The following is a 273,609-nucleotide window of genomic DNA, read 5'->3' as shown; positions in this document are numbered from 1 at the left end:
TACTTTTTTTATGCATTCTAACGCTTGTTTGAAACGTTTTCCTTCGAATATTTTCAAATATTATCGATTTTTCTATAATGGATTTAGCATTTTTGTGGCAAAATTTGAATAATTTGTACCATTTTATTTATTCTTACTCTTTTTTTAAACTATTTGAAAAAAGAAAACAAAAAATTACGCATTAAAATATAAAAAATGAAGTAATAAAACTTTCTGTGTAGTTAAAATAGTTAACTTCTTTGTGAAGACATTCTTGGAAGTGCTTTTAAATTTGTGCCTTTAGAACAACTCCCAATTTTTTGCTAGGAAAAGTGTGGAACTACCCTACGGGAAATGGATCAACCACAGAACTGGTACAGGACTAGTCCCTGGTGTGTATGGACCAGTCCCAGTTCTGATCAAAATGTATGGAAGGGACCGTCCACTTTAACATGGGTTTGTCATTGACGGAGTAAACTTACATTTTAGGACGCGTCGTGGACTCATCCCAAAGGACACGTCCTGGGACAATTTAGCAGGAGCAACCCATAAACAGGTCCTCAGGAACCAGTTTCGGACAAACTCTTAGAAATCTCTTTCAATTTGGGCTCCTAATCGAACCCGAAATGAAAGAAAAAAAAAACTTTTGAAATATGTCGAACAAAATGTTATTCTGATAATTTTATTTCACTAAATGTGAAAATTGCAACTAACTGGAGCATAGGTACCAGTTCTGTGATAGGTCCGTCAGTGGCAATTTGCACCAATTTCCAGTATAGTTATTTTGATGTCTATTTTTTTATTCAATTTTATGAAATAAAACATTAGTTAAACCTATAAGTTCAGTCTATAAAAATTTTTAGCTAGGGGGGCTATAGCCCCCCCTAGGAAAATTGTCTAGCTACGCTAATGGTAAAATTCCATGCCTTATTCTAGTTAATGAACTATTCCTAACTGCTTACAGTTTAGGATTTTTTTACTGAAACGAGTAAATTTTATTATTTTTCACAAAAATTTACCTTGATGGAAATAAATTGGATAAACTATATTGATGAAAATTTTTTCCTTTAGTTTCGAAGGCACTTTTTTCTGGGTGTAGCAAACTGAAGATGATAACCTGACATATCAGGCACCCTGTACATGTATCTTTTAAGGGTACTAAATTTAGTTTAATTCTGATCTCTAGATAACAATCGGCAAAACAATAGAAATTTCCCAAAAATTTCATTTCCTACCGCTTATAGATTCATACCTATGTATACTACCCCATTAAAACAAAACTCATTAATACTCACTGTGGTAGCTATTTGAAGCTATAGTGTGTTACCCGTTTACTCACAATCACGTTTTTTAATCATAAATATTTATTTGTTGTGTTGTTGTTGTTCTTGTTTCTCTCATACTCTCTTAGTGGCTTTGAACCAATGCACTTCTCGGCTTGTTATTGCTTTATGCAAAATGCAGTTGTTTTTTTTATTTTCAAAACAACAGTAACCACATTACAAAAGGTGTGAAAGAGTGGCCGTGTTGTTTTACCTGCCTGTTGCAACAATTGTTAGTGTATTTTCCAGTTCTTCGCTTTGTTGTTGGTATTATATTTAGCGGTCGGTTGATCGTCTAATCCGTATTCCCTTTGTTATAGTGCGCCAACGTAGCATGGAGATTATTTAAACATATGCGCGACTGCGCAATGATGTTAGTGGTTGCGATTTTATGTAAAGCCACACACGCTTCCACCTCCACCGCCCCCAAACCAAAAGACTCATACAATTGGTAGACACCAAAAACAACAACAACAATACTTTTAAAAGAGTTTAGTGTCTGTATTAGAGATAAACAAAGCATTACAAATAACTGGTTTTCTGTTTATTCAAACAGAGAGAGAGAGAGAGTGTGTGTAGGTTAATCTTTTGCATAGGTGTGAGAGAATAGTTGAGAGCATGACATAGAAGTGGTGAGAGTTAAACTGTTTATTGCTTTATTTTGGACATGAGCCGGTTTTTAAATATGACTTTGTTTGATTATTCCACCCACGTCTATACGTCAATGAAACAATTGAGACATTTTCGGTTGAGAGACATAATGAGAGATATATTAAACCGTTTGTTATTCATTGTGAATGACCCAATAGGAAAGAGCATTCATATATATTTCATAGAAATTCATGAGATGTTTATAGTTGGAACGTAAAATTTTGTTTTCAAATCTTCAGAAAGGGGCCGTTCAAGAGGTCTATAAAGCAACTTGGGGTTTGGGGAAAGGAGTCTAAGAGTCCATTGGCTTTAACCCTTATATAATGTTGGGGTCATTTGATGACCCATATGGTATTTTTGATCAGCGTATTTCTTACTGTTGGAATATAATTAAAAGTTCTTACTACTCAGCAAGAATTCAGTATATGTCAACAATTCACGCACTGACTAGTAAGAACTTTTACTTATATTCCAGCAGTAAGAAATACGCTGATGAAAAATACCATATTGGTCATCAAATGACCCCAACATAATATAAGGGTTAATATCATTATGGGCAAGAGGAAATCGTATTTGCCTTTTCAAAGCAGCTCTGATGTTCATGTTTAATGCAGTGGGGTTAACAATTTCGACGTATCAATTCTAGAGGTAATATCGGGAAATTTGTTCATATGGTGGCTATATTAAAATTCTAGATAGATCAAAAGCCAAAATGTGTCCATTTTAAGCACAATAACACCTGAAAAAGGAATATTAACAAAATGTGAAAGTTTCGTTTATCTCATTCAATCGATTGCCTGTGAAATGGCCCATATATTTAAATGCCATTAAATGCTGATATTTGAAAACTGAAATTAAACTCAGAGAGAGGGTCAAATGATTGCAATTACAACACAATAATGTAGCTCCCCCTCTCATTACAAACACAATCAAATATAATTCACATACATGCATACAAAAATATATTTCAACTAATCCCTTGCATTGCTTTGTAAAAACAGCATTGCATACTTTCAGGCACTCATATAATATCAAATTGTGGAGAATATAATTTAGATATAGCTAAGCCTTGGTATTTATATCAGAATTTATGAAATCAATTCACAATTTCATTAAAATTACCCCTTTTGTTTCTGGTTTCAAAAATAGAAAAGTAATGCAATGGAATTTATTCTTATGTTAAATCCTTTACTTTTAACTTGGTCATAATGGCTAACCCCAAATTATGGAGGAGTTAAGAATATAATAAAATGCACAAAATGTGAATAGTCTTACAACGATTATCATCATTAACATGAGATTACTTTGAACTTCTTCCCACCACAAATTCTTGTGGCCAAAACTGCAACTAAAGCACAAGTCAATAGGTTGGTATTTTAGCCAATTGACTATGGTCTAACATCATGATCATATTTATTTCGACTTTATGGACTCGATTCATGGTTACTTGTGTGGAAGGAGTTAAAAAGCAAAAGACAAAGAAGACATGGCATTGATAATCCCATGTCATTGTTCTTACTGGTGTGCTGGGAGAATGGATGGCATTAAATTCAATTACAATGATTGTCTTGATGTCATGTGCCGGTGATTTTCTGAACTGGCCATAGCGGATGGGAATATGGTTCCTGTTGCTACTACAGCATTTATAATTTCAAGTAACCAGCTAGAGAATAAGACGATGATGCAACAAATAAGGCTGACAATGCAAAAAGGGCAAGCATATTATCCTCTGCCTTCTAGGATAATGATAATGGTGTTTCGGCCAAGAAGAAAAGGAAGAAAGAGAACAGCTAGAACTAGTATTACCTCTTGCTATAATGATGGCATTGGTTTTATATTGTATGGCCTTCTAAAGAATCGAGATTTCTTTTTTCCGGCAATTTAATGAAAATCCCCCCGGCCTCAATGAAACAATTGTGAGTGTGCCTCAGAACTTGGCCACTTTCTATGGCCCACAGTAATGAACTTAAGTTCAAACTTTCAACCGTATGCCCCACTTTGAGTATCAAAGCAAAAATAGAAGTCAATAATGTTTAGAAATTGTGTTAAGACCTCTTATAATGTGGACATGGTTCTTATCTATATTTTTGAATTGATGATAGATATGAAGGATATTTCTTTTTCCATGAAGAATAAAAATCAAAATTGTATTTCTATAGAAAATTTTGTAAAAATTTAAAAAAAAAAATTCTATAGCAATAAAATTTTGACAAAATTTTCTATAGAAATAAAATGTTGACCAAATTTTCTATAGAAATAAAATGTTGGCACAATTTTCTATAGAAATAAAATTTGTGGCAAAATTTTCTATAGAAATGAAATTTTGAAAAAGTTTTCTATAGAAATAAAATTTTGACAAAGTTTTATATAGAAATAAAATTTTTGACAAAATTGTATATAGAAATAAAACTTTGAAAAAAATTTTGACAAATTTTTTTTGGAAATAAAATAGTGAAAAAAATTTTTCTTGAAATAAAATATTTACACAATTTTCTATAGAAATAAAATTTTGACAAAATTTTCTATAGAAATAAAATTTTGACATAATTTTCTATAGAAATTTTCTATAGAAATGAAATTTTGACAAAATTTTCTATAGAAATAAAATTTTGAAAAAGTTTTCTATAGAAATAAAATTTTGACAAAGTTTTATATAGAAATAAAATTTTTGACAAAATTGTATATAGAAATAAAACTTTGAAAAAAGTTTTGACAAATTTTTTTTGGAAATAAAATAGTGAAAAAAAAATTTTCTTGAAATAAAATATTTACACAATTTTCTATAGAAATAAAATTTTGACAAAATTTTCTATAGAAATAAAATTTTGACATAATTTTCTATAGAAATAAAATTTGTAGTAAAATATTCTATAAAAATAAAATTTTGACAAAATTTTCTATAGATATAAAATTTTTTAAAAATATTTTTGAGTGTTGTTGACCTATTTTATGTTTATTCTGATTATTAATTTTGTTCGGCTTGAGGTCATAGAAACAATCGATTATTGATTTGTTTTAATATTTATTTCCAATATTTCGGTTAGTGCCACGAACCATCTTCTGGGATTTTGTATCTACATAAAACACAAAAATTAAATTACTTTCAATGTTCACAAATCACAATATTATTTTAGATATAATATATTGAAAATAACTAACGTGAGTTCGTGTGATGCTGTTCGCTCTGCAAGTCACCGTACACTAAGCTTCGTTTGTGTCGATGCTTGTTTATGATGGGTCGATACATTCTCGTGCATTCTTCCGTGTCTTTTTTGAAATTCATTCTCTTGTCAGGAGAGTAATTCACTCAACTCAAAAAAATCCAGCCAACTACATTCAAATCGATGATTTGAGTTTGGCAAAGGAAAAGAGATATGCTTGCAAATTTGTTTAGGCAGTAGCCGACTATCACACCTTTTTTCGGAAGGTTCAAGTGTAGTTCACTTTGGGTTGAGTGAATTACCCGAATTTATTGTGATAATTGGTTGATAGTTTTGTTGCAAGTAGAGGATGCTGATGAGGAATGTTGTAATTCTGCAACGTGCGCCCATCCAAACATCTTGCAGTATATAGGGCTTTGCCCAAAAAATTTTGACAATCATACTTTTCCTCTGTTGGTTAAGCTACACTTGTAGTTTAATCAATGCATGGTTTTAAGCTGAAATCAAGAACAACAATAGTGAAAAAAAAATTTAAAAATTTTTCTATTGGAATAAAATTTTGACAAACTTTTCTATAGAAATAAAAGTTTGACAAAATATTCTATAGATATAAATTTATGACAAAATTTTCTATAGAAATAACATTTTGACAAAATTTTCTGTAGAAATAAAATTTTGACAAAATTTTCTATAGAAATAAATAAATAAATTAAATTTTGAAAAAATTTTCTATAGAAATAAAATTTTGACAAAATTTTGTATAGAAATGAAATTTTGCAAAAATATTTTTATAGTAAAAAAGTTTTGCAAAATTTTTTCTATAGAAATACAATTTTGAAAACATTTTCTACAGAAATAAAATTTTAAAAAATTTTGTATAGAAATAAATAAGTAAAGTAAATTTTGACAAAATTTTCTATAGAAATAAAATTTTAACAAAAGTTTCTGTAGAAATAAGTTTTTGACAAAATTTTCTATAGAAATAAAATTTTGACAAAATTTTCTATAGAAATAAAATTTTCACAAAATTTTTGTAGAAACAAAATTGTGGCAAAATTTTCTATAGAAATAAATTTTTGACAACATTTTCTATAGAAATAAAATTTTGATAAAATTTTCTATAGAAATAAAATTTTTACAACATTTTCTATAGAAATAAAATTTTGACAAAATTTTCGATAGAAATAAAATTTTGACAAAATTTTCTATAGAAATAAAATTTTGAGAACATTTTCTATAGAAATAAAATTTTGAGAAAATTTTCTATAGAAAAAAATTTTGACAAAATTTTCTATAAAAATAAAATTATGACATTTTTTTTTTTTTTGTTGAAAAAATTTTCTATAGAAATAAAATTTTGACCAAATTTTCTGTAGAAATAAGTTTTTGACAAACTTTTCCATAGAAATAAAATTTTCAAAAATTTTTCTAGAGAAATAAAATTTTGACAAAATTTTGTATAGAAATGAAATTTTGCAAAAATATTTTTATAGTAAAAAAGTTTTGCAAAATTTTTCTATAGAAATACAATTTTGAAAACATTTTCTACAGAAATAAAATTTTGAAAAAATGTTGTATAGAAATAAATAAGTAAAGTAAATTTTGACAAAATTTTCTATAGAAATAAAATTTTAACAAAAGTTTCTGTAGAAATAAGTTTTTGACAAAATTTTCTATAGAAATAAAATTTTGACAAAATTTTCTATAGAAAGAAAATTTGTGGAAAAATTTTCTACAGAAATGAAATTTTATTTCTATAGAAAATCTTGTCAACATTTTTTTTTGTATAGAAAATTTAAAAAAAAAAAATTTCTATAGAAAATTTCGTCAAAATTTATCCTATTCTTCTATTTCTATAGCAACGTTTGTCAAACTTTTATTTCTATAGAAAATTTTCTCAAAGTCTTATTTCTGTAGAAAATTTTGTGAACATTTTTTTTCTATCGAAAATCTTGTCAAAATTTTTTTCTTTAGAAAATCTTGTCAAAATGTTTTTCTTTAGAAAATCTTGTCAAAATTTTTTTCTATAGAAAATTATGTCAAAATTTGATTTCTAGCGAAACTTTTGTTAAAATTTTATTTCTATAGAAAATTTTGCCACAAATTTCATTGGTATATAAAATTTTGTCAAAATGTTTTTTCTATAGAAAATTTTGTCAAAATTTTATTTCTATAGAGAATTTTGTCAAAATTTTATTTCTATAGAACATTTTGTAAAAAAGTTATTTCTATAGAACAATTTGTCCAAATTTTATTTCTATAGAAAATTTTGTCCAATTTTATTTCTAGGAAAATTTTGTCAAAATTTTTATATCTATAGAAAATTTTACCAAAATTTTATTTCTATTGAAACTTTTGTCAAAATTTTATTTCTATAGAAAATTATGTCAAAATTTTTAAATCTGTAGAAAATTTTACCAAAACTTTATTTCTATTGAAACTTCTGTCAAAATTTAATTTCAATAGAAAATTTTGTCAAAATTTTATTTCTATTGAACATTTTGTAAAAAAAATATTTCTATAGAACAATTGGTCCAAATTTTATTTCTAGAGAAAATTTTGTCAAAATTTTATTTCTATAGAACATTTTGTAAAAAAATTATTTCTATAGAACAATTTGTCCAAATTTTATTTCTATAGAAAATTTTGTCCAAATTTTATTTCTAGAGAAAATTTTGTCAAAATTTTTATATCTATAGAAAATTTAACAAAATTTTATTTTCATTGAGACTTTTGTCATAATTTTTATACCCTTCACCACTACTGTGGTACAGGGTATAATAAGTTTGTGCATTTGTATGTAACGCCAAGAAGAGTAATCATAGACCAACCTTTTAGTATACGGATCGGCTTAGAATTAAATTCTGAGTCGATTTAGCGATGTCCGTCTGTCTGTCTGTCCATCTGTCTGTCTGTCTGTCTGTTGATATATTTTTGTGTGCAAAGTACAGCTCGCAGTTTTAGTCCGATTGTCCTAAAATTTGGTATAGGGTCCTGTTTCGGACCAAAGACGATCCCTATTGATTTTGGAACAAATCGGTTCAGATTTAGATATAGCTGCCATATATATTTTCACCGATCTGGTCATAATTGGCGTGTATATCAACCGATCTTCCTCAAATTCCGTACATACGAATATTTTATGAGTCTCGAAAAACTTGCAAAATATCAGCAAAATCGGTTCAGATTTAGATATAGCTCCCATATATAGCTTTCGCCCGATTTACACTCATTTGCCCACAGAGGCCAATTTTTTGCTCCGATTTAGTTGAAATTTTGCATAGGGAGTAGAATTAGCGTTGTAACAATGCGTGCCAAATTTGCTTGAAATCGGTTCAGATTTGGATATATCTCCCATATAAAGCTTTCGCCCGATTTACACTCATATGACCACAGAGGCCAATTTTTAACTCCGATTTAGTTGAAATTTTGCACAGGGAGTAGAATTAGCATTGTAGCTATGCGTGTCAAATTTGGTTGAAATCGGTTCAGATTTAGATATAGCTCCCATATATATGTTTTTCTGATTTCGACAAAAATGGTCAAAATACCAACATTTTCCTTGTAAAATCGCCACTGCTTAGTCGAAAAGTTGTAAAAATGACTCTAATTTTCCTAAACTTCTAATACATATATATCGAGCGATAAATCATAAATAAACTTTTTGGAAGTTTCCTTAAAATTGCTTCAGATTTAAACGTTTCCCATATTTTTTATTTTTTACTAACATTGTGTTCCACCCTAGTGCATTAGCCGACTTAAATTTTGAGTCTATAGATTTTGTAGAAGTCTATCAAATTCTTCCAGATCGAGTGATATTTAAATGTATGTATTTGGGACAAACCTTTATATATAGCCCCCAACATATTTGACGGATGTGATATGGTATCGAAAATTTAGATCTACAAAGTGGTGCAGGGTATAATATAGTCGGCCCCGCCCGACTTCAGACTTTCCTTACTGGTTTTTCTATAGCAAATTTTGTCATAATTTTATTTCTATAGAAAATTTTGTCAAAATTTTGTTTCTATAGAAAACTTTTTCAAAATTTTATTTCTACAGAACATTTTTTACAAAAAATTATTTCTATAGAACAATTTGTCCAAATTTTATTTCTATAGAAAATTTTGTCAAAATTTTATTTCTATAGAAAATTTTGTCAAAATTTTTATATCTATAGAAAATTTTACCAAAATTTTATTTCTATAGAAAATTTTGTAAAAATTTAATTTCTATAGAAAATTATGTCAACATTTTTTTCTATAGAACATTTTGTAAAAAAATTAAAATTTTCTCAAAGTCTTACTTCTATAGAAAATTTTATCAACATTTTATTTCTCTAGAAAATTTTATCAACATTTTATTTGTATAGAAAATCTTGTCAAAATTTCACAAATTTTATTTCTATAGAAAAATTTGTCACAAATTTTATTTCTATCTCACTTATCTCGTTGGCCAATTGGAATCACCTTTTCGAGATATAATACGGTGCGTAAACTTTAGTCTATGATTTCGTTGCTTGTGTAGAACTTACCGCTAGATTTTCTTGGTTTTGAAAAAGCCTACTTTTAGGCGTTGAATTCAGTTTTATTTTCATAGGAAAAATTTGCATATACCAAACAAGATAAAACCGTAGGCCACATCTATTAAAACTTTTTTTTTGGGTTTGCTCTATTTCTTATCATTTTTCTCGTTTTCCAATATCACGTTTTTCCAAGTATACCACCTCCACAAACTACAAAAAAGTGTCACTTTGGAGTTTTTCTCATTCCCTGCTAGTACTTAGTTAAACAAAATAGAATGTTTGAGATTTTTCAGCATTCCTTTTTGATGCGAAAGCGAAAAAAAACTGAAACTGACTTTAGCGACAAAGAAAACACTCAAAATTGGAACTGTTTTACGCTCATTTGAACACATTTATTTTAGATAAAAAAAACCACATAGTTGACAGTTTTTTTTTTTCGTCATACTTTTTTTTATGAAAATATGTGCTGGATTTTGACACGTTTCTAGTTTTTGGGGTCTCCATAAATTTTGTAAAATTTCAAACATTTGACTTCCTTGTTAATCTGGGGGGAAAATGGAGAGAGTTGGAAGACGACAAAGATATGGTGTTAGAAAGTTAAGCAAGCAAAGACGCAAAAAAACAGCTAGACAGACAGATATTATTACCTTTGGGTTGTAGATATGACATTCTTTGTAAGTTTTTGAATATTGTGTACCCTATAATATTCTTCATGACTAAAAGGGTCTATATGCAGCTACATTTTGCTAATCTGAATCATAATGTGATTCCTTCAAACGAAGGCTCACGTTCGTGAGAATTTTTTATATTTTTTACCAATATATTCAAATACCATTAAATGCTGGCATTTGAAAACTGAAATTAACCTTAGAGAGCGTCAAATGATTGCAATTACAATACAATAATGTAGCTCCCCCTCTCATTACAAACACAATCATATATAATTCTCATACATACAAAAATACTTTTCAACTAATCCCTTGCATTGCTTTGTAAACACAGAATTGCATACTTTCAGGCACTCATATAATATCAAATGTTAAAGAATTTCATCGAATTGAACGCAAAGGGAAATATTATCACTGCAAACATATTTGAAATATAACCACATACACATGTTTACACCAACAATGTATGTAATCCGTGCATAAAAAAAATGATCTCTTATGCAATAAGATATTAACCCTTAAATGCGCACTGTATCTTTTAGGATACAGCCAAAAAAAAAATCGTACGTCTTAAAATGTTGACCGAAGTCTATGAAATTGAGTTTGTTGCATTTAATACAACATAGCGCTCCTTCTAAAAATATGTTTTCCGGAAAACTTGTAGTATTTCTGAATAATCTGCAGTCAAAATTAAAAATCAAATTTTGACCAAAAATGAATGACACAGGGCCAGGACAACTATTAGAAATTCACTACGGAAACGATTGAGGTTCACCTCAACTCCAACAATCCTCGTAACAATTTCCTTTTGCAGGCGCCAGGAATTATTTCTAGTTGTATCACCCATAGCATTACTTTCTCGCCGTCATCCTGTTCCACTTTGCCCCATGTATCTTCTGCCCCATCATTTTCTCCACCACTGTTTGGGTATATCAAGCTTTAGTTTTCTAATTTATTTCTCTTATATCCCTTGCTTAAATTCATGGATAATTTGCCTTATTTTAGTATAAAACAAGTATATACGGCCGTAAGTTCGGCCAGACCGAACCCTCCACCATGGATTGCGTAGAAACTTCTACTGAAGACTGTCATACACAATTGAATTACTTGGGTTGCGGTAACTTTTGCCGATGACAAGGTATCTTAAAACTGCCTAATACCGTAATATATACCACGTAGTCCATACGTGGTATATACTAAACTTAAAATGGCCGATTTAATACGTATATAATTAAGTTTGACAAAATTTTCTATAGAAATAAAATTTTGACAAAATAAAATTTTGACAACATTTTCTATAGAAATACGATTTTAACAAAATTTTCTATAGAAATAAAATTTGACAAAATTTTCTATAGGAATAAAATTTCGACAAAATTTTCTATAGAAATAAAATTTTCTATAGACATAAAATTTTGCTAGATTATTTTTGCTCGAGTGGCAAGCATGATTATGAACCGATTAGGACCAATTCTTGTGTGATTGGGGATCGGCTATATATAACTATAGACCGATATAGACCAATTTTGGCATGGTTATTAGCGGCCATATATTAACACCACGTTGCAAATTTCAACCGGATCGGATGAATTTTGCTCGTCCAAGTGGCTCCGGAGTTCAAATCTGGGGATCGTTTTATATAGGGGCTATATGTAATTTTGAACTGATATGGACCAATTTTTGCATGGTTCTTAGAGACTATATACTAATACCATGTACCAAATTTCAGCTGGATCGGATGAAATTTGCTTCTCTTAGAGGATCCGCAAACCAAATCTGGGAATCGGTTTATATGGGGGCTATATATAATTATGGACCGATATGGACCAATTTTTGCATGGTTGTTAGAGACCATATACTAACACCACGTACCAAATTTCAACCGGATCGGATGAATTTTGCTCCTCTACGAGGCTCCGGAGTTCAAATCAGGGGATCGGTTTATATGAGGGCTATATAATTATGGACCGATATGGACCAATTTTTGCATGGTTATTAGAGACCATATACTAACACCATGTACCAAATTTCAGCCGGATCGGATGAAATTTGCTTCTTTTAGAGCAATCGCAAGCCAAATTTGGGGGTCCGTTTATATAGGGGCTATACGTAAAAATGGACTGATATGGCCCAATTTTTGCATGGTTGTTAGAGACCATACACTAACACCATGTACAAAATTTCAGCCAGATCGGATGAAATTTGCTTCTCTTAGAGGCCTCGCAAGCCAAATCGGGGGATCGGTTTATATGGGGGGCTATATATAATTATGGACCGATGTGGACCAATTTTTGCATGGTTGTTAGATACCATCTTTCATTTCAGACGGATCGGATGAAATTTGCTTCTCTTAGAGGCCTCGCAAGCCAAATTTGGGGGTCCGTTTATATGGGGGCTATACGTAAAAGTGGACCGATATGGCCCATTTGCAATACCATCCGACCTACATCAATAACAACTACTTGTGCCAAGTTTCAAGTCGATAGCTTGTTTCGTTCGGAAGTTAGCGTGATTTCAACAGACGGACGGACGGACGGACATGCTCAGATCGACTCAGAATTTCACCACGACCCAGAATATATATACTTTATGGGGTCTTAGAGCAATATTTCGATGTGTTACAAACGGAATGACAAAGTTAAACAAAGTGGAGGGTATAATGACAGTTCTGTCATATTCTGTTTGGTGGTTTTACAGGTGCGCTTCTTCTTCGTACACCCAGAGAAGGAATATGATCACCTCAAACATGTTTTAAGAGCAAAATGTTATTTTAGAATGGCGACCATGTAACATAGTTTTCGCAACCATGTTATTTTTTCGGTTATATTTGACGATAAAATAACATTTTAGTGACAAACATGTTACATGGTCACCATACAAAAATAACATTTTGCTCTTGAAACATGTTTGAGGTGATCATATTCCTTCTCTGCGTGCATAAACGAGCAAACTTGGCGCCTATAGATTTCTCATATTCAAAATTCATACTACACCCAAAGAAAATGCCATTATAATTGAGCCAACGAAAAATTTTCATTGACATAATAAAACATTTTCATCAATACAATGAAAATATTCATTAATAGTACATATCGCGTATGAAATGAAAGGATTTTTATCCCACTATCCCCAGTGATATCCGTTTTTGAGGCACTTGCATTATTGTTAACACTTCATTCTTAATGCCAACCTAAATTATAAGGCAACTTGTAATCGTTGAATATACCATATACACATAGAGATGTTTACCGCAAGTGAAAAATACTTCCTCGAAAATTGTGTTTCCAATGCGGTTGAATGCATTCTGCTATATGCTACCTTTTTTCATCATCTCCACTCGAAAGGGAAAATTGGGTTGAAAAAGTACCATTCAAATATCGCGATACATCATTTGTCAGCCGCAGTATGCTAAGAATGCTTCACTGTTACTAAGGGCGTATGTTAGTTATTATAAGAAGAAAAAAAATAGAAAATTGTTACCTTTGGAGTGACATTAAAGTTCCTTGTTAGAGTAAAATATATGCAAAATGCATGAAGCTCGTCGATTTGCTAAGAAGTGGAAAAAAGTAACAGGAAAAATATCCAAAACTAAAAAATGGAGTGAAGGACCTAGAAAAGAATTTAAATTGAGAATGTGAAATAGCAAAATTGGTGGAAACAAAAATATGACAAAGAAGCAACATGAACAACTAGAAAATCCATATTTTGTAGAAATAGTAAAAGTATTTACGAATAGCAAAGTAGTACAAAACAAAATTTTAGGAAATAAATATATTATTTCTTTAAATATTATTTCTGTGGAAAATTTTGTCACAACTTTATTTCTGTAGAAAATTTTGTCAAAATTTCATTTCTATAGCAAATTTTTTCAACATTTTATTTCTATAGAAAATTTTTTCAAAATTTTATTTCTATACAAACTTTTTTTCAAAATTTTATTTCTATAGAAATTTTTTTCAAAATTTTATTTCTATAGAAAATTTTTTCAAAATTTTATTTTTATAGAAAATTTTGTCAAAATTTTATTTCTATAGAAAATTTTGTCAAAATTTTATTTCTGTAGAAAATGTTGTCATAATTTTATTTTTATAGAAAATTTTGTCAAATTTTCTTTCTATAGAAAATTTTCTCAAAATTTTATTTCTATAGAAAATGTTCTCAAAATTTTATTTCTATAGAAAATTTTGTCAAAATTTTATTTCTATAGAAAATGTTGTAAAAATTGTATTTCTATAGAAAATTTTATTTCTATATAAAGAAAATTTTTTTCAAATTTTTATTTCTATAGAAAATTTTCTCAAAATTTTATTGCTAATGAAAAGTTTGTCGAAATTTTCTTTCTATAGAAAATTTTGTCAAGATTTTATTTCTATAGAAAATTTTCTCAAAATTTTATTTCTATAGAAAATTTTGTCAAAATTTTATTTCTATAGAAAATGTTGTAAAAATTGTATTTCTATAGAAAATTTTATTTCTATAGAAAATGTTGTCAAAAATTTATTTCTATAGAAAATTTTGCCACAATTTTATTTCTACAAAAAATTTTGTGAAAATTTTATTTCTATAGAAAATTTTGTCAAAATTTTATTTCTATAGAAAATTTTGTCAAAAACTTATTTCTACAGAAACTTTTGTTAAAATTTTATTTCTATAGAAAATTTTGTCAAAATTTACTTTACTTATTTATTTCTATACAAATTTTTTTCAAAATTTTATTTCTGTAGAAAATGTTTTCAAAATTGTATTTCTATAGAAAAATTTTGCAAAACTTTTTTACTATAAAAATATTTTTGCAAAATTTCATTTCTATACAAAATTTTGTCAAAATTTTATTTCTCTAGGAAAATTTTTGAAAATTTTATTTCTATGGAAAAGTTTGTCAAAAACTAATTTCTACAGAAAATTTGGTCAAAATTTTATTTCTATAGAAAATTTTTTCAAAAAAAAAAAATGTTGTCATAATTTTATTTTTATAGAAAATTTTGTCAAAATTTTTTTCTATAGAAAATGTTCTCAAAATTTTATTTCTATAGAAAATTTTGTCAAAATTTTATTACTATACAAAATTTTCTCAAAATTTTATTACTATACAAAATTTTGTCAAAATTTTATTTCTATAGAAAATTTTATCAAAATTTTATTTCTATAGAAAATGTTGTCAAAAATTTATTTCTATAGAAAATTTTGCCACAATTTTATTTCTACAAAAATTTTGTGAAAATTTTATTTCTATAGAAAATTTTGTCAAAATTTTATTTCTATAGAAAATTTTGTCAAAAACTTATTTCTACAGAAACTTTTGTTAAAATTTTATTTCTATAGAAAATTTTGTCAAAATTTACTTTACTTATTTATTTCTATACAAAATTTTTAAAATTTTATTTCTGTAGAAAATGTTTTCAAAATTGTATTTCTATAGAAAAAATTTTGCAAAACTTTTTTACTATAAAAATATTTTTGCAAAATTTCATTTCTATACAAAATTTTGTCAAAATTTTATTTCTATAGAAAATTTTTTCAAAATTTAGTTTAATTATTTATTTCTATAGAAAATTTTGTCAAAATTTTATTTCTACAGAAAATTTTGTCAAAATGTTATTTCTATAGAAAATTTTGTCATAAATTTATTTCTATAGAATATTTTGTCAAACTTTTATTTCTATAGAAAAGTTTGTCAAAATTTTATTCCAATAGAAAAATTTTTTAATTTTGTTTTTCACTATTGTTGTTCTTGATTTCAGCTTAAAACCATGCATTGACTAAACTACAAGTGTAGCAACAGAGGAAAATAATGTTTATCAAATTTATTTGGGCAAAACCCTATATACAAGATGTTTGGATGGACGCACGTTGCAGAATTACCACATTCCTCATCAACATCCTCTACTTGCAGCAAAACTATCAACCAATTATCAGAATTAATTCTGGTAGTTCACTAAACCCAAAGTGAACCACACTTGAACCTTCTATTCAAAATGTTCTCAAAATTTTATTTCTATAGGAAATTTTGTCGAAATTTTAATTCTATAAAAAATTATGCCACAATTTTATTTCTATAGAAAATTTTGTCAAAATTTTATTTCTATAGATATTTTGTCAAACTTTTATTTCTATCGAAAAGTTTGTCAAAATTTTATTCCTATAGAAAATTTTGTTAAAATTTTACTCCTATAGAAAATTTTGTCATTTTTTTTTCATTATTGTTGTTCTTGATTTCAGATGGTTGGATAGAGGCACGTTTCAGAATTGCCACATTCCTCATCAGCATCCTCTACTTGCAGCAAAACTAGCAACCAATTATCAGAATTAATTCTGGTAGTTCACTAAACCCAAAGTGAACCTTCTTTAGAAAATTTTATCAGAATAAATGCTGGTAGTTCACTAAACCCAAAGTGAACCACACTTGAACCTTCTTTAGAAAATTGTGTCAAACTTTTATTTCTATAGAAAATTTTTTCAAATTTTTATTTCTATAGAAAATTTTCTCAAAATTTTATTGCTAATGAAAAGTTTGTCGAAATTTTCTTTCTATAGAAAATTTTGTCAAGATTTTATTTCTATAGAAAATTTTGTCAAAATTTTATTTTTATAAAAAATTTTGTCAAAAATTTTTTTCTATAGAAAATTTTGTTGAAATTGTATTTCTATAGAAAATTTCGTCAAAATGTTATTTCTATGGAAAATTTTGTCAAAATTTTATTTCTATAGAAAATTTTGCCACAATTTTATTTCTATAGAAAATTTTGTCAAAATTTTATTTCTATAGGATATTTTATCAAACTTTTATTACTATCGAAAAATTTGTCAAAATTTTACTCCTATAGAAAATTTTGTAAATTTTTTTTATACCCTCCATCATAGGATGGGGGTATATTAACTTTGTCATTCCGTTTGTAACACATCGAAATATTGCTCTAAGACCCCATAAAGTATATATATTCTGGGTCGTGGTGAAATTCTGAGTCGATCTAAGCATGTCCGTCCGTCCGTCTGTTGAAATCACGCTAACTTCCGAACGAAACAAGCTATCGACTTGAAACTTGGCACAAGTAGTTGTTATCGATGTAGGTCGGATGGTATTGAAAATGGGCCATATCAGTCCACTTTTACGTATAGCCCCCATATAAAGGGACCCTCAGATTTGGCTTGTGGAGCCTCTAACAGAAGCATATTTCATCCGATCCGGCTGAAATTTGGTACATGGTGTTGGTATAGGGTCTCTAACAACTATGCAAAAATTGGTCCACATCGGTTCATAATTATATATAGCCCCCATATAGACCGATCCCCAGATTTGGCTTGTGGAGCCTCTAAGAGAAGCATATTTCATCCGATCCGGCTGACATTTGGTACATGGTGTTGGTATATGGTCTCTAACAATCATGCAAAAATTGGTCCACATTGGTCCATAATTATATATAGACCCCATATAAACCGATCTCCAGATTTGGCTTGCGAAGCCTCAAAGAGAAGCAAATTGCATCCGATCCGGCTGAAATTTGGGACATGGTGTTGGTATATGGTCTCTAACAACCGTGCAAAAATTGGTCCACATCGGTCCATAATTATATATAGCGCCCATATAAACCGATCACCAGATTTGGGTTGCGGAGCCTCAAAGAGAAGCAAATTACATCCGATCCGCCTGAAATTTGGTACATGATATTGGTATATGGTCTCTGACAACCATGCAAAAATTGGTCCACATCGGTTCATAATTATATATAGCCCCCATATAAACCGATCCCCAGATTTGGCTTGCGAAGTCTCCAAGAGAAGCAAATTTCATCCAATCCGGTTGTAATTTGGACCATGGTGTTAGTATATGATCTTTAACAAGCGTGTCAGAATTGGTCCATATCGGTCCATAATTATATATAGCCCCCATATAAAACGTTCTCCAGATTTGACCTCCGGAGCCTCTTGGAGGAGCAAAATTCATCCGATCCGGTTCAAATTAGGAACGTGGTGTTAGTATATAATCATACCAAAATTGGTCCAATCACACAAAAATTGGTCCATATCGGTTCATAATCATAGTTGCTACTAGAGCCAAAAATAGTCTACTAAAATTTTATTTCTATAGAAAATTTTGTCAAAATATTATTTCTATAGAAAATTTTGTCAAAATTTTATTTCTAGAGAAAATTTTGTTAAAATTATATTCGGTTCATAATCATGGTTGCCACTCGAGCCAAAAATAATCTACCAAGATTTTATTTCTATAAAAAATTTTGTCAAAAGTTTATTTCTATAGAAAATTTTGTTAAAATTTTATTTCTGTAGAAATTTTTGTCAAAATTTTCTTTCTATAGAAAATTTTGTCAAAATTTTTATTTCTTTAGAAAATTTTGTGAAAATTTTACTTCTATAGAAAATTTTGTTAAAATTTTATTTCTGTAGAAAATTTTGTCAAAATTTTATGTCTACTTTGTCAAACTGAATTATATACGTATTGGATCGATCTTTTTTGATTTAATATATACCACGTATGGACTTACATACAATTTAGAAGTTGGTGTTAGGAGGTTTTAAGATACCTTGCCATCGGCAAGCGTTGCCGCAACTTAAGTAATTCGATTGTGGATGGCACTGTTTAGAAGAAGTTTCTACGCAATCCATGATGGAGGGTACATAAGCTTCGGCCTGGCCGAACTTACGGCCGTATATACTTGTTTTCATTATTGTTGTTCTCGATTTCATATGGTTGGATGGACGCACGTTGCAGAATTACCACATTCCCCATCAGCATCCTCTTCTTGCAGCAAAACCATTTATCAGAATAAATCCTGGTAGTTCACTAAACCCAAAGTGAACCACACTTGAACCTTCTTTAGAAAATTTTGTCAAAATTTTATTTCTATTGAAAATTTTGTCAAAAATTTATTGCAATAGAAAATTTTGTCAAAAAATTTTGTTGCAATAGCAAATTTTGTCAAAATTGTATTTCTACACAGAAAAAAATTTCACGAAAAGTTTTCCAATTAAAATCTTAATTGAGTTTTAAAGAATATTCATTAAAAAATTTAATTGATTCAACAAATTTTTTAATTGAAATAAAAATCAATCACACAAATTAATAGTATCAATTAAATATTTAATTGGATCAAATAAGTTTTTAATTGACTGTCAATTAATTTTTTAATTGATACTATCATTTCTGTGATTGAAGACATTTCAATTAAAAAATTAATTGGATCAATTAATTTCGTGATTGAATCAGAAAAAAATTTTTTTGTGTGTATAGAAAATTTTGCCACAAATTTTATTTCTTTAGAAAATTGTGTCAAAATTTAATTTCTATAGAAAATTTTGCCACAATTTTATTTCTATAGAAAGTTTTGTCAAAATTTAATTTCGATAGAAATTTTTCTCATAATTTTATTTCTATACAAAATTTTGTCAAAATTTAATTTCTATAGAAAATTTTGCCAAAAATTTTATTTCTATTGTAAATGTTGTCAAAATTTTCTTTCTTTAGAAAATGTTATCAAAAGTTTCCTTGTATAGAAATTTGTCTAAATTTTATTCCAATAGAAAATTTTGTTCAAATGTTATATCTATAGAAAATGTTGCCAAAATTTTATTTCTGTAGAAAATTTTGTCAATTTTTTTTCATTATTGTTGTTCTTGATTTCAGCCGACAGAGGAAAAGAATGTTTGTCAAATTTATTTGGGCACGATTTATCACATTCCTCATCAGCATCCTCTACTTGCAACAAAACTATAAACCAAGTATCAGAATAAATTCTAGTAGTTCACTAAACCCAAAGTGAACCACACTTGAACCTTCTTTAGAAAATTTTGTCAAAATTTTATTTCTATAGAAAATTTTTCCAAAAGTTTATTTCCATAGAAAATTTTGTCAAAATTATATTCCCAAAAATAATTTTGCCACAATTTTTATTTCTACAGAAAATTTTGTCAAACTTTTATTTCTATGGAAAATTTTGTAAAAATTTTAGTTTTATAAAAATTTTGTCAAAATTATAGTTTTATAAAATTTTTTGTAAAAATTATATTTCTATAAAATTTTTATTTCTATAGAAAATTTTGTCAAAATTGTATTTCTATTGAAAATCTTGTCAACATTTCATTGCAATAGAAAAGTTTGTCAAAATTTAATTTCTATAGAATATTTTGCCACAATTTTATTTCTATAGAAAATTTTGTCAAAATTTTATTTCTATAGAAAATTTGATTTCTACAGAAAATTTTGTCAAAATTTTATTTCCATAGAAAATTTGGTCAAAATTTTATTTCCATAGAAAATTTTGTCAAAAGTTTATATATTTTATCAAAATTTTATTTCTATAGGAAATTTTGTCAAAATTTTATTTCTATCGAAAATTTTGCCAAAATTTTACTTCTATAGATCAATCAAAACTACGTATATATTTAAATTATCAAATAAAAAAATATAGTAGAAGTTTTATAAACCCAATTTTTATAAATAAAAAGTTGTATTTTTTTAACTCTTTTCTAAATTTTAGAAAGTTCCTATTTCAGTTTTATGTTCGCTTTATCATTTACTAAAGTTACGTCGTAGTAACAATACTTAGCAACTCATTTCCATTTAACCATAATGAGCCTAAAAGTATGCTGCAATAAATATTTTCAAAACTATTTTGTTGTTGGTAGATAATTCTTTATCTTATAACGCAGTTACTAGAATTTCGAAAAATAAGCAAATATATTCAAGATACCAAAACTCCCAATACATGCATAGTTCACACGACACCAATGAGAACCAGTAATTTTGTGGTTTAATAGACAATTTAAGCATTTTCATTCCATATTAAATACAAATGAAAATTCCAATAAATGAGCAGAACAGTGGTATACAGCGATCTAGGCAGCCATCTCTCGTCTCCGCTGACGGGGTGGTCTTCCACCCAGTTCAACGCTGCACCGGTAGGAAAACATTTCCTTCTATGCTGGCCTTATTTCCTAATCAATGTCACTGCCGATTAATTGATTACAAGTTATTTCTTAAGGCCTTGGCTCCTACAGATAGTGCTCTCCTAGAGTTCAGTTCTGGGAGTTCAGAAGTGAAAGGTAACTATTCAGGTTTCCTACAGCCTGGAGATGACGGGTTGCCACTATACCTAATCTAAGCTGATTCTACTGCATGAGTCCAGAGTGAAGTAGGTGTCAGGTTTGTCCGGGGGGAATAATCCTAGATATGTCAGATCATAGACTAGATAACACCGATTTGTTCTCTCTAGGCAGCCATATCCCATCATCGTTGACGGCATGGTGGTCTTCCACCCAGAGCAACGCTGCTCTGGTAGGAAGATATTACTCCAATGCCGCCCTTATTCCCAATCAGTGTTATCGCCTATCATGTAATTAACTCTACTCTGAAGCCGAACCGGAAGTCCTTGGCTCATTCAGATTGTGTTCTCTTAGATGTGAGCGTTCAGAAGTGAGAGGTAACAGACCAGGTAACTGGAGATGCCGAATTGTAGTTGAGATAGCACCGTTCTGGTCTCTCGAGGCAGCCGTCTCCCATGACGGGATGGTCTTCCACTCTGTTCAACGCTGCATCGGTAGGAAGACATTTCCTCCAATCCCGCCATTATTTCCCATCCCATGTCATCACCTATCAGATGATTAATTGATTACAACTATATTATGAAGTCGAACCGGAAGTCCTCGTTCAGATGATGTTCTCCTAAATTGGGAAGCTCAGAAGTGAGAGGTAACTGTTCAGGTAACTGGGGATGCCGGATCGTAGTTGAGATAGCACCGATCTGGTATATCTAGGCAGCAGTCTCTCATTCAACTTAGGAAGACATTTCCTCCAATGCCGGCCTTATTTTCTAATCACTGTCACCGCCGATCAGGTGATTAATTGATTATAAGTCTTTTCTTAAGGTCGCGGCTCCTTCATATAGTGGATGTGGGAGTTCAGAACTGAGTGGTAACTGTTTAAGTGCCTAGAGATGCCAGATGATAACTGAAACAACAACGATCTGATCTCTCTTAGCAATCGTTTCTGGTCATCACTGACAGGGTGGTATTCCACTCAGCACAATGCTGCATCACAAGGAAAATATTGCCTGATGGAGCTCTCCTAGACATGGGATTCAGAAGTGCAAGGTAACTATCTAGTTTCTGGTCTCTCACCGCTGAGAGGTGGTGGTCTTCCACCCATCAAAAACGCTGCATTGTAGGAAATATTGCCTCATTACCATCAATTCCATCGCTGAATGGGTGATTAATTAATTAAAAGTCTTTTCTTAAGGTCTTAGCTCCTTCAGATGGAGCTCTCCTAGATGTGGGAGTTCAGAAGTAAAAGGTAACTATTCAGATAACGGATCGTAAAGGGTGATTTGTTAAGAGCTTGATAACTTTTAAAAAAAAAAAAACGCATAAAATTTGCAAAATCTCATCGGTTCTTTATTTGAAACGTTAGATTGGTCCATGATTTTTACTTTTTGAAGATAATTTCATTTAAATGTTGACCGCGGCTGCGTCTTAGGTGGTCCATTCGGAAAATCCAATTTTGGGCAACTTTTTCGAGCATTTCGGCCGGAATAGCCCGAATTTCTTCGGAAATGTTGTCTTCCAAAGCTGGAATAGTTGCTGGCTTATTTCTGTAGACTTTAGACTTGACGTAGCCCCACAAAAAATAGTCTAAACGCGTCAAATCGCATGATCTTGGTGGCCAACTTACCGGTCCATTTCTTGAGATGAATTGTTCTCCGAAGTTTTCCCTCAAAATGGCCATAGAATCGCGAGCTGTGTGGCATGTAGCGCCATCTTGTTGAAACCACATGTCAACCAAGTTCAGTTCTTCCATTTTTGGCAACAAAAAGTTTGTTAGCATCGAACGATAGCGATCGCCATTCACCGTAACGTTGCGTCCAACAGCATCTTTTGAAAAAATACGGTCCAATGATTCCACCAGCGTACAAACCACACCAAACAGTGCATTTTTCGGGATGCATGGGCAGTTCTTGAACGGCTTCTGGTTGCTCTTCACTCCAAATGCGGCAATTTTGCTTATTTACGTAGCCATTCAACCAGAAATGAGCCTCATCGCTGAACAAAATTTGTCGATAAAAAAGCGGATTTTCTGCCAACTTTTCTAGGGCCCATTCACTGAAAATTCGACGTTGTGGCTCGTTAGTAAGTCTATTCATGATGAAATGTCAAAGCATACTGAGCATCTTTCTCTTTGACACCATGTCTGAAATCCCACGTGATCTGTCAAATACTAATGCATGAAAATCCTAACCTCAAAAGAATCACCCTTTAGATGAGTTAACACCGATCTGATCCCTCTAGACAGCCGTATTTCGCCATCACTGACAGGTGCTGGTCTTCCACCCAGCAAAACGCTGCACTGGTAGGAAGATATTGCCTCCATTGCATTCGCTGATCATGTGATTAATTGATTATAAGTCTTTTCTTAAGGCCTTAACTCCTTCAGATGGGGCTCTCCTAGATGTGGGATTTCAGAAGTGGAAGGTAACTATTCAGGTTTCTGAAGATGCCGCATCGCAGCTGAGATAACACCAATCTGGTCTCACTAGGCAGCCGTCATTCTCCAACGCTGACAGGTAGTGGTCTTCCATCTAGCAAAACGCTGCACTGGTAGGAAAATATGACCACCAATTGCATCCTTATTCCCGCATCAATGTCATCGTCGATGAACATTGATGAAAGTTAAATGTTCGGGTTTCTAAAGTTGCCGGATAATAGCTGAGACAGCACCAATCTGGTTTCTCTAGGCAGCCATCTTACGCCATCGCTGATAGGTGACAACAAAACGCAGCTCTGGTAGGATTGGATTGTTTGCCCCTTTGGATTGGATTGTTTGCTCCTTATCAGGTGCGTGTGGATGAGGAGGTCAGAGCATATTGAACTCATGTTGCGGAAGTTTTTCAAATTTTTTGAAGTGATATACGGTGGCAATCCGCACCGCAGTATTCTGTACCGTTTGAAAACTTCTTCAAACGGAGGTCCCATAATCCGTAAGGGAACAACGAAAGGAATCATAGTGAATATCAAGCTCCTGCCTCACCTATTGTGTCCACGATTTGAAAATGATTGCCGTTGATTTCGGGGCAGAAAGTTCCATATTCCTACTGACAAAGTAGTTCCTAAGTGCAGGGAGGTAGTCAATAATCCCGGTACATTCGTCCGCATAGACTATCGGATGAACTTTTATTGGTGGATGTATCTACATCCGACCAAGTTACCTGGCCAACATACTTACAATAGTCCATTTACTTGTGCCAAAAGCTGGTTGGGGAGAAGTTGGGTATGAAGCCCTCCTTCTTTCACTGGCTGTTTACAGCAGTTATAAGACCTAGGGATGTCACGTCTGATAGACGATTACGAACCATCAGAATCATATACAGAAGTTCAACAGAATAAACAGAACGGCCCTTATTTAAATGACTGCTGCAATGAAAACAATGCCCACCGCAGCTCTAGAGGTACTGATGGGAGTCGGCCCACTTGATATGCATACCACAGCGGAATTGATACTCATGACGCTGAAGAACCTGAACTCGCTCGAAAACGCGCAATGCAGAACGCGGAACTCGTTGCTCCAGTTGGGCGAGATATTAGGGCAGACTTTATGGCAACTCAGCACGTAAATTAGGGCCAGTTGATATCGATTATACCAAGTATAGAGAAGTGGACAGAGGGACGCATACATTTTGGAGACCTGAATACAGTGAAATCTCTCAAACTTGGACACTGTACAACCCGGACACCTCCCAAACATCGACAGTTGTCCGGGGACGTTTGCTTATTAGCACATTAAAATAAACCTCTCGCTCCTGGACACCTCTCAAAGGTATACAAAATTTAGACGACCGTGGGTGTCCACCTTTCAGATGTTTCACTATATTTATACGGACGGTTCGAAAATGTAGGAATGCACAGGCAGTGGTATTAGGGATTCATACAAAATGGATGGTGGATGCAGCATCTTTCAAGCGGATATTGATGAGGCCGATATTCAGGATCGGTATCAGCTTTTTCATCACCAGTCAGGCAGCAATAAAGGCCTTATGAAATCCGAACATAACGTCGAAGGTAGTTATCCGCTGTCGTAGAAAGCTCCAAAATGTAGGAATGCACTGGCAGTGGTATTAGGGATTCATACAAAATGGATGGTGGATGCAGCATCTTTCAAGCGGAGATTGATGAGGCCGATATTCAGGATCAGTATCAGCTTCTTCATCGACAGTCAGGCAGCAATAAAGGCCTTATGAAATCCGAACATAACGTCGAAGGTAGTCATCCGCTGTCGTAGAGAGCTTAGAGCTCTTAGTGAACAGCATAATATCACTCTGTCCTGAATACCTGGACATTATGGAATAATGGGTAATGAACACGCGGAATGAACAACATCGTTACAGAAGTCTTCCCCCCTCCACTCTTTATATAATTACAGGATCAATGTCAAATACAATGAGTTATGGAAAGAACGTTGGGCTTCCTCTGTAAACTGCGATCAAACCAAACTGATATGGGACGACAAGAGCCGTAAGAACTCTGATTTTCTGATGGCGACACATAGAGATTATTTGAGACCATTGATAGGCATCATAACAGGACATAATACACTTGGAAAACACATGGTAAGGATTGGCTTTATCACTGATGATATTTGTAGATGGTATCTGGACCCTGAGGTAACAGAAGACTACTTCCATTTTCTATGCCAGTGTCCAGCATTATCCTTTAGAAGAGACGAGATACGGGGATCCTTTTTTCTTTCAGGATATAACGGATGCATGGAACTGTAACCTGAAGAATATACTTGCCTTCATCAAGGCCTTGGGATGGCAGACCTAGAAAGCTCTTTCTTTGGAGTTTATCTGGAAACTCGAATGCTCGAATGATTGAAGAAGATGAAGGAAAATACAATAGATTAACGTGGTCTAAGTGGGAACCAGCACCTTTTGCTACGGCCTAGTTCCATTCTCTATAACCTAACCTAACATGTATCATGTATTTTTCTGAATCAATGTGCTCACGATTAATTATAGGCCTTTCATTCCTAAACGCGTGCCTTTTAAATCACTGTCCACCAGCTAAACGAGGAAATTTGCAACAACTAATACTCAAAACATTTACTATTTTCAACACTCAGGATCAAAGCAGAAACAATGCCTACATAGTTGGCCGTAGAACATTCTCCATACTTTGGAGATGAAAACCACATCACTCACAATATTGGAGGAGGTTGCATCTCCTCTATGCCTCTGTGTATGCACAATACTTGCAATATGGATCTGGCCAACAATGGAGTCCATGCATTTATGGCCAACTTTGTCCGTTTCTAGTTTTGTTTTCCATTGTCCATGTGGTGTGTCTGTATTTGTGTTTGGGCCATGGTAAAACTTTGTTAAATATTTACTTTTATCTTGAATAGAGAATTCAGTGGGGCCCCTCTTTAGCCTCTTTTTGACAATGTTTAGAGTTTTCTAAACAATTTCAATGTGACCACGATGGGATCGTTGTATTTACATCCATGCCTCTACATTTATCTAATGGCAGACACATGAACAAAGCGGGCTTGTATTTTAAGGATAACCGGAAAAAGGGGATACAAAGTAAACTGCAATGGTCGTTTACTATAAATCGTTGACCAAACTCTCATCGTTAGGCCAAATCGTTGAGCTGTGAATACCCCTGTTGATGGTGTTGTCATTGTTGGTTTGTGGGTTTTTGGAAGTTTTATGCTAAACAGGCAATAGCCAAACAGCCAGCCAGCTAGCTAGCCAGCTAGCTAGCTACTCATTGCGGTCCAAAGCACTTTGGGATTTCTTGTTGATGGCAGCATATATTTTTCTCCCTTAAAGAACATATTTTCTTCATTTTGAACATTGTTGAATTACATGGCATTGGGCAAAATGAAATTCGAAATTAAATTTCTGATTTTGATATTGCCTTCTTGGTTTACTTGGGCCACCTTATTCACACACACACACAAACTCATACACAATGGGTTTAAGTTATATGGCTTTGCCAGCTTAGCAAAGAGATTGTTGTGTTGCCAACACTAACAAAACCTTTTTTCCTACATACAATGCCATTCAGGCAGGCAGGCATACAGCAGTAGGAGAGAACTGTCAAAACGCCTGCAAGATATGCAAGCAATTTTCTAAGCAATAATTTGGTGGTTCACTGCACTCATTCACATAGCTTCTGGGGCCAGCTGTTGCCTGGCATTTGTGGCTTAAAGTTTCTTTGGTTAGCAAGTCCTATGAATCGCCCTCAACCGGTAATGGTATGGGCAGTAATGCATCTCCCATTGGCTTGAACTAAATATCCTCCTAGTTTTTGGAAATCTATGGATTTAGTTGGAATCTTTGCTATTTTGAAATTCTTTTAGAGTTTTTGGGACTTCTGTTTGGCCACGTGTTGTTGTTGTTGCCCAAACCTTCCTTAGGGGTTTATCACCATCAATGAAAACTTTGTAATTAAATTTCTTCATAAAGTTAAAGGCAAATTTGAAAATCCCAAAAAAAAAAAATAATTAATAATCATGCAATTTCCAAGGAATTATTTTCAAATGCATTCAAATTGAAAAGTTAACAAGGGAACTACCAAATATTTAGGAAACTAAAGCATCACAGTTTACAAGATCTGAAGTATTTATTTGGAAGCAGAGATGTGCTTGTTAGTAATATTTAACCCAGTCCAAGGAAATAAGAGGGCTAATGATATGGCAAAGCGAGCAAGAGGAGAGAAACTCAGGAGTATAATTTTAGTCAATCTCAGAAAATGACAGAGCTAATGACCTGGCAATGCAAGCAAGATGGCTAGCGGAGGAAAATTTAACTCACTGCCACGAAATGAGAGAGCTAATGACCTGACAATGCGATCAAGAGGTCTAGAGGAAGACAAATAAGGAATACCATTTTACTCACTCTCAGGAAATGTGAGAGCTAATGACCAAACCTTAACATCAGGAAGACTTGAGAAGGGAAACTCAGGAGTAAACTTGTACACACTTTACTCATAAGAGCAGGAGGATTAGTGAACGTAATTTGAGAAAACATATAACGGGATTTCTCATCGTGTGAGATAAGTTCAGCCGTCATCCATCTCCATAAGACGCATTAAAGCTTTCAGGATAAGAGCTCCTGCGTTTATCTTTCTTCTCTCGAGTTCAATTCAATACTGCGACATAACTACTTGTGTCATATAATTTCTCTTTAATATTTTTTATAGGTGACCAAGAGCTGTTGTCTTGTATGGGCTATAGATGATAGGAAGCTTTGCAATTGTTCGAAAGTTTTTTGAGTTCCAGATGGTCGGTAATAGGTAAAGGAAAATTGGGTGACTAGAGGATCGGAAAATGTTTGAATCCGTTTGTAAGTCTGTAACTGACCTGTAAATGATCGGAAAACTTTAGTTGATATGCATAAAAGATCGGAAAATGGTGACCTATTCGTTTTGAAATTGTTTTTGGTGACCTCCTTTTTCTAGACCGAACGACGATAGTAGTTTCGGATCTATTTTAGTTTTACTGTTACTGGAAATGTAAACACGAATATATCTTTGGGCGAACTGTAAATACAAAAATCTCAGGGTAGATGTCAACAACCCAGTGAGAGAACTACAGATACGAAGAAATCAGTGGGAGAATTGTTGATTCGATACATGCGGAACTGTATATCCGAATATCTCAATGAAGAAACTATTTACCAGAAGGACAATCCTTCTCACCGGAAGGATTGTCGATCCCAAAAAATGGGATCTGCGGAAAATAATGACAGAACTGTATTTCCGAAGAACTTAGGAGGTAAACCATAGATATGAAGGGTTAGCGCCATTATGTATTACGAGCCCCAAGAACTCAATTGTGGACCTGAAATTTCAAAGATATCAGAGAGGCAAGTGTAAAGGGTGATACGGTCAAAATTTGGTCAAGGGAAAACGCGTATAATATTCAGTTAGGCTTTAGCTTTTCCAAATCCGAATTGCCGGGCCTCACGCTTGACACCTGCCATCAGATTTTGTACAGCCACCTTGTCCACCTTCTTCGCCGCAGAAAGCCAGTTTGCCTTGAACTGCTGCTCGTCCTTAGCAGTTTTTTGGTCTTCTTTAGGTTCCGCTTGACAATAGCCCAGTATTTCTCAATTGGGCGGAACTCTGCCGTGTTGGGAGGGTTCTTGTCCTTGGGAACCACCTGCACGTTGTTGGCGGCGTACCACTCCATGGCCTTTTTACCGTAATGGCAAGATGCCAAATCCGGCCAAAACAGTACGGAACAACCGTGTTTCTTCAGGAAAGGCAGCAGACGTTTATTGAAACACTCTTTCACGTAAATTTCTTGGTTGACAGTCCCGGAAGCTATGAAAATGCTGCTTTTCAAGCCACAGGTACAGATGGCTTGCCAAACCAGATATTTCTTTGCGAACTTTGACAGTTTTATGTGCTTGAAAATATCTGCTACCTTTCCCCTTCCTTTTGCCGTATAAAACTCCTGTCCCGGAAGCTGCTTGTAGTCGGCTATGACGTAGGTTTCGTCGTCCATTACCACGCAGTCAAACTGCGTCAGCATCGTCGTGTACAGCCTCCGGGATCGCGCTTTGGCCGTCGTATTTTGTTTATCATCGCGATTTGGAGTCACTACCTTCTTGTAAGTCGATAGTCCGTCTCGTTTTTTGGCTCGATGCACGGTTGTAGACGATACACCCAGCTTATTTGCGGCATCTCGGAGAGAGAAGTTAGGGTTTCACTTGAAACTACCGGCAACTCTCTTTGTCGTCTCAGCGACTTCCGGTTTTCGATTTACCCCCGATCCAGACTTCCTGGCTGTCGACAAACGTTCCCCAGATACTTTAATTACATTTGTTACGGTTGATTTGGCAACTTTTAGCGATTTTGCCAGCTTTGCGTGCGAGTAGCTCGGATTTTCGCGATGCGCGAGCAAAATTTTGATACGCTTCTCTTCTTGCTTGGACGGCATTTTGATAACTGAAGAGTGAATTCCAAAATCAAAATAGGAGCAACATTCTACACACACACCTTCAAAATGAGGGGTGTTCAGGTTTTTTAAATGCAAAATTGAAAGAAATACGTCAAGTTTATATTGACCAAATTTTGACCGTATCACCTTTTAGATATCAAAACCTCTGTGGTAGAAATGTAGATTCGAAGAAATCAGTAACTATGAATTACGCCTCCAAAAACTCAATTAGTTCGCCAATTGAGTTTTTGGAGGCGTAATTCCAAAGGTCTCAGTGAGGGAACTGTAGCATAGAGAGGGAACTGTAGATCCAAAGAAATCAGGTGGAAGAACTGTGGATTCGAAAAAATCTATGGAGGGATTTTAGATACGACTGACTAATTTGGAGACTCTAGATCCGTAGAAGTCAGTGGGGGAACTGTGGATCCCAAGAAACCAGAAGGGAAGTGTGATTCGAAGAAATCACTTGGGGGAACTGTAGATGCGAAGAAATCAGTAGGAGAACTATAAATCCGAAAATCTTAATATGGAGAGAGGAGGAACTCAGAGAGGATCTGTAGATGCGAAGAAATCAGTGGGGGAACTATAAATCCAAAGATCTCAGAGTGGAACTGTAAACACGAAGATGTGAATTGCTACATATAACGTGCTAAGAACCGAACTCCTCATGTAAAACATATAAAACCGAACTACAAGCAGAACGATCAGCATCTAAGAAGAAGAAGAATGTTGTAAAGTCTGAAGTATCCGACTTTCCAATTTTTCTCTCTTTTGCAAATCATCTCTACTATATAAAAATAAGTCGGCTTTATCTTCCGGACGCTATAATTCCAGAACACACGAACCGATTTCCACGGTTATCCATTTGTTGGAGAGGTTTCGGACTGCGCGAGGTTTAGCTATGAAAATTCAAGAAAGTTTCAACGGAAAAGCGGGAAAATCTTATTTTTACATACAGCGCACATTACAAAAAAAAATATATAATTTGAATTCATCGGAAAATGCGTATGACGAAATCAGTAACTTTCAAATGGGCAGATACGTCAGTACTAATGAAGCACGGTGGCGATTATTTTCATTCCAAATTTATGAAAAATATCCCACAGTTGTACATTTAGTAGTGCATTGCATGGAAAATGGCCAAAGAGTTTACTTCACTGAGGCTAATGCGACACAACGAGATTAGAGACCACCATCGACAACATTAACTGGCTTCCTTGCAAAGTATGAAGCAGATCCATTCGCAGCGATGCTTATGTACGTTAAAATGCCCGAGTATTACACTTGGAATCAATCAACAAAGAAATTCCAACGACACAAACAAGGAACCCAAGTTCCAGATTGGCCACAGGTGTTTTCCTCTGACGCACAAGGTCGCATGTATACTGTTCGTCCTAGAAATAATGAATGTTTTTATTTGCGACTGCTGATGGTAAATGTACGTGGACCAAAATCATTCGCGCATTTGAAAACTGTGAATGCCAAACATATCGAGAAGCATGTCAACTATTGGATTTGCTGGAGAACGATTCTCATTGGGATTTAACACTTGCGGATTCAATTGTTTCATAAAATGCGTACCAAATACGCTGTTCTATTGGCGTTAAACTTGGAAATATCTTAGTGAAGATTTGAAACAATCAGCAATGTCACCAGCGTTACTGAGAGGGGAAAATCCACCGCTGAAAACCAAGGCATAGCAACGTAGCTGGCCCATTTCCGCAAACCAGTTTTCAGCGATGTGCTAGATATAGGCATTTCTGAGTCTTTTGGCTTCATAAAACGACGCTGTATATTGTGAAACACTATACACTATATGCTATAAAAGAATACACTTCATATAGGTTATTCCTAATGACATTAAGATATTCCACCTCTGTTTGGGAAGGAAGTATTTGAAATATGATCCCGGCACTATTTTAAATAACCCAGCAAACAAAGAACTTCCAAAAAAGTAGTTTGGATCCCCAATTTGTGATCCAGAAGTAGTGCAAACTTGGATCAACTCCAATGAATTTTACATGGGCTTGCATAGAGCTGAAGTACTCCATTTTCGTCTTCGTTCTTCGTATTTGCAAAACCTACTCAAAAGAACTTCCATGGAAGTGAAAAAGTTGATAGGCACAGGTTTAAAATTCCGCAGGGGTGAAATTTTTAATTTTATTATACCCTCCACCATAGGATGGGGGGTATATTGACTTTGTCATTCCGTTTGTAACACATCGAAATATTGCTCTAAGACCCCATAAAGTATATTCTGGGTCGTGGTGAAATTCTGAGTCGTCCGTCTGTTGAAATCACGCTAACTTCCGAACGAAACAAGCTATCGACTTGAAACTTGCAACAAGTAGTTATTGTTGTAGATCGGATGGTATTGAAAATGGGCCATATCGGTCCACTTTTACGTATAGCCCCCATATAAACCGACGCTCAGATTTGGCTTGCAGAGCCTCTCGGAGGAGCCAAATTCATCCGATCCGGTTGAAATTTGGTACACGGTGTTTTCACATGGTCTCTCATAACCATGCAAAAATTGGTCCAAATCTGTCAATAATTATATATAGCCCCCATATAAACCGATCCCCAGATTTGGCTTGCGGAGCCTCTAAGAGAAGAAAATGTTATCCTATCCGGCTGAAATTTGGTACATAGTCTAGGTATATGGTTTCTAACAAACATGCAAAAATTGGTCCACATCGGTCCATAATTAAATATAGCCCCCATATAAATCAATCCCCAGATTTGTTCTCTGGAGCCTTTTGGAGGAGCAAAATTCATCCGATCCGGTACGTGGTGTTAGTATATGGCCGCTAATAACCATGCCAAAATTGATCCATATCGTCTATAGTTATATATAGCCGATCCCCAATCGCAACAAAAATTGGTCCATATCGGTTCATAATCATGGTTGCCAGTCGAGCCAAAAATAATCTACCAAAATTTTATTTCTATAGAAAATTTTGTCAAAATTTTATTTCTATGGAAAATTTTGTCAAAATTTTATTTCTATAGAAAATTTTGTCAAAATTTTTGTTCTATAGAAAATTTTGTCAAAATTTTTGTTCTATAGAAAATTTTGTCAAAATTGTATTTCTATAGAAAATTTTGTCAAATTTTATTTCTATAAAAAGTTTTGTCAAAATTTTATTTCTATAGAAAATTTTGTCAACATTTTATTTCTATAGAAAATTTTGTCAACATTTTATTTCTATAGAAAATTTTGTCAAAATTTTATTTCTATAGAAAATTTTGTCAAAATTTTATTTCTATAGAAAATTTTGTCAACATTTTATTTCTATAGAAAATTTTGTCAACATTTTATTTCTATAGAAAATTTTGTCAAAATTTTATTTCTATAGAAAATTTTGTCAAAATTTTATTTCTATAGAAAATTTTGTCAAAATTTTATTTCTATAGAAAATTTTGTCAACATTTTATTTCTATAGAAAATTTTGTCAAAATTTTATTTCTATGGAAAAATTTGTCAAAATTTTATTTCTATAGAAAATTTTGTCAAAATTTTATTTCTATAGAAAATTTTTTCAAAATTTTATTTCTATAGAAAATTTTTTCAAAATTTAATTTCTATAGAAAATTTTGTCAAAATTTTTGTTCTATAGAAAATTTTGTCAAAATTTTATTTCTATAGAAAACTTTTTCAAAATTTAATTTCTATAGAAAATTTTTTCAAAATTTTATTTCTATAGAAAATTTTGTCAAAATTTTATTTCTATAGAAAATTTTGTCAAAATTTAGTTTCTATAGAAAATTTTGTCAAAATTTTATTTCTATAGAAAATTTTGTCAAAATTTTATTTCTATAGAAAATTTTGTCAAAATTTTATTTCTATAGAAAATTTTGTCAAATTTTATTTCTATAAAAAATTTTGTCAAAATTTTATTTCTATTGAAAATTTTGTCAAAATTTTATTTCTATAGAAAATTTTATCAAAATTTAATTTCTATAGAAAATGTTGTCCAAATTTTACTTATTTTGTCCTTTTTTAATTTAATATATACCACGTAGGGACTACCTTGCAATTTAGAAGACGGTGTTAGGAAGTTTTAAGATACCTTGCCATCGGCAAGTGTTACCGCAACCCAAGTATTTCGATTGTGGATGACAGTTTGGAGTAGAAGTTTCTACGCAATCCATGGTGGAGGGTACATAAGCTTCGACCTGGCCGAACTTATGACCGTATATACTTGTTTTTTATTGTTTTTTTACTTTTCTCTTAATTTTCTATTCCTTTTTGCAACATTTTATTGCCCAAATTTGAATTTTCACTCTGAACCCCCAAGTAGCATATTTTCTAAGGCTGGTCCAAAACAATTTCATCAGAAGTGAAAAAAAAATGATGGATGATCCCGGTATGCTCTTAAAAACAAAATGTTTATGGAACAACTTCCAATTTTTTTACTTTTATATTTTCAAGTACTTTCTCCAGTACCTAACGAATTCTCCTACCCAATTTTGCACCTATCTCTATAGCTAATGTCCCCCTTAAAAATCTCTCTCTTTTTACCCTGTCTCTTCATTTCATATTTCTCTTTAACTTTCCCACTTGTAACCTAAAAAAACTCCCCATTAAGGTTTCTCAGTAAATTTAGGGGGTTTTCAGCATATCTACTGTTAGTTAACAATTAAAATTTCATTATATTTAGTTCAAAGAATTATGTTATTTAGGTGTTAATCAGATAATAGATATTGGCGCCCACATGTAATCTATAAATTTTGGCTTAAAAAGCATTTCTATCTCGTTAACACTAAATCTGATTGAATGAATTTTTTATTCGTTTTATTCAGTTCATACACATTTCCGCTGTAGTCCCAATGGAGTTTTCCAATTCATAATTCATGATAACTTTAATTATGCAAAAACACAAAAAAGCGAAAAATTTATATTGCATACTTTTAGGATTTTTTTTCGTTTCGTTTGTTTGAGGATGCCAGCAACGTCCGTTGCATAGAATCCAACGGAAACAAAAACAAACACGAACAAACATTCCGGAAAAAAACGTAGTACAAATAAAATTTTTGCATAAATACCTCTAATCTGGGCAATTAAAGCAACATTACGTGGTAGCAAAATTTTTAAACGCTCTAGACACTGAACTAGTGCTAAGCGCTCAGTATCATTCTCATACAGACAAACAGGCAATTATATTTACGCATACATACATATATATACTGCGAGTACATGTGGAGGCCTGAACACACATTCATTCATATTTACATATAAGAGTATGGGAGAGAAATGAGAGAAGCTCGAACAAGAGGCAAGACGTAAAACCAATGTATATAAAACATTATAATCAAGCTACAAAAAAATTTGCTAATTCCACTTGAGTAAAAACCTTTGTGCAGCTTTTCAACACTTCAACGAAGAGAAGAACAAGAAATAAAAAACTGCATAGGTACTTTGTTAAAATTTGAAAGGGCTAAAAATTAATTTCGACAAGTATATACGGCCGTAAGTTCGGCCAGGCCGAAGCTTATGTACCCTCCATCATGGATTGCGTAGAAACTTCTTCTAAACACTGCGATCCACAATCGAATTACGTGAGTTGCGGTAACGCTTACCGATGGCAAGGTATTTTAAAACCTCCTAACAGCTTCTTCTAAATTGTATGTAAGTCCATACGTGGTATATATTAAATCAAAAAAGATCGATCCAATAAGTATATAATTCAGTTTGACAGAGTAGACATAAAATTTTGACAAAATTTTCTACAGAAATAAAATTTTAACAAAATTTTCTATAGAAATAAACCTTTGACAAAATTTTCTATAGAAATAAAAATTTTGACAAAATTTTCTATAGAAAGAAAATTTTGACAAAAATTTCTACAGAAATAAAATTTTAACAAAATTTTCTATAGAAATAAACTTTTGACAAAATTTTCTATAGAAATAAAATCTTGGTAGATTATTTTTGGCTCGAGTGGCAACCATGATTATGAACCGAATAAAATTTGAACAAAATTTTCTATAAAAATAAAATGTTGACAAATTTTCTATAGAAATAAAGTTTTGGTAGATTAATTTTGGCTCTAGTGGCAAACATGATTATGAACCGATATGGACCAATTTTGGTATGGTTCTTAGCGACCATATACTAACACCACTTTCCTAATTTGAACCGGATCGGATGAATTTTGCTCCTCCAAGAGGCTCCGGAGGTCAAATCTGGAGAACGTTTTATATGGGGCTATATATAATTATGGACCGATATGGACCAATTCTGGCACGGTTGTTAAAGATCATATACTAACACCATGTTCCAAATTACAACCGGATTGGATGAAATTTGCTTCTCTTAGAGACTTCGCAAGCCAAATCTGGGGATCGGTTTATATGGGGACTATATATAATTATGCACCGATGTGGACCAAATTTTGCATGGTTGTTAGATACCATATACCAATACCATGTACCAAATTTTAGCCGGATCGGATGCAATTTGCTTCTCTTTGAGGCTTCGCAAGCCAAATCTGGAGATCGGTTTATATGGGGTCTATATATAATTATGGACCGATGTGGACCAATTTTTGCATGGTTGTTAAAGACCATATACCAACATCATGTACCAAATTTCAGCCGGATCGGATCAAATTTGCTTCTCTTTGAGGCTCCGCAAGCCAAATCTGGGGATCGGTTTATATGGGGGCTATATATAATTATGGACCGATGTGGACCAATTTTTGCATGATTATTAGAGACCATACCCCAACACCATGTACCGAATTTCAGCCGGATCGGATGAAATTTTCTTCCCTTTGAGGCTCCGCAAGCCACATCTGGGGATCGGTTTATATGGGGGCTATATATAATTATGGACCGATGTAGACCAATTTTTGCATGGTTGTTAGAGACCATATACCAACACCATGTACCAAATTTCAGCCGGATCGGATGAAATTTGATTCTCTTTTAGGCTCCGCAAGCCAAATGTGGGGATCGGTTTATATGGGGGCTATATATAATTATGGACCGATGTGGACCAATTTTTGCATGGTTGTTAGAGACCAACACTATGTACCAAATTTCAGCCAGATCGGATAAAATAAGCTTCTGTTAGAGGCTCCACAAGCCAAATCTGAGGGTCCCTTTATATGGGGGCTATACGTAAAAGTGGACCGATATGTCCCATTTTCAATACCATCCGACCTACATCGATAACAACTACTTGTGCCAAGTTTCAAGTCGATAGCTTGTTTCGTTCGGAAGTTAGCGTGATTTCAACAGACGGACGGACGGACATGCTTAGATCGACTCAGAATTTCACCACGACCCAGAATATATATACTTTATGAGGTCTTAGAGCAATATTTCGATGTGTTACAAACGGAATGACAAAGTTAATATACCCCCATCCTATGATGGAGGGTATAAAAATTAATGGAAATTTTAACAAAATTTTTTGTAGAAATTTTTTGTTTGAGATAAAAATTTGACAAAATGTTCTATAGAAATAAAATTTTGACAACAGTTTCTACATAAATAAAACGTTGACCAAATTTTATATTGAATTAAAATTTTGACAACATTTTCTATATTTTTCCATTCGTTTCGTTTTGTTATTGTTGGTTTTTTTCTTTAAGCATTGTTGTTGTTTTTTTATTTCAGCTTAAAACCATACATTGACTAAACAACAAGTGTAGCTTAACCAACAGAGGAAAAGAATGTTTGTCAAATTTAATTGGGCAAAGTCCTATAGCCTGCAAGATGGTTGGATGGACGCACGTTTCGGAATTACCACATTCCTCATCAGCATCCTCTACTTGCAGCAAAACTATCAACCAATTATCAGAATAAATTCAGGCAGTTCATTAAACCCAACAATGAACCACACACACTTGAGCCTTCCGAATAAAGGTTGTGAATGATAGCCGAAATTAAATATAGAATAGAATAGAAATAAAATTTTGAAACAAAATTCTATAGAAATAAATTGTTGCGAAAATTTTGAAAAAATTTTCTATAGAAATATAATTTTGAGAAAATTTTCCATGGAAATAAAATTCCATTGAAATTAAATGTTGACAAAATTTTTTATGGAAATAAAATTTTGAAAAAAAAATTCTATAGAAATAAAATATTAACAAAATTTTTTATAGAAATAAAATTTTGACAAAGTTTTCTATGGAAATAAAATTTTGAAAAAAATTTGCTATAGAAGTAAAATTTTGACAAAATTTTCTATAGAAATAAAATTTTGATAATTTTTTCCATAGAAATAAAATGTTGTCAAAATTGTCTATAGAAATAAAATTAAAATTAAAAAAAAAATAAAAATTTTGACAACATTTTCTATGGAAACAAAATTAACCCTCTAATGCCCCAATTTTTTTGCCAGCTGATTAAATATTCAATTTTAACGACACAAAAGCTAGAAAACTAACGGCCATTTTCATGTAGCTCCGTTAGGCTTTAACTGTCAGTTAACAGAAAGAAAAATGGAAATAACTTTTCTCCGGTTAACTTTAACTGAAAAGTTTTCAACAGTTAAGTTTCTAACTGGCATTTGGAATATATACGCAAAATGACAGATATGCAGATATCACGGTTTAAAAGTTCGTTAGCTAACGTAGCACTAACGGAGCTTCATGAAAATGGGGGTAAACAAGATAAATTTATACGGTAAAACTCAGTATATGCTGCAAAGCCTCTTGAACAGTTTTAACTAAGTTTTCTTTTTATTTTACCCATTTTTGTTGTCTTAAGGTGTGTTTTACTAAAAACTTACTGATTTAACAGAGCCCGCCTAAAGGTGGGATTGGGCATTAGATGGTTAAAAAAACATATATAGATATAAAATTTGGACAACATTTTCTATATAAATAAAATATTGACAAAATTTTATGTAGAAATGAAATTTGGACAAAATTTTCTTTAGAAAAAAAATTTACAAAATTTTCTACAGAAAAGAAATTTAGTAAATTTTCTTTAGAAATAATATTTTGACAAAATTTTCTATCTAAATAGAATTTTAACAACATTTTGGTAACATTTTCTATAGAAATAAAATATTGACAACATTTTATATAGTAATACAATTTTGACGAAATTTACTATAGAAATAAAATTTTGACAAAATTTGCTGTAGAAAAAAATGTTGTCAAAATTTACTATAGAAATAAAATTTTGACAAAATTTTCTATAGAATTAAAATTTTGACAAAATTATAGAAATAAATGTTGAAAAAATTTTCTATAGAAATAAAGTTTTGAAGAAATTTTCTATAGAAGTATTTTGTACATAAAAAAAATTTTGACAAAATTTTTGTATAGAAATAAAATTTTGACAAAACCTTTTATAGAAAACAAATTTACAAAATTTTCTAAAGAAAAAAAATTACGAGATTTTCTTAAGAAATAATATTTTGACAAAATTTTCTATAGAAAAAATTTTATTGATAAAATTTTCTATAGAAATAAAATATTTACAAAATTTTATGTAGAAATAAAATATTGACAAAATTTTATGTAGAAATAAAATATTGACAAAATTTTCTATAGAAAAAAAATTTTGACAAAATTTTCTATATAAATAAAATATTGACAAAATTTTATGTTGAAATAAAATTTTGACAAAATTTTCGATAGAAATAAAATGCTGAAAAAATTTCTGTAGAAAAAAATGTTGACAAAATTTTCTATAGATATAAAATTTTGACAAAATTTTCTATAGAAATAAAATGTTGACAAAATTTTTTATAGAAATAAAGTTTTGAAAAAAATTTCTATAGAAATGAAATTGTGACAAAATTTTCTATAGAAATAAAATTTTGACAAAATTTTCTATAGAAATAAAATTTTGACAAAATTTTCTATAGAAATAAAATTTTGACAAAATTTTCTATATAAAAAAAATATTGACAACATTTTATGTAGAAATAAAATTCTGACAAAATTTTTGTAGCAAAAATGTTGACAAAATTTTCTATAGAAATAAAATTTTGACAACATTTTCTATAGAAATGAAATATTGAAATTCGTACCACTGAGTGCTGCTTGATTCTATGTTTAGCTCAATGACAAGGAACCTACTTTTTATAGCCGAGGCCTAACGGAGTACCACATTGCGGTGAAACCACTTAGAGAAGCTTTGAAACACTCCGAAATGTCACCATCATTACTGAGAGAGGATGATTCACCGCTTAAAAAGCTTTTGGGTGTTCCTTCGAAACTGTGGTTGAACCCACGACCCTATGTATGCAAGGCAGGCATACTAACCATTGCACCATGGTGGCTCTCGACTGCAATTAATGTTGATAGCTGGAATTATCGGATTGTCCCAAGAGAACGGTTTGAGTTTACTGTGCTGAAGCCAATTTGGATACGAAGAAAACAAAACGACTTTCTGATGTAGTTACTAATAGCAGCCATTATTCATTAGCCTCCAGGGCCTTCTTCTGATCTTGCACGGCTGTAAGACCTTTTGGTTTAAAGTTCCCATGCCAGGACCTTCGAGCCTAGAGTTTCCATACTGAAACCTTCAAACAGTTCCGCTACTAAGATTTCTGGGCCTTCTGAACCTTCGGAACTACATATAGTGAGCATTTGAGGCCGACAATTTCCATAATGGGACCTTTGAGCTTATAGTTCTCATACGATCTTCAAGCATATAATTCGCACTCTCAAACAGAGATCTTCGAACCTAGAGCTCCCATACTCCGACCTTCTTCTTCCGATCTTGTACAGCTACGAGACATTTCGGCTTAAAGTTCCCATGCCGGGACCTTCGAGCCTATGGTTCCGATAATGAAAACTTCGAACAGTTCCCCTACTAACATTTCAGTTCTCATACTTGGACCTTCGGAACGACATATAGTGAGAATTTCGGGCCGACAATTTCCATAGTGGGACCTTTGGACTTACACTTCTAATACTAAGATCTTCGAGCCTATAATTCGCAATCTCAAACTGAGATCACCCATACTCAGACCTTTTGGCCCTGCGTTCCCATACCGAATCCTCAAGTCTACAGTACCCGTTTAGTTGTTCTACTAAAACCTAAAGCCTTCAATTCACAAATTGAGTCATCTGGCCAACAGTTTCCAAACTGAATTGCCCTCTAGAACCTTTTTTTTAATCTTCCACAGCTTCACTCACGGGAGTACATTCCCCTTTGCAGACTTTGCCTGATGCTCTTGTTTCCCCTCTCTTGCTCCGATGCCAGTGATCACTTCGATATATAGCGTTTGTTGTAGCCTAACTAATTTTGCTCCATTTTCAAAAAATTTCCTCCCAAATAGTATCGTTTCTCTCAGTGCTTTGCTCTTCATAAGAAAATACAAGCAGTACGATGCAAACACAAGATAAAAGGACAAGCAAACGTGTAGCTCATTATTAAATGCGGGCCAGACATGAAAGACAGTTCTAGCAAATAGCCACTGTTAAAAGAGCCAACTTTGTAAAAAAAAGTAAAGCTCTAGCCATGACCATCAACGTGCCTTGCTCATTTTATGTGTCAGGCTGACTACAACAGCAGAAGCAAGAGCATCAGCAAAAGACTATCACTAATGCAAATTACAACCTGAAGGAAGTATAATTTTTTATACTACTTTTAGTTCTTTTTTTTTTGTTTTTTTGAACGACAGGATTTTTATTCATTACCAGCCTTAATTTTATACAGAGGAAATGTTAGAAAAAAGGACAAAAACAATGGAACTTCCTATAAAGTTTTCATGGATAATATCAGATTGGTTGGAATCTAATATTACCTCAATATATAACAATTGCATAGATTTACTGCTAAGCTATATAGAAAATTTTAAAATTTTACAAGCCTAAAAGTATGCTTTAAATGTAATTATAAGGCAATAATGAAATTAAACAGAAATTTCCCCTAAAAGATTTCAAAATATGATCTTTCCTCTATATTTCCCTAAAATATCTGTTAAAAAAAATATGTTCCAAGTTTTTTTTTACAATCGTAAAGGTTATGCTATTTTATAGTTTTTTTTTTTTTTTTTTTTTGTACGGAAATATGTATCCTTGCCAAATATCCCAAGCTATAATAAGGAATTCAACGAACAAAAAGACCAAAGCATACCGTCAGGCGTTTTGTCTATGTTAGCTCAGTTGTTTGTACATGTATGTTAAGGGAAATGAAAATGTCATCCTACCGGATAGAATTGTGTGCATTTGAACAAATATAATCATGTTGTAACATGCACAAATCCACATAATTCAAATAAAGTGGAAGTTTTGCCTTTACACTGCTAAAAGTCAGGGAATAAAATAATACAAAAAAAAATAGAAAAACAAAGAGATTTATGTAAATCAGAAATGTTGAAGAAATTAGAAAGAGAAAAATTTAATAACTCATGCATATGTACACTAATAGAAAAAATTACGTTCCATTGTCGTGAACGGACGGTGACAAAATGAAACGGAAACGTTCACAAAAAAATCAAAACGGAATGTTCACAATTTCGTCCACGGGCCTTCACGATTTCATGAACGGCATTCGTTTTTTTTTTGGACTGTTAACGCGTATGGTGCAGAAAACACAGGTTCGAGTCACGCTAGCGGATTTTTTTTTTCAATTTTTCTTATAAAGTCGTAACCATAACGTTTTCAGATCATGAACGTTGGTTGTTACTTTGACAACGCATGGTGTCATTTTATCGTTGTCAGATTGACACCGCCTGTTCTCAGTTTCACAGCACATGTGTGTTGATTCACTTTCATGTACGAATCGTTTTGAAATGAACACACCATGCATGTTTTTTTCAATGAGTGTATACATGTAATGGCGAGAATATTTTTCTTTTAATCACTGGAATTTTCTCATATTCCCTTCTCACGCTAAACGCTATGCTATAATTCCCTTACTTTAAAAAAATTTCGAAGGCAAATTAAAGGTCGGCTTGGACGAACTTACGTTCAAATTACAATTATTATTACTTATACGACAAATGGTACTCACATATAATAGTACTCATACGACAGGTGGTACAGTATTCGGAACCGTCTAAATCAGATATAAAATTCAATCTCAATGCCACCTCCCTGAACAAACCCTTACTGCAGTGGCCACTGGGCTGTGGCCTAGTTATTTTGTTAGGAAAGCATATATTCATGCATCACAAGTCAGAACCAGCAAACACCAGCAAGACAGATCTGTCATCATCAACCGTATTGTGGTGTCCATTTAAGAGCCAACGGGAATATAACAAGCAGCTTGGCGAACGTGCATAACCAGACAAATTCGGTTTTGGTTTATACAAATCCAAGTCATAAAGTTCTCATCATTCGGTTTTAATTAATTTTATATGAACCAAGAAATTGGTTTCTGGGTGCGTAATACGCTATTGCATAGAGGACTTCGTGTGTATAATTTCCCCACTGAGACCTTAGGGCTTACAGTATTCCTGGCCGACAATTCCCATTCCTATACTGAGGCCTTCGATCCTAGAGCTCCCGCGGTAAGGTCTTTATGCCTACACTTCGCATACTAGCACGTTTGGGATTACAATTTCATACTGACATCTACGATACTACAGTCCCTCTGCGGAGATTTCTGAGCTTACAATTCCCATAAGGATAACTTAAGTCCTCCCACTTCGTGTGTATAATTTCCCCACTGAGACCTTAGGGCCTACAGTTCCAATGTCCTGGCCGACAATTCCCATTCCTATACTGAGGCCTTCGATCCTAGAGCTCCGGCGGTAAGGACTTTGGGCCTACACTTCGCATACTAGCACCTTTGGGAGTACAATTGCATACTGAGATCTACGATACTACAGTCCCTCTGCGGAGATTTCTGAGCTTACAATTCCCATAAGGATAACTTAAGTCCTCCCATACTGCGATTTTTGGAACTTTAGTTCCCATACTAAGATCTTCGGGTCTATAGTTCCCATACTAAGACCTTTGTGCTTACATTTGCCATACTAAGATCTTCATGCCTATAAATACTTCGGTAGTACTATTACATTTTGAGATCTACGATACTACAGATCCTCTACTCAGATTTCTGAGCTTACAATTCCCGTAAGGAGAACTTGATTCCTACAACTCCCACACTGCGATTTTCGGGACTTTAGTTCCCACACTAAGATCTTCGGGTCCATAGTTCCCATCCTAAGATCTTTGGGCCTATACTTTGCATACTAAGGCTTTTGTGTCCATAGTTCGCATAGTAAGCCCTTCGGGATTACAATTCCATACTGAGACCTAATCATACTGACACCTTCAGGCCTTTAGTTCCCATACTAAAACCGTCGAACCTATATTACCTATATTGAGGCTTTTTGTCCTCAATTCCCATACTTAGGTCTTCGAACTTAGATTTACCAATCTAAGATCTTAGTTCGCATACTAAGACCTCTGGACGTATAACTTCCATACTACAGTTCCTCTACTGAGTTTCTTAAGCCTACAGTTCCCATAACGATAACTTGAATCTTAGAGCCATCATACTGAAACCTTCGGGCCCAGAGTTCCTCTATTAAGATCTTCAGACTCACAGTTCCCATACTGAGATTTTCGAATCTATAGCTCCTATTATGAGACATTCGGGCGCATAATGCCCATAATGAGATCTTTGGACCTAGAGTTCCCATTCTTAGACCTTCGCATACTATGAACTTTCAAGGTGCAATTTCCATACTGAGACCTTCTAGGCTATAGTCCTGGCACAGAGGTATTCCGGCTTAGAATTTCCATACTGACACCTAGGGAACTACAGTTCATATACTGAGAGCTTCAGAGCTTACAGTTCCCATACTGAAATTTGGGGCTTATAGTTTCCATACTAAGATCTTCGGGTTCACAGTTCCCATACTGAGACCTTCAAACCTACAATTCCTATATTAAGACTTTCGGCCCCACAGTCCCCATACTGAGATTTTCGGACTTACAGTTCCCATTATAAGACCTTGGTGCCTAAATTCATATACTGAGATCTTTAGACGTACAAATTCCATACTGAGACTTTCGGGACTACAGTTCCTGTACAGAAAATTTACGGCTTGCAATTCCCATATGCAAACCTCTGGAACTGCAGTTCACATAGTGAGATTTCAGGGCTTACAGTTCCCATGCTGAAACCTTCAGGTCTATAGTTTCCATACTAAGATCCATAGTTTCCACACTAAGGGAAGGCTTTTTTGCCTTTACTTCGCATAGCAAGTCCTTCGAGAGTACAATTCCATACTGAGACCTACGATACTAGAGTTCCTCTACTGAGACTTTTGAGCTCACAGTTCGCTTCCTAAGACCTTCGAGCCTATAGTTCCTATCATAAGACTTTTGGGCGCATAATTCCCATACTGAGATCTTCGAACCTAGAGTTGACTTTCTGAGATCTTCTATCATTGAATTCTCATATTTAAGCCTTCATGGCTTAAGATCGCATACTAAAACCTTTGGACATACAATCTCCATACTGAGACATTTGAGGGTACAGTTCCTGTGCAGAGATCTTCCGGCATTTCCGTACTGAGACCTTTGGAACTACAGTTAATATACTGAGAGCTTCAGCACTTACAGTTCCCATATTGAAACCTTCGGGCATTTAGTTCTCAATACTAAGATCTTCGGGTTCCCAGTTCCTTCGAACCTATAGTTCCTATATTGAGACTTTCAGGCCCATAGTTCGTTCGCATACTAAGACTTTTGGACGTACAATTTCCACACTGAGACCTTCGGGACTACAGTTTCTGTACAGATATCTATCGGCTTAAAATTTCTACACCGTCTCATATATATATCCTTCGAGGATAGAGTTCCCTTCGTTGACATACTAAGACCTCTGGACGTACAATTTCCATACTGCCACCTTTGATGGTACAGTTCCAGTACAGAGATCTTCCGGCTTACAATTTCCATACTGAGACCTTTGGAACTACTGTTCATATACTGAGAGCTTTAGAGCTTACAGTCCCCATACTGAAACCCTATAGTTTCCATACTGATATCTTCGAACTTAGAGTTCCCAATCTAAGACCTTCGTTCACATACTAAGACCTCTGGACGTACAAATTCTATACTGAGACCTTCGAGACTACATATGCAAACCTATGGAACTACAGTTCATATACTGAGATTTCAGGACTTACCATTCCCATACCGAAAACTTCCAGGCTAAAGTTTCCATACTAAGATCTTCGGACTTAGAGTTCCAATTATAAGATCTTCGAGCCTAAAGTTCGCCTACTAAGACCTTTGGACGTACGATTTCCACACGGAGTCATTCGAGGCTACGACTTCTGTACAGAGATCTTCCGGCTTATATATTGAGATTTCAGGGCTAATAGCTCCTATACCGAAATTTTTGGGCCATAGTTTCCATACTAAAATCTTCGGGCCCACAATTCCCATATTGAGAACTTCGATCATAAAATTCCCTTACAAATGCCTTCGTTCCTAAAGCTCGCTTACTAAGACCTTTGGGCCTATGATTTCCATACCGAGACCTTCGAGCCTGCTGTTCCTGTACTGAGATAGTCGGGCACAAAATTTCTATACTGAGAGCATCGGCATTAACTATACTGAGATTTCTGGGCTTACAGTTCCACACGGAAAACTACAATTCTATAGCTCCCATAGTAAGACCTTCGGACCTACAGTTCCCAAAATAAGACCTTTGGGCTTGTAATTCCCATACTGAAGCTTTTGGATCTAAAGTTGATCTGCTAAGACAGTCGGGCTTGAAGTTTCCATACTGAGACCTTGGGTTCTATAGTTCTCATACTAAGACCTTCGGGCATAAAGTTCGCTGACTGAGACGTTTGGGCGTAAAATTTCCATACCGAGACCTAAGAGTCTACTATTCCTGTACTGAGATATTCGGGCTCAAAATTTCTATACTGAAACCTTCGGTATTACCTATATTGTATATTCTGAGCTAACAGTTCCACACAGAAAACTTCAACTCAACAGCTCCCATGAGACCTGAGACCTTCGGGGCTATAGTTCCCAAGCTAAGACCTCTGGGCTTGTAATACCCATACTAAAACTTTTGGGTTTCAAGTTGCTCTGGTAAGACAGTCGGGCTTCCAGTTCTCATACGAAGATCTTTGGGCCTAGAGTTCCCATATCCTTAAGGTCTTCCAGCATACGACACTTTAGACTTATTGTAGTAAATTTTTATAACAATAGACTGAATAGTCTACGTGAGCCTGAAATAAATCGGGCTACCACCTTAAACTAAGCTTATAGTTTTCCCATACTGAAACCTTAAGGCCTTCAGTTCCTGCACTGAAACCTTCGAGTTCCTAGTTCCCCAACTGAGACTTCTGGGATTGCAGTTACCATACAGAGAACTTTAGGTCTATAGTAGCTCCCATACAAATTCATCAGGTCTACAGTTTCTGTACTGCCTATTGGACCGAAGCAAGCCTAGAACAAACCACAAAGATAATACAGATACCAAAGCTGAGACCAAACTACCAAACTCCGAAGCAAAGACAACAACCAACTGTAGTCACACAAAATGTCACCCTCAACAAAAAGGAGCAGGTTTTCATAAAGAAAAAGTACGATTTAGGTGCATTTTATAGGATTTTTTCTGCCAATTTTTGAAGTAGAGTTTTTCCCATTAGATCGAAATAAGCCAAACAATCATTTTATCTCCAATCCTTCGAAAAGCAATTCTTAAAATTCGGGAGAGAACCCGATTCACCTACTATAAACAATTTCTTTGTATATTTTCATGCTTCGCAATTATCCGCTTCAAAATTATTGGTATTCCGGGCAAATCCCGGGTTATTTTCAGGCGTCGCAATTAACCGCTTGAGAAACTATGATATTCAAAGGATAACCCAGTTTACCTAGAATGTTTGCTTTGCATATTTTCAGGCGTTACAAATAAATAGTCCTAAAATCGAAGTTAATTAAGGGACAAAACTTGGTAAAAGAGCAATATAAAAAATATGGCCTTTAGTAGGACAACAAAAAATTTGACATTAAAATGGCAAATTTGACACTAAATTGGCACAATAATAATACTGGCAAAGTCCTCTAGAAACCAACCTGCAAGCGATCAATTCAACACTCTCGATTACCCTCAAACCGAAGTTCTCATCATCTGGAAATCAACCAAATGCAATCCTCAGGCGTCACCATCATCCGATCAATATGACATCCGAACGACATCTCCCATCAATTACTGACCCTATTGCAGAAAGTTTGTCCTATATAACACGAAAAGATTGTAAAATAGTTGCCTTCAATAAAACCACCTCGATTTATATTTCACACGGGAGTGATAAATATTTTTACCGCTATTCCATAAGGCTGCCAACACGAAAACTTAATACAAATTACTCCGAAATTCAGTTCAACTCTTTAATATCTCTTTTTACTAAATTGTATTTTTGTTTGTGTTTTAATTTTTTCGTAAATCTAAAAATCCTTGAAAATATCCTTGACATCGCTATGCTTAGCACAACAACAACAGTTAGTTGCTGAAATCTCCTACACTTCGTTGCCCGGTTTCCGTTTTCTTTTTAGCTTCAATTCCTCATAGCTATTTTAGAATGGCATGCAAAAGGAGAAACTTAAAAAAAGGACTTAATTTTAACGCACGTGTTGAGTGTACAAATATTCATATTTCCAAAGCTACATACCCACATACACACACAGAGCACACTAATACAATTTCGTATTTTAAGACAGGGATACTGTGATTTTTTTTTCTTTTCATTTTATGTTGAAGAGTTTTCGCATAATAAAAGTTAAGTTTAAATCATACTAAAAATTGAATGCACTATAGGAAGAAAAACTATTTGTGAAATTTTAAGGAAAATAGAATGGGTAAATAATCAACCTGATTTTCACAAAATTTGCTATAGACATAAAATTTTGATAAAATTTTCTAAGACATAAAATTTTTACAAAATCTTCTAAAGGAATAAAAATTTCACAAAATTTTTTGTAGAAATAAAATTTCACAAAATTTTTTGTAGAAATAAAATTTTGAAAAAATCTTCTATCTTTTCATTAGAAATAAAATTTTGACAAATTTTCTATAGAAATAAAATTTTGCCACTTTTTTTATAGAAATACAATTTTGACAAAATTTTCAATAGAAATAAAATTTCCCACATTTTTCTATAGAAATAAAATCTTGACAAAATTTTCTATAGAAATAAAATTTTGGCAAAATTTTTCTATAGAAATAAAATTTTGACAAATTTTTTCTGTAGAAATAAAATTTTGCAAAAATGTCTATTGAAAACAAATTTCAGCAAAATTTTTTATAGAAATAAAGTTTTGACAAAATTTTCTATAGAAATAAAATTTTGAAAAAATTTTCTATAGAAATAAAATTTCCCACATTTTTCTAGAGAAATAAAATTTGGCAAAATTTTCTATAGAAATAAAATTTTGACAAAATTTTCTCTAGGGATAAAATTTTTACAAAATTTTCTATAGAAGTTACATTTTGACAAAATTTTCTATAAAAATAAAATTTTGCCAAATTTTGGCAAAATTGTCTAAAGAAATACAATTTTGGCAACATTTTCTATAGAAATAACATTTTGATAAAATTTTCTATATAAAAAAAATTTTGACAAACTTTTCTATTGGAATAAAATTTTAATAAAATTTTCTATAGAAATCAAATGTTGATGAAATATAGAAATAAAATGTTGACAAAATTTCCTATAGAAATAAGGCTTTGATGAAATCTTCTATGGAAATAAAATTTTCCATAAAATAAAAGTTTGACAAAATTTTCTGTAGAAATAAAAATTTGACAAAATTTTCTATGGAAATAAAATTTTGAAAAAGTTGTCGATAAAAATAAAATTTTAACAAAATTTTCTACTAAAATGAAATTTTGACAAAACTTTCTAAACAAATAAAATTTTAACAATATTTTCTATAGAAATAAATATATTCACAAAATGTTCTATATAAATAAAGTTTTGACAAAATTTTCAATGGAAAATAAATTTCCCACATTTTTCTTCAAAAATAAAATTTGGCAAAATTTTATATGGGAATAAAATTTTTACAACATTTTCTATAGGAATAAAATTTTGACAAAATTTTCTATGAAAATAAAATTTTGCCAAAAATTTTCTATAGAAATCAAATGTTGATGAAATATAGAAATAAAATGTTGACAAGATTTCCTATAGAAATAAGGCTTTGATGAAATCTTCTATGGAAATAAAATTTTCCATAAAATAAAAGTTTGACAAAATTTTCTGTAGAAATAAAAATTTGACAAAATTTTCTATGGAAATAAAATTTTGAAAAAGTTGTCGATAAAAATAAAATTTTAACAAAATTTTCTACTAAAATGAAATTTTGACAAAACTTTCTAAACAAATAAAATTTTAACAATATTTTCTATAGAAATAAATATATTCACAAAATGTTCTATATAAATAAAGTTTTGACAAAATTTTCAATGGAAAATAAATTTCCCACATTTTTCTTCAAAATTTTATATGGGAATAAAATTTTGACAAAATTTTCTATGAAAATAAAATTGTGCCAAATTTTGGCAAAATTGTCTAAAGAAATAAAATGTTGGTAAAATTTTCTATGGAAATAAAATATTGGCAAAATTTTGCAAAAATGTTTATAGAAAACAAATTTTAACAAAATTTTCTATAGAAATAAAGTTTTGACAAAATTTTCTATAGAAATAAAATGTTGACAAAATTTTCTATAGAAATAAAATTTTGATAAAATTTTCTATAGAAATAAAATGTTGGTGAAAGTTTTTGTAGAAATAAAACTTTGACGAAAACGTCTATGGAAATAATATTTTGACAACATTTTCTATAGAAATAAAATTTTCCATAAAATAAAACATTGACAAAATTTATTATGGAAATTTTGAGAAAATTTTCTATAAAAATAAAATTTTGACAGAATTTTCTACTGATATAAAATTTTGACACTCATTTCTATAGCAATAAAATTTCTGTAGAAATAAAATTTTGACAAAATTTTCTATAGATATACACTTTTGACGAAATTTTTTATAGAAGTAACATTTTGATAAATTTTTCTACAGAAATGAATATTTTGACATTATTTTCTGTAGAAATAAAATTTTGACAAAATTTTCTATAGAAATAAAATTTTCGATAAATATAAAATATTTATAGAAAATTTTTTCAAATTTTTATTTCTATCAAAAAATTTATGACAATTTTATATCTATAGAAAATGTTGTTAAAATTTTATTTCTATCGAACATTTGTTTTATTTCCAAAACTTTTATTTCTATAGAATTTTTTTTAATTTTATTTCTATAGAATATTTTGCCAAAATTGTAATACTATCGAAAATTTTGTCAAAGTTTTATTTCTATATAAATTCATAAAATTTTTGTGGTTATTGTGAAAAAATATCCTTTTTGTATGACCCCTCCATTAGCGACAAATTTTTTGGTATAAATTAGTTAAATTTGAACTATAAATTAATTGTTTGAACGAGTTTAGCTGGCATCAACTAGAAACGAAAAGGGAGAACTTAATCCAATGGACATTGATAGTATCAAATAATATGAAATATTTTTAAAGAATTTAAAAAATGGGATTATAGAAATTTTTGTCAAAATTTGATTTCTATGGACATTTTTCTCAAAATTTTATTTCTATGGAAATTTTTCTCAAAATTTTATTTCGATAGAAAATTTGCTCAAAATTTTATTTCCATAGATTTTTTTTTTGATAATTGTTTTTATAAAAGTTTTCAAAATTATATTTCTATAGAATTTTTTTATAAAAGTTTTCAAATTTTCAAATATATAATATGCCTATCAATTTGTTTATATTTAATGTGTCTCTATAATATATTATCACAACACATATTAACACATTTCCAAACATCTGTAGACCAGTAAAAAAAAAACAAAATCCTTCAATTTATAGCTCTGAAAAATATTACAAGTGTTATCTATGACTTGTAAAACATTTTGTGCAAATATATAACATATCTTCAAAGATATAAAGGGTTTTCTTCAAAATGACATATATTAATAATAGTCATACGCCACCGTGGTCGATGACAAGATTTTTTCCAATTTTCTACTATTAAATTTACTTATAACTTAACTTAAAGTTCTGTTACTTTCGAAGTGTTATATACGACCATATTTCACACGGATAAGGCAGAATTTATTTTCTAATCTCAATGAGACTTCTTTGGTGACATCCTCTCCTATTCATTTATAGATATTCCCAAAGGGTAATTTTTGAAAAATTTACATCTTCTATATAAGACATCTGTAGCCCAGTGTAAAAACAAAAAGTCTTCAATTTATGGCTTTGAAAAATATTACAAGTGTTTTCTATAAAATTTAGAAAATTTTGTGGAAATATATAATTAAACTTCAAAGATATAAAGGGTTTTCTTCAATATGAGATATATTAATATTAGTCATACGCCACCATGACCGATGATAACATTTTCAAATTTTTTATTTATTTATTTATTATTTTGTTTTTTTTTTTTTTTTTTTTGTAAGAACACTAAATTAAACAAGAACTTAATAGAGAAAACCCCTTCTCTAAAACCTGAACTCATTTTCTTTAAATTTAATTCGAAGCATAAGTTCATTATTTAGTCATTCCATTCATTCCTTTGAGATTAGTCCCATGCTTTAAATAGCCTTAAGATTTAATTAGCATTTAAAACATCTAGAGACTATTAAAGTCTTTATGTTAAACCAATTTGTACTTATTTCATTTCACTGCTTGATTTTATTACATTTCTCTTTTCTTTCTCGACATAACCATTTGCAGACGGAAGTTGTTCATTGTACGCACCACAAAAGTCGCAACATTCCGTTAAGACCGAATTTGTTTATGGATAAAAGTGAATGCATTTTAACTCCTTATCCTTTGGCTGCGAATGGCAGTTTGCATTGTCTCCATCCAACATTCAACATTAGTTCATGTTTATTGTTGTCGTAGTGGCCAAAGGCGAATAAACTCATAAAAAATGAGAAAAAGCGTAACGCGAAAAAAAGCCAAAAGATCTCGCAAACCCAATCTTAACCACATAGTAATCAACAAAAAAAACCCACAATAAATATTCTTTAGCATAGGACTAGGACTAGACTAGAGAAAGGCAGGCAACATAAGGAGATCTGGTGGCCAACGTCAAACCCTATAACCAAATTCACATAAAAATGGAGACGAAGGATAATTCGTTTTATGTTTTTTTTTTTTTCTTTTATAGAATCTTTATTTTCCACAGACCATGACAGTTGACTGCCTAGCGTCGGTTTTGTGAAGTAAACGCAAATAAAGGATAATAAAATAGAAAATCACTTTTTTACTGCACCATGTTTAGGGCTTTTTGGTTTTCCCGTTTTTTTTATTTTTTTATTTTTAGCGCATTATTCCATTACACAGCTGGCATTCGAAATCTCTGGAAACTCTCAATTCTTAGCATTATTATTATTTATTGTTTGAACTTGAGGAAGATGCATTTTGTTCACTTCTGTTCTCAAATTTTTGAATCTTCTTGATACATCAAAAGATATCCTCTTTTATTGAATTGAAAGAAATGTCTGTAAAAGGAATAAGTTATAAGAGTACTGTAAAATTTCGTTACTTCGACAGACAGACAAATTAAATCAAACATAATGGCAAGGACTCCCTAAGGATAGAAACAAAATAAAAGACTATTTCTAATGTCTTTTATTGAAATAAATAATATGCCAAGCAATTTGTTTATATTTAATGTGCCTCCATAATATATTTTCACAAATTCCCTAAAAAATATTTCAAGAAATAAAAACCAAAATCCTTCAATTCATAACTTTCGAAAATATTACAAGTGTTATTTATGACTTCTAAAATATTTTTTTGAAATATGTAACCTAATTTCAAAGATATAAAGGATTTTCTTCAAAATGACATATATTAATAATATTCATACGCCACCATGATCCATGATAAAATTTTTCAAATTTTAAACTATTAACTTTGTTGAAATAAATAATATGCCAAGCATTTTCTTAATATTTTATGTGCTTCCATAATATATTTTCAAAAATTCGCTAAAAAAAAAATATTTCCAAAATATTTCAAGACTTCTGTAGACCACTATAAAAAAAAACAAAATCTTTCAATTTATTCCTATCAAAAATATTACAAGTGTTATCTATGACTTCTAAAACATTTTTTGGAAATATGTAATCTAATTTCAAAGATATAAAGGATTTTCTTCCAAATGACTTATATTAATAATAATCATACGCCACCATGGCCGATGATTCAATATTCAAAATTTCGACTATTAAACTTTCTTATGACGCCTAATGGCAAAGCTTCTGGTTAAAACTTTTTAAAGTCTATATTTGATACAAACATATTTCATACGAAAATGACATAATTTGCCACTTAATCTCAATGGGACTTTTTTAGAGACGTCCGTACATATTCCTATAAGATATGTTTTCAAATGATACATTTTGATACATTTTACATCTACTATATAAAGTATCTGTAGACTAGTAAAAGAAAACAAAATCCTTCATTTTATAGCTTTGAAAAATACTACAAGTGTTATATATGACTTCTAAAACATTTTTTTGGAAATGCGTTAACTAATTTCAAAGATATAAAGATTTTTCTTCAAAATATCATATATTAATAATAGTCATACGCCACCATGACCTATGATTAAACTTTTTTGCTTTTTGCTAAAGACATTAATATTTACATTACCCCTATTCGTATCAAGCAGTGACTTTGGATCATTTTTTAAATTAAAAGTTGCATATTTGACTCTAAAGAAAAATAATTACAAATGATACAAATTTGATTGAATTGACCTTTTAATTTACCTTGTAATAAATAAAATGTTAGCCTAACTCTATTCGTAACCCTTGGTACGAATAGGTTTAAAATAATATCTAAATAATCATACGTCACCATGGCCGAAGAAAAAATAAATTTCCGAATATTTAATTTACACAGAAAAATTTTCACGAACATTTTTCCAATTAAAATCTTAATTGAATTCTAAAAAATATTCAATTAAAAATTTTATTGATTCAACAAATTTTTCAATTGAAACAAAAATCAATCACACAAATTAATAGTATCAATTAATTTCTTTAATTGGATCAATTAATTTTTTAATTGGCTGTCAATTCATTTTTTAATTGATACTATCATTTCTGTGATTGAAGACATTTCAATTAAAAAATTAATTGGATCAATTAATTTCTTGATTAAATCAGAAAAAAAAAATTGTGTACTTATAACAGAACGTAGAGCTCTTTTCCAAAGTCTGGTATGGACCTCTAGCACTTTTACCACAATTGGTAGAATTCTACCAAAAATGGTAGATGTTTTACTGTTTGGTAGTTTGGAAAATTTCTTGTTGTTTTGGTAGATTTTGTCCAATATTCCTCTCCTTCATTCCTATTCCTACTTCACAAATTTTCTATAGTAATAAAGTTTTGATAAAATTTTTCATTGAAATAAAATTTTTACAAAATTTTCTACAAAAATAAAATTTTGATAAAATTTTATATAGAAATAAAATTTTTAAAAAATTTCTACAATATAAAATTTTCATAAAAATTTTCATAAAAATTTTTATAGAAAAAAAAATGACTAAATTTTCTATAGAAATATTTTATTTTGACAAAATTTTCTATAGAATTAAAATTTTGACAAAATTTTCTATAAACACAAAATCTTGACAAAATTTTCTACATAAATAAAATTTTGACAATATTTTCTATAGAAATAAAATTTTGATAAAATTTTCTATAGAAATAAAATGTTGACAAAATTTTCTTCTGAAATAAAATTTTGACAAAATTTTCTATAAAAATAAATTTTATTTCTATAGAAAATTTTGTCAAAATTTTATTTATATAGATAATTAAGTCAAATTTTTGTTTCAAAAAAAAAATTGCCCAAATAAAATATTTCTATAGAAAATTTTGTAAAAATTTTATTCTATGGAAGATTTTGTCACAATTTTATTTCTATAGAAAAGTTTGCAAAATTTTATTTCTATAAAAAAATTTTGTTAAAATTTTATTTCTATGGGAAATTTTGTCAAATTTTTTTTTGTAGAAAATTTTGTTAAAATGTTATTTCTATAGATAATTTTTGGCAAAATTTTATTTCTATAGATAATTTTTGGCAAAATTTTATTTCTATAGAAAATTTTGTTAAAATTTTATTTCTATAGAAAATTTTTAAAAATTTTATTTCTATAGAAAATTTTGTCAAAATTTTATTTCTATAGGAATTTTTTTCAAAATTTTATTTCTATAGAAAATTTTTTCAAAATTTTATTTCTTTAGAAAATTTTGTCAAAATTTTACTTCTATAGAAAATTTTGACAACATTTAATTTCTGTAGAAACAGTTATAAAAATTTTATTTTTGTAGAAACATTTATCAAAATTTTATTTTTGTAGAAAATGTTTTCAAAATTGTATTTCAAATTTTGCCAAATTTAGTTGGTGAAGAATCTGATTTAGTCTTCATAGGTAAAATCCTTACATTTATATGTGGGAAGAGTACTGGTCGAACTGATCTGCTTGGGAAAATATCTGTCATCAAATCCTCCTGAAATTTTCGAAGGAAACTATTATATTTGGTTCATGGTGGTGGGTATTTAAGATTCGAACGGGCCGAAATTACTAGTGTATATACTTGTTTTATTATTTTGTAGATTGCTAGAATTCTTGATGTGTTGGTAGATTTTGCAAAAAATTCTTCACCAACTAAATTTGGCAAAATTTTCTATAGAAACAAAATTTTCTATTGAAATGCAATTTTGACAAAATTTTGTACAAAAATAAAATTTTTATAAATGTTTCTACAAAACTAAAATTTTGATAAATGTTTCTACAGAAATTAAATGTTGACAAAATTTTCTATAGAAATAAAATGTTGACAAAATTTTGTACAAAAATAAAATTTTGATAAAATTTTCTATAGAAAAAAATTTTGCCAAAATTATCTAAATAAATAAAATTTTGACAAAATCTTCTATAGAAATAAGATTTTGACAAAATTTTTTATAGAAGTAAAATTTTGACAAAATATTCGATAGAAATAAAATTTTGACAAAAATTTTTTTTAGAAGTAAAATTTTGAAAATTTTTTTTTTAGAAGTAAAATTTTGACAAAATTTTCGATAGAAATAAAATTTTGATAAAATTTTCTATAGAAATTAAATGTTGAAAAAATTTTCTATAGAAATAACGTTTTGACAAAATTTTGTACAAAAAAAAAATTTTTAGTTATGTGTTGACCTTTGGAATTTTACAATTTTGGGATTATTCGTTTGGCTTGAGGTCATGGACTAATGAAAAATGCTGGTGTTGTTTTTTTTTTCATTACTTTTTTATTGAAATGTTGCTGTTCTCGGATATTTCGATACCCCATTGGTGACCATCTTCAGCGAGCTATTATATTTTACAAAGTTATGGACTTTCTCCTTACAGTTAAATATGAGCTTTGTAAGGAGAAAGTCCATAACTTTGTAAAATATAAAATCTCGCTGAAAACGATCTCCGATGGTGTATCGAAATATCCGAGAACAGCAACATTTCAATAAAAAAAAAGTAATGAAAAACAACAACACCAGCATTTTTCATTAGTCCATGACCTCCAGCCAAACGAATAATCACAAAATTACAAAAAAAAAAAAAACAAAAATAACATTTTGATAAAATTTTCTATAGAAATAAAATTTTTCCAAAATTATCTAAAGAAATAAAATTTTTACAAAATCTTCTATAGAAATAAAATTTTGACAAAATTTTCTATAGAAATAAAGTTTTAACAAAATTGTCAATAAAATAAATTTTTGACAAAATTTTGTATAGAAATAAAAATTTCGCAAAATTTTCTACAGACATAAAATTATCAAAACTTTTTCAATAGAAATAAAAATTTGACTAAGTTTTCTATATAAATAAAATTTTGACAAAATTTTCAATTGAAATAAAATTTTGACAAAATTTTCAATTAAAATAAAATTTTGACAAAATTTTTCATTGAAATAAAATGTTGACAAAATTTTTCATTGAAATAAAATTTTAAAAAAATTTTCTATAGAAATAAAATTTTGACAAAAAACTTCTATATAAAGCAAGTATATGCAGCACTAAGTTCGGCCGGGCCGAATCTTCAATACCCACCACCATGATTATAAAATAACGCCTTGATTTGAAATCTTAAATCTGTAGAAGTAAAATCTGGAAATTTTACATTGAGTTTCAAGCAATTTTCATGATCAGTGCGCCTTCTACAAGAAGTGAAGTCGGTCTATATTACCAAATGGACCGATAAAAACTTAATCCGATACACGTTTTTGTGAGCCTAAAATACCAGAATATTTACAATTTCAGGCAAATCCGATAAAAACAACGGTATCTAGAAACCCAATGAGTTAAATAGGGAGATCGTTCTATGGGGGCTATACTAAAATATGGACCGATACTCACCGTTTTCGGCACACCTCTTTATGACCCGAAAATACCTCTAGATTTCCAATTTCAGGCAAATAGGATAAAAACTTCGGATTCTAGAAGCCCAAGAAGTAAAATCGGGAAATCGGTCTATATGGGGGCTATACCAAAATATGGACCGATACTCACCATTTTCGGCACACCTCTTTATGGTCCTAGATTTCCAATTTCAGACAAATTGGATAAAAACTACGGTTTCTATAAGCCCAAGACCCCAAATCGGGAGATCGTTTTATATGGGGACCATACCAAAACTTGGACTGATACTCACAATTTTTGGCACACATATTTGTGGTCCTACAATACCTCTAGATTTCCAATTTCACGTAAATTGAATAAAAACTGCGGTTTCTATATGCCCAAGAAGTAAAATCGGGAGATCAGTCATTTTTGGCACACCTCATAAAATACCTCTAGATTTAAAATTTCAGGCAAATTGGATAAAAACTTCGATTTCTATAAGCCCAAGACCCCAAATCGGGAGGTCGGTTTATATTGGGGCTATATCAAAACCTGGACCGATATAGCCCATCTTCGAACTTGACCTGCCTGCAGACAAAAGACGAGTTTGTGCAAAATTTCAGCGCGATTGCTTCATTATTGAAGACTGTAGCGTGATTACAACAGACAGACAGACAGACAGAATTTCTCCCTGATCAAGAATATATATACTTTATATAGTCGGAAATCGATACCCTCGTCACCATTCTATGGTGGTGGGTATAAAAAATTAGCCAAAATCTTCTATAGAAATAAAATTTTACAACATTTTGTATAGAAATAAAATTTTGACAAATTTTTCTATAGAAATAAATTATAAAATATAGAAATAAATTATAAAATAAAAAAATTTGTAGAGAGATAAAATTTTGAAAAAAAAAATTTTTTTTGGTATTTTTTGGTAAAATTTTCTTAAAATTTTGATAGATTTTTTATAGCTCGAGTGGCAACCGTGACCTTCGTAAGTAATAAAAAATTGTTGCCATGTATTTTTTATAGAAGCAATCGATAATAACGTCTCAATTTTTGGCAGGAAATATACCAACACATTTTTCATGGATAGCGGAATATTCTATTAGAGTTACATAGCGGGCTTAAGACTTTTTAATATAGGAAGCGTGATGGTTAGGTTAGGATAAAGTGACAATCCGATTAGACTATTCAGTCCATTGTGATAAGCGTTATACATACAGATTTTATACGGATAGAAAAATGTTTCTAAATATGTCAATGTGTGCCCTACGACACTCTTTTAATCTTAATTGGACATCATTAAAGAGATCTCCTGTAGGCCAGAGATCTACACCTGTGGACCACTTTAAACACGTTCATCAATAAATTTAAGTTTTTAATAAAAAATCACATGCTTTATGTAAACTATTGGGCAATATATCGAATAATATTAACCAGATAAATGTTTTGATCAAAAATGTTCATCTATTAATAATAATAATACGCCACCTTGGCCGTTATCAATTAAAAAAAAAATCTGCATAAACTCTCTTCCACTTGAAACTACAATAAACTGTTGAATGATTGTTAATTCCGATTTTTTGTTCGCTAGCATTCATAGACTCTTGTAGAAAATAAAATGCGTTTTTTTAATCAAATTCATTTTACCATTGTATCGTTTAAAAATAAGTGCAAAAACCAGATATTCCACAAAAACGAAATACCTTAAATGTAGACAATTTCCCCAAAAAACAAAATAAAATAACAACACGAAAAAATAACAACAAAATAACAGAATTTCGCCAAAAGAGCATAATATGTACGGAAATTGTTGTGGTTATTAAAGGTATGTTCACTGTCCATTTTCCATCCGGAAATATGTTTGTACATTTTTTTTCTCGATTTGAGTTTTTATAAGAATTTCCTTGTGGGTTTTGTTTTTTGTTGGCACATATGCATTGTACAAATATTCCTTGAAGGTATGCACCATGTTGCGTATCTGATAGCCATACATGTGGGCAACTGTAACATACAAGATTGGACTGCAGATAAATGTCGTGAACCATTACGTAAACAGCGGTTCGTAGAAATATTTTATTATTATTTTGTGGAATATATTTACTGGAATTAAACCGAAATTTTAAAATAAAATAAACATAAGGTATGTTTTAAAATTTTCAGGAAAAATAACCACTCTCCGCTATAAAATGGTGATTGATGTATAATAAATTTGCTATTGCGTTTGTAACACATTGGAACTTTGATTTCCGTCTATATAAAGTATATATATTTTTGGTACGGGAGAAATTCTAGGACGATTAACAGTTGCAACAGTTGGTACAATTCTACCAAAAAAATAGTAGATTTTTAACTGTTTGGTAGAATTCTTGATGGTTTGGTAGATTTTGCAAAATATAACTTCCAACAAAGAGGTACTCCATAAAAGTTCTATAGAAATAAAATTTTGAGAAAATTTTCTATACAAATAAAATGTTTACGAAATTTTCTATAGAAATAAATTTTTTACATCATTTTCTATAGAAATAAAATTTTGATAAAATTTCCAAAAAAAAATAAAATTTTGACAAAATTTTCTATAGGAATAAAATTTTGACAAAATTTTTTATAGAAATAACATTTTGACAAAATTTTCTATAGAAATAAAATTTTGACAAAATGTTCTATAGAAATAAAAGTTTGACAAAATTTTCCATAGATATACAAATTTTCTATAGGAATAAAATTTTGACAAAATTTTCTATAGAAATAAAAGTTTGACAAAATTTTCTATAGAAATAAAATTTTGAAAAATTTTCCTATAGACATAAAATGTTGACACTATATTCCTAAGAAATAAAATTTTGACAAAATGTTCCATAGATATAAAATTTTTAAAAAAAAATTCCTACAGAAATAAAATTTTGACAAATTTTTTCTATAAAAATAAAAGTTTGACAAAATTTTTTATAAAACTAAAATTTTGACAATATTTTCTATAGAAATAAAAGTTTGACATATTTTTTTATAGAAATAAAATTTTGACAAGAAATTCCCCAGAATAGTAGATTTTTAACTGTTTGGTAGAATTCTTGATGGTTTGGTAGATTTTGCAAAATATAACTTCCAACAAAGAGGTACTCCATAAAAGTTCTATAGAAATAAAATTTTGAGAAAATTTTCTATAGAAATAAAATGTTTACGAAATTTTCTATAGAAATAAATTTTTTACATAATTTTCTATAGAAATAAAATTTTGATAAAATTTCCAAAAAAAAAATAAAATTTTGTCAAAATTTTCTATAGAAATAAAATTTTGACAAAATTTTTTATAGAAATAACATTTTGACAAAATTTTCTATAGAAATAAAAGTTTGACAAAATGTTCTATAGAAATAAAAGTTTGACAAAATTTTCCATAGATATAAAAATTTTCTATAGAAATAAAATTTTGACAAAATTTTCTATAGAAATAAAAGATTGACAAAATTTTCTATAGAAATAAAAGATTGACAAAATTTTCTATAGACATAAAATGTTGACACTATATTCCTAAGAAATAAAATTTTGACAAAATGTTCCATAGATATAAAATTTAAAAAAAAAAATTCCTACAGAAATAAAATTTTGACAAATTTTTTCTATAAAAATAAAAGTTTGACAAAATTTTTTATAAAACTAAAATTTTGACAATATTTTCTATAGAAATAAAAGTTTGACATATTTTTTTTATAGAAATAAAATTTTGACAAGAAATTCCCCAGAAATACAATTTTGACAAAATTTTCTATATAAATAAAATTTTGGCGAAACTTTGTATATAAAAAAAAAATTTTAAATTTTCTTTAAAAACAAAATTTTGACAAATTTGTTTACAGAAGTAAAGTTTTAACGAAATTTTCTGGAAAAATTACGTTTTGATAGAATTTTCTTTAAAAATAAAATTTTGACAAAATTTTTTATAGAAATAAAATTTTGACAAAATTTTCTATAGAAATAAAATTTAGACAAAATTTCTATAGAAATAAAATTTTGACAAAATTTCAAAAAAAAAATAGAATTTTGACAAAATTTTTTGTAGAAATAAAATTTTGAAAACTTGTCCTATAGAAATAAAATTTTGCCACTATTTTCAACAGAAATAAAAATTTGACAAAATTTTCCATAGATATAAAATTTTTGACAACATCTATATATATAAAATTCAAATTATGTTTGTTTATTTGTTTGTTTGTTTGTTTGTATGTTCCGGGTTGGCGGGAAAACGGCTGAACCGATATACTTGAAACTTTCAGAGATCGTGGGGGGCACTCACGTGCTGAAAATAGGGTACCTTATTTTTTGACATATGGTCGCGGAGAGGAACCTCCCCTTTGTCCGACTTTTTGAAAATTAAACCAAACTTGACCGATTTACACGAAGTTTTCAGGGATAGTAGGGGGTGATCCCTAGACAAAGATTCGCAATTTTTTTTTTTCGAAATTTGATCGGGAGGGGGTAGCTCCCCTTAAGCGACTTTTTGTTTGTTTGTATGGTCCGAGTTGGCTACGAAACGGCGTAATCCGATTTACTTGAAACGTTCAGAGATCGTAAGGGGCGTTCATGTGGTGAAAATACGGTACCTCATTTTTTGACACCTGGTCGCGGAGGGGGACCTCCCCTTTGTCGGACTTTTTGAAATTTGGACCAAAGTTGACCGATTTGCTTGAAATTTTCATTGAAGGTTGGGGTTGGCATCTAGACAAAGATCCGCTACTTTATATTTCGATATTTGGTGGCGGAGGGGGACCTCCCCTTTGTTCGACATTTTTTAAAGTACAGTGAAAAAACTAAAATTCTCTAAATTATCTGAGATGTACAGAGAACATGCGGTGAGGTTATTTAATTACTATCGGATACCTGATGATTTCATATGTGTTGGGAGCAACCCCTTTGCCCAACTTTTTTTTAAAGTACAGTGAAAACAAAACTAAATTCCCCCGACTGAAATTTTACGGAAAAACTGGGCGAGGTTACGAAATTTATATCAGGTTCCTGATTTTTTAAAAAAACAAAGGGGCATAGGGAGACATCGGCTTCTCTTAAGTACATACAGAGAAACAATTAAACTTTACCGAGTTACTTGAAATTTACAGATGACTGGGGAGAGGTTACGATATTAATAGTTGATACCTGACTTTGTGATATTTGGACGGAAGAGAGGCCGCCCCTTTAGGCTTATAATTCCGATATCAGGTCGGTGTGGAGTGAAGGTGGGGAGAGGGTTCCCTTTTGTCCGTTTTTTTTTTCTTAAATTGAAAGTAGAGGGCTGTCCATAAATGGGAACTCGGTACATAATTTTATGATTTTTGCACAAGCTTCTGCCAGACTTATTTTTAGTAACGAACTTAAATTTACATGAAATTGGCAGCCAACATAGAGGGTTAATGTGGTAAAACAGGCCGGGTTACGCTAGTTTAATATAGAAATACAATTTTACAAAATTTTCTATAGAAATAAAATTTTTACAAAATAAAATGTTGATAAAATTTTCTATAGAAATAAAATTATGAAAAAATTTTCTATAAAAATAAAATTTTGACAAAATTTTCCATAGATATAAAATTTTTGACAAAATTTCCTATAGAAATACAATTTTGACAAAATTTTCTATAGAAACAAAATTTTGACACAATTTTCTATAGAAATAAAATTTTGACAAAATAAAATTTTGAGTAAGTTTTCTATAGAAATAAAATTATGACAAAATTTCCTATAGAAATAAGATTGTTTTTTTCATTCGTTTTGTTTTGTTATTGTTGATTTTGTTCTTTAATCATTGTTGTCGTTTTCTTGTTTTCAGCCTAAAACCATACATTGACTAAACTACAAGTGTAGCTTAACCAACAGAGGAAAAAAATGTTTGTCGAATTTATTTGGGCAAAGCCCTATAGACTGCAAGATGGTTGGATGGGGGCACGTTTCGGAATTACCACATTCCTCATCAGCATCCTCTATTTGCAGCAAAACTATCAACCAATTATCAGAATAAATTCAGGCAGTTCATTAAACCCAACAATGAACCACACTTGACAAAATTGTTTACAAAAGTAAAATTTTAACGAAATTTTCTAGAAAAATAAAGTTTTGACGGAATTTTCTTTAAAATAAAATTTTGACAAAATTTTCTATAGAAATAAAATTTTGACAAAATTGTCTATAGAAATAAAATTTAGACAAAATTTCTATAGAAATAAAATTTTGACAAAATTTAAAAAAAAAAAATAGAATTTTGACAAAATTTTGAAAACTTGTCCTATAGAAATAAAATTTTGACACTATTTTCCAAAGAAATAAAATTTTGACAAAATTTTCCATATATATATATATATATATATAAAATTCTTGACAAAATTTAATATAGAAATACAATTTTGACAAAATTTTCTATAGAAATAAAATTTTGATAAAATTTTTATAGAAATAAAATTATGACAAAATTGTTTACAAAAGTAAAATTTTAACGAAATTTTCTAGAAAAATTTCTAGAAAATGTTTTGACAGAATTTTCTTTAAAAATAAAATTTTGACAAAATTTTCTATAGAAATAAAATTTTGATAAAATTTTTTATAGAAATAAAATTATGACAAAATTGTTTACAAAAGTAAAATTTTAACGAAATTTTCTAGAAAAATTTCTAGAAAATGTTTTGACAGAATTTTCTTTAAAAATAAAATTTTGACAAAATTGTCTATAGAAATTAAATTTAGACAAAATTGTCCATAGAAATAAAATTTTGACAAAATTTCAAAAAAATAGAATTTCGACAAAATTTTTTGAAAACTTGTCCATAGAAATAAAATTTTTACTCTATTTTCCAAAGAAATAAAATTTTGACAAAATTTTCCATATATATAAAATTCTTGACAAAATTTAATATAGAAATACAATTTTGACAAAATTTTCTATAGAAACAAAATTTTGACAAAATTTTCTATAGAAATAAAATATGACAAAATTTTTTACAGCAGTAAAATTTTAACGAAATTTTCTAGAAAAATAATGTTTTGACAGAATTTTCTTTAAAAATAAAATTTTGACAAAATTTTCTATAGAAATAACATTTTGACAAAATTGTCTATAGAAATAAAATTTAGACAAAATTTCTATAGAAATAAAATTTTGAAAAATTTTCCCATAGACATAAAATTTTGACTCTATTTTCCAAAGAAATAAAATTTTGACAAAATTTTCCATAGATATAAAATTTTTGACAAAATTTCCTATAGAAATAAAATTTTCACAAAATTATCTATAGAAATAAAATTTTGACAAAATTATCTATAGAAATAAAATTTTGACAAAATTTCTATAGAAATAAAATTTTGAAAAAATTTAAAAAAAAATAGAAATTTGACAAAATTTTCTGTAGAAATAAAATTTTGACAAAATTTTCGATAGAAATAAAATTTAGACAAAATTTTTATAGAAATAAAATTTTGACAAAATTTTCTGTAGAAATAAAATTTTGAAAAATTTTCCTATAGAAATAAAATGTTGACTCTATTTTCCAAAGGCAAAATTTTCCATAGATATACAATTTTTGACAACATTTAATATAGAAATAAAATTTTGACAAAATTTTCTAAAGAAATGAAATTTTTACAAAATAAAATTTTGATAAAAATTTCTATAGAAATAAAATTATGACAAAATTTTCTATAAAAATAAAATTTTGACAAAATTTTCTACAAAATTTCAACAAAATTTTCTATAGAAACAAAATTTTGACAAAATAAAATTTCGACAAAATAAAATTTTGAGTAAGTTTTCTATAGAAATAAAATTATAACAAAATTTCCTTATGCCGAAATAAATTCGAAACAAACATATCTCTTTTCCTATGCCACTATTTATTTCGGCATAAGCCGGCTATCATACAAACCTTTTTTTCGGAAGGTTCAAGTGTGGTTCATTGTTGGGTTTAATGAACTGCCTGAATTTATTGTGATAATTGGTTGATAGTTTTGCAGCAAGTAGAGGATGCTGATGAGGAATGTGGTAATTCCGAAACGTGCGTCCATCCAACCATCCTGCAGTCTATAGGGCTTTGCCCAAATAAATTTGACAAACATTACTACACTTGTAGTTTAGTCAATACATGGTTTTAGGCTGAAATCAAGAAAACGACAACAATGATTAAAGAACAAATCCAGCAATAACAAAACAAAATGAATGAAAGAAAGAAGAGGAAGCACGCTCGAAATAAACCCAGCCAACTACACTCAAAATTATGACGAAATTTTCTATATAAAAAAAAATTAGCAAAATTTTCGTTAGAAACAAAATTTTGACAAAATTGTTTACAGAAGTAAAATTTTAACGAAATTTTCTAGAAAAATAAAATTTTGACAAAATGTTCTATAGAAGTAAAATTTTGACAAAATTTTCTATAGAAATAAAATTTTGACAAAATTTTCTAAAGAAATAAAATTTAGACAAAATTTCAAAAAAAAAAAAATAGAATTTTGACAATATTTTCTGTAGAAATAACATTTTGACAAAATTTCTAAATAAATAGTGTTTTCTGTAGAAATAAATTTTTGACAAAAAATATTTAAATAAAGTTTTATCATATATATCATTTATATCATTCAATGATTCGGTAAAGCCCCTATACAGAGTGATTGATATATATTACCGGAAATAAGATTTTAATTTTGGAATTAGTTTATATCTGTTACAATTGACTTTCTTTGGCACGAATTATGGCCTTCAGAGGGACGATGAAGCCACCATTTCAACATTTTATAGTTACTTAATGTTAATAAATAAAACATATATACCATAAATGGCATTGGAATAGTTAAAATTAATTTCATGAACATCAACGTGGATTTGAAGTCATGGCCATCACATAGTCATTATAAAGAAATTTTAAAATCTTTCCATATACTCGTATAAACTCATACACTTATTTAAAACGGCATATACTTTATAGTATTTAACTTGGCTCCCACAGAAATACACACATACACGCACACTTTTGCACAAAGTAAACATACATACATACAATGTCAGATTGTGGCATTTTTTGTTTTGTAAAAAGGATAGAAGCTTTCAACTCACATAGAACTGAAATGGATATGAGTGGTATTGTGGCAGAAATACAAAATGAGTCTTTGTAGACGATGACGAGTGATGCGCAATGCCATCATCATTGCCAGGTAATTACAGAAAATGTTGCATTAAAATTTTTATTTGAGTTGAAGTTACTCTCTATCTCTCTCCCTCTTGCTCTCTCGCTTGCTTTTTCTATCGTTTGTAAGGTGGAAATTTTACTGGTTTGTGTGCTTTTGATCTTTGTATTTCATAGAATCTGAGTCTTCTTAGAGGCTTCAAAATGTGTTAATTACACTTCTTACAATTTCACAAGCTGCAAACATTCTTTTGGCGTTGTCATATGAGCAGATTGCTTTTTAAGGGAACCACAATGCTAAAAGAATTTGTTTGAAATTTAAAACTGAATACATTTAATTAAAAGAAATTGACAACATTTCCAGTGAGTTATTGGAGCTCAAAGAATTTTGATGGCTTTGAGTGAAAGGCAACATATTTTCTTATTATCAAATTACCAAGAATGTTACTTAATTTTACACAACAGCATAAAAAAAAATATTTTTTTTTATCATGAAATTCTAATTGAAGCTATTGCATATCCACTTCAATTTAACCCTATCCTGTTACACAAAAATATTTGTTTAATGTTTTCACAATGACAATGAAGAAAAAACGTTTAGCTTAAAATAATTTGCCATATGAAATAATTAAAAAAATATCAGGGACCGTAACGGTTATAAGTGTTATCAAAAAAGTTATTTTTTAATCGTTATTTTGTGAGTAAAAAATAAAAACTCGATTGAAACTGTTAAAAATAGAGTTTTATTTATCCGTCATAAATAAAACTCTTTTTATGAGTTTTATTTTTTCCTTCAAAAAATAATGTTCCTTTTTGGAGTTTTATTTTTTTCTTCGGAAAATAAAACTCTTTTCAAGAGTTTTATTTTTTCCGTCTTAAATGCAACTCATTTTGTATTTAAGACGGCCTACTTCCAAGGCCGTGCTATGTTCGCCAAATTTATTCGACGAGGATGTTGAAAGCTTTCTCAAGGGACCTTTTTCAAAAAATCTCGGTGTTATGAGAACAATCAGTCATGTGTGCTGCTCCTTCACTGCAACTGTTTGTGAAGGATTACTTTGATACAATTGGTAGATTTATTAAAGCGCGTTCGAGACTTAGACTTTTATGCATCTTTGTTGTATACGAGATATATATAATTCCCATCTTTAGTAAGTTAAATTAAAATTTATTTTAGGAACATGACAGGGAACAAATTTGCACAATTACTACGGATGCTGGTCGGAATTTGATTGAAATGGTAAAATTATTCGACGAGGATGATGAAAGCGAGTCTGATAACACTGTCTCAAGGGACCTTTTTCAAAAAATCTCCGTGTTCTCAGTACTATTAGTGAAAAAGAGTTTTATTTTCCGAAGAAAAAAATAAAACTCCAAAAAAGAGTATTATTTTCTGAAGAAAAAAATAAAACTCCAAAAAATAGTATTATTTTCTGAAGGAAAAAATAAAACTCCTAAACAGAGTTTTATTTATTACCTTTTATTTTTACGTTGAAAAATAACCGTTAACTTTGGAGTTGGGAGCGTTTTTTTAATATCACCATAGATTCTGAAAGAGCTTTCCGAGATGAATCTTATGATATATGACAGTATAGGTCTCCGTTGACTCTAACATGAAGAGTTTTTGAGTTTAAATTTTCTGGATAACAGTTATTTACGGTCCCTGAAAAATATATATTCCTGATGTTGATTTTTTGAAAATTGTAAAATTTTTTTTTTAATCATTCTGAACTTCAAACAAATGCGAAAAATAACAAGTCTGCAGAGCCTTATTTCTGAAAAAATATCTGCTCAAAAACTAAAATATCCAATAGACGCCGAAAAAATATAACCAAAATATTTCCAATATAAAGTTGAAAAACTAATAAATTCAAAAATTAACTGATTCAAAAAATTTAAAAATTTTATTTAATTTCATTAAACATTTAACAAACTGATTGAAAAGTTTTATATTTTGAATTTAAATACTAATTATCCCACAGCCAAGATTTCAAAAAAAAAATATTTGAGTATCTACTCATAAAATAAAATTGTCTATATACACAGAAAAAAAATATCACCAAAATATTTGCAATTAAAAATTCGATTGAAGTTGAAAAACTAATCAATTAAAAAATTATTTCATATTTCATACATAATAGAAAAATACCGGAAAATTATTTCATCTGAAAGTAAACTAATTATTAATAAATAACACTAACCAACAGTCGTTTTGTGAATTGGTTCTAGCATACTTTTTCCCATTGATTTTGACCTACTAAACACGAAAATGAGTTTTAAAAATTTTTCTGTCGATTGGTTTTCGAGATACAAATTTTTGAACTTTTTTTTTAATTTTTGGAGGTACACTTACAATTTTGAGCATATCTGTCGTCTTCTTTGACCTATTTGATCCTACTACTACTCAAATTAAAGAAAATTGAGCCGTCTAGAACTCATTCTCAGAAAATTTTCAAATCGGATAAGTAGTTTGGATATTGGCGGCTTAAAAAGGTTAAAAAAACGGCGTTTTTAGTAAAAATGTGTCGTAAAAAACATATAAAAATTCATATAAAATATAAAACACGATGTTAACAGCAATTTTGTTTTTTTTTTGCGTATAGCTGAAATTTTTACAAAGAAAATAAGATTTTGTTAAGTAAGAGCTTATTTTCTTTGTAAAAATTTCAGCTCTACGCAAAAAAAAAAAAAACAAAATTGCTGTTAGCATCGTGTTTTATATTTTATATGAATTTTTATATAGTTTTTCTGCCACATTTTTACTAAAAAAACGCCGTTTTTAACTTTTTAAGGCGTCAACATCCAAACTTCTTACCCAATTTGAAAATTTTCTGAGAGTGAGTTGTAGACGGCTCAATTTTCTTTAATTTGAGTAGTAGTAGGATCAAATAGGTCAAAGAAGACGAAAGATATGCTCAAAACTGTAAGTGTACCTCCAAAAATTTAAAAAAAAAGTTCAAAAATTTGTATCTCGAAAACCAATCGACAGAAATTTTTTTAAAACTCATTTTCGTATTTAGTAGATCAAAATCAATTAGAAAAAGTAAGCTAGAAAAAAATAACAGAGAAAATTTTGTTATTTGTGACCTAGTGTAATAATACAATATATATTAAATTATTTTACGTACATCCTTTATTGCATCAAAAATCAATTAAATTAAATTAATTAAAAAATTACAAAAAGTACCGAAGAAAACAGCTAATCAATTGCCACACTATCTTTGGAAATGCCTCCGTTATCTCGCACGCCTCCAATTAGCAATCTGTCTAAATGCGATAGTAAATTTTTGTCACTTTGTCCTCCTTGGTAGACGTTTTTGGGACCAACTGGGCGTAGCTCATTACACAAATATATACACAAAAAATATCTGTTATCTTCAATCACGAAATTAATTGATCCAATTAATTTTTAATTGAAATATCTTCAATCAAAGAAATGATAGTATCCATTAAAAATTAATTAAAAGTCAATTAAAAAATTAATTGATCCATTTAAGAAATTAACGTATGCTATTAATTTTTGTGATTGATGTTTGTTACAATAAAAAAGAAAATTGTGGAATCAATTAAGGGTAATTCCAAAGTATATGCCTGTTAAGGCATATCAACTTTAAAAATCAACACCCTAAAACGCTTAGATTGTAATGATGTTTACTGTTCTCATATCGAATAAAAGTATACAAGAATTATGCAATAGAATAAAGCTTTTCGTTTATGTTTTTTTTACCAACAATAAATGAATTCAAACACAAAAATCGTTAAAGTTTTTATATTGTAACGACCGTTACTTTTTAAAAGATTTTTTTTTTTTTGATAAATAATTTTCTTTGATTTGAAAACAAACCTATTACTGAAAGAAAACATTACAAAGAATTTAATCAGATTTTTTACTTGACACATCCTGTGCAAAATTTTACAATACATGATATTTGTTTCCGAATTATGAAAACAGCACATTTATAAAGTAACGACCGTTACTTTCTTGATGATCAAAAATAGTATTGAACTTAATTTTTTTATGAATGCTTTCTGCTGCTACCGAAGCTTGAACTTTCGTAGGTCCACAATTAAGCAATCCTCGTGACATATATTCTTAGGGTGGAATTTTATTTAAAAAATCACAGAATATCGGTAACGACCGTTACTTTGGAAACACTCTTAAGTTTTTAATTGATTATTTTTTAAAACTCAAGACTGTAATCACAATTATTATAAATCATTCGCAAAGGTGTCCCTATATTATTATTAATCATTCGTCATACTGACCATAGCAACATAAAAGGTTAATTTTTTACATTTTTAATTAAAATATTAAACATCTCAATTAAAGTTTACATTACACTAAAAAAATCTAAATAAAACAAGTATATACGGCCGTAAGTTCGGCCAGGCCGAAGCTTATGTACCCTTCACCATAGATTGCGTAGAAACTTCTACTGAAGACTGTCATTCACAATCGATTTACTTGGGTTGCGGTAACTTTTGCCGATGACAAGGTATCTTAAAACTTCCTAATACCGTAATATATAACACGTAGTTCATACGTGGTATATATTAAACTTAAAATGGCCGATTAAATACGTATATAATTAAGTTTGACAAAATTTTCTATAGAAATACAATTTTGACAACATTTTCTATAGAAGTAAAATTTGGACAAAATTTTCTATAGAAATAAAATTATTACTAAATTTTCAAAAGATTTAAAATTTTGACAACACTCTCTACAGAATTAAAATTTTGACAACATTTTCTACAGAAATAAAATTTTGCCAAAATTTTCTATAGAAATAAAATTTGACAACATTTTCTATAGGAATAAAATTTCGACAAATTTTGCTAGATTATTTTTGCTCGAATGGCAAGCATGATTATGAACCGATAAGGACCAATTTTTGTGTGATTGGGGATCGGCTATATATAACTATAGACCGATATGGACCAATTTTGGCATGGTTATTAGCGGCCATATATTAACACCACGTTGCAAATTTAAACCGGATCGGATGAATTTTGCTCGTCCAAGTGGCTCCGGAGTTAAAATCTGGGGATCGGTTTATATAGGGGCTATATATAATTATGGACTGATATGGACCAATTTTTGAATGGTTCTTAGAGACTATATACTAATATCATGTACCGAATTTAAGTCGGATAGGATAAAATTTGCTTCTCTTAGAGGATCCGCAAACCAAATCTGGGAATCGGTTTATATGGGGGCTATATATAATTATGGACCGATATGGACCAATTTTTGCATGGTTGTTAGAGACCATATACTAACACCATGTACCAAATTTCAAACGGATCGGATGAATTTTGCTCCTCTAAGAGGCTCCGGAGTTCAAATCTGGTGATCGGTTTATATGGGGGCTATATTTAATTATGGACCGATATGGACCAATTTTTGCATGGTTTTTAGAGACCATATATTAACACCACGTACCAAATTTTATCCGGATCGGATGAAATTTGCTTCTCTTAGAGCAATCGTAAGCCAAATTTGGGGGTCCGTTTATATGGGGGGCTATATTTAATTATGGACCGATATGGACCAATTTTTGCATGGTTGTTAGAGACCATATATTAACACCACGTACCAAATTTTATCCGGATCGGATGAAATTTGCTTCTCTTAGAGCAATCGCAAGCCAAATTTGGGGGTCCGTTTATATGGGGGCTCTATATAATTATGAACCGATATGGACCAATGTTTGCATGGTTGTTAGAGACCATATACTAACACCATGTACCAAATTTCAAACGGATCGAATGAAATTTGCTTCTCTTAGAGGTCTCGCAAGCCAAATTTGGGGGTCCGTTTATATGGGGGCTATACGCAAAAGTGGACTGATATGACCCAATTTTTGCATGGTTGTTAGAGACCATGTACTCATTCCATGTACCAAATTTCAGCCGGATCGGATGAAATTTGCTTCTCTTAGAGCAATCGCAAGCCAAATTTGGGGGGTCCGTTTATATGGGGGCTATACGTACAAGTGGACCGATATGGCCCATTTGCAATACCTTCCGACCCAATAACAACTACTTGTGCCAAGTTTCAAGTCGATAGCTTGTTTCGTTCGGAAGTTAGCGTGATTTCAACAGACGGACGGACGGACGGACATGCTCAGATCGACTCAGAATTTCACCACGTCCCAGAATATATATACTTTATGGGTCTTGGAGCAATATTTCGATGTGTTACAAACGAAATGACAAAGTTAATATATCTTCCATCCTATGGTGCATGGCTGAACAAGAAGGTTAAATCATGGGCCCATATGATTACAATTTTTTTATTTCGACAAAATTTTAAGATGTCAAAATCATATGTTTATGGTGATTGCAGCTCTCCAAATGACACTGCATAGCAAATTCATCTCAAACAAACTCGCGCATTCATAGCTGGAGAATTGTTCAAAGATGACTTGAGTATCTTGATAACATATTCCAGACCCAAAATACCAAGCACATCAGTTTTTAAACTGCATCATAAACTGGTTTTGTTAATAGATGGCGAAGATCCATTTGACTGACTTTCATTCTTAACTTTGGTGGGTATTATAGTCTTATTTGTCTCATATTGGCGTTCCTCGGATGAATTATACACTTCACAATCACTCATAGGTGACGCAATTAAATTTGAACCTTTATTTTTCTCTGGATTTGAATTATTTTTTCAGGACAATTGAAAGAATAAATAATTGCCACTTTTACCAATGCCATACGATTCTTTTATCAGCTGATTTTGACTTCTTAAAATTGTAAACAACATATTGAAATTTGTTGTTTTTGTTACCGTGATTCAACCTCCTTATTCAGCCATGCCTATGGTGGAGGGTATAAAAATATAATTGAAAATTTATTTCAGAAATAATTAATTTCTATACGCTTACTAGAATCATTAAATTTTATCTCAAATCCACCTAAGCGTAGCTCATTACATAAATATATAATTACAATTGTCATAAATCATTCGCAAAGGTGTACCTTTAATATTATTAATCATTAATCATTTTTAGATTTTTAATTAAAATAATAAATAACTCAATTAGCGTTTACATTACATTAAAAATAATCTAAATAAATAATACTCACAAAACTTTTTTTGCGATTCAATCACGAAATTAATTGATCCAATTAATTTTTTAATTGAGATGTCTTCAATCATGAAAATGATAGTATCAATCACAGTTTTAATTAAACGGTTAGTTGTATCAATTAATTTTTTATTAAAAATTTTAAAAAATTTCAATCACTAACTGACCTAATGTTTCTATCTTCATTAAAAAGTTAATTGCATCAATTAATTTAAAATATTTCATCTTCAATCAACATTTAATTGGAAATATCTTGGTGATATTTTTTCTTTGTATAATTGAAAATTTTGTTGGGAAATAGTCGTTTCTATAAACACACTAGAATCATTAATTATCTCAAATCCAATGAAAAATCCGACTGTAATTATAACAGGAAAATTACTAAAAACCCTAAACTATATGAAGATTACAAAAATATTATTTCATCTAAAGATAATAAAAAAAAAATATATAAAAATTATTTCATCTAATGGTTATATAATTATTAATAAATAATGGTGTAATAAATAATTGATTACCTCATTTAAAAAAATTGTTGATTATTGCGGCAAAAATCTATTAACTTTTCAACTGAGCCAATTACAAAATAAATGAATGATTTTTTAATCAAGAAAAGTTGTAATTTACACTTAATTTCTATTATCATTTTCGTGATTGAAGCAATTTTAATTCAAAAATTAATTGGAACAATTATTTTCGAAATTGAATTTGTTTCTGTATAAACTAAAAAAACATTGGGTTGGGAGTTATTTCAAAACGTAAACCTATGAAACCATATGTAGTACATCAATCATTCGCAAGGGTATACCTTTATTGTTATTCATCATACGGCCTATGGGACACAGGCAATAAACACAAATACCAAATATAAAAATTTATGGTAAATTTTTAACAATCTCCGAATGCATAAAAATTCTATTTATATATTGAACATTTTTTCTTTAAACTTTAATCACCCACAAATGAAAAACAACGATAAATCACATAAATATTTACAAGAAAATAATATCAACTAAATTAAATCACATAAATATTTACAAGAAAATAATATCCAATATTAATACAATAAATAATTGATTACGACATTTAAAAAATTATTTGAGTTTTGTGGCAAAAATTAATTAAAAATTTTAAATTTGGAACCTAATAAAAAATTAATCCATCAAGTATATCTTTAAATTCCAATTTAGCAATTTTAATTAAAAAACCAGTAAGGAAAGTCTAAAGTCGGGCGGGGCCGACTATATTATACCCTGCACCACTTTGTAGATCTAAATTTTCGATACCATATCACATCCGTCAAATGTGTTGGGGCTATATATAAAGGTTTGTCCCAAATACATACATTTAAATATCACTCGATCTGGACAGAATTTGATAGACTTCTACAAAATCTATAGGCAAAATTTAAGTCGGCTAATGCACTAGGGTGGAACACAATGTTAGTAAAAAAATATGGGAAACATTTAAATCTGGAGCAATTTTAAGAAAACTTCGCAAAAGTTTATTTATGATTTATCGCTCGATATATATGTACCGAGAAGTTAAGGAAAATTAGAGTCACTTTTACAACTTTTCGACTAAACAGTGGCGATTTTACATGGAAAATATTGGTATTTTGACCATTTTTGTCGAAATCAGAAAAACATATATATGGGAGCTATATCTAAATCTGAACCGATTTCAACCAAATTTGGCATGCATAGCTACAATGCTAATTCTACTCCCTGTGCAAAATTTCAACTAAATCGGAGCAAAAAATTGGCCCCTGTGGTCATATGAGTGTAAATCGGGCGAAAGCTATATATGGGAGCTATATCTAAATCTGAACCGATTTCAACCAAATTTGGCACGCATAGCTACAATGCTAATTCTACTCTCTGTGCAAAATTTCAACTAAATCGGAGCAAAAAATTGGCCTCTGTGGTCATATGAGTGTAAATCGGGCGAAAGCTATATATGGGAGCTATATCTAAATCTGAACCGATTTGGCTGATATTTTGCAAGTTTTTCGAGACTCATAAAATATTCGGATGTACGGAATTTGAGGAAGATCGGTTGATATACACGCCAATTATGACCAGATCGGTGAAAAATATATATGGCAGCTATATCTAAATCTGAACCAAAATCAATAGGGATCGTCTTTGAGCCGAAACAGGACCCTATACCAAATTTTAGGACAATCGGACTAAATCTGCGAGCTGTACTTTGCACACAAAAATACATCAACAGACAGACAGACAGACGGACATCGCTAAATCGACTCAGAATTTAATTCTAAGACGATCGGTATACTAAACGATGGGTCTCAGACTTTTCCTTCTTGGCGTTACATACAAATGCACAAACTTATTATACCCTGTACCACAGTAGTGGTGAAGGGTGTAATAAATTAAATTATTTCATCTAATGGTTATATAATTATTAATAAATAATAGTGCAATAAATAATTGATTACCTCATTTATTTTTTTTTTTTTTTTATTATTGCGGCATTAACTTTTCAACTGAGCCAATTAAAAAATAAATGAATGATTTTTTAATCAAGAAAAGTTGTAATTTACACTTAATTTCTATTATCATTTTCGTGATTGAAGCAATTTTAATTCAAAAATTAATTGGAACAATTATTTTCGAAATTGAATTTGTTTCTGTATAAACTAAAAAAACATTGGGTTGGGAGTTATTTCAAAACGTAAACCTATGAAACCATATGTAGTACATCAATCATTCGCAAGGGTATACCTTTATTGTTATTCATCATACGGCCTATGGGACACAGGCAATAAACACAAATGCCAAATATAAAAATTTATGGTAAATTTTTAACAATCTCCGAATGCATAAAAATTCTATTTATATATTGAAAATTTTTTCTTTAAACTTTAATCACCCACAAATGAAAAACAACGATTAATCACATAAATATTTACAAGAAAATAATATCATCTAAAGTTAAATACATTATGAATAAATATTAATACAATAAATAACTCATTACGACATTTAAAAAATTATTTGAGTTTTGTGACAAAAATCAATTAAAAATTTTAAATTTGGAACCTAATAAAAAATTAATCCATCAAGTATATCTTTAAATTCCAATTTAGCAATTTTAATTAAAAAATTAATTAAATTGAACATTCAGAGTTTGTTTTTCTCAAAACTAAAATAAAATAAATCTAAAAAAATTGGGTTGGTCTATATGGCAGCTATTTCAAACCGTATGCCTATGAAACCATATGTAGTACGTAAATCATTATCAATCATTCGCCAAGGTGTACCTCTATTGTTATATATCATACGACCTATGGAACAGCCAGGCAATAAACACAGGTTTGGTAATTTTACAAATATCTTTGAATCCATATAGGAGTTATATTTTTGAAAATTGTTCTTTAATCTTTTATAAACGAAAAAATATACAACATACATTTATACTATGTCAACATTTTTGTGATACCAACAAATTAAAGAAACAATATTTTTTATTATTAATCATTTGGCAGGATGAAATTCTATTATAATTAATCATAGGGTCTATAGGGCTTTGTAAATAATAAGACTGTTTAACTAATGATATTATCATAACTACAAGGAATAAGTTTTACAGATTTAGGATAACAATTCAAATGCACTAGATATTATTTATGTGGCCCCTACCATAGAATTATAAAGTATCATATGATTATCATTTCGTTTGCAATGCGCCTTCGAGTCTAGTTAGCAGAAGATTTCAAGGGTTGAAATGCACAGCATTCACGTCAAATTCCAACTAAGTCGAATGATTCTTGTCAACTAAAAACATCAGCTACAAAGAATCCAGTCTATAGCAAAAGGTAAACAGTTTAGAAAATAAGGATAATTTTTAAATTAATCTCTTTTTAAATTGATACAGTTCCCCAAACAATGCTGAAACATTTTTGGCCAAAGGCCAGCAATATAGACGTCCATATTTTAGGAGATATTTATGAGCCCAATAAGTTTGGATTTTTTAGGATTTCGATGGAATTGGGGATGATCACGAATTTAGCTCATTTTCATTCCACGTGGCTAGTTTACGAGATATAAAAATTTTAATATAAAATTTTAGATTTTTTCTAAATTTTTTTTGGGGGGGGTGATCACGAATTAAGCTCCTTTTCCCTTTAGGACGCATATTTAAAAATGGAATGCAGAAATTCTCAGATTGCTCTGATATTGCATTAAATACTGATCTGAAATAGTCTGGCTAAGTGAGCATACATGACACCCATTTTGGCTTTATCTTGTCACAACTTTGGTACAGAAAATGATACAAGCGGTCTTTTGAAATGCCTCAGCTATATCGAGCTCACCTCCAATCAGCGGTCTGCCGAAATACGCTGGTTTTTGTCACTTTGTTCTCCTTGGTAAACATTTTTGGGGGCCACCTGAGCGTAGCCCATTAAAAAAATATTTAATCATAATTTTTATAAATCATTCGCAAAGGACGCATATTTAAAAAGATATGAACAAAATAAATTTTTCATATGGAAATTGCAATTTTTTCAGGATTTAGATCAAAAATGAAAATTCTGGGGATGATATCAAATTAAGCTCATTTTCTCTCTACGAAGCATAGTTTTGGAGATATTAGGAAAATAAGTTGTTTATAGAAAAATTTTAGTTTTTTTTTTTTCAACACTTCGAAGGGATTTTTGATTTAAGCTCCTTTTTCGATATTTTAAGAAGTGATCACGAATTGAGCTCCTTTTCGCTCTAAGGGGCACAGTTTAGGAAATAAGAGGTAAATAATTTTTTAAATAAGAGGAAATAATAGGTAAATATTTTTTTAAAATAAAATTTTCGATTTTGTTTTTTTTTTTGGATTTAGATGAAATTTCGGGGAGATCAAGAATTTTCGTTCTAAGACCCATATATGTTCAAATGTATTATCATGATAAAGATCATTTTTCTCTTGGCCAATTGGAGCCACTTTCCCTATGCCAAGTTGAATCGGGCTTATAGTCGTGTATATTAAAGCCCTGCGGATTTTTTTTGTTGCTATTTTCGACGTAGTCCATAAGATTTCATTTTGCGAATCTCGGTCCCTACCTTTCCAGAAGACGAGATATTTTTACCTTCTTCGGAGCACAAATGTTGTTCAATGGAATGCAGAAATTCTCAGATTGCTCTGATATTGCATTAAATACTGATCTGAAATAGTCTGGCTAAGTGAGCATACATGACACCCATTTTGGCTTTATCTTGTCACACCTTTGGTACAGAAAATGATCCAAGCGGTCTTTTGAAATGCCTCAGCTATATCGAGCTCACCTCCAATCAGCGGTCTGCCGAAATACGCTGGTTTTTGTCACTTTGTTCTCCTTGGTAAACATTTTTGGGGGCCACCTGAGCGTAGCCCATTAAAAAAATATTTAATCATAATTTTTATAAATCATTCGCAAAGGTGTACCTCTATTACTAACAATCATCCTCCCTATTGACCACAATAAACCGAAAATACTAATTTTTTTATGAGAGACATCGAAGGAAAATTGACAGCACCAAACATTTCATGATTTCGTTGCACAAATTATGCAGAGTATGACCCAAGCGATCTTTTTAAAGTGTCTCAAATATCTCGCATTACTTCTATCAGCGGTCTGCCGAAATATGATGGTGAAATTTTGTCATTTTGTCCTCGCGATCCACACCTAATTGGCTGGCGGTCTGTCAAAATGCTAAACGCGATGGTGAATTTTTGTCACTTTATCCTCCCCTTAGTTATAAGGGCCATTTAAGTGTAGCTCATTATAAAAACATATAATCACGATTTTTATCAATCATTCGCAAATGTGTACCTCTATTATAATTAATCATTCGTCATATTGGCCGCAACAAACCTAATATACAAAATTTTTTTCGGGGAGACATCGAAGGAAAATACGAATCGTACACCTAATTCAAACACTCCATAATCGTTGGACAAATAATACAGAATATGGCCTAAACGATCTTTGAAAAATCCCCCAAAAAGCTCGCACACTTTCAATCAGCGGTCTGCCGCAATACGCAGGTGAGTTTTTGTCACTTTGCTCTCCTTGGTAAACATTTTTGAATGCCACCTGTGGGTAGCTCATTAAAAAAAAATATGTAATCATAATTTGTATCAATCATTCGCAAAGGTGTACCTCTATTAGTATCAATCATTCGCCCTATTGCCCGAAATAAACCAAAAATACTAAATTTTTTATGAGAGACATCGAAGGACAGCACCAAACATTTCATGATTTCGTTGCACAAATTATACAGAGTATGATCCAAGCGATATTTTTAATTTGTCTCAAATATCTCGCACAACTTCTATCAGTGGTGAAATTTTGTCATTTTGTCCTTGCGATCATCCACAATTGGCGGTTTGTCCAAATGCGATGGTGAATTTTTGTCACTTTATCCTCTCCTTAGTTATAAGGGCCATTTATGTGTAGCTCATTATAAAAACATGTAATCCCTATTTTTATCAATCATTCGCAAAGGTGTACCTCTATTATAATTAATCATTCGTCCTATTGCCACAACAAACCTAATATACAATTTTTTTTTTTCGGGGAGACATCGAAGGAAAATACACATCATACACATAATTCAAAAACTCCATAATCGTTGCACAAATAATGCAGAATATGGCTTAAACGATATTTTAAAATGCCTCAGCTGTATCTCGCTCACCTTCAATCAGCGGTCTGCCGAAATACGCTGGTGAGTTTTTGTCACTTTGTTCTCCTTGGTAAACATTTTTGGGGACCACCTGAGGGTAGCTCACTAAAAAAAAATATGTAATCATAATTTTTATCAATCATTCGCAAAGGTGTACCTCTATTAGTATCAATCATTCGCCCTATTGGTCACAATAAACCGAAAATACTAAATTTTTCTTACGAAAGACTTCGCAAGAACATGGACACCGTATACAGCACCACACATTTCATGATTTCGTTGCACAAATTATGCAGAGTATGACCTAAGCAATCTTTTTAAATGCCCCAAATAGCTTGCAAACCTTCAATCAGCAGTCTGTCGAAATACGATGGTAAATTTTTGTCACATTGTCTTCACAATATCGACAGAATGCTGACTGAAGTTATGCGGACAGTGTGACAAAAATCCACCACCGTGAGTTTTGTTACTTTGTCCTTCCTGGTAGACGTTTTCAGGGCCATAATTTTCAACAATCATCATAATTTTTAACAATCATCATAATTTTTATCAATCATACGCAAAGGTTTACCTCTATTATTATAAATCATACGCCCTATTGGCTACAACAAATCTAAAATATACTAATTTTTTTACAAGAGACTTCGAAGGAAAATGATCCGATCCAAGCACGATCCAAACAATCCATGATTTCGTTGAACATATTATGCAGAGTATAACTTCTATTAGCGGTCTGTTAAAATGCGATGGTGATTTTTTGTCACTTTGCCCTCTCCTTGGTTATTGGGGCCACCAAGCGTAAAAACATGTAATCAGAATTTGTATCAATCATTCGCAAAGGTGTACCTCTATTATAATTAATCATTCGTCCTATTGGCCACAAGGAACATAAAAAAATTAAATTTTACGAGAGCTAGTGAAAAAAATATATAAAACATAAATATTTAATTTAAAAATTTTAATTTTTAATTTAAAAATCTAATTAATCGTTCGTCCTATTGGCAACAAAAAACATACAAATTTTAAATTTTACGAGAGCTAGTGGAAAAAATATATAAAAAATAAATATTTACTTTAAAAAATTTCAACAATAAAGCCTAATGATTAAAATCCTGGGTAAAGGTTACATGAATTTCGGCTTAACCGAATTTAATATTTTTCCATTTTTGTTAATCTGTCTGCCACCTCGCAAAATTGATTAATGGAATATTTTCTACATTTTTACGAAACTCTGCCTTTTTTATGTTTCCGGAAGACAAACAAAATATTTGAAAAATTATGAGCTCATTGTGTTGTCATAGTTTGATATTAAAAATAGCTTTTCTCGTTCATGTACTACACTACACCCCAATTTATTCATAACTACCCCTTCCCTGTAAGAGTCTTTAATTTAGAATTAATTATAACAATTTGTAAAACTTTTTTCATACTTCGCTTAAAATTTGTGTAAATGTTTAAACGCTTGAAATTTCTTGGACCTTCGGAAATATGGCTTGTTATTTGAGAAAGAAGAAATTTTCATTCAACTTCCTTCCTAGTTTCTTTTAATTCGACATTGAAAAATTTTTTTTTCACTATTACTTTATTATTCCAGTAGCTTTATTTAACTTTCATACTTTGCGCTTATGATAGTCTATATAGATAAGTTTAAACGCTATAGTTTCGTTTTTTTTTTTTTTTTGTTTTTTTTTAAGAAGGCAAAAAAGTTTTATAATAACAACATTGCATGCACCAAAAAGGATATAGATATGCGCAAGAAATTAGAGGCATTTATTCTCTTACGTCTATATATGTATATAAATATATTAGCGCCTTGAGCATAATTGTACTACGTTCAACAACTTAAACAGTGGCAAAGTAGATCATACTGTAAAGAAGTTCAGCAAACCTTCTTGCTTGTCGATAACCAAGTATACCGGAGAAACTTCACCTTTACACAATATAAGAATTTCAAGGATAATATATGTGTATATATAGTTTATACAAAAGCCCAAAAACTAATGAAAAGGTTAAAATAAAAATGCGTATAAAATAATTCACAAGAAGCCAAAAATTCAAACTTATTTAATATACGAAATTTTTTGTTAAAACTATTAAAAGAAAATGTGCAAGAAGAATACTAAACTTGAAAATAAAATTAATTCACTTATAAAAATTCATAAGACGCAAAAAGAATGTAAACCTTTTCGGCACAGTATATGAATATATTGATGAAAATTAAAATACTTGTAATAATTCTAATGGTAATTAAATCATAACAATTTAAAATTAATCATTCGTAACGTAGAACTTGCTACGAGTGAAGAATATTACTCATATGCATCATGATATTTTTATTTATGGTGTGAAAAAAAAATTATCAAAATTTTATTTCTGTAAAAAATTTAGTCAAAATTTTATTTCTGTAAAAAATTTAGTCAAAATTTTATTTATAAAGAAAATTTTGTCAAATTTTATTTCTATAGAAAATGTTGTCAAAATTTCATTTCTATGTCAAAATTTTATTTCTATAGAAAATTCTGTCGAAATTTTATTCTATAGAAAATTCTGTCAAAATTTTATACCTATAGAATATTTTGTAAAAATTTAATTTCTATAGGAAATCTTGCCGAAATTTTGTCGAAATTGTATTTCTATGGAAAATTTTTTTAAAATTTGGTTTCTATAAACTTTTTAGCAAAATTTTGTCAAAATTTTATTTCTATAGAAAATTTTGTCAAAATTTTATTTTTCTAGAAATTTTTGTCAAAATTTTATTTCCATAGAAAATTTTGCCAAATTTTATTTCCATAGAAAATTTTGCCAAATTTTAATTCTAAAGAAAAATTTGGGAAATTTTTTTTTCATTGACAATTTTGTCAAAAATTTATATAAAAAATTTGTGAATATATTTATTTCTATAGAAAATTCTGTCAACATTTTATTTCTATAGAATAGTTTGTCAAAATTTTATTTCTATATTTATTTCTTGCCAACATTTTGTTAAAAAATTTATTTCTATAGAAAATTTTGTCAAAATTTTATTTCTATAGAAAATGTTGGCAAAATTTTATTTCTCTAGAAAATTATCTCAAAATTTTATATCTATGGAATATTTTGTCAAAATTTTATCTCTATAGAAAATTTTGTCAAATTTTATTTTTATATTATTTCGTGCGTGAGTACTGGTATTTCATTTCGTGAATGTGCATGAGTGGGATTGGCTACCACATGTATCGTGCGTGCGCATGCGTGAATAAACATTTAAATTTCAGTCACGCGCACACCTCTAATATCTTGTCAAAATTTTATGTCTGTAGGAAATCTTGTCAACATTTTAGTTCTATAGAAAATTTTATCAAAATTTAATTTCTATAGAAAATTTTGTCAAAATTTTATTTCTATAGGAAATTTGTCAAAATTTTATTTCTATAGAAAATTTTAACAAAATTTTATTGCTACAGAAAATTTTAACAAAATTTTATTTCTATATAAAATTTTGTCAAAATTTAATTTCTACTGAAAACTTGGTCAAAAATTTATTTTTATAGAAAATTTTGTCAACATTTTATTTCTACAGAAAATTTTATCAAAATTTTATTTCTATAGAAAGTTTTGCCCAAATTTTATTTCTATAGAAAATTTTGTAAAAAACTTTATTTATATAGAAAATTTTGTCAACATTTTTTTTCCATAGAAAATTTTGTCAAAATTTCATTTCTATAGAAAATTTTGTCAAAATTTTATTTCTATAGGAAACTACTGAAAACTTTGTCAAAATTTTATTTTTATAGAAAATTTTGTCAAAATTTATTTTTTAAAAATTTTATTTCTATAGAAAATTTTGTCAAAATTTTATTTCTATATAAAATTTTATCAAAATTTTATTTCTATAGAAAGTTTTGCCCAAATTTTATTTCTATAGAAATTTTATCATAATTTTATTTCTACTGAAATCTTTGTCAAAATTTTATTTTTATAGAAAATTTTGTCAAAATTTTATTTCTATAGACAATTTTGCCAAATTTGTATTTCTATAGAAAATTTTGTCAACATTTTATTTCTATAGAAAATTTTGTCAAAATTTCATTTCTATTGAAAATTTTGTCAAAATTTTATTTCTATAGGTAATTTTGCCAAAATTTTATTTCTATATGAAATTTTCACAAAATTTTATTTCTATAGAAAATTTTAACAAAATTTTATTTCTATAGAAAATTTCGTCAAACTTGTATTTCTATAGGAAGTTTTCTTTCTATAAAAAATTTTGTCAAAATTTTATTTCTACAGAAAATGTTATCAAAATTTTATTTCTATAGAAAATTTTGTCAAAATTTTATTTCTATAGGAAATTTTGTCAAAATTTTATTTCTATAGAAAATTTTAACACAATTTTATTGCTACAGAAAATTTTAACAAAATTATATATCTATAGAAAATATTAACAAAATTTTATTTCTATAGAAAATTTCGTCGAAATTGTATTTCTACAGGAAGTTTTCTTTCTATAGAAAATTTGTCAAAATTTTATTTCTACTGAAAACTTTGTCAAAATTTTATTTTTATAGAAAATTTTGTCAAAATTTTATTTCTACAGAAAATTTTGCCAAAATTGTATTTCTATAGACAATTTTGTCAAAATTGTATTTCTATAGAAAATTTTGTCAAAATTTTATTTCTATAGACAATTTTGTCAAAATTTTATTTCTATAGACAATTTTGCCAAAATTGTATTTCTATAGAAAATTTTGTCAAATTTTTATTTCTATAGAAAATTTTGTCAAAATTTCATTTCTATAGAAAATTTTGTCAAAATGTTATTTCTATAGGAAATTTTGTCAAAATTTTATTTCTATATGAAATTTTCACAAAATTTTATTTCTATAGAAAATTTTAACAAAATTTTATTTCTATAGAAAATTATAACAAAATTATATATCTATAGAAAATATTAACAAAATTTTATTTCTATAGAAAATTTCGTCGAACTTGTATTTCTTTCTATAGAAAATTTTGTCAAAATTTTATTTCTACAGAAAATGTTATAAATTTTTTTTTCTATAGAAAGTTTTGCCCAAATTTTATTTCTATAGAAAATTTTGCAAAATTTTATTTCTATAGAAAATTTTGTAAAATTTTAATTTCTATAGAAAATTTTGTCAAAATTTTATTTCTATAGAAAATTTTGTCAAATTTTTATTTCTATATAAAATTTAGCTAACACTTTATTTCAATAGGAAATCTTGTCATAATTTTATTTCCATCGAAAATTTTGTTAAAATTTATATCTATAGAAAATTAAGTCAAAATTTTATATGTATAGAAAATTTTGTCAAAACTTTATATGTATAGAAAATTTTGTGAAAAATTTATTTTTTAAGAAAATTTTGTTAAAATTTTGTAAAGATTTTATTTATATAGAAAATTTTGTAAAAAATTTTATTTCTATAGAAAATTATCTCAAAATTTTATATCTATGGACTATTTTGTCAAAATTTTATCTCTATAGAAAATTTTGTCAAAATTTTATCTCTATAAAAAATTGTGTCAAAATTTTATTTCTATATTATTTCGTGCGTGAGCGTGCGTGAGTACTGGCATTCATTTCGTGAAATTGCATGAATGGGATTGGCCACCACCTGTATCGTGCGTGAGCGTGCGTGAATAAACATTTAAATTTCAGTCACGCGCACACCTCTTAATCTTGTCAAAAATTTTTGTCTGTAGGAAATCTTGTCAACATTTTAGTTCTATACAAAATTTTGTCAAAATTTTATTTCTATAGGAAATTTCCACAAAATTGTATTTCTGTAGAAAATTTTATTATTTCTATAGAAAATTTCGTCGAAATTGTATTTCTATAGGAAGTTTTCTTTCTATAGAAAATGTTGTCAAAATTTTATTTCTACTGAAGATTTTCCAAAATTTTATTTTTATAGAAAATTTTGTCAAAATTTTATTTTTACAGAAAATTTTATCAAAATTTTATTTCTATAGAGAATTTTGTCAAAATATAATTCTATACAAAATTTTGTCAACATTTTATTTCTATAGAAAACTTTGTCAAAATTTCATTTCTATACAAAATTTTGTCAACATTTTATTTTTATAGAAAATTTTGCCAAAATTTTATTTCTATAGGAAATCTTGTCATAATTTTATTTCCATCGAAAATTTTGTTAACATTTTATTTTTATAGAAAATTTAGTCAAAAGTTTATTTCTATAGAAAAATTTATCAAAATTTTATTTCTATAGAAAGTTTTGCCCAAATTTTATTTCTATAGAAAATTTTGTCACAAATTTTCTATAGAAATAAAGTGTTAGCAAAATTTTCTATAGAAATAAAAATTTGACAAAATTTTCTGTATAAATAAAATTTGTTACAAAATTTTCTATATAAATAAAATTTTTTACAAAATTTTCTATATAAATAAAATTTTTGACAAAATTTTCTATATAAATAAAATTTGTTACAAAATTTTCTATATAAATAAAATTTTCACAAAATTTTAACAAAATTTCGACAAAATTTTCTATAGATATAAAATTTTAACAAAATTTTCTTAAAAAATAAAATTTTGATAAAATTTTCTATAGATATAAAATTTTAACAAAATTTTCGATGGAAATAAAATTATGACAAGATTTCCTATAGAAATAAAGTGTTAGCAAAATTTTCTATAGAAACAAAATTTTGGCAAAATTTTCTATAGAAATAAAATTTTGACAAAAAATTTTCTATGGAAATCAAATTTTTATAAAATTTTCTATAGCAATGAGATTTTGCCAAAATTTTCTATAGAAATAAAATTTTGACAAAATTTTCTATAGAAATAAAATTGTGACAAAATTTTCTATAGAAATAAAATTTGGGCAAAACTTTCTATAGAAATAAAATTTTGATAAATTTTTCTATAGAAATAAACTTTTGACTAAATTTTCTATAAAAATAAAATTTTAACAAAATTTTCGATGGAAATAAAATTATGACAAGATTTCCTATAGAAATAAAATTTTGGCAAAATTTTCTAAAAAAATAAAATGTTGACAAAATTTTATATAGAAATAAAATTTTGACAAAGTTTTCTATAGGAATAAAATGTTGACAAAATTTTCTATAGAATTATATTTTGACAAAATTCTCTATAGAAATAAAATTTTGATAAAAATTTCTGTAAAAATAAAATTTTGACAAAATTTTCTATAAAAATAAAATTTTGGAAAATCTTCAGTAGAAATAAAATTTTGACAACATTTTCTATAGAAAGAAAACTTCCTATAGAAATACAATTTTCTATAGAAATAATAAAATTTTCTACAGAAATACAATTTTGTGGAAATTTCCTATAGATATAAAATTTTGACAAAATTTTGTATAGAACTAAAATGTTGACAAGATTTCCTACAGACAAAAAATTTTGACAAGATTAAGAGGTGTGCGCGTGACTGAAATTTAAATGTTTATTCACGCACGCTCACGCACGATACAGGTGGTGGCCAATCCCATTCATGCAATTTGACGAAATGAATGCCAGTACTCACGCACGCTCACGCACGAAATAATATAGAAATAAAATTTTGACACAATTTTTTATAGAGATAAAATTGTGACAAAATTTTCTATAGAGATAAAATTTTGACAAAATAGTCCATAGATATAAAATTTTGAGATAATTTTCTATAGAAATAAAATTTTTTACAAAATTTTCTATATAAATAAAATCTTTACAAAATTTTAACAAAATTTTCTTAAAAAATAAAGTTTTCACAAAATTTTCTATACATATAAAGTTTTGACAAAATTTTCTATACATATAAAATTTTGACTTAATTTTCTATAGATATAAATTTTAACAAAATTTTCGATGGAAATAAAATTATGACAAGATTTCCTATTGAAATAAAGTGTTAGCTAAATTTTATATAGAAATAAAAATTTGACAAAATTTTCTATAGAAATAAAATTTTGACAAAATTTTGTATAGAAATTAAAATTTTACAAAATTTTCTATAGAAATAAAATTTTGCAAAATTTTCTATAGAAATAAAATTTGGGCAAAACTTTCTATAGAAAAAAAATTTATAACATTTTCTGTAGAAATAAAATTTTGACAAAATTTTCTATAGAAAGAAATACAAGTTCGACGAAATTTTTGTCAAAATTTTATTTTTTAAGAAAATGTTGTTAAAATTTTGTCAAAATTTTATTTTTAATAAAATTTTGTAAAAATTTTATTTTTATAGAAAATTTTTTCAAAATTTTTTTTCCATAGAAAATTTTTTTCAAAATTTTCTTTCTATAGAAAATGTTGTCAATATGTTCTTTCTTTAGAAAATTTTAACAAAATTTTATTTCAATTTTGAAAAAACAGTCTACAGAAATAAATTTTTGACAAAATTTTCTACAGAAATAAAATTTTGACATTTTGAAATTTTTTATAGAAAGAAAATTTTAACTAAATTTTGACAAAATTTTCTATAGAAATACAATTTTGAGAAAATTTTCTATAGAAATAAAATTTTGACAAAATTTTTAATGGAAATAAAATTTTGTCAAATTTTTTTTTACGAAAATTTTATCAAAATTTTATTTTTAAAGAAAATTTTATCAAAATTTTATTTGTGTAGAAAATTTTAATCCACAACATTTGAATTTGCATTGTTATTTCCATATCAACATTTCAATTAATAGCAATCATACGCACCCCATGACTAACACTTATACGCAACCAGGGAAACTTGATACAGAAATCAAATAAATATTAAAATCACTTGACTTACACAATTAGCTAAAGCTTGTAAAGTTTAAAAACAAACAAAAAAATAAAATTGAATCCATAGTTTTAAAGCAAGAGTACACTCTTTCATTCATTTTTATTTTATTTTTTTTCAAAGCGACTTAAAATTCTGCACTATTCTCTAGTAACTTTACACCAGACGGGTGTGATTTAAGGTTTCCATTTCATTTATTTTTTATTATTACTATTTTTTTGCATACCCTTTTAGCATTAATTTTATTTGTGTAAGCAATTGCCATATAAGCCATTCTGAATATATTTCCATAGTGGATTTTAAAATGCACAAATTTGTTTGTCCTGTTTGTTGCGCCAATTTCATGATTTTATAGCTTACATTTGTTGAAAATTTATATTGTCGCTATGATTTAGCACCTCATAAACTTTTATGATAGTTATTTTTTATTTAAAGTTCATTGGATGCTGTGTGTGTGTGAGTGTTGTTTGCGCTTCTTGGCTCATTCACTTCACTCTGGTTGCATTGCAACCACGAACTATGGCCAAGAGGAAAACAATCTCTAGTCTAGTGGTTTGATACTTACCCTGGCACTGGGTGTTAATGGATTTTTTAACAACTTTTCGTTGTTTTTTTTTTTTTTTGATTTTGGATAATTGTTTTAGTAATGTGTTAAAATACTTATTGCCCATATGAAAGAACAAAATTGCAGTGTAAATGGATTTGGGTAAATACTCAACACTCCATGTGATTGTCCATCCACCAAAACCATGTTTGTGGAATATGTTGGACTTATGCTACAACAATTTCATGGCATTTATATGTCATTTATTTAAAATTCAATGAAACGGAAGCGTCGATTTTTATGCACTATAAATTTGTTAATGGGTTTGTTGACACTTATTTCCATCTCTTTTCCTCGTACAGGCTATCACAAAAAAAACACACACACACACACAAAAATACCAACATCGTGGAAATGCGCGCTATCAAAACAGTACGAAATTGTCACAAGCCAACAACATTTTATTGACTTTGGATTAAAGAGTTGGTAAAATATTTTTATTGTATGCTCAGCCTTATATAAATAGAATAATATTTAGATATGGATAAGATATGCACCGGTAATGCATTCCAAAAAATTCAGATAGAAACCAGTTCAATAGCTATTCGTGTGAAAATAACCCACAGTAATATATGCTCCAGTAAATTTATGAAATATTCCTAAAAACTACAAACCTAAACAGCTATAAAATGTCAAATGTATATTTATTTTATTGCATTGGTATTCTAGTTCCCTAATGCATTTGAATAGATGTTCAAAATGTTGTTAGTTGGGCTATTAAATGAGTTTTTCTAATAGCAAAAAGCAAATAATATAAATCATACGCAACAATGAACAGCATATTAAAATTTACCAAAAAGAGCAAAACAAACAAAAAAATATATTGTATGAAATAGTAAAAATGGAATATAAGATAAAATGTTGAATATTTCCTAAAACCGAAGAATTTGAGCAAAATATTTTTTCTTTGACAGAATTTCTAACAGAAATAAAATTAATTTTTTTTTTTGTGGAATTGAAAAAATTTTCTGTGAAAAAGTTAAAATGGAATATAAGATAAAACGTTGATTATTTCCTGAAACAGAAATATTTGAACAACATATTTTGTTTCTTTGAGAGAAATTCTAACAGAAATAAAATTTTGACAAAAAAAAATCTGTGGTTAGAAATTTGAACAAATTTTGTATGAAAAAGTCAAAATGGAATAAAAAAAATAAAATATTGATTATTTCCTAAAGAGTAGAATTTGAACAAAATATTTTTTCTGTGACCGGATTTCTAACAGAAATAAAATTTGATATTTTGTTTTGTGGATAGAAATTAGAACAACATTTCCTGTAAAAAAAAAAAATATTTGACAAAATATTCTAAAGTAATGAAATTTAGAAAAGAAATCAGTTTTTGAGAAATTTTTCTATAGGAATTTTATTTGAAAAAAGTTACATAGAAGCTAAAATCTGATAAATTATGATATTGTAAAATAAATTTTGAAAAAAAATTATTTTCTAACAAAAAACTTGTATATACGGCCGTAAGTTCGGCCAGGCCGAAACTTATGTACCCTCAACCATGGATTGCGTAGAAACTTCTACTGAAGACTGTCATCCACAATCGAATTACTTGGGTTGCGGTAACAATTGCCGATGGCAAGGTATCTTATTTAAAACTTCCTAACACCGTAATATATACCACACAGTCCATACGTGGTATATATTAAACTAAAAAAGGCCGATTAAATACGTATATAATTAAGTTTAAAGTTTCTATAGAAATAAAATTTTAACAAAATTTTCTATAGAAATAAAATTTTGACAAAATTTTCTATAGAAATAACATTTTGACAATGTTTTCTATAAAAGTAAAATTTTGGTAGATTATTTTTGGCTCGAGCGGCGACCATGATTATGAACCGATAAGGACCAATTTTTGTGTGATTGGGGATCGCCTATATATAACTTTAGACCGATATGGACCAATTTTGGCACGGCTATTAGCGGCCTTATGCTAACACCACGTTGCAAATTTCAACCGGATCGGATGAATTTTGCTCCTCTAAGAGGCTCCGGATATCAAATCTGGGGAACGGTTTATATGGGGGCTATATATAATTATGGACCGATATGGACCAATTCTTGCGTGTTTGTTGGATACAACATTCTAACACCAAGTTCCAAATTTCAACCGGATCGGATGAATTTTGCTCCTCCAAGAGGCTCCGGAGGACAAATCTGGGGATCTATTTATATGGGGGCTATATATAATTATGGACCGATATGGACCAATTCTTGCATGGTCATTAGAGAACATATACCAACACCATGTACCCAATTTCAACCGGATCGGATGAATTTTGCTCCTCTATGAGGCTCCGGAGGTCAAATCTGGGGACCGGCTTATATGGGGGCTATATATAATTATGGACCGATATGGACCAATTTTTGCATAGTTGTTAGAGACAATATACTAACACCACGGACCAAATTTCAACCGGATCAGATGAATTTTGCTTCTCTATGAGGCTCCGGAGGTCAAATCTGGGGATCGGCTTATATGGGGGCTATATATAATTATGGACCGATATGGACCAATTTTTGCATAGTTGTTAGAGACAATATACTAACACCACGGACCAAATTTCAATCGGATCGGATGACTTTTGCTCCTCTAAGAGGCTCCGGAGGTCAAATCTGGGGATCGGTGTATATGGGGGCTATATATAATTATGGGCCGATGTGGACCAATTTTTGCATGGTCATTAGAGACCATATACTAACACTATGTACCAAATTTCAGCCGGATCGGATGAAATTTGCTTCTCTTAGAGGCTCCGCAAGCCAAATCTGGGGATCGGTTTATATGGGGGCTATATATAATTATTGACCGATGTGGACCAATTTTTGCATGGTTATTAGAGACCATATACTTACACCATGTACCAAATTTCAGCCGGATCGGATAAAATTTGCTTCTCTTAGAGCAATCGCAAGCCAAATTTGGGGGTCCGTTTATATAGGGGCTTTACGTAAAAGTGGACCGATATAGACCAACTTTTGCATGGTTGTTAGTGGCCATATACTAAAACCATGAACCAAATTTCCGCCGGATCGGATGAAATTTGCTTCTCTTAGAGCAATCGCAAGCCAAATTTGGGGGTCCGTTTATATGGGGGCTATACGTAAAAGTGGACCGATATGGCCCATTTGTAATACCGTCCGACCTACATCAATAACAACTACTTGTGCCAAGTTTCAAGTCGATAGCTTGTTTCGTTCGGAAGTTAGCGTGATTTCAACGGACGGACGGACATGCTCAGATCGACTCAGAATTTCACCATGACCCAGAATATATATACTTTATGGGGTCTTAGAGCAATATCTTGATGTGTTACAAACGGAATGACAAATATACCCCCATCCTATGGTGGAGGGTATAATAAATTTTGACAATTTTTTTTTTTTTTTTTTGATAGAAATTTGAAGAAAATGTTTGTGAAAATTTGAACAAAATTTCCTATAACAAAATGGAAATATTTTCCATAAAATATTCTAAAGTAATGAAATCTTGACAAAATTTCCCATAAGAATATTTTACAACTTGTTCTATACCAAATCAAATTTTGAGAAAATTTTCTATATGAAATGTTATTTGGAAAAGGTTACGTAGAAGCTAAAATTTCATAAATTATGATATTGTAAAAAACAATTTTTTTGAAAAATTTATTTTCTAACAGAAATAAAATTTTGACAAAATTTTTTTTGTGGATTGAAATTTGAATAACATTTCCTATAACAAAAATATTTTGACAAAATATTCTAAAGTAATGAAATCTTTACAGGATTTCCCATAAGAACATTTTACAAATTTTTCTAAACCACATCAAATTTTGAGAAAATTTTCTTAGGAGATGTTATTTGGAATAAAATTAATTGATTCATCAAAATTTTTAATTAAAAGAAAAATCAATCCCAAAAATTAATGACATCAATTCATTTTTCAATGGGTTCAATTAATTATTTAATTAACTTTGGCGATTTATACTATCATGGGATTGAAAACGTTAAATTAAAAATTAATTGGATCATTTCGTGATTGAATCCAAAAATTATTTTTTGTTTGTGTTAAAAATGAAATTTAACTAAATTATCCTAATGGTATTTTGATTAAAACCAATCATGGGCTCCCAGAAATCCAATAACCGGGTCCCATGTATCCCCATATTAGATTTCAATGTGCAAGTAAAATTTTAATTTCATTTTCCAAAATAAATTCTCCATAAAAGCTAAGTTAATTTTTTAATATATTGATTTTATATTTTTAGACAATAGGTATACTAAAAAATGCTTTTTTTTGTCATAGAAATATATCCACTGTAAATTATTTTATAGATAATTTTCCAACGAAATTATTCCATTAAAATCAATCATACGCTACCATGCACCCTTTCATTAAATATTCATAGAGAAATTAAACTATATGGTATATCTACCCCCTTTTAGTGTGAACACAATTTACACATTATTTTTCATGAATATTTACACAATCTAACGCCCCTCCCCCATAGTGTTAGAGGTTAATTTTCTAATTGTCAAACAGTTTTCTAGGCCATGTAGTAGCAAACAACACAAAAAATATATGATATTCATTAGGATATGTTCCTCTATGCAGAGGTTCACAACTACTGCAGGCTATAATCGTAACAATAATGTGGTACAATAATCGTGATGTTATGACATTTTCATGTCAGACACATGTCATGGTGATAACAATTAACCACCCCCACATAACATGTTCTATGATTGTTAATTTTAATGGACTGCCAAATGGTTTATAGGCCATAATGAACTTGCAGAGGGAATCTAACCTCTGGCTATAGGATGGCCTATGATGTTGATGACCAGCAAAAGAAATTTATTCTTTGAAGTATTAAATTCCAATAGAGTAATATAAACGGAAAATATACGAGAAAATTCAGAAATGACCTATAAAAAGCAAATATCTCATAATCCCCTCATCAGTGTCATAAGTGCAGTGGTCTTGTCAATATTTTGGATTTTAGTGATATTTGCAAAATTTCTCATAAACGTAAGAAACCTTCGACATTATTTACTATCAGTGTTGCCAGAAATAGGGGGAATTCCCATAATTTTAAGGAAATCTTACCACAAATCTTCAAAAGAAATATTTCTATAGAACATTTTTGCAAAATTTAAAGAACAAAACCAACAATAACAAAGCAAATCGAATGGAAAAAAAGAGGAAGCACGCTCAAATTAAACCCAGCCAACTGCACTCAAATGATGATTTGATGGTGGCAAAGGAAAAGAGAAATGTTTGTATGAATTTATTTCGGTATAAGCCGCCTACCATTTTGTCAAAATTTTGTTTTTTATACAAAATTTTGTCAAAATTTTACTTCTATAGACAATTTTGTCAAATTTTTATTTCTATAGAAAATTTTGGCAAAATTTTATTTCTATAGAAAATTTTGTTAAAATTTTATTTCTATAGAAAATTTTGTTAACATTTTATTTCTTTAGAAAATTTTGGCAAAATTTTATTTCTATAGAAAATTTTGTTACATTTTATTTTTATAGAAAATTTTTGAAAAATTTTATTTCTATAGAAAATTTTGTCAAAATTTTATTTCTATAGAAAATTTTGTCAAAATCTCAATTCTATTGAAATTTTTGTAAAAATGTTTTTTCTATAGAAAATTTTTGCAAAATTTTGTTTCTATAGAAAATTTTTGCAAAATTTTATATTTATAGAAAAAAATTCAGAAATGACCTATAAAAAGCAAATATCTCATAATCCCCTCATCAGTGTCATAAGTGCAGTGGTCTTGTCAATATTTTGGATTTTAGTGATATTTGCAAAATTTCTCATAAACGTAAGAAACCTTCGACATTATTTACTATCAGTGTTGCCAGAAATAGGGGGAATTCCCATAATTTTAAGGAAATCTTACCACAAATCTTCAAAAGAAATATTTCTATAGAACATTTTTGCAAAATTTAAAGAACAAAACCAACAATAACAAAGCAAATCGAATGGAAAAAAAGAGGAAGCACTCTCAAATTAAACCCAGCCAACTGCACTCAAATGATGATTTGATGGTGGCAAAGGAAAAGAGAAATGTTTGTATGAATTTATTTCGGTATAAGCCGCCTACCATTTTGTCAAAATTTTGTTTTTTATACAAAATTTTGTCAAAATTTTACTTCTATAGACAATTTTGTCAAATTTTTATTTCTATAGAAAATTTTGGCAAAATTTTATTTCTATAGAAAATTTTGTTAAAATTTTATTTCTATAGAAAATTTTGTTAACATTTTATTTCTTTAGAAAATTTTGGCAAAATTTTATTTCTATAGAAAATTTTGTTACATTTTATTTTTATAGAAAATTTTTGAAAAATTTTATTTCTATAGAAAATTTTGTCAAAATTTTATTTCTATAGAAAATTTTGTCAAAATTTTATTTCTATAGAAAATTTTGTCAAAATCTCAATTCTATTGAAATTTTTGTAAAAATGTTTTTTCTATAGAAAATTTTTGCAAAATTTTGTTTCTATAGAAAATTTTTGCAAAATTTTATATTTATAGAAAATTTTTGCAAAATTTTATTTCTATAGCAACTTTTTGAAAAATTGTATTACTATAGAATTTTTTTGCAAAATTTTATTTTTATAGCAAATTTTTGCAAAATTTTATTTCCATAGAAAATTTTGGCAAACTTTTATTTCTATAGAAAATTTTTGCAAAATTTTATTTCCATAGAAAATTTTGGCAAACTTTTATTTCTATAGAAAATTTTGTCAAAATTTTATTTCTATAGAAAATTTTGTCAAAATTTTATTTCTGTGGAAAATTTTGCCAAAATTTTATTTCTGTGGAATATTTTATCACAATTTCATTTCTATAGAAAATTTTGTCAAAATTTTATTTCTATAGAAAAATTTGTCAAAATTTTATTTCTATAAAAAATTTTTGCAAAATTTTATTTCTATACAAAAATTTGTCAAAATTTTATTTATAAAAAAATTTTGGCAAAATTTTGTCAAAAATTTATTTCTATAGAAAATTTTGTCAAAATTTTATTTCTATAAAAATTTTGGCAAAATTTTATTTCTATAAAAAAATTTGTCAATATTTTATTTATAAAGAAAATTTTGGCAAAATTTTATTTTTATACGTAATTTTGTCAAAAATTTATTTCTATCGAACATTATTGCAAAATTTTATTTCTATCGAAAATTTTTGCAAAATTTTATTTCTATAGAAAATTTAGTCAAAATTTTATTTCTATAGAAAATTTAGTCAAAATTTTATTTCTATAGAAAATTTTGTTACATTTTATTTTTATAGAAAATTTTTGCAAAATTTTATTTCTATAGAAAATTTTGTCAAAATTTTATTTCTATAGAAAATTTTGGCAAAATTTTATTCCTATAGAAAATTTTGGCAAAATTTTATTTCTATAGAAATTTTTGTCAAAATTTTATTTTTTATACAAAATTTTGTCAAAATTTTTATTTCTATAGATTTTATTTCTATAGAAAATTTTTACAAAATTTTATTACTATAGAAAAATTTTGCTAAATTTTTTTTCTATATAAAATTTTGCCAAAATTTTATTTCTATTGAAAATTTTGTAAAAATTTTATTTCTTTAGAAACTTCAGTCAAAATTTTATTTCTATATAAAATTTTGTCAAATTTTTTTTCTATAGAAAATTTTGTCAAAATTTTATTTCTATAGAAAATTTTTGCAAAATTTTATTTCTATAGAAAATTTTTGCAAAATTTTATTTCTATAGAATTTTTTTTTTCAAAATTTAATTTCTATAGAAAACTTTTCTAAAAAAAATTATTTCTATAGAAAATGTTGTCAAAATTTTATTTCTATAGAAAATCGTATATTTTTGATAGAATTCTACCAACTGTGGCAACCGTGGTGATAATACAAATGTATTTAAACTTAACGAAAAATATTCGGGTAATTCGAACATTTTCCCTGGCAACACTGTTTACTATGGTTTTATTTACTATTCTTTAGACCATTTCAGATCTCATATATTGTCATTTTCATTGGATTGATATTTCCGCGCTATAGTCTATTGGCCATTAATTATTTTATAAACAATTCACAGTGGCCATTTGTCACTAAATCTCATAGAGAAGAATTATAGAGAAATCAAATTTATTGCTCTCTTGTTTTCTATGCTCTGGACATATCATCCTATGCCCTAGAAGTACTAGGAATATTTATGTTATGTGAAATGTCCCATAACATTCGTTGGCCTACCAAAACCCCTAAAATGGTTAGGCCTTCTTGGAGGATAACAAATGATGCAATTTTCAAAGTACATCAAACGCCAAATGCCAAAGTAACGACTACCAAACCAAGGGCAATAACAACAGCATCACCGTCACTAGAATCGACAACGACAACAACAGCAATTACTCGCAAATCAAGTAAAACTGCAGAAACCATTACCACTTTTATAGCGTCCTATTTCAAGGATGGCAACATACATGGTCTCAAATATGTGGTCAAAGAAGACCTAACTACAATTGAAAAGTAAGTACATTATCCAATTGGGTAAATGAGTATGTGTGCGTGTGTGTGTGTGTGTGTGTGTATGGGAAAGAGCGAGAGTATGCATTTTGTTCATTTGTGGTAGTTTCCTTTAACGGTTGATGGCTAAATAGTTGGTCATTGTCAAATACCAACTACCACATACAAACCACTATCGTAAACTATATGAACAGACAATTTTTAGCCACGTGATTGTTAAACTCCACACAAATAACTCAATTTAAAATGATAAATTGATGATAAATATATCGAAATCTTAGGTTTTATGATATGTTACGGTAAAAATATATTAACGTAAGAAACATTCTAAAAAATTTAAAATAGTTCATAAAAGTTGTGTCTTTGAATTTTGTTTCATAATTTTATTTAAAAGCTACATATCTTATCTTTCAAAATCAGTTTACAAAATATTAAAATATGGAATAATTAAAAAGTTATAGAGATTTCCGAGAAATTATAAAAAAATTAAAATTAATCATGCGTACAGGAGTCCCAAATAAAATAATACTGATAAACTGTTATGTGAGGAAGGTAATTGAGAAAAGTTTTATGATATATGCTTTCCTAAATGATTTTATATTCTAAACTATTTGAAGAAGTCTCAGAAAATATTATTTAAATATTTCCGATAAATTATAAAGAATTAAAATAAATATTTTTTATAAAACTATTTGAAAATTGTTAATAAAATGTGTGGCTTTGAATTTTCTTTCATAATCTTATTCAAAAGCTACACAGTCTTACACAAGTTTACATACGGTTTAAGAAATTGTATTTTCTTTAATTATTAAAATATAATAAAATATGCATATATATGCTTTAGATTTTGTAAATTAATTTGAAAAACAAAGTATTTGTCCATTTTCAAGAAGATGTTTTTAGTCTGGATTATAAACAACAACAAGAAACATGTTTAGTTATAAGGCAAAAACCTCAAGGGTATGTAAACTTATGTGAGACTGTGTACATACATATCTTACCTTTCAAAATCAGTTTACAAAATATTAAAATATGGAATAATTAAAAAGTTATAGAGATTTCCGAGAAATTATAAAAAAAATAAATCATACGTACAGGGGTCCCAAATAAAATAATATTGCTAAACTGTTATGTGAGGAAGGTAATTGAGAAAACTTTTATGAAATATGCTTTCCTAAATGATTCTAGATTCTAAACTATTGAAGGAAGTCCCAAAAAAGTATTATAAATATTTCCGATAAATTATAAATAAATAAAATTCTTATTTTTTATAATAAAATTGTTCATAAAACTTGTGGCTTTTGATTTTCATAATCTTATTTTAAAAAGATATGTCTCTTATCTTTTAAAATTGATTTCCAAAATATTCAAATATGAAATAATTCAAAAGTTATAGAAATTTCCGAGAAATAATAAAAAATAATTAAAATAAATCATACGTAGCGGGGTCCCAAATAAAATAATATAGCCAAACTGTGATATAAGGAAGGTGATTGAGAAAACTTTTATGAAATATGCTTTCCTAAATAATTCAAGATTCTAAACAATAATAATTAAAAAGTTATAGAGATTTCCGAGAAATTATAAAAAAATTAAAATAAATCATATGTACAGGAGTCCCAAATAAAATAATACTGATAAACTGTTATGTGAGGAAGGTAATTGAGAAAAGTTTTATGATATATGCTTTCCTAAATGATTTTATATTCTAAACTATTTGAAGAAGTCTCAGAAAATATTATTTAAATATTTCCGATAAATTATAAAGAATTAAAATAAATATTTTTTATAAAACTATTTGAAAATTGTTCATAAAATTTGTGGCTTTGAATTTTCTTTCATAATTTTACTCAAAAGCTACATATCTTATCTTTAAAAGACAGCTTACAAAATATTAAAATATGGAATAATTAAAACGTTATAGAGATGTCCGAGAAATTATAAAAAAATTAAAATAAATCATACGTACAGGAGTCCCAAATAAAATAATATTGCTAAACTGTTATGTGAGGAAGGTAATTGAGAAAACTTTTATGAAATATGCTTTCCTAAATGATTCTAGATTCTAAACTATTGAAGGAAGTCCCAAAAATGTATTATAAATATTTCCGATAAATTATAAATAAATAAAATTCTTATTTTTTATAATAAAATTTTTCATAAAACTTGTGGCTTTTGATTTTCATAATCTTATTTTAAAAAATTATGTCTCTTATCTTTTAAAATCGATTTCCAAAATATTCAAATATGAAATAATTCAAAAGTTATAGAAATTTCCGAGAAATTATAAAAAATAATTAAAATAAATCATACGTACCGGGGTCCCAAATAAAATAATATAGCCAAACTGTGATATAAGGAAGGTGATTGAGAAAACTTTTATGAAATATGCTTTCCTAAATAATTCAAGATTCTAAACAAAAGTAATTAAAAGGTTATAGAGATTTCCGAGAAATTATAAAAAAATTAAAATAAATCACACGTACAGGAGTCCCAAATAAAATAATACTGATAAACTGTTATGTGAGGAAGGTAATTGAGAAAAGTTTTATGATATATGCTTTCCTAAATGATTTTATATTCTAAACTATTTGAAGAAGTCTCAGAAAATATTATTTAAATATTTCCGATAAATTATAAAGAATTAAAATAAATATTTTTTATAAAACTTTTTGAAAATTGTTCATAAAATTTGTGGCTTTGAATTTTCTTTCATAATTTTATTCAAAAGCTACATACATATCTTACCTTTCAAAATCAGTTTACAAAATATTAAAATATGGAATAATTAAAAAGTTATAGAGATTTCCGAGAAATTATAAAAAAAAAAATAAATAAATCATACGTACAGGGGTCCCAAATAAAATAATATTGCTAAACTGTTATGTGAGGAAGGTAATTGAGAAAACTTTTATGAAATATGCTTTCCTAAATGATTCTAGATTCTAAACTATTGAAGGAAGTCCCAAAAATGTATTATAAATAATTCCGATAAATTATAAATAAATAAAATTCTTATTTTTTATAATAAAATTGTTCATAAAATTTGTGGCTTTTGATTTTCATAATCTTATTTTAAAAAGATATGTCTCTTATCTTTTAAAATCGATTTCCAAAATATTCAAATATGAAATAATTCAAAAGTTATAGAAATTTCCGAGAAATAATAAAAAATAATTAAAATAAATCATACGTACCGGGGTCCCAAATAAAATCATATAGCTAAACTGTGATATAAGGAAGGTGATTGAGAAAACTTTTATGAAATATGCTTTCCTAAATAATTCAAGATTCTAAACTAAGAAGTGCCAAAAATTTGCTATAAATATATCAAATAAATTATAAATAATTAAAATAAATCATACGTACAATGGTTGCAAAAAACGAAAAATGGTTAAACTAGAACATTGTAATTTTATTTTTAACATTTCTTACAATGTTAAACTTAGTTATAAAGATTTTTAATAAATAAAATAAATCATACGTCTAGTGGTCACGGTCACTGTGGCAAGATGGTAGAATTCTACCAAAGATTGTAAATTTTTTACTGTTTTGGTAGATTGGTGGAATTCTTGATGTTTTGGTACATTTTACTTCACAAATTTTTTATTAAATTAAAAATTTTGTCTAGGTATAAAATTTTGACAAAAATTTCTATAGAAATAGAATTTTGACAAAATTTTCTATAGAAATAAAATTTTGACAAAATATTCTACAGAAATAAAATTGTGATTAAATTTTCTACAGAAATGAAATTTTGGCAAAATCTCCTGCAGAAATGAAATTTTAACAAAATTTCCTACAGAACTGAAATTTTGAAAACAATTTTCTAAAAGAATGAAATTTTGAGAATGGAAACTTTCTAAAGAAATAAAATTTTGACTAAATTTTCTATAGAAATGTAATTTTAACAAAATTTTCTATAGAAATATAATTTTGACAAGATTTTCTGTAGAAAAAAAATGTTGACAAGATTTTCTATTGAAAAAAAAATTGACAAAATTTCCTTTAGAAATAAAATTTTGGCAAAATTTCCGTTAGAAACGAAATTTTGACAAAATTTGCTTTAGGTTAAGATAGGTTGTAGAGGATGACATCAATTTTTGTGTTGAAATTAATTTCCACTTAGACCAGTATAGGTCCATTGTGATTCCTCGATGTGATCTTTCCATCTTCTACCTTCCGATGCGGTCCGCTTTGTTCCAGTGCTTCCTCCTGCTCGTTCATCAATCATAAAATTTTGATGATTGATGAAAATATTCTACAGAAATAAAATTGTGACTAAATTTTCTACAGAAATGAAATTTTGGCAAAATCTCCTGTAGAAATGAAATTTTAACAAAATTTCCTACACAACTGAAATTTTGAAAACAATTTTCTAAAAGAATGGAATTTTGAGAAAACTTTCTATAGAAATAAAATTTTGACTAAATTTTTTATAGAAATTTAATTTTAACAAAATTACATTTCTATAGAAATATAATTTTGACAAGATTTTCTCTAGAAAAAAAAATTTAGAAGATTTTCTATTGAAAAAAAATTGACAAAATTTTTTATAAAAATAAAATTTTGACAAAACTTCTTATAGAAATAAAATTTTGACAAAATTTCCTATAGAAATGAAATTTTGACAAAATTTCCGATAGAAATAAAATTTTGACAAAATTTCTTTTAGAAACGAAATTTTGACAAAATTTCCTTTAGAAATGTAATTTTTAAAACAAATTCCCAAAGGAATGGAATTTTGAAAAAAAAATCTATAGAAATTAAATTTTGAGAAAATTTTCGATGCAAATACCGTTTTGGAAAAATTTTCTAAAGCAATGACATTTTGAGAAATTTTTCTAAAGGAATGGAATCTTGAGAAAATTTTCTATAGAAATAAATTTTTGATAGAAGTTAAAATTTGAGAAAAATTTCTACACAAAAAAATTGAGAAAAAATACTATACAAATAAATTTTGAAAAAAAAGTTGTATAGAAATAAAATTTTGAGAAAATGTTCTATAGAAATACAATTTCGAGAAAATTTTCTATAGAAATAAAATTATGAGAAAATTTTCTATAGAAATAAAATTTTGAGAAAATTTTCTATAGAAATAAAATTTTGAGAAAATTTTCTATAGAAATAAAATTTTGAGAAAATGATCTATACAATAAAATTTTGATGAAATTTTCTATAGAAATAAATTTTGCGAAAATTTTGTACAGGAATAATATTTTGAGAAAATTATCTATAGAAAAAATTTTTTGAAAATTTTACTATAGAAATAAAATTTTGAGAAAATTTGGTATAGAAATAAATTTTAAGAAAATTTTGTCCAGAAATAAAATTTTGAGAAAATTTTCTATACAAATAAAATTTTAAATTATAAATGGTCCGAAATAAAAACATAAAGCTAAACTGTGATGTGAAGAAGTTCACTTAGAAACTTTGTAAGAAATATAACTAAATGATCCCAGCAAAAAATTGAGCACTATTTCAGCAGGATTGTAAGGGAGCCCAGCAAAAAATGGAGCACTATTTCAGCAGGATTATAAGGGAGAGAGGCAGTACCAACAGCTTACAAAACAACCGAATCAGCGCTGATTTTTGTGGGCGATGTCCTGATTTAGAGCAGCTTCTACATAGCGCTCATATAATTGCTCATTTTATATAATCTTGAGTATAGCATTGTTGGCGTGAAGGAAAACAGCACTACCTTTCATGCATCTATACTGCATGAATTGGTTGCAATAATGTAAACGAATGATCATAAACTAGTTTGGTTACTCGTTTACTTTATTGCCACCGATTCATGCAGTGTGGATGCACTGCCTACTTTATTGTATACCAAAAAGCGCAACTAAACTTTTACTGCTGAAGTATTTTTTGCTGGGATGCAAAATTCTACTTTTTTAACGAAATCGTAAAATTTTGAATAATTACAAATTAAAAGTAATAAATAAAATCGTTAAATTATAATTATTTTAAATCATAAACACAATATCCCCAGATTTAAAATAGCACAGTTGTTATGGAAAACAATTTCCCAAATTAATGGAATTTTGAGAAAACATCTATAGAAATTAAATTTTGAGAAAATTTTCGATATAAATACCGTTTTGGGAAAAATTTCTAAAGGAATGAAATTTTCAGAACATTTTCTAAAACTTTTACTGCTGAAGTATTTTTTGCTGGGATGCAAAATTCTACTTTTTTAACGAAATCGTAAAATTTTGAATAATTAAAAATTAAAAGTAAATAAATAAAATCGTTAAATTATAATTATTTTAAATCATAAACACAATATCCCCAGATTTAAAATAGCACAGTTGTTATGGTATAACGAAATTTAATATAAATGACTTCTGATATCGGTATCGTATGCTACTATAAAAGAATTTAAGTTATTGCAATAAAAAAAAATATTTTAATGTGAGGAAAAATCTAAAAAAGTGCTTAATCAAAAATATTTGAAAATTATTGATACGTATACGTATGCTATTATAAAAGAATTTAAGTTATTACAATAAAAAAAATATTTTAATGTGAGACAGAATCTAAAAAAGTAGTCTAAAATATTTGAAAATTATTGATAAATATTGTGTCTATAATTTTATTTTTTTGTACAAAACTCATTTATCTTATCTTCTGATAACATTTAAAAAATCCTTAAATATGGAATAGCTAAAAACTTATATAGATTTATAACATGTTATAAATAATTAAAATAAATCATACCACAATTGTCCCTAATTTAAAAATATAGCAAAATTAGGATGCAATGACATTTGTTGGGAATCTTTGTAGGAAATATATAGAGACATAAGTCATATAACTAATTTCGTAATAACATTTTACAAAATCTTAAAATATGTAATAGTTAAACAGTTACAAAGATTTCAAAAACAATTATAAATAATTAAAACAAATCATAATCAGCAAAATAAGGGTTTAATGAATTTTTTTTGGAAAAATTTTGTAAGAAATTTGTTGGAAAAATTTTTAAGAAATTTGCTTCCCAAGCTGATGCTAGCTAGAAACCATTTAACATGATCCTAAATATTATAAATTATTAATATAAATCATACACAGGATGGCATAACATTGAAAATAAAATACCAAACTTTATATACCAAACACATACTCCACACCTTAACACTATATCGAATTGATATCATTGAATATGGTGCCATGGCCACCATGAATTCAGTTACAGTTATTTGATTTAATTCACACAGCCTATGGCACCCTGGTCATTATATTCTCTTCTCACTGCTTTGATTCTCTCTCAACACGTGTGGTCATTACAGGGCCCTTTGGTTTGCGCTGTTAAATATATCGATGTATTGTTGTGTGAAAACTGGTTTGCAATCTGTTGATCGTTATTACACAAAGAGCACTGTGGTAGGCTTGGAGCGAGATTTCTACTATTGGAATACAACCATGCCTGGAGTTACGATATGCCCACTAATTCGTTTACATCCTCAACTATTTAAGGAATATAGCAGGTACATATGGCAGTAGGAAAATGGGCCCCAAAAACTAAAATGTAATAGAGGCCAAATGTGGGGTGATTCTTCATAATGAATATGAGCTGCATGAAAAGAAAACAAAACCAAACAAAATTTGGACTCTTTTTCACTTATGATTTAAAAGACAGTGTTAAAAAGAAATTCAAATCAATTTTCATTTGTTTGCATTATGAAAATAAACCACTATTTATTTTCATAATGCAAACATAGCCCAAAAAGAACATAATACCTTCAAAGAACCATAAACATTTGGTGTTGTTTTACTCTATATAAGGTCCGAACCATTTAGGTTTTGGGCCTTATTTTCATTGGGTTCATATTCCGCCGACACATTTAGTTTGACAATCAATAATTAAATTTGATTTATTTGCATTCAATCATTCTATTTTGTTTAAATTAAATTAAATCATATTAATTGTAGCAGTGCTAATTAAATTATTATATTTTTTTATACCCTCCACAATAGGATGGGGGTATATTAACTTTGTCATTCCGTTTGTAACACATCGAAATATTGCTCTAAGACCCCATAAAGTATATATATTCTGGGTCGTGGTGTAATTCTGAGTCGATCTGAGCATGTCCGTCCGTCTGTTGAAATAACGCAAACTTCCGAACGAAACAAGCTATCGACGTGAAACTTGGCACAAGTAGTTGTTATTGATGTAGGTCGGATGGTATTGCAAATGGGCCATATCGGTCCACTTTTACGTATAGCCCCCATATAAACGGACCCCCAAATTTGGCTTGCCGATCCTCTAAGAGAAGCAAATTTCATCCGATCCTGCTGAAATTTGGTACATGGTGTTTGTATATGGTCTCTAATAACCATGCAAAAATTGGTCCATATCGGTCCATAATTATATATAAACCGATCCCCAGATTTAGCTTGCGGAGCCTAAAAGAGAAGCAAATTTCATCCGATCCGGCTGAAATTTGGTACATGGTGTTAGTTTATGGTCTCTAACAACCATGAAAAAATTAGTCCATATCGGTCCATAATTACATATAGTCCCCATATAAACCGATCCACCGATTTGGCTTGCGGAGCCTCTAAGAGAACCACATTTCATGCGATCCGGCTGAAATTTGGTACATGGTGTTAGTATATGGTCTCTAACAACCATGCAAAAATTGGTCCACATCGGTCCATAATTATATATAGCCCCCATATAAACCGATCCCCCGATTTGGCTTGCGGAGCCTCTAAGAGAAGCAAATTTCATCCGATCTGGCTGAAATTTGGTACATGGTATTAGGTTAGGTTAGGTTATGTGGCTGCCCGATGTATCAGGCTCACTTAGACTGTTCAGTCCATTGTGATACCACAGTGGTGAACTTCTCTCTTATTGGTATATGTTCTCTAATGACCGTGCAAAAATTGGTCCACATCGGTCCATAATTATATATAGCCCCCATATAAACCGATCCCCCGATTTGGCTTGCAGAGCCTCTAAGAGAAACAAATTTCATCTGATCCGGCTAAAATTTGGTACATGATGTTAGTATATGGTGTCTAATGACCATGCAAAAATTGGTCCATATCGGACCAATCATCCGATCCGGCTGAAATTTGGTACATGATGTTAGTATATGGTCTCTAATGATCATGCAAAAATTGGTCGATATCGGTCCATAATTATATGTAGGCCCCATATAAACCGATCCCCAGATTTTACCTCCGGAGCATCTTAGATGAGCAAAATTCTTCCCATTCGGTTGAAATTTGGTACGTGATGTTAGTATATGGTATCCAACAACCATGCAGGAATTTGTTCCTATCAGTCCATAATTATATATAGCTCCCATATAAACCGATCGCCAGATTTGACCTCCGGTGCCTTTTGGAGAAGCAAAATTCATCCGATCTGGTTGAAATTTTGTACGTGGTGGTAGTATATGATATTTAACAACCATGCCAAAAGTGGTCCATAATCATATATAGGCCCCATATAAACCGATCCCCAGATTTGACCTCCGAATCCCCTTGGAAGAGCAAAATTCATCCGATTCGCTTGAAATTTGGTACGTGATGTTAGTATATGGTATCCAACAACCATGCAGGAATTGGTTCGTATCAGTCCATAATTATATATAGCCCCCATATAAACCAATCCCCAGATTTGACCTCCGGTGCCATTTGGAGAATCTGGTTGAAATTTGGTTCGTGGTGGTAGTATATGATATTTAACAACCATGCCAAAAGTGGTCCATATCAGGCCATAATCATTTATAGCCCCCATATAAACCGATCCTGAGATTTGGTTTTGGAGCATCTTGGAGGAGCAAATTTCATCCGAGTGAGTTGAAATTTGTGGATGACAGTCTTTCGTAGAAGTTTCTACGCAATCCATGGTGGAGGGTACATAAGATTCGGCCTGGCCGAACTTACGGCCGTATATACTTGTTTTTCTTATGTTAAGTTTCTCGTTAAATGTTATTATGTATTTATATTACTTCACATTATTATACCCAGCAAAAAAATTTGGAAGTTCTTCCAAAGGCACAACTTTAAAAGCACTTCCAGAAGATGCACTCCCCATGATGTTCTTTATTTTAACTACCCAGGAAGTTCTTTAAATTCAATTTTTTATAACATGGTTTTTTTATACTTTGCATGGGTAATCTTGACTTTGTTGTTTCAAATAGGTTAAAAACAGAGTAAGAATTCATAAAATGGTACAAATCATTTAAATTTTGTCGAAAAAAATGCTACATCCAATCTGAAAAAATTGTGAATTTTTGAAAATATTTGAGGTCAAACGTTTCCGACAAGTGTTAGAATCCATTAAAAATTATAAAAAATTATGAAAATTATTTATTTGACAATATATCACAGATTTTTTTTAATTTAGATCCAAAACATTGAATTCGGATCACACCTAAAGATGTGATGCAAATTCAGTGCAACGGCTGTTGAAATGGAGGACTTCCGTCCTATGACAAGCCCATGTTAAATTCATCGCTTCTGCGTCAATTTTGCACCACTTCCGGATCCAAAAAGAACATTTTCATTACTTTTTTGGCAACGCTTTTTTTGCTGGGTATTTTTGTTTCTTATGTTAAGTTTCTCCTTAAATGTTGTTATGTATTTATGTTACTTCACATGTTAACATAGTTTTATTTGATCTATCTGTATGTTGTTGTAGTTATCTCACAAACATAGTGATTTTGTACATCTCAATTCTATTCTCTCATTGATCTATCTATATGTTACTATTGTAACATATAGATCGATTAATGAGAGAATAGAATTGAGATGTACAAAATCACTGTGATTGTGAGATAACTACAGCAATAGTTATCTCACATATACATTGGCAATTTTGTGCATCTCAAATCTATTCTCACATTGAGAGATATTTAATTTTGTTGACATGTTATTCTCACTAAAATAACTGTTCGCTTTTATTTTTTGGTGGCTTGGCTATTCTACTCATCATCTACTCATTGTTTCTTTTAGAAGAAAAAGAGAAGACTTGTACTGACGTTCTGTCTTACTTAATTTCAGAAATAAAATTTAAAAACCTTTATAAAAATTATAAAATTATAGAGATTGATCACCTTTAATATAAAGAAGATTTGTCACCTTACAAAATTAATTTATTTTTTAATCTTATTGATCCTTTCTTTGCTCAGTCAGCACAATTTGAATGAAAACGAGTCTCAAGAACTCTACAATTTCCTGGAACACATGGCCAATGCAACCTATGGCAATTTCAATCTAATTCCCAATAATAGAAGTGTTGATCTACTCTTAGATCGTATTGGAATAACACCGAATTTATATCAAGAGATTATCTACAATTTAACTGGGGATCACTCGTTTCGTACCAGGGAAAGTATGAAAAATATGTCAGATCAAATACGCAGCACCACGGGCGAAACTATTATACAGTCGCGACAAGTCTTAACCGAATATGGTCTATGCTATATGACCAATACCTTGTTGTCCGATAAATATACTTCGACGTATATGATATGGGGTCAAGTGCCATTTAATGATATCCATGATATACCGAATATTTTGATTGTAAAGAAGAGCAGCTATTTCGATAGTGATGTGAGTTATAATTTTTTGGGTTTTGGTGATAAGCCCATGGATGTGAGTATTGCGAAATACGAATTTTTTATATCCCCTTAAATTTGTGTGTTTTTTACTTTTACAGGGCTTTCTCCATAGCGCTTTGGAAGTTATGCAATTGGATCATAATTTAGGCTATACCAATAAACCCCTGCAAGTTGATGTTGAATGCATGGAGATCACTACAGCAGAGGGTTTCGAAACGTATGTTAGCATTTTTCCAAAAAAAATTAAAGCGAAAATTTTGTAAGGATTCTTCAATTATCTTTATTATAGTGGGGCCACTGTAGACCAACGAAAATGCCGTTTCCAACATGAATCCAATTTGACCCATTATCCTATTTACACACGTAACATATGCCTTCAAGAATGTCGCCTAAATTTGGTCTATAAGATCTGCAAATGTATACCACATTTCTATCCCAATCGAAGTAAGTTATATTGTTATAGGCAGAGAGAAAAATATAACACGGTATAGTCATAAAAGGTGGCCGATATGTATTGCAATCCTATAGGAAATTTTGTCAAAATTTTATTACTATAGAAAATTTTTACAAAATTTTATTTATAAAGAAAATTTTTGCAAAATTTTATTTATATAGAAAATTTTTGCAAAATTTTATTTCTATAGAAGATTTTATCAAAAATTTATTTCTATAGAAAATTTAGTCAAAATTTTATTTCTATAGAAAATTTTATCAATATTTTATTTCTATAGAAAATTTTTGCAAACTCTCATTTCTATTTCTTCTCAAAATTCTATTTCTATATAAAATTTTGTCAATATTCTATTTCTATGGAAAATTTTTGCAAAATTAATTTCTGTAGAAAATATTATCACAATTTCATTTCTATAGAAAATTTTGTCAAAATGTTATTTCTATAGAAAAATTTGTCAAAATTTTATTTCTATAGAAAATTTTGTAAAAATTTTATTCCTGTAGAAAATTTTGTAAAAATGTAATTTCTATAGAAAATTGTGTTAAAATTTATTTTTATAGAAATTCTATCAAAATGTAATTTCTATAGAAAATTTTTTCAAAATTTTATTTCTATAGAAAATTTTGTCAAAATTTTATTTCTATAGAAATGCTATCAAAATTTAATTTCTATAGAAAATTTTTGCAAAATTTTATTTCTTTAGAAAATTTGTTCCAAATTTTATGTCTATAAATTTTGTCAAAATTTTATTTCTATAGACTTTTTTTTCAAAATTTTATTTCTTTAGAACATTTTGTCAAAATCTTATTTCTATAGAGAATATTGTCAAAATTTTATTTCTGTAGAAAAATTTATGAAAATGTTATTTCTATAGAAAATTTTGCCAAAATTTTATTTCTGTAGCAAATTTTATCACAATTTCATTTCTATAGAAAATTTTGTCAATTTTTTATTTTCTATAGAAAAATTTTGTCAAAATTTTATTTCTATAGAAAATTTTGTAAAATTTTATTTCTATAGAAATGCTACCAAAATTTAATTTCTATAGAAAATTTTTGCAAAATTTTATTTCTATAGAAAATTTTTGCAAAATTTTATTTCTATAGAAAATTTTTGCAAAATTTTATTTCTATAGAAAATTTGTTAAAAATTGTATTTCTATAGAAAATTTGTTCAAAATTTTATGTCTACATATTTTGTCAAAATTTTATTTCTATAGAAAAAATTTTTTTAAAAATTTTATTTTTACATTTTGTCACAATTTTCCCAAAATTTAATTGCTGTAGAAAATTTTGTAAAAATGTTATTTCTATAGAAAATTGTGTTAAAATTTTATTTCTATAGAAATGCTATCTATCAAAATTAAATTTCTATAGAAAAATTTGTCAAATTTTTATTTCTATAGAAAATTTTGTCAAAATTTTATTTCTATAGAAATTTAATTTCTATAGAAAATTTTTGCAAAATTTTATTTCTATTGAAAATTTGTTGAAAATTTTATGTCTATACATTTTGTCAAAAATTTTATTAAACTCTCATTTCTATTTCTTGTCAAAATTCTATTTCTATATAAAATTTTGTCAATATTCTATTTCTATGGAAAATTTTTGCAAAATTTATTTCTGTAGAAAATTTTATCACAATTTCATTTCTATAGAAAATTTTGTCAAAATGTTATTTCTATAGAAAAATTTTTCAAAATTTTATTTCTATAGAAAATTTTGTCAAAATTTTATGTCTGTAGAAATGCTATCAAAATTTAATTTCTATAGAAAATTTTTGCAAAACTTTATTTCTATAGAAAATTTGTTCCAAATTTTATGTCTATAAATTTTGTCAAAATTTTATTTCTATAGAATTTTTTTTTCAAAATTTTATTTCTTTAGAACATTTTGTCAAAATCTTATTTCTATATTGTCAAAATTTTATTTCTATAGAAAAATTTATGAAAATGTTATTTCTATAGAAAATTTTGCCAAAATTTTATTTCTGTAGCAAATTTTATCACAATTTCATTTCTATAGAAAATTTTGTCAATTTTTTGTTTTCTATAGAAAAATTTTGTCAAAATTTTATTTCTATAGAAAAATTTGTAAAAAAAATTATTTCTATAGAAAATTTTGTAAAATTTTATTTCTATAGAAATGCTACCAAAATTTAATTTCTATAGAAAATTTTTGCAAAATTTTATTTCTATAGAAAATTTGTTCAAAATTGTATTTCTATAGAAAATTTGTTCAAAATTTTATGTCTATACATTTTGTCAAAATTTTATTTCTACAGAAAAATTTTTTTTTCAAAATTTTATTTTTACATTTTGTCACAATTTTCCCAAAATTTAAATGCTGTAGAAAATTTTGTAAAAAAGTTATTTCTATAGAAAATTGTGTTAAAATTTTATTTCTATAGAAATGCTATCTATCAAAATTAAATTTCTATAGAAAAATTTGCCAAAATTTTATTTCTATAGAAATGCTATTCAATTTTAATTTCTATAGAAAATTTTTGCAAAATTTTATTTCTATAGAAAATTTGTTAAAATTTGTCAAAATTTTATTCTATAGCAACTTTTGTCAAAATTTTATTTCTATAGATTTTTTTTCAAAATTTTATTTCTGTAGAACATTTTGTCAAAATCCTATTTCTATAGAAAAATTTGTCAAAAATTTTATGTCTATACACTTTGTCAAAATTTTATTTCTATAGCAACTTTTGTCAAAATTTTATTTCTATAGAAAATTTTTTTTTTCAAAATTTTATTTCTATAGAACATTTTGTCACAATTTTCCCAAAATTTTATTGCTGTAGAAAATTTTGTAAAAATTTTATTTCTATAGAAAATTGTGTTAAAATTTTATTTCTATAGAAATGCTATCAAAATTAAATTTCTATAGAAAAATTTGTCAAAATTTTATTTCTATAGAAATGCTATTAAAATTTAATTTCTATAGAAAATTTTTGCAAAATTTTATTTCCATAGAAAATTTGTTAAAAATTTTATGTCTATACATTTTGTCAAAATTTTATTTCTATAGCAACTTTTGTCAAAATCTTATTTCTATAGAAAATTTTATGAAATGTAATTTCAATAGAAAATTTTATTTCTGTAGAAAATTTTGTCAAAATTTTATTTCTATAGAAAAATTTTGTCAAAATTTTATTTCTATAGAAAAATTTGTCAAAATTTTATTCCTATAGAAAATTTTGTAAAAATTTTATTTCTATAGAAAATTTTGTAAAAATTTTATTTCTATAGAAAATGTTGTTAAAATTTTTATATCTATAGGAAATTTTGTCTTGTCATGTTTGCCCTTGTTTTTTGAAAATTTCCCAGATTGATGCATATTTTATGTTTTCTTTTTTTTTGTAATGCAGTTCCTAATCCAAAAACCGTCTGCGACTATCGAATACTTTTGGATTGTTTTGTGGAAAACGAAGGTAATATTTTTATATAAAATCGAAAAATTTCCAATAATATTATTTTTGTTTTTGTGCCTTATCAATAACATGTATTTAATTTTAAATTACCCTTTTAGATTTCTTCATTAAAATGTATAAAGTTAATAGTGAGGGTGAAAGAGATTCAGTCGAATGTTATTGCGTCCAAAATTGTCGAGATTCAATTGTAAATAAAAGGGCAAAATTTGTAAGGACAATTAAGATTATTATTCTGTGTAAAAAGAAAAGTTATTCCAATTTTGTTTAAATTTTTATTTCCTATTATAGCATATGGAAAAAACCAATGATTTAGTTGGTGGCAATAGCATTCTATTTGCCATGGTCAATTTGCCTACATACCGATTGAAGAGGTTGATAATTTTCTCATTTACAGATCTATTGGGTAAGAAACTTTCATTATACAACTTTCATTTACTAAAATATTTTTTTCTTCTTCTTCTTCTTTTTTGCGATTACTAATTTCAGTATCAATTGGTGGAACAGCTGGTTTCTTTTTGGGATTTAGTGTATTGTGTTTGGTTGAAATTATTTATTATTTTACTGTGAGATTTTTAGTTTATTCAATAAAAGAATGCTTTAACAAGTAGACTAGGTTAGGTTCCAGGGGTAGGTAGGTATTTCAGAAACAATCCCCTGGGGCACCATACACTCACAAGAGGGTTTATCGAAATTCAAATTCAAAATGTTTAAAAAGTAACAATCTTTTAAAGAATCAACTTATACGCAAGAGGCCGAGTAAAAAAGTTTTTTTTATCCATATTATAAAATTTAAATAAGGCACCGATCTCTATATAAACCACATTATTAACAAGTACAAATAAATGTCGAAAATCAAAATTATAACAAATATTGCAATAAAAAAGGGTTTCTTAATTAAAAAAAAAAACTTCAAAGCATTTTTGGAAGGTATGACTTTTTTATTTTTTAGTAAAATTGTGCACTATATATGTATACAACTTTTTTTCTTATTTTTAGGTCACGTCATTAATGTTAGCAAAAAAGTTTGACAGAATTTTCTATTTTCCCACGGCGGCGGGTTCTTCGTATCGGATTGACCCGATGGATTCTACCCATTGGCCAGCGGCTGCCACATCAGTGTTTCGTCCTTATTTTTGTGTTGGAGAAGGTGCATCCCGAGGAGCCTTCTCCGTTGGTCCGAGCCGGGATAGAGGAAAACCCAGGACCATGGTATTGTTCAGTCTGCCGAAACCTGATCCACCACCGTTCGGTTTCGGTTAGGTGTAACCTGTGCTTGGAGTGGGTGCACTTACGGAACTGCTCCGGCCTAACATCGCTGAGGGAGTATAGTCATACTGACTACGTGGCAGTATGCTGTGCCAACGACAGCAGCAGTGGGACGTCAGACTATGCGACACCCCGACATCTATTTTCCCCCGCAGCATTTCACACCCAATATTGTTGTACCAGTCCCTGATAGTGCATCTTTTTTGCAATTTAAGTGCAACAGGCTTCGTGGTAAGATTAGTGAGATCGTGGACTTTACGAATCGGAAAAGGATAAGGGTCGCGATGATCCAGGAAACTTAGCTGAACCACCTGCAGTCTACGCCATTGTGGCGGATACAAAGTGCTACGAAAATATCGCACAAGAAGTGGAGGTGGTGGCCTGGCTTTCATATTACACCGTTCCGTGCAGTATAGACCTATCCCGCTTGTGTCAAACACAAGTGACCCGTATATGTAATGTATGGTGGTAGCAGTCATGTCTGGGGCTGCCCAGATAGAGCCATACAACGTGTATATACCGCCGGTTGGTAGCTATGCTCCAGGTTATAGGCCAACCATTGATTGGCTGTGGTGCGGGCATAACCGATTGGTGCTAGGAGACTTTAATGCCCACATTCTCTCCTAGGTAATGACCAGAGAGGCATACTTTTGGCAGAGCAGATAGATGACTCCACATTTTGCACGGTGAATGAAGAGGCCCCCACGAGAATTATGGGTGATTTCAGCAGTTCGCCAAACTTATCATTAGCGTCGCCTGGTATGATAAATGACGTTTCCTGGCAAGCCGTCATTTCATTGAGATCAGACCACCTCCCCATAATTTTCACCATTAACGGACCCTCCGATTTCATAACCTCTAAACGCCGGACGTATATCAACCAAAAGAAAGTCACTTGGGAAGGCTTCAGAGAATACACAGATCGCCGCTTTAGTGGGCTCCCGTCCCCCTCTCATGTTAATGTTGCCCAGAGGGTGTTCCGGGACATCATCAACGCAGCAGCTGCTCGCTTATACCCGCTGGTCGAATTGCCCAAGTGAGGCCCAACTTCCCAGCCGAAGCAGCGGAACTCGCAGACGAGCGTGATGAACGCCGTCGTGCTAACCCTGCTGCAGGGAACTGAATCTAGAGATAAGTAAGATAGTCTATCCTAGAATCAGGGAACTGATCCTAGAATCAGGGAACTGATCCTAGAATCAGGGAACTGAATCTAGAGATAAGTAAGATAGTCGACGAGCACTAGCGTAACACAGGTAAATTGTGGTCAACAGTGAGAGCCCTCTCGAACCCCACCACAAGGGATGATGGGATCGCAGTCACCTTTGACGTGACGGTGACTGATCCGAAGAGATGCGCCAGATTTTTTAACCGACAGTTTCCCTCATGCCCATGTGAGGCCCAAGGTTAGGTTAGGTTAGGTAGCAGACCGATGTATCAGGCTCACTGAGACTATTCAGTCCATTGTGATACCACATTGGTGAACTTCTCTCTTATCACTGAGTGCTGCCCGATTCCATGTTAAGCTCAATGACAATGGACATCCTTTTTATAGCCATCTCTTCGGATCAGTCACCGTCACGTCGCCAAAGGTGACTGCGAACCCTTCATACCTTGTGGTTGGGTTCGAGAGGCTCTCATTGTTGACCACAATTTACCTGTTCCTGTGCCTAAGTTACATTGCCTCAGGTGGTCTAACCAAGTGTTCCGCTTGTGTTCGTCGACTATCTTACTAATCTCTAGATTCAGATCCCTGATTCTAGGATCAGCAGGGTTAGAACGACGTCGTTCATCACCCTCGTCTGCGAGTCCCGCCGCTTCGGCTGGGAAGTTGGGCCTCACTTGGGCAATTCGACCAGTGATTATGAAGCGAGCGGCTGCTGCGTTGGTGATGACCCGGAACACCCTCTGGGCAACATGAACATTAGAGGGGGACGGGAGCCCACTGAAGCGGCGATCTGTGTATTCTCTTAAGCCTTCCCAGTTGGATTTATTTTGGTTGATATACGTCCGGCGTTCAGAGGTTATGAAATCGGAGGGTCGGTTAATGGTGAGAATAGGGAGCCACCGTGGTGCAATGGTTAGCATGCCCGCCTTGCATACACAAGGTCGTGGGTTCGATTCCTGCTTCGACCGAACACCAAAAAGTTTTCAGCGGTGGATTATCCCACCTCAGTAATGCTGGTTACATTTCTGAGGGTTTCAAAGCTTCTCTAAGTGGTTTCACTGGAAAGGTCCCTTGTCATTGAGCTTAACATGGAATCGGGCAGCACTCAGTGATAAGAGAGAAGTTCACCACTGTGGTATCACAATGGACTGAATAGTGTAAGTGAGCCTGATACATCGGGCTGCCACATAACCTAACCTAACCTAACCTAACCTACAAGGTTAATCCTGTTCTCGGAGTTCGACCACCGCCCATAGCACCGGAGGAGGGAAACCTCCCACGGCAGACCAGGGTAGTTTTGGCCCAATTAAGATCAGGCAAGTGCAGCAGCCTCAATTCCTACTTATCAGCGTAACTGACGTGTGTCCCATCTGCAATCAAGGGCCACATGGCACTCGTCACCTTTTCGCTTGCCCAGCTACTCAACCAACTCACCACAAGATCACTGGACACACCCCATCCTTGTCGCAGAGTTTCTTGATCTGGCTACTAATTGAACTAACTAAGCATAGAACAAAATGGATGAAACTACATTAAAAACTGTTACAACAACAACCAAATTTTCTATAGAAATACAATTTTGACAAGATTTTCTATAGAAATAAAATTTTGACAAGATTTTCTATAGAAAAAAAAATGTTGATAAAATTTTCAATAGAAAAGAAATGTTGACAAAATTTTCTATAGAAATAAAATGTTGCAAAAATTTTCTGTAGAAACGAAATTTTGACAAAATTTTTTATAGAAATAAAATTTTGACAAAATTTTTTATAGAAATAATATTTTGACAAAATTTTCTATAAAAATAAAATTTTTTTCAAAATTTTCTATAATAATAAAATTTTGACAAAATTTTCTATAAAAATAAAATTTTGACAAAATTTTTTATACAAATAAAATTTTGACAAAATTTTTTATAGAAATAAAATTTTGACAAAATTTCTGTAAAAATAAAATTTTGACAAAATTTTCTATAATAATAAAATTTTGCAAAAATTTTCTATAGAAATAAAATTTTGCAAAAATTTTCTATAGAAATAAAATTTTGCAAAAATTTTCAATAGAAATAAAATGTTGACAAAATAATTTATAGTAATAAAATTTTAAGACAAAATCGACATTAAATTGAGGAATTTCAACTCCAAGTGGCTACAACAAACAAACAAATGACAAGTATTGCATAAGATTTTGTAAATATGTTTATTGTTTTTTTTTTTTATTTTTTTATAATTTTATAAACAAAGTTTGGTTTTTGTTTTTCTTTTTTTTAAGAAATACTTGCTTCGTTCAGCTTGTGTTTCTAAATATTTATAGTTTTTCGTTAAATTACATTGATATATATCACTAAAAAAAGTGTTGCTTTAATATAAGAAAAAAGGCTATGTGAAGATAATGAATATTTAAAACAAAAACTAAACATTATAATACAATGATAGTAGAAATATTAAAACAATTAATAAAACAAAAAACAAAAAAAAAACGTTTATGAATATTTTGAATATAATTATTGCATTTATAAAATTTTTAAAATAGTACTAAATTCTTAAATACCCTTAATTCTCAACGAGAGAGAGAGAGCCCATCTAAAAGAGAGAGATAGTGAGAGAGTATTTGAAAGGAAGCTTTCAAGATAATGTAGAGATGTATACGTGTATATATAAATTGTAAATATATATTTTGGTTTTTAGTTTAAAGGGATCGGTGATTGGTGGTTTTCAGTGTTAATAAAAATGTATTTTTTTTGGGAGGAACATAAAAATGCTTGTAGCTTTCTACAAAGAAATGCTTATTCATTATTTGTTAATGAATATTCTCATTATGATTATATTTTTATCTTGGATAAAATTTATTATTTATTTAAAAATTTTTTTGTGGATTTTCCCTAAGTTTTGATAAAGTAATAAAATTGAATTTTTTCCATTGAAAACAAAAACAAAGATCAATCGATCACAATGTGAAGTGTGCTAACCTTCTCAATCAATATTTTTGTTTAATTATTTTTGTTGTTGTTGTTGTTTTTTTAATAACACGTTTATGAAAAACTATACATATATTTCATTTATGTCTTTAATTTCGTTAAAATCGTTATTAAATTTCTATTTTAATGCATATGTATTGCAAAAATAAAATGCCATACTCTGAACTGTAATAGTAAACAAAAGAAACTTCCTTTTTGACGTAAAAGAATTTTCTGTAAGGCTTAATGCATTTGAAAAAGTTTCTATATATAGCTATATTGAAATAAAATTTTGAGAAAATTTTCTATAGAAATAAAATTTTGACAAAAATTTTCTATAGAAATACAATCTTGACATAATTTTCTATACAAATAAAATTTTAACAAATTTTTCTAAAAAAATAAAATTTTCCAAAAATTTTCTATAGAAATAAAATTTTGACCAAATTTTCTATAAAAATAAAATTTTTACAAAATTTTCTATAGAAATAAAATATTTACAAAATTTTCTATAGAGATAAAATTTTGACAAAATTTTCTGTATAAAAAAATTTTGACAAAATTTTCTAAGAAATAAAATTTTGACAAAATTTTCTATAGAAATAAAATTCTGAAAAAATTTTCTCTAGAAATAAAATTTGGAAGCAAATTCTTATAGAAATAAAATTTTGACAAAAATTTTCTATAGAAATACAATCTTGACAAAATTTTCTATAAAAATAAAATTTTAACATAATTTCCTATAAAATTAAAATTTTGCAAAAAATTTCTATAGACAAAATTTTTTGTGGAAATAAAATTTTGACAAAATTTTCTATAGAAATAAAAATTTGACAAAATTTTCTATAGAAATAAAATTTTGACAAAATTTTCTATAGAAATAAAATTTTGACAAAATTTTCTATAGAAATACCATCTTGACAAAATTTTCTATAAAAATAAAACTTTAACAAAATTTTCTATAAAAATAAAATTTTGCAAAAATTATCTATAGAAATAAAATTTTGACCAAATTTTCTATAGAAATAAAATTTTGACCAAATTTTCTATAAAAATAAACTTTTTACAAAATTTTCTATAGAAATAAAATATTGACAAAATTTTCTATAGAAATAAAATTTTGACAAAATTTTCTATAGAAATAAAATTTTGACAAAATTTTCTATAGAAATAAAATTTTGACAAAATTTTCTATAGAAATAAAATTTTGACAAAATTTTCTATAGAAATAAAATTTTGACAAAATCTTCTATAGAAATATAATGTGGACAAAATTTTCTATAGAAATAAAATTTTGACAAAATTTTCTACAGATTTTCTAATTGCCTGTTTCGGTATCAGGCTAACATGAAATATAACAGAAATAAAATTTTGACAAAATTTTCTATAGAAATAAAATTTTGACTAACTTTTCTATAGAAATAAAATTTTGACAAAAATTTTCTATAGAAATAAAATTTTGACAAAAACGTTCTATAGAAATACAATCTTGACATAATTTTCTATAGAAATAAAATTTTAACAAATTTTTCTAAAAAAATAAAATTTTGCAAAAATTTTCTATAGAAATAAAATATTCACAAAATTTTCTATAGAAATAAAATTTTGACAAAATTTTCTGTAGAAATAAAATTTTTACAAAATTTTCTACAGATTTTCTAATTGCCTGTTTCGGTATCAGGCTAACATGAAATATAACAGAAATAAAATTTTGACAAAATTGTCTATAGAAATAAAATTTTGACAAAATTTTCTATAGAAATAAAATTTTGGCAAAATTTTCTTTAGAAATAAAATTTTGGCAAAATTTTCTATAGAAATAAAATTTTGGCAAAATTTTCTATAGAAATAAAATTTTGGCAAAATTTTCTATAGAAATAAAATTTTGACAAAATTTTCTTTAGAAATAAAATTTTGACAAAATTTTTTATGGAAACAAAATTTTGACAAAATTTTCTATAGAAATGAAATTTGAAAAAAGAAATTATAGAAATAAAATTTTGACAAAATTTTCTGTAAAAATAAAATCTTGACAAAATTTTCTATAAAAATAAAATTTTGACAAAATTTTCTATAGAATTAAAATTTTGACAAAATTTTCTATAGAAATAAAATTTTGACAAAATTTTCTATAGAAATAAAATTTTTACACAATTTTCTATAGAAATAAAATTTTGACAAAATTTTCTATAGAAATAAAATTTTTACTTAATTTTCTATAGAAATAAATCTTTGACAAAATTTTCTATAGAAATAAAATTTTGACAAAATTTTCTACAGATTTTCTAATTGCCTGTTTCGGTATCAGGCTAACATGAAATGTAACAGAAATAAAATTTTGACAAAATTTTCTATAGAAATAAAATTTTGACAAAAATTTTCTATAGAAATAAAATTTTGAAAAAAAATTTCTATAGAAATACAATCTTGACAAAATTTTCTATAGAAATAAAATTTTGACAAAATTTTCTATAGAAATAAAATTTTGACAAAATTTTCTATAGAAATAAAATTTTGACAAAATTTTCTATAGAAATAAAATTTTGCAAAAATTTTCTATAGAAATAAAATGTTGACAAAAATTTTCTATAGAAATAAAATTTTGACAAAATTTTCTATAGAAATAAAATTTTGACAAAATTTTCTATAGAAATAAAATTTTGACAAAATTTTCTATAGAAATAAAATTTGACAAAATTTTCTATAGAAATAAAATTTTGGCAAAATTTTCTATAGAAATAAAATTTGGAAACAAATTTTTATAGAAATAAAATTTTGCAAAAATTTTCTATAGAAATAAAATTTTGACAAAATTTTCTATAGAAATAAAATTTTGACAAAATTTTCTATAGAAATAAAATTTTGCAAAAATTTTCCAAAAATATAAAATTTTGCAAAAATGTTCAATAGAAATAAAATCAATATACTTATATTAAACTGAAACAGGTAACAAAAGAAACTACCTTTTTCTCTTAAAAGAATTTTCTGTAAGGCCTAATACAATTGATGCAGATAAGCGTGCATAATTCGGTTTAATTTTTCTGATAATATAAGAAAGTTTAAAATAGCTAAAATCGAGTCGGCAATATGCAATTTTACACCAAAGATTTTCTACGACTTCAGAGCCGTAGCATAAGTTACCGACTATGAATTAGAATACAAACAAAAAAAAAATAATGACAAAAAGGACCTTTTTGTATCCAATATTACTTTTCGGAGTAAGCATAATACATTGTGTGTACGATCATTAATTTATGAGGGTGAAAGGAAGTGATAGTTATTTTAAGAACAAGAAAGATATATTGCATAGCATTGAGCTTTAAATTCTTAATTTTATAAGCCAAATAATTTACAATGACATTTACGATTTTTTATATGTGTATATCTATATATTTCGATACCTTAATTCTATAACCAGCGATTGTAATATTAAAACTTAAAGTAAAAGATATATTTATTGAAATTTTTGAAAGGGCGATTTAAAATATAAGAAAATATCAACTTTTTTGCTTTGTTAAAATTTTTAAGAAGGCAATTGAATTTTTATGATAATTTATAAGAAAATTTTTGACAGACATGAGAATTTAATAATACTCGACTAATCGAATTTTTCTAAAACAAATTGTTGAAAAGACGCATTTTCTGATTTTTATATTTTCATGATCTTAAAAGTCGACGTATCAAATAATGATTAAGGAGGAAATTCATCAATAACCGAGTTTAAAAAAAAAATCGCATATTCACAATTTTTAATATTAAAAAAATAATAAAGTAAAATAAAATAAAATAAAAGAATATAATTAAGTTCAATTGAAAAAAATAAAAAAGTAGAATTTTTATAAAGCAAAATTTCAAAACATTGAATGGTTATTTTCCGAATATTTAATAAAATCCATTTCAAGATTTTTTTTATAATCCCAAGTGACACATTTTTTTATTATTAAAAAAGGCATTAACAAAAAAACAAAAATAAAAGAATTTAATTAAGTAATTAAGTTCAATTGAAAAAAATTAAAAAAGTAGAATTTTTAAAAAGCAACATTTCATTGAATGGTTATTTTCCGAATATTTAATAAAATCCATTTCAAAATTTTTTTATAATCCCAAGTGACACATTTTTTATTATTAAAAAATCATTAACAAAAACACAAAAATAAAAGAATTTAATTAATTGTCATTGAAAGTTCAATTGAAAAAAAAATAAAAAAGTAGAATTTTTAAAAAGCAACATTTCAAAACATTGAGTGGTTATTTTCCGAATATTTAATAAAATCCATTTCAAGATTTTTTTATAATCCCAAGTGACACATTTATTATTATTAAAAAATCATTAACAAAAAAAAAATAAAAAAGAATATAATTAAATTCATTTGAAAAACAAAATAAAAAAGTAGAATTTTTAAAAAGCAACATTTCAAAAAATTTAAGAATTATTTTCCGAATATTTAATCAAATCCACTTGATGACTTTTTTTATAATCCTAAATGCTCGTCTTTGTTTTAACCAATTCGTTACGGCATTGAAGTCTTTCTTTAAACTTAAACCATACAATATTGACCACCCAATTTTAAATATTAGTCTGCCTTAACATTTTCATTTTAAAAATAATCAATTAAGCAAAACTTCGATTTTTTTAATTTTTTAAACAAAAAGACGATTTATCGAAAATCAAATAATTGATCTTTTTTAAATAATTGATAATATATTAAGCGAAAAGTCAACTTCAACATCTTGATTTTTTTTTAACAAAAATGCAATTAATTAAAAATGGTCAGTTTTTCGATGATGGAAAATCGATTTGTATATTTTTAAAATCATAGAAATCTTAAATATTAGGAAAATATTTTCATTTAAAAAATCGATTAACAAAAATCAAATAAGCGATTAAGCAAACCTTCGACGTTTTCATTTTTTAAACAGAAAGTCGATTAATCTAATATCAAATTATCGATTTTTTTTTTAAATAATTGATAATCGATTAAGCGAAAAGTCAACTACAACTTCTTGAATTGTTTTTAAAACAAATGCAATTAATTCAACATTTTCAGCTTGTCGATGTTGGAAAATCCATGTGTATATTTTTAAAATCATAGAAATTTTAAATATTAGGAAAAGTCTTTTTTCACATTTTCATTTAAAAAAAATCAATTTATCAAAAATCAAATAATCGATTGCAAAACTTCGACTTTTTCATGTTTTTAAACCAAAAGTCGATTAATCTAATATCAAATGATCGATTTTTTTAAATAATTGATAATCGATTAAGCGAAAAGTCAACTTCTTGATTTTTTTTATGAAAAAGCAATTAATTCAACATTTTCCGCTTGTCGATGATGGAAAATCGATTTGTATATTTTTAAAATCATAGAAAATCGTTGCGGCATTGAAATCCATTGAAGTCTGTCTTTAAATTTGAATCATAGAATATAGACCAATCAATTTTAAATATTACGAAAAGTTTTTTTTAACATTTTCATTAAAAAATCGATTTATCGGAAATCACATAATCGATTAAGCAAATCGTTGCGGCATTGAAATCCATTGAAGTCTGTGTTTAGATTTGAGTCATAGAATATAGACCAATCAATTTTAAATATTAGGAAAAGTTTTTTTTTAACATTTTCATTAAAAAAATCGATTTATCAAAAATCACATAATCGATTAAGCAAAACTTCAACTTTTTAATTTTTTAAACAAAAAGTCGATTAATCTAATTTCAAATTATCGTTTTTTTTTTATTATTGACAATCTATTAAACGAAAAGTCAACTACAACTTCTTGATTTTTTAATAAAAAAAGCAATTAATTCAACATTTTCAGCTTGTCGATGATGGAAAATGGATTTGTATATTTTTAAAATCATAGAAAATCGTCGCGGCATTGAAATCCATTGAAGTCTGTCTTTAGATTTGAATCATAGAATATAGACCAATCAATTTTAAATATTAGGAAAAGTTTTTTTTTTTAACATTTTCATTAAAAAAATCGATTTATCGAAAATCACATAATCGATTAAGCAAATCGTTGCGGCATTGAAATCCATTGAAGTCTGTGTTTAGATTTGAATCATAGAATATAGACCAATCAATTTTAAATATTAGGAAGTTTTTTTTTAACATTTTCATTAAAAAAAATCGATTTATCGAAAATCACATAATCGATTAAGCAAAACTTCAACTTTTTAATTTTTTAAGCAAAAAGTCGATTAATCTAATTTCAAATTATCGTTTTTTTTTTAAATATTAATAATCGATTAAGCGAAAAGTCAACTTCAACTTCTTGCTTTTTTTAATACAAATGTAATTAATTCAACATTTTCAGCTTGTCGATGATGGAAAATCGATTTGTACATTTTTAAAATCATAGAAATTTTAAATATTAGTAAAAGTCTGTTTTAAGTTGTTCATTAAAAACTCGATTTATCGAAAAATCACATAATCGACTAAGAAAACTTCGAATTCATCTTTTTCATTTTTTAAACAAAGTCGATTTATTGAAAATCAAATGATCGATTTTTTTAATAATTGATAATCGATTAAGCGAAAAGTCAACTTCAACTTCTTGATTTTTTTAATACAAATGCAATTAATTCAACATTTTCAGCTTGTCGATGATGGAAAATCGATTTGTATATTTTTAAAAGCATAGAAAATCGTTGCGGCATGGTAATCCATTGAAGTCTGTCTTTAGACTTAAATCAAAGAATATTGTCCAGTAAATCAAATAAATATTACAAAAAGTCTGCTTTAATTTTTTCATTAAAAAATCGATTTATCGAAAATCACATAATCTATTAAGCAAAACTTCGACTTCATCTTTTTCAGTTTTTAAACAAAAAGTCGATTTATCTAAAATCAAATTATGGATTTTTTAATTGATTGTCGATTCGCTTAATCGATTGTCAAAATCGATTAAGCGAAAAGTCAACTTCTTGATTTGTTTTAACAAAAACGCAATTAATTAAAATTTTTAAGTTTGTCTATGGTGGAAAATCGATTTGTATATTTTTAAAATCATAGAAAATCGATTATTCGATTTTAAAGATTAAATAAAACTTGATTTCAACTCTAATAATTTCTTGAAACAAAATGTTTATTAATTGAAAATTAATTAATTTTAATTAATCTTACCGATCACTAATAAACTTGATTCCATTAAAAAAAAAATCACATATAAACTCGATTAGTCAAGAACATTAACCCCCATATGCAAAAAATTTAAAGAAAACTTCAAGCCTACGTTTACCATATAAATTCCTCTGATAAACTGCCAATAATAGTTTTTTTTACATATGGGCATAAGACTTTAAATTGCCAGCATTTTTGTAAAATAAAAGGTATCGATTTGTCGAGAATCGGCTTTTCGATTACTATCAATTTATCGTTTGTTTTAAAAATAGTAGAACATCGAGTAATATTTTTCAAAAATATTATCATAAAAATTTACTAATCGAAAGTTGTGTTAGCGATCACGTATGCTCTAAAACAATATGTATAGTTTATTTTTCTTTTTTCTAAAACATATCACATAATTTATTTGAAAAATAATAAATATTTTTTTTCTTCTCAAAAATAAAAAAAAGAAAACTTTACAAATCAACTTAGCATTTTAAAGAATTAAGGTATCAATACATTTTTAAGGGTTTCTGATAGTTTCAAATAATGTTCTCTACAAATTTATTACTATTTTTTTATGATCGTTTCTCCCATTAAGAATGCTTCATGTTGATTGGTTGTTTGGATATTTCCATAGCAGAGCTAATAGTGCTAGAATGGTTGGTTGTATATGGTGTGGTGGTTTGTCTGTGTTGTTGTTGTTTATTTTCATTTGACATTTTGCACTTCACTTGAACTGATTATTTCATAGTCTTTGCCATCGGATTCAGATTCGGAGTGATTTTGTGAACTGTAATGAAAAAACAAAGGAATAAAAAATAAATAAAAATTTCAAATATCAATACAATAAGTGAGAAAGAGAATTTACTTAAATCTACACCCAGAGTAGAAATATGATGTTCAAACGTTATACTCTTGAAACATAGTTGAAGTGATCATATTGCTTCCCTGCATTTAAGGAATTAATTGGGTTTGGTACATGAGATGAGTTGAGAATTTTGTAATTATTGTAATTTAACCTATATCGGCCCATGGCTTCAAATTACAAAATCGAACAAATAAAATAAAATAAAATAAAATAAATAAAAAATAATTTGTGCCAACTGAACCGCTAAAACAATGTTAGTTCAATCCTTTAATTTTCAAGCGATAATTGAAAAGTTGTTTTTTAGATGATTATATGGAAAATTACTAGCTACGCCCATAAGAGTAGTAAGGCCTCTGGGGTGAGGGCTTAGCCCCCCTAGAATATGAAAACCTATATATGATTTTCCATTTTTACATATACTACAGATGTTAGATAGGGGGCTATAACACTCCTGGCTAAAAATCTCTAGATACGGCAATAGCTACGCCAATGGTCTTCACCAGCATTAGTGGTATTAGACAGGTGTGTAGCTTGGGTTAATACCCAATCATAATTAAAGGAAAATACGCAGCTATATCAGTGGTTAGAATGACCCTTTCACTCTGATGGTAAGGGCTCAATTCCAGACCCAGACAAAAAACCCTAAAACATTTGGCGGTCGCCAAGCCCGTCGCCAATACTAGAGGCATTTCGGCAAGTTTCAATCAAAAATAAAATTGTTTATAAATAGAGTCTAATAGGCTCTGTAGAGCCAATTTTGGCCAAATTTGACAGTTGCACAGCGAGATATATAGAGAGAGATCTGATCAATGGTAGATTTTTTTACTGTTTGGTAGATTGGTAGAATTTTTGATGTTTTGGTAGATTTTACAAAAACATTCCCCTCCAATTAAGAGTTTTACATAAACAAAGTTTTAACAAAACTATAGAAATAAAATGTTGACAAAATTGTCTATAGAAATAAAATTTTGACAAAATTTTCTATAGAAATGAAATTTAGACAAAATTTTCTATAGAAATAAAATTTTGCAAACATTTTCTATAGAAATGAAATTTTTACAAAATTTTCTATAGAAATAAAATTTAAAAAAATTACAACATTTTCTATAATAATAAAAATTTGACAAAGTTTTCTATTGATAAAAACGAGTTCGAGGTCGTTTTTGTCAATAATGTATAATTGGAAAAATCAAAATACAGGTCGAATACATTTTCACAAAATTTTATACAAAATTAAAAAATTCTATAGAAATCAAAATTTTACAAAATTTTCTATAGAAATAAAAATTTGACAAAATTTTCTATAGAAATAAAATTTTGACAGAATTTTCAATAGAAATAAAATTTTAACAAAATTTTCTATAGGAATAAAATTTTGACAGAATTTTCTGTAGAAATCAATTTTTGATCAAATTTTGTCTCCCTACTAACTTAAACGATTTCTCAATTTCTGATTCGACTTATCGAAAGAGATTACTCGATCATCTTGGATCACCTACATGAAGGTAAGAAATAGAAATTAAATTTTGATAAAATCTTCTATAGAAATAAAATTTTGACAAAATTTTCTATAGAAATAAAATTTTGACAAAATTTTCTACAGAAATAAAATTTTGACAAAATTTTCTATAGAAATAAAATTTTGACAAAATTTTCTATAGAAATAAAATTTTTATAGAATTTTCTATAGAAATAAAATTTAGACAAAAATTTCTATAGAAATAAAATTTTGACAAAAATTTCTATAGAAATAAAACTTTGAAAAAATTTTCTACAGAAATAAAATTTTGACAAAATTTTCTATAGAAATAAATTTTTGACAAAATTTTTCTATAGAAATAAAATTTTGACAAAAATTTTCTATAGAAATAAAATGTTGACAGAATTTTCTACAGAAATAAAATTTTGACAAAATTTTCTATAGAAATAAATTTTTGAAAAAATTTTTCTATAGAAATAAAATTTTGACAAAATTTTTCTATAGAAATACAATTTTGACAAAATTTTCTATAGAAATAAAATTTTAACAAAATTTTCTATAGAAATTAAATTTTGATAAAATTTTCTATAAAAATAAAATTTTGACAAAATTTTTAATAAAAATAAAATTTTGCAAAAATTTTCTATAGAAATAAAATTTTGACAAAATTTTCTATAGAAATAAAAGTTGACAAAATTATCTACAGAAATAAAATTTTGGTAAAATTTTTCTATAGAAATAAAATTTTGACAAAAATTTCTATAGAAATAAAACTTTGAAAAAATTTTCTACAGAAATAAAATTTTGACAAAATTTTCTATAGAAATAAATTTTTGACAAAATTTTTCTATAGAAATAAAATTTTTCTATAGAAATAAAATGTTGACAGAATTTTCTACAGAAATAAAATTTTGACAAAATTTTCTATAGAAATAAATTTTTGAAAAAATTTTTCTATAGAAATAAAATTTTGACAAAATTTTTCTATAGAAATACAATTTTTACAAAATTTTCTATAGAAATTAAATTTTGATAAAATTTTCTATAAAAATAAAATTTTGACAAAATTTTTAATAAAAATAAAATTTTGACAAAATTTTCTATAGAAATAAAAGTTGACAAAATTTTCTACAGAAATAAAATTTTGGTAAAATTTTTCTATAGAAATAAAATTTTGACAAAAATTCCTATAGAAATAAAATGTTGACAAAATTTTCTATAGAAATAAAATTTTGCAAAAATTTTCTATAGAAATAAATTTTTGACAAAATTTTTCTATAGAAATAAAATTTTTCTATAGAAATAAAATGTTGACAGAATTTTCTACAGAAATAAAATGTTGACAAAATTTTCTATAGAAATAAATTTTTGAAAAAATTTTCTATAGAAATAAAATTTTGACAAAATTTTTCTATAGAAATACAATTTTTACAAAATTTTCTATAGAAATAAAATTTTCTATAGAAATTAAATTTTGATAAAATTTTCTATAAAAATAAAATTTTGACAAAATTTTTAATAAAAATAAAATTTTGACAAAATTTTCTATAGAAATAAAAGTTGACAAAATTTTCTACAGAAATAAAATTTTGGTAAAATTTTTCTATAGAAATAAAATTTTGACAAAAATTTCTATAGAAATAAAATTTTAAAAAAATTCTCTATAGAAATAAAATTATGATAAAATTTTTTATAGAAATAAAATGTTGACAGAATAAAATTTTGACAAAATTTTCTATAAAAATAAAATTTTGAGAAAATGTTCTATAGAAATAAAATGTTGCAAAAATTTTCTATAGAAAAAAATTGTTGACAACATTTGACAAAAATTTTCTATAAAAATAAAATTTTGCAAAAATTTTCTATAGAAATAAAATTTTGACAAAAATTTTCTATAGAAATAAAATTTTGACAAATATTTTCTATACAAACAACATTTTCTATAGTAATAAAAGTTTGACAAAAATTTCTATAGTAGTAAAATTGTGAAAAAATTTTCTAAAGAAATAAAATTTTGTCAAAAAACAATTTGTATAGAAATAAAATTTTTCCACTTATTAATTGTTGATAAAAACGTTTTTTATCAATAATTTATAATTGGAAAAATAAAAATACAGGATAAAATAAAAACAAGTTTGTAATAAAATAAAATTTAAAATGGGGCTTAAAAAATATATATTAAAAGGACTTAGGGTTACGATTATTGCCCAGAGTAAGCTAATTCTGTCCATTGCACTAATTTTTCATAGCCAAAACTCGTGCATGATATGACCCAAGCGATCTCAACTATCTCGTACATTTTCAATCGGCAATCTGCCAACAACAAATAGTGTTTTTTTTCACTTTGAATTCCGTGATTTGCGTGACACATCCTTTCGAATCAAACGGAATAAACGTAAAGAATCAATTGTCACCCTGGATATACCCTTATACTTACTTTGTATCCAAAAGTCGAATTTCTACCCACATACAATCCACTCAATTCCTATTTTCATTATTTAACATCAATTAAATCACTTATGTTCCCCAGTTTCTGTGGCATTGAAAATTTAGTAGGAGATATATTCCTCATCAAAAGCCGATTAACCAAAGTCAAATAAAAGGTCGATTATTCATTTGTAGAAATCGGGAAGTCTATCTCAATTTTTGAAAAAAAAACATGGACTGTAGGACATGATTATTTCCACAAATTGTTGATATCAAGGAACGAACCTAGATGACTCCCCCTGAGAACAACTCGAATATGACATGATTTAGGAAAGCAACCCACACCCACATAATAAATATTAAAAAATTTCGTACAAAAAAAATCTGAGAAAAAGCCTGTTAGAAATGACCTTGAAAAACTATCATACCCATGCTCATATTGCAATATGCATTTCATTTAAAATATTCCCCAATAGATATGAAAGCATGTTGAGTCATAAAATTTTAATAGGTAATAAAAACTGAAATAATTTAGATGTAAGTATAATTTTTTATGCATACTCAGATGAAGTCACGTTCAAGAATATTTTTCAAAATAATTATGGAAGATCTAAAGTCGGGCAAAACCGACAAGACAGGGCCGAATGCCGAATTTGACTTGACTTTTCAAATCTTAGTAAAATTCGGAAATTCAAAAATCGGTTTAATGTGAAGTTTGTACAAGTCGAAAAATCTACTTTTTTAATTTTTTAAAAAGTCAAAAATTCACTTTTCAAATTTTGGTAAAAGTTGGAAATTCAAAAATCAGATTTTTACTTTTCCCACTTTTAGCAAAATTTAAAAAGTGAATTTTCGACTTTTTAAAAAATTTAAAAAAGTAGATTTTTGGATTTTTTCCCAATTTTCCCTAATAGATATGAAAGCATGTTAGTCATAAAATTTTTAATAGGTAATAAAAACTCAAGTAATTTAGATGTAGGTATGATTTTTTATGCATACTCAGAAGAAGTCACGTCCAAGAATATTTTTCAAAATAATTATGAAAGAACTAAAGTCGGGCAAAACCGACAAGATAGAGTCGAATGCCAAATTTGACTTGACTTTTCAAATCTTAGTAAAATTCGGAAATTCAAAAATCGACCTAATGGCAAATTTGTACAAGTCGAAAAATCTACTTTTTTAAATTTTTTAAAAAATTGAAAATTAACTTTTTAAATTTTGCTAAAAGTCGGAAATTCAAAAATCGGATATTGCAAAAGTCGAATAGGCAGAAGTCAAGTGCGAAATAGGGTGCACTAATCAAAAAGTCGACTTATCGATATTATGAAATATGGAAAAATCGACTTTTTGTTTTTTAAACGTTGAAAAGACTTCTGCAAAAGCCTATTTTTTTAATTTGCGACTATTACAAAAATTTAAAAAGTGAATTTCGACTTTTTAAAAAATTGAAAAAGTCGATTTTTCGACTGTTTTAAACGTTGAAAAGGTGGCCATACGACTTTTGCAAAAGCCGATTTTTTAATTTGCGACTTTTACAAAAAATTGAAAAGTAAATTTTCTACTTTTTAAAAAATTGAAAAAGTCGATTTTTCGACTTTTTTAAACGTTGAAAAGGTGTCTATACGACTTTTACAAAAGTGGATTTTTGAATTTAAGACTATTACAAAAATTTGAAAGGTAAATTTTCGACTTTTTAAAAAATTTAAAAGGTCGATTTTTCGACTGTTTTAAACGTTGAAAGGGTGACAATACGACTTTTACAAAAGCCGATTTTTGAATTTGCGACTTTTACAAAAAATTGAAAAGTGAATTTTCGCCTTTTTAAAAAATTGAAAAAGTCGATTTTTCGACTTCTACAAAATTCGGAAATTCAAAAAATCGACTTAATGCCAAATTTGTAGAAGTCGAAAAATCGAATTTTTTAAAAAATCGAAAATTCAATTTGCCAAAAATTTGCTAAAGGTCGGAAATTCAAAAATCGGCTTTTGCAAAAATCGAATAACCAAAATTCAACCTTTTCAACGCCAAAAAAATCAAAATGTTGACTTTTTAAATTTTGAAAAAAGTCGATAAAATGGATTTTTGATTATTACTACATATCCTATTGCGGACTCGCAAATATAAAATTCAATTTAATAGTTTTATAAAATATATGGAATTAACCCATTTTTATATTATCATAAATTCGTATATCGATATCATACCGATATAATATCGCTACGGGAGACTCTTCATACCAAAACCGAATAATTTCAAATATATAAAGCCAATAAAATCTTATTTTTATTATTTTTGTTTATGTATTGTTATTAAACAATTAAAGCATTTATTCAGTAGCAATCATTTTTTTATAATTTTTTGTGTGTGTTTGTGTAAACTCTTTTAGACATGCAGTTAGTATATGCTCTAGAATTAAATTTATATAAAAACTTTATAATAAAAGCGAATAAAAATATAAAAAGGGAATTTTATATAAATTATTAAATAAAAAAAGCAAAAGGAACAAAATAACCATGCGAGATAAATTAGGAAAAAAAAACAATTTATACAAAAATATATTTTTAAAATTATTTCATATTTCGTTATTGAGATTCTATCGGTAATGCTCACCATTTAGCTGATTCAGATTCTTGGGCTCCCTCATTGGCACTACTACTGCCACTATGGGATTCATCCTCTTCTGTGTCCCCCTTACCACCTACATTGCGATGCCTTAATAAGACATCAGCATCATGTTCTTTAATTTCTTCAATTTTTTCAGGCTCCAAGGGTTCAACATCGGCGGGTACATCTTCGTTATCTTCATTGTCACTGTCTTTATCCTTTTTCTTAGACTTTGATTTGGATTTTTTCGATTTTTTATCATCTTCTTCGCCCGTAACATATTTGCTCTATTTTAAAATAAAAATAATTTTTTTGCGTGAAAAAAAGAATTGTCGATTTAAAAAACAAAATATTTACCTCATATAAAGGCCAAAAGGAAGCAAAGAAACCCACATCTTCGGTCAAATTGGGGAATATCCATAAATGCAATTTGCCCCCGGTTACCGCCCATACAATGGTGAATATGATCAAACGCAAAACTGTTAAGGCCAAAATAAAAACTAAGAAACCTGCTGCCGCCAATGACAGATAATAGACACCCTTTCGCAACATGGGTGGCCACAAGGGGAACATGCATATGCCAATAGCTCCGAGTAATAGAACTAAACCATATATCCAATAGTGTATGGGTATGGGATCAAATATCCATACATAGGCTTCTGAACCATCGACAAACACTTGCTCGGGATGCATATCCAAACGGATTTTACGTTTCTTTTTCTCTTTCTTTTCGCCCGATGCTGATGTGCCACCATTCTCATCACTACCAGCTCCATTATTGCCACTCTGTTCGGCAGTTTCATTGGCTTCTGCCTCTTTTCTTTCATCTTTCTTTGAAGATTTGTCCTCTTTTTTGTCTTCTTTCTTTGAAGCCGCCGATGTAGATGTTGTTTTTGCCGATGAGCCACGTAATTCCTCTATGCTAATTGGTACTTTTTTGGCTCGATGGAAAAATTTGTGCTCCAACATGATATCGAGAAAATCTACTGCTTGTTCTCTTGTTGTGAATAGGGCTGATGGACCTTCAACAAATTTGGATTTCATAAGGGCATCGATTGCTTTGCTCGATGTGAAATATTCAACATTGTGACTTAAGAATTTTGTTTTCTTGGTCTTAACATTTTTCTTCATCCATTTGGCGACTTTAATTTCATCTTTTGAAGGTTTTTCCACTTGTTGATCTTCACCGGGGCCGGTGTATTCCTAAAAACGAAAGGGAAACAATTAAATAATATAACAACAATAAAAGGTTCAATTTTAGTTAGATATCTCTTCAACAGGTGAAAATTGAATGACCAGTGTAAAGGACACTGTTGCCACTCAAGTCCAAAATAATCTACCAAAATTTGGAAAAAAAAGACCAGAAACCTACCAAACAATAAAATCTTATCAAAAAAAATTATTTCTATAGAAACATTTCTCAAAATTTTATTTCTATAGAAAATTTTGTCACAATTTTATTTCTATCGAAAATTTTTTCGAAATTTTATTGCTATAGAAAATTTTGTCAAAATTTTATTTCTATAGAAAATTTTAACAAAATTTTATTTCTATAGAAGATTTTAACAACATTTTATTTCTATAGAAAATTTTAACAAAATTTTATTTCTATAGAAAATTTTAACAAAATTTTATTTCTATAGAAAATTTTAACAAAATTTTATTTCTATAGAAAATTTTAACAAAATTATATATCTATAGAAAATATTAAAAAAATTTTATTTCTATAGGAAATTTTCTCAAAATTTTATTTCTATAGAAAATTTTGTCAAAATCTTATTTCTATAGAAAATTTTGTCAAAATCTTATTTCAATAGAAAATTTTGTCAAAATTCTATTTCTATAGAAAATTTTGTCAAAATTTTATTTCTATAGAAAATTTTCTCAAAGTTTTATTTCTATAGAAAATTTTCTCAAAATTTTATTTTTATAGAAAATTTTCTCAAAATTTTATTTCTATAGAAAATTTTCTCAAAAATTCATTTCTATAGAAAATTTTCTCAAAATTTTATTTCTATAAAAAAATTTTGCCAAAATTTTATTTCTATAAAAAATTTTGTCAAAATGTTATTTCTACAGAAAATTTTGTCAAAATTTTATTTATATAGAAAATTTTCTCAAAATTTTATTTCTATAAAAAATTTTGTCAAAATTTTATTTCTATACAAAATTTTATTTCTATAGGAAATTTTGTCAAAATTTTATTTATTTTGTCAAAAATTGTATTTCTATAAAACAATTTAAAATTTTATTTCTATAAGACAATTTTGTCAAAATTGTATTTCTACAGAAAATTTTGTCAACATTTTATTAAATTGTATAGAAAATTTTGTCAAACTTTTATTTCTATAGGAAATTTTGTCAAAATTTTATTTCTATAGAAAATTTTGTCAAAATTGTATTTCTATAGAAAATTTTAACAACATTTTATTTCTATAGAAAATGTTGACAAAATTTTATTTCTATAGAAAATTTTGTCAAAATTTTATTTCTATAGAAAATTTTGTCAAAATTTTATTTCTATAGAAAATTTTGTCAAAATTTTATTTCTATAGAAAATTTTGTCAAAATTTTATTTCTATAGAAAATTTTGTGCAAATTTTATTCCTATAGAAAATTTTGTCCAAATTTTATTTCTATAGAAAATTTTGTCCAAATTTTATTTCTATAGAAAATTTTGTCAACATTTTATTTCTATAGAAAATTTTGTCAAAATTTTATTTCTATAGAAAATTGCGTCAAAATTTTATTCCTATAGAAAATTTTGTCAAAATTTTATTTCTATAGAAAATTTTGTCAAAATTTTATTTCTATAAAAAAATTTTCTCCAATTTTTATTTCTATAAAAATTTTTCTCCAATGTTTATTTCTATAGAAAATTTTGTCACAGTTTTATTTCTATAGAAAATTTTCTCAAAATTTTATTTCTATAGAAAATTTTGTCAAAATCTTATTTCTATAGAAAATTTTGTCAAAATCTTATTTCAATAGAAAATTTTGTCAAAATTCTATTTCTATAGAAAATTTTGTCAAAATTTTATTTCTACAGAAAATTTTGTCAAAATTTTATTTATATAAAAAATTTTCTCAAAATTTTATTTCTATAAAAAATTTTGTCAAAATTTTATTTCTATAGGAAATTTTGTCAAAATTTTATTTATTTTGTCAAAAATTGTATTTCTATAGAAAATTTTGTTAAAATTTTATTTCTATAGAAAATTTTCTCAAAATTTTATTTCTATAGAAAATTTTGTCAAAATTTTATTTCTATAGATAATTTTGTCAAAATTTTATTTCTATAGAAAATTTTGTCAAAATTTTTATTTCTATAGAAAATTTTGTCAACATTTTATATCTATAGGAAATTTTGTCAAAATTTTATTTCTATAGAAATTTTTTTTCAAAATTTTATTTCTATAGAAAATTTTCTCAAAATTTTATTTCTATAGAAAATTTTCTCAAAATTTTATTTCTATAGAAATTTTTTCAAAATTTTATTTCTATAGAAAATTTTCTCAAATTTTATTTCTATAGAAAATTTTCTCAAATTTTATTTCTATAGAAAATTTTCTCAAATTTTATTTCTGTAGAAAATTTTCTCAAATTTTATTTTTATAGAAAATTTTCTCACATTTTATTTCTATAGAAAATTTTCTCAAAGTTTTATTTCTATAGAAAATTTTGTCACAATTTTATTTTTACAGAAAAATTGGTCAAAATTTTATTTCTATAATTGTGTCAAAATTTTATTTTTATAGAAAATTTTCTAAAATTGTATTTCTATAGAAAATTTTCTCAAAATTTTATTTCCATAGAAAATTTTTGTCAAAATTTTGTTGGTCAGGAATATTGTGCAAAATCGACCCCCCGTTCGAAAGAGGCTGCAAAGTGGAGAGTGGACCTATTCGAAGAAAATAGAATATATGTGGTAATTTCAAAGCAAGAGGGATTTTAAATGTAAATGAACATTGTCTAAAGGCGAGAGACCAGGATCGATCTATGATTTCAAGTATAATGAGTGAATTGAATAAAAAAGAAAAAGTGTTGTCGGAAAATTGATTCATAGATTCTAATTTTTCGAAGGTTCTATTGAAGATTGCAATATTCTTCTCATTTTATTTTCTTCAAGCTCTCCTTTCCGTCACCATATAATTTCTTCTGTATTAGGATACGTGGAAAAGTATATACAAGTATATTTAGCCCATAACTTCAAACCACAATGTCCCATACTTTATAAATAGACTCTTATGTCGTTGGTTTCATTAGCGACTCCCCATCATCATCTTATGCATTTAAATCACACTTATCCGTCACTCACATTCTTTCGTCATCTACAAATTTCCCACTGTTAGGAAATTCAATATCACCGTTATTTTTGAAACACCCGCACAGAATTTAAATGAACTCAAGAAAAATACGATACTGTTGGCAAGGGAGGGAATAACTGAAATTGAAGCAGGCATGTGTACTTCACAATAGCCCTTGAATAGGAAATCACCAAAGACTGAGAAGGGAAAAAACAAATAAGGCAAAAAGTTGACACGTTACACTTCATATCAGATGAAGGCAAGACTTAAGGCTATATGCTATAGTCAATTTCATATTTGCACAAATGTTTTATATTTTTCTCTATATATTCCTCTGCATAGTATCTGGGTGATTTCTAATTTTCGTCTTATTCGCCCAAAGAGGTATACAATTATTGTTGGTAAAAAGAAAATTCTGGAATATGTTTTCTTTGTTTTAATTTCGATATTAACCGGTTCATCATCGGGCACCACATTATAGCCATCCTCATCCAAGAGATCTTCTGTAGACATAATTGCGATTTCTTATTAAACTTTACAAAAAAATTCTATACTGAGAATAAAAATCAATGCAAACAAAACGATCGCGAAATTATTGAAGTGGCGTTTTGTTAGTGGTCCAAAACAATGTTGAAATACTGAAACGTAATATGGAACTACTGAATGGTTTGAAAGTAGTCACTGATTCATAGCCAGCTAACCAGTCAGTCAGTCTCAGCCACTTGAAGCAGAAGATGGAAGCAGCAAAAACCCCACTTTATAAACCCTACCCACTAACAGCAACAACGATTTCACTATTGATGTTTACATTTTTGGCTCTCTCTACCCAACTCTCACAGTGCTTCTCAACTCAATGTTGCCAGATGAATGAATTTTGTCAAAATTTTCTATAGGAAAAAAATTGGAAAATACATTCTATAGAAATAAAATTTAGAAAAAATTTTCTATAAAAATAACAATTTGGCAAAATTGTCTATAGAAATAAGATTTGGATAAAATTTTCTACAGAAATAAAATTTTCTTTAGAAATAAAATTTAGAAAACATTTTCTATAGAAATAAAATTTAGAAAAAATTTTCAATAGAAATAAAATTTTGACAAAATTTTCTTTAGGAATAAAATTTTGACGAAATTTTCTATAGAAATAAAATTTTGACAAAATTTTCTATAGAAATAAAATTTTGACAAAATTTTCTATAGAAATAAAATTTTGACAAAATTTTCTATAGAAATAAAATTTTGACAAAATTTTCTATAGAAATAAAATTTTCACAAAATTTTCTATAGAAATAAAATTTTCACAAAAATTTTCTATAGAAATAAAATGTTCACAAAATTTTCTATAGAAATAAAATTTTCACAAAATTTTCTATAGAAATAAAGTTTTGACAAATTATCTATAGAAATAAAATTTAGAAAAAAATTTTCTATAGAAATAAGATTTTGACAAATTTTCTATAGAAATAAAATTTAGAAAAAAATTTTCTATAGAAATAAGATTTTGACAAAATTTTCTATAGAAATAAAATTTTGACAAAATTTTCTATAGAAATAAAATTTTCACAAAATTTTGACAGAAATAAAATTTTGACAAAATTGTTTTAAGAAATAAAATTTTGACAAAATTTTCTATAGAAATAAAATTTTGACAAAATTTTCTATAGAAATAAAATTTTGACAAAATTTTCTATAAAAATAAAATTTTGACAAAATTTTCTATAGAAATAAATTTTCACAAAATTTTGACAAAATTTTCTATAGAAATAAAATTTTGACAAAATTTTCTATAGAAAAAAAAATTTTGGAAAATACATCCTATAGAAAAAAAATTTCTATAGAAATAAAATTTTGACAAAATTTTCTATAGAAATAACATTTTGACAAAATTTTCTATAGAAATAAAATTTGGAAAAATTTTTTTGAAAAATAATTTTGGCAATATTTTCTATAGAAATAAAATTTTTGCAAAATTTTCTATAGAAATAAAATTTTGTGACAAAATTTTCAATGGAAATAAAATTTTGACAAAATTTTCTAGAGAAATAAAATTTTGGCAACATTTTCTATAGAAATAAAAATTTGACAAAATTTTCTATAGAAATAAAATTTTGACAAAATTTTCTATAGAAATAAAATTTTGACAAAATTTTCTATAGAAATCAAATTTTGACAAAATTTTCTATAGAAATCAAATTTTGACAAAATTTTCTATAGGAATAAAATTTTGACGAAATTTTCTATAGAAATAAAATTTTCACAAAATTTTGATAGAAATAAAATTTTGACAAAATTTTCTATAGAAATAAAATTTTGACAAAATTTTCCATAGAAATAAAATTTTGACAAAATTTTCCAAAGAAATAAAATTTTGACAAAATTTTCCATAGAAATAAAATTTTGACAAAATTTTCTATAGAAATAAAATTTTGACAGAAATAAAATTTTGACAAAATTTTATATAGAAATACAATTTTGAAATTTTCTATAGAAATAAAAATTGCTCTTTTCCCATTTCTATATGACTTCCTTCCTCTCCGCTCCCCCTTCACCAGCGAAATAGAACTTCGCCAGCCAATCTACAGCCCCTGACCCCTGTATTCGAGTTCCCCTGGATTGTCAGTCGAGGAAAACGTGGCTGTATATCCGCCCGCCCACTCCCAGCGCTGCGAGTAACTATCTGCGTGGAACGACTAGATTTGTTATTATATTTAACATTTTTGTGGGATTATTGTGTTCAACCTGTATAAATAAATAACTTTTACATGTACAAGTAAAAGAAATAAGCAGCAATCTGGCAGTCAACTAAAAATAAATGGTTTGTAACGACCCTAGAACCCGCTGAGTCTATCCTGGATAATAGTGTCGAAAACATGTCGTTACAAGGGAAAAATTTCGATAGTAATATAATTTTGCAAAATAATTTTTTTGGTTGGTAGTTTTTTGGTAAGACTTCCTCCATATTTTGGTAGATTATATTTGGCTCGAGTGGCAACCGTGATTGCAAATCTGGAGTTATTTTCTTAACCCCTAAAACATATAAACTTAAAATATAGCAATATAGTTCAAATTAAAATTACAATTTAAGCCTGAGAGTATTTTCATTTGTTCGTTATAAAAAAAAATCCTTTTGTGTGTTTTTAATAAAATTGAATTAAACCAAATTAGCTTTGCGTAATACAATTTTTTTTTTCGTATTTTTAAAATACGGAAAATCCTTCGGAACCCCAAAAATTCCCGGCATATAATATTTTGAAGTCCCGAATCGCGGGAATTAATTCAATTGCATACAATTCCAATTGCATGCAACAGCATGCAGTAAAATGAACGACGCGCAAATGTGGCAACTACGCACTAGCTCAATACCCCCTTTAACCAATACAATCAAAAACAACTTTCTCCAAAGAACAGCTATAAACAAGGCATGACTTAAAAACACACAATGAAACAAGTGCTATTTTCATTCGTTTACCCAAAGCTGATCAGATGCTTAATATTTTCAGAGAGGAAATTTATATCTTACACTCATGACAAGTGGTGAGTGAAAGAGAATGGCATTTGTACACGTTTCATACCATCTTTTGAATATTGTCGAAGCAGGATAGGATGAGAAGGGGGGATGGGTATTTTTAGAAAACTCGTTTTATGTGACGTGGTCAACCGTAGCTTCCTGCTGTTATGGCCAAAATACGAGAAATCACATTTTGTATTGTTCAGTGGTAAACGGAAATGTGGGACAAACATATTATGACGTAGACGATCAGAGGCATATGATTATAGAAAAGCAAACAATGTCAGCAACGGCTATTGGTCATATTCGTAAACAATAGCTTCCATAGCACTAGTCTACAAAATAAATATTTTAATTTTTTACCGATTGTAACTAAAATCGACTTTTTCAAAATTTGGAAAAGTAGACCTTCTCATTCTTCGTTTTTTCCAAAATTTCAATCAGCTTCTCGAGTTTTCAACTTTTCCAAATGTAGGCAAATTGGATTTTTATTGTTCAGACTTTTTATATCCCCCGCAAAGTCATCCTTAGTTTTTGAACACTAACGTCATCCTTAAAAAATTTGACAAAAAGAAACGATAAAATGTCTACAGTTTTTTAGCCTCTACCCTCTTATCTCATGAATTTGTGAAATATTTTTCCTGGGATTGATTTGGTAAATCCAAATGTATTGAAACCAAATTTTTATGGGTTTTCTTACACTTCGTGTACTATCAAATATTTGCTCATCAATATCGATATATTTTCCTGTTCTATTGATAGCTGTCCAATAGATATAAAATAACTACAATGGCCACTGATTGTATACAAATGTATGCGTATTTATAAATAAATAATATTTATAGAATAAGTACGATATTGAATACAATTTCTATAATATAATTTACTGATAAAACGTCATATATTAGCATTGAATTATTCCTCTATTGAAAGTTCTACTGATTGTGGTGATAACAACGTCGTTTGTCTACCAATTGCCACATAGAATATATGGAATTTGACTGATAATTGCCCGCCTAAATCTTTATATAGTTCCACGTATAATACGAAATATGTAGATTGAATATTGAAAAGGCCCTAAGGAAATCACTTTTTTTGGTTTGTCGAATAAAATATTTTGGGCAGATATGTGGGTAATTCGCTTAATAAATATGGTTGCAATTTCCAAAAAGATTTTCATTTATTAGGAGGCTTATTAAATATTTTTTATTCTAAATTTTTAACTGGCAGATATATCCCTAGAATAGTTCAAAATTTGGTTAGCCAAAGTTTCACTAGTGGAGCTTCATGAGGATAGGGGTGAATGACTAAAATAAAATAAATCAATTAGATAGAAAAGGAGTAATGGAATTCACAAAAACTCTCAGAACCTGCTGCAAGAAAGCAGTCACACTAAAACATGTTGCTCTTAACACCAGAGGTCTGAATCTTGAAATCAAAAAGAGAGTTATGGAATGTGAATTAGAAACCACTTTTAAACCTAGGATAGACTACTTGGTCTGGCCAGACCAAATTTGACTTTGAGCGCTTAATGAACGAAAGCTTATCGCCTTTCCTAGGGTTAATAAATAGTTTTCCCCCAATAGATCACTTCTGAACCCCACTCTATTGCTACAATGTTCTCCACGTTATTAAAAAAAAAAAAAACAAGTAAGAAAAGTCTAAAGTCGGGCGGGGCCGACTATATTATACCCTGCACCACTTTGTAGATCTAAATTTTCGATACCATATCACATCCGTCAAATGTGTTGGGGGCTATATATAATGGTTTGTCCCAAATACATACATTTAAATATCACTCGATCTGGAAGAATTTGATAGACTTCTACAAAATCTTTAGACTCAAAATTTAAGTCGGCTAATGCACTAGGGTGGAACACAATGTTAGTAAAAAAATACGGGAAACATTTAAATCTGAAGCAATTTTAAGGAAACTTCGCAAAAGTTTATTTATGATTTATCGCTCGATATATATGTATTAGAAGTTTAGGAAAATTAGAGTCATTTTTACAACTTTTCGACTAAGCAGTGGCGATTTTACAAGGAAAATGTTTGTATTTTGACCATTTTTGTCCTAATCAGAAAAACATATATATGGGAGCTATATCTAAATCAGAACCGATTTCAACCAAATTTGGCACGCATAGCAACAATGCCAATTCTACTCCCTCTGCAAAATTTCAACTAAATCGGAGCAAAAAATTGGCCTCTGTGGTCATATGAGTGTAAATCGGACGAAAGCTATATATGGGAGATATATCTAAATCTGAACCGATTTCAACCAAATTTGGCACGCGTAGTTACAATGTTAATTCTACTCCCTGTGCAAAATTTCAACTAAATCGGAGTTAAAAATTGGCCTCTGTGGGCATAAGAGTGTAAATCGGGCGAAAGCTATATATGGGAGCTATATCTAAATCTGAACCGATTTTAAACAAATTTGGCACGCATAGCTACAATGCTAATTCTACTCCCTGTGCAAAATTTCAACCAAATTGGGGTAAAACTCTGGCTTCTGGGACCGTATTAGTCCATATCGGGCGAAAGATATATATGGGAGCTATATCTAAATCTGAACCGATTTTAATAAAATTTAGCACACTTAACTATAGTACTAATTGTTCTTCTTGTGCAAAATTTTAAGCAAATTAGGGTAAAACTCTGGCTTCTGGGGCCATATAAGTCCATATCAGGCGAAATATATATATGGGAGCTATATCTAAATCTGAACCGATTTCTTTCAAAATCAATAGGGATCTATTCTGAGCCAAAACACATCCTTGTGCCAAATTTGAAGTCGATTGGACTAAAACTGCGACCTAGACTTTGATTACAAAAATGTGTTCACGGACAGACGGACATCGCTATATCGACTCAGGAACCCACCCTGAGCATTTTTGCCAAAGACACCATGTGTCTATCTCGTCTCCTTCTGGGTGTTGCAAACATATGCACTAACTTATAATACCCTGTTCCACAGTGTGGAGCAGGGTATAAATATTCGAATCTCAAAAGAGATAGATAGAGTGCCAAACTGAATTTTATAAACATTCACGCTAGGATCCAACGGAATATCACCATTCATGGTTAGATTTATCAGTCACCAAAGTTTTTTCTTGTGTAGACCAGCTTAGCTATTAGTATCAGGCTATTTTCCTAACGGTGGCAGTTAGTCGTACAGCATCAAATTTTTCCAAAAACTACAAAAAAATATTCAAAAACTTTATTTCTATAGAAAATTTTGTCAAATTTTATTGCTATAGAAAATATTGTCAAAATTGTATTTCTACAGAAAATTTTGTCAACATTTTATTTCTATAGAAAATTTTGTCAAAATTTTATTTCTATAGAAAATTTTGTCAAAATTTTATTTCTATAGAAAATTTTGTCAAAATTTTATTTCTATAGAAAATTTTGTCAAAATTTTATTTCTATAGAAAATTTTGTCAAAATTTTATTTCTATAGAAAATTTTGTCAGCATTTTATTTCTATAGAAAATTTTGTCAGCATTTTATTTCTATAGAAAATTTTGTCAGCATTTTATTTCTATAGAAAATTTTGTCAAAGTTCTATTTTTATAGAAAATTTTGTCAAAATTTTATTTCTATAGAAAATTTTGTCAAAATTTTATTTCTATAGAAAATGTTGTCAAAATTTTATTTCTATAGAAAATTTCGTTAAAATTTTATTTCTATAGAAAATTTTGTTAAAATTTTATTTCTATAGAAAATTTTGTTAAAATTTTATTTTTATAGAAAATTTTGTCAAAATTTTATTTTTATAGAAAATTTTGTGAAAATTTTATTTTTATAGAAAATTTTGTGAAAATTTTATTTTTATAGAAAATTTTGTCAAAATTTTATGTTTATAGAAAATTTTGTTAAAATTTTATTTTTATAGAAAATTTCGTCAAAATTTTATTTTTATAGAAAATTTTGTCAAAATTTTATTTCTATAGAAAATTTTGTCAACATTTTATTTCTAAAGAAAATTTTGTCAAAATTTTATTTCTATAGAAAATTTTGTCAAAATTTTATTTCTATAGAAAATTTTGTCAAAATTTTATTTCTATAGAAAATTTTGTCAAAATTTTATTTCTATAGAAAATTTTGTCAAAATTTTGTTTCTATAGATAATTTTGTCAAAATTTTATTTCTATAGAAAATTTTGTCACAATTTTATTTCTATAGAAAATTTTACAAAAATTTTATTTCTATAGAAAATTTTGTCAAAATCCAGTTATTTCGAAAATGTTCCTGGAAAAAATGACAATACTCTTACGAAGGTCCTTTTCTTTACCTCAAATTATGGCCTTGCGCTGCATTATCATCCTATATTAAATGGATAGGAATCTGTAATGCCCTAAACAGGCCTCTTTAATACCTAGATAGGCCTGGAAGGCGACCTTTCAAGCACTTGAACTACGTCGCTGCGCAACCCAGACTTCAACAACTCATCCAACAAACATGCAAAACACATGCACAAACATAACGATACGTCTGTTGATGAGTGATGGATGGCTGCAATTATTTTCTTTTGTTTTCTCTCCAAATGACATGGAGAAAAATAAATATTCGCCCATTTTGCTGCAGAAAATAACTTGAAACGCAATATTTAAATAAAAGTCTGCTACAACTCTTCCCATTGGGAAAATTTTTTGTGTACGTATGAAATAAAAACAACAACAACAAATTATCATATATTCCCAGCGGCGGATTTAGTTAGTTCTGTTAAAATCATGCCTCGCATTAGCACTCTTTACTAATGATGGAATGAATACAGGAGGCATTGACTTTTTCTGCATTTTAATCGACTATGAATGAAATTTCATAGCTTTTGTCAAATATCTAGGAGGTATTTTTAACGCAATGCATAAGGTTCAAGTTACTGTACGAAGTAAAGTTTTTCAAATTGTTCCAAAAAGTTTTTCAAAGGGTAAAATTTGGGGAAAGTGGGATATAAAGGATGTGGGAAACGTTTGGGTTTTTTAATTGCGTTATTGTGTCATTTTTACATCCTTTTGTTGCACGAGATGGCACGAAAAAGCTCCACGACTTCAAAATCAGCACTGATATAAGGCCCCCAAATTGCTTTTCCTCTGCTGGGTCCCACTTCCCCGATATTCATTCACATTTAAACCAAAACACACAATTGCACTACATAGTGGGGGGTACAATTCTACCCAATTTAGCTATCAATTAAAACAGAAAATTGAAAGAAAGTGGTATATTTTAATTGCATTTAAATTCACTTCCATAACCCCTAATGAACCAACAACAAAAAAGTTCACCATATAGCACCGTCATCCAATTTCATCTTTCGTTCATAAAATACCAACACAAATACTTCATGATCTTCATGTTTTCCCGAAGCCATCCTTTAACATAATTTAGTTACAAACGTTCACTTTTTCCATTACCTTACGTTTACGGGAACGTTTCTTCTCGGACATTATTGGTGATTTGTATGAATTTCAATTATTTTTCTTTATTTGAAATTATTGTATTATTTTGTAAAATAAAAACACGACGATGCAAAAAACTTCGGTAATAACAACACATCGATATACGATAACACGTATTTCCCTAATCGATGATGTAGAACAAACAAATATGTCAACTAATCGATTATAAATGTCAGAGTGTCCCAGGGATGGAAAATACAGTTTTTAAAAAACCACAAAAAGATAATTTTTGAGCGAAATAGTACTTTTCACTAAATTTTAACAAAAAATCCTTTGGAAAATTTTTGGCAAGAGCTCCTTCCCTGCCAACATTTTTTGAATTTGACGGCGCTTCAGAGAATCCCCACCACGTCGAAAACAATCGTATACGACACCCAAAACTCGTCGGAATAGCGCCGTCTTTATTGAGAAGTTGTACCACGCCAAGTTACTACAAAAAAGTATCGCAAGAGTGCAACTATTAGGTGCCTTTTTTAATAAATTTAGAACGACGCCAATAAGAGCTTCTTCAAACAATCAGAAAAAGTGCATTTTAAGATAGTTGTAAAAGAATCATTGTGGTCAAGTACAACACGATTGTTTAGATGTTTATTAACTTGATTAAACATTTATAAATTCTTATAAATATAACATTTATACCACTATCACAACACTGCCAACATTTTTTGAATTTGACGGCACTACTGAAAATCCCCACCACGTCGAAAACAATCGTATACGACACACAAAACTCGTCGGAATAGCGCCGTCTTTATTGAGAAGTTGTACCACGCCAAGTTACTACAAAAAAGTATCGCAAGAGTGCAATTATTAGGTGCCTTTTTTAATAAATTTAGAACGACGCCAATAAGAGCCCCTTCAAACAATCAGAAAAAGTGCATTTTAAGATAGTTGTAAAATAATCAATGTGGTCAAGTAAAACACGATTGTGTAGATGTTTATTAATTTGATTAAACAATTATAAATTCTTATAAATATAACATTTTTCCGTTTATCTCATCACATGTAACATAACTATTTTCATTAATAAAAGAATGATGTTGATTTAAACGTCGCAAGTTACATGTTGCAGCGTCTATCAACCGTTTGTTTATTATCGATGGAGACAGCTTGTCTGTAAAATATCTGAAAAACAACCACTTTATTCCATTTGGAAAGTCAAAAATTGTTCACCAATATACCTTTTACAATTTTAAGCGAAATAAATATGTTTTCAGCACTTCATTATCGATTTTATTTAAATAAATTATAAGAAGCTAGTTGCGCTCCGTGTTTCACAAAATATAAAATGGATCTTCTAACAGTAGTGATGGCAAAATACCTTCATGTACATTTTGTACTTTTTGATATGCTTCCCCCATCACAGTTGGCGATTGTTGCAGTGTCACTTACGAGTCTATGGTAGCCATGAGGATGATATGGAACTTTGAAATGTTGGCAGGGAACACATTTAACATAATTTGTTCAATAATAATAGCATGATGTTGATCTATAAGAGGCATGTTACATGTTGCAGCGTCTATCAGTCAGGGTTTTTATTCTCGATGGAGGCAGCGTGTCTGTAAAATATCTGAAAAACAATCACTTTATTCCATTTGGAAAGTCAAAAATTGTTCACCAATATACCTTTTTCAATTTTAAGAGAAATAAATATGCTTTCAGCACTTCATTATCGATTTTATTTAAATAAATTATAAGAAGCTAGTTGCGCATGGTGTTTCACAAAATATTTACTTTTTTGATATGCTTTCCCCTTCACAGTTGGGGATTGTTGTAGTGACATTTACGAGTCTGTGGTAGCGATGAGGATGATATGGAACTTTGAAATGCAGGCTGATTGAATACAGTTTAGATTGAATTTAAAAAAAAAATAAAATGTTGTTTGTCAACTCCTCAATTTTAAATATTATAGCTGTTTTCTTTTAGCACTGGATAACCTAAGCCGTGAAGGACTAAAAGAAAACAAAGTACTCGTTTATCCAGGACATCGCCAAAAATATGCAACACTGTTATCAGCTGTTTAAAAAAATCACAGAAAAGAAGTGAAATCTTACAATTTTAATGTATAAACTGCTCAAATTAGTAATGAAAAAATTATGTTAAATGTGTTGTGATAGTGGTATAAATGTTATATTTATAAGAATTTATAAATGTTTAATAAAATCAATAAACATCTAAATAATTGTGTTTACTTAACCGCATTGATTATTTTACAACTATCTTCAAATGCACTTTTTCTGATTGTTTGAAGGGGCTCTTATTGGCGTCGTTCTAATTTTATTAAAAAAGGCACCTAATAATTGCCCTCATGCGATACTTTTTTGTAGTAACTTGGCGTGGTACAAATTCTCAATAGTGACGGCGCTTTTCTGACGAGTTTTGGATGTGGTATACTATTGTTTTCGACGTGGTGGGAATTCTCAGAAGAATTCTCAAAAATGTTGACAGGGTGCTATAGTACTGCATTTTCCATCCCTGGTGTGTCCATGCTTCATTCGAATAAATGGGTATGTACCAGAGGTGGAAATGCCGGTACTATGTACAGCTTTCGCATTGAAAATTTTGCTGTTATTTAATGATAACAATTAATTTTAAATAGAGCCGTCATTCGGGATCGATATGACATCCAAACAATCGTATTTTGCTTGACCACAATGATTCTTTTACTACTATCTTAAAATGCACATTTTGTAATAGTTTGAAGGGGCTCTTATTGGCGTCGATCTAAATTTATCTATAGGGCTGTTTTCTTTTAGCACTGGATATGCTAAGCCATTAAGGACTAAAATAAAACAGAGTACTCGTTTATCCAGGACATCTCCAAAAATATGCAACACTGTCATCAGCTGTTTAAAAACAATCACAGAAAAGAAGTGAAATCTTGCATTTTTAATGTATGAAATGCTTCAATTAGTAATAAATATTTACTGCTGCGATTATTTATGACACTGTATCACTTTGAATTTCATGTTTTTCGGTAAAATAGTAACAATAAATTGCTATTGTGAATCGAAGAAGCGTCACTTTATCCAAATACAATCTGGCAACATCGGCGCGAATTGCACTGATGAGATGTTCTGGATAGAACACCAGTGCAACGATGTTCTGGATAGCCCATACAAATGTTGCATCCAGTGCAAAAAGAAAACAGCCCTTATAAAGCACCTAATAATTGCACTCATGCGATACTTCTTTGTAGTAACTTGGTGTGGTACAACTTCTCAATAGTGACGACACTTTTCCAACGAGTTTAAGATATTATATACCAATGTTTTAGACGTGGTAGGACTTCTCAGAATTGCGGTCAAATTCAAAAAAAAAAAATTGACCGCGACAATAAAAAATCAATCAGCTGGTTTTATTTTCCTACCTTATACCATGTGTTATTATATTATACAATTATTGCAATACGACACACCCTGTTCTTATGTATTAAACAGCTGTTAATTTGACTTAGCTGTAAAACCAAAAATCCCAATCAGATTCAAAAATCGAAACTTTAATATTTATTGCCCAAGTCCTATTGTCGATGTTTGCGAAATTGTGCCTTTTCCGCCAATTTGGCCCTCATGTTCAACTAATGCGGCAAATGCATATTAAAAGGGCTGAGCTTTACAAGGTAAAATATTTCCTCTCATTATTTCTTGTCATTCCGTTTGTAACGCATGAAATATTTGCCTTAAACCATATATTACCAGCGAAATATTGATATTTTAACCATATATTACCAGAAAATTAATATATTAAAATATTAAATTAAAATATTGATATATTTTGCAAATGGACCATAACAAACCACAGTTTGTTATAGCTGGCACATAAACAAATTCCCTGATTTGACTTCACTGCATTCAATTTAGTTCAAATCCTAAATATTATGTCAGTACATTTATATACCAATTTCATAATTGTATCTTGATACTGCTGGGAGCACAATTTTCATCCGATCTAGTTGAACGTTATGGCAATATATGCCGTCTAACTTACAAAAATTGGGCCATATTTATCTGATCTCTATCTTCGGTTTTCGAGTTGAAAATCACTTTATTTTCGCCATTACTTTTCCTGAAATAATTTAAATTATAAATTAAAACTGACATATTCCTGTAAAGTCTTGTCGAAATCTACAGGAAGAAGAAACTGCACATCAATTGAATCAATCTATCTGCTTTATATTGAACTGTTTTAATAAAGTAACCGCGAACATTTCAACGCGAAAAGCGAATGTAGTACTATATTTAGACCGTAGGATGTTCGAAATTCGACATGTGACGTCACTATACGTGGACCCCACATTAGTTCATAAATATATATAGCCCCCATAAAAACCGATCCTTAGATTTCATTAAAGTATGTTGTCCCAATATTAACCGCTCTCGAAATAAATATCTATAGCCATTATATTCACATCTAGAACCCTTCAGACAATCATGATGTAAGGTAGGAGGTGTAGATAAGAATTCACTTTCATAAAACTGCCACATAAAATGTTTGCAATCCATAAGCCGCAGCCCGTTCGAATTTTCTGTCGCATATACTTGATACTCTTATTACGCCATATATTAACATTTCAGAAATGTTGCCGCATTTTGGGTGTAGAGGAATCTGCAGATCAAAACACTATACGCAGAGCTTATATTGAGTTGGTTAAGAAAGTTCATCCCGATTCAGGCCTTCCTGAAGCTTCAGACGAAAGATTTCAAGAAATCGATGAAGCCTTCAAGTTGTTACAAGAGAAATTCGCCAAAAACCGACGAGGCATCTATGAAGATGACGAGGAAGATGTTCCCGATATTCGCCATACAGCACCACAACATCGTCAGTATCTTAGCTTTGATGGTTTGGGTGTGGGAAATCCCTTCCAAAGACAAAAGCAATACCAGCAAATAAAAGCTATGAAGGCTCAAGAGCGAGTGCTCAAACATCGCATAGACAAATCTCAAGCTGATGAAAAGACCGTCATGAAGAAGGGTACATTTTTTAAGAAACATGCCATTAAGACCAAATACGGATTTGATCGCTTAGTTGAGGATTACATACAGGAAGCAATGTCTAGAGGTGATTTCAACAATTTAAGTTGTGCTGGCAAGCCCTTGACACAAGCCCAAACACAAAATCCATACTTGGATTTCACCACCCACAAGTTGAATAAAATTCTCATCGATAATGGTTTTACACCGGAGTGGATAATGTTGCAACGTGATATACGTGAAGCCTTAGACCAGTTAAAGAATCATCTTAAAAAGGAAAGAGTTTTCTATGGAGAATATCCCCTAAATGAGGCCGAAGATAGGCAATGGAAGGACTTCTTAAAAAACTATGCAGAAGATGAAAAACAAATAAACAAAAATATTGATAAATATAATCTGATTGTGCCCATATTTGATCACCAATTCTTTCGTGTAAATTTACAAAGAATTTCTGAACAAATACTTAAGGATCCATCATTGGAACGCAATCGCAAGAGGCCACAAATGATAGCGAAAACCAACACCTCCAACAACCATGGAAAATCCGATATTTTTTCATTTATTGGTTCTTGGTTTTAAAACGAATTGATAGATTTAAAAAACAAAACACATTTTGTGATATTTTCTTGTTAGTTCAAATATTAAATATTTTAACTTTATTTTCATAAAAAATAATTGTCTGACTTAATTTAATTTAATGTGTCTATATATTTATTGCTTTAGACATAAACTGTTTTCCCATCTTTATTTAGATACGCTAGCCCTGTGGCTACCATTCGCAAAGCCTTCGGGAAAGAATAGTACTCTGCATAGTGTATACGATGGGTAAGGGTCTCTTCGGTATCACCAGCCAAAACGGGCACGGCAGACTGTACAACAATAGCTCCAGTATCGACACCCTACAACAAATGCATGAATTCATAAGTAAAAATAAATAAAAAGAAAAAATATTCTCAAGTACCTCATCTACGTAATGAACTGTACATCCTGATTCTTGATCTCCTGCTTCAATTGCTTTTCTTTGGACATTGAGACCCGGATGTTTTGGCAATAATGACGGATGTATATTCAATAGTTTGCCCTTCCATTGTTTTACAAATGAATCACTTAGAACTCGCATAAAACCGGCCAAGCAAATGATATCCACCTTCATTTCTTGTAAATGCTTGGACATTTCAGCATCAAAATCTTCCCTTGTTTGATAGTCCTTGTGATTGACAATGATACAAGGTATGCCGGCATCCTTTGCACGATCCACACCCTTGACACCTGGTTTGTTCGATATCACCAAGACAATATCTGAATGTAGGCCTTGTGATGTGTCTTTTGTGGCTTCTATTAAAGCTTGTAAATTTGTACCTGATCCGGATATCAGAACTGCAACTCGTTTTCTAGGTTCATATATGACTTTTTTAGTTCTGTCAAGACATTTTTCAAAGTTGTCCACTATAACCTGTGGAGATTTCGGAGAATCTCTTCTCTTGACAACTCCCACCTTTGAAGCCCTTTCAGTGTATTGAATAAGTTCCATAACTTTTTTTTCATTTTTGGGATCAACAACAAGAACCATACCCAAACCACAATTGTATGTACGCTTCATTTCTTCGGGTTTCACATTACCCTCTTTTGCTAGCCAAGCGAAAATGGGAGGGATATTAAAGTTGTCTGCATTAAGTTGAACAGCCAAATCCTTACGGAGTACACGTGGAATATTTTCTGTCAAACCTCCGCCGGTGATGTGAGCCATAGCCTTAACCAAGCCTTGTTCAATAAGAGGTATCAAAGCTTTGACATAAATTCTAGTGGGTCTAAGCAACTCTTCACCAAATGTTAAATTACTGAAGGGTGTTTTATCTTCAAAGCTGACACCAGCCAATTTCATAACGGCATGAACCAAACTGAAACCATTACTATGAACACCTGATGAGGGTAAGCCAATGAGGACATCGCCGGGTTGAATTTGATCGGTGAGCGGTAAAATACGATCATGTTCGGCTATGCCTAAAGAGAAGCCAGCCAAATCATATACCTTTGGTTTATACAATATAGGCACTTCGGCAATATGGGATTCAACTAAACTGGCTCCAGCTTGCCGAGATCCTTCAATAACTCCATCCACTATCTCTTCAGCCATTTCCTCATCCAGCTGTCCACAAGCATAATAACTGGCAAATGTAAAAGGCTCTGCACCATTACATAAAATATCGTTGACACACATAGCCACCAAATCTATGCCCACTGTAGAGTTACGACCAGTTTCTTGAGCTATCTTGATTTTTGTGCCCACACCATCTGTACCCATAATCAAAATGGGGTCCTTGAAAGTTCCAGGTACTTCAGTAACGCGACGTCCGTTTTGCGTTACAAATGACTCTTCTCTTGATTCAGCCGAAACAATCAAAGAGTCTTGTAGTTCGTGGTGATTGGGTTCCGAAAGCTCTCCATCACCCACCGATCCATATTTCGATTTATGTTTTTCCAAAGCCTCGATAAAGTTTTTAACTTCAATTTGTGTCCTCTGAGGATGATTTGAAATTCTACGCTTTATAACACCTAGAACTTTTGAACCTTTGATAGTCTTCCAGCTGGTAGAGGTTTTTGGTACAATCATAACAAGTCCAATGCCACAGTTCAAACTCTGCAATATAGTGTCGGGTGAAAGTCTAAGTTTACTACCTAACCAGGCATACACCTCAGGAACTTTAAGATCTCCAAAATCTAAAGCAGTTTCATATTTAGATGGTAGAATTCTTGAAACACCAGGTATGAGGCCTCCAGTAATGTGTGCGACAGCCTTTACCTCTTTGGTACGAATTAATGGCAGAACATCCATAGCATAGACGCGAGAAGCCGTAGCCAAATTTTCACCTGAGATTACAAAAACAATTTCAATTAAAAACCTAATAGCGATTAGCCTAAGACATAGCACCTACCCAAACTTTTAGATGTGTCGCCAAATTCACATTTTTGTGAGAGATTAATACCGCAGTTTTGAAGGCTACTTAGTATGGCATTGAAGCCTCCACAATGTAAACCAGATGACGGCAGCGATATCAAAAGATCGCCTTCCTCATATTGCTCATATCGGGGCAATTCCATACCCTTTTCCACAACGCCCACACAATAACCGGCAACATCATATTTGCCCACTTCATAAACCGAAGGCATTTCTGCCGTTTCACCACCTTAGTTGGGAGGGGAAATTGGTTAGCGCTCTATAACGATACTTTGTTTTTCAAACACATTAACTTACCCACCAAAGCACACTTGGCATCCCGACATCCCTCTGATATACCCTTCACAATTTGAGCCGCTAAAGGCACTTGCAATTTGCCACAAGCTATATAATCCAAAAATGCAATTGGTTCAGCACCAGTTTCCAAAATATCATTGGCACACATGGCAAATAAATCATAACCCAAATTCTCATAAGTACCCAGTGATAAGGCCAACTGGATTTTAGAACCCACACCATTGGTAGCCTCACATATGACAGGATTTTGATAGTTCAACTGGAATTGAATTGTAAGAGAATTAGAATGGGGAAATGACGAGTATCCCTTTGCATAGCATTTACCTCATTGAGACGAAATAGACCACCAAAACCACCCAAGCCACCTAAGACACCTGGTCTCTGGGTACCACGAGATAAAGGTTTTATACGTTGTACAAAATCATCACCAGCATCAATGTCAACACCACTATCCTTATAGGAAAGAGACGGTTGGGGACCACCTCTTTGACTATGGAAACAATAAACAAACAAAAAAATTTACAATTCATATCATTTTTTTTCCTCTTCTTATTTTTATTGAATTCATCTGAAAATAATTACTATTTAAATGCCTTTTCTGCTATATCAGTACGATATTGGGCTCCAGCACCCGAAAATTTAATATGTTGGCAAATTTTAGTAGAATCTTGGGCGGCTTGCTTTAAATCTTTGCGCAAGGTGACAGCAATTAAGACACGTCCTCCATTGGTTACAAATTTACCCTCAGCATTGACACCAACACCACTGTGAAATACAATTTGATCACTAGTACTGGGGGGAATACCTGAAAGAAAATAATTATAATCAAACATATTCTCATCACCGTAATGGTTCTAGTCCTTCCGCACCTTCAATAACACATCCTTTTGTCGATGTCTCTGGATAACCAGCACTCGCCATAACTACACCAACTGCACTAACTCCTTTCTTCCATTTCAATGTAACATTCTTCAATTGATTTGTACAACAAGCTGCCATTACTTCGTATAAATCACAATCTAACATGGGCAGAATAACTTGGGTTTCGGGATCACCAAATCGGCAATTGAATTCCAAAACTCTAGGTCCATCGGGTGTCAACATCATGCCAGCATAAAGGACACCTTTGTAATCAATACCCTCAGCCCTGAGACCATCAACAGCTTTTTGGAGAACATCCCTTTTAACCATCTCAAGGTCTTTTTCCGATATCAGAGGACAAGGACAGTAAGCTCCCATACCTCCAGTATTGGGTCCCTGATCTTTTTCCTTTAATCTCTTGTGATCTTGGGCTGGCAACATAGGCTGTACAACATTATTGTCAACAAATGCCAATACTGATACTTCTTCACCGGTGAGTAGTTCTTCAATGACTAAGGTTTCTCCAGCTGAGCCATATTTCTTATCTCCTAAAATATCATCAACAGCTTGACAGGCTTCTTGAGCATTGGCAGCAACTACAACACCTTTTCCAGCGGCCAAACCAGCAGCTTTCACCACCAAAGCCTTATAGGGAGCTCTATGAAACAAAAAATATGGTTAGTACTAAATTTCTACCGGGTATATTCCTCGTAACTTACTTCTTTATAAATTCCTTGGCTTTTACACAATCTGTAAAAGATTCATATCTTGCTGTGGGTATATTATGCCGCAACATAAAATCCTTGGCCCATTTCTTATCAGCCTCAATTTGAGCTCCTTTCTTTCCTGGGCCAAAACAGGGGATACCGGCACTTTGTAAGACATCTCCCAAACCCAAAGCCAAAGGATCTTCAGGTCCTACAATGACCAAATCGATTTTATTATCTTTGCACCACTTGGCGATGGCCTGCAAAGAGAAGGAGTTAAAGTGTAAGTGAGTTATAAAAATCTTCGGTTGGTAGGAAAATAATCAGAAAAAGATCATCTAAAAACACTCTTGGAGTCGACATGAAAGCTTAACATCATATTTTGCTTAGGGATTATCAAATTTTATACTCTTCTATTCTAACGGTTTTGAAGGTCGATATTTTTCAACATCAAATGTCTATTTACAAAAGCCGATTTTGGTCGAGGCAGGGTCGATTTTGAAAAACACCGAAATTCGATTTGTTCAATTTGAAATTCGATTTGTTCAATCGTATCTGTACGGGACGACCAATTTTGTGTCTGAGCCTGCTGTCTGGCTCGAAAGTTACAGTCAAAAATTCGAATAAGATGAGGAAAATCAAATGTTTTATGGCTGATATGCACTTCTAGCGAAAGTTTGGCTATCAAAAGAAATTTTTGTTAATGAAATTTTCGCTGTTCGTTTTTTATAACGAACATGAGAAACATATGATCAAATACATTTCGTTTGTTTATCGATAATTCAGTTCGGCATGAAATTTCTAATTGGAGAGAATTTTAAACAGGCAATAAAGATATGCCCTGGATTTTTATGACAAACTGAATTATCGCCATAAAACAGGAATGATCGTCAAAATACACTGCTTTATCTTATCATAAGACCTGCTTATGGAGTATATTTCGTTTGTTTGTCGATACTGCAGTCCGTATGACATTTCTAATTGGAGAGAAACGGGCAATAAAGACACTCCCAAATACACTGCTTTATCTTATCATAAGAGCTGCTTATGGAGTATATTTCGTTTTTATGACAAACTGCATTAGAAATGCATTTTTATGACAACTGCATTTCTAATTGGGGAGACTTAAACGGTGGGGAATAGAGGTGTGCGCGTGACACGAAACTGTAGTGACACGTGTGATTCACGCGTGAATCACGTGACTCGTGAAGAAAATCTGAAGAAATTTTCGTGAATGTGCGTGAATGGGACTAAAAATAATATGTCGTGCGTGAGAAATAAAATCGGTTTGTGAATGTGCGTGAATAAAATTTCTGCAAAATCACGCTCACGAAAAAATCAAGATTTAATTCTTTCTGATATGATAACTGAATTCTGTTTAGCTGTCAAACTATATTCTATTTATTAATTTTGTTACCTTTCCTCTTTCCCGGTCGGAAAATGTCGTGAGTCTCGTGAATTTGCCGTGAGTCACGTTAATTTTCGTGAATCGTGCGTGAGCGTGAGTCTTTAAAAGTAGTTCGTGCGTGAGCGTGCGTGAGCGTGCGTGAACAAACATTTTGCTTCGTGAATGTGCGTGAGTGTGAATGAAATTTCACTCACGCGCACACCTCTAGTGGGGAATTTCCATAAATTTGGTGATGTTGTCGGTTATGAATGGGGTGTTGTATCGGTCCATGTTTTGATATAGCTGGGGGCTATAGGCCGATCTCCCGATTTTATTCTTGGGCGTCTAGAAATGAAACAGTATTTACAATCCAATTTCCTCGAAATTGGAAATATAGAGATATATTGGGACCATAAAGAGGTATGGTCCGTATCGGTCCATGTTTTGGCATAGCCCTATATATAGACCTATCTCCCGATTTTATTTCTTGGGCTTCTAGAAACTCTATTTACTAACCGATTTGACTGAAATTTGAAATCTGGAGGTATTTTATGACCACAAATAGGTGTGCCGAAAATGGGGTCTATCGGTCCATGTTTTGTTATAGCCCCCATATAGGCCGATCTCCCGATTTTATTCTTGGGTGTCTAGAAACTGTATTTACAATCCGATTTGCCTGAAATTACAAATCTAGAGGTTTTTTGGGACCTTGAAAAGGTGTATCGAAAATGGTCCGTATCGGTCGATGTTTTGGTGTAGCCCCGATCTCCCGATTTTATTCTTCGGCGTCTAGAAACTGTATTTACAATCCGATTTGCGTGAAATTGGAAATCTATAGGTATTTTGGGACCATAAAGAGGTGTATCGAAAATAGTCCGTATCGGTCCATGTTTTGGTGTAGCCCCCATATAGACCGATCTCCCGATTTTATTTCTTGGGCTTCTCGGAACTGTATTTACTATCCGATTTGCCTGAAATTGAAAATCTAAAGGTATTTTATGACCACAAATAGGTGTGCCGAAAATGGGGTCTATCGGTCCATGTTTTGGTATAGCCCCCATATAGGCCGATCTCCCGATTTTATTCTTGGGCGTCTAAAAACTGTATTTACAATCCGATTTGCGTGAAATTGGAAATCTAGAGGTATTTTGGGACCATAAAGAGGTGTATCGAAAATGGTCCGTATCGGTCGATGTTTTGGTGTAGCCCCCATATAGACCGATCTCCCGATTTTATTTCTTGGGCTTCTCGGAACTGTATTTACTATCCGATTTGCCTGAAATTGAAAATCTAGAGGTATTTTATGACCACAAATAGGTGTGCCGAAAATGAGGTGTATCGGTCCATGTTTTGGTATAGCCCCCATATAGGCCGATCTCCCGATTTTATTCTTGGGCGTCTAGAAACTGTATTTACAATCCGATTTGCCTGAAATTGGAAATCTGGAGGTATTTTGGGACCATAAAGAGGTGTATCGAAAATGGTCCGTATCGGTCGATGTTTTGGTGTAGCCCCCATATAGACCGATCTCCCGATTTTATACTTGGGCGTCTAGAAACTGTATTTACAATCCGATTTGCCTGAAATTGGAAATCTGGAGGTATTTTGGGACCATAAAGAGGTGTATCGAAAATAGTCCGTATCGGTCCATGTTTTGGTGTAGCCCCCATATAGACCGATCTCCCGATTTTATTTCTTGGGCATTTCGAAACTGTATTTATTATCCGATTTGCCTGAAATTGAAAATCTAGAGGTATTTTAAGACCATTATGTAGGACATCGATATAGACCGATTTCACTTTTTGAGGGTATAGCAGGCGTACTGATCATAAAAATTGCTTGAAACTGTAATTTCCAGATTTTACTCCGATCTCCCGATTTTATTCGTGGGCGTCTAGAAACTGTATTTACAATCCGATTTGCCTGAAATTGGAAATCTAGAGGTATTTTGGGACCATAAAGTGGTGTATCGAAAATGGGGTGTATCGGTCATGTTTTGGTATAGTCCCCATATAAACCGATCTCCCGATTTTACTTCTTGCCCGTCTAGAAGCTGTATTTTCTATCCGATTTGCTTGAAATTGAAAATCTAGAGGTATTTTAAGACCATTATGTAAGGCATCGATATAGACCGATTTCACTTCTTGAGGGTATAGCAGGCGTACTGATGGCGGTAAAAATCTACAGGTTTAAGATTTCAAATCAAGGCTTTATTTCATCATTTACACGATATGTTTATGATTTCTCTAAAACTCAAACAAAATAGGTTCTTATAAATCCAGAATCCGATCTAGTCTTCATAGCTAGAATCTTTAAATTTATCTTCGGGAAGCGTACTGGTTGAACTGATCTTCTTGGAAGTATATCTGTCAATTATTAATTAATTATTAATATTTCTATATTGATTAAAAAGTTTATTGTATCAATTATTTTATTAATTGAACAAATTTTCAAATTCAATTAACTTTTTATTTGAAAATATTTTAGTGATATTTTTTTCTGTGTACCTTAAAATAAATTAAAAAAATATATATCACTGTTCTATATTTAAATATTAAGGATTGTTCAAGTTTGGCTGATCATTTTTTAGATGTTTTTTGATGCTGTTTTTTTTTTTTTTTTTTTTTTTAATTGTTGACGAAATTCTTCTTGTACATGCATTTCATAAATTAGATTATAATAGCAATGTTAAACGTAATATCTAATCAACAGTTAACAAAAAACCTGTAGATTTAATTTAACACTTTTGATTTTATGATATCGTGTATTTCACAAATTATTTAGATGAACTAGAGCAAGTATTAGCAAACATTTCTTTCTCTTTATTCGTCTAATGTTGATCAATTTTTACATATATGGAAACGGTAAATTTGACAATCGAAAGACATGATTTGGATATTATTTCGGGAATTCCATGAAATAAATCACAATGGATTTTATGATGATATGTCATTTAATTCGCAAATTAGATTATTTTATCGTTTTTTTTTTGTAGTAATTAAATTGGATGCAATGAAATCATCGATGTCATAACAAATTTCTATTAAGTTTTTGGAATTTAAATGGTATTTATAAATGCCAAAGGGATACCAGAATAGAATAGCGATGCATATATCCCGAAAAATAAGTCATAACTCATAGTGTGCGGTTATAATTTAAGGATGACAAGCGTGGGAAATATATTTTGGGTGCCAATAATTCTTTTTAGAGCAAAATGCAAGTAGTCGATAATAACGTTAAACAAATTTTCCTTAGTAATACATTACGTATTATGGGTAGCTTTATATGGTATTTACTCATGTCGCAAGTGCAATACACACAAAACAATATTTTTTGTTCTGAATTACCAAAAAAAATTGTTGCATTTAATTTTTAATTGAAAAGTCTTCAATCACAGAAATTATAGTATCAATCACCAACGTTAATTAAAAAATTATTTGATCCAATAAAAAAAAATAATTAATACAACAACTCTTTGTGATTGATATTTCCAGATATCCATGGTGATTTCTAATCGATGAAAATGTCTACACCAATTTAAAGGAGTTATGCCTCAAGTCTCTTATTTATCTCACCATTAATTATGGTGTATTCTCAGTTTAAGACGCTATGTTTGCAATATTGGCAAGGTTACTAATGTTGTTATCATGTAATTGCGTCATGTATGTGCCCCTAAATATATACGCATTATATCTCTGGATTTATGCAATCAAAAGGATTTGATCTTCCATATACCCAACACTCCCATACTCAAATAGATTTTTAAATGGGCTACAATACAAAATATCTCGCAAATATCAGACACACCTACCCAGTCCCATTAGCATAATGTTACACTTAACTAACCATATATATATGACCTATAAATCGTTTTGTTAAAGATCAATGGACTTAATTTTGTTATGCTATTAAGCCAATATTTCTAAGAAAAACAAAATTAAGAAATAAATTTGAAAACAAGAAAAAAACTTCCGCAATCTAGTATATCAATCTATATAGCTAGCTGGCTACCTGCAATAAGATGTTATCAGATTATATATTATAAATGTCAATAAATCAAAAAGCGTTATGGTTCGCTACCAAAAACATACAGCATATCAATCAAAACAAAGACGAATGAAATATAAGCATAGCATAATGCAATACATCATCACAACATAAATGCCAAATGATATCGTAGTTGACCCCCTACACGAGGTGAAAGTACTATGAGTATTATCATAGTTGTGGTAACTCTCCATATAGTTAATCCGATGGTCATTTATTATTATAGACTCAGGGAATGTAATGTATAAAATAGACAAGGATACAACCACGGTTGCCACAGTTGGTAGAATTTTCTTGACGAAATAAAATGTTGACTAAATTTTCTATAAAAATAAAAAGATTTTACAAAATCTTCCATAGAAATAAAATTTTGACCAAATCTTCCATAGAAATAAAATTTTGACAAAATTTTCTATAGAAATAAAATTTTGACAAAATTTTCTATAGAAATAAAATTTTGACAAAATTTTCTATAGAAATAAAATTTTGATAAATTTTTCTATATAAATAAAATTTGGAGAAAATTTTCTATAGAAATAAAATTTTGAGAACATTTTCTATAGAAATAAAATTTTGACAAATTTTTCTATAGAAATAAAATTTTGACAAAATCTTCTGTAGAAATAAAATTTTGACAGAATCTTCTGTAGAAATAAAATTTTGACAAAATCTTCTGTAGAAATAAAATTTTGACAAAATTTTCTGTAGAAATAAAATTTTGACAAAATCTTCTGTAGAAATAAAATTTTGACAAAATTTTCTATAGAAATAAAATTTTGACAAAATTTCCTATAGAAATAAAATTTTGACAAAATTTTCTTTGTAATAAAATTTTGTCAAATTTTTCTGTAGAAATAAAATTTTGATAAATTTTTCTATATAAATAAAATTTTGAGAAAATTTTCTATAGAAAAAAAATTTTGACAAAATTTCCTATAGAAATACAATTTTCACAAAAATTTCAATAGAAATAAAATTTTGACAAAATGGCAAAATTTTCTGAAGAAATAAAATTTGACAAAATTTTCTATTGAAATAAACTTTTGAGAAAATTTTCTCTAGATATAAAATTTTGAGAAAATTTTCTATAGAAATAAAATTTTAACAAAATTTTCTATAGAAATAAACTTTTGACAAAATTGTCTATAGAAATAAAAATTTGACCGAAATTTCTATAGAAATGAAATTTCGTGAAAATTCTCTATATAAATAAAATTTTGACAAAATTTTCTATAGAAATAACATTTTGACCAAAATTTCTATAGAAAAAAAAATTTGACAAAATCTTCTGTAGAAATAAAATTTTGACAAAATTTTCTATAGAAATAAAATTTTGACAAAATTTTCTATAGAAATAAAATTTTGACAAAATTTTCTATAGAAATAAAATTTTGACAAAATTTTCTATAGAAATAAAATTTTGACAAAATTTTCTATAGAAATAAAATTTTGACAAAACTTTTTATAGAAATAAAATTTTGACAAAATTTTCTATAGAAATAAAATTTTGATAAATTTTTCTATATAAATAAAATTTTGAGAAAATTTTCTATAGAAATAAAATTTTGAGAACATTTTCTATAGAAATAAAATTTTGACAAATTTTTCTATAGAAATAAAATTTTGACAAATTTTTCTATAGAAATAAAATTTTGACAAAATTTTCTATAGAAATAAAATTTTGACCAAAATTTCTAAAGAAATAAAATTTTGACAAAATTTTCTATAGAAATAAAATTTTGACAAAATTTTCTATAGAAATAAAATTTTGACAAAATTTTCTATAGAAATAAAATTTTGACAAAATTTTCTGTAGAAATAAAATTTTGACAAAATTTTCTATAGAAATAAAATTTTGACAAAACTTTTTATAGAAATAAAATTTTGACAAAATTTTCTATAGAAATAAAATTTTGTTAAAATTTTCTATAGAAATAACATTTTGACAAAATTTTCTATAGAAATAAAATTTTGTTAAAATTTTCTATAGAAATAAAATTTTGACAAAATCTTCTATAGAAATAAAATTTTGACAAAATTTTCTAAAGAAATAAAATTTTGACAAAATTTTCTATAGAAATAAAATTTTGAGAAAATTTTCTATAGAAATAAAATTTTGACAAAATTTTCTATAGAAATAAAAGTTTGACAAAAATTTCTATACAAATAAAATTTTGTGAACATTTTCTTTGCAATAAAATTTTTACAAATTTTTCTATAAAAATAAAATTTTTACAAAATTTTCTATAGAAATAAAATTTTGACAAAAATTTCTATAGAAATAAAATTTTGACAACATTTTCTATAGAAATAAAATTTTGACAAAATTTTCTATAGAAAAAAAATTTGACAAAATTTTCTATAGAAATAAATTTTTGACAAAATTTTCTATAGAAATAAAATTGTGACAACATTTTCTGAAGAAATAAAATTTGACAAAATTTTCTATAGAAATAGTTTTGTGAAAATTTTCTTTGAAATAAAATTTTGACAAATTTTTCTATAGAAATAAAATTTTGATAAATTTTTCTATAGAAATAAAATTTTGACAAAATTTTCTATAAAAATAAAAAGATTTGACAAAATCTTCCATACAAATAAAATTTTGACAAAATCTTCTGTAGAAATAAAATTTTGATAAATTTTTCTATATAAATAAAATTTTGAGAAAATTTTCTATAGAAATAAAATTTTGAGAAAATTTTCTATAGAAATAAAATTATGACAAAATTTTCTATAGAAATAACATTTTGTGAAAATTCTCTATAGAAATAAAATTTTGACAAAATTTTCTATAGAAATAAAATTTTGACAAAATTTTCTATAGAAATAAAATTTTGACAAAATCTTCCATAGAAATAAAATTTTGACAAAATGTTCTATAGAAATAAAATTTTAACAAAATTTTCTATAGAAATAAAATTTTGACAAAATTTTCTATAGAAATAAAATTTTGACAAAAATTTCAATAGAAATTAAATTTTGACAAAATTTTTTATAGAAATAAAATTGTGACAACATTTTCTGAAGAAATAAAATTTGACAAAATTTTCTGTAGAAATAAAGTTTTCCAAAAATTTTCTCTAGAAAAAAAATTTACAAAATTTTCTATAGAAATAAAATTTTGACAAAATTTACTATAGCAATAAAATTTTGCAAAAATTTTCTCTAGAAAAAAAATTTGACAAAATTTTTTTTCTACAGAAATAACATTTTGACAAAATTTTCTATAGAAATAAAATTTTGCCAAAATTTCCTATAGAAATAAGATGTTGACAAAATTTCCTATAGAAATAAAATTTTCTATTAAAATAAAATTTTGACAAATTTTTCTATAGAAATAAAATGTTGACAAAATTTTATATAAAAATAAAAAGATTTTACAAAATCTTCCATAGAAATAAAATTTCGACAAAATCTTCTGTAGAAATAAAATTTTGACAAAATGTTCTATAGAAATACAATTTTGACAAAATTTTCTATAGAAATACAATTTTGACAAAATTTTCTATAGAAATAAAATTTTGACAAAATTTTCTTTGTAATAAAATTTTGTCAAATTTTTCTATAGAACTAAAATTTTGTCAAATTTTTCTATAGAAATAAAATTTTGATAAATTTTTCTATATAAATAAAATTTTGAGAAAATTTTCTATAGAAATAAAATTTTGACAAAATTTTCTATAGAAATAAAATTTTGACAAAATTTTCTATGGAAATAAAATTTTGACAAAATGGAAAAATTTTCTGAAGAAATAAAATTTGACAAAATTTTCTATTGAAATAAACTTTTGAGAAAATTTTCTCTAGATATAAAATTTTGACAAAATTTTCTATAGAAATAAAATTTTGACAAAATTTTCTATAGAAATAAAATTTTGACAAAATTTTCTATAGAAATAAAATTTTGACAAAATTTTCTATAGAAATAAAATTTTGACAAAATTTTCTTTGTAATAAAATTTTGTCAAATTTTTCTATAGAAATAAAATTTTGATAAATTTTTCTATATAAATAAAATTTTGAAAAAATTTTCTATAGAAATACAATTTTGACAAAATTTCCTATAGAAATAAACTTTTGAGAAAATTTTCTCTAGGTATAAAATTTTGACAAAATTTTTTTTCTACAGAAATAACATTTTGACAAAATTTTCTATAGAAATAACATTTTGACAAAATTTTCTATAGAAATAAAATTTTGCCAAAATTTCCTATAGAAATAAGATGTTGACAAAATTTCCTATAGAAATAAAATTTTCTATTAAAATAAAATTTTGACAAATTTTTCTATAGAAATAAAATGTTGACAAAATTTTATATAAAAATAAAAAGATTTTACAAAATCTTCCATAGAAATAAAATTTCGACAAAATCTTCTGTAGAAATAAAATTTTGACAAAATGTTCTATAGAAATACAATTTTGACAAAATTTTCTATAGAAATACAATTTTGACAAAATTTTCTATAGAAATAAAATTTTGACAAAATTTTCTTTGTAATAAAATTTTGTCAAATTTTTCTATAGAACTAAAATTTTGTCAAATTTTTCTATAGAAATAAAATTTTGATAAATTTTTCTATATAAATAAAATTTTGAGAAAATTTTCTATAGAAATAAAATTTTGACAAAATTTTCTATAGAAATAAAATTTTGACAAAATTTTCTATGGAAATAAAATTTTGACAAAATGGAAAAATTTTCTGAAGAAATAAAATTTGACAAAATTTTCTATTGAAATAAACTTTTGAGAAAATTTTCTCTAGATATAAAATTTTGACAAAATTTTCTATAGAAATAAAATTTTGACAAAATTTTCTATAGAAATAAAATTTTGACAAAATTTTCTATAGAAATAAAATTTTGACAAAATTTTCTATAGAAATAAAATTTTGACAAAATTTTCTTTGTAATAAAATTTTGTCAAATTTTTCTATAGAAATAAAATTTTGATAAATTTTTCTATATAAATAAAATTTTGAAAAAATTTTCTATAGAAATACAATTTTGACAAAATTTCCTATAGAAATAAACTTTTGAGAAAATTTTCTCTAGGTATAAAATTTTGACAAAATTTTCTATTGAAATAAACTTTTGAGAAAATTTTCTCTAGATATAAAATTTTGAGAAAATTTTCTATAGAAATAAAATTTTGACAAAATTTTCTATAGAAATAAAATTTTGACAAAATTTTCTATAGAAATAAAATTTTGACAAAATTTTCTATAGAAATAAAATTTTCACTATAAATGGTTATAGACTAGTTATAGACTAGTCGATTAGTGTGTGTCAAAGGACAGATGCAAACATCAGAAGCAAAAAATCTTATTTTGCAAAATTTTATTTCTATAGAAAATTTTGTGAAAATTCTACAGAAATTTTTTTAAAAATTTTATTTCTATAGAACATTTTTTCAAAATTTTTTTCTACAGAAAATTTTGTCAAAATTTTATTATTTTATTATTTAGAGAATTTTGTCAAAATTTTATTTCTATAGAAAATTTTGGCAAAATTTTATTTCTATTTATGAAGTACCTCTTAGTTGGATAGGAACATTTCTACCAAAATATCAAGAACTCTACCAATCTAACAATCCTTACCATTTGTGGCAACCGTGATCAGAAGCCGAATTTCGAATAATAAATGGAAGAACACAAGAAATCAAATCAGAGGATCGGTTTGTACACAGAAAAAAATTTCACGAAAATTTTTTCAATTAAAATTTTAATTGAGTTTTAAAAAATGTTCAATAGAAAATTTAATTGATTCAACAATTTTTTTAATTGAAACAAAAATCAATCTCAAAAATTAATAGTATCAATTAATTTTTTAATTGATACTATCATTTCTGTAATTGAAGACATTTCAATTAAAAAATTAATTGGATCAATTAATTTCGTGATTGAATAAAAAAAATTTGGTGTGTACGTATTGAATCGCCTGAAATCCAGAATCAGTGAAAACTATGTAGGCTCTAGAACTCAAATCATGGGATCTGTTTTTATGGAGCGATAGGAATCAATTTTTGATTGATTGCTGAGGATGAAATACTGTCATCATGAAGCAACATTTCAGGAGGTACAGTCAAAAAATAATTTTTCTAAAGGCCCAAGAACTAAAATATGCAGAGCAATCAATATGTGGGCTATACATAATTTTGGTGGGTGAATACTGATATAACGTATCAAATTTCAATCGGGCAAGTAATAAGCATTTTCTAAGCTCAAAAAGTTCAATTTGGGGATCGATCGATCGTGGACGCTATATTATATAAATATGGATCGATATGAAACAATTTTGGAGTGATTGCCTCGAACATCACGTAATAATTTTCAGGCAAACCAAGCGAAAAATTTACTTTCCGTAAGAAGAAATTTTCTTTAACAAGCGAAAAAAAATAATTATGTTTAATATATTTTCTTCGATTTGTTGAAAATATTTACTTACTTTTATGGAATCGGCGTGAGATTTGCATTTGTAATACAGTTTAGTTAAAATTTTCTAAAACTACCCTAAAATTTCTAAAATTAACCAAAAATTCCCCTCCTGGTGGAAAATCTGCAGAGCGATCTATATGGTTGGCATATATAATTGAAATAACGTATTAAATTTCAATGGAATGGGGCAAGTAGTAAGCATCCTGGAGGCTAAAGCAGTCAAATCTGAGGATCGGTGTTGGCCACTTGATTATATAATTATGGACCGATATGAACAAATTTTTATGTGATTGCTTGGAACATCAAGATATGATTTTATGGCGGATCGAGCGAAAAATTAACTTTCCGGAAGAAACTAAATTTAAAGATTGGTCCATATGGGGGCTAAAAGTCAAAATTAGCTTTTAATTAATTTTTTGACAAAATACGAACTTCGAAAAATTCGACAAATTTGCAAAATTCGACAAATTTGCAGTTCAACTTTGTCGATATTTTACAAAAATGGACTTTTGAAAGGATTCAAACAAATCTTCTAAAAATGGAAATTTATTATTTTTAAATCTGAAAACAATCTAAAAACAAAAAATTCTACATTTCCAAAAGTTTTTGTAAAATACAACCCTTTCCATTCTGATTCCAGGTCACACGTGACTTAGCCTTTTAAATGCTAATAATAGAATAATAATTCATATTGATACAAATAAATAGGTCAATAACCATAATGATGAAAGAAATTGGTGCTTCTGGCCACAATAACCTTTTTTGGGTAAAGCCCACCGACTAAGTTGAGGATGAAAAAAAAAATTTGATATCGATACTCGTGAGAGTTTCAGAAAGGAAAAATAGATATGAAACAAAGAAAACCCTAAAGCTATATATGAAGATGAAAACTAACGCACACTTATTAAATTTTAGTCAATTTAAATCACCTAAACTAAACATTTTAAATTGATAGAAAATATGTGGTAGACATAATTACATTAAAATAAATTAATAAACGCTTCTATCTCCCATTATGGAATATTGCCCTCCATTTACATACAAATCTATCTCAATTAGGGTATTAATAGTTCGATATTCATTTAGCACTTCGTTAGATGCTTCTGTTTTTTTTTTTTTTCTTTTCATATTTTGTTGATGTTTCTTTTCTTGGTGATATCTTATTTCACTGCATGGGTGAGATTTTTCATCCAAATTCACATTAAGAAGAATTTATATGGATAATAAATTAATAAATAAATTAATTTAATACCCTTTCGCTAGACGTAAATGTTATTATGTGAATAAGGTAAAAATTTGTACATAATAATTTACCCGTAGTGGTCGTTTATCCAAAAATGTTAAATGTTAACAATGTCTACATTATCCCAATGAAAATAATACAAAAGAAATAATAAAAACATAAAAAATTAACAAACCACCCGCAAAATACACTAATAGAAATAAAATTTTGACAAAGCGAAAAAAAATTTCTATGGAAATAAAATGTTCACAAAATTTTCTATAGAAATAACATTTTGACAAAATTCTCTATAGAAATAAAATTTTGACAAAATTTTCTATAAAAATAAAATGTTGACAAAATTTTCTATAGAAATAAAATTTTGACACAATTTTCTATAGAAATAAAATTTTGACAAAATTTTCTATAGAAATAAAATGTTCACAAAATTTTCTATAGTAATAAAAGTTTTACAAAATTTTCTATAGAAATAAAATTTTGACTAGATTTTCGATAGAAATAAAATGTTGACAAAATTTTCTATAGAAATAAATTTTTGAAAAAATGTTCTATAAAAATAAAACTTTGAAAATATTTTCTATAGAAATAAAATTTTGACAATATTTTCTATAGAAATAAAATTTTGACAAAATTTTCTATAGATATAACATTTTGACAAAATTTTCTATAGAAATAAAATTTTGACAAAATTTTCTATAGAAATAAAATTTTGACAAAATTTTCTATAGAAATAAAATTTTGACAAAATTTTCTATAGAAATAAAATTTTGACAACATTTTCTATACAAATAAAATTTTGACACAACTTTCTATGCAAATAAAATATTGACAACATTTTCTATACAAATAAAATTTTGACAAAATCTTCTATAGAAATAAAATATTAACAAAATTCTCTATAGAAATAAAATTTTGAAAAATAATCTCTATACAAATAAAATTATTACAAAATTTTCTATAGAAATAATATTTTGACAAAATTCTCAATAGAAATAAAATTTCGACAAAATTTTCTATAGAAATACAATTTTGACAAAATGTTCTATAGAAATAATTTTTTGAAAAAAATCTCTATACAAATAAAATTTTGACAAAATTTTCTATAGAAATAAAATTTTTACAAAATTTTCTATAGAAATAAAATTTTGACAAAATTTTCTATAGAAATAAAATTTTAACAAAATTTTCTATAGAAATAAAAGTTTAACAAAATTTTCTATAGAAATAAAATGTTGACAAAATTTTCTATAGAAATAAAATGTTGACAAAATTTTCTATAGAAATAAAATTTTGACATTTTCTATAGAAATAAAATTTTGACAACATTTTCTATACGAATAAAATTTTGACACAATTTTCTATGCAAATAAAATATTGACAACATTTTCTATACAAATAAAATTTTGACAAAATCTAAAATAATAAAATATTAACAAAATTCTCTATAGAAATAAAATTTTGAAAAAAAAATCTCTATACAAATAAAATTCAATAGAAATAAAATGTTGACAAAATTTTCTATGCAAATAAAATATTGACAAAATTTTCTATAGAAATAAAATTTTTACAAAATTTTCTATAGAAATAAAATTTTGTCAAAATTTTCTATAGAAATAAAATTTTGACAAAATTTTTTATGCAAATAAAATATAGATAAATCTATAGAAGTAAAATTTTGACAAAATTTTCTATAGAATTGGAATTTTGACAAAATTTTCTATAGAAATGGAATGTTGACAACATTTTCTATAAAAATAAAATTTTGACAAAATTTTCTATAGAAGTACAATTTTGACAAAATTTTCTATAGAAGTACAATTTTGACAAAATTTTCTATAGAAGTAAAATTTTGACAAAATTTTCTATAGAAATACAATTTTGACAAAATTTTCTATAGAACTAAAATTTTGACAAAATTTTCTATAAAAATAAAAGTTTGACAAAATTTTCTATGCAAATAAAATATTGACAACATTTTCTATAGATATAAAATTTTGACAAAAATTTTCTATACAAATAACATTTTGAGAAACTTTTCTATAGAATTGGAATTTTTACAAAATTTCTATAGATATAAAATTTTCTATAGAAATAAAATTTTGACAAAATTTCTATAGAAATAAAACGTTGACAAAATTCTGTAAGAAATAAAATTTTGTCAAAATTTTCTATAGAAATAAAATTTTGACAAAATTTTCTATAGAAATAAAATTTTGACAAAATTTTCTATGCAAATAAAATATTGACAAAATTTTCTATAGAAGTAAAATTTTGACAAAATTTTCTATAGAATTGGAATGTTGACAACATTTTCTATAAAAATAAAATTTTGACAAAATTTTCTTTAGAAGTACAATTTTGACAAAATTTTCTATAGAAGTAAAATTTTGACAAAATTTTCTATAGAAATACAATTTTGACAAAATTTGTTATAGAACTAAAATTTTGACAAAATTTTCTATAAAAATAAAATTTTGACAAAATTTTCTATGCAAATAAAATATTGACACCATTTTCTATAGATATACAATTTTGACAAAAATTTTCTATGCAAATAAAATATTGACAACATTTTCTATAGATATTAAATTTTGACAAAAATTTTCTATAGAAATACATTTTTGAGAATTTTTTCTATAGAATTGAAATTTTTGCAAAATTTTCTATAGAATTGGAATTTTGACAAAATTTTCTATAGAATTGGAATGTTGACAAAATTTTCTATAGAAATAAATTTTTGACAAAATTTTCTATAGAAATAAAATTTTGACAAAATTTTCTATAGAAATAAAATTTTGACAAAATTTTCTATGCAAATAAAATATTGACACCATTTTCTATAGATATACAATTTTGACAAAAATTTTCTATGCAAATAAAATATTGACAACATTTTCTATAGATATTAAATTTTGACAAAAATTTTCTATAGAAATACATTTTTGAGAATCTTTTCTATAGAATTGAAATTTTTGCAAAATTTTCTATAGAATTAAAATTTTGATAAAATTTTCTATAAAATAAAAGTTTAACAAAACTTTGTATATAAATAAAATTTTGACAAAATTTTCTATAGAAATACAATTTTGGAAAATGAGATTTTTTTGTTTGGTAGTGGTTTGATAAAATTTACCCCTAATTTTGTTAGATTATTTTTGGGTCGAGAGGCCACCGTGGCTGCATAGCGAGCTTAAAAGGAATTCATGTCAAAATGTCCGCTACCCATTAGAAACTCACATTTGCTAAGCAGAAATTCTGTGGGGCGTTTTTATCGATTGTTTATATTTTGCTTTAATAAAAAAGACAATTTTCTGAGTGTCTCTCCGCATTCCAGAAAAATACCGAAAAAATTGAGACAATAGCAACTTTCAAACATTTCCAACACCAGCATAACATCTAACTAATCCACATGAATATCCATAACATTCATCCAGTCATTATTGTCTAACACTTCTAACATTGACATTGAAATGATGAGAAGGAAAATACCCATCGACCGTCATCAAGCTCCCATATTAGAAATTTTAAAAGTGCGGGTGATGTTCTCACATTTCTATTGGAATGGAACAGAGGAAGATTATGGAGTATTTGGACTTGGCGAGAACCATATTAGGGCTGATGTTTATTACCGTTATGGATAGGTTTACTCTCATATAAAGCGTTTTATATGCAAATTAGTTTCACACACACATACACAGAAATATTTTAAAGTTTTAGAATAAAATGATAATACAGAGCGAAAAGCCGAAAGTAAAAAAAAAAAATATTGCAAAAATTATCATTAACAAGTTTTAAATGAATTGTACATTTTTGAAAAGCTCCCAAAAAAAAAATAACAAAATATTCTATATAAATTTTACGAGAAATGAGACAGAAGACCTCCTACCCGAAAAAATGTGGCGGTTATTTATGGCAACAAAAACTGTTTACGAGTCAACAGTGTATGTGGATGAATGGACTATGTATAGTCAGTGGTTAAACGTCTATCCATACGATGGGTAATCCATTCATGGATGATGATGGTGATGACTATAGTGAACGTATGATTTGGTTTTCTTTATAAAAACCTTAACACTTCAGAATATGCATTGCAGTTCAAGTGTGGATACGGAATCGAAAACAACAGTTAACATATTCGAACATAAATAAGTTAAAAAAAAAAAACTTCCATTACTTTAAATAAAAACAAATCGAAAAATTCAATACAAAAATGAAAGCCATAGTAAGTTTGTGTTAAGCACTTGCATAGAAAAAATTCAGTTTGCTTGAGAAATTTTTGGTAAAAGATGCTGCAATTATATTTCACTCTCATAAGAAATACATTGAAAAACAGTTTTATCGGTACATTTATAATAAAAAGTTCTCAGCTAGAAGGAATATATAACCGTTGATGGCAGTGACAATTTTGAGAAATGTGTGGTCAAATACGTTTAGGTCGGTAAAACAGTCCGCGAATACCAACTTTAAAAGACTCTTGGAGAAATTTCCGCTACCCATATGGAATATATTGTGTTATATTTTACTCTTATAAGAAATACATTGGGACTGCTTTATCGGCATATTTATAATAAAAAGTTCATAACTAGAGGGAATGTATAACCGTTGATGGTAAAGACAATTTTGTGAAATGAGGAATCAAATAGACATAGTTAGTGCTTTTGAGTCGGTAAAGCAGTACATGAATACCATCTTTTAAGGACTTTGGGGAAATTTCCGCTACCCATATAACATACATTCTGCTATATTTTACTCCCAAAAGAAATGCATTGGACAACAGTATTATTGGTAAATTTATAATAAAAGGTTCTATATAACCGTTTAATAAAAGGAATATATAACCGTTTATGGCAGCGATGATTTTGAAAAATATCTGGCCAAATATGCCGCAGCTAGTGATTGGGTCGATAAAGCAGTTATACCGACTTCAAAGGTCTGTTGGCGAAATTTCCGCTCCCCATATGCAATATATTCTGCTATATTTTCCTCTCAGAAATACATCAGAAACTGCTGTATCGACAAGTGAATAAAGTTCCCTGTTAGAATGAATATATAACCGTTGATGACAGTGACACTTTTGAGGAATTTCCGGTCAAGTATACTGCAGTTAGTGTTTGATGTCGATAGCGCAGTCCATGTATACCACATTCAAAGAACTGTTGGAGAAATTTCCGCTACCCATAAAAAAATACATTGCGCTATATTTTACTCTCATAAGAAATACATTGGAAACTGTTTTATCAACATACAAGCAAAGTTCCTTGCTAGATGGAATATATAACCGTTGATGGCAGCAAAAATGTTGGTATATGTTATTACCATCTGACACATATTTCTCTGTTTTGATATACACTCCAAAACTGCACCCAGAGAAGAAATATGATCACCTCAAACATGAGCACAAGTGCAAAATGTTATTTTTGGATGGTGACCATGTAACATGTTCGCTGCAATCATGTTACTTTCTCCGAAATTATGTATCTGTTTTCTGAAAGCATGTTATGTTTGCCGAGAAAACAACATTTTTGCCACAAACATGTTACATGGTCACCATCCAAAAATAACATTTTGCTCTTGAAACATGTTTGAGGTGATCATATTTCTTCTCTGGGTGTGTATTATAGCAAAATTTACGTCAAGCAACTGAAATTTTCTGCAGCATAGTGTACTGAACTTAACTCAATTACTTTGTATTAATTACTTTAAAAAAATAAATTAATATTAAATGCCTACATTTGGTGGTGATATATGTACATATATGAAAATTAATGCAATTTAAATACCTATGTCTCTGTCTCTTCATAAAGTGTGTGATTTTATTGGGAACCTTGGCTTTGACCGCTGCCTACTCAGCTCGTCCTCAATATTACAATAATATGGCTGCTGCAAGTAATAATCAATATACCAAGTCATCCGCATCATCATCTTCCTACTCTAGTCATGGTTCCGAGAAAGATGCCCAAATTGTTCACAAAGATTCCCACATTAACGATGATGGTAGCTATCATTATGAATTTGAAACTTCAAATGGTATTAAACATGCCCAACAAGGAGCTTCAGATGGTTCGGTACAAGGTTCCAGCTCCTATATTTCACCCGAAGGTATTGAAATCAAAACAACTTATGTAGCCGATGAGACTGGTTATCATCCCGTTGGTGATCATATACCCAAAATACCCGATTACATTTTACGTGCCTTGGAATATATACGCAATCATCCTTATGTGGAAAAGGATTACTATACAGGCGAATTGAAACAAGCGACATTTAATAATGTTCGTAGAGTAGCTGCTCCACATCATCAACCTCATTATAATGTTTTTTAAGGTAGATGGTTCTAGCCATAATCTTCACAGTTTAACTCCATGTACATATATGTGTAAAAATTAAAACGAGAAATGTATTAAATATTTATTATAAAACAAAAAAACAAATCGAGTCATTGTTAAATAAACATAAAGCCGTATTTTTGTTTAGAAATTTGTGAAATTTATTGATACACCCAAAGAAATTTGTTAGTAAACACAGCAGAAAAGTCTGCGAAAACAGCAAAAAGAGTGGTGAAAAAGGGAAAGTATTCACAGTTTGTTGATATAGCAAAAATGCTCTGCTATTTTTGAACAAAATGTTTGCTGATCGCGTTTAGAAGCTTTTAAACATATTCGAATGCAGGAATATACAAAAAAAAAAAAAAAAAAAAAATATATATATATATATATATATATATATATATATATATATATATATATATATATATATATATATATATATATATATATATATATATATATATATATATATATATATATATATATATATATATATATATATATATATATATATATATATATATATATATTTGGTTCTTAAATATTCTGGGGGTAAATAACCTAAAAGGTTTAGAATTTATTATTCGCTAGACCCTGAAATACAAAACGTTAACAGCAGATACTGACTGCTGTTTTTAGGTTGGTACTATTTTTATATAGTACCAACCTTCAAATGATTCGTGTCAAAATTTGACGTCTGTAAGTCAATTGGTTTGTGAGATGGAGCGTCTTTTGTGAAGTAACTTTTGTTATTGTGGAAAAAAATCAAAAAAAGGAATTTCTACACTCCTGAGTCCAATCGACAGTCGATTGAGTGGAAAGGGACCGGTGAACCGGCTCCGAAGCGTGGAAAGACTCAAAAGTCTGCTGGAAAAAAATAATGGCCTCTGTTTTTTGGGATGAGCATGGAATAATTTTTATCGATTATCTTGAGAAGGGAAAAACCATCAACAGTGACTAAAGGGTGATACGGTCAAAATTTGGTCAAGGGAAAACGCGTGTAAATCGGTGAAATCGTTTAGTTAAAAAATCAAATTAAATTTCTTTTTCAAGTTCAATTAGTATAAAATTCAGGAAAAATATTCAGTTAGGCTTTCGCTTTTCCAAATCCGAATTGCCGGGCCTCACGCTTGACACCTGCCATCAGATTTTGTACAGCCACCTTGTCCACCTTCTTCGCCGCAGAAAGCCAGTTTGCCTTGAACTGCTGCTCGTCCTTAGCAGTTTTTTTGGTCTTCTTTAGGTTCCGCTTGACAATAGCCCAGTATTTCTCAATTGGGCGGAGCTCTGGCGGTTTGGGAGGGTTCTTGTCCTTGGGAACCACCTGCACGTTGTTGGCGGCGTACCACTCCATGGCCTTTTTACCGTAATGGCAAGATGCCAAATCCGGCCAAAACAGTACGGAACAACCGTGTTTCTTCAGGAAAGGCATCAGACGTTTATTCAAACACTCTTTCACGTAAATTTCTTGGTTGACAGTCCAGGAAGCTATGAAAATGCTGCTTTTTAAGCCACAGGTACAGATGGCTTGCCAAACCATATATTTCTTTGCGAACTTTGACAGTTTTATGTGCTTGAAAATATCTGCTACCTTTCCCCTTCCTTTTGCCGTATAAAACTCTTGTCCCGGAAGCTGCTTGTAGTCGGCTTTGACGTATGTTTCGTCGTCAAACTTCGTCAGCATCGTAGTGTACAGCCTCCGGGATTGCGCTTTGGCCGTCGTATTTTGTTTATCCGGCTCGTTTTTTGGCTCGATGCACGGTTGTAGACGATACACCCAGCTTATTTGACGCATCTCGGAGAGAGAGGTTAGGGTTTCGCTTGAAACTACCGGCAACTCCCTTTGTCGTCTCAGCGGCTTCCGGTTTTCGATTTCCCCCCTATCCAGACTTCCTGGCTGTCGACAAACGTTCCCCAAACACTTTAATTACATTTGTAACGGTTGATTTGGCAACTTTTAGCGATTTTGCCAGCTTTGCGTGCGAGTAGCTCGGATTTTCGCGATGCGCGAGCAAAATTTTGATACGCTGCTCTTCTTGCTTGGACGGCATTTTGACAACTGAAGAGTGAATTCCAAAATCAAAATAGGAGCAACATTCTACACACACACACACCTTCAAAATGAGGGGTGTTCAGGTTTTTTAAATGCAAAATTGAAAGAAACACGTCAAGTTTATATTGACCAAATTTTGACCGTATCACCCTTTATTATGTGGCGTTATTGGAGCGTTTGAAGGTCGAAATCGCGGCAAAACGGCCCCATATGAAGAAGAAAAAAGTTTTGTTCCACCAAGACAACGTACCGTGCCACAAGTCATTGAGAACGATGTCAAAAATTCATGAATTGGGCTTCGAATTGCTTCCCCACCCACCGTATTCTCCAGATCTGGCCCCCAGCGACTTTTTCTTGTTCTCAGACCTCAAAAGGATGCTCGCAGGGAAAAAATTTGGCTACAATGAAGAGGTGAGGCCTATTTTGAGGCAAAACCGAAGGAGTACTACCAAAATGGTATCAAAAAATTGGAAGGTCGTTATAATCGTTGTATCGCTCTTGAAGGGAACTATGTTGAATAATAAAAACGAATTTTGACAAAAAAAATGTGTTTTTCTTTGTTAGACCGGGGACTTATCAGCCAATCTGTTAATTATACTAACAGCATATAGAAACAAAATTGTAATTTTGAAGACCTACCTCAATTAGTTCAAGAGCTATATGAATGAATTCGTTCTGAAAACTTGATTCTTGAATTGATACGCACAGCAGAAAAATGCTATCAAAATTGCGTATTTTTTTTGAAGAAGTTTATCAAAATGAATTTTAGTGCTCAGCAGTATGGAAAATATTTATAGTTTATTTAGATTAAAGACTCTACTTTAAAATACCATCGAGAAATAAATCGAAATTTAAGTGGCGAAGTAGAGTTTGGTGTCGTTTTCGAATGTCCTCCTAAGTGCACATCGATAGTCAAAGGTTTAAAGAGGAAACGGCACATTTCATAAAAAGATAATGCACCCAAACAAAAGTTTACAATTATTGTAACCTTCACATTAGGATTTTGTTATTGATTCCGAACCAAAGACGAGGCTTTGAGGCAAAATGAAGTAATTTTTGTGAATCTATGTAGTTTTAGTTTTTTTTTCATAATTAAAAAAAACATATCAAAGATGCAAATTTAACCTAAAAGCCTTACGAGTGGCCAAAACTGACCTACAGAAAGGACTTCATATTCCATCAGGACAACACTATACCACAAACACCATTGAATACTGGGCCAAAAATGGAAAACTTCATTAATGGAGTAAAGTTGGCATCAATAGAAGCTTTTATAAATACAAATCTATCGAAATTCGCAGCACGGGATTATTGAAATGAACATTCCGGTAAAGATTTATATGTATCAATAGATACCGAAGCTTTACCAGAAAATGACGTAAACACGTTATTATCGATTGTTTATAGTTTCTTTTCATAAGAAACAAATGGTTTGTAACATAGCTTGTCAGGTCTTCATGTAGTAGCCCGCTAAGACCCGTTATGCGTCCTACAGACTATAAACTTTTTCCGGACGGAATGTCTGTGTTTGTAAAGAATCTTACAGTGTGTCCAATCGATACAACTTGTTGGCGATGACTAATGGCATTTTCAATTCGCAAAAAATATGTTGCCTTGGTGTTACACAACTTTTTCCCTTATTGTATTTTCGCCCAAATGTCAGTGTCATTCCAAAGGTATTGTTAATTCCTAATATTGTGAGGGATACAGGGTCCAAAATCTATGACAGTGTCCTTCATATTTTGCAATCAATTTCGAGGATGTTGCCCCCTTTTTTCCCAATCGAAATCGCCATAAATAATCGGAAAATGTGTTATGCAGCATTATCGATTATACCTTCGGACTTAACTTATAATATGGCCAATAAAGGGTGATACGGTCAAAATTTGGTCAATATAAACTTGACGTATTTCTTTCAATTTTGCATTTAAAAAACCTGAACACCCCTCATTTTGAAGGTGTGTGCGTGTAGAATGTTGCTCCTATTTTGATTTTGGCATTTACTCTTCAGTTGTCAAAATGCCGTCCAAGCAAGAAGAGCAGCGTATCAAAATTTTGCTCGCGCATCGCGAAAATCCGAGCTACTCGCACGCAAAGCTGGCAAAATCGCTAAAAGTTGCCAAATCAACCGTTACAAATGTAATTAAAGTGTTTGGGAACGTTTGTCGACAGCCAGGAAGTCTGGATCGGGGGGAAATCGAAAACCGGAAGCCGCTGAGACGACAAAGAGAGTTGCCGGTAGTTTCAAGCGAAACCCTAACCTCTCTCTCCGAGATGCCGCAAATAAGCTGGGTGTATCGTCCACAACCGTGCATCGAGCCAAAAAACGAGCCGGACTATCGACTTACAAGAAGGTAGTGACTCCAAATCGCGATGATAAACAAAATACGACGGCCAAAGCGCGATCCCGGAGGCTGTACACGACGATGCTGACGAAGTTTGACTGCGTGGTAATGGACGACGAAACCTACGTCAAAGCCGACTAAAAGCAGCTTCCGGCACAGGAGTTTTATACGGCAGAAAGGTAGCAGATATTTTCAAGCACATAAAACTGTCAAAGTTCGCAAAGAAATATCTGGTTTGGCAAGTCATCTGTACCTGTGGCTTGAAAAGCAGCATTTTCATAGCTTCCGGGACTGTCAACCAAGAAATTTACGTGAAAGAGTGTTTGAATAAACGTCTGCTGCCTTTCCTGAAGAAACACGGTTGTTCCGTACTGTTTTGGCCGGATTTGGCACCTTGCCATTACGGTAAAAAGGCTATGGAATGGTGCGCCGCCAACAACGTGCACGTGGTTCCCAAGGACAAGAACCCTCCCAACACGCCAGAGCTCCGCCCAATTGAGAAATACTGGGCCATTGTCAAGCGAAACCTAAAGAAGACCAAAAAAACTGCTAAGGACGAGCAGCAGTTCAAGGCAAACTGGCTTTCTGCGGCGAAGAAGGTGGCTGTACAAAATCTGATGGCAGGTGTCAAGCGTGAGACCCGGCAATTCGGATTTGGAAAAGCGAAAGCCTAACTGAATATTTTTCCTGAATTTTATACTAATTGAACTTGAAAAAGAAATTTAATTTGATTTTTTAAATAAACGATTGCACCGATTTACACGCGTTTTCCCTTGACCAAATTTTGACCGTATCACCCTTTATATGGGATATGTTCAACACGAGCACTGTCGTCCGGATAAACTATAGTCTGCACGGCCCATTATGCACATTTAACGAAAATTTCGTTTGCATGCCAATAATACAGTTTTGACATGTATTTTGCACGGAGGCAAAATGTAAACAATCGATAACAACATCCCATAGAAGTTTCGTTACCATAGCAATGCATTACTTATAGGTAGCGGAAGTTCCATTAGAGGTACATACCGACCGACCTTAAAGCCCGGTATGCACCTCTAGCCGAAATTTCGTTTGCGTGCCAATAACACAGTTTTGTCATCAATTTTTTATGGAGACAATTGATAACAACGCCTCGCGGAATTTTCGTTACCAAACATAGCAATGTATTTCCTATGGGTAGCGGAAATTTCGTTAGAGGAGAAAAGGTTAATCTTAGCTAAAATATCTATCCTAAAAATATAAATAATAAATATAATAAAATAATTCCAAATCTCAATTAAATCGTACGGATATTTATTAGCTAAAGGGTGGTTAAATTGTAAGGGCCGATGTTGAATGTGAACCACACCTAAACGCCAAGTTTTTTTCCGAATTTTATTTGACATTTCTCTATTTCAGACTTGCTCAATTTGAACCATGGAGAGATACACAATCCAACAACGTGTTAAATGGTTCCAAGAAATGGCAACAGTGGATGATCAATTTTCGAAGAAAATCATCTTCAGTGATGAAGCACATTTTCACCTCAGTGGATTCGTCAATAAACAGAATTGCCGCATTTGGGCGAATGAGAATCCAAGAGTGATTGTCGAAAAACCAATGCACCCACAAAGAGTGACTGTTTGGTGCGGTTTATGGGCTGGCGGCATCATCGGGCCATATTTTTTCCAAAATGAGGCCGGTCAGGCAGTTACTGTGAATGGTGTTCGCTATCGTGAGATGATAACGAACTTTTTATGGCCCGAATTGGAAGATATGGATGTAGACGATATGTGGTTTCAGCAGGACGGTGCCACTTGCCACACAGCTAACGAAACAATGGCTCTTTTGCGCAACAAATTCAATGGCCGTGTTATCTCACGTAATGGCGATGTCAATTGGCCGCCAAGATCATGTGATTTGACACCGTTGGACTTTTTGAAAGAAAAGGTGTACGTCGATAAGCCAGCAAATATTCAAGAGCTAAAGGATGAGATAATTCGGCACATTAACGGCATAGAACCTCCATTATGCCTCAGAGTCATCGAAAATTTGGACCATCGGATGAAGGTGTGCCACCGAGGTCGCGGCGCCCATTTGGCCGATAATTGAGTAATACCAATATATATCATAATAAAATAAAATTACAATAATTTCCTAAATAGTTTGTGTTTTATTCAAAATCAACAAAATCAACCTTGAAATTTTAACCACCCTTTATAATACGTGTCGGTTTCTCAGTGTCTTGTCATACAATAAATTTACTAACCGCTGGCCTGTCTTTCGGTTAAGTGTTAATCGGAGAACGAGAAACTGGCCATAAGAATAGCAGTCGTCCGACTGCTGTTTAGAAGAAAAATAAAAAATATATGTTTTTAAACCAAAATGGGTTTCTTTAAGGTCGGCACTAAGTTCGTATTTAACAGGTGAAGGACGCAAATATAAGTATCCTTCATTTAACAATACTTTTTTAACAAAGATTCTCCATTAAAACTTATACGAAACTGTATTACCGGCATGCGTTTATTATTTATTCTTTATATGTTTGTATTGTACTAGGCTTTACTACAAAAATTCAATGGTCAATTATTATTTTAAAACGTAATACAAATACCCCATGTATCGAAATAATATTAACAATATATGTAATGTCAAAAACTATACAAAGTTTTTTTTTCTGTTTAACAACTGGAAATAGCCAAAAATATTTACGTTTTGTTGACAGTTAAGAACTAAATGCGTTAAATTATAAAATTAATTTTTGCTTGACCTTCATTGACATCAAGTGGAGCAAAAAGAAAATCCGGTGCCCACACATGTGCGAAAAGCTCTCATATTTTTTGTTTTAACTCCCTAAGAAGTTTGAGTGTTGCTAATCTTTAGAAATTTTGGACTTAGCGATTTTTACAGCAATTTGATTTATTTCACACAGAGAAGAAATATGATCACGGGGAATATGTTTATGTTTTGCGAGAAAAATGTTTCAATTTCCCCGTCAAAACAAGCATCATGCTTTAGGAACATGTTTAAGGTGATCCTACTTCTTCTCTAAGTGTTTATGACTTTTGCAATAGCAAAGCAAACACAACTAATATTTATTTAGACATGAAGTCGAGTAACGCTATTATAAAGGACTTCAAATTAAGATATGTTTACTAGTACACTAAAGCTACATTTCAAAATGAATTGCGTAGTAGATATATCCTTAGTGCAATTCCTCAATTCTTTGACTCCGAATGATTTGAAAATGATTCAAACACAAACTTTTTATTGTATTAAATAATTAAAATAATTTTCGAATGGAAATTAGCTTTAAATTATTTATAAAATTTGTATATTATATTTTTGGGTAGTTCTATTGTAATTTATGCTGCATCAGCTTATGGCTGCAAATTACAAAATTGAGAAAATTAAATTAATTAAAATTATTATTTTTCCATATGATGTTAAATTTAATTCAAAAAATAAACTATATATATAGGAAATATTTATCACATTTTATATTAGGTTAGGTTAGGTGGCAGCCCGATGTATCAGGCTCACATAGACTATTCAGTCCATTGTGATACCTTATCACAGAGTGCTGCCCGATTCCATGTTAAGCTCAATGACAAGGGACCTCCTTTTTATAGCCGAGTCCGAACGGCGTTCCACATTGGAGTGAAACCACTTAGAGAAGCTTTGAAACCCTCAGAAATGTCATCAGCAGTACTGAGATGGAATAATCCACCGCAGAAAAATGTTTGGGGTTCGGTCGAAGCAGGTATCGAACCCACGACCTTGTGTATGCAAGGTGGGCATGCTAACCATTGCACTATTACAAATTTAAAAAATCTTATTTTGAAGTCGTTGATCAAATTTTTGTAGTTAGTATAAAAAATGTTGTTTTTTTTTTTTTCTTCGAAAGAAATATTTTATATTGAATTTATAAACAATTTTGTCAAAATTTTATTTCTATAAAAAATTTTGTCAAAATTTTATTTCTATAGAAAATTTTGTAAAAATTTTTTCCTATAGTGAGTTTTGTCTAAATTTTATTTCTATACAAAATTTTGTCAAAATTTTATTTCTATAGAAAATTTTGTCTAAATTTTATTTCTATACAAAATTTTGTCAAAATTTTATTTCTATACAAAATTTTGTCAAAATTTTATTTCTATACAAAATTTTGTCAAAACATTTATTTCTATAGAAACTTTTGTCTAAATTTTAATTCTATAGAAAATTTTGTTAAAATATTATTTCTATAGAAAATTTTGTCAAAATTGTATTTCTATAGAAAATTTTGTCAAAATTTTATTTCTATAGAAAATTTATTCAGAAAATTTTATCAAAATTTTATTTCAATAAAATTTTTTGTCACATTTTATATTACATTTGCTTTCGAATTTTAATAATTTTAAAATAGAAAAAATATAATATTTTTTTTACTGAAGTACCCGAAACCGAAGGCCACCTGTGTGATACAAATAGTGGTTTTCTAGGAAAAAGCTCTGGGGGGAGTATATTTGACAGCACACTTTACAAAAAATAAACTTTAGATACACTCAAAAAAAAAAAGTGAACTCTCTACTCCACTAAAGGCAATATAACTTTATTTTCAGTTCATGGAATTATTATGTTTGGAGAAAGTTTCCTTTACTCTAATAATTATTTGCGTACGTTAGTTAAATTAACTAAAAAAACGGGGAAAAAATTATACATAAATTAAGCATAAAGATTTACTAAATTCGTATTTCTCACAACATAGTTCATTATTTCTTAAAATTTTTAAATTTTTTAGAAATGCTTTCATCATAAACTTCTTGCAATTTTGAACTCCAATTTTTTCCTTCAAACTACAAAATTTTCTTTAACAAGTGAAACAATTTAATTATGTCTAATAAATTTTCTTGAAGTTGTTGAAAAATATTTACTTAATTTTTGTGATATGGGCGTGATGCTAGCGTTTGTAATACGGTTTAGTTAAAATTTTCTAAAAATATTCAAAATTTTCTAAATTAAAGCGAAAGTTTTCTTCCTGGTGGTTCACTGTTTTTTTTAGTGTATAGGGAAAACATCACATTTGCTTTCGATTTTTAAAATAGAAAAAATAAAATTGTTTTTTTTAACAGAATTCCAAAAACTTAAAATATTGAATTTAAATTTTTCTCGATAAATATTAAAATAAATTTAATAGCTTTCAAAGGGAAATTTATTTTTTTTCTATTTGATACATAAAAGAGTCCAATAAACCTAAATTATTTAATGTACACTCATAGAAGAGCTGTTAAGAGCAAATACTGACAGCTTTTTAGCAAAACATTTCTACTGTTATAAATAACAAAATTATTTGAGCGTTGCTACTTTCTTTAATATGAAAATTATGTAAAAAAACTATACTTGATTACTTTAAATAAATTTTAATGTATATATTTACTACATTAACATTGATAACATCAAATCCCGGAAAAAATAAAAAAAAAAAACAAATTTTAGAAAACTACAAAATAAACTTTCAATACCATTTAAAATTTGAAAACTTTCACAAAAACCACATTTATCCAAAAACATAATATATTGGTTAAGGAGAAACAAAATATCCTTTTTCGAGGATAATTGATTTTTTTTTTCAAAAATTTCAATTAATACGTTGAAAATAAAATTTAAAAAAATGCTAACGTCCCAAATTTGTTGTTATTATTTTATCTATATTTGATTACTTTTATATGTGTTTTGTTTTATATATATTTTTTGTAACATATATAATAAATATATATTAACATTGATAACATAAAATTCCGAAAAAAAATCAAATTTTATAAAATCACAAAATAAAATTACAGTACCATTTAAATTTTGAAAACGTTCGCGAAATACAATTATCCACGAAAAAGGACATGTTGGTTAAGGAAAATCAACATGTCCTTTTTCTAGGATAATTGTATTTCTTCGCAAATTTCGATTTATTCGTTGGAAATGCTAACGACCCAATTGTTTTTATTATTTTATCTTCTTTTACACTTTCATACATTTTATGAGAATATAAGAAAAAAAAATTTTTTCAGAGTTCTAATAAGAATGCAAGTAGAAGCAAACATTTTTAATTAACTCTTATTGACAAATATAAATAATTTATTAACAAACGCAAGCATTCATTACGGCCAATTAAAGCGCTTTTTGTGTTTTTTTCTGTTTGACCGTTTTCTAAGATAAAACATTTAGCAACACTGAGTTGCTCTCACAGAATAAACTGGTTGCCGCATTCTCTTGCAGAACAACAACAACACACTAGCTTAACCAAAAACAAAAGATCTCCAAACTTTGCATAAACACAAATGAGCCCTACATACGTTTTTACAAAACCATCAAATGATTAATACCCCACTTACCTTAAAATCTTTAGCATCTACTCCATCCAAATTTTGACAAATATCCAAGCTATCAATCCCAAAGCTGCCGGGTAAAGCAAAGATCTTCGAAACCAAAGGACTTTGAGATAATTTCCAACAGATGGCATGCTCACGGCCACCACTGCCAATAACCAAAACTTGTTTACCAACGGCAGGCATATTCAGTTAATTAAACTTCCTTAGTCCTTTACGGTAAAACACACAAGTTCACTGTTTTTTATTTTAATTTGTATCACTTTTTTGTTAAAACAATTCCAAAGGATAATGCACTGTATTAATTGCTTTTAACCCACGTGTTTATCTCGTCTCGAAGCGTTACACAAGTCGCACAGATACACGTTTTTTAATTCCCGTTTCGTTTTTTTATTCTCGACAAAGGATTCAATGTTTTTGGCGCACGAAGAGTACCGGTTTGAGCAATGCTCAAAATTCTACTAAATTTCATGAATTTCTAAGGGAGTCAATTAGCCAAGCAGTACCAGAATGCTTTGCCTTCCAGTGGTGCACATAGAGGTGTAGTACAAACACACGCAAATATACTTGCATCAAAATCCCACTGATCATCGACCCACCCGATCAGACATATAAAAATAATTTCAAGTTACAGTGACTCGAATCATGTTGTTTACGACGATGGTATGAAAAAAAAATTAACAACAACTGTACTCGACCAAAAACAAAGTGATAACAACAATACACTCGAGAACAAAAGTATTTGAATGCTTCGAAAATGAAGGGCAGCCGTTGTTAAAATTTGGTAAAAAATGGAGTTTAAATGAGTAAAGCAAACGTAAATTTACTAAAATTTTCTAAATTTTATACCCAATCTACACATAATATAATAATTGCAAGACGTAGTTTCAATTTTATTTCTTCAGAAAATTTTCAAAATTTTATTTCTATAGAAAAATTATGTTAAAATTTTATTTCTATATAAAATTTTGTCAAAATTTTATTTCTATAGGAAATTTTGTCAAAATTTAATTTCTATAGGAAATTTTGTCACAAATTTATTTCTATAGAAAATTTTGTCAAAAAATTTATTTCTATAGAAAATGTTGTCAAAATTTTATTTCTATAGGAAATTTTGTCAAAATTTTATTTCTTTAGAACATTTTGTCAAAATTTTATTTCTATAAAAATTTTTGGCAACATTTTATTTCTTTAGAAAAATTTGTAATAATTTATTTCTATAGAAAATGTTGTCACAATTTTACTTAAATTTTGTCAAAATTTTATTTCTATAGAAATTTTTGTCAAAATTTTATTTCTATATAAAATTTTGTCAACATTTTATTTCTATAGAAATTTTTGTCGAAATTTTATTTCTATAGAAAATTTTGCCAAAATTCTGTTACTATAGAACATTTTCTCAAAATTTTACTTCTATAAAAATGTTTGTCAAAATTTTGACTACTTGTCAACATTTTATTTCTATAGAACATTTTGTAAAAATTTTATTTCTATAAACATTTTTGGCAACATTTTATTTTTTTAGAAAATTTTAATAATTTTGCTTTCTATAAAAAAAATTTGTCAAAATTTTATTTCTGTATAAAATTTTGTCAAAATTTTACTTCTATAGAAAATTTTCACAAAATTTTATTTCTATAGAAAATGTCAAAATTTCATATCTATAGAAAATTTTCACAAAATTTTATTTCTATAGAAAATTTTGTTTCTATAAAAAATTTTGTCAAAGTTTTATTTCTATAGAAAATTTTGTCAAAATTTTATTTCTATAGAAAATTTTATCAAAATTTGATTTCGATAGAAAATTTTGTCTAAGTTTTATTTCTATCGAAAATTTTATCAACATTTTATTTCTATCGAATATTTTGTCAAAATTTTACTTCTATAAAAATTTTTGTGAAAATTTTAATTCTATCGAAAATTTTGTCAAAATTTTATTTCTAAAGAAAATTTTTTCAAAATTTTATTTCTATAGAAAATTTTGTCAACATTTTATTTCTATAGAAAATTTTGTCAAAATTTTAAATCTATAGAAAATTTTGTCAAAATTTTAAATCTATAGAAAATTTTGTCAAAATTTTAAATCTATAGAAAATTTTGTGAAAATGTTATTTCTAAAGAAAATTTTGTCAAAATTTTATTTCTAAAGAAAATTTTGACAAAATTTTATTTCTAAAGAAAATTTTGTCAAAATTTTATTTCTATAGAAAATTTTGTCAAAATTTTATTTCTATAGAAAATTTTGTCAACATTTTATTTCTATAGAAAATTTTGTCAAAATTGTATATCTATAGAAAATTTTCACAAAATTTTATTTCTATAGAATATTTTGTCAAAATTTTATTTCTATAGAAAATTTGCACAAAATTTTATTTCTATAGAAAATTTTGTCAAAATTTTATTTCTATAGAAAATTTTGTCAAAATTGTATTTCTATAGAAAATATTTTAATAATTTTCCTTTCAAAAAAAATTTTGTCAAAATGTGATTTCTATAGAAAATTTTGTCCAAATTTTATTTCTATCGAAAATTTTATCAACATTTTATTTCTATCGAATATTTTGTCAACATTTTATTTCTATCGAAAATTTTATCAACATTTTATTTCTATAAAAAATTTTGTCAACATTTTATTTCTATAGAAAATTTTGTCAAAATTTGATTTCTAAAGAAAATTTTGTCAAAATTTTATTTCTATAGAAAATTTTGTCAAAAATGTTATTTCTATCGAAAATTTTGTCAAAATTTTATTTCTACAAACATTTTTGGCAACATTTTATATCTTTAGAATTTTTTTTAATAATTTTGCTTTCTATAAAAAAAATTTGTCAAAATTTTATTTCTATAGAAAATTTTGTCAAATTTTTATTTCTATAGAAAATTTCGTCAAAATTTTATTTCTATAGAAAATTTTGTCAAAATTTTGTTTCTAAAGAAAATTTTGTCAAAATTTTATTTCTAAAGAAAATTTTGTCAAAATTTTATTTCTGTAGAAAATTTTGTCAAAATTTTATTTCTATAGAAAATTTTGTCAAAATTTTATTTCTATAGAAAATTTTCACAAAATTTTATTTCTATAGAAAATTTTTTCAAAATTTCATATCCATCGAAAATTTTCACAAAGCTTTATTTCTATAGAAAATTTTGTTAAAATTTTATTTCTAAAGAAAATTTTGAAAAAATTTTATTTCTATAGAAAATTTTGTAAAAATTTTTACTACTTTTCAAAATCTTATTTCTATAGAAAATTTTGTAGGGAGTTATTGCTATCGAAAATTTTGTCAAAATTTAATTTCAATAGAAAATTTTGTCAAAATTTAATTTCAATAGAAAATTTTGTCAAAATTTTATTTCTATAGAAAATTTTGTCAAAATTTTATTTCTATAGAAAATTTAGACAAAATTTTATTTCTATAGAAAATTTTGTCAAAATTTTATTTCTATAGAAAATTTTGTCAAATTTTAATTTCTAAAGAAAAATTTGTCAACATTTTATTTCTAAGAAAATTTTGTCAAACACAAATGTATATTGAGCTCATACTTTTTGTGTCCAGTGTAAAGTGAGCGAATAAACATCAGTGAGAAGTTGTTGCTACGGAGAATAACAATATTTTTACAAAGACGTATGTGTATTTGCATATTACAACAAAAAAAACATATTCATACAAACACCGACAATTATGCTAAAAATTTCGTGTGAAATGTTGGCCGCATATAACCGAATGTTTGAAAGTTGAGAGTTAACTGAAAGTTTACTTTAATTTGAAACTTAAGAGAACATTTAATATGAAACATTTAAATAATATTTTATTATTATTTTTTAATTATTTCACTTGTATTTTTAAATTTATAATTCCATACCGATATTCGAATATAACGTTTAAATCGAAAATATTAGCAAATAAATTCAAGATTATTTTACATGACGTTCGTAAAATTGCATTTCCACTGATAACCTTTAATACTTGATTGATTAGGGGGTCTGAACTGAAATGTAGATATGTATAAATTGATATGGTACATCGGGTTTTATAGACCCCAAGTAGGATTCTCAGTACTTATGTCGTTTTACAATTAAACAACAACAACCCAACATCGAATAATCAATGATCGAAAAATACTCGAATTTATTTGCAATCAACCAAATAAATAGAGATAGGCGTGTATTATTATCATCAGGCAATATATTTATTTGTATCATATTTAACATTTGATGATCCTTTCCTATAGATTGTGCAATATGTGTTGAAATACACAATACCCAATAATATTATGTATGTGCACTCAAGCTCAGTAGCGTGAAAGGTTCAACAGACGTCTGTAAAGGACATGAAATGAAACAAAGCAGATGTATCCACTATAAGGACAAAAATTTGTAATCGTACTTACATTCAAATTATTTCTTATATCCAACTATCACAAAAAGTTATAGTTGGATATGTTGTGTGTTCGGAAAAGTCGTTGGACGTTTATTTATAATAATAATATTAATTTAATGTAAAAAATACATTTTTCGTTACAATAAAAAAATCCCTTGATAATGTCGACATACATCGACGAAACGTTGGGAAACATGTAATTAAAATTTGTTTTATTTATATCAATGCGCTAGGCCCTATAGGAACATCATTCAAAAAAGTGGCCAACAATTATCATAATTAAAAACGGCTTGATCTTCATTTAGAGTCCATAAATTAAATATAAAAACTATTTAAAATTTCAGATAATTCAGTTGATGATTGCGACTTCCACGCTCCCAAAATTAAAATCTGGGATACTATTGGAATCTCTGTAGTGCAGTGGCTGACATACTTGGCATTAAAATGGCATTAAACCCAAGGGTCCCAGTTTCTACGGTACTCCAAAAAAATTTCAGCGGCTTCTAAGTGATCTAAATATAGAATCGGACAATATTCATTCATTGCCTAATTAGAATTAAACTATGTCTTCCTGTCTATCAGAACTTCAAATCAGAATATTGCTTATATAGCCGATATACCAATGTCGCCCGCTTATATTATCAGATGAAAATTTGATAGTTGATCATGAGCTCCTGCTACGTAAAAGTTATAAAGGAGAGGGACAATATATCGCTTTAAGGTACGCTTTGTTTGTTCCTGTCTGGGAGAAGATATGGTGTGATTCATTGTATCAAACGGTTTAGACAAGTCCAGTGTAATATTGGCCGTACGCCTGTCCAAGTAGATTTGGAAACTAGAGCAGTAAAATTTGCTTTCCAAATCTTTATGACGGGGAAATAGGAGTTATGAGCCCAACCATCTGGGCCCCTTGTGATAGAACTTTTGCCAGCCTTTAACGCATGGAGTATACACTCTTGCTTGATGCTCATAAGGGGTTTGTCTTGTCTGAGTGCATGGAAGACTTGCCTTTGTTTTCTGCTTGCACACTCTACAGTCTGGGAGTGCTTGACAAATCGTCCTTCGGAGCATATGGAAAATGGAGATATTGTTTTTCTGTTTGGTGTTCCAGAGGTTCCGAATCATAGGTTAGGTTAGGTCGTAAAACACCCCGAGTTTTTCCGTCGATATGTGACAATGGATGAAACATGGCTCCATCACTACACTCCTGAGTGCAATCGACAGTCGGCTGAGTGGACAGCGACCGGTGAACCGTCTCCAAAGCGTGGAAAGACTCAAAAGTCTGCTGGAAAAAAATAATGGCCTCTGTTTTTTGGGATGCGCATGGAATAATTTTTATCGATTATCTTGAGAAGGGAAAATCCATCAACAGTGACTATTATATGGCGTTATTGGAGCGTTTGAAGGTCGAAATCGCGGCAAAACGGCCCCATATGAAAGAAAAGTGTTGTTCCACCAAGACAACGCACCGTGCCACATGTCATTGAGAACGATGGCAAAAATTCATGAATTGGGCTTCGAATTGCTTCCCCACCCACAGTATTCTCCAGAAAATTTTGGCTGCAATGAAGAGGCGATTGCCGAAACTGAGACCTATTTTGAGGCAAAACCAAAGGAGTACTACCAAAATGGTATCAAAAAATTGGAAGGTCGTTATAATCGTTGTATCGCTTTTGAAGGGAGCTATGTTGAATAATAAAAACGAATTTTGACAAAAAAAATGTGTTTTTCTTTGTTAGACCGGGGACTTGTCAGCCAACCTGTTACACAGAAAAAAAATGTTTCCAATTAAAATTTTAATTGAGTTTTAAAAAATATTCAATTAAAAATCTAGTTGATTGAAGAAATTTTTTAATTGATACAAAAATCAATCACAAAAATTAAAAGTATCAATTATTTTTTTATTTGGATCAATTAATTAATTTCTGTGATTAAAGACATTTCAATTAAAAAATTTATTGGATCAATTAATTTCAGAAAACATTTTTTTTATGTACGGGAGCAATATCAAAAATTGATCGTCTCCAACTAACTCATTTCTTTTCTATTTATGCTTGATCCAAAAAGAGCATCAGAATAAAACTTTCACCAATCAAAAGGAAATTGTGACTGTATTTTATATAGGAGGGTAGCAAAAATTTAGACTTGTAGGGGGGGGGGGGGGGGGCGGAATCGAAGTTATATATGTGTGTGTATTAAAGAATAGGCTTATAGAATAGGATATTCTTCGGTACGTAGTTTTCGGAAGGAACTTAAAGAAAAATTAATCGAAAATACTGATTGTAACGAAAGACGAAGCAAAGATCGTTAGAAAAAAGGCAAAAAGTTATTTCCAATTGGCAAAATCTCTGGTAGCATAATATAGAAATTATTTCGTATATATAACCAAAAAATTAGAAAAATACACACGGCCTTTATACATATACATCACGTTTTATAAACGTACCATCTGTAAAAACAACAAGAGATTTTCTTTCATTTTTGCAATATGTATATATAATTAATATGCTCTCGATAAAAGATATAAAAAAAATTAAATTGAATCAATAATAGTTATTATAGTTACCAAACAAAACATGTGGGAGAAGCAGGGGGGAGGGATTGTGTTTGTTTTATAGAAAAAAATTAAATAAAAATCGGGAAAGTTAATCATTGGACTGATGGTAAATTTTGGATTTGTTTTGTTATACTTTTATAATTATGCCTTCAATCATTATTAAACACCAATTAGTAATTATTTTTCTTTTTGACTTAATCAAAATAGTATTTTTTTAATATAAAATTTAAACGGCAGCAACACGAGGGGGAATATAAAGCATGAATTTTAATTTTGTATTTCGTTTATTAAGCATCGATTTGGTTACATTTACGATCCAAGTAGCCGCTTAATAAACGACCGAACAAATAAAACGCACACCAATATTACAATTTAGCAGTAGATGAAATGGTGATTGGCCACCTCGGGGTTTTTGTTTGTTTTCCTAGAGGTATATCATCGCGTTACCGGCGCATTTGAAATCCTATAGTACCATCTGGACCCTTGGGTAAGCGTAATAAATTTTCATTTTGTGTTTGTCTTAGGGAAGCAGAGACACTGCCACCAACAACGGGCGACCAAGTTTGTTGCTGCTGTTGCTGCTGCTGTTGTTGTTGTTGCTTTTGAAGTTGTGATGACTTGTGGTACTGCTGAGACATCTTCATTTGTGATGGCGGCTGATGCGGTTGATAACCCAACAATGGGGGCATATTACTAAATGTGCGATTGTTATTGTTATAGGCAGGTGATTGTGGTTGTTGATTGTAATAGAAATTTTGTTGTTGATAGTTTGGATGATATTGTTGTTGTTGTGGTGGTGGTGGTGGTGGTTGCTGTGGCTGTTGATACTGTTGTTGCTGTTGTTGTTGCTAAAAATAATAAAATATTAATTTAAAATTAATTGAAAATATCGTAATAAATGTATATGATTGCATTCCTAATCATAAGTATAGTTTTTTTTTTGGTGCTAAATCGAATAACAATACTGGTTTCTCTTCGGAAGAAAGCCCAAAAGATTACATGTAACCTGGATATAATTACACATAGTTGAATGATTAATAATGGAGGATGCAACGATTGCGATGGTTTTGGAATTCAAAAGTATAATTAATGATCACTCTTAGCATGGCTTTATTATGTCCATACAGGTGCCAGGACATAGATGAATGAGACATCATCAAGTGCAGTTGACTGCAAGTACTTGTCAACCAAAGAATTAGGGAAGTGAGTACATATATAGTTGTGGTTAACTGATTTTTTGTTTTTATATGTTTCAGTACCGAGAAATTAGGATGATGATGCTCCATACTCAATAGTCTTTTGGAATAGTAACATTGGTTTGAGAGATTTTTTCGGCATGCCAGCGTAGGACGAAATGCTTTATGCGTATGTCCCAGAATTATTGGAATATCAGACCAATACTCTTAATTTTCGGTGTAGGCCACCTTTTCAACTTTTGACATATTTGAATTCAAATTTTTATTGTTTGCAAATTAAAGAATATTTTTATACAAACAAATAGGTGCATATTAGAAGCCATATTCTAAGGATATAGACTTTTTTTTATAAATTTAATGCAGAAAATTATTGAGATATCAGTTAATAAATATTTTTTTCGAACAAAGCAATAGCAACGACCAAAATTTTACCTGAAACTTTAAAAATGGGATAATTATCTTAAAACTTTGTTAGATTATTTCCGGCCCCTAAGACAACCCTAGCTGCGAACATAATTTGTATACCGAATGCTTAGAAACAGACCATAATTTAAAAAAATGTGTTCATTTTCGAAATGAGACAATAACGAACCGTATTCCCCTGAACAATAAGGAATGGAATAGGTCGTAAAAAGGGAGATATACCCCCTGTTTCGAAATTCAGAATCGTAAATTGCAAAATGAGACAATAACGAACCATATTCGCCTGGACAATAAGGAATGAAATAGGTCGTAAAAAGGGAGATATACCCTCCTGTTCCGAAATTCGAAATTATTCTTTGACAATAATTTCTTAACTCATAAACTTAAATCTTGGTTGTTGTTGTTGTAACAGTTGTTAATGTAGTTTCAACCATTTGATTCTATGCTTGTGTAGTTCAACTAGTAACCAGATCAAGGAAATCTGCGACAAGGATGGGGTGTGTCCAGAGTTATCTGGTGGTGAGACGGATAGGCTTAGCTGGGCAAGCGAAAAGGTTACGAGTGTCATGTGGCCCTTGATTACAGATGGGACACAAGTCAGCTACGCTGCTATAAATCACTGATAAGTAGGAATTGAGGAGGCTGCACTTGCCTGATCTTAGTTGGGCCAAAACTACCGTGGTCTGCCGTGGGAGATATTTCTCCTCCGGCCGGCGCCGATCGGACTCCAAGAACAGGGTTAACCTTGTAGCTTCTCATCACTTCATCTACAGTATCCTCATGAATTCTGTTCAGACCTGTCTGGTATGCTGCCTGATCTAGAGGCTCTCTTTTATAGGATCTCAGGCTCTAGAAGATGAAGATCAACCTTTACATTCTTGGCTGGAGGTTGTCTATCCACAAGAGGGTGATTTGGATGACAACTACGATAGCAACCCAAGAGGTAGTGATTTGACAACATGTAATTGTGTCGACGCACTGGGATGATCTTGGTCTCTGCATAAAGGTGATCCAGCGGTGTACTGCGGAGGCATCCTGTTGCAGTTTTAAGGGCAGCGTTCTGACAGGTCTGTATATTATTCCACTGCGTGTCGCTCTTTTAAGGTGTCCACACTGGCGCTGCATAGTTTACCACTGACCGGCCAATTGCCTTATATGTAGTCAACAAAGATTCTTTGTCCGCATTCCAAGTTCTGCCGACAAGCGACTTGAGGACCTTGTTTCTACCGCGGAGCCTATCACGACTTAAAAAGGCTGTCGAATATGACCCCGAGAATCTTGGGGTAATTTGTGGTCGGAATTATTTCGCCGTCAACTCTGACATTCAACTGTCTGCGTACTTCCGCTGCCCATGTAGTGAATAGTGTGACTGAGGATTTGGTGGAAGATATCCTCAAATTTCTTGCAGTGAAATAACTGGTAATATCAGCGAGGTACACGTTCAATCGATCGCATATGTCATCAACAATGGGCCCGGATGACATGATTGTACAATCGTCCGCATATGATACTATCTAGATGCCGTCAGGAGGGGGTGGAATCGAGGACAGGTAGAGATTAAACAGTGCCGGAGATATCACCCCACCCTGGAGAACTCCCTGTTTAACTCTATGGGGTTTTTACTTCCTGTCCCTGAATTCCACATACGACTGGGGTCCGCACTGATAATTCAGAACCCAACGCTTGGTTCCTGCCGGTAGGGACGTATTCTCACTGTCCTCGAATAATGTGGCATGGTTGACCGTATCGAATGCCTTCGATAGGTCAAGCGCCACGAGGACCGTCCTGTGACACGGCTTGAGCTGATTGATTCCCATATTGATGTGTGCTGAAATGGCATGCAAGGCTGTCGTCGTGCTATGTACCTTAAGGAATCCATGTTGATGTTGGCAGCTGGAAAATTCTCCACAAGGCTGGGGAGGAGTAGTGTCTCAAGTGTCTTGGCTACTGGCCACACTTGTGAAATCTTGGTAATATAGGTGTCTTTAATGAGAAGTTCAAATTAAAATTGTTTTGTAGACCGAGAGTATCTATTTTTTTATTTATAAGTAAAATAAATTCTTGCGATTTGCGATTACGAATATCGGAACATTGGGGATAAAGAAGCAAGGTTATTAGTGAATTATTAGATCGCACAAATTATCGTGGGGCACTGTGAGGGCTACACACAAAAAGTTTTCTGATTCACTCACGAAATTAATTGACCCTACTAATTTTTTAATTGAAATGTCTTCAATCACGAAAATGATAGTATCATTCACAATTTTAATTGGACATAAAAAGTATTTGATTACAAAATTAATTGATTTGATTTGAAGATTTCAATTAATTTAATCTCTTTTAAGTGAGTTTGACTAAAAAAGTTAGTTGTATCAATTAATTAATTAATTGAAAAAGTTTTAAACTTCAATCAACTTTTTAATTAGAAATATTTTGGTGTAAGCTAAAGTAAAGCTAGAAGAAAAATAATTTTCTGCTAGCCAAAGTCTATATTATCTGAACAAATACTATTATTCGATGGGTCAATTTGGGTCGACTTCACCCAAAACGGATTTGTTGATTGTAAAACTAATAATTCGATAATTATCACCCAAAGTTGATTAGACAATTTCTAAAATCAAACTTTGGTTTATCTATACTTGAAAGTCGATTAAATAATTTTTAATCAACATAAAATGTCGATTAGTCCATTTTAGAGACTATAAGAATTCGATTTTTTATCATTAGAAGTCGATTCCTAGACTCTTAAGTTTATAAAAATTAAGTTTGACATTTGGGTCCGAAATCTGCTAGCAAAACGGTAGACTCAAATCAGGGCATATTCTGGAATTTCCACAGATTCTGCAACATTGAAAACAATAACATTAGAACTTCCCGAAAATCATCATTCACGGGTGAAAAACAAAAGTACCAATTCCATTTAGGTCAACCAATTTATGTTTGGAATATTTATGTTCACACACACCAGTGCGGTGTGAGTCATTACCTACCTGTTGCTGTTGATATTGAAAATGATTATAGACAGCACCTCCTTGAGTTTTGGGCGAATTGATTTTCGATGGTGCCCCAACATTTATTGGAGTAGTTGGAAAAGATACCGTTGTCATTGGTGTTGCTGCCACTATCGGTGTTCCAGGAGCTGAAACTGTACTACTACTACCAGAAGTAGCAACAGTGGGTGAAGAACAGGCACTGGAAATAATGTAAGGAAAATTTAATTATTAACATATGTTTGAAAATGTTTCCCTTTATAAGCATTTTAAAATGAGTCGATATTCTCAAACAAAAATGTATGACTAAAAAAACAGGTTTTCCTCAAAAATACGTCAGTTGTAAAAATTTGAAACACAACAAACTGACAACAAATAATTACGAGAAAAGTTTTCTCAGTTGCCGCGGTGTTTATTTGAGCAAACATTTCTAAGATTTAGTTTGAATAAATGTGAATTTTTTGTTTTTGAAAATTTCTTGTAACGTCAAAAAGAGCATATCTAACGGTATGGTCACACTAGGCAGATATTTGACCAAAATGAGTGTCAAACTTGTTTCCAGGAACATTTTTTAAATATTTAAATGCCATTTTTGAAAACTACTTCCATTGTGATCTAAAAATGTTTGCTTATTTGACTGTGGCAATGAATTATTTTTTGATATCTGCCAAATATTTGCCCAGTGTGAACGTACCGTAAGGGTAAGTCACATTGGGTCCAATTTTTAAAATTGTTAAATGTTTTTTAATAGAACTAAATCGGTTCTTACCGTTGTTCCTCATCTTCCGGATTTTTAGCTGAACCCAATATCCGAAGTCTTGCTTCGGCATACTCTTGTTCCCTTTGTTTGAGCGTTTTAATGGGCTGCTTGGGACGTATACCATTGTTGCGTGGCTCTGAAGACTGTGTGGGACGTCTTAATATTTTTACAGTCTGATTGACAATGGGTTGAGTATAATTGGCCGAATCGTATTCATCGGCTGGTTTGTGCAAAACCATCATGACCGGCTCAAATGTTGCAGCCATATTGTCCAATGGAGATTTGGTGAAATTCTGATTCAAGATTGGAGTTGCTGGCGATGAATTAGCCACAGAAGAGTCCTGAGCATTAGTGGGACGTTGCAAAAGTTTCATTTGGGGTTGTTGGGCTTTTACTGATGAAGATGGCGCTGACGACAATGAGTTGTTCTGTCTAGAAGTGTTAAATGACGAAGAGTACGAATCGGTTTTGTTTATAACCAAGGAAGTGTTGATTTTCTCGGTATTATTACTTGAATTATCAAAGTCTTGCGTTGAGGCTTTGTTGCAGCGTTGCAAAGCTGACTGTAACTGCAAAATTAAATAGATACAATGTTTAAAATAAACTCTATGTTTTGAATATGTGATTCATGGAACTTACATTTGCTTCGTCAAATTCTTCCCAATTATCTAGAACATCATCACCATTTGACATGGCCCTCAGTTTCACGTGTAATCTTCAAATGGTTGAAGGCTGGAATATTGGCAATGACAGCTCCGATTATAAATCGGAATTTTCCAAACAATACAATTACTCCTCAAAAAGCCACAGACGTCTCAAAGAGAATTTGGCCAGCCCTCCTTTTTTTCTTCAAATGCCTTCCATATGGATTTGGGGTGTTGGCAAAATAATTTCACTTTTGATGTTTGAACTCACCAAAAAAAATATATTGACAAGCACAACAACAACAACGGCCAAAAATAACACGACGCACTCACACAACCTTGGAACAAGGTGGTCTCTGTAGACTTCACCTAACTATCGAATGCCAATGGATTTGTTGTCTGCAAGCAATCTTTTTCTTATAATTATCCAAATTTCCAAATGCTAAAGGTGGCACTGCAAATATTAGTGGTCCAACAATTTCTTCTTTTTCTTCTGTTGCTTTCTTCTTCTTCCTCGCCCTGCCTTCGACGTTTTGGTAACTTCTTTCTTTTTCATGCAATATAAGAGCCAGGTTGCAAAATATCAATGCGATCTCTGTCTACAAAAATAATGCGCTTCTTACAAAACACACACACTTTTTTGCCACAAACAATTGAATTTTGGAAAAGGATAACAAAACTACTGGATTTTGCACTTGAATTCGTAATTTTATGTAAATTAAATTTTTGTGATGGCAGAGAGAGAGGTAAAAAGAACAAGAAAACCGAAGTCAAAGATATTTAACGACGTTCAACATGCAATGCTATCATCTTTGCGTAAATCGCTTCGTAGAGCCAAATACATCGAAAGCGGCCGTCGATTGGCCAACACTTTGCACCCTGTTATGGCTTTCCAAATGTTGAAATGTGCAATTCCGATTCAAAACGAAACCATATAAAATATCTGAAAATGGCGATTATAATATATATCGGGAAAATAAATGTATGGCTATTGATGGAGCCCAAATTTGGGGTTATAGCAACTTTGATGAAGTGGATAAACTAAAAAGGTATTTTATAAAGCGCATACTAAAACTAATTATGCAATCAGTTTGGAAAAAAATACTGATGATGGTAATTTCGTTGGCTTGGAGCTCCATATGAAATATATATATAAGACAATATTAAGAATGCATCGAAGCAGACTTCCTCATATGTTGTTATTGCAAATACTCTCAAGAAATATATTCTGGGCAAAGAGCATAAATGATATAGCAAATGAATTCAATTGCAAATTTGAAATCGATACACCAGAGATGGATTGGATTAATAATGGAATGTATGTGCTAAGAATGTTAAAAGAGAAACGGGTGGATGAGATGAGAATATTGGCGAAAGCAAATCGCAGTCGATTCTATAAGTTTCTGAACTTTAACATCGGAGATATGTATATGAATGACGAAAATCATCTGACAGCAATTACCACAATTATGAAAACAAGGTGCGACTTACTGGGACTAAACTCGAATAAGTTTAGTTCAATGGAGAAAAAAAACTGATCTATTTGAAATACACACCAGGAAGAAAATCTTATGCATTTCGTGGCTATATGTCCAATACTCCGAGAGTTCAGACGCAGACATTTAGGAAAACCAATTTTTAGTCAAACGGAATTAATTGATATTTTGAATGGAGAAGTATTTGCTAGTTGGAATAATATAAGTTCATTCGTTCAAGAGGCACTAAGATATAGGACATTCCTAATTAGAGAATTTGCATGAATAACTAACAAGTACATACTGTATTTAAGACAAAAAAAATTTTAAATACACAGAAAAATTAAACAATATAGTAAAGTCTTATATAATTTATGTCAGATAATAATTTTAATTTTATTTTTATTATTTTTTTTTTGTTATGTTAAATGTTAATTTAATTTTTATGCTGCATGTATTGTCTCATCCCTAACGTTGTGTTAGCAGATGTTGACTAGTTACTGAGTAGCTGTAAATTCTTTAGTTAATTTGTTTAATTTTTATTTATTTATATATATATATATATATATATATATATATATATATATATATATATATATATATATATATATATATATATATATATATATATATATATATATATATATATATTATATATATATATATATATATATATATATATATATATATATATATATATATATATATATATATATATATATATATATATATATATATATATATATATATATATATATATATATATATATTTTATTTAGTTTTTAGTTTTTTGATTTAGTTTGTATTATGGTATATAATTTTTTTATTTATTTTATTGAGTCTCTTTACTAGCTTTTTATGTTAGTATTGCTGTCTTACTCACATATTCATGTTTTTTTTTACTTTTTTATTTTTTTTATTGTTCTTATTTTTTAATTTTTTTAAATTGATAATTTAATTTATATTTTTTAATAGTTTTTTGTTCTTAATTTGCATAATTTTTTTTGTTAATTGTTTTAATTATTGTGTATTTGTTTGTTTCAAATTCTGTTTAGTCACTTATTGATACTATTTTTGTTATTAATTTCTAGTTTTTAAGCGCATAATTTTTATAATTTGTAATTATTGCTATGTTTGTGTAGTTTTGGAATCCGTATATGGCTTTGCGGCTTGGATTCGCCAAGAAAATAAATAAATAAAATGACAGACGGCCTCACGCCATTGTCATAAGCCAGACAAATATTTTCTTCTATTAAATATTGCGTATTTAATATTAAATATTTTGAACATGTAAAATTTGTAAATGAATTATTGTATTTCTGAAAATGTTAAATTTGATTCTAATAAACAATATATTGAGAATATTACTACTATTACTACTACTACAAATGAGGAAAATTTCTCTAATGGCGTTTTCTTTTCTTGCAAAAAATGCATGTACCCTGCCAACATTTTTTGAATTTGGGGGCGCTTCTGAGAATCCCCAGTACGTTGAAAACAATCATATACGATATCAAAAACTCGTCGGAAAAGCGCCGTCACTATTGAGAAGTTGTACCACGCCAAGTTACTACAAAAAGGTTTCGCATGAGTGCAATTATTAGGTGCCTTTATAGATCAATTTAGAACGACGCCAATAAGAGACCCTCCAAACAATCAGAAAAAGCACATTTTAAGATAGTGGTAAAAGAATCATTGTGGTCGAGTAAAACACGTTTGTTTAGATATTTATTAATTTGATTAATCATTTACAAATTCTTAAAAATATAACATTTATACCACTATCACATCACATTTAACATAATTTTTTGCATTAATGATGAGGTAGAGTTACAAGTAGCGAGTTACATGTTGCAGCGTCTATCAGCCAGTGTTTTTATTCGATGGAGGCAGCGTGTCTGTAAAATATTTGAAAAACAATCACTTTATTCCATTTGGAAAATCAAAAATTGTTCACCAATATACCTTTCACAATTTTAAGCGTAAAATCTATGTTTTCAGAACTTTATTTTCGTTTTTATTTAAATAAAATATAACAAGCTAGTTGCGCTTGGCGTTTCACAAAAAATTAAATGGATTTTATAAAAGTAGTGATGGCAAAATACATGTATGAAGTACATTTTGTACTTTATGATATGCTGCCCCCCATCACAGTAGGATGGTTGTAGTGACATTTACGAGTCTGTGGTAGCGATGAAGATGAAATGAAACTTTGAAATGCTGGCAGGGTAATAGCATTTTTTAGGTTGCTGGTGACATTTTAAAAATGCGCATTCTGTACAGACAAAATGAAGGCAAAACACTTTTTTCAGAAAAGAAAACACCATTAGAGAAATTTTCCTCATGACTGCCACCTACTGATGCAGTTTTTGTCGTCGCTTCTCTCAAATATCAGTTTGCGTCGGCGTCACCAAGTTCAGTTCGCTGGCGGCTTTACGGAACGTAAGGAAAATAGGATTTAAAAACTACAAATGTTTTTTTTTTTTATAAATTTATTAAATTTTTTGGCAGACAATTTGAAATTATAACTGCCGATGCCTTTATAAAGAATTTATCAAAATAGCGCTTCGATCGCAACGTCGGTTATACCAAAGCTGCAGGCATTGTGCGACATCTATACGGGTTTCTTCGCAGAAGAAAACTTTTCGTCCTCTTTTATTTTTATTCTCTCTGTGTCTTCATCACTTGTTCCACTGTTTTCTTTACCATATGGTGTTGGATTTGACGTTTACGAAGAAGAAGAAGATTGTTTTGCCTTGAATGTGTCATATGTCATATTAAATTTAATTGGTTAATTGCACGGATTCCATCTATTATTCCACTTTTGAAGAATAAAAAACTTTGAATTCTTTTTCTGGGTGTTAAAAAAGTTGTGACTACTAATAGTTAGATCCTGCCCCGACCCAACCATGGATTTTACATCGTTTGCAAAACCAACTAATATAGAATCGCCGAATAGTACTGATGGGTCCAGCAAATCTCTCGACGAGCTGCACTTTTGGAAACATGTCGAATATATTGAAAATCATGGCAAGGACCAAGATGACTATGAGTATTGTATGACGGAATTTTTACGCATGTCTGGCATATATTGGGGTGTCACAGCATTGGACATAATGAATCAGTTAGACCGCCTTGACCGCAACTCCATAATTGATTTTATTAAGCGATGCCAGTGCCCGACGACAGGTGGTTTTGCGCCGTGTGAAGGTCACGACCCCCATATACTATACACTTTATCTGCAGTGCAGATATTGTGTATTTATGATGCACTACAGGAAATAAACTGTGAAGCAGTGGTGAAATATGTGATTTCGTTGCAACAGCTTGATGGTAGTTTCTTTGGTGATCGTTGGGGCGAAGTCGATACTAGATTTTCATTTTGTGCTGTGGCCATATTGACTCTGTTAAAAAGGGATTTGGCAACAACAATTGATGTAGAGAAGGCTGTACAATTTGTGATGTCCTGTTGCAATGAAACTGATGGGGGCTTTGGTTCGAAACCGGGTGCCGAATCACATGCTGGTGAGTCATAATGTACTCATGTTATGTTATCTTTATTAACTTGAGCTTGTTGTTTTGTTTTTATAGGACTTATTTACTGTTGTGTTGGATTTCTTTCCTTGACACACCGTCTACATCTATTAGATGTGGATAAATTAGGCTGGTGGTTGTGTGAACGTCAATTACCTTCGGGCGGTCTTAATGGTCGTCCCGAAAAATTACCCGATGTGTGCTATTCCTGGTGGGTTTTAGCCTCCTTAACCATAATGGGACGTCTGCATTGGATAAGTGCCGATAAACTCAAGCAATTTATACTTTCTTGCCAAGACAATGAAACCGGAGGCTTTGCAGATCGCACAGGAAATTTGCCAGATATTTTTCACACACTTTTCGGCATTGGAGCATTATCTTTGTTAGGATTTGAGGGCCTAAAACCTATAAATCCGACATTGTGCATGCCCCAGTATGTTATGGATCGTCTACAAATAAAACCTCAAATATTGGAAAGACCTTAAACTGTATGGCAAAGGTCAGTAGTATGAAATAAAGGACGAAAGACGCAAAGCTTTATGAAGGAAAAGAAATTCTTATGGAAGAATGTTATTTCAACTCACTCACTCTCTCACCTATCTAACTCAACTTGATGCACTTTTTAAAAAAAATTTTCCTCAACTATGCATTTCTTTTCTCTTCCTAAACGACAGCTGTAAGTGTACGATTTTTTCTCTCTTGGGGAAATTCCTATTGTCACAACAAAGCAGAAGAAAAATATATATTTTGAAATCTAAAATGAGATCTACAAAAATTATATTTAATTTTCTTTTTCTCTTTAAAATTTTGTAAACAAGATATTTATATAGACAATTTATTTCATTTTTTTTATATACCTACATACACACAAAAGATAATTAGCTTTATTATTTTTGCATTTACGCATATATTATATATTATCAATAGAATACACAAGTATAAGTTATTTTAATTATAACTTTATTAGTAAAAATAAATGAAATTTTATAAATTCAAATATGGTGTTTTTTTTTACGAACAAAAAAAATCTCAAAGGAATATACCGCACCATATGGGAGTCGAATAAAACGACAGTCATAAGAATTATGAACGGGCTCTTAAGGGTATGGGAGAAGCGGTAGATTTGTATGTATGTAGGCCGTATTGTGTGGATAATAAGACATTGCATTTCTATCTATCACTGGCCCCCATTATAACGGTTCCGACACATGCGGTAGGGGTAATTCAGATTCCGGTCCAATTTGGAAACAGGAACACTAAAGATTTGATGGTAAAAGGGACGAATGAAAGGATATGACATTCAGGACAGTTTTCTCATCATTTGTTTTTAAATGGTAGTTAACCAGCGGAGAGTAGGGCTCGGTCGCAGAGTTCTGCACACTGATCATATCGGGCCATATATAGATATAGCCCTTATAAAAACCAATGTATATATTGAAGTTTGGCCGGTCCAAAAAGTGTTGCCAAAAGTAGGGGAAATTCCCTACGTGTAAGTTTTTTCTAATATTTAGCGTCTTGTAGGGACATAGGAGCACATTGTAGGGACTTTTTCACTCAACGCAATTTTTAATAATTTTTACATTTTGATGGCTCTAGAGAAGGAAATAGAAGCCGGCAAGGCTTGATCTGTAACAATGTGTGGTAACCACGATTATCACTCGTGCCAAAAAAATTTACCTAAAATTTGAAGAAAATCTTACCAGAAATCTGCCAATCATTATTTCAATAGAACATTTTGTCAAAAAAAATGTTTGTAGAAAAATTTCTCAAAATTTTATTTCTATAGAAAATTTTCTCAAAATTTTATTTGTATAAAAAATTTTCTCAATTTTTTTTTTTATAGAATGAATATATTCTCAAAATTTTATTTCTATAGAAAATTTTCTCAAAATTTTATTTGTATAAAAAATTTTCTCAAAATTTTTTTTTTATAGAATGAATATATTCTCAAAATTTTGTTTCTATAGAATTTTTTTTTTCAAAAATTAAAAAAAAAAATCAAAATTTTATTTTTATATAAACACTTTCCAAAATTTTATTTCTATAGAGATTTGATCTGCTACCAATCTACCAAACAGAAAAAAACTACTAATTTTAATAAAGCAGATAGAAACATTTTTGTTTTTAAATTTTATTAAAATTTAACGAAAAATATTGTAGGTGAAATTTTTTGGGAATGTAGGGAACTTTTTTTGTTCTTGTAGGGTAAACCGAAAACTTTTTCTCGCAACACTGCGTCCACATTGTCTAGCTTTTATTTCAAATCGAAATTGTGTATGTGGCGTTAATATTCCCTCTGTTCGGTTAGATTAGATATAGTGGCCGCCCGAAAATTCAGGCTCACTTAGACTATTCAGTCCGTTGTGATACCACAGCGGTGACATTTTATGTTAACACTGAAAGCTGCCCGATTCTAAGTTTGAAATACTGACAAATGTCACACGCATTACTGAGAGGGGATAATCGGATAATCCACCGCTGAAAAAGGTTTTGGTGTTCGATCGAAACTGGGGTTGAACCATTGTACCACGGTAGTTCTCTTCATAGGATCAGTCTCTATGTTCCTGAACATTTTAACTACTCCACCCCGCCATACAATGGGGTTACGTATATCCTTAACCTTTTTATACCCTGCACCACACTGTGGAACAGGGTATTATAAGTTAGTGCATATGTTTGCAACACCCAGAAGGAGACGAGATAGACGCATGGTGTCTTTGGCAAAAATGCTCAGGGTGGGCTCCTGAGTCGTCTGTCGGTGAACACATTTTTGTGATCAAAGTCTAGGTCGCAGTTTTAGTCCAATCGACTTCAAATTTGGCACAAGTATGTGTTTTTGCTCAGAATAGAACCCTATTGATTTTGGAAGAAATCGGTTCATATTTAGATATAGCTCCCATTTATATCTTTCGCCCGATATGGACTTATATGGCCCCAGAAGCCAGAGTTTTACCCTAATTTGCTTAAAATTGTGCACAAGAAGAACAATTAATAAGTGTGCCAAATTTTATTGAAATCGGTTCAGATTTAGCATCCATATATATCTTTCGCCCGATATGGACTTATATGGCCCCAGAAGCCAGAGTTTTATCCTAATTTGCTTAAAATTTTGCATTTAACGGATGTGATATGGTGTCGAAAATTTAGATCTACAAAGTAGTGCAGGGTATAATATAGTCGGCCCCGCCCGACTTTAGACTTTCCTTAGTTGTTTAAATATTCATTTAACGCCAGATCGCTTTTATTAGAGACTTTTTTGATGTTTTCAAAGATATTATGGTCATCATTGGCTTCGAGATTGATGCATTTTTCATTACCCTATCGAGTATATGCAAACGTGCTGCACCCACTGTACACTTAGCTCGATTATGTCAAATAAAAACTTTTCTTAAAACACATTCATATTCTATGAATTACAAATAAATTGTATTTATTAAGGTCATATTCTACCAATAACTTTACACAATGCATATAACAAAAAAAATTAAGTATTACTATATACAATATAGCAGATTTTATGGGATTTCTATCCAAGAATCTCATATTAATACAGACAATAATAAACCTCTAATATTTCCAATTGATATGTGCGCAATCAACATAAATTAAGCTAATTTCTAAGGCACTATTGCATATTAAAAAGTAGCACACAACAAGAAATAAGGTGGGTAATGTGGTCTTCTCTAAAAATAACAACAGAATATAAAATAATACACTAGGAATCATTTAAGAAAAGGTAAAATTAATATCATTTTAAGAATTAAATTTGTCATCACTCATTAAAATATTATACGCACAGCCTAAAGCCCACGAGATTTCATGACCATCAATTTTTTTGTATAGCTGTAAAAAAACAACAAATATTGAGTTAATAAAAAAATTTTCCGATTATGAAATTGTAATACCTTAATTTTTTTGCCCTCCCCCAAACCGAAGCCTTCATGTAATAGCACTGAGATATATGTTAAGTCAAAACACATGAATGGTTGCTCATCATTGGGAATGGCACATACGGCTTGGGCTTTTTTGCGATAAGCCTCTACAGTAATTTCACCACCCTCGAATGGATCTATTAGGCCAGATTCAGTGGCCCTTTCAAAATAATAGCTGAATGCTGCAATGGTGTGTTGTTTTAGCGTAAATGGTTTGGGCTTAACTAATGCTAAGACTTTGCTTTTAATCAAATCCAAGCAAGCATCAAAATCGACTATAGGATTTTCTTGAGTTGATTTAGCATGATCCTTGCCAGATATCTTATATTCTAGATTGCTATACAACCAGGTTCTATTCGATATAATGGGATTAACACATATTGACTCCAAATTCGTTGCTTCGTTGTTATAACCTTTTGTGAATACAGCATGTCGTGCTGCCATTAAGCCCAATCCTAAGTACGAATGGGTGAATACATTGATTTTTTGATTTAAGGTATTCACTTCATGCATATATTTCTCATATACTGGAACTTGTTCGGGATCTGTTGGAGAGAATGTTACTTGTGTGCTACCACCTACGAAAAGAAAGATTTGTTGTGAATATTGCAAAAAACCCAAAAATATTTTTGATTATTGTCTTACCTCCCAAATCTAAGGCAGCAGCTTGATTAGTTTTCGATAAACGTCCCAGTAGAAAATTAACGGTAAACCAAGAGAAAATACCTTCATCTGTACCATCCATTATTTCGACAGCATCCAAATCAACACTGAATTCGGATTTTGTGAATAGATCCCGAACAGCATTTAAAATATTTTCAGCTTTGCTTTGGGGCAAAAGTCGTAAGCCTGCAGTGGCTTTTAGCACCAATGGTGTGGAAGCCCATTTGTCCTTGGGTATAAATGTCTTAGCTTCATCTAGTAGAAGCTTAATAGAATGGGCTCCCTTTTCAGGGGCATCAGCAAATGATGAAAGACCTGGTTTGCGTTCCTTGAAAAGCTCATCCGAAAGAACTAATTTGTTGTCTGAAAGAAGACATTAGATATTGATTGATATTAGTCATTGATCTATAGTCATCATTGGATCTATTAATACACATAATGCCAGCTCGAACGGTATGTAGGATTTCCGAATTCATAAAAATTCCTTACCTATAAAACTACGATCGAATTTATATGCAAGTACACGACTTCCAGTTGAACCAGCGTCGATAATCACAGCATATTGATTTTTGCTATAGCCTAATTTAGAGGCTAATTGGACTAAAAATGGACTAGTTGTATCAATATATAAACCTGAAATGAAAAATGATATCTTAACAGCTTCAGCATAACAATTGAATTCCATCGTCACTTACCAAATACAATCAAAAGTAAACATACTGATATTATTAAGCAGAAAAATGATAATTTAAGTCCTTTTGGTAGACCACCTCCACCGCCTGTTGGTGGTGATTTTCGCCGGCTACCAGAGGCTGTTTTGTCATCACTGGAACTTAACTGAAATGGAAATAAAAAGAATACAGAGGTTAGATGAGTAATTTATTTATATTATTAAAAGGATAAAGAAAATCCTGTTTTGCTAAAAGGATAATTTGCCTCTTCCCCCTAATACATACCAAAACGTAATCAAATTTCATATTACAATTATTCCCCTTTAATCATATATAAGATTATAGTTTTTTTTACAACATCCTTATAGATATGTTGAACGTGTCAATCGTCTATAAAAATCTTTTATTTTTATTTAAAAAAAATGGTTTCCGTGGAAGAAAAATGTTTCTATTATCTCGACTATTGCTGCTATTATGTCAAGTGTTTCTTGTTTGTGCTTGAGTTGTCAAACTGAGACGAAACAAGATAGATAGAAGCAGTGTTGCCAACACTCAAATCGATGTAAACCGTTAGAACAAACTAAAGGAAATTCATAACCGTCGTTGCATTACATATGAGAAACCTTTTGGATGGATTTAGGTGATAAGTGAAAGAAAACAATGTGTAATTTTTTTTATCGCAATAAAAGGAAATTCAAAGACTCAAACAAGTCGTTGAAAGAAAGTGTTTAGCTTTTGTTTCTGTTCCAATTCAAATGCTATATTCTATTTGGTTTGTCAAATTGAGAGGAAACAAAATAGAGAGCAGCAATGTTGCCAACACTCAAATTCCGGTAAATCGTTAAAAATAAACCAAAGAAAATTCATATCATAATCTTTGTCATTTTCGAATATTGAGTAAGAATCCATGTTTTGCAAATTAAAATAAAAATAATAAGAAGAGAAAAAATAATAATGAAGAGAAAAAATAAAAAGAAATTGATAATAAGCAGAAACTCTAATTAGCTACCCAGCACTGTCTACTTTATCTATTGCACTGTGCAATAGATAAAGTAGACGAGAGCAGTGATGCTCCATTAAAATAATAATTGTTTTGTGGTCATTGGCTCATATATCAAATCGCCTCTGAAGAAGTAATTCAGTGATATTTAATTGCGAAATATTAGGAATGATGGATTAAAAATAAATAAAGGAAACTAAGATCTCAAGTTTAATAAAACTATTGACATTTATTAAAAAGAAAAAGATCGAATAAAACACCAAGAAACAAAAATTCTCATTTTTTTAGAATGAATTTGGCATTTTCTTTGACAAAATTTAAATAATTTGTATATTTTAACCTATTGGAGTTAACATTAATTACCCATTTAAAATATAAAAAAGCGATTTATAAAAAATTGAATTAAAAGAATTTCCTGTTAGTTAAAATTAAGAAAATCTTTAGGATATTTTTGAAGTGTTTTTAAATTGTACCTCTAGAACAAATTCCAATTTTTTTTTTTTGCTGGGTAGTACATAAGTTTGCGATGCGATGTTTTTTTACAATAAAAAAATATTTTTTAAATATAAGTACACATTTCTATTAATTTGAAATATAAATATTATGGAGGCCTTTTTTGCATTTTCAGAGCTATTTTAAATTTGTGGATTAATATCATATTCCCTATTTAAATTGTATTTATATATTATGTATATATTTATTTAAGCTTATATTTATTGCATCCAGAACACAAATACTGGAGAAAGGAGAATTTAGTGTAAATTCTCCTTTCCGCTCGATTTTTTCTACGCCATTGTAATTAGATTAACATTAAAAACCGATTAGTCAAATATGGCCATAATAAAAAGTTCATTCATTTTTGTCGATTTTTATCAACACGACATCAACACCTTGAAAAACATGAAAAGTAGTTTAATCGATATAAAATCGACAGCTTATATTCGTTCTTCCGATTTTTTTACCATTCTTGTTCTAGGAATAAAAAAAAAACGATTTTTTAAAACTGATGGCAAAATGTGTGTGATGTTATCATTTCCTCGAAAAACTAAGTACATTAAAATTACAAGATCTTCACAATATTTTAACGCAAAATAAGTAGTACATTATGATAGGGAATCGAACAATTGTTCTAGCCTACTCACTCTTGATGTTCACTCTTGCTATCTATTTATATTCTACGAAATGTATATACTAAATAGCCACACATATAAAATTATACTTATTTACTTAGCGTGAATGTAGTTTTTTCCCCTTAATAATAATAATAAAAAAAATGCATATAGTATATGCTAAATTGCTTCAAGAGTGAGCATATTTAAAAATTGCATACTATTATCTTCCCATATATCCTTTTGCGAGAAAACAATGTCTGCCATGTGAAAATTGCCACTATTCTATTGCCGTGTTTTATGTAAATGTTTTTCAAACTCTCCAATTGGCCGAAGAAATTAAAACGTAGAAAAATATTTATTTTTATGTATATCTATACATTTCATCAATTATTGTTGATGTATAACTAACCTACTAGAATTGCGTGTATATAATTTACAGATGATAAACTAATCAACAAAATTATTGATTCGCAGGTCTACAGATATGAAAATAATATGACTAGTCATGTTTTAAATGGTTTGAAGTTTATAGCTCTACACCACACTTTGTGCATACAATTTCATAAAATTGTTAAAAAAAATCCATATTATTTGAAAGTACAGAGGTGAAAATGTGAAATAAGGGGTTCGCAAGAATTGATCAAATACCAAATGCAACAAAATTATATAAAAAAAAATGGAAAATAAATGACGATGACCGGCTTAATGAATTAAAATGTGTGTAGATGGCGTCTGCACACGGACACTGCGGAAGGTTCCTACCGCAACAAAAACTGGGTAAGTATTTGTAATGAACAACTGCCAAATCGAAAAGCATTTGAGCCATATCCTCAGCAATAAATACTCTATGCTTGACTTCCTGGCCAATGAAAATAATGATTTACTTTCACTGAAAGATTTAGGTTACCATACATGAGCTCTAATGTAACTGCATAAAGTTATTTATAAGAAAGCACCCCATTGACTCTAAGAAACGATCTAATGTGAAGATCTTGCATTAACACTACAACATAATCGATACATTGGTTGTCTATTTTGAAAATGTTACACTTTTTATTAGAATCGAAATCGCCATACGGTTCCCCAACTTTCCGCTGTGTCCTATGTTGGTTTTTTTTAACATATACACATGGAAACCAATTTCAAAATCTGAGTTTACTATGGTAGAATACATAATGTAAGATAATGAAATGTGATAAAGAAAAACATTGAAAATAATCAATAAAACTGATATTGAAAATATTCTCAAAGTTAATGGTGGAGTGGTGACATTGCAAAAATTTGATAGCAACTCAAATAAGTGATTTTAAAAATAAAATATATAAAATAAGAAAACATTTTTTATTTCATTTTAAATTACCAAGAAAATCGTTCTATTGAAAACGAAAAAAAAAACTATTTAGGTCAATCATGCGAATAAATTTTCTTTATTTAATTTGCTTTATAATGGATTACGTTATTTAAAAAATTTGGCTAATTTTCAAATTAGCCACAATCATTGAATTATAACAAAAACTGTGTAGAGTATCGAAACAATAAATAAAACATGAATGTGGTGAAACATGCACCACAAATGAAATTTCACACGACGAAAAAAGGTTTCAAGAGTTTTGTTTTACAAAAGTCTTTTAGGAAAACTTTCGAGGTTAGTATAATGATTGAAAAAATCTACACTACACTGCTTCTCTAGCAAAGAATATTGCAACATTTTGCAAAACATGAGATGTGAACCCAAGATGAAAGCTGTCATTTTAAGGGGGTATAGTATAGAGTAGGTCTAAATAATCCCCTTGGAATTACCTCCTACACGTACACTGATGTGGCAGCCGCTGGCCAATGGATGGGGACCATCGGGTCGATCCGGTACACAGAACCCGCCCCCGTGGGGAATTACATCGTAATCCGATTTAAAGAATATGATTGTCCGTCTGTCCAAGAATACTTTTGCTACTGAACTATTCCACCAGATTTTTTTTCCAAATTAATTAATCTCCATATGGCTTATGCCTTATGCTCAAGAATGACAAATTCTTTCAATTGGACAAATTTCTTTCAATACTAATTTCGACCGAACACCAAAATGTTATGTGGTTCTTCCCTCTCAGTAATACTGGTGAGCTAAACATAGAATTGCAGCCATAGAATGGGGCGGCACTCATCGATAAGAAGAGAGAAGTTCACCACCTGCGATACTACAATGGACTATAACTTAACTTAAACATGGAATGGGCACTTCTCTTTTATGAGAAGTTCACTATCTGCACAGGAAAAAAAATATCACCAAAAAATAAAAAATATCCGGAGCAACTGCAGTTTATGGGCCCCTCACCGATTTGCTTGAAATTAATATACGTTATGTAACTTAGTATGCTGATTCTAACAAGGTAAAATTTTTGTCCCGGAAATAACCGGGTCTTGAGATATAGCCTTCCAAAGGGTCAGCAAAAAATTGATATATCTCCTTGGTGTCATATGAAAGCTTATTTTATGCACTTTTATACGCAAAATATATTTTTTAAATATTTAATTTAGTTTGGGAGATATAAATAAAAATAAGAAATTTTTACCCTAATTTTTTGTTATTTTCGTTATATCTCAAAAAGTCTTCGATTACACCCAGGTTTTTTTTATACGCAGTTTGAAAGCCTAAACTCTGGCCTTTCGTTTGATATATAACATAACATTAGATTGGACCAAAAACAAAGGAGATATATCCAGTTTTTATTGACCCTTTGGAGGGCTATATCTCAAGACCCGGGTATTTCCGGGACAAAAATTGTACCTTGTTAGAATCAGCACACTAAGTTACATAACATATATTAATTTCAAGCAAATCGGTGAGGGGCCCATAAACTGCAGTTTAGCCAAATATCCAATTACAAAGTTTATTGAACTTGAAAAAGTGTTCAATGAATAAATTTATTGATACAATTAACTTTTTAATCAAGATAAAAACATTATGTTATTTAAGTCAAAGAATGAAATTTTTAGATTTTTAATTAAAAAATTAATTGATACAATTAACTTGCTAATCAAACTCGGAAGACTAATTAATTTTTTAATTGAATCAATTAATTAGCTGCTAAGCACTAAATATTTTTCCCACAATGAACATACCGCCATATGAAGACATAGTGACATACAAAAATCTAACGTAATCATTTGGCCGGCATAATGCAGAAATTGTCGTTTTTATTCATTCGTGACAGATATACATGCCCAGCTAAATATATGCATACAACTACATTAATCATGTGAACAATTGACCTACTGTTCCATTGCATAGTGTTTGCAATCGGACCCCAAATTAATTTCAATTTCAATATCTAATACCTGTTGAATTTCCCATAAATTTATTATATATATTCAAAATTAGCTGAATTTCTTACCTTACGCTTCCGCACATCGGGCTTAGTCATTTTTGTACTGTAATGTGTGTGCAAGCAATTAAATTCGATTGTTGTTGTTCTTCTTATGGTTTAATTACATCAAAGTTCACACTCGTTTTTCAGGCAATATTACATAAACTACAAACTTTTAAGTTTTTTACGTATGATAATTTTCTATTAAATTATTAATTACAAATATGTAAATTGATCCGGTCTCTCGCTTTTACTTATAATGCCAGCTGTCAGCGAATCATCGTAGTCTAATATCCAAAGACTATTAATAAAGAAGACATGAGATAAGCTTGCTCTTCCTCTTTTTCTTGAAAAAACAGAGATTAATATCATACATGTTCCATGAGACGTTGCAACTTTTTTTCGGTTTCTCTTTTCATTTTGCATTCGTAACAAAACTTAATTCGCTTATTTTAGCAATTTTTTTAACTCATAAACGAACAAAAACACTTTGTGAAACATTTTATTAATAATTTAGTGCAACCGACACAGAAATTTGCGTGAAATGTTGGAGAAAATAGCTAAATAAAAATTGTCTGCATCAAACCAGTAAGTTCGGAGCGCTTTTCCAACAAGTATGATATTAATCTCTGTTTTCTAGTACTAACACTATCAAAGCCCATTTCACGTCTTCTTTATTAATAGTCTTTGCTAATATCTCCCGTCACCTTTCCGCACAAACAACGCAAATATATACAACCAAAATATACAACCACCCAAGGAAAAGAAAATAAACAAACTGGTAAATAATCGATTTCGACTAGGCTCTTTCGATTGTAATCGATATTTCTTAACATCTTCCAATGAACATCGATTATTCGATACAACTTGAATATATTGAAGACAAGTGTCGATAGTGAAGGTAAATGCAGATGCTCACAATTACATTTTAAACGCAACCCAATAAACACAAACGTTTGAAAAATACTAAAATTCAATAATTTTTCAAACATTTTTTCAAAGGATTAGGGTAATATTCAAGTTGAGAAAATCGCGTTCTCAACAAAAAACAGACATTACCCTCAACAGTAAAATTCAACACAATAGCAATAATTTCTCAATTGTAATCCTCAAATTGAAATGCATCGCTACTCAATAATTTCTCAAACAGTTTTCAATGTGAGAAAAATAAAAACTTACCATTGGTTGTAATTCGCAAACAATTTGAAGATGAATTGAAGATTAGCTTTTTCAAGTCAAGTTGAATTTATGTTGAAAATGATATTTACCCTCAAACTGAAGAGGTGATGCATTTGAAAAACGCTCATCCTGTGTTTATTGGGAACTTAAGTGAGTACACACAAACATTGCGACTGCCGATGGCGAAAACTCTTAAATGCTCACAGGGAAAATGTTATTTTTTCAGTTACTTTTCTAAACATGCTGCCCAGAGAATGAGGCCGCCGACCATTTTTTGCCAGTCGACGCTGCCTTATATGTCAACTCATCTCGACTTAAATTTATCCGCTAATTAAAAAAAAATGATTTATATCATATAAAACTATTAATAATTGTTGAATTTTTGCCCAAATTTTGAACCTTTGACCCACAATCAATCAAAAGTTGCTATAATAATTTTGCAAAAATTTATATCGGCTTATGCGCTTTACAGACTATCAGTTATTCCGGACGACAGTGCTCGTGTCGAACATATCCTATATATTGTGCACATTATCAGTTAAGTCCGAAGGCATAATCGATACTGCTGCATGTTTATGGGATCGATAACACATTTACCGATTATTTAGTCATCGCCAACAAGTCGTATCGATCCGACACACTGTAAGATTCTTTATAAACACCGACATTCTGTCCGGAATAACTGATAGTCTGTAAAGCGCATTAGCCGTTAAGCCGCCGCCACCGAAAGCAAAAAATTAGTGCATTTTTGTGTGGGTGAGTGGCTCATATTTATATGATTTGGCATCGGAATTATTCTCTCAATTGCTTATAACTTTGACTAGAAGAAACTTTCGGTAAATTTTCTTCTAGTTGTTCTTAATTTTTACTTTAATTCATTTTCCAGTTCAACAGATCAAAATACATAAGAAAAGTGACCTCTCATCAAATGTAAATTTTCAGTGTAAACTAGTTTTGAATTCGAATAAATTACCAAAAATTATTTGTACAACTTTTTGCGGAGATCCGCCGCTGCTAATGCGTTTTACAGACTATCAGTTATTCCGGACGACAGTGCTCGTGTCGAACATATCCCATATATTGTGCACCTTATAAGTTAAGTCCGAAGGCGTAATCGATACTGCTACATGTTTATGGGATCGATAACACATTTACCGATTATTTAGTCATCGCCGACATGTCGTATCGATCCGACACACTGTAAGATTCTTTACAAACACCGACATTCCGTCCGGAATAACTGATAGTCTGGAAAGCGCATAAAGGAACCAAAACATGACCATCCTTCAAAGCCATTTGAAATTGGGCAGCGGCTATTAAACGAGGATTATGTTGAGGGGATGTGAAGCTTTAATATCAGGCATTCCTTCTGGGGTGGTGGAGGAGGAGGGATTTCCATACTCCTGGAAAAGGTCTAATAATATTTGCCGGAGGCATATCATGTATCATAAGAGGTGTTAAACCACCACCAATACCAGGAAGTTTCCATCATGCTGGGGAGTAACTGAACTTGCACTGAGTTGCTGGAGGTGGTGAAGTACCTGGGATCAATTTTCGACGGTTGGTCTACCAATGGCAAATCAAGGCGAAGACTGAAAGAGAAGTAAGTTCCAGCAACGAGCAATGCGAACAAGAAAGCAACGCTCATATAATGAGCACGTTATTCCAGTATTCCTTGTCGAGCGAGTAAAATCAAATGTCCCACACAAAGCTTTAGGTATTCCACTACCCATGACCTTATAAAACAAGGCGAGATTGACACAATCAACAAATCTGGAAAACGGTATGACTAGAAATTTCACAACCAATTCCGAAATGTGGTCTCGACGTCGAACATTAAAAACAAATCTAACAATAGAATTCACAGCCCGCCGCAATTTCAAGGAGTTATGCCGTTGTACCAGACACAATCTCAATGTCATACCGTTTAATAGGCATTAGCAAAGCATGGTCCAATCGAGACCTCACCCAAAGAGGCAAAAACAAATTGGAAGATTATATCCTCCGCAAATATCAACCACATTTCGGCCAATCATAACATTAATATTGACAGATTGATAACAAAAAAGCATTGCCTTCGTCTTCAGAGGATTCAGAATAAACGAGTTTGCTACCCACCATTGCTCAATTCGGCGCAAACAAAATTTCACATTATTCTCCAAAACATCTGGGAACTCACAGCCAGCACTAAAAAGATGCAACCCGTCATCAGCTTAAAGAAAGGCCGAACCACTAGTACCTCTCAGACACTCCAGTAATTCATCCATATAAAAAAGATATAGAATTGGACCAAGGACCCGCACGGTTCGCTCCTTGGTCCAGAAAATAACGAACGAGTATGGGAAGTCTTCCTGTTCATATCTACAAACTGTGACCGTCCATATAAATAGGCAGAAATCAGGAAGCAAGCGCTTCTAGAAAAAATTATTGCAAAGTTTCCTGATCAAGGCATTGAACTTATGTAATAGGTACTTTTAATTAATGTGGTATCACAATGAACTGAATAGTGAGCCTGAAACTTAATCGGGCTGTCACTTTAACCTTTGTCAAATCCAGTGAGACGAGAGCACTTATTCTACCAGAGTTGAAATTATCACGAATAGAGTCCGTCAGATGCTCTGCCAACATTTTTTGTATTTGGGGCGCTTCTGAGAATCCCCTCTACGTCGAAAACAGTCGTATACGATATCCAAAACTCCTCGGAAAAGCGCCCTCACTATTGAGAAGTTGTACCACGCTAAGTTACTACAAAAAAGTATCGCATGAGTGCAATTATTAGGTGCCTTTCTGGATATATTTAGAAGGACGCCAATAAGAGTCCCTTCAAAAAATCAGAGAAAGTGAATTTAAGATAGTTATAAAAGAATCATTGTGGTCAAGTAAAACACGATTGTTTAGATTTTTATTAATTTTATTAAAAATGTATAAATTCTCATCACATCACATCACATTTAACATATTTTTATGCATTAATAAAAGATTGATGTTGAGTTACAAGATGCAAGTTACATGTTGTAGCGTCTATCAGTCAGTGCTTGTCTGAAAAAATAATTGAAAAACTTTCATTTTATTCCAATTGGAAAGTCAAAAATTGTTCACCAATATACCTTTCACAATTTTAAGCGAAATAACTATGTTTTCAGCACTTCATTATCGTTTTTATCCACATAAATTATAAGAAAATTGTTGTGCTTGGTGTTTCACAAAACATAAAATGGCTCTTGTAACGACAGTGATGGCAAAATACTTTCATGCGAATAGTGATGACAAAATACTATCACAGTTGACGATTGTTGCAGTGACATTTACGAGTCTGTGATAGCGATGAGGATGACATGGAACTTTGAAATGCTGGCAGGGCAGTGTTGGAAGTACCGAGATGGGCCCTTAGAAATTGGAACAACAACGTAGCAAATTTTCACGCGGTCTGATAAATCGATGTAGTCAAAATAGAGTTAATTAGGTTTAAGAATACATTTTGGATGTATATACGAATTGCACATGGAAATTGAATAGAAATCCCATCTACTCCGACAGATCTTGACTTAATCCTCTGCAAAGCAGCATATAGTTCATCCATTCCGACGCAATTAAATGAGAACCCATCATGGAAAGCAAGATGATCAAAGCCTATAGTATCTCCCAGAACCCCCAAGTACTCTCCAAAGACCCTCAGAACCAAGACCATTAAAACGTTTCATGTAATACCTTTTTCTTTCCCCTCCAAATGACTTATCACGGTTTATTCCTGTATTTACAATAAGTTTTCCACCTTTCCGGATGCCTATTCGATTGGTACGTATTGTGTCATTACACTGGATTATTATGAAAGTCCATTTGTCCAAGTGACTAAACATTTTTTGTACGTTTTGGGTCATGATTTGACTCCTGCATTGATTTCATGTAAAATTGCCAACCACCCGCAGAAGAGATGTAATAGTTATTGAAAATTGTCTACTGTAGTATTTCTATCTGTGTATTACTCTCCCTCTCTTTACCTTTGTTCGATTGTATTGATGGTCTCGCGATTAATTCATTAAATATTATCAGTATTAGGTTAGTGACCTAGTTGTGATTGATTTTTTTGCGCCTAATAAGGAAATTTTGCATTTTTTTAAATGGACTATGGACCAGTTAATAAAAACTGCAATGCAATGTCGTTAATTTACGGAACGTGATAGGACTCAATGGGTATTCTAGATTATTATTTTATAAATACAATGTTTAATATAAATATGTTCGAGGAGACAATGATGTGATATGATTCACAAAGACCTTTGATAGGATGCCTCAATTTTATTTAGCAAAATGTGACGATCCCTTTTTTCAACAAGATGGAGACGATCATATGTGACCCTGAATCTAAAAGAGATGATACGGAAATGAAATTTTGGACAAAATAATATTTTTTTTATTATTAAGAATTTTTCTTTTGGTGCAAACAAATAAGTAACTTATTGCAACCGTTGCAACTTTTGTCGTTTTTATTCGCCCTTAAAAACTTTATTTTTTTCGTGCATCTCGTATTTTCTGTATATGGATTTAAAAAAGATTGATTTCGGGTGTACTATGAAAGACTACAATTTGTATAAAACGATTTATCTAATAAATGATTCTTTTCGATTTCAAACCTTCCATTATCTCTCTCTGTTTATATGGAAATTTAGTAGTATTCCAACAGTCCATATGGATGTGTATCTCATCTCAGACGTTGGTTCATACGTCGATGACTTGTGTTCTGAATGAAATTGGAATTGATAAAGAAAAAGTCACGCCACTCTGTGTTCTTCATGGAATCCGTTCTCATTGGTTTGTATTTGTTGTGATTTTTCACAACAACGTGGGCTAAATTTATTATATTAATAACAATAACTAGCCACTGATACCATAGCATATGCCGGAATGTGGTGGATGGGATATGTGTGCCATAACGGGGGAATGTCGTCGGCTATCGGTTGAGTGATTAACTTATATGTGTGTGTTCAGGTTAAGTTTTGATCCCCGCATTAAAGGGGGTTCGGAAGCAATGCACACAAGCATTTGAACTATAGTCTAAAGTATGACAGATATTTGTTTTTATTTTAAGATTAAGAAATAATTTTTGTTACACCCTTTTTAAGATTATAAATATAAATTAAAATTGCGAATCTAACATTAGCAATTTATCTGTAAATCTTTTTAAATTCACCAACAATATAGGTTTGCTATGAACAGTAGTTGTTGTTTGGTGGCATTACATTTTAAATATTGAAACTACTTAAGTAGAATTATAAACTAAATATTAAAAAATTCAATAAAATAATGCAATTGTATAAAAATTATACTTTTTCAATTTTAACTTAAATTCAGGTATTCCGCTTTTTTTAAGTTTGCTCATCATCGTGCACTAATTTAAAATTTTAGTGATCCAATGAAAACTCTTCCAGGTACAACATTCATATGAATGTTGTACCTGGAATAATTTATAAATTTTTATTCAAATTAATAAACATCTAAACAATCGTATTTTATTTGACCACAATGATTCTTTTACTACTATCTTAAAATGCACTTTTTCTAATAATTCGAAGGGGCTCTTATTCTAATTTTATCTAAGAAGGCACCAAATAATTACACTCATGCGATACTAGTAACTTGGCGTCGTACAACTTCTCAATAGTGACGGGGCTTTTCCGACGAATTTTTGCTATCGTATACGATTGTTTCAAATTCAAAAAATGTTGGCAGAGAATTAGCCAAGAAGAATTTTTTAAATAGCTTCATTGTTTTTTTTTTTTTTTTTTTTTTACTTTTAATTTTTGATAACGTTTGCACTCCGCCGACTATATATTTTAATGCCAATAATTTAACTCAATTGAGACGTTTTCAAGATTTATTGACTTGACTCTTTCTGAAATAAATATAATAAAAAAATATTTTTGAGACGTATCCCTGCCAGCATTTCAAAGTTCCATTTCATCTTCATCGCTACCACAGACTCGTAAATGTCACTACAACCATCCTACTGTGATGGGGGGGCATATCATAAAGTACAAAATGTACTTCATACATGTATTTTGCCATCACTACTTTTACAAAAGCCATTTTATTTTTTGTGAAACGCTAAGCGCAACCAGATTGTTATATTTTATTTAAATAAAAACGAAACAAAAGTTCTGAAAACATAGATTTTACGCTTAAAATTGTGAAAGGTATATTGGTGAACAATTTTTGATTTTCTAAATGGAATAAAGTGATTGTTTTTCAAATATTTTACAGACACGCTGCCTCCATCGAATAAAAACACTGGCTGATAGACGCTGCAACATGTAACTCGCTACTTGTAACTCTACATCATCATTAATGCAAAAAATTATGTTAAATGTGATGTGATAGTGGTATAAATGTTATATTTGTAAGAATTTGTAAATGATTAATCAAATAAATAAATATCTAAACAAACGTGTTTTACTCGACCACAATGATTCTTTTACCACTATCTTAAAATGTGTTTTTTCTGATTGTTTGGAGAGTCTCTTATTGGCGTCGTTCTAAATTGATCTATAAAGGCACCTAATAATTGCACTCATGCGAAACCTTTTTGTAGTAACTTGGCGTGGTACAACTTCTCAATAGTGACGGCGCTTTTCCGACGAGTTTTTGATATCGTATATGATTGTTTTCGACGTACTGGGGATTCTCAGAAGCGCCCCCAAATTCAAAAAATGTTGGCAGGGATGTTACTTGTGATAAGGAAATTTCATTTAGCTTTGTAAAATTTTGCAAAACTAATTTTTGTTGGTATCAAAAGTACCCTGCCAGCATTTCAAAGTTCCATTTCATCCTCATCGCTACCACAGACTGGTAAATGACACTGCAACAATCGCCAACTGTGATGGGGAAGCGTATGAAAAAGTATGAAATGTACATGAAAGTATTTTGTCATCACAAGAACCATTTTATATTTTGTGAAACTCCAAGCGCAACTACCCTGCCAACATTTTTTGAATTTGGGGACTCTTTTGAGAATCCCCACTACGTCGAAAACAATCATATACGACATCAAAAACTCGTCGGAAAAGCGCCGTCACTATTGAGAAGTTGTACCACGCCAAGTTACTACAAAAATGTTTCGCATGAGTGCAATTATTAGGTGCCTTTATAGATCAATTTAGAACGACGCCAATAAGGGACCCTCCAAACAATCAGAAAAAGTGCATTTTAAGATAGTTGTAAAAGAATCATTGTGGTCGAGTAAAACACGTTTGTTTAGATATTTATTAATTTGATTAAACATTTACAAATTCTTAAAAATATAACATTTATACCACTATCACATTACATTTAACATAATTTTTGGCACTAATGATGATGTTGAGTTACAAGTAGAGAGTTACATGTTGCTGCGTCTATCAACCAGTGTTTTTATTCCATGGAGGCAGCGTGTCTGTAAAATATCTGAAAAACAATCACTTTATTCCATTTGGAAAATCACCAAATTGTTCACCAATATACCTTTCACAATTTTAAGCGTATAATCTATGTTTTCAGAACTTTATTTTCGTTTTTATTTAATTAAAATATAACAAGCTGGTTGCGCTTGGCGTTTCACAAAAAAATGGCTTTTTTAACAGTAGGGATGGCAAATTACTTGCATGTACTTTTTGATGTACCTTTTCATGATGGTTGAAGTGACATTTACGAGTCTGTGGTAACGATGAGGTTGAAATGGAACTTTGAAATGCTGGCAGGGTAGCTTCTTATAATTTATTTAAATAAAATCGATAATGAAGTGTTAGTTATTCCGCTTAAAGGTAAGTACTATGTTCGCTTTTCGACTTGAAATTTTCGCGGTTACTTTATTAAAAGAGTTCAATATAATGCGCTTACAGACTATCAGTTATTCCGGACGACAGTGCTCGTGTGCACATTATAAGTTAAGTCCGAAGGCATAATCCATACTGCTGCATGTTTATGGGATCGATAACACATTTACCGATTATTTAGTCATCGCCGACAAGTCGTATCGATCCGACACACTGTCAGATTCTTTACAAACACCGACATTCCATCCGGAATAACTGATAGTCTGTAAAGCGCATTACTTGGCCACAATGATTCTTTTACAACTATTTTAAAATACACTTTTTCTGATTGTTTGAAGGGGCTCTTATCGGCGTCGTTCTTGCCCAATAAACACAAGCATTGGAGAAATGCTTATATTCAATACGCTTTCAAACATTTTTTAAAAAAATTAGATTAGAATTCAATTTGAGACATTGTTGAGAAAATCGCGTACTCAACAAAAAACAGACATTACCCTCAACAGGAGAGTTCAACACGTTAGGAACAACTTTTCAAACTAAATCTCATTTTAATGATTCAAACATATTCGAAAATTTGTTGAAAGTAAGCAATTTGCAAGGCCATTTGATTTAATGTTGAAGATGGGATTCACTATCAAATTTATATGGCGTTACCTATGAAAAATGCTGATCCTTGTGTTTGTTGGGAGATTTATTAAAAAAAGGCACCTAATAATTGCACCCATGCGATATTTTTTTGTAGTAACTTGGCGTGGTACAACTTCTCAATATTGACGGAGCTTTTCCGACGAGTTTTGGATGTCGTATACGATTGTCGCATACGATTGTTTCTTCGTATACGATTGTTTTGTAAGAATGTTTTAGAATACTGTAACCAAAAAACACTCATTCGATTGCGGTATTTTTTATTAACACTACCTTCGTAATATTATCATGTTGATGAACGCATCAAATCAGATGTGGAATATGATGATTGCTGGCGATGGCGTAGTACTTCGGTGGCCAAATAATCCTCCGTTCGAGTAACTGGACAACAACAAAAAAAGAATATGACGATAGCTCTGTTGTATTTTCCTCAATGACTGTTACACCTTATAGTCACCATATATACGCACCATATAAAAATCGTATTTAGGTGGGCACCTTAGAATTTCGCCGAACGTTTATCGCCTTTCGATGACAGCACCAACAGCGCTGTCAGCGTTTCTCAGTGGTACAAATACTAGAAGAAACTTGTGCAAAATAAACGATTTTTCAAGCCTTCAATTCAGTCTATTTTTGCTCTTAAACTAAGGAAGGTGCGGCCGTAGTGATCTGAGCCCGCTGATTAATTTATATTATTGTGAATTTGCTATTTGGTTGGATGTAGTGCGAGAAAGAAAAGAATAAAAGTAAAAAAAACCAAGTGTGAAAAATTGTTTAGAGTAAAGTAGGCGTGTTGAAAAAAAGTGAAATTTTTCTATTAAATAGAGAAAAAATATAACATATAGAAGCTTTGACATCCAAAAGAAAAGACCCAAATATGAGTTGTGAAAAGAATAACGGTAGTATCGAGGTGGCCAAAAATGGACAAGCGGAAGACAACAAGTCGCGCAAGGAAATTCGTGTTTGGTGTGATGGATGGTGAGTCACTTAATTGATTTTTACTGAAAGTTTTCCAATTTTCACATGGCTTAGTGGCTGGCTACGTGTGAGAATGTCTCAGCTGTAAAAAATACGATTGCCGTTGAATTTATTTTTCTTTTTTAATTTCTCTCTATTATGACACGATACAATGACGGCAAATGATTAATAATGCCAAGAACGTCTGCAGAGTCATTCTCATAATACGACAATGTTTTCTCTTTGTGGCGCTCTTTTTAATTTTTCTTTTGTTTTTGGTCTCAAACGCCCTTTTTGTGCTGGGAAATGGGAAGAAATTTTCGTGTATTTTTTTTGTTCCCAGTCGCTCCTTAAATTCCCCTTTTCTCCTTAAAAATCCCATATACACTATTCATTACATCATATTCCATGCCTATGTTGTTGTTGTTGTTGTTGTTGCTTTTGCGGCTTTTTGTGTTCTCTATGGAATAACGAACACAGTGGGTTGCGTATATGGAAATTTACTGTGGTAAATGTACATATATACGAAATATCGCTTTAGTTTTTATTCATTGGATATATCTTTTTTAGCACACATAGTTCCCCATTCCAATTTTTGGCCAGGATTTGGAACACAAAAATAAAAGTTTAAAAAATCGAAAAATATACCCGTGAGCAAAAACAAAGTGCTGGTAGCAAACGTCCATAGGGGGAAAAAAGTCTCAAAAACGGATAAATGTGGAGGAGGAGTAATTCACAGTGGGTTTATTGATTTGTTCTTTCTTTACGAATCTCAGCCGCAAGGTCATTTACGGATTCCAAATCTAATTGAATTTACCGAATTTATCCTGATAATTGGTAGGAATGTGGCAATTCCGAAACGATCGTCCATCTAACCGTCTTGCCCGAATCAATTCTTTGATTAAGCTACTTTTATAGATTTGTCCACATAGGGTTTTAAGCTGAAATCAAAGCAATCATAAAATAGATGGCAATTTTATCGACCTCTCGTAGGGCTTTTTCGAACACTTTCACTTTTCACATTTTTAATAACTTGTAGTAATGAAGATTTGTTCTCTGAAGTTGGGATATCGGCCAGTATTGGACTTACATAAAGTGAACCCGTATAGACCATTTCCTTTATTTTTCAATATGATCTTCTAACACTCGAGAAATAATATCATTCTATTTGGAGAAATGCATTCATTCCATAACAAAAAGTAGAATGTTGTCAAAGACCTTGGGACATATTTTTAAGGTCCAGATAAATGCCTAAAAAAGCTAAAATGTACATGGGTCTGCATGACCATGGAGCACGGTGTCACTCGAGTAAAAAATAGTCCACTAAATTTTGAAGGAAATTTTACCAAAAATCTACCAAAGTAAAAAGTTCTTTTTTTAAAATTTTATTTCTTAAAAAAATTTTGCAAAATTTTATTTCAATAGAAAATTTTGTCAAAATTTTATTTGCGTAGAAAATTTTGTCAAAATTTTATATTCATAGAAAATTTTGTCAAAATTTTATTTCCATAGAAAATTTTGTCAAAATTTTATTTTCATAAAAAATTTTGTCAAAATTTTATTTCTAAAATAATGTTTGTCAAAATTTTATTTTCATAGAAAATTTTGTCAAAATATTATTTTCATAGAAAATTTTGTCAAAATTTTATTCTCATAGAAAATTTTGTCAAAATATTATTTCCATAGAAAATTTTGTCAATATTTATTTTCACAGAAAATTTTGTCAACATTTTATTTCCATAGAAAATTTTGTCAAAATTTTACTTCTATAGAAAATTTTCTCAAAAATGTCAAAATTTTATTTCCATAGAAAATTTTGTCAAATTTTATTTTCATAGGAAATTTTGTTAAAATTTTATTTCTATAACAAATTTTGTCAAAATTTTATTTCTATAAAAAAATTTGTCAAAATTTTATTTCTATAAAAAATTTTGTCAAAATTTTATTTCTAAAGAAAAAATTGTCAAAATTTTATTTTCATAGTAAATTTTGTCAAAATATTATTTCCATATAAAATTTTGTCAAAATTTATTTTCATAGAAAATGTCAAAATTTAATTTCATAGAAAATTTTGTCCAAATTTTATTTCTATAGAAAATTTTCTCAAAAATTTTGTCAAAGTTTTATTTTCATAGAAAATTTGGTCAACATTTTATTTCTGTAGAAAATTTTGTTAAAATATTATTTCTAAAGAAAATTTTGTCAAAATATTATTTCCGTAGAAAATTTTGTCAAAATATTATTTCCGTAGACAATTTTGTCAAAATTTTATTTTCATAGAACATTTTGTCAACATTTTATTTCCATAGAAAATTTTGTCAAAATTTTATTTCTATATATAAATTTTGTTAAAATTTATTTTCACAGAAAATTTTCTCAAAATTTATTTTCACAGAAAATTTTGTCAACATTTTATTTCCATAGAAAATTTTGTCAAAATTTTATTTCTATAAAAAATTTTGTCAAAATTTTATTTCTATAAAAATTTTTGTCAAAATTTTATTTCTATAAAAAATTTTGTCAAAATTTTATTTCTATAATAAATGTTGTCAAACTTTTATTTCTATAGAAAAATTTGTCAAAATTTTATTTCTATAGAAAACTTTGTCAAAATTTTATTTGTATAGGAAAATAAAGATATAACAAATTTGTGATCTACCAAACAGTAAAAAGTCTTCCATGTTTGGTAGAATTCGAACAACTATGGCACCCGTGCCATAGAGTAGAAACAACCTCGATTCAAATTACAAAACATCAAAGTTGAGCTACCTATATACAAAATACAAATATACATTAGCTATAAGCACAATAATAACATTGTTTAAGACCTTAAACGTAATTACAACAGACTGGCAGACAATTATACAAAAATTTGTCTTAAAATTTTTCTCATATGGTTTGGAGCATTTTCCAAAGCAATTGTATCATTGCCAAAAAATCCTATTTAAAAAAAAAACTACTTTGAATTATATTTTTTAAAAAATAATTTTCTTATCATAGAAAAAACCTATAAATTCTTGTTTCATTTTAGATAGATATTTAAACCTAAATTTGAAAGAAATATTTATCTTCTATGTGTTAAATGTAGTATAACACAAAAATTAGCATAATAGAAATGTCATGACCCACTGTGTTGATAATTTATTGACTTGACTCTATATTTACATAAATTGACATTTATTCATGCCAATATTAGCCAAATATAGACGTATATACCTATTTAATCACGTTTTTAAACATGTGCGAAAATTCTCTTTACTAAGGGGGAAAAAGTTTTCATTTCAATTGCTTGGATTAGTGATGGAATTGTTGCATGGTTTTTAAATTAGCAGGCGTGTTAAAAAAGGAATATGACCGCAGTAACCATCGACTAAACAATCAGTCATTACAAACTAAATTGGAATTATTGATTTTTTAATGAGCAACACAAGTCGATGTAGTAGTACTCAATGGTATTCACTATGATGATGCATTTGGTGGACAATGCATCATAGTAGTGAAACGCCTGTCAGTTTTCCCATAACGATATGTTGTTATCTTTTGTGCCATGGACAAATTCTGTATGTCTTGTATGATATCGACAAGTGCAGGTGTACTTGAATTCAACAAAATTTGCGAAATGTTTACTCGTATCAATGTCAAGGCCATATAGTCAGACATTTACTTAAGCCATTGCACTAGGGAGTCAGTATTTTTTTTAATTCAAGCATTATTCAAAGAGAGAGTGTTTTAGATAATTTCAAAAAATTGATTCAGATAAAAACTTATATTTCAAATTCCAAGAATCATTTTAGTGATACCTCATAAGTGAATTCTATGGAAATATTCTAAAAAATCGATATTACTCGCCAGGTAATCTCAAATAGATATTTGAACAAAAACAATCCAATGAGAAATAAATAATATTATTGGGCATTTTTAATTTAAATACTAACAGCAAATGTTTTCCATATAGGTGAAAACCTCCCACATTTAATATCATAATTTATTATGGTTTTTAATTATTTTTTTAATAAAGAAATAATTACAATATTTGAAAACGAATTTAATTCTAACAATTTTCAAAGGATTGCGATCTTCACCGCGCACAAACCATTGATTTTTTACAATATATATTTTTTAATTTATTGGCTTTTTATGAGCTTCACATACAGAGCGATATAAATAATCTTATAATTACAGTATGTGAGTATATAAGATAATTGCTTATTCACATCATGATAGTAAAAAACAAGATTAGAACAAATTAATATTACAAAAAAACAAAAACAAATGAAACAATTAAAAATGATAAAAAAATTAAAGATGATAAAAAAATAAAAATTTAATTTAATGACTGAAATCATGAAAATAAAAAGTTAATATCTGGTAGAAAAAAAAAAAATATAAAAACGCCTTACTTGAAGACATTAGCGTTGCCAACACGGTAGATTGTTTACTGTTTGGTAGATAGGTAATATTCTTGAAGTCTTGGTAGATTTTGCAAAACATTCCTCACCAACTAAGATTTCAATTTTCAATAGAAATAAAATTTTGACAAAAGTTTCTATAAAAATAAAGTTTTGATAACATTTTCTATAGAAATAAAATGTAGATAACATTTTCTATAGAAATAAAATTTTGACAAAAATTTCTATAGAAATAATAATTTTCACAAAACTTTCTATAGAAATAAAATTTTGAAAAATATTTTTATAGAAATAGGTTTTGAAACAATTTTCTATAGAAATAAAAATTTGACAAAATTTTCTATAGAAATAAAATTTTGACAAAATTTTCTTTAGAAATAAAATTTTGACAAAATTTTTTATAGAAATAATAATTTTCTCAAAATTTTCTATAGAAATAAAATGTTGACAAAATTTTCTATAGAAATAAAATTTTGACAAAATTTCCTATAGAAATAAAATTTTGACAAAATTTTCTAAAGAAATAAAATTTTGACAAAATTTTGACCAAATTTTCTATAGAAATAAAATTTTGACAAAATTTTCTAAAGAAATAAAATTTTGACAAAATTTTCTATAGAAATAAAATTTTGACCAAATTTTCTATAGAAATAACATTTTGACAAAATTTTCTATAGAAATAAAATTTTGACAAAATTTTTATATAGAAATAAAATTTTGACTAAATGTTCTATAGAAATAAAATTTTGTTAAAATTTTCTATTGAAATAAAATTTTGGCAAAATTTTCTATAGAAATAAAATTTTGGCAAAATTTTCTATAGAAATAAAATTTTGACAAATTTTTCTATAGAAATAAAATTTTGACAAAATTTTCTATAGAAATAAACTTTTGACAAAATTTTCTATAGTAATAAAATTTTGACAAAATTTTCTATAGAAACAAAAATTGTTACAAAATTTTCTATAGAAATAAAATTTTGACAAATTTTTCTTTAGAAATAAAATTTTGACAAAATTGCCTATAGAAACAAAATTTTGACAAAATTTTCTATAGAAGTAAAATTTTGACAAAATTTTCTATAGAAATAAAATTTTGACAAAATTTTCTATAGAAACAAAATTTTGACAAAATTTTCTATAGAAATAAAATTTTGACAAAATTTTCTATAGAAATAAAAATTTTGACAAAATTTTCTATAGAAATAAAATTTTGACAACATTTTCTATAGAAATAAAATTTTGACAAAATTTTCTATAGAAATAAGATTTCGACAAAATTTTCTATAGAAATAAAATTTTGACAACATTTTCTATAGAAATAAAATTTTGACAAAAATTTTCTATAGAAATAAAATTTTGACAAAATTTTCTATAGAAATACAATTTTGACATCATTTTCTATTGAAATAAAATTTTGACAACATTTTCTATGGAAATAAAATTTTGACATTTTCTATAGAAATAAAATTTTGACAAAATTTTCTATGGAAATAAATTTTTGAAAAATTTTCTATAGAAATAAAATTTTGACAAAATTTTTAATAGAAATAACATTTTGACAAAATTTTCTATAGAAATAAAATTTTGAAAAAAAAAATAGAAATAAAACTATGACTAAATTTTCTATAAATAATTTTAAAAATTCTAATGTTTGTTTTAGGCCATACTATCAAAATTTCACTCAAGTAAATTGTCGCTATTAGGAGTGATCAAAAAATAATAAATAAACATATAAATTAAAGGTAATAAAACACTTTTATTGAAGAAACATTTTTCCATAACAACCACCAAAATTTGATCAAACTCTGCAAAACAAAATTTTTTAGTTGGTTTTTTTTGAAAAATTTTATTCAAATTTTGGTAGATTATTTTTAGCTCGAGTGGCAACTGTGGTTGCCCATCCATTTTGATTCAATTCAAAGTTGGCAAAATATTTTTTTTGCTATTCCAATGTATTTACAAGCTCCATTCTGACATACATTATTCATACATGGAATTTTATGTGGATTTCTTTGGGTTATTCAGTGGCCATTTGTTTCATATCACTTAACATTTCATAACAAACTGCTCTTGAAATTTGAAATATATAAACAAAAAAAAAATGTGCATTCATTGTATTCCCCCTTTCTTGAGATGCCATAGCTGGCGAAAGCAGGGATGATTTTATCTTAATGTTGTTTTGTTACTATCCCAACCGCCAGCCAGCCTGCTAGCATCATTCCTTGTCGATGGTAGTATACTCCATGAAAATCACGTGATGTTCTGAGGCAACCAATCGGATGCTAATATTCAGAAAAGAGCCCACAGTTACCGGATAATTCTGTCAATGGCATTGAACTTGTCGGCTATTATTGTTGTGAAGGAAACTAATTTTGTGTGAAAGAGAGACATACCATTGTGATGAGGGTAAAAGTGGGAGCATAGTAAATGAGAGAGATATATGATAAACATGTGATGTCATTACAAAAAGAAGAATATAAACTCAACATGCCATACATATAACACAATGGGGGAAACGCACACACGCACACACACACAGATACTAAAAGTATCAGCTGATTTTTGATTGACCACAAAAGATATTACGCATAGTTATGATGGAAAGAGAAAGATGGGTCCACACCTTTGTAAAGACTTGAAAAGAATTCAGATAAACTACAATATTTCTTTTAAATGTAAATAATAATAGGTTATGATGCCTAGTCCAGAGCTATAAAGAGAACTATTTAGTAATTTATCAAGCAATTGTTCGATCAAATTCAAGTTTCGGTAAATTGTATTGTGAGCGTAGGTTATAGTACATCTTATCTATTACTCGCATTCGCTATCGTTAAGTACTACTCCAAGGATATACGATCGATTGTTCTTGTTACGCCAGTTATCAAGTGCATTTGAGGTGTAGCTATACGGTGTAGGATTCAGTGTTGGGAGTTGAAATTCTCGGATGACATGAGTCCATAGTGATTTGCTTATGGCTTGTACTATGGTTGTCAGGCCAAGTAAATATCTCATTTCTATAGGAACAACTAATGGTATGCAAATATTTTTATAACACCCAGAATGGATTTCACACTGCAGACTAGACGTAAGCTATGTTTTATGCAGAGCTCTCTTAAGTAGTTAACAGAACAGTATAGAGGCGTTCACCGAGCTCTGTAGACAGGCAAAAGAATCTGTTCATATCTCAAGAGAGATGAATTGTCTTTGGCACGTTCTTTCTATGTGTCTTTCTGGCCATAAGTTACATCCATAATATTTACATACAGTGCCGTACATAAGTATAGGCACAAAACCCTAAACCACATAGTGGTCGGGGTATCTGCGAAAAAAATGTGCCAGAAATATTGATTTCAAGCTCCATAAATATATACCGATCGACTCTAAATCACCTTCTGAGTCGGTGTGGACGTTGGTTTCCCTCCGCTTGACCATATATTTGTTGTTCGCAGTATTCAGGTCACTATTATGAACCGATTCTGATGAAATTTGGTACATTTATTTACTAATTTACTCTGAACCTCCTCCTGAGTCGGGTTAGACGTTGGTTTACCACCGCCTGACCATGTATTTGTTGTTCGCAGTATTCATGTCACTATTATGAAACGATTCTGGTGAAATTTGGTATAGTGTTGATGGAAGAATGGGGGAATTTAGGTACAAATAAAACAAAAAACTAGTCCTTTCATTGTCTAGACTGCTTGATGCTATTATCAAACAAAATGGAATGCCCTAAACCAAAGACAATACACTTTAGAAGATGGGAAATTGGCTGCTGAGAACATCAAACCATTGACGGTGCTAGGTCCCTACTTGCCGTTTACGTGTTTGGTACGACACATTAAAATGCAAATAAAAAGAAATTAAGAGTTGGAAATATCTTGGAACAAACGGGAAAATATAATTTTTAATTTATTGCTAAAAATTTAACATTGTTCAATTCAAAAAATTAGGGGTTTCATTAAAAAAATGCAAATAAAAAAATAAAAAATATATGGACCTAGCGCCGTCAATGCAATATTTGGTATGGCGCAAGCCAATTTCCCATCTTCTAAAGTGTAATGTCCTTACTACCCTAAACGTACAAAATCTACCAAAAACTACTTTAGAACTACCTGTGCCAATACTTTTGTACCTAAAAAGGCCTTTTTAATATTTTATAATTTAAATATTTAAAGAACAAAAATTTTTCTAAATGATCTGTTGTTAATGCAGCTACAATTCAAATTAAAATATTTTTATACCCTTCACCATAGGATGGGGGGTATATTTACTTTGTCATTCCGTTTGTAACACATTGAAGTATTGCTCTAATATCCCATAAAGTATATATATTCTGGGTCGTGGTGAAATTCTGAGTCGATCTAAGCATGTCCGTCCGTCCGTCCGTCTGTTGAAATCACGCTAAATTCCGAACGAAACAAGCTATCGACTTGAAACTTGGCACAAGTAGTTGTTATTGATGTAGATCAGATGGTATTACAAATGGGCCATATCGGACCGTTTTTACGTATAGCCCCCATATAAAAGGGCCCCCAGGTATGGCTTGCGGACCCTCAAAGAGAAGCAAATTTCATCCGATCCGGCTGAAATTTGGTACATGGTGTTGGTATATGGTCTCTAACAACCCTTCAAAAATTGGTCCCTATCGGTTCATAATTATATATAGCCCCCATATAAACCGATCCCCAGATTTGGCTTGCGGACCCTCAAACAGAAGCAAATTTCATCAGATCCGGCTGAAATTTGGTACATGGTGTTTGTATATAGTCTCTAACAACCATGCAAAAATTGGTCCATATCGGTTCATAATTATATATAGCTCCCATATAAACCGATCCCCAGATTTGGCTTGCGGAGCCTCTAAGAGAAGCAAATTTCATCATTGCATTTTATTTTGGTCTTATCTTAAAGGAAGTAGCAAAGATTATTTTGTTTAATCTAACCCATATTATAATTTATATACCCACTTGAAGACATGGTAATTCACATAAAACAAAACAAAAAAAAAATGTTTGAAATATGCAGCAGTTCATTCTAATCTCTATTGAAAATATATACTAACCCCCATATTCATAAAAGTTAACGTAAACTTTAAACCTACTATTACCATACAAATTCCTTCGGTAAACGGTTAGTAAATTTTTATGAATATGGGCATAAGAATATATGTATTAATTTTATATTCCATTGGTTAGCTAACCGATTGTTTCAAAATCTAAAGAGTAACAAAGTCATTTTGTGTATTATCGCCTTAGACAATCTAAACAGTGTTGACGTAGCTGAAAATCGCGCCACTACCACACCATATGCCTTGGCAAAATATAAATAAAACTATAATTTTTAGTGCAGCAATACTTTCCAAAATTTCATTTAAATGAAAAAGACCTAAATCGATAGACAACAAGTACACTAACAAATGTATTTAGGTGGAAAGTAGGAATAGCTAAGTACGTAATTTGGTCAATGAACTTGTGCGCGCGTCATGATTGAAAAGAAATAAAAAACAAAAACTAAATAAACATTGGAAACACCTTACATAAATGGAAACTTTGTTGTCAGCGAATATAAACGAAAACTTAGTTGTTTCTATTAATTTAGTTTTATAGTAAAATACTTGTACATTTTATTTGAATGAGATAACAAACAACATTGTAATGCAAAAACCAAAGTTTTTTTTTAGCTCTGGAACCTCCGGGATCAAAATTAAGGTTCATAACTTGCTACTACTATATCAGTATTATAAAGTTCCAGGTTCCATTCTAAGGGGTCTGTCCGCCTTTGGCCTTATCTCTAAAACGTCTGGTTAGCATTATTCTCAATGCGAAATACTAGATTTCGTGACCAATACTAACAAATTGTTATGAGAGGAGAACGAGGAGGAGGTAGGGGTAGCGTTCATTGCTATCTTGACACAGAGATTACCGCGTCAATGAAATAATAAACGACGCTTTTTTTATTTTTCAATAGTATGTCGTCAATGTCTGCGAAATTGGTTTTGCTGGCGCTGCTGCTTTTTGGCATTTATTATCTGACACAATTAAAAATCAAACATGTTAAAGAGCATAAGCCTTGATCTTTATGTAATAATATGGAATGAAAATCAAGCGTCTTATTCTCTGCGTTAATATATTATAGCGAATTTCTATTCTGTTGCCAATGGCCGAAGACCATATGTTGATTTAACTAAAAATAACGGGCGTAAATATTATATGCTAATAAAATACTCGCCGATATTTATTTACTGCTAGCATGTATGTGAATGATTAGCAGGTATATTTGTGAAAAGCTTTTAGTAGAATACGTTGTTCGCAGCTTTTCAACTGTTAGAAATTTGATCGATGTGAGAAAATGTTGCGATAGCCCATGAAGATTTTAAGATTTTTGATGGGAAATAGAAATATTGGATGTTTATTGGACATGGTAAAAGATGCCCCAGACTCAATCAATCAAAAAAACAGGTTGCTGTTGCAACAGTTTTAATGTAATTTCATCCAATTTGTTCAATGCATTGGTACTTCAGCTGGTGTCCAGATATGTTTAGGTTAGGTTAGGTGGCAGCCCGATGTATCAGGCTCACTTAGACTATTCAGTCCATTGTGATACCACATTGGTGAACTTCTCTCTTATCACTGAGTGCTGCCCGATTCCATGTTAAGCTCAATGACAAGGGACCTCCTTTTTATAGCCGAGTCCGAACGGCGTTCCACATTGCAGTGAAACCACTTAGGGAAGCTTGAAACCCTCAGAAATGTCACCAGCATTACTGAGGTGGGATAATCCACCGCTGAAAAACTTTTTGGTGTTCGGTCGAAGCAGGAATCGAACCCACGACCTTTTGTATGCAAGGCGGGCATGCTAACCATTGCACCACGGTGGCTCCCGTGTCCAGATATAGGAACTCTGCGACAAGGGTGGGGTGCGTCCAGCGTAGTGTTGTCAGTATTTTTCTGGCTCTTGTCCCCAAATTATGATGTTTTCGTCCCCAAAAATCCCCAATTTAAATGTAAATTCCTCAGAAAAATCCCCAATACATTTTTTTAGAAAAAAAAATCTATATAGAAATAAAATTTTGACAACATTTTCTATATAGAAATAAAATTTTGACAAATTTTCTATATAGAAATAAAATTTTGACAAAATTTTCTATATAGAAATAAAATTTTGACAAAACTTTCTCTAGAAATAAAATTTTGATAAAACCTTATTTAAAAATAAAATTTTGAAAAATCTATAAAAAAATTTCTATAAAAATAAAATTTTACAAAATCTTCTATTAAATTTTTTTTTGACAAGATTTTCTACAAAAATAAAATTTTGACAATAGAAAAATATAAAAATAAAATTTTGACAAAATTTCCTATAGAAATAAAATTTTGCTAAAAAAGATTAAACCGATTTCTCAAAAAATCCCCACAAATTTATGGAAATTCCCCACCAAATTTTGACGAAATTTTCTATAGAAATAAAATATTGACAAAATTTTCTATGGAAATAGAATTTTGACAAAATTTACTATATAAATAAAATTTTTACAAAATTTTCGATAGGAATAAAATTTTGACAAAATTTTCTATACAAATAAAATTTTGATACAATTTTCTATAGAAATAAAATTTTGATAGAAATTTCTATAGAAATAAAATTTTGACAAAATTTTCTATATAGAAATAAAATGTTGACAAAATTTTTTATATAGAAATAACATTTTGACAAAATTTTCGATATAGAAATAAAATTTTGATAGAACCTTATATAAATAAAAATACAATTTTGAAAAATTCTTCTATAAAAATAAAATTTGACAAAATCTTCTATTAAATTTTTTTTTTGACAAAATTTTCTACAAAAATAAAATTTTGACAAAATTTTCTATAAAACTAAAATTTTGACAAAATTTTCTATAGAAATAAAATTTTGACAAAATTTTCTATAGAAATAAAATTTTGACAAAATTTACTATAGAAATAAAATGTTGACAAAATTTTCTATAGAAATAAAATTTTGACAAAATTTACTATAGAAATAAAATTTTGACAAAATTTTCTATATAGAAATAAAATGTTGACAAAATTTTTTATATAGAAATAACATTTTGACAAAATTTTCTATATAGAAATAAAATGTTGACAAAATTTTTTATATAGAAATAACATTTTGACAAAATTTTCTATATAGAAATAAAATTTTGATAAAACCTTACATAAATAAAAATACAATTTTGAAAAATTCTTCTATAAAAATAAAATTTGACAAAATCTTCTATTAAAATTTTTTTGACAAAATTTTCTACAAAAATAAAATTTTGACAAAATTTTCTATAAAACTAAAATTTTGACAAAATTTTCTATAGAAATAAAATTTTGACAAAATTTTCTATAGAAATAAAATGTTGACTAAATCTACTATAGAAATAAAATTTTGACAAAACTTTCTATACAAATAAAAGTTTGACAAAATTTTCTATAGAAATACAATTTTGACAAAATTTTCTATAGAAATAAAATTTTGACAAAATTCACTATAGAAATAAAATGTTGACAAAATTTTCTATAGAAATAAAATGTTGACAAAATTTTCTTTAGAAATAACATTTTGCTAGAATTTTCTATAGAAATAAAATTTTGACAACATTTTTTATATAGAAATAACATTTTGACAAAATTTTCTATATAGAAATAAAATTTTGATAAAACCTTATATAAATAAAAATACAGTTTGAAAAATTCTATAAAAATAAAATTTGACAAAATCTTCTATTAAAAATTTTTTTGACAAAATTTTTTACAAAAATAAAATTTTGACAAAATTTTCTATAAAACTAAAATTTTAACAAAATTTTCTATAAAACTAAAATTTTGATAAAATTTCCTATAGAAATAAAATTTTGTTAAAAAAGATTAGACCGATTTCTCAAAAAAATCCCCAAATTTATGGAAATTCCCCACGCAATCCCCAAGTCCCCAACTCAAAAATGTCGTCCCCATTCACGAAAAAATATCCCCAATTTGGGGGAAAATCCCCAATATTGGCAACACTGTCCACACTTCTAAATTTTATGGAGTTTTTTTTTATATTCTCGTTTTAGAATGCATTTCATTTGTCCAACAAAATTAACACACTTTTTTGTGTAAACATACATACCTCTTTGCGATAGTATAAAACGTGTTAATTGGCATTTAAATATAAGCTTAAAAATTATTCTCGTATTATTATTAAAACACTTCGATAAAAAGCTGGTTATGGTTTAGAAATAATAACACACGAGTTATTATCTAATATTTTCAAAATTCGATAAATTATGAAAAAGCTTAAATTTTGCTGACGTAATAGAAAAATTACATGGTACAGTCGCATGAACCTTTATCTACATAAAAGTAAAAATTCTTCGCATTATTGTAACAACGATTTTTGTTTTTCATTTTCTTATCGCTGACGTAAAATGTTTATAAAAAAAAAATATATATATGAAATCAATGTCATCGAATTCCAAAGCAATTAATTGATATTTGTATAATTAAAAGGAGATTCACATTATGCGTCTTATTCTATGATTATTGTTATTATAAAATAATAAGTGGTATTTAAAATAAACATGAAAATATTGAAAAAATATATATAGGAATAAGGGAAGGTTCTTTGCCTGAAATGACGATATATTTTCCTATAAATTGTTAATACATTTGTATAAAGTCGATACAAGTGAGTTTTTTAACCGTAGTTAGACATAGTTTGCCTATAAACAAAATATCATAATTAAAATTTTAAAAAAATTTTCATATTTTTAATATTTAAATATTTTTTTTTGTATGGTGTAAAGCATGACATGAGATATAATACAATTGAAAAAGTCATAAATAAGTTCTAAAAAGGTACTTTTCAAAATAGAAAAAGTTCGTTATCATTTTATAAGGCAGAGTTTAATGATGGAAAGATATATCAATAAAATATCGTAAATTTAAATTTTAAAATATTGTCCAATTTTTAATATTTAAATATTTTTTTCTGTGTTGGATAAAACATGACAAGATACAGGATGTATTAGAAATACTGTCGAAGCTCGGTTTAACGAACGATATATTGTCAGGCCCTTCGTTATTTAGAAAAATTCGTTAAATCGAACGGGAATATTAAATGGGAGCAACTCTAGTTTAACTATATCACTCAAATTTTTTTTTGTTTTTTTCGGGGCGATAGAGAATTAAATTTTATGTCGAAAAGCAAGTACCCGGTTTGCGGTCGTAACGGATAACCGGTTATTCGAGCCTAAAGAATAAGTAAATAATCGTTAATAAAACCGGCTCTACTGATCCGACTACTTTTATATGTACATCACTAAAAGAGTAAAGGCATCACCTTTCAAATGAGGCTATCGGTCTAGGTTCTACGTTAATAAATGTGAATTTTCGAACCGGTTTTTTTACAAAACTGGCTATAAATCAAAAAGTTTTCGATGTAAAGGTACTAAGTAACCGGTTGGAAATGTAGCTAACACTTCCACCTATCCGCTAAAAATACATTCTATATTATAAGGATGAGATTTGAAAACTGTACAGGAAAACCAAAAAAGTAACAATATTCTTAGCCTGAAATTTGCAGCAACCGAGACACAAACCATCACCAAAAATACTTTTCAAATTCGAATTTGGATTTTTAGTATTTTGCTTATTATTCAAAAGCGTGCGCTATAGAGACTAGGTTCATTGGAAAGGGCTTGAGCTCAGCTTTCATACCCAATTTCCAATTTGTGCTTTTCACAAATACTTTTCTAATGAAGAGTTTTGTGATTATGAAAGCTGAGCTCAAGCCCTTTCCACTGAACCTAGTCTCTATATCGCGCGCGGCTTAGTTTTTTTTTTTTTTTAAATAAACAAAATTAAAAAAATCAAATTTGAATTTAAAAATATTTTTGGTTGTGGGTTGTGTCTTGGCTAAGTTTTTGCTGCAAATTTCAAATTAGAATTTATTTTCACACACATGCCTGGGTCTATCTTCATTAATTTCCAATGATCAAAAAAGTTCGAAAATTTGAAATTCCACAAATACTCAATTCAAACCTTATTCAGTAGTTTGCTTGTTTAAATCTTAACAATTTGTGTTTGATGCTTATTACGTCCGTGACGAAATAATTAATTTTTATAACATACTTATTTCCAACAGATACAAACATTTGAGATACACTTTAATTTAATATCCATTATCTTTGAAATCCTTTTGAATTCAAATAGTTTTCAATGTTTTGTGTTTGGAGAATAGATCAATTCTCTACAAATACCACATGCAGTACATATGAGCCAAGATATAAAAATTTATTATTTTTGGTATGTACTCGTGCGACCTTGAATACAAATATTTTTTTGTTTTTTTTTTTTAAATAATTGTATGCAAATGTTAAGCAGCTAATTATGGTTAAGCGCTAAAATGTGGGTAAACAGTTATGCATCATTTTGTCACGTTTTTGCTAAATGCTTTCATTAGAAGTAGTTTAACGATGGAACAGAGGAAAAAAATTGACAAGATATTATTTTTAAACTTTATTTTTTCAATATTTATATATAATAAAAAAAATTAGTATCGAAAAAATAAATATATTATATATGTAAGAAAAAAGTTTTTATCGTTAGCATGGACTAAAATAGGATTACGTTTAAAACCTTCACTTTCGTTTGAGTTTACACTTTTCATATACAACAATTGAACAATAATTATTATTAATTTATTAATTTATAATTAATTTATTAATTTATATTTGTAATTCTTAATAGCTCGTTATTTAATCCTTGTTTAATAGCTAAGAGCATTTAATCGTATATGACATATTACATCCCAGCAATAAAATTTGGAAGTTCTTCCAAAGGCACAACTTTAAAAGCACTTCCCGAAGATGCACTCCCAATGATGTTCTTTATTTTAACTACCCAGGAAGTTCTTTTAATTCAATTTTTTATTACTTGGTTTTTCATACTTTTAATGGGTAATTTTAACTTTGTTTGTTTCAAATAGGTTAAAAACAGGGTAAGAATTCATAAAATGGTACAAATCATTTAAATTTTATCGAAAAAATGCTAAATCTAATCTGAAAAAATGTGAATTTTTGAAAACATTTGAAGTCAAACGTTTCAGACAGGCGTTAGAATCCATTAAAAATTATAAAAAATTATTTATATTTTTTTAATTTACATCCAAAACATTGAATTCGGATCATACCTAAAGAAGTGATGCAAATTCAGTGCAACGGCTGTTGAAATGGAGGACTTCCATCCTATGACAAGTTTATGTTAAATTCATCCCCAGCAAAAAAATTTGGAAATTCTTCCAAAGGCACAACTGTAAAAGCACTTCCATAAGATGCCCTACCAATGATGTTCTTTATTTTAACTACCCAGGAAGTTCTTTTAATTTAATTTTTTACAACGTGGTTTTTTCATACTTTTAATGGGAAATTTTAATTTTTTTGTTTCAAAGAGTTTAAAAACAGAGTAAGAATTCATAAACATGTACAAATCATTCAAATTTTGTCGAAAAAAATACTAAATCCAATCTGAAAAAATTGTGAATTTTTGAAAATATTTGAGGTCTAACGTTTCCGACAAGCGTTAGAATCCACTAAAAATTATAAAAAATTATAAAAATTATTTATTTGACAAAATATCACAGACTTTATTAATTTACATCCAAAATATTGAATTCGGATCACACCTAAAGAAGTGATGCAAATTCAGTGCAACGACTGTTGAAATGGAGGACTTCCGTCCTAAGACAAGCCCATGTTAAATTCATCGCTTCTAAGTTAATTTTGCACCACTTCCGGATCCAAAAAGAACTTTTTCATTACTTTTTTTGGCGAAGCTTTTTTTGCTGGGTCGCTTCTGCGTTAATTTTGCACCACTTCCGGATCCAAAAAGAACATTTTCATTACTTTTTTGGCGATCCTTTTTTTGCCGGGTCGCTTCTGCGTCAATTTTGCACCACTTCCGGATCCAAAACGAACATTTTTATTACTTTTTTGGCGATGTTTTTTTTTTTTTGCTGGGATATAATTATTGTAAACTATATTACAATATTTTAATAACTTTAATCATTATTGCATTTGTATTTACTCATATATCTTTTTATTTGCATTTTAAATATAGAGATAAAAAAGAATTCAGATAAATTGGGTATACAAAAAAAAAACTACATTGTGGGTAATTAATTATTAAGACAAGGATTTATTTCCAAATGTTTGTATAATGCACAGTGAATAATTTTGCGAAAATTTTTCCAATTAAAGTCTTTGAGTTTTAAAAAATATTCAATTGAAAATATTCAATTAATTGATTCAACAAATTTTTTAATTGAAAAAAAAATCACAAAAAATATTAGTATCAATTAATTTTTTAATGGGATCACTTAATTATACCCACCACCATAGAATGGTGACGGGGGTATAATAAGTTTGTAACACATCGAAATATCGATGTCCGACTATATAAAGTATATATATTCTTGATCAGGGAGAAATTCTAATACAATATAACCATGTCCGTCTGTCTGTCTGTTGCACAAACTCGTCTTTTGTCTGCAGGCAGGTAAAGTTCGAAGATGGGCTATAGCGGTCCAGGTTTTGTTATAGCCCCCCAGCAAAAAAAATCAGAAGTTCTTCCACAAACATTTCTTTTAAAGCCCATCCCAGAATCCCCCATCGATTTTTTTCAATGTCCGATGCAGTCCTTTTGGACAAGTCCACAAACACTTCTTCTAAAGCGCATCGTGGGATCTCCCAATGATTTTTTTCCACTCCCGATGCAGTCCTTTTGGACAAGTCCTCAAACAGTTCTTCTAAAGCGCATCTTGGGATCCCCCAATGATTTTTTTCTACTTCCGATGCAGTCCTTGTGGACAAGTATTAGAAAGTACGCAATCATGTTATTTTAAGTGCAAATTTTGGACAATTAAATTTTACAAAAAAATAGAAAACTAATAAAAAATAAAAAAGTAGAAAATTAATAGAAAAGTTAAAAAAAAAATAATAATAATAAATAAATTTCATCCCCGATGGGATTTTAACCTGTGCCGTTTGACTTTTTCGCTTCCATGGAAGTTCTTTTGAGAAGGTCAAATTACGAGAATTTTTATTTTTTTTTGTTGATTTTTAATAGAAAAAAATATATTTTTACGAAAATATAGCCGAAAATAAAAAATAAAAACGGTGCATAACATAAAAAAATATTTTTTTTTTTGAAAAATATTTGATAAAAAATTACCGCTGGTGAGATTTGAACCTGCGTTTCTTATTTTTTCGTTCATACTAATAAAGAACATCTCGAGAAGCAATTAGAATGTTATTCCTTGGTGCGTATTACGATCATATCACAAACATTTGAATTGACCTTTCGACGCTTTATGTTCAATGGCGTTTGTGGCTGAGTGTGCTAAGGTGTTCTGTTATGGTTCCAGCAAACCCAGGTTCAACCCCTGGTCGGAGCGAAAAAGTTTTTCAAATTGTAAAGAATTAGATAGTAGGAAAATAATAGTGTAATAAAAAATATGGTTGAAAAAAAATTAAATTGGTTGAAAATTTTGTTTTTCAAGGATCCAAAAAGGATCCTTTGCATTGCATTGGATCATCTCCAATGAATATAACATGGGCTTGTCCTATGACAAGCCCATGTAATATTCATTGGAGATGATCCAAGTTTGCACTACTTCCGGATCACAGATTGGGGATCCAAACTACTTTTTTGGAAGCTCTTTTTTGCTGGGCCCATATAGACCGATCCTCCGACTTTATTTCTTGCTCTTCAAGAATTCGTAGTTTTTATCCAATTTGCCTGAAATTAGACATCTAGAGGTAATTTCGGACCATAAAGAAATGTGCCAAAAATGGTGAGTATCGGTTCATGTTTTGATATAGCCCCCATATAGACCGATCTCCCGATGTGGGGTCTTGGGCTTATAGAAACCGTAGTTTTTATCCAATTTGCCTGAAATTAGACATCTAGAGGTATCTTCGGACCATAAAGAGGTGTGCCAAAAATGGTCAGTATCGGCCCATGTTTTGGTAAAGCCCCCATATAGACCGATCTCCCGATTTTATTTCTTGCTCTTATAGAATTCGTAGTTTTTATCCAATTTGCCTGAAATTGGTAATCTAGAGGTTTCGGACCATAAAAAACTGTGCCAAAAATGGTGAGTATCGGTTCATGTTTTGGTATAGCCCCCATATAGACCGATCTCCCGATTTGGGGTCTTTGGCTTCTAGAATTCGTAGTTTTTATCCAATTTGCCTGAAATTAGAAATCTAGAGGTATTTTCGGACCATAAAGAGGTGTGCCAAAAATGGTCAGTATCGGCCCATGTTTTGGTAAAGCCCCCATATAGACCGATCTCCCGATTTTATTTCTTGCTCTTATAGAATTCGTAGTTTTTATCCAATTTGCCTGAAATTGGAAATCTAGAGGTATTTTAGGACAATCAAGAAATGTTCCAAAAACGGTGAGTAACGGTTCATGTTTTGGTATAGCCCCCATACAGACCGATCTCCCGATTTAACTCCTTGGGTTTCTAGAAACCGTAGTTTTTATCCGATTTGCGCGAAATTGTAAATATTCTGGGATTTTAAGCTCACAAACACGGGTATCGAATTAGATTTTTATCGGTCCATTTGGTAAGGCCGATTTCACTTCTTGAGGGTATAGAAGGTGCACTGATCATTAAATTTTTTTTTCAATGTAAAATTTACAGATTTTACTTCTCGGGTGAAAATCTACAGATTTAAGATTTAAAATCAAGGCATTATTTTATAATTTTTTGCACACTTTCAAGAGATGTTAATGATAATTTAGTAAAATTTTACTCTTCATTTATGTATAATTTTTTTGTTTTCTTAGTTCATTTAACGGAAGTAAACAAAAAAATATTAAAGTGAAGAAAACTCTCATATTAGGGAAATTTAAAAAAAAAAATAATAATATAGAACAAAAATGAAGTAAATAAATAAGTTATTATAATTAAAGCTACATACTTAAAATACAGCTATTGTTAAGAAAAAAAAAAAAAACATTGTAAAAAAGGGCACAAATATAATGTTAAATGTTTGCCCTTTTTTTAATTATGTTGTTATCGAAAGTCTTATTTTTATATCATTTTGTATAACCTTCTAATTAAAGGTATGAATTGTAATTAAACTTAACATGATTTCAAATGTTATTACTTTTAAGTGTTTTTAATTCAAGCACTTCTCTTGCGATTGACTACAATAATGCCGGGTGGTTACTTAAAAGGTCTTTTAAATATTTTATTATATTTAAGCAAGACTTTGTGAAATCCCCCAACAATAAAACCTCATTTTTAATATTTTCAATTATTGTTTTTATTATTATTATTTTGTTTTATTGTCTTGTCGTTTTTTTTTTACATTTTTCCCCCATGGGTTTAAATTGAAACGAACTTTGGACCACATCATATGTTTTCTGGTTCATGTTTGTTTCTTCTCCCTCTCTCTCACTCGCTTGTTCTTTTTTTTCGCATACGCGTCGTTTTATTTGAATATGTTCATATTGTTGTTTTTGTATTTATAATATGTACATATTTTTATTTATACAATATATGCATGGATGTATGTGCTCACACCCATTCATAGTCTGCCAGTTGCTATCGCTTAAGACCTTTTGTATAACAAGAACAGAAATGAGAGCGGATAATGCGGTCAGTGGCTGATAGTCTAGTGGTATACGTTGCTGCTTCTTATTACAGAGGTTATGGGTTCAATACCTGACGCGGGTGAATTCAATATGAAGTTTGAAGAAAGCTTGCACTTGAAATTTAACTGAAGAAAACAACTTTCTTTGTCAAACACATGGAAGAGAGTTGTCAGTTAAAAACTAAAAAGTGCTAGAGAAAATTGGTTTTCAATTTGCAACTATTGGCTACGCTAACATTTACTAGTCAGTATACTAACGAAAACTATATTTTTTTAGAAAAAAAAAAATAATTTTTCTATAAATTAATAATTACAATGAATACCACATACAAGAATTTTTTCTAAGAGCATTGCCTCTCATGCCTTAAAGGCAATTTTATGAAATTGAGGTTTAATCGATAGTTTAAGGATTTAATTAGCTGTGATTTTAATTAACAATTCGATGTTTTTTACTGTGCATATTTTATTATTATTATTATTATTATTATTATTTTGAAAATTTGAATTAATTTATTAGACATAAAATAATGCAAAATTTCCCTTTCATAAAAAGTTTAATGGTCGGTTATAGCTTTTACCGTTAGATTTTGACTTTTCTATCACATTCCCACAAAACAACAACAAAGAATTTAATGAAGAGAATAATGGATAATAGAGATGATTTTCAAGAGAATATTCTATGAGCAATCAGCGGACCAAAATTCGAACCTAGCGGATCATTTTTTCAAATTAAATTTATATCATTCAAAAGTTAAAATTTGTCGAAAATTTTACTTCGATACGAAAGTTTAGTCAAAATTTAATTTCTATAGAAAATTTTGTCAAAATATTATTTCCATAGAAAATTTTGTCAAAATTTTATTTCTATAGAAAATTTTGTCAACATTTTATTTTTATAGAAAATTATTGTAAAAACTTTATTTCTATAGAACATTTTTGTAAAAATTTTATATGTATAGAAAATTTTGTCAAAATTTTATTTCTATTGAAAATTCTATTTCCATAGAGAATTTTGTCAAAAATTTATTTCTATAGAAAATTTTGTCAACAATTTATTTCTAAAGAAAAATTTTGTCAAAATTTTATTTCTAAAGAAAATTTTGTTAAAATTTTATTTCTAAAGAAAATTTTGTCAAAATTTTATTTCTAAAGAAAATTTTGTCAAAATTTTATATCTGTAGAAAATTTTGTCAAAATTTTATTTCTATAGAAAATTTTGTCAAAATTTAATATCTTATTTTGTCAAAATTTTATTATTTATTTCTATAGAAAAAATTGTCAAATTTTATTTCTAAAAAAAAAATTTGTCAAAATTTTATTTCTAAAGAAAATTTTGTCAAAATTTTATATCTGTAGAAAATTTTGTCAAAATTTTATTTCTATAGAAAATTTTGTCAAAATTTAATATCTAATTTTGTTAAAATTTTATTATTTATTTCTATAGAAAAAATTGTCAAATTTTATTTCTAAAGAAAATCTTGTCAAAACTTTATATCTGTAGAAAATTTTGTCAAAATTTTATTTCTATAGAAAATTTTGTCAAAATTTTATTTCTATAGAAAATTTTGTCAAAATTTTATTTCTATAGAAAATTTTGTAAACATTTTATTTTTATAGAAAATTTTGTAAAATTTTTATATCTAATTTTGTCAAAATTTTATTTCTATAGAAAATTTTGTCAAAATTTTATTGCTATAGAAAATTTTGTCAAAATTTTATTTCTATAGAAAATTTTGTCAAAAATGTATTTCTATAGAAAATTTTGTCAAAATTTTATTTCTATAGAAAATTTTGTCAAAATTTTATTTCTATAGAAAATTTTGTCAAAATTTTGTGTCTATAGAAAAATGTGTCAAAATTTTATTTCTATAGAAAATTTTGTTAAAATTTTATTTCTATAGAAAATTTTGGTTAAATTTTATTTCTATTGAAAATTTAGCCAAAATTTTATTTCTATAGAGAATTTTGTCAAAATTTTATTTCTATTGAAAATTTTGTCAAAATTCTATTTCCATAGAAAAATTTGTAAAAATTTTATTTCTATAGAAAATTTTGTAAAAATTTTATTTCTATAGAAAATTTTGTAAAAATTTTGTTTCTATAGAAAATTTTTGTAAAAATTTTATTTTTATTGAAAATTTTGTCAAAATTTTATTTCTATAGAAAATTTTGTCAAAATTTTATTTCTATAGGACATTTTGTCAAAATTTTATTTCTATAGAAAATTTTGTCAAAATTTTATTTCTATAGAAAATTGTGTCAACATTTTATTACTATAGAAAATTTTGTCAAAAAGTTATTTCTATAGAAAATTTTGTCAAAAAGTTATTTCTATAGAAAATTTTGTCAAAGTTTTATTTCTATAGAAAATTTTGTCAAAATGTTGTTTCTGTAGAAAAATTTGTCAAAATTTTATTTCTATAGAAAATTTTGTTAAAATTTTATTTCTATAGAAAATTTTGTTAAAATTTTATTTCCATAGAAAATTTTGTCAAAATTTTATTTCTTTAGAAAATTTTGTCAAAATTTTATTTCTATAGAAAATTTTGTCAAAATTTTATTTCTATTGAAAATTTTGTCAAAATTTTATTTTTAAAGAAAATTTTGTCAAAATTTTATTTCTGTAGAAAATTTTGTCAAAATTTTATATCTGTAGAAAATTTTGTCAAAATTTTATTTCTATAGAAAATTTTGTCAAAATTTTATATCTAATTTTGTCAAAATTTTATTTTTATAGAAAATTTTGTCAAATATTTCTTATTTTATTTCTATAGAAAAAATTGTCAAATTTTATTTCTAAAGAAAATCTTGTCAAAATTTTATACCTGTAGAAAATTTTGTCAAAATTTTATTTCTATAGAAAATTATGTAAAAATGTTATATCTGTAGAATATTTTGTCAAAATTTTATTTCTATAGAAAATTTTGTCAAAATTACAAAAAATTCTCAATCTTTTATTTCTATAGAAAATTTTGTTAAAATTTTATTTTTATAGAATATTGTGTCAAAATTTTATTTTTATAGACATTTTTGTCAAAATTTTATGTCTATAGAAAATTTTGTCAAAATTTTATGTCAATAGAAAATTTTGTCAAAATTTTATGTCTATAGAAAACTTTGAAAAATTACCGATTTGAGGAAAATAGACCAAAATCAACCAAATTCCATTTGGTCCGACCTTTGGATCAAATTTAAAAATTAATAATTTTTTGGACCAATTGTGGTCCGATCAGACTAAAATGGCAACCATGTGAACAATATGCTCACAAGAGAAAAAAAGAGAAACATGAGAAAGGAGATGGTGAAGCAGAGAGTATAAAAAGACGAGAGTATAAAGAGGACGAAAAATATAAAAACACAAGAGGGCGGAAATTTCTCTTCTACAAAAACAAAAAATGACAAGCGTATAGATGTCGCACAATGCCTGCAGCTTTGGTATTACCGACTTTGCGGTCGAAGCGCTGTTTTGATAAATTGTTTATAAAGGCATCGGCAGTTTCGTAAAGCTGGCAGAGAACTGAACTGGGTTACGCCGGCACAAACTGTATGAGATTTGAGAGAAGCGCCAACAAAAACTGCATGATATTAGAGAAATTTTCCTCATGACTGCCACCTACTGACGCTGTTTCGCTTCACAGTTTCGTCCTCTTGTCATTTTATTCTTTCTGGGTGAAGTACATGCAGGGATGCCAATTTTGCCGATTTATCAGCATTTTGACGATTTTTGATTAAAAACTAGCATCGCAAAAATAATTACATAGTTTTTCGACAAAATCAAGAAAATTTATTAGACGCCATCAATTTTTTCACTTCTTGAAGAAAATTTTATAGTTAATAAATTGCAGTTAAAATTTGCCAAAATGTCTTTACCATTTGTGGTAAAATTTACAAATTGTATGAAATTGCACTTCAGGTGCAACTTTTTTAGTTTATTTAATTAACAAACACAAAAATTCAAGAATACTTTCTCATACTTTGGAGTAATGTTAACTAAAACTTAATAAATTCCATGAACTAAAAATAGATTTAAATTGGCTTTAAGTGTCCTGAAGGGTTCACTGTTTTTTTGAGTGTGTAGATTTTTCATAGGAATATAGCAATAAAAACAAATTCATAAATCCCATCAAAACTACTGAATATCATATTATTGGCCCCCCAATTGTTATCAATAAATGTCTTTGATTAGAATTTATTGATGTGCAATTTTGTCCATTTCAAAAAAATAGATATGAATAACACGTTTTGCAATGTTTTATTATCTACAAAAACAAACAAAAAATGTCATATAATTTCTTTTTATTTTATAACATCATTAACTGTACAATATGGATTCTAATGCCATTAGGAAATTTATTAAAAATTTTATAAATGTCATATATATAAAATGGGCTTTATATTAAAATGTATACAGAAGCTAGTAATTAATCACATTGAATTGATTTCCATATTAAGAAAATGAAATTTTAATAGATTATGTTCATTGAATTACAAAAATATATAAATATTTTCTCCGAATTGCGATCAGCGAAATTTGTTTGTCTTGATAAAATTATGTTTATTGTTTATAGTAAACACAAACAAAATAACTTTTGGATTCAATTGGATCAATTAATTTTGTGATCCAATTAATTTTAATTGAAATGTCTTCAAGACACAGAACAAATTTTCACCAAAATATTTCCAATAAAAATTTTAATTGAATTTTCAAAAATATTCAATTAATCTAATTTATTGTTTCAACAATTTTTTAATTAAAACAAAAATCAATCATAATAATTATTAGTATTCATTAATTTTATAATTGACTATGATGTCTGATAGTATCATTTCTGTGATTGAAGACATTTCAATTAAAAATTGTTTGGATCAATTAATTTTGTGATTGAATCCAAAAATTATTTTTTTGTTGTGTATCAATCAACAAACTCAATTAAATTAAAATAATCGATACTATTAATTTTTGTGATTGATTTTTATTTTAAATCAATGAAATTTTTGATTTAAATTTTTTTGAAAATTCAATTGAAATTTTAATTGGAAATATTTTGGTGAAAATTTTTTCTGTGTAATAGTTAACAAACAAGGCCTAATAAAACAGTAGAGCACCGACTGAAAAGAATATCAAACACAATTTAAAAGGGCTTTTAAGGCTTTAAGGAACAGTTGCTTCCTTAGGAAGGCATCGTTTGCTTCAAAATCTTACAACCGAGGTTTAAATAAATATTATTTAAGGGATTTTTTTGTTTTTGAGTGTTTATAAAAATTTGTGTGTGAGCAAATAGTTTGAGCAAAACAGTTTTTTTTATTTTTAAAAAATTTTTTGTGAAATTTTCAATTAAAATTATTGTGAATATTTTTTGGCCTATGGAGGAGGAGGTTTAGTAAGCTTCACAATGTCCCCCTTTTAGACTCACTAGATTTATTTTAATGAAATGTAATGTTTTAATGTTCCATTTTTTTTTAAATTTATAAAATTAATTTCGTTTCGGAAATCCACTAAACTTGATAAACAAAAACTAATTTGTCACTTATAGGTGATGATTTGTTCCAATAATTTTTTCTGTGGATTTTTCGATCTTCCTGAAATTTCTTAAATAGCAGCAATTGAATCGATTTTGACAACGACGGTTACAATAATATGAGTGATTCAACGCCATAAATTCAATTAAAATATGTAAATAATATTAACTATTCCAATGAACTTTGGACATAAACGTAATACAATTCCATCAAGTAAACAAATTATGGTGGTCGTTTGTTGAACTATTAGGTTTCAAATTATCTTTACACGTGGAAACAAAATAAAATAGACGAGTAGTTAACTGAATTGAAAATATTGTTTTATGACGGCAAATCATTTTGACAAAATTTTCTATAGAAATAAATTCTTGACAAAATTTGCTATAGAAATAAAATTTTGACATAATTTTCTATAGAAATAAAATTTTGACAAAATTTTCTATAGAAATAAAATTTTGACAAAATTTTCTATATAAATAAAATTTTGACAAAATTTTCTATAGAAATAAAATTTTGACAAAATTTTCTATAGAAATAAAATTTTGACAAAATTTTCTATAGAAATAAAATTTTGACAAAATTTTCTATAGAAATAAAATTATGACAAAATTTTCTATAAAAATAAAATTTTTATAAAATTTTCTATAGAAATAAAATTTTGGCAAAATTTTCTATAAAAATAAAATTTTGACAAAATTTTCTATAGAAATAAAATTTTGACAAAATTTTCTATAGAAATAAAATTTTGACAAAATTTTCTATAGAAATAAAATTTTGACAAAAAATTTTCTATAGAAATAAAATTTTGACAAAATTTTATATAGAAATCAAATTTTGACAAAATTTACTATAGAAATAAAATTTTGACAAAATTTACTATAGAAATAAAATTTTGACAAAATTTTCTATGGAAATAAAATTTTGACAAAATTTTCTATGGAAATAAAATTTTGACAAAATTTGCTATAGAAATAAAATTTTGACAAAATCTTCTATGTAAATAAAATTTTGACAAAATTTTCTATAGAAACAAAATTTTGACAAAATTTTCTATAGAAATACAATTTTGACAAAATTTTCTATATAAATAAAATTTTGACAAAATTTTCTATAGAAATAAAATTTTGCAAAATTTTCTATAGAAATAAAATTTTGCAAAATTTTCTATAGAAATAAAATTTTGACGAAATTTTCTATAGAAATACAATTTTGACAAAATTTTCTATTGAAACAAAATTTTGACAAAATTTTCTATAGAAATACAATTTTGACACAATTTTCTATAGAAATACAATTTTGACTAAATTTTCTATAGAAATAAAATTTTGACAAAATTTTCTATAGAAATAAAATTTTGACAAAATTTTCTATAGAAATAAAATTTTGACAAAATTTTCTATAGAAATAAAATTTTGACAAAATGTTATATAGAAATAAAATTTTGACAAAATTTACTATAGAAATAAAATGTTGACAAAACTTACTATAGAAATAAAATTTTGACAAAAAATTTTCTATAGAAATAAAATGTTGACAAAATTTTCTATAGAAATAAAATTGTTACAAAATTTTCTATAGAAATAAAATTTTGATATAATTTTCTATAGAAATACAATTTTGATAGAATTTTGACAAAATTTTCTATAGAAATAAAATTTTGACAACATTTTCTATAGAAATAAAATTTTAACAAAATTTTCTATAGAAATAAAATTGTTACAAAATTTTCTATAGAAATAAAATTTTGACAAAATTTTCTATAGAAATAAAATTTTGACAAAATTTACTATATAAATAAAATTTTGACAAAATTTTCGATAGGAATAAAATTTTGACAAAATTTTCTATAGAAATAAAATTTTTACAAAATGTTCTATAGCAATGAAATTTTGACATTTTTTTATAGGAATAAAATTTTGACAACATTTTTTCATAGGAATAAAATTTTGACAAAGTTTTCTATAGAAATAAAATGTTGACAAAATTTACTATAGAAATAAAATTTTGACAAAATTTTCTATAGAAATAAAATTTTTAATTTTTTTTATAGAAATAAAATTTTGACAACATTTTCTATAGAAATAAAATTTTGACCAAATTTTCTATAGAAATAAAATTTTAACAAAATTTTCTATAGAAATAAAATTTTGACAAAATTTTGTATAGAAATAAAATTTTGACAAAATTGTCTATAGAAATAAAATTTTGAATTTTTTTTTATAGAAATAAAATTTTGACAACATTTTCTATAGAAATAAAATTTTGACCAAATTTTCTATAGAAATAAAATTTTGACAAAATTTTCTATAGAAATAAAATTTTGACAAAATTTACTATAGAAATAAAATTTTGACAAAATTTTCTATGGAAATAAAATTTTGACAAAATTTTCTATGGAAATAAAATTTTGACAAAATTTTCTATGGAAATAAAGTTTTTACAAAATTTTATATATAAATAAAATTTTGACAAAATTTTCTATAGAAATAAAATTTTGACAAGATTTTCTACAGTCAATTTTCTATATAATGCATTTGTGATGATAGAATTTTCTATAGAAATAAAATTTTGACAAAATTTTTTATAGAAATAAAATTTTGACAAAATTTTTTATAGAAATAAAATTTTGACAAAAGTTTCTATAGAAATACAATTTTGACAAAATTTTCTATAGAAACAAAATTTTGACAAAATTTTCTATAGAAATACAATTTTGACAAAATTTTCTATATAAATAAAATTTTGACAAAATTTTCTATAGAAATAAAATTTTGACAAAATTTTCTATAGAAATAAAATTTTGACAAAATTTTCTATAGAAATAAAATGTTGACAAAATTTTCTATAGAAATAAAATTTTGACAAAATTTTCTGTAGAAATAGAATTTTGACAAAATTTGCTATAGAAATAAAATTTTAACAAAATTTTCTATAGAAATACAATTTTGACATAATTTTCTATAGAAATAAAATTTTGACAAAATTTTCTATAGAAATAAAATTTTAACAAAATTTTCTATAGAAATAAAATTTAGACAAAATTTTCTATAGAAATAAAATTTTGACAAAATTTTCTATAGAAATAAAATCTTGACAAAATTTTCTATAGAAATAAAATGTTAACAAAATTTTCTATAGAAATAAAATTTTGACAAAATTTTCTATAGAAATAAAATTTTGACAAAATTTTCTATAGAAATAAAATTTTGACAAAATTTTCTATAGAAATAAAATTTTGACAAAATTTTCTATAGAAATAAAATTTTGACAAAATTTTCTATAGAAATAAAATTTTTACAAAATATTCTATAGCAATGAAATTTTGACATTTTTTTATAGGAATAAAATTTTGACAACATTTTTTCATAGGAATAAAATTTTGACAAAATTTTCTATAGAAATAAAATGTTGACAAAATTTACTATAGAAATAAAATTTTGACAAAATTTTCTATAGAAATAAAATTTTTAAAATTTTTTTTTATAGAAATAAAATTTTGACAAAATTTTCTATAGAAATAAAATTTTGACAAAATTTACTATAGAAATAAAATTTTGACAAAACTTTCTATAGAAATAAAATTTTGACAAAATTTTCTATAGAAATAAAATTTTGACAAAATTTTTGTATAGGAATAAAATTGTGACACAATTTTCTATAGAAATAAAATTTTGACAAAATTTTCTATAGAAATAAAATTTTGATAGAATTTACTATAGACATAAAATTTTGACAAAATTTTCTATAGAAAAAAGTTTGATAAAATTTCTTATTTGAAAGATAATTCAGTAAAAAATTGGTCACACTTAATATTAGTTACCCTGTGTATATAACGAGAAGACGAAATTTAAGACTGTGGTTATTATTTTGACCAATATACGTATTTGAGCAGTTCGTTCTGATTATAATGCATTTTCGGATTGAATATAAACTTCTGCTCGTCAAAACTAAATGCTAATCAATCAAAAAAAGAAAAAATGTCAAACATTTATAAGTCGTCTCTTCTGCTTCTATATGTTATAGCATAGACTAATTAATTCGCTTTGTTTTCTATATATATGTACAAATGTACGGAATAAAATTGAATTCTAATTGAACATTGCACAATTCAATGAAATCGATTTTTTTGTAATCCTCTACCTGTTTGTCATTCCATTCTGCATTTTTTATTTGCTAATTAAAACTACAATTAAAATTGGGGAGTCTTTCAATTGTTAACGTAAAACAAGGAAACAAGAATTTCACATTAAATTTTATACTTTTGTTATTAGAAATTCAATGCTTGTTTTTAAGTGCCCACATGTTGAAAAACAACTTTCTTGTTATAGACAACGATCTTAGAATGGCTTACTTGACAACCAAAATCACAATTTTATGGAAAAAACGGAAAGAGCATCTAGTGCAGCTTTTTGGGTTTGCTTGGTTGCATATGGCAAACTCCACAATCATGTCAATTTTTTTTTTTTAATTTCTTTGTTTAGTATTTTACATTCAATTGCAATTATTTATCTGTAGATGAAAGGTTTCCGCCTCTTATATTTTCTATATACATAGAAAAGAAATGAAGAAAAAATGTCATCAATGTTATCTGTTTGACTCCGGCAACAACCATGATGTTCCAAAACAGAATGTTACAATGAACTTTTTTTTTCTTAACATGGAACCACATCCGCAATTTTCCCTAAAATAAATAAGAAAACAAAACATTTCATAAAAATGTTACCATCAAATCATAAAGAAGGCGACATTAATTAATTGCTAAAAACCAAATCACAAAACAGGAAAACAGATGCACAGATACATACTCAAGATAATAATTTTTAATAGTATTTGGATTATTAATGATTTATACACGAATGCATAATTACTATCTAATATTAACATTTTTTTTCAAATTTTTAATTGCAGTTATGATATGGTCCATTTTGGTCATGCCAACTCATTAAGACAAGCCAAAGCTCTTGGCGATAAAGTGATTGTTGGCATCCATACAGATGAGGAAATTACTAAGCACAAAGGTCCACCTGTTTTCACAGAACAAGAACGTGTCAAAATGGTCAAAGGTATTAAATGGGTCGATGAGGTGGTATTGGGTGCCCCATATGTAACAACATTGGAGGTACTAGATGAACACAACTGTGATTTCTGCGTACATGGAGGTTTGTGTTTTGTTTTCTCCCCTTTTTAATATCGTTCCAATTTAAATGTTGTATATTGTTTTTATTTAGATGATATTACAATGACCGCTGAGGGCGTTGACACATATCACTTAGTAAAGAAGGCCAATAGATATAAGTAAGTATGACTAATTTCAAGGTTTTCATTACACATTTAAGTATAACGTTTTTTTATAGAGCAATATAATAATATATACACCGAAAAAAATTTCACCAAAAAATATTTCTACAGTGATTAAAGACATTTCAATTAAAATTAATTGGATCAATCAATTAACCCTTTGTAGCTGATGTTGTAGTCTTACAGGCACCGCAAAATAAATTTTCATGCGTATCTTCCTTAAGTACGAAGCATCGATCTCTCCGTCACTCATAAATATGTATTTTTATTTAAAATTTGTTAGATTAGTTTGCTTAATAACTATATGTTTTTATGGAAAATATGGCCAACAACTTTTTGATCAGAAATGTTAACATTCGATATCAGTTTAGAAATTTATACCACCTCAGCTACAGAGGGTTAATTTTGTGATTGAATCCAAACATTTTTTTTTGTGTGTAGTGAAGCTATCAGAGGTTAATTTGAGGGATTTGAGAAAATCTTACAAAAATTATTCACTTTTTAGTGTCCGCTTTTCCGAATGTATGATGTTTTAGTGGATCATTCCGATGGAAAAACTAAACACAAAAATCATTTTTATAGAAAATTTTAACAAAAAAAAAAAAAATTAAAAATTTGAAAAAAAAACTATTGTAGATTAAACAAAATAATTTCTTTAAACTTATAACAAAATTTCTGTAAGAAATTTTACCAATAATTAATTTCTATAGAAAATTAATTAAAAAATCAAAAAGTATTTTTTTGGTGTACTGAAGCTATCAGAGGTTAATTTGAGGGATTTGAGAAAATCTTACGAAAATTATTCACTTTTTAGAAGTGTCCGCTTTTCCGAATGTATGATGTTTTAGTGGATCATTCCTATGGAAAAATTTAACAAAATCAATTTTTATAGAAAATTTTAACAATAATTAAATTTAAAAAAAAATAAAAAAAAATCATTTCTATTGTAAATTTAAACAAAATAATTTCTTTAAAATATTATGGCAACATATGATTTTTAGAAAAAATTATAACAAACTTTCTATAAGAAATTTTACCAACATTTAATTTCTACAGAAAATTAATTAAAAAAATTAAAACGTATTTTTTTGTGTGTAGTGAAGCTATCAGAGGTTAATTAGAGGGATTTGAGAACATCTCATGAAACTTGTTCACTTTTTAGAAGTGTCCGCTTTTACGAATGTATGATGTTTTAGTGGATCACTCCTATGGAAAAATTTAACAAAATTAATTTTTATAGAAAATTTTACCCAAATTAATTTAAAAAAAAAAATTAAAAAAAAATCATTTTTATTGTAAATTTAAACAAAATAATTTCCTTAAAATATTGTGGCAAAATATGATTTTTAGAGAAAATTATAACAAACTTTCTGTAAGAAATTTTACCAATAATTAATTTCTATAGAAAATTAATTAAAAAATCAAAACGTATTTTTTTGTGTGTAGTGAAGATATCAGAGGTTAATTAGAGGGATTTGAGAACATCTCATGAAACTTGTTCACTTTTTAGAAGTGTCCGCTTTTACGAATGTATGATGTTTTAGTGGATCATTCCTATGGAAAAATTTAACAAAATTAATTTTTATAGAAAATTTTACCCAAATTAATTTTTTAAAAAAAATTAAAAAAAAAATCATTTTTATTGTAAATGTAAACAAAATAATTTCCTTAAAATATTGTGGCAAAATATGATTTTTAGAGAAAATTATAACAAACTTTCTGTAAGAAATTTTACCAATAATTAATTTCTATAGAAAATTAATTAAAAAATCAAAACGTATTTTTTTGTGTGTATTGAAGATATCAGAGGTTAATTTGAGGGATTTCAGAAAATCTTAAGAAAATTGTTCACTTTTTAGAAGTGTGCTTTTCCGAATGTATGATATTTTATTGGATCATTCCTATGGAAAAATCAATTTTTATAGAAAATTTTAACAAAAATTTTAATTTTAATTTTAACAAAAAATTTAAATTGACCGTTATGTGGCTTCAAATAACATTATGAAAATAAAAATAAATAAAAGATGGGTATTAAGTTCGAGTTTAGCCGCTAAAATCGTAATTTTTTCACGATTACTTTTCTTTAATAATCCATTTTAAGGAATACAAACTTTGTGAAAATTTGCTTTGGGATATTCCCCATCAAGTTATAATGAAATCTGCAACAAATATGTATAATTTTATAACTTTTTTTTACTGATTTCACTTTAGTGAAAATTAGCGGCTAAACTCGAACTTAATACTCACCTAAATAAATAAAAATTAAGTTAAAAAAAATAATTTCTATTGTAAATGTAAACAAAATAATTTCCTTAAAATATTGTGGCAAAATATGATTTTTAGAGAAAATTATAACAAACTTTCTATAAGATATGTTACCAACATTTAATTTCTATAGAAAATTAAAAAAATAATATTCTTGGAATTTTGTCAAAATTTGTTTGCTATATAGGGAATTTTCTCAAAATATCTATGCTATGTAAATTTTTATTTTTATGCTATAGGCAATTGCTCCCATTTTTCTTGATATAGGAAATTCCATCCAAATTTTTTTGATATAAGAAAATTTTGTCAAGTTTCTTTGCTTTAGACAATTCTGCAATAATCTACTTGCTTCTCAAAATATATATGTTAAGCTATGCGATATTTTGTCAAAATGTTAATATTACAGGGAATTGTCCAAATTTGTTTCGCCTCAAAAATTTTATGGTATGAGAAATTTTGTCAATTTGGTTTAGTCTACGAAAATTCGTTTACTCTGGTTTAGGAAATCTTATCAATTTTTTTTGTTGTCGAAAATTATCTTAAAAATTTTTGCTATAAGTAAAATTGTTCAAAATTTGTTTTTATAGAAAATTCTTTTAAAGTAGTGATATTGGATATTTTGTCATAATTTCTTTATTTTAGAAATTTTATCGAAAGTTTTCTGTAATAGGAAATTTTGTCAAAATTTCTTTGAGTTAGGAAATTTTATCAAAAGTTCTTCTTTATGAAAAATTTTCTCAAAAATTCTTTGCTATAAGAAATTTTTTCAAAATTTTTATGCTATAGACAGTTTTTTCAAAATTTTTCCGCTTTAGGAAATTTTTTCAAAAGATTTTTTTTATCAAAAGATTATTTGTCAATTTTTTTTATGATTAGAAAGTTTTATTCAAAGTTCTTTCTTAATATTTTGTTTCAAAAATGATTCGCTAAAAAAATTTTGTCAACATTTCCTTGGTTTAGGGAATTTTATCAAAATTTCTTTTGTTATAGAAAGTTGTCTTATTTATTTATTTACATTAAATTACAATAAATATAAAGAAAATTAAGCACTAGCAACTAAGGCTATCGGCTTAGAGAAAGTTGTCTTAAAAAAATCTTTGCTATAAGAAATTTTGTCAAATTTCTTTGCGATAGAAAAATTGATCAACATTTCTATTCTATAAAAATCGAAGTTGTGATATTGGAAATGCTGTAAAAATTTCTTTGCTTTAGGAATATTTATCAAAAGATTTGAGATAGGAAATTTTGTCAAAAATTCTTTAAGTTAGAAAATTTTACCAAAAGTTCTTTGTTTTATAGAAGATTTTCTTCGCTATAAGATAAAAATCTTATAGCGAAGAAAATTGTTATAGAATTTTTTTTTTTCAAAATTGCTGAGAAATGTAAACATTTTTCTGTTTTAAGAAAATTTATCAAAAGAATTTTTGCGTTAGGATCGTTTGTCAAAATTTCTTTGCTTGGAAAATTTTTGTCAAAATTTCTTTTTTTTTTATATTTTATCCTAAGTTCTTCATTGTGGACTTTTTTTCAAAAATGATTCGCTAAAAGAAATTTTGACAAAATTTCCTTGGTTTAGAAAATCTTATCAAAATTTATTTGTTATAGAAAATTATCTTAAAAAATCTTCGCTATAAAGAACACTCAAATTTCTTTGCGATAGGAAAATTGATCAAAATTTCTATTCTATAGAAAATTCTATCAAAGTTGTGTGAAAATGTTGTTAAAATGTCTTTGCTTTAGGAAATTTTATGAAATGTTATTTGTAATAGGAAATTTTGTGAAACATTTTTTGAGTTAGGAAATTTTACCAAAAGTTCTTTGTTGTGGAAAATTTTCTTCAATTTTTATGCTATGGAAAATTTTGTCAAAATTGTTGAGAAATGTCAAAATTTTTCTGTTTTAAGAAATTTTATCAAAAGAATTTATGGATTTTTTTTTTAAAATGATTCGCTAAAAGAAATTTGTCCAAAATTTCCTTGGTTTAGAAAATCATATCAAAATTTCTTTGTTATCGAGAATTTTCTTAAAAAATCTTCGCTATAGAAATATTGTCAAATTTCTTTACGATAAGAAAATTGATCAAAATTTCTATTCTACACATAAAAAAAATATTTTTTGTCTTCAATCACGAACGTTATTGATCCAATTAATTTTTTAATTGAAATGTCTTCAATCACAGAGATGATAGAGGGGTTGTTATGGATCGTGGGCTTAATTTTAATGATCTTATTAATTCGATGGTGAGTAAGGCATCTGGAGTTCTAGGATTCATAAAGCGTTGGGCGAAAGAGTTCTCGGACCCTTATGTTACCAAGAGGCTTTTTACTGCTCTAGTTAGACCCATTCTGGAGTATGGCTCTATCATGTGGGATCCTCAGTATGATGTTTACATTGATAGGATATAATCGGTTCAGAAGCAGTTCTTGTTGTTCGCTTTGAGACATCTTCATTGGAACAGTGATTTTGTTCTTCCTCCTTACACTTCTAGATTGAGGCTAATTCATTTGCCTACTCTTAGGAGCCGACGGGCGATGTTGAGCTCCATGATGATGTATAGGTTAGTTAGTGGGGATATTCCATGCTCGGAATTGATATCTAGGATTAGGATAAATATTCCTTTTAGGCATCTAGGAATTACCAGTTCCTTTTCATTGATTTTCAACGCTTCTGTGGAGCCTATTCGTGGGATGTGCATTAATTTTTATTCAATCTATCATCTAGTTGACACTAACTTAAGTATTGATGTAATGAAGTCCAGAATTTTAGCATATTTGGATAACTAATACATTTTTTTTGAATAACCTAGCATTTGGTCTTGTGATGTACTATATCCGGCTGATGAGTCCTTCTCTGTAGCTGGTTACATCCCTCTGCCTCCACCCCGCCATAGCCGAATCATGGTGTGTACGCTATCCCTATGTTATGGGGACGAGGCCCTCACGGTCGGAAGGGGCGGGAAAGTGGGCGATTAAAAAAAAATAATTGATACTATGAATTTTTGTGACTGATGATTTTTGTTTCAATTAAAAAATTTGTCTATTCAATAAAATTTTTCATTGAATTTTTTTTAAAACTCAAGATTTAATTGGAAAAATTTTGGAAATTTTTTTTCTGTGTATAGAAAATTCTATGAAAGTTGTGATATAGGAAGTGTCGAATATTTCTTCGCTTTCCCAAATTTTGTCAAAATTTCTTTGAGTTAGGAAATTTTATCAAAAGTTCTTTGTTATGCCAAATTTTCTAAAAAATTCTTCGCTTTTGTCAAAATTTTTATGCTATAGCAAATTTTGTCAAAATTGTTAGGAAATGTTAAATTTTTTCTACTTTAGAATATCTTGAGAAACTTTTTGTCAAAATTTTTTTAGGAAATTTTATTCAAAGTTTTTTGTTATGGTTTTTTTTTTAATGTTTTGTAAAAATAAATTTTGCTTTTTTTCAAATTTAGAATTTTGTCAAATTTCCTTTGCTTTAGGGAATTTTATCAAAATTTCTATGCTTTAGAGATTTTTTTCAAAATTTCTTTGCTTTAGGAAATTTTGTAAAAAATTATTTTCTTTTTCAGAAGATCTTTGTTATGGAAATTTTCTCAAAAATAGAATATATATATATAGAATTAATTTGCTATAGAAAATTTTGCAAATATCTCTTTCCTATAGGATATTTTAATAAATTTTTTAATATAGCATTTTTTTTTTTTAAATTTTCTTTGCTATACGAAATTTTATCAAAATTTATTGCCTCTATAAAATGTTGTCTCACTATCATTTCTATAAAAAAAATTGATAAAAATCATTATTTGTAATAAATTATTTTTCTTTTTTTAGGGAAGTCAAACGCACAGCTGGAGTATCTACAACAGATTTAGTGGGTCGCATGTTGCTATTAACCAGAAATCATTTTCACCAAGGCTCAGCCGAGTATGCCATCGAAAAAGAAGGTATGGACCATATACACATTTTGTTAGCTCATATTTAGCTTATATTTGATTTTGCGGCTTTGTATATATTTAAATAGTTAATGCATATATATATTCGTAGTGCTATTTTTATGTAGCCTGTTTAAGGTAACTTAAAATTTTTGTTTTGCATAAAATTGGTACTGCTTTAAAAAATTAATAGCAACCATTTTATTAATTATAATTTTTTACGAAATAAACGTTTCGTTTATTGCATGCTGCACATTGGCATTTCGAAATTTTATTTCGAAAACAAAAAAAAAAAAGTTCTAAGTATAAACGTTTTATGAAAAAGAAAAGAAAAAATCTTATACAGAGAAAAAAAAATGGCACAAAAGAATAATGCTTGACCAATACCAACAATGTTTGCCTTAAATCATCCATCTCATGCTTTTGCTTCGTTTGTTTTTACATTTTTTTCCACATTTCCTAATTCGTTCAAAATTATATTTCCTGTTCATATTGTGTTGTCTTATCTAAATAGGACTACAACTAATTTTAACAATTTATGTTTTTCTTCTTTTTTTCTTTTTATTCTATGTCTAACCACAACCTCACAAAAAAACAAAACAATCTCTCCCTAATATCCTAACCTGCCAAAATTTCCAATCAAATCCTTGTACCCATTGCTCTTGCCTTGTATAACTGTTATACAAATGTGATGTAAAAAAACAAAACTGTGTGAATCAATTGTATGCGCGCACTTCCTAAAAATATGCAACGTGTAATATGCAAACAACAAATCATTGCCTAAAACTATGCTAAATGAAACTAATGTAAATTATTTCTTTATGGTGTCTGGTTTTGCTGTCGTTTTTTATTATTATTATTTTTGGTTCTTTTTATTTTGTTTTGTATTTCCTTTATTCTCTCAATCCTCAACCTAACCACTAAACTTAAAATGTATTGAAAAAAAAAACGAACAAATGTTTTATGTACTATTTGTAAAAATAAAAATAAAAGAAAGAGTTATTTTTGATCATGTAGTAAATAAAAGCATACCAAAATCCAAATTATTATCATCAGGTTCTTCGAATATGGGTCAAGATTCAGCAGCCAAATCTCCCTGGACCGGTTGCAGTCAATTCCTACCCACCACCCAAAAGATAATACAGTTCAGCGATGGCAAAGCTCCCAAGCCAGGAGATAAAATTGTAAGAAATCATAAGGTTGAGGGTTTTTGACTAAAGTTATTAAATCCTTCATTCTTTTCATATTTCAGGTTTATGTTGCAGGCGCTTATGATTTGTTCCATGTAGGCCATTTAGATTTTTTGGAAAAAGCCCGCGAATTAGGTGATTACCTCATAGTTGGCCTTCATACAGATCCCGTTGTCAACTCATATAAGGGTAGTAATTATCCTATTATGAACCTGCATGAACGTGTTTTGAGTGTATTAGCCTGCAAGGTAAGTAAAACGATAAATATTTCGAATATTTTCTAAACATTTATAGAACGAGATTCCTAAGGACTTAAATCCACAGAAAAAATACTATCAAAATAATTCCAGTTAAAAAGTTAATTGAAGCTGAAATCTTTTTTAATTAAAAAATAAATTGCTACAATCAAATTTTTAATCAAACTAGAAATATTAAGTCAATTCGGTCAATGGTTGAAAAATTTTAACTTTTTTTTATTAAAAAATTAAATAACTTTTTAGCCAAACATGGAATACTGAGTCAGTTAAAAACATATTCATTTCATTTAAAAAATTAATTGACACAATTAACTTTTTAATCAACCTAGAAATATTAAGTCAACTAGGTCAATGGATGAAATTTCTTAAATAAAAAAATAATTGATACAATTAACTTTTTAGTCAAATTCGGAAGACTGAGTCGGTTAGAAAATTATTGATTTTTTATATTTTTAATAAAAAGCAATAATTGACACAACCAATTTTTTAAACAAGATAAAAACGCAAAGTCAATAAAGGAATATGATTGAAAATCAATTTTTTTCTTCAAACCAAGAACACAAAATTAGTTATGAAAAACTGAATGTATTTATTGAAAATCAAAAATTTTTTTGTGTGTCATTTAACAAATGACGTAACACGGTAGACACTCGAGCCAAAAATAATCTACCAAAATTTTGGAGAAAATTTTACCACAAAACTATAGAAAAATTTTAAATATTATTTCTATAGAAAATTTTTGTCCAAATTTTATTTCTATAGAAATTTTTTGTAAAAATTTTATTTCTATAGAAAATTTTCTAAAAATTTTATTTCTATAGAAAATTTTTATAAAAATTTTATTTCTATAGAAATTTTTTTATAAAAATTTTATTTCTATAGAAAATTTTTATACAAATTTTATTTCTATAGAAAATTTTGTAAAAAATTTATTTCTATAGAAAATTTTATAAAAATTTTATTTTTATAGAAAATTTTTATAAAAATTGTAATAACAAAACAAAACGAATGGAAAAAGAAGAGAAAGCACGCTCAACATAAACCCAGCCAACTGCATTCAAATCGATGATTTGACAGTGGCATAGGAAAAGAGATGTGTTTGTTTCGAATTTATTTCGGCATAAGCCGGCTATCATACAAAGCCTTTTTTTCGGAAGGTTCAAGTGTGGTTCATTGTTGGGTTTAATGAACTGCCTGAATTTATTCTGATAATTGGTTGATAGTTTTGCTGCAAGTAGAGGATGCTGATGAGGAATGTGGTAATTCCGAAACGTGCGTCCATCCACCCATCTTGCAGTCTATAGGGCTTTGCCCAAATAAATTTGACAAACATTCTTTTCCTCTGTTGGTTAAGCTACACTTGTGGTTTAGTCAATGTATGGTTTTAAGCTGAAATAAAAAAAGAACAACAAAATTTTATTTCTATAGAAAATTTTGTCAAAATTGTATTTCTATAGAAAATTTTGTCAAAATTGTATTTCTATAGAAAATTTTGTCAAAATTTTATTTCTGTAGAAAATTTTGTCAAACTTTCGTTTCTATGTTGTCAAAATTTTATATCTATAGAAAATTTTTGTAAAAATTTTATTTCGATAGAAAATTTTTGTAAAATTTTATTTCTATAGAAAATTTTGCTAAAAATATATTTCTATAGGAAATTTTGTTAAAATGTTATTTCTATAGAAAAATTTTGTAAAACTTTAATTTCTATAGAAAATGTTCGTTAAATGTTATTGCTATAGAAAATTTTGTAAAACTTGTATTTCTATAGAAAATTTTGGTTAAATTTTATTGTTATAGAAATTTTTTTATTGTTTTTTTTTTATTGTTATAGAAAAAAATGGTTTTAAGCTGAAATAAAAAAGAACAACAAAATTTTATTTCTATAGAAAATTTTGTCAAAATTGTATTTCTATAGAAAATTTTGTCAAAATTGTATTTCTATAGAAAATTTTGTCAAAATTTTATTTCTGTAGAAAATTTTGTCAAAATTGTATTTCTATAGAAAATTTTGTCAAAATTGTATATCTATAGAAAATTTTTGTAAAACTTTTATTTCTATAGAAAATTTTGTCAACATTTTATTTCTATAGAAAAAACTTTGTCAAAATTTTATTTCAATAGAAAATTTTGTCAAAATTGTATTTCTATAGAAAATTTTTGTAAAACTTTTATTTCTATAGAAAATTTTGTTAAAATATATTTCTATAGAAAATTTTGTTAAAATTTTATTTCTATAGAAAAATTTTGAAAAACTTGTATTTCTATAGAAAATTTTGGTTAAATTTTATTGTTATAGAAAATTTTGTTAACATTGTTTTTCTATAGAAAATTTTTTTAAAAATTGTAATTCTATAGAACATTTTGGCAACATTTTATTTCTATAGAAAATTTTTGTAAAAATTTTATTTCTATAGAAAGTTTTGTCAAAATTGTATATCTATAGAAAATTTTTGTAAAACTTTTATTTCTATAGAAAATTTTGTCAAAGTTTGTTTTTAATAGACATTTTATTTCTATAAAAAAAATTTGTTAAAATTTTATTCCTATAGGAAAATTTTGTCAAAATTTTATTTTTGTAGAAAATTTTGTCAAAATTTTATTTCTTTATAAAATTTTTGTAAAAATTTTATTTCTATAGAAGGTTAGGTTAGGTTAGGTGGCAGCCCGATGTATCAGGCTCACTTAGACTATTGAGTCCATTGTGATACCACATTGGTGAACTTCTCTCTTATCACTGAGTGCTGCCCGATTCCATGTTAAGCTGAATGACAAGGGACCTCCTTTTTATAGCCGAGTCCGAACGGCGTTCCACATTGCAGTGAAACTTTTTGGTGTTCGGTCCAAGCAGGAATCGAACCCACGAACTTGTGTGTGCAAGGCGGGCATGCTAACCATTGCACCACGATGGCTCCCATTTCTATAGAAAATTTTGTCAAAATTTTATTTCTATAGAAAATTTTTGTAAAAATTTTATTTCTATAGAATATTTTTTTAAAAATTGTAATTCTATAGAACATTTTGGCAACATTTTATTTTTATAGAAATTTTTTGTAAAAATTTTATTTTTATAGAAAATTTTTGTAAAACTTATTTCTATCGAACTTTGTCAAAATTTGTTTTCAATAGACATTTTATTTCTATAAAAAATTTGTCAAAATTTTATTTCTATAGGAAAATTATACAAAAATTTTATTTCTATAGAAAATTTTATAAAAATGTTATTTCTATAGAAAATTTTGTTAAAATTTTATTTCTATAGAAAATTTTTTAAAAATATATTTCTATAGAAAATTTTATTTCTATAAAACTTGCATTTCTATAGAAAATTAAATTTTAGAAGTTAAATTTTATTGCTATAGAAAATTTTGTTAAAATTTTATTTCTATAGAAAAATTACATAAATTATCTTTTATAGAAATAAAAATTTGTTAAAATTTTATTTCTATAGAAAATTTTGTCAAAATTTTATTTCTACAGAAAATTTTTGTAAAAATTTTATTTCTATAGAAAATGTTTGTAAAAATTTTATTTCTATCGAACTTTGTCAAAACTTGTTTTCAATAGACATTTTATTTCTATAGAAAATTTAGTCAAAATTAGGAAAATTTCTCAAACTTTTATTTCTATATAAAATTTTGTTAAAATTTTATCTGTGTTTTGTTGTCTATAGAAAATTTTGTAAAAATTTTGTTTCTATAGAAAACTGTGTCCAAATTTTATTTGTATACACATTTTTGTCAAACTTTTGTTTCTACAGAAAATTTTGTCAAAATTTTATTTCTATAGAAAATTTTGTTGAAATTTTATTTCTATAGAAAATTTTGTTAAAATTTTATTTCTATAGAAAATTTTGTCATCATTTTATTTCTATAGAAAATTTTGTCAAAATTTTATTTCTATAGAAAATTTTGTTAAAATTTTATTTCTATAGAAAATTTTGTTAAAATTTAATTTTTATAGAAAATTTTCTCAAAATTTTATTTCTATAGATTTTTTTTTGGCTTTCCTAGAGTCCATATCCACAGTTTATGGATATGACATATCATATATATGACACATTATATTTAATTTTTTTTTATTTTATTTTTTTACAGTATGTAAATGAAGTTGTTATCGGTGCCCCCTACTGTGTGACAGAAGATCTGCTAGATCATTTCAAAGTTGATGTTGTATGCCATGGACAGACACCAATCGCTCTAGAAGATGGTAAAATCGATCCCTATGCTATACCAAAGACACGTGGCATTTTCTGCTTAATCGATTCCAAAAATACAATGACCACAGAGCGTATTGTGGAACGTATCATATCACATCGCTTGGAATATGAGAGACGTAACAAGGCCAAAGAGAAGAAAGAAGTTGAGGCCTTCGAAGCACTGCAACGCGCAAAACAAACGCAAAAGGCTGGCTAATAATTAATGAAAATATGGATGACAATAAAACGTTGTTTTGATGATTATAGCGCGCGCCATATACACACATAGCTACTACATACTACATAATACCACACAGCAACAACAATACAAATCTCCAAAAAAACTACCAATTAGTTACTGCATATACATATAAATATATTTTAAACAATTTCCTCCTTTTGCCTCTAGCTTTAATATGAGGAGAGAAGAAGAATTTTCAGCTATCCACATACATTATTTGGAATATGTTAAATTTCTATAGGATTTTTAATTATCAGTTTTACTACTCCCACATGCATGTGATTCGGTAGAAGGAGGAATTGAAGAAATTTTATTTTTTATAATAGAAAGAATTAGTTTTTATTTTATGAATAATTATTTTGTTTTTGTATATCCCTTTATTAGTTCTTAAGTGTCTTTTTTTATTTATGTTATATTTTTTTATATGTATGTATACAAATAGGTTTGTTTCGTTTTGTTAATTAATTTTGATTTTTTGTACAATTTTTTTAACACCCTTCACTTTCCAAGGCCTCAAAATTTCTTTAAAAAAACAAACGAATATCGCCTGCGATATATTTGTATTCATGTTATATTTTTTTTGCATGTATTTTAATTTTTTATAAATTTTTTTTGCTTATTTATATAAATTTCTAAAGAACATAAATTATTGTTAATTCATTCTCTTTATTTACAAAGAGTAATATGAGGAATATTAAACACAAAAAAAATGAAAAATATAAACTTTGAAATGTATGGACACATTTTTGTGTCCCTATATAAAATACAATATAAATAAATATATTTTAGTTAGATATTTATATATATAGGTATATGATGATTAAACTGATATTGGCCTATTTAAAAATTATTATGTATATGTATCTGTTCTAGTACTAGTTCCTTTTCCCCCCATATGGATACGGAAGAGGTTGTAAAATTGTGGTAAACATAAACGGAAAAGATAATAAACAAAGAAATAATCTCTATTTTATTTGCTTCTATTATGTTTATTAAAATACATGCTGTAGCGTACATACCTAGAGATATCTCTTTGCCGCCTGTTTTTGCTTTTACAAGTGAATATAATTGCATTAAATTGAAATAAATTCTATGCTATAGATAAACTGTTGTACTATTATTTTCTCAAAGAATAAAATAAACAATAATAAGAATAGACAAATCTAAAATGTATTTAAGAAAAGAAAAAAAAAAAACACAATTTGTTTAGTTACAAAGAATCCTGTATTTTTTTCTTCATTTTTTTAACTAGAAATCAATTCTTGCTTTGAAAAAGAAAGAAAAAACAATAACTAAAACAAAAGTTTGTTTTATATTAGAATATTTATATGTAACATTTTATTTATTATATGTGTTAATAAACAAAATATATAATTTTATAAAAATGTTTCAATTTAGAAAAACCGAAATGGTTTAGGATTATGACTTCCCTATGAATATGGCGGCTCCACCAAAAAACTAATGAAAGTAGGTCCAATTCTGGAATGAATAAAACCCTCGCGAAGTCAGCTGAAAATGTACACTTTCGATTGGTCACAAGAACTCAAACGATGGCGATGTTAATGTTGTCGTCTGCCGTAACTGACGAAATAAAATTTTGACAAAATTTTCTATAGAAATAAAATTTTGACAAAATTTTCTATTGAAATAAATTTTATATAGAAATAAAATTTAGATAAAATATGTACAGAAACAAAATTTTGAAAAAATTTTCTTCGGAAATAAAATTTTGACAAAATTTTGTACGGAAATAAAATTTTGACAAAATTTTCGATAGAAATAAAATTTTGACGAAATTTTCTATAGAAATAAAATTTTGACAAAATTTTCTATAGAAATAAATTTTGAAAAAAATTTCTATAGAAATAAATTTTGACAAAATTTTCTATGAAATACAATTTTGACATTTTCTATGGAAATAAAATTTTGACAAAATTTTCTTTAGAAATAAAATTTTGACAAAATTTTCTTTAGAAATAAAATTTTAATAAAATTTTCTATAGAAATAAAATTTTGACAAAATTTTCTATAGAAATAGCATTTTGACAAAATTTTCTATGGAAATAAAATTTTGACAAAATTTTCTATAGAAATAAAATTTGGCAAAATTTTCTATGGAAATAAGATTTTGACAAAATTTTCGATAGAAATAAAATTTTGACAAAATTTTCTTTAGAAATAAAATTTTAATAAAATTTTCTATAGAAATAAAATTTTGAC

At 28.8% G+C, this 273,609-nt stretch overlaps 9 protein-coding genes and 3 long non-coding RNA genes across 16 annotated transcripts; 7 read left to right on the top strand and 5 right to left on the bottom strand.

Moving 5' to 3' along the window:
* Positions 1 to 98,995: 98,995 nt before the first annotated feature.
* On the top strand, positions 98,996 to 115,888 carry LOC142226864 (sodium channel protein Nach-like). The gene is made up of 9 exons (XM_075297102.1): positions 98,996 to 99,504; positions 106,797 to 106,994; positions 110,658 to 111,123; positions 111,188 to 111,306; positions 111,379 to 111,533; positions 114,919 to 114,981; positions 115,080 to 115,189; positions 115,270 to 115,384; positions 115,468 to 115,888. Exons 1-9 carry the CDS (start codon positions 99,191 to 99,193, stop codon positions 115,587 to 115,589), a joined length of 1,662 nt encoding a protein of 553 aa, XP_075153217.1. The 5' UTR covers positions 98,996 to 99,190; the 3' UTR covers positions 115,590 to 115,888.
* An 11,955-nt stretch (positions 115,889 to 127,843) lies between these two features.
* On the bottom strand, positions 127,844 to 148,256 carry Trp1 (translocation protein 1). 2 transcript variants are annotated; one of them, XM_075293359.1, is made up of 4 exons: positions 148,098 to 148,256; positions 135,220 to 136,065; positions 134,869 to 135,149; positions 127,844 to 128,273 (listed from the first exon to the last, which is right to left on the bottom strand). In XM_075293359.1, the coding sequence occupies exons 1-4, from the start codon at positions 148,128 to 148,130 to the stop codon at positions 128,192 to 128,194; spliced, it is 1,242 nt and encodes a 413-aa protein (XP_075149474.1). In that variant the 5' UTR covers positions 148,131 to 148,256; the 3' UTR covers positions 127,844 to 128,191. The 2 variants fall into 2 exon arrangements, with proteins under 2 accessions (XP_075149474.1, XP_075149472.1); XM_075293357.1 differs by lacking the exon at positions 148,098 to 148,256 and adding an exon at positions 139,623 to 139,829.
* Positions 148,257 to 151,592: 3,336 nt separating this feature from the next.
* Positions 151,593 to 153,787, top strand: LOC142223469 (dnaJ homolog subfamily C member 28). The gene is made up of 2 exons (XM_075293355.1): positions 151,593 to 151,761; positions 152,717 to 153,787. The coding sequence occupies exons 1-2, from the start codon at positions 151,672 to 151,674 to the stop codon at positions 153,689 to 153,691; spliced, it is 1,065 nt and encodes a 354-aa protein (XP_075149470.1). The 5' UTR covers positions 151,593 to 151,671; the 3' UTR covers positions 153,692 to 153,787.
* On the bottom strand, positions 153,734 to 188,654 carry Gart (trifunctional purine biosynthetic protein adenosine-3 Gart). The gene is made up of 9 exons (XM_075293354.1): positions 188,126 to 188,654; positions 157,946 to 158,193; positions 157,235 to 157,884; positions 156,948 to 157,170; positions 156,690 to 156,855; positions 156,366 to 156,624; positions 156,046 to 156,297; positions 154,074 to 155,980; positions 153,734 to 154,011 (listed from the first exon to the last, which is right to left on the bottom strand). Exons 1-9 carry the CDS (start codon positions 188,303 to 188,305, stop codon positions 153,832 to 153,834), a joined length of 4,065 nt encoding a protein of 1,354 aa, XP_075149469.1. The 5' UTR covers positions 188,306 to 188,654; the 3' UTR covers positions 153,734 to 153,831.
* On the top strand, positions 175,146 to 177,479 carry Pcp (Pupal cuticle protein). Its single transcript, XM_075293356.1, has 2 exons — positions 175,146 to 175,270; positions 176,853 to 177,479. Exons 1-2 carry the CDS (start codon positions 175,259 to 175,261, stop codon positions 177,369 to 177,371), a joined length of 531 nt encoding a protein of 176 aa, XP_075149471.1. The 5' UTR covers positions 175,146 to 175,258; the 3' UTR covers positions 177,372 to 177,479.
* A 6,578-nt stretch (positions 188,655 to 195,232) lies between the features above and the next one.
* LOC142223464 (uncharacterized) lies at positions 195,233 to 201,827 on the bottom strand. Its single transcript, XM_075293352.1, has 4 exons — positions 201,064 to 201,827; positions 200,434 to 200,993; positions 199,665 to 199,866; positions 195,233 to 195,903 (listed from the first exon to the last, which is right to left on the bottom strand). The coding sequence occupies exons 1-4, from the start codon at positions 201,115 to 201,117 to the stop codon at positions 195,499 to 195,501; spliced, it is 1,221 nt and encodes a 406-aa protein (XP_075149467.1). The 5' UTR covers positions 201,118 to 201,827; the 3' UTR covers positions 195,233 to 195,498.
* A 2,411-nt stretch (positions 201,828 to 204,238) lies between these two features.
* Positions 204,239 to 204,594, bottom strand: LOC142223466 (uncharacterized). The gene is made up of 2 exons (XR_012718746.1): positions 204,509 to 204,594; positions 204,239 to 204,441 (listed from the first exon to the last, which is right to left on the bottom strand). It is a non-coding gene; the product is annotated as an uncharacterized LOC142223466 (long non-coding RNA).
* Positions 204,595 to 205,272: 678 nt separating this feature from the next.
* On the top strand, positions 205,273 to 207,074 carry RabGGTb (geranylgeranyl transferase type-2 subunit beta). Its single transcript, XM_075293353.1, has 2 exons — positions 205,273 to 206,068; positions 206,135 to 207,074. Exons 1-2 carry the CDS (start codon positions 205,453 to 205,455, stop codon positions 206,560 to 206,562), a joined length of 1,044 nt encoding a protein of 347 aa, XP_075149468.1. The 5' UTR covers positions 205,273 to 205,452; the 3' UTR covers positions 206,563 to 207,074.
* A 2,407-nt stretch (positions 207,075 to 209,481) lies between these two features.
* NTPase (ectonucleoside triphosphate diphosphohydrolase NTPase) lies at positions 209,482 to 217,532 on the bottom strand. 3 transcript variants are annotated; one of them, XM_075293349.1, is made up of 7 exons: positions 217,465 to 217,532; positions 216,845 to 217,118; positions 211,368 to 211,509; positions 211,162 to 211,305; positions 210,655 to 211,035; positions 209,983 to 210,587; positions 209,482 to 209,920 (listed from the first exon to the last, which is right to left on the bottom strand). In XM_075293349.1, the coding sequence occupies exons 2-7, from the start codon at positions 216,872 to 216,874 to the stop codon at positions 209,831 to 209,833; spliced, it is 1,392 nt and encodes a 463-aa protein (XP_075149464.1). In that variant the 5' UTR covers positions 216,875 to 217,118; positions 217,465 to 217,532; the 3' UTR covers positions 209,482 to 209,830. The 3 variants fall into 3 exon arrangements, with proteins under 3 accessions (XP_075149464.1, XP_075149465.1, XP_075149466.1); XM_075293350.1 differs by lacking the exon at positions 217,465 to 217,532 and having other exon boundaries at positions 216,845 to 216,982; positions 217,038 to 217,118; XM_075293351.1 differs by lacking the exons at positions 216,845 to 217,118; positions 217,465 to 217,532 and adding an exon at positions 211,629 to 211,817.
* Positions 217,533 to 221,642: 4,110 nt separating this feature from the next.
* LOC142226850 (uncharacterized) lies at positions 221,643 to 223,150 on the top strand. Its single transcript, XR_012719761.1, has 2 exons — positions 221,643 to 222,805; positions 222,873 to 223,150. It is a non-coding gene; the product is annotated as an uncharacterized LOC142226850 (long non-coding RNA).
* Positions 223,151 to 223,950: 800 nt separating this feature from the next.
* On the top strand, positions 223,951 to 224,437 carry LOC142223205 (uncharacterized). The gene is made up of 2 exons (XR_012718624.1): positions 223,951 to 224,187; positions 224,255 to 224,437. It is a non-coding gene; the product is annotated as an uncharacterized LOC142223205 (long non-coding RNA).
* Positions 224,438 to 227,064: 2,627 nt separating this feature from the next.
* On the top strand, positions 227,065 to 272,357 carry Pect (phosphoethanolamine cytidylyltransferase). Of its 2 annotated transcripts, none has more exons than XM_075293347.1 (7): positions 227,065 to 227,424; positions 258,924 to 259,174; positions 259,244 to 259,310; positions 265,403 to 265,515; positions 266,497 to 266,687; positions 266,756 to 266,941; positions 271,048 to 272,357. In XM_075293347.1, exons 1-7 carry the CDS (start codon positions 227,324 to 227,326, stop codon positions 271,363 to 271,365), a joined length of 1,227 nt encoding a protein of 408 aa, XP_075149462.1. In that variant the 5' UTR covers positions 227,065 to 227,323; the 3' UTR covers positions 271,366 to 272,357. The 2 variants fall into 2 exon arrangements, with proteins under 2 accessions (XP_075149462.1, XP_075149463.1); XM_075293348.1 differs by having other exon boundaries at positions 227,067 to 227,424; positions 266,560 to 266,687.
* The last annotated feature ends 1,252 nt before the right edge of the window (positions 272,358 to 273,609 follow it).

Source organism: Haematobia irritans, chromosome 2 (assembly GCF_050003625.1).
Source record: "Haematobia irritans isolate KBUSLIRL chromosome 2, ASM5000362v1, whole genome shotgun sequence".
Classification (NCBI taxonomy): domain Eukaryota; kingdom Metazoa; phylum Arthropoda; class Insecta; order Diptera; family Muscidae; genus Haematobia; species Haematobia irritans.
Note: the sequence above shows the minus strand (reverse complement) of the source record. Positions and strands in the feature narration are given on the sequence as shown.

Excerpts from the sequence above, each read along its gene's own strand:
- LOC142226864 (XM_075297102.1), top strand. The coding sequence starts at position 99,191 with ATGTTATGTGAAATGTCCCATAACATTCGTTGGCCTACCAAAACCCCT. Across the intron at positions 111,124-111,187 it reads TTGGTGATAAGCCCATGGAT|GGCTTTCTCCATAGCGCTTT; the intron begins GTGAGTATTGCG and ends TTACTTTTACAG. Across the intron at positions 115,385-115,467 it reads CTCATTTACAGATCTATTGG|TATCAATTGGTGGAACAGCT; the intron begins GTAAGAAACTTT and ends TACTAATTTCAG.
- Trp1 (XM_075293357.1), bottom strand. The coding sequence starts at position 139,682 with ATGTCTACAGAAGATCTCTTGGATGAGGATGGCTATAATGTGGTGCCC. Across the intron at positions 135,150-135,219 it reads CCTTTTGGCCTTTATATGAG|AGCAAATATGTTACGGGCGA; the intron begins GTAAATATTTTG and ends ATTTTAAAATAG. Across the intron at positions 128,274-134,868 it reads GAATCTGAATCAGCTAAATG|TTCACAAAATCACTCCGAAT; the intron begins GTGAGCATTACC and ends TTTTCATTACAG.
- LOC142223469 (XM_075293355.1), top strand. The coding sequence starts at position 151,672 with ATGTTTGCGAAATTGTGCCTTTTCCGCCAATTTGGCCCTCATGTTCAA. Across the intron at positions 151,762-152,716 it reads AAAGGGCTGAGCTTTACAAG|AAATGTTGCCGCATTTTGGG; the intron begins GTAAAATATTTC and ends TTAACATTTCAG.
- Gart (XM_075293354.1), bottom strand. The coding sequence starts at position 188,305 with ATGCCTGCCGTTGGTAAACAAGTTTTGGTTATTGGCAGTGGTGGCCGT. Across the intron at positions 156,856-156,947 it reads GCAGAAAAGGCATTTAAATA|TCAAAGAGGTGGTCCCCAAC; the intron begins GTAATTATTTTC and ends TTGTTTCCATAG. Across the intron at positions 156,625-156,689 it reads GTCTATTTCGTCTCAATGAG|TTGAACTATCAAAATCCTGT; the intron begins GTAAATGCTATG and ends ATTCAATTCCAG.
- LOC142223464 (XM_075293352.1), bottom strand. The coding sequence starts at position 201,117 with ATGTCAAATGGTGATGATGTTCTAGATAATTGGGAAGAATTTGACGAA. Across the intron at positions 199,867-200,433 it reads CCGGAAGATGAGGAACAACG|TGCCTGTTCTTCACCCACTG; the intron begins GTAAGAACCGAT and ends CATTATTTCCAG. Across the intron at positions 195,904-199,664 it reads TTCAATATCAACAGCAACAG|CAACAACAACAGCAACAACA; the intron begins GTAGGTAATGAC and ends TATTATTTTTAG.
- RabGGTb (XM_075293353.1), top strand. The coding sequence starts at position 205,453 with ATGGATTTTACATCGTTTGCAAAACCAACTAATATAGAATCGCCGAAT. Across the intron at positions 206,069-206,134 it reads GGGTGCCGAATCACATGCTG|GACTTATTTACTGTTGTGTT; the intron begins GTGAGTCATAAT and ends TTGTTTTTATAG.
- NTPase (XM_075293349.1), bottom strand. The coding sequence starts at position 216,874 with ATGACTAAGCCCGATGTGCGGAAGCGTAAG. Across the intron at positions 211,306-211,367 it reads TTTACTTTTGATTGTATTTG|GTTTATATATTGATACAACT; the intron begins GTAAGTGACGAT and ends TTTTCATTTCAG. Across the intron at positions 211,036-211,161 it reads ATTCGATCGTAGTTTTATAG|ACAACAAATTAGTTCTTTCG; the intron begins GTAAGGAATTTT and ends GTCTTCTTTCAG.
- Pect (XM_075293347.1), top strand. The coding sequence starts at position 227,324 with ATGAGTTGTGAAAAGAATAACGGTAGTATCGAGGTGGCCAAAAATGGA. Across the intron at positions 259,175-259,243 it reads TGATTTCTGCGTACATGGAG|ATGATATTACAATGACCGCT; the intron begins GTTTGTGTTTTG and ends GTTTTTATTTAG. Across the intron at positions 266,942-271,047 it reads TGAGTGTATTAGCCTGCAAG|TATGTAAATGAAGTTGTTAT; the intron begins GTAAGTAAAACG and ends ATTTTTTTACAG.